The sequence below is a fragment of the Cryptomeria japonica genome, chromosome 7 (genome assembly GCF_030272615.1).
Source record: "Cryptomeria japonica chromosome 7, Sugi_1.0, whole genome shotgun sequence".
Taxonomy (NCBI): domain Eukaryota; kingdom Viridiplantae; phylum Streptophyta; class Pinopsida; order Cupressales; family Cupressaceae; genus Cryptomeria; species Cryptomeria japonica.
The window spans coordinates 442,937,913-443,226,270 of record NC_081411.1 but is presented as its reverse complement, the minus strand read 5'-3'; the positions used below and the strand labels follow the sequence as shown (position 1 = coordinate 443,226,270).

Here is a 288,358-nt window from a genome sequence, read left to right as displayed (position 1 = left end):
AGCAAAATATGTGGCTGCATCTATGAACTATACATAGGCTATTTGGATAAGACATGTTTTGGAAGGTTTTAAGTAGAATATGACTGAATCGGTGATTATTTATTGTGACAACACTAGTGCTATAAATATTTCTAAAAATTTGGTGATACATGCAAGGACTAAACATATTGAGTTGAAATATCACTTTTTGAGGGAGAGAGTACAAGAGAAGCAAGTGAGAATGGAACATGTGTCTAGCAAACAATAGTTAGCAGATATATTCACTAAACCTTTGCCTAAGGCAGCCTTTGAATATCTCAAAGGTAAATTAGGGGTTAGGCCCCTACACAATATCAACTAAGATGTGGGTGATGCATCAATCTAGTAGACTTATTGAATATTTTTCACTATGGATTGATGAGATGTGGGCTACTCCTCAGGGGGAGTAGCTAAGATGAGGTTAGCAGAGATGATGAAGAAATAAGCAATAACAACGATGATATTATAAGATGCATTTTCACCTTTGGCATTTCTATCAAAGGGGGAGAATTAATATGACTGGGAGCAGACATGGGAGAAGTAATATAACTGGCATAAGATCATACAAAGGAGGAGAAGAGAAAGTGAAGCATGATGAGTTTCATGATGATTCTTTTAGTGTTGTCATCAATGCCAAAGGGGAGAATGTTGGCATGATTGGCATAACTGATGATGATGTTGACATATCGGTATAAGGACTGTTGGTGATGATATAATTGATATGATAAGGAGAATGATGGCATGGTGATGTATGACCAATATAGATTGAGATATTGGTTGGTGACCTGATGATCAGTTATTTGTGTTGTCATTGATGACAACTATGCAAAGTGTTTATTCTTTATTACTTTGTCATCCAGGTTTATTGGTGTAACCTAACTGGTAATGGATTAAGTTGGTGAGATGAACTATTCAGCTAACATAAAACCTGGCAAATAGGAGTTTAACCGGTAAACATGAAACAATGTTATACTTAAGCAATTGGTTCTAAAGATTTATGAGGAATTAGGTGTTGTGGTTTGAAACATGTGTTTATATCATTGTAATGAGTCTATGACCAGAACCACATCAAGTTTTGATAACCGGAAGTCATGTTTGTGATTTACTGTTGTATTTTCAGTAGGGTTTTAGGACCGGTAACAATATCTCTTAATCGGTGATGCTTTATGGTTTGGCGGTGAATTTCATTATGTTCATAACTTGATGGTGACGTGTCACAACCTGTGTGAGAAATTAAAATACTATTTTGGCACGATTAAGGATGAAATTTCTTGGGAAACAACTAAGAGCATAGAAGAATGTTTTAAGGGTTTGACTACTTATCAAATCGATGTGCAGTGTCGTGTTATGATTATTCAACGGTGGAAATTGTCTTGATATTTGTTGTAATAATCTGTATGATGATTTATAATGATCTATGATGATCTATAATGTAAATTCATTTGAATCTTGATGTATCTAGGGTTTTATAACTGGCAAAGATGTAAAGTGTATTTAGGTCAGTTTTGATGAAGTTTATTGGGTCAGTAATCTAAGAAAAGAGTGTGTGGCCAAACCAGAGGTGTGTGTCTGCAAGAGTGAAGCAGATTGGAGTTGAAGTGGATTTGAACAAGCAAGTAGGAAGTGTTATTTCTAGATTGTTCATCTGTCATTCCCTAACAGTTACAGTGGGTTCAAAATCCCTTAACCGGGTAGGTCCTAACAGGCCTTGTTCATGTAAATCCCTTAACCGGGTAGCTCAACAACTTGAGTTTAAATCCTCCTGTGAGGTTTCTTATAACTAGGCAAAGCTCCTAACAGAGCTCATATTGTAAATCCCTTGACTGGGTGACTCCTAACAAGGTCTGCTCCTAACTAGGCATCATTGTAATCTCCTAACCGGGTTAGGCTCCTAACAGGGTGCATTCCAAAAGAGTGCATTATCTTGTGGGTACCAATTCCCACCGTGGTTTTTTCCATTTGGGTTTCGACGTGAAAATCATAGTGTTCATATGGTGATTGATTTGTGTTTGTGTTAAGTTGATATCCTTCTATTGCATGCATGATATTGAACACTTAAACGAGCAGTTTGGTGAATCTAATTAGTAGATTGATTTTAGTGGCTACCGATACTGGTTATGATCTCTTTTGGTGAAGTATTGATCAGTTTGGTTTAAGAATTCAGTTTTTTGTTAATACTAATTAATCCCCCCCCTCTCAGTATTAACCGAATCCTCTAAATAACAAATTGTAGCCTAGTTCTCAGCCCGGCGGTTATCAACTGTCGCAAATACATGGGATTTCCTTGCATCACCTACTGTGGGTTCAGAAATAGTTGGCCTCTGAACTGACATCTATGTGGATCTCTAAGGGAAATGAGCTTCAAAGTGGCCCTACTATCCATAAGTGAAGCAACTCCCTCTACCAAATCCCTGAGCAGCTGGAGGTGGATTGGACTACTAAACGCTACCTCTACTAGACTGCTACTGAGAACTCTGAGTTGGCTGATAAGGATGAGACCACCTATCTCTTTGTCAACCACAATCTCTATCCTATTGTGATATAGCACCACAAACAAAGTTTTGATTCTGAGGATTCTTCTTCTGATATCGGTGACTACCTCTGAAAGAAGAAGGATAACTCCTAGCATGACCTAAAAAATATGACCGATCACCTCTCACAACTGATCCTATAATTGGAGAACTAACAGTCCGCACACCTGGCGCACCACCCAAAGTTAAAGTTAGGTCCTCCTCAACCAACCGTGCCTTCTCGACAACTACCTCCATAGTCTTATGCTTGACAAGTCAAACCCCTCCACTGATGCGGTCATTAAGACCTCTAACAAAATATTGAATTGACATGGGTTCATCGTCTGTTATACCAGCATACTTCTTAAGTTTAAAGAACTTGCGCTCATATTGGTCAACTATCATGTTTTGATACCTCAAATCATGAAAATCATTTGCCTTTCTCTACCTCCAATGTTCTGACAAGAATCAGGAATGAAATTGCTCAAGAAACAACTCCCAAGAAATCATCACAATGCGCAAATGCAACTTTTGCTCCTTCATATGCCACCATGTAGATACAAAGTCACGAAGATGCATGATCCTACATCTAGCCTTGGTATTTCTGCTATACTAATTAATAACACGACCCCTGCCCATATCTAGAAGCCAAGTATCTGGCTCCATGCCACTGCTAGAACCATCAAAAATAGGGGGACGATATCTCAAAAGATCTCTCATATGACAAGCTGCCACTACATCTTGATCCACAACAAAATCAACTCTCCTACAAGACGAATATGATTTCTCTCTCTCCCGCCAACCAGAATGGCGATACTCCTCCTATTGATTCTCCTCCCATCCCAGTCCTAAGAGACCGAGAAGATCTTGAAGTACATTTTCTAATGATAGAATTGCATCACCATCCTGTTGTTCCTTTTGTTGATCCTCATGGCATGACTCTTCAAAAACCTCAAGACAAGGATTGCATTGAGTACCCATATGACCACCATGACCACGACCTCTACCTCTAGCAAGAATCTTGTCTAACCAAGATGCAAAGAAACTATAAGCTAAAATCTAGGGCAACAAAAGAAAGAAAATAACAAGCAGGGATAAATCGCTAAGCTACCCCATGCTAAGTGCTAACACGCACAATGGGCTCATATGAAACTAGAATGCCCAGTATATGAACATGGGCTCTGATACCAAATATAATGCTTGCCAAAATACCCTAGAGAAAATAACTAAACTAACTAACAAATAGAGATTTTTTTTGAAACATCTACAAATGCAAAATAAATAACTATCATTAATTAAGATCATAGATTAACATCTACATGAATTATTAAGACATCATGAATATAACCATAACCATAACCATAACAACATATTATGAGAGTGAAAATAAAAACATAGAAACTATCTCTTATTGCATACATTCATCTATCCATTCATTCATTTGTTCCCTAAGGTACTTCAATGTCACTACTTAACAACTCTAACTCATGAACACATCTCCATCTAAATGTCATATACACATAATAAAATCATTTCCTAGTCATTTTCTTTCTTATTAACCATGAGAATTGCTAACATCATATGCATATTCTAACATGTTCCATTATCCTTTAAGTTTATTTAAGCACCAAATCAAATGTTCCTAATTCCCTTATATTTATTTATCCATCTATCACAACATAAATCTAAATAACCATTCTCTACAATAGAGCTAGATCATTCCTTAAGAATCACTTTACATCTCATCAAGATTCTACTCACATACATATTCAAGAATCATAATAGTAAATACTAATTTCCTCCTCAAATGGGATTTCATATAACGGGACTAGTTACATGAACTCATATATTACAAGGATACATATAAACTAATTATTCATCTTCTAATCCAATATAGAATCCAAATCTCTATCTCCTACACATCAAATAAATATTACAATATATTCCCATGCAATTATTACAACATCTTACATCTTGGAAAACCATAATCTCATCTACTACATCATGTCCTAATGCATAATCATAATACAAGGCATAATAGTACATAATCTCTTTTACATTTGCAAGGTCATCATGATACAATATACTATCTTAATACATATAAGTGAGCTCCACAACTATCCACATAATGAAGAATCATAGAATGCATGTCCACACACGCTAGCATCCAAAGAAGAACATCCCAATTGAAGAAGGAATCAAACCACCCGACCATGTGGAACCAAATAGGATCCACCCCCCGTGCTAGGAGATGACATGGGGTTCCAACTCACACTCAAGACCTAGGTTGACACCTAACAACCAAGGGACTCAATATGACACCCATAAAGATAACAACCATAACCAATGAATCAAATCACAATGCTAATCATAAATCAATAAACTCCCAAAGGTGTAACAACAACCAAAGCATAAGGATCATGGGCACATGTAGGAAAAGAGTGTCATCACATGCTATCCTCAAAATAAAATGGGTCAAGCCACACCCTGATAAACATGTGGAACCATCTCCACCTTGGAGCCAAATAAGGGAGATCAGTTTACCGCTCCGATGGTCTTTCCAAACTCATCCCAAGTCAACACTCAAGGACTATGAGGTGGGGCACCAAAATCCAATTTTACTATCTTGATTAAGTGAATTCATAATTATCCAAACGCACTAATCAATTATTAAGGTCATCACTTGCAATTACAAAGGAAAACTCTTCATGTGGTTCCTTGGTTGGCCTAGACCCTAGCGTTCTATTGCTTATGACCCCAATACACACATGCAAGAGCCCACTCCCCCTAACCATGGACCAAGGCCTTAGGGTAAAGCATAATCCACAATGAAATCACAACAACATCATGAAGGCTCAATAAGAAATGAAACAAATACCACAACAATACTGATACAAAATTGAAGCACAATTGAACCATTAAGCCAACATATAAGCAAAATCCTTCACCAAACAAAGCATGACGATAAACAAGAGTAAGGTATACATTTCTCTTAATCAAACATAACCAAATGCATCCTCAATAGTGAGGCACAGTCCTATCACTGGAGTTCACATAAATCATCCCTCAACAAGGCATTTTCCCTCTTGCTGGATCTAATCAAACACATATGCACAATCCTCTATGGTAAGGCATAAACCATCTTACCAGAGCTCAAATCCAAATTAAATGATCAAGATAACATCACAATTAATCTCTAAGAACATCAAATTAATCACCAAAGGCCTTTGGTACTTGCCCCAAATTTGGAAAAGTAACCTCATTGGACCAAACTGAGAAAACTGACAAAACCAGGAAGTTTCATGCATCCAAAACCTAGATTAGCACATCTAAGGACCATATTAGTGTATAAGATCTGTCTTATAGCAACCATGACATATCTTTTAGCACATATGAGGCAAAGAGATAAAATGCAAGAAAACAAAAGTTTTAGGTGACGAAAATGCTGATTTTTGTACATGGGCTCACAAAATGGATAAATGAAGCTCTCAAAAGGTGCGGCAAGACAAAACAAAGCCTTAAAAATATAAAATTGGATTCACAAAGTCACATAAATTAATTTAAACATTAAATCCCTGCACCTCCTTCAAACAAGCTTACATGGAACTTGCCTAGATTACAAAGGACTTCACCCAAGGATACAATGGGGTAAAGGGAAGACTCTTACATGATAATTAAAGGAAACAAGACTCTATAAGACCAACAAGAAGAAAAGACATCAATAACATCAAGCACAACAAGACAATCACTTGCAATCACAACATACACAGTCACATTCCTTCATCCCATAGGAAAATATGTATGAATAGAACCATGGAATTTCTTCCCCAATCAATATATAATATCTTAATATCAAATAAAAATCCCATTAACCCCAAAGACAATCTTTGAGAAGACACAAAGAAGACAAATTATTTTCTGAAAATCAAAATGAAAGAAGTTAAGATCCTCCAACATGGATCTAGAAGTGATGGTAATGTCAATTGAAGAAGAGAAATCAATCCAATCCAACCCCGACAATCCAATTCCAAGCTCAAACAATCCAAAATCCAAAATCTTCAAGCAACATTCATAGAGATGCCAACCCCGACAACACAAAACCAAAACCAATAAATAGAAAAATTAAACCAAAACTATAGAAATACACTAACTAATCAAAATATTCCAATAAACCATATAATATACCTACCATGCATAAATTCGAGGTAAGTATTATTTAATAATATTATTTACTTACCCCCACAAAATCAACCAATCAAATAAAAGGGTAGGTAAGCTATATAATATATCCGATTATCTAAGTAATAACAAGATAATAACATAATAAACATATAGTAACAAGAGGAATCATAAATAAACAAATTAAATAAATAAAATCCAACACAAATAAAATCCAATTAAATATAAAATCAACCAACATAAGAAAACATTAATAAACAATAAAAAATTAATAATAGCCAATAAATCAATAAATTAAATAAATCAAACTCAATAAACATTAATCAAGCCAATACAAATAAATATTAAATAATCATCCAAATAATAATCAAATAACAAAACTATCAAATAAATCAACTATAGTACTAATACTATATTAATCAAATATTAACTAAATATTAATCACATACTCACAACACCTCAATCATCCTAACATAGGGTCGAACATCTACACAAGACCCTAACCACCAACTTGCGCCACGACACAAACTGACAAGGTAGACAACTTAAGCCTAAAGTATGAAGAGGGTAACACATGCCATCTCCAACAACTTGCCATTGGGATAAATACACGCTTAGACCTATGAGACTAGGTGGAGTCGATGTCTAGTACCTGCAATCCCACATCCATGATTAAACACAATACAACATATATACAACACATATACATCCTAAATGATCAGGCATGTGATAGAGAATTGCAATGCCATATCGTTCTCACAATGAGTGGTATGTCATCGTCCCTATCATGAAGACACTAGAAGACAATCACAATCATCGTAGCATCAACTCGGTCATCATAATCATAGAGTAGGGTTAGCATAATCATACTATCATCAAAATGTCGTAAGCAAAATGATCCATCATCAATATAGTCTAAAGTCTATCAATCGTCCACATACATCATCAAATAGCATATGTCCATATAAAGTATCTAGCATCATCAATATCATCTGAGATAGAAATAGAGTCATAAACATGAATCAAAACACCACACAAGAGTCCATATATATATCTATCGATGCACAAATCAAAATGCATGTCTAAGAGGGACACTACATATCAGATAATGGGGGTGAATATTATAATCATGCATTTGAAATATTTTGTGCAAAATATGGTATTAAGATGCAAATAGTTGTTCCTTATAACCCTCCATAGAATAGGGTCACTAAAAGAATGAATAGCACTAGAACTCTTTTATAAATGGCACGTTGAATGTTGCATTCCAAAAGTTTGCATAATAAATTTTGGAGTTTGGTTGTTTCTTGTGTTGCACATATTGTGAATAGAATCTTAACCAAATCCCTCAAAAATATCACTCCTGAAGAAGCTTGGAGTGGAAGGAAACCTCACAATGGATATTTGAATGTATTGTGGGCACACATTCCTGATGAAAAGAGGCAAAATTTAGAACCAAAGAGTCACAAGTGTGTTTTTATGGGTTGTAGTGAAGAATCAAAGACTTACAAGTTATATGATTTGACAACGAAAAAAATCTTTCTTAGTAGAGACGTGAATTTTGATGAACATTTGCAACTTTCAACCACTTCTTCTACGACAACAAACATTCCCCATATCAATAAAGATGAAGTGTGCACTAATGAAACAACTAATACTTGTGATCAACCTTTTTTTGTAGATAGTGATTATGATGAAGATGACATTTCAGCTAGGCAAAAGACAAGGAGTGTTGAAGAAATCTACAGTCAAGGCCTTAAGAACCAAGGAATGAATGGTAGTACTCTCATGGCCAAAGTATTACAAGTACATGACCCAATATCATATGAGGAAGCTAGAGGGAAGAAAGAATAGAAGCAAGCTATGAAAGGAATATGATGCATTTCTAAAGAACAACACTTAAGTACTCATGCCACGTCCAAATGGTAAGAATGTTATTGGTTGCAAATGAGTTTATAAAACAAAATTTAAATTAGATGGTGCTATTGAAAATTTCAAAGCTATATTGGTTGCTAAAAGGTTTAATCAAAAAGAGGGTGTTGATTATGAAGAAACCTTTGCTCATGTTGTTAAATTAAACATAGTTAGAACTATGAATTCTTTGGTTGTAAGTCTTGGGTGGAATATTCATCAAATGGATGTTAAAAATACTCTTAAATGGATGTTTATATGAAGAAATATATATGGATAAAACACAATGTTTTGTAGATCACAAAAATCCTAATCATGTTTATAGATTAAAGAAGTCACTTTATGGTCTAAAACAGGCACCATGAGCATGTAATGAGAAGATTGACTTTCTACTTCATGGGTTTAAAAAGTGTAAATCTGATCCAAATATTTATGTGAAGAAAGTACAAGAGACTCTTGTTGTTGTGGTTTATGTAGATAATTTATTTATTGCCTTGCTAAATATTGGGTTAGTCAATGATTTAAAATCTAATCTTAAGAAGGCATTTCATATGAGTGATTTGGGAGAACTCAATTATTTTCTTGGACTACAAGTTTGCAAAATCAATGGTGGATTATTCATCTCACAATCAAAGTATGCTTTCAATATTTTAGAAAAATTTAACATGCTTGAATGCAAGCCAATTGCTACTCCCTTTCAATTAGGAGTCAAGCTTAATAAAGAATGTACTTCTAAAAGTGTAGATACCACTTTATATAGACAACTTGTTGGTAGCTTTCTTTATTTGACTCGTTCTAGACTAGATATTTGTTTTGTTGTCAATCTAGTATCAAGATTTATGCAGGCAACTAAAGAAAGTCATTGGTTGGCTGCTAAGAGGATTTGAGATACATTCATAGAACACTACACTTTGGGATCCACTATGGTTCTAAGTCTTCAATTTCTTTGGTTGGATAGACAGATTCTAATTGGGGAGGTGATATAGATGATAGAAAATCTACAGGTGGTCATTTTTTTTAGCTTGGCTCAGATCCAATTACATGGAGCAGAAAAAAACAAACAACTCTATTACATCATTATCTTCATGTGAAGTAGAATATAGAGAAACCAAAGAAACAGAAAACAAAGTAGTTTGGATTTACAATATTTTATTCGAGCTTGGCTTTCCCCAAAGTCCAGCTACTACTTTGTATTGTGACAATCAAAGCACCATCCAAGTTGCCAAAAATCCAGTTTTTCATGCAAAAGAAAAGTATATTGAGCTTTTGAGATTAGTCCAAACAACTACTATCAATCTACAATTTTGTGCAGGTGAAGAACAAACAACTGATATATTTACCAAGAGTATGAATGAGGCCAATTTTTTAAAATTAAGAGGAATGCTTGGTATGGTAGAGGTAAACATTAAGGGGGTATAGTGTTATAATGTTCCCCTCTTATTTTTATCTCTTTTGTATCTTCTTTGTAATATTCTAGCCAATCTTAAGGGGGGATGTTAAGGTATAAGATTGTCTAGAACTTTCTAGAGAGAGAATTTTCTAGAAACAAGAAATAGCTAGAAGTTATCCATGAAAATGAACTTTCTGGTTTTAGAATTCTCTAGAATTCTAGAAGCTTCCAAGCTCAACTAAAAATGAAGTTGTGCAATGCAATGTAATACACAATGTATTGTGGTTGTATGTTGTTGGATTGAATAAATAAAAGCTAGATTGTTATATTTCAATCATTTTTCTCTAACTAGTGCCCTGCATTGCCTTGGTCACTACTGTTATTTAAATTTATAGCTATATTTTGGATCGATTTTTACAAATATGTCCTATTAACAACTGGATTAAAATTGCTTCAATGATTTCTCTATTTTCCTATTTGAGAGAGCAATCCATTTGTGGTAATTTTCCTAACATTGTGTTTGATTGGAAATAAGTCTTAGGTCTACGGTTTGTGTTTATTAACTATATGAATTTCATTTGAAATAAATTTTGCGCATTTATACATTTCAAGATTTGCTCTCCCTAAATAAATTAGATCTCTCAATGTTCAATGGAAAAAAAATGGTTTTAACATGCTATGTAACTGATAAGCTATTAAATATGTAAAAGCTTCAACTAACGAGGAATATATCTAAAGATAATGGCAAAGCCTTTACTCAAACACCTTTGTTCTCCATAAGTGGCTTAAAAAGGGTGAAATAAAAATTCACTGGAGAGTAATTATTTATGATAGAAGAACGTGGGCTTGAGAAATAAGAGGGAAGATATGTATGATCTTTATTGGGTTGTTTAAACCACATGAATAAGATTTTTTTTATTAAGTGTAAAAGCATTTCAAAGTTATTTTAACATTCTTGCATGTATCCTAGTCTCTCTCCAGTGTGCATTGTCTTTCTTGTTGCTTTCTATGTTATCATGTATGCTATTTATTCTTGCAAAAGTTAAAATAAACTTGAGCATGATGATTTTTATAAATGGAGGAAGAAGAAGATCATATAATTTAGCTTGGCTTCATCAACATCATGCTAATTCTGAGGAAATAATCGATGAGTACATATAACAATTTTGAAATGCTAATGATATCTTCAAAAAACCAGGTCACTCATGAAGAAGAAAGGTAATTCCAGCCTTTCAATATAGATTGTTACTGCCAAAAAAAATATTTATTTTAATTTTTTTAAAACACTGATTGAATTCTAATTTATTAGGAAGGAAAAGCATTTAATAGTGAGGTAAAATTTATTGACACTCTCCTAAATTTGTTTTACAATAGAAAACACAGCCAAAGAATTAAATTTCATGCCAGATTAAATTCTATTGTCTTTCAATTTAATTTACCGAAAGATAAAAAAATATTTTCAAGTTGAATGTGTAACCTTGGTACTTTGTTAGATTTGAATAAAAAAATATTGATGGATGAATTTAATAGGTAAAATTAAGATAAATAATTAATTTTGCATTGCATAACTTTTTTTTCTTTCACCAATGTATACTAGTTAGGTAATAATTCATTTTTTTTAAAATGGACAAATTATAGTAACTTATTAATTTTGAAACATCCTAAAAAGAAAGAAATATTTAATTCATCTTTCAATGTATAATTTATCTGTAATGTTTATGCTTATGATTAAATCCTCTTATTTCTTTATTTCTATTATTTTAGTTCTGAGATCAATTTGGCTCTCATACCTAATGTAGTTAACTTTTCACCTAGAGTAAATAATTTAAAAGTAAGGTGATTAATTTTTTATTTATTATAAAGTCTTTATGCATTATTTAAGGTAGTTTCAAAAGTAATTATTAATATAATGATGAATGAATTACTCTCAAATTTATATTAAATAAACATACAAAACATAGGAATATAACATCTATAAAACAAATATATCAACAAATGAACTTAATAAATATTAATGTATAACAATAATTAAATATTAAAAGATTGATAATAATAATATGCAACAATGAAACATTTAGGGCAACGAATACAAATATAATTGATTAATACATATCTGTAAATTACGAAGACACTTCTTTCTAGCATGCATGCAAGATTAGTTACAAGCCTAGGGTTGAGAGGCAAGGATGCACTCCAAGAGGACATGGTTCCTATACAAAACCTTACATGTCTTCACGAAATGAAATAAACATAGCCCTAGCCAAGACACTCTCGGGTGTACATTGTACCCCGAGTTGGACATATACTATATGCCCCTTTTCTGATTCCCATTGCCCAACCACAAACCTTAACTATCCCCTCTTTTGTGTTCCTTTCAATTATTCCTTCTCTTGTATTATGTAATGCCCCGCCAGGAAACCCCGAAGGGATTAGCCAAAACACAAGAATAGAGAGCAATAATTTTTTTTTTTAAAAGTTACACCACATTAAGATACAACAAGATATCAAAGATTCAGATTACATAGCGGAAGACATCAATTAACACCTAAAGAGTTTCCCAACGAGATTACTTAAATTTCACAATTCACTTAACTCACACAATTAATCCGATAAGCGGATTATCTTAATAACGAGATAATTCTTAATCAGGATAATTTCTTTCAGAAGATGGAAATATAAAACACAAGCAAAGATTCATCCATTAAGATCTATTCATAATCTTCATTCAAACTTTTCATTTAAAATTACAAGCCATACATCTAATATTCTAACACACTAGAATTTCATCATATACATATGAGATCTTTTCAAGCATACTTAATTTCCTATTCCAAATTATTGCATTTAAAAGACGATTGCATACATGCATCTACGATAAATCTCATCTAAACCACTTAAGCATTCGATCAATATGGCATTCAAGAAAGGACTGAATGGAAGCATTTAAAGTTAATTCCATTTATCCACTTAACCATTCTAACATAAGCTAATCATACATGATAAAGCTGAATAAGGGAAACATAAGAGAATACATCACATAACACCATAATGATCTCGGAGTTCACCCCTAAAGGGCTACATCCCTGGGTCTGCTCAACTGTAAGACCCCTCTGATAAATAATAAAATTAAGAGTACAAGAGGTTACACCATTACAAACCGGCCATCAAGGCAGAATATAAACAATATACAAGCGACCACATCGGTCAATAAAATACATAAATGATCCCTGAAAAGAACAGGATCCAGCTGAACATAATCAAAGCTAATACAAAGGTCCAGGAGAGCATCCACAAAACTGAGCCATCACCACCCAAGGTCTAACATGAAACCGATACTCACAAGGGCAGAGACAAAAGGATGACCCACAAAGGTACTCCTAACAGGACAAAACGACAACACATTAGCGGACGTAGGGACAAGTGTCATCACACAACCTGGTATGGTTACCATGGCAAGTCTTCATAGGTCCCGGCCCCATACACTGAGTTACCCTGGCAACCTAATCTGAGCTTTCGGCCCATCCAAGCCTCATGTGGACCCACACATCCTCTCGTGAAGACAAGGATGGTGGTTTGCCATTTCAGGCCTTCTCACAGCATGTCGAATCTATGATAGCACTCGTCCCATGTGTGAGGCACAATTATCTTACTTGGAGATTACATTCTAATCTACTGTTAGGTTATCACTTATTAGACTCACTTTCGACGGGTTACCTAGCAGCCACTTTGGGCACGGCCCCCAATCGAAAGCCACTTTCCCATACGACACTAGACTAAACTCAGACGAACTCAAAAAAACAAGGAATGCACATGGTCAGACGAACGGAGTTCAATAAAGAGGGAACAACCAACTGGTCAAACACGACTCATCATTCGACACCTACACAAAGGATATGACCAATTACGATACAACCACAAAACAAAAGTCAACTCGGGACCAAGGACTGATACAGGTACCCCAAATCATTCCATATGACAGGGACCTATCAAACAAAGCACTCTTGCCATTCCATAATTAAAGGCGAATACAGAAATTAAACTCGCAAAGGCAATAATCAGAAAGGACAATATTTTCTCAGATTGATTTAAGCATAATCGTTGATCCAATTCTCTGATTGATCTAAGTTTTCAAAAAGCATTGACCGGAAATCACCGTTACCAGGTGAGTACAAAACCACAATTTACAATAGTACCATAGACTATTTCTCAAACCAAGGGAAAAATATAAATTAACCATTCATTTTACTAAATGAGAATATCAGTAACTAAACAATTTCCCAAATGATACTAAATTAAGTTCCCAAAAGCACATCGTTTAAATTCAAATATCCAACGATAAAATATCTCACTTACTTCTCGATTACTCGAATGATATGTTCTAGAATAATATTTAACATCATCAATTAGTAATTATATCCTATTTCAACAATTTCTCAATAACATAATATTCTATTTTATTTTTAAACAATACTACCTCAATTAGCCAAATGCTCTAATCAGCTAGAAGGTAAGGTATAAATTCATTAATCCAAGATTAGTCCAAAATATGACCAATCATTATTCGATGACGAAATTAACAATTTTAGAACTTAATTGGAAAAAGTGCATAAGTCATAAAATGAAATTGAATAATAATTAACCTATAAACTCCATTATAAAATTAATTAATATCAAATTATCACTAATCATGATTATGCCACCTTAATCACAATTAAAATCTGATTACAACTTAACATTAAAATATCTTAACATTAAAATAACATTAAAATATTATATGCATTTTTTTTTTTTGAATAAAAAAAAAGAATACATTAAAAAAAAAACATTTTTATAAACTAATTTAAAAAAAGCATTTAAAAAGGGGCGAAGGCGGGGCCCACCTCCCAACTCGGGGGTTGGGCGCCCAAAGCCCTAGCCACAGTGACTCCCGCGCGGGCGGCGCCACTGTGGTGCCCGCAGGTCCCGCGGCGCCTTGCGGCCACCGCGGCCCCTGCGGCTACCGTAGTGTGTCCGCAGCCACAGCGAGTGGGGAAGGAGTGGGGAACGGCGTCGCAAGCGGGGAAAGATGCGGGGGACGAGCGGGGGAGGGGAGGAGGAGGCGGGTGGAGCTCCGCTCCCCGCCCTCCAACCCCAAACCCCGAGTTTTTTTTTTTAACAGACCTCCCATTTTTTTTAATAAATTTCCATAGTTCGAAAATTAATAAAAACGCCACACCAAAATGAATATAAATTTCGATTAATATAATTTTGGTTTAAAATAACTATGATTTGGTATGACATTTCTTGATGGCATTCATCCTTCCCAAACACAAAGGGGTTTCAAACACAAATGGGTTTCAACATCCAAAATAGATTGAAGAACAGCAACTCCCCAAATTTAGTTTTCATTTAAACCCTATTTTTTTTTTAAACTTCAACCAGATTTTCATAAACACCAAAACGATCTTCTTTATGCAAGGAACCAAGAAATAACCAGAGGCCTACCTGATTTAGCAATCCTGGCAAGATCAGAGGAGAGCCCAAACCTGCAAGCTCCAAGCAAAATCCTTCCAAAATCCCCCAATTTCCTCCAAAAACATTCTCCGACCAAAAACTTTCCAAACATGTCCATCCCCAAAAATTTTCTCAAAATTTAGGTTATAATGGAGAGTTGACCAAAAATTCCATTTTTGGAATTAAATTTTTTATTTAAAATTAATTCTTAAAAATAATTCTTTTTTTTCTAACTATATCAACAATTAAATTGCTTTCCAATTAAAAATTGATTTTTCTCATGTAATTCAATTTACCCTTTCAAATTTAAAAATCCAACAGAATACAATTAAATCTATTGCACTTAAATACAAAACTTTCTTTTCAACAGCATATCCAAAATGCATTTAATATTTAAATTAACTATTTAACTGAACTTGCTCCCAATTTAAAACGAGCAATCCAAAATCAACGATAATCGCATAATGAAATCCCGGTTAATCTAGTCCATTAATCTCTAATGCACAAATACATATTTAATCAAAATAATTACTAAGGATTAATTAATCAATTTAACCATGCACACCAAGCACGCAAACCGAGAAGGTCAACCAAACAGACGACTCGCAAACCCAAACAAAAAGGGAATACCGACAACGACTGACGATGCTCACTTGAGCACGACTAAGGTCAACTAGGGTCCTACGACCACCTAATCCAACTCTAAGGGTTAAAGAGGTACACTCAAACCTACAAATCCAGGTGAAGACGAACCTCGCACTCATGCGGCGTTGTACCTGAAATCTTTTGCAACCAAGAGTCATACATGCATACATATATAAAATTTAATGAAAGCGTTAGCCCGATATTAATACCACGAAATAGGTACACTAACAACTTGCATACAACTAGTGTGAAAACCACATCAACAGCTATGCGTTAAATCAAACTTCTGACTATAAAATTAAATTACGATAACTAACCAAGATTAAACTGACATTAGAAATTGATTAGGGCAGGGGTACTACATATTATTCTTCGTATACCTCTCCTTCATTCTATATTAATTCATCAGTTTTAATAATACCCCTAATGTGATTACAAAATTCACACCCTTTCATTAGTATAATAATATTTCCTAATTAGATTTATTTATATATTCTTTTATTATAAATTATTTTCACGATAAAAAGTCCCATAACACATACCTTGCATTTTTAATTCTAATTTTGATTACCTTTGATTTGTTTGTACTACATATAACTAAATTTATATATTAATGTTGATATAAGAAAAAAAAATTACTCGTTCATGGGTTTCCCAGGGTTAATCCTTTGAATGTTCATTTGGATGGGGAAACAGTGAAATGGTCAAAACCAGAGAAGGGGTGGGTGAAAATAAATTTTGATGGGATGTCAAAAGGTAATCTAGGGATTTCAGGCATGAGATGTGTGGCTTGTGATGATGAAGGAAATATCCTCTTTACATGTGCAAGAAGGCTACGAGATGGAACTAATAATGAGGCAGAGGCTTAGGTGGCTTTACTAGTAGCTGAACTGGCAATAGATATGAAGGTGACAAAGGTACACCTAGAGGGTGACTCCCAAATTGTAATCCAGGTCTTGATCAAAGGCAATACACCGTGTTGGAAATTAAATAAATATGTACACAATATAAGTGAAAAGTTGAAATCTTTCCAAAATTATTGCATCTCGCATGTGAAAAGAGGAGGAAATGTCATTGTGAATGGGTTGTCGAACAAAGCGTGTGAGCTTGCACTAGGGGAAGTGAGGTGGCGTGATTGCAAAAAAGAAATAGTGAGATGGAGTTAAGGCTATTTGCCAAGTTGGTACGTCAAAATTCAAATTTCATGTCAGACAATCGGCTTTTCTTCTGAGTAAGGTCGAGTTAATGAGTATTTATTGTGGAATTCTTTTTGAAATGGCGGCGATGGTGGAGTGTTTTGTATTGAATAATAATTTAGGAATTCTCGCGCATTTAATGAGAAGAGTCGATAAGTTGGTGAAGATAGTTTTTGACAAATTACATCGGATTTCTCTACAATTCTTCAGTGACTACTAAAATGGAAGCCAATTTCACTCCGCAGTCTTCCAAGCTAATGCTAGCCTTTCGAGGTCCCGTCCCCCTGAAGAATCTTGAGAAGATGTTTCTGGCAAAAGATCCATTATTTCTGAAGGCAATTCAACTAGTTTTGGGCAAAGAGGTTGCGGTTATCGGTCATCGATACAGATGTAGAGAAAATATTTACTCTCTTATCGTGGCATGGGGACTAGATCTGGGTTACACCTATGAGGATGTGAGAAAATTTTTGAAGAAAATTATTCCAAAAGAGTACTTGTTAAATCTAGAGTCCTTGCTGGAACGGGTTGTATCGGGGTGGGGTTTCAATCTTGTTGAAGGCATCCCAGAGGAGAATGGGGATTTGAGGACGAGGCACTCATGAATTCAATTCCTTCACCATCATGAGGAAGCCCAAGTCCGCTTTATAGAAGATGTGAAGCAAGGATGGGAAGGGTTGACTTTTTTTGTCCATATTATGGATATTGAAGAAGTAATTTGGTAGGAGGGTTGGGAGGTGAGATTGGCAGAGGAGATGAGATACAGGAGGCCAATTACACAAAAATTATCAGCGGAATTGGCAAAACAGGGTGTAGTGGGTGGTGCGGCGGGTGGGAGCGGTGGTGAGACATAAAGACCAGTTTCGCGAGGGCTAGTGGTCGAAGATGCAGAAGGAAGAACTGGAGATTCACACGCCTTTGCGGGAAGATGAAGATTTCACTGAATTAGGGTACCTCTGGGCATATTTTTTTGATTAGATATTTCCTTTTTAGTTGATAAACTTAAAAAATTTATTTTCTATTAAATGATAAACTCTTCGGCCAACTTTTGGCATGATGTATTTTGAATTGTTGTTTCAGATGATGTGGGGGTGGGATAGGGTCTGAGCAGTAAACATTTTGGAAAACCATGGTTTTAGACAATAGGATGGATGGTGGTTGGGGTTGGTTTGGGGGAGTGGTTTTCTTTTTTGGAAGTTTGATTAAAATGTACTTTTTAGTTTAAATAAATAAAATATAACTATTACCAATAAAAAAATATATATAAGAACAAAATTTATTTATATTATAGAAAAATATAAATTTTAAAGAAGATAGAGGGAGTGTAGACACAAATTTCAAGAAACTATAAAATATAGAATGATTAAGTCCCAAGTATGTTCTTTTAATATATGGGGATTGATATAGAAAATAGGTTGGAATGAAGATGGATCAGTGTATTCTCTTAAAAATTCTTAGGTGTGCCTATAATTTTAAAGAACAATAATATGATATTAATATATTGATATCAATAACCTTGGGCAATGAAGCTACTAATATTCCATGTGCATGATCATGGAGAATAGTAGGAGGAGATGTTAGGAATAGGTGTTGTATGTAATGCCCCATCAAGGAACACCTAAGAATATGAGCTAAACAATCATAACAATACATGGAATAATTTGTTTTTGAAACATAAATTTAACATATGCAACACAATGAATAATAATAGCCCAAACCTCAAACTTACGACAACTTGTTAACATGTGACAATGCACTAGCAGAAGACTTAAACCATAAAAAAAGGTCAACAAGGAGATTCAACACATACAAGACCCTCCATTAAGTTACAAGAGACAATTTGGCAAACTAAGCCATCGCCTAAGCCCTAGGTGTCATAGATGGCCTCCGATGAGCACCAAATCACAAATCAATGCTATCGACACCAAAAAAATTACTCTAACCAAACTTATGTCACCTCAAATTTTCCCTAGACACACTAAGCACCGACAAGAATATTTAGTGGGGTTAAACTGACCCCCCAAGACCCCGAAAACCCTATCGAACAACTTGATTGGATAGGAGTGCCCACAAGGGACTAGGGCATCATGTTTGGACACTTTCTGGTAGAAGAACACTAACACAATGTACTATTATCCTTTTGGTGCAAATTAGTCCAAAATCTATGCATTAGTTCACATTTTTCTCTGTTGTTCTATGGTTATCAGTTTTGTACGTTGTAGTCTTTTGGATGTGCTACTGTCCAAGGAATTGAGGGAACCCATTATACAACATAATTTTTATGAGTCCATGCACATGTTGGTGTGGTCTAAATACCCTAAATTCACCCAAGGAACATGAAAATACCATAAAGATTTGTAGACCTAGTAGACAAACTAGTCTCCCAAACACTAGGCACCTAGGACACACATAAGGAGAGGGTGGATAGGATTATAATCACCTCCAAAACACCCTAAAATATTTCCTTAATCCTACAAACATCATGTAAAAACAAATTAAACCACTAGTACACTTTTCAACACCTTACAAGATGCTTCCAGGGCACCCTAAATGATCTCAGATTGACTCTAATCCACTCAAATACTTACAAGACTACTTGAAAACATTGATAGGGTTAAACAAAACCCTCCAAGACACAAAAAGGCTCTACCAATTTCATTTTAAGAACCACTTGAAGTGTTCCTATACACTTAATCGAGATACAAATTAAGCATTAAGGAAGGAAGCATATCCAATTGCATTTAATAGCAATACTAGTATATGTAAAATAATCTAATCCATTTCCAATATCATATGTTTACATCCATCTCCATAAGGAGTGTTAAATTATACAATCAAATCAATATACAATTCCTTGAATCAATATACATATGTTACATTGCTTGAGTTGAGAGCATGAAAGCATAAGTAAGAGATAGAGTGATAGAATGTCTTTGTTATCAATCCTTGAATCCATGTTCACTAGTCCCCAATGGTGGTTTGCAACACCACGTGACCATGTGGAACCCTTAGTTGTACCCCACTATGCTCATGAAGATATTTACATATCACAAACACTCACACAAGAATACACATAGGGATAGGTAGGCTTACACACACCATAATAGTGTATACACAACATACAATAGCATAATACAAAATCAATAATGAAGAGAGTACAATTTCCATTTATCTAATTTGGGAGTCTACTCATGTCTATGATAGGTGTTAGATTCTAGAGCTATGAGTATAGAGAGTTTCATCATCGACATGAGTGGGCATGCCTCTTTAGACAAGTCTTAGTGCTCCATGTGTGAGAATGACTTCCCAAGATATCCTTCACCTTATACTATCACTCAAGGCATGTTTGGGGCACCAATTATCTTATTAATATTTTACCCAAAATTTTATTAACACTTGATTATGAGACTCCTCAAATCATGATTGCAAGTGTACCACTTACAAGCTAGTTGTCAAAATTATCCAAGATCAAGATAGTAATGAATAGCACAAGAGACACAAAAAATTGATAAGAACAAACTGCATTCTCATCAAGATGCAAAATACCATCAACTAGATCATCAAAATTACATACAATAAAGATGAGCCTGCTTATAAAGGCAAGGCAATATGGATATATGAGCACACAATCATGACATGTGGCTCAATGAGAAACAAGGGCAGGTAGGAGAAATAATAAAATATTCCACAAGAGATGGATCACCCACCAAAGGTGGAATGTAACAAGAAGATAAAACCACAAAAGGTGGAATTTCTCCTACAAGCAACTTCCCTAAGTGTCTCATATGCAAACTACTAGACATAATTTACACCAACACCCCCCTTAAGTGCAACTTAGGGGAATGTAGACTCAAGCTAACAATGCAAGATGGGTCTCAACTACTAGGCCATTTTAGGTAACCATCAACAAATGCAATGCAATCTCTCACAAATGGAGAAAGAGAGAAAAACCCAATGGGACCCCCCCCCCCCCCCCCCCCAAAAAAAAAAAAAAAAGAAAAAGATGAAAGCTTACAATTCTCTTAAAGATGAACAAGAAGAAGAAAACCTCATGTGAGAAAAAATCCCCCCCATAAGAGAGAAGAAGAGAGACCATGAAGCCCCCTCAATGTAGAATCTCCTACAAAGATGGTCCAATGATGTTGACCAATGTTAATTCCCATTAGGAAGAAAATAGAGCCAATGTTGCACCAAAAATTTTAAAGTGTGACAAAATTAGGTACTATGTGTGTGAAAAAGTGGTATGTAGCTGCAAGCACAACACTTCAATTAAGTCATTATATGCATGGTTAGTAATCAATAATCAATAAGTAATAAACCATAACAAAGTGACTAATTGCCTTCTAAAAGATGCGAGTATAAGATTGCTCTAAGATTGTTATAAGCAATACCAGTGACTAGACTACACCAAGATGAAGGATTTAATCTATATGATACTAACTATATGGATGCAAGATGGATGAATAATTCAAGCAAATAATCAATTCAAGCAATAATGGATTCAAGCAATAATGGATGCAAATAATCTAAAAAAGCACAATAATCTTCAATGACTCCAGAGCGAAATTAGCGTGATAATAATCTCCAAGCGTGTTCTGAAAAATCTTTGGGGTAAATTGAAATGAGAGCTGAAGACTAAATTTATAGAGAATTACCAAGAGAAAAGCTCAATTAAGGATTAATTGAAAATAATTGAGAAATTAGGTTTAGTTAACCTTGAGATAGATTCCAATTATAGTTTAATTGAAATGCATTCAAATTAGAAGTCCAAGTTGCATTGGAAATAATAATAAATTAATTCGATGCATTTGTGATAAAAATAGATAATTATTTTATTTATTCAAGAAAAGAGTCTTTTCAATGCAAATGAACTTCTTTTTCTGAAAAGCTTTGAGTTCCAATTTTAGAGAATAATTCAATAATTCAATTTAATTGCTTTTCTGATTTCAAGTTTTAAATTTAGAAAAAGAAATAATATCTCAAGTTTGATTTCTCTCTCAATTCAATTCTTTTATTTTAATTTCAATTCAACTCTTGTTTTGTAATTAATTCTTCTTTTGTAATAAATTAATTCCTTTTGCATGATTAAATGACAATTTTATTAATTAATTAAATATGCAAGGATATTTAATAAATTAAAATGGGATAATTGATCAAAATGCTATTCTTGGAAATGATTCAATTAATTAAATGAATATTTAATTAATATTGAGTAATTGATTTTCCATGTGATATTTGATGATTAAAGAATTAATAATGTGCTCAAGATTGATTTAATTGCCTTTGGTTAGGACCTTGGTGATGTTGTCGAGATTAGGGGCCCACGGTTAAGATGACCATTTTTAGGGTATTACATTTGCCCCTCTTTGAATTAATGTGTGAGCAATGTGTTGGTTCAAAGAATGTGTGATGTCTAGAAGATGCCAGTTCTGAACTTGAATAATCACGAACTAGATGAAGAGCAAGGTGTTTAGCTTGATTCGAAGCGACAAAGCTGAATGAAGTCTGATTAAAGCAATACCATTCTTGAACTTGATTGAACGGAGGAATGATAGAAACAAAATATACCGAACTTGAACTTGATTGATCAAGAAGCAGATCTTACTGACCTAGAAATTGATTGAACTTAGATGCAGTGAGTGATGATAAAAATTGGTCTTGAACTTGATTGATCAAGATACGATGAAGATAAACTATCCAGCTTGATCAAGAAATGAATATTGAACACCTGCTTAGATTGAGTGTGATCAAAGATACTCTTTAAACTTTTGATTGAGTTTAAACGAATAATCAACTTGATTTGAAGTGATGACATTGATTAATGGTAAGAGATTGATTCAGATGAAAGACAAATATCAGCTTGATTTGAAGCGATGAAACTGATATGCCCCTAGCGATTGATTCGATTCAGATAATCGAGAGATCTCAACTTGATGTGAAGCGATGAAGCTGAGATTCCCTTAGCAATGAGAATTGATTATCTTTAGTTAAAAAAGATTTTTCTCAACTTTTGATGAAGATTTGAAAAAAAATGTTCTCAACATTGAAGATGTGAGGTCATAAGGTCGTGAGTATTCCCCCTCGAGAACGAAATCAGAAAAAAAATAGCGAGGGTACATGATCATAGGCAATTTTGTGGCAAAAATAAGTTATTTGAGCGCAAATTGATCCTAAGGAATTTTTTTTTTAAAATTCGGCATTGATTGATGAGTTAAGCGCAAAGTTGATCGTGAAGTTGATGTGTAGAATTGAAATTGATATTCAGCGTTGAAATTGAGCACAATTTGAAGAAAGAATGAGCATTTGATGAAAAGAGCGCTAAGTGGTCCAAATTGTGAAATTGACTAGCAAAATGATCTCAAATTTTGATTTCAATCCCGAAAATGGAATCAGAGCAGTCAAATTAGCTAAGGGTACAATTTTCATGTCCATCGGAGCAATTTGAAAAATTAGGTTTTTGGCTATATATGGGACAAAAGTGTCATTTTCAAATCATTTTAACCCTTAGACTTGATATATATATATATATATATATATATATATATATATATATATATATATATATATACGAGATCCAATTTGACTTTATTGTACTTGTGTTGATTCATTTATGAGATGTCTTTTATATGCTTTATTCTATATGTATGCATTTATTTTCAGTATGAATATATGTAATGCAAATGATTATGGATGTCTATTTTTGTTTCTTTTCATATGCAAATAGATGAATGAGCAATGAGTATTATGAGTAATGCAATGTTTTCATTTTTCTATGCAATAAGATAACTGCAGATGAGTAAATAATGAAATGTATGAAGCTATATTAAATGTTATGTATGCAACTAACATCTCAAAACACAAGTACTTGATCGAAGAAATGATGATAAATAGACCACTTAGCGTAAGAAATGATGATGCTTTCAACTCTCATTCAGAAGATAAAGAGATTATTATCATACTGAAATCACTCTAAATTCACAAAAATGTAGAATGATATGCAAAATGCATCCTAAACCTAGTCACTGGATTTAAAATACTTAAGATTCATCACTGAGCATAACGAACACAATAGGCAGGTTAGAGTTCCTTTCTTTTTCAATGTGCAATATTAATTATCTTGTCCGCAATGACCCTTTTTTCGTTCATATCCTTGGATAGATTTCGCAGGGACCCAAATTGCATCATAAAGAAATTCCCTCAAAATAGACAAAGAAATGATATAGACCTCCCTGTAGCATACAAATAAGCGGAGTCAAGGTATGTGAGGCGATTTCACCTTGTTGTGAAGGCTCTTATCACAGACACCCAGCTAATTTATATGTTTCCAGATCATTGGGATCATTCTTACAAGCAAAAAACAAAGAAAATATTATGCCCCCAATCCTTGCTACTCTTAGTCACAATAGACTTCCTCGAGTTACTCAGAGGGACAATAATCAAAAACCAATATAAAAGACAACACACAAATAAAATTTTCATTCATAGCTCAAACTGTTTAGTGATTGTTTTCCATTATGTTGTTTTGCTTGTTTACTCAGTGATAAAAAAACTCTTTGGTAGTTAGGAGACAGGTGATTGACTTGGAGTGGACGACCAGGTTTCACTGATAGAAAGATGACCTGGTTGACACTGCTTAGGATATGTAATGTGCTTTGTCAATTAACCTAAGACTAGGACATTGATCAGTTTCAAGTCATGAGGGTTCCAACGAACCAGGATGTCATGAAAGAGACTGAAAAATATGTACAAGTGAAAGCAAAGATGCATGAAAGCGGGAAATGCCAACATTGTGTTGATAGATGGAGCACTTGAGTACAAGAGGTGCCTGTTTGCTAGGTTTTCACCTACTTGGCAGAGATTCAATTTTATTTTTTTTACCAAGGTGCCTGTTTACCAGGTTTTCACCAGAGCATTTTCTTTCTTTTTATTTATTTATTTTTCTTTTGATGATTTTTCTTATTTTTTTTGTATTTTATGATTTTTCTGATTTTTTTAATTTTTTCAGGACTTTTTCCAACTGTACAAGTTGGTGGCACAGAGAATGCTAAGCGAAGAATTTCTTCAAGTGGATGGTGTTAATTGGTTCATGAAGTTGTTCTCCTTTTGACTTTGAGAGTTGATAGGCACCAGAGCCAAATATTGTAGTAACAATGTAGGGACCCAGCCAGTTGGGTTCAAACTTCCCTTTATTGTCGCAAAACTGTTGATTTTTTGGATTTTCTCTCAGAACTAGGTCACCAACTTGAAATTCTCTTTGTCTAACTTTCTTGTTATTTCCTCTGGACATTCTCTTCTAATATACTCTAAGATGATCAACACCACTTGTCGATGCTCATCCAACAATTCGAGTTCTTGCAATCTAGATATTCTATGATCTTCATCAGTAACAAGACCTTGCAAAGAAACTCTTAGAGATGGTATTTCTACTTCAATAGGTAGTACTGCTTCAGACCCATACACCAAAGAGAAAGGTGTAGACCTAGTAGGTGTTCTGATACTTGTTTTGTAAGCCCATAGTGCAGGATTGAGCTGCAGATGCCAATCCTTCCTGGATTTGTTCACTGTTCTATGCAAGATATTCAGTAGGTTTTTGTTAGACGCCTCAGCTTGTCCATTACCTTGAGGGTAATATACCGATGACCAGTGTTGCTTTATTTTGAATTTCTCACAAAGCTCATCCAGATCTTTATTCTTAAATTGCCCTCCATTATCAGTCATGATGGATGAAGGTATCCCATACCAGCAGATGATATAGTTCAGGATGAACAGGGCGACTTGTTTACCAGTTTCTTTAATGAGCGAAACTGCTTCTACCCACTTGGTGAAATACTCAGTGGTAGTTATGATGAATTTATGTCCGTTGGATGAAGCAAGATATATCTGACTGATGAGATCAAAGGCCCATTGCTGAAAAGGCTAGTGTGTTATAAATGGTATGAGGTCCCTTGTTGGGGCATGTATGAGATTTCCATGAAGTTGACATTTCTCACAAGTCTTAGCAAATTGGATGGCATCTTTTTCCATGTCTGGCCAGTAGTAGTAAGCCCTTAGTAGTTTCCAAGCTAAAGTAAGGCCATTCGAATGAGATCCACAAATACTTTCATGGACTTCTGATAATGCACATTTAGATTCTTCAGTTTCTAGACATCTAAGCAATGTACCATCCAAACCTCATCTAAATAAATCATTACCTATGATAACATACCATGAAGTGTTTTGAGTTAGGTTTCTTTTCTCATTTTGGGTAATATTTCTAGGGATAATTTGGTCGCATAGATAGGAATAGATGTGGCTATATCGAGATGAGTCATGTCCAATAATAGAACAGACTATTTGGGTCTCAAGAGAATCATAAGCGGGGTAATATAACTCTTCCACCAAGAAATCAAAGCGAAAATTGGACTCTTGTAACTTAGGTATAGATTCCAAGGTAGCCATAGCATCTGATGCTCTATTTACGGACGTAGGAATCTATTGGAATGATACAAAAGCAAATACTTCTTAAGAGCATCAACCATCCTCTTGTAAGGCATCAGTTTCTCATCTCAAGTCTAATATGTATCCTTGATTTGATTAACCACCAGCTGAGAATCTCCATAGATATACAATTCTTCAACCTTCCATTCAATAGCTAGTTTTATCCCATTCACCAAAGCTTCATATTCTGCAATGTTGTTTGTGCAAGGGAATAGAATCTTATAAGACTTTGGGATTGAATACTTCGAAGGAGTAATGAATAATATGCCAGCACCTGAACCATTTTGAGTAAAGGACCCATCAAAGAACATTTTCCAAGGTTGTTGAGTAAGGTGCATTATTGATTCATCTGGAAACTCTATGTGTAGTGGTTGAGTGTCCTCAAGCAGAGCTTCAGCAAGTTGATCAGCAATTACCTGTCCTTTTATGGCTTTGCGTTCCATATATTCAATGTCAAACTCTGTAAGGATCATGACCCATTTTGCTAATCTTCCTGTAAGTGTTGCCTTATTGAGAAGATACTTGAGTGGATCAATTTTGGCTACTAGCTTGACTGAATGTGCTAACATGTAGTGTCTTAGTTTTTGTGATGCAAAGACTAACACCAAGCATACTTTTTCTATTATAGTGTAGTTCATTTCATAAGACACCAATGTCCTACTGATGTAATAAATAGCTCGTTCCTTTTTATTGTCATCCTGTTGCGTGAGAAGTGCCCCCAGTGATGAATTAGTTGCTAATATATATAAGATTAGTGGTTTACCCTAAATCGGTGGCATCAATATCAGTGGATTTGACAGGTACTCTTTTATCTGTTGAAGATCTTGTTTGCACTGCTGATCCCAGTTGTATATTACTCCTTTTCTCAATACCTTTGTGAAAGGTTGAGCTTTGTTTGCTATCTGAGAAATGAATCATCTGATGGATTGGAGACGTCCCTGTAGACTTCTCATTTGACTGATGTTCCTCGAAGGTGGCATTTCCATTATAGCTTGGACCTTCTCAGGATCAACCTCGATTCCCTTCTTTGAAATGATAGCCAAGTAGTTTACCAGATGTCACTCCGAATGCACACTTCTTTGGATTTAACCAAAGTTTGAACTTTTCCATTATGTCGAGTATAGGACCTAACTCTTGAATATGCGTTGAACTTTTCATAGTCTTCACTAAGGTTTCATCAACATAATCTTCCATATTCTTATGCATCATGTCATGAAAAATAGTTGTAACTACTCTTTGATAGGTTTCTCCTACATTCTTTAGCCCAAATGGCATGATGTTCCAGCAAAAGGTTCCCCATGCATAGGTGAAAGCTATCTTTTCTTGATCTCCAGGAGCTATTTTGATTTGATTATATCCGGAGAATCCGTCCATTAGTGAGTACATTTCATACCCAACAGTCATGTCGACTATCATATCAATGTTTGGCAATGGAAAGTTGTCCTTCGGACAAGCTTTGTTAAGATCTCTGAAGCCCATGCAAACTCTGATAGATTTATCTGCCTTCGATACAGGTACTATGTTTGAAATCCATTCGGCATAATCTATAGCTCTAATGAATCCAGCTTTGAGCAGTTTTTCTAGTTCAACCTTGACTAATAGTGCTACATGCGGGTGCATCTTACGGAGTTTTTGCTTAACTAGTTTTACTCCTGGTGTAATTGAAAGATGGTGCATAATGAGATCAAGATCCAAGCCTGGCATATCAGAGCACATCCATGCAAAGTTTATTTTCTTTTCTAAGAATAGCTGAGTGAACTCCTTCAATTCTTCTGCTGATAGTGATTGAGCTACATGAATGATGTGTGGTGTCTCTTGACTCCCAATGTTCACTGGCTGAGTTGGCTCGATCAATATGGAGGACCTTTCCTGGAAATGACTTGGCAGTATATGAAGTCTCTCACCTTTAGGCGCCTCAGAGAGGTTTTCACCTTTAGGTACATCCTTTATTTTCTTTTTTTTAGATTCTGACACTGCCACAATGTGGTTTTTGCCATCAGATCTTTTATTTTTATTTTTCTTGTTTTTGCGACTAAGATACTTGATATCCGCTTCAATCATGTTTTCACTATGTTCACTGGTTGAAGAGTCTATAGGTTCGACTGCATTGAGATAATAGGCTAATGTACAGTCATTGGCAAAAGTAGGTATATTCATGGGCTGGTTTTGTAAAGTACAGTCAATCAATTTGGGGTGTACTAAGGATAAATCTTGGATAGGTTCAAGAGCATTCACGGTATTGTTATCACAACGACGGATTGAAAAGTCGAGTTCCAGAAGAATACCTTGCGTAAGTGTCTCGAGACCAGGAAGAGTCAGATCATGATTATTAAAGTTCACGTTAATATTTAGTTGATCTAATCTGATAGACATACTTGTAACGTCATTCACTACGCCAAACTGGATGTCATATCGTGGTTTAATAGTGATAAGATCAATAGACATATTTTCATTGTTTGTATCAGCTGATTCAGAATTTGAGGCTGAGTAGATATTGTCTTGAATAGGATTGTCATCAGAGTCATCAGGTGAAGTTTCTGAGTCTTCTTCAAGTGATTTAATAAGTGTATGTATGGTATCAACACCAACATCTTTAATACTGCAAGTTCCTTCATATTGTGGTTCATTTGTCACTTGTATCTGACACACCTATTGACATGATCTTGATGTTTCTGTGATTTGTTGTCATCTACTCCATTCAGCTTCTTCTAGACTGATAACTGGTTCTTGTTCTGTAGCTTCCAACTCTTCTTGTGTAGTGCTATACCTGATTTGTTCTGTTTTAGAATAAGGGTACATAGATGAGAAGCTTTATGGTATTCTTCCTTCTTTCAGTCCTTGTTCATAATCTAAACCATGGGCCCCTAATCTCGACAAATCACCAAGGTCCTAACCAAAGGCAATTAAATCAACCTTGAGTGCATTATTAATTCTTTAATCATCAAATATCACATGGCAAATCAATTACTCAATATTAATTAAATATTCATTTAATTAATTGAATCATTTCCAAGAATATCATTTTGATCAATTATCCCATTTTAATTTATTAAATATCCTTGCATATTTAATTAATTAACAAACTTGTCATTTAATCATGCAAAAGGAATTAATTTATTACAAAAGAGGAATTAATTACAAAACAAGAGTTGAATTGAAATTAAAATAAAAGAATTGAATTGAGAAAGAAATCAAACTTGAGATATTATTTCTTTTTCTAAATTTAGAACTTGAAATCAGAAAAGCAATTAAATTGAATTATTGAATTATTCTCTAAAATTGGAACTCAAAGCTTTTCTATAGCTACAAGCACAACACTTCAATTAAGTCATTATATGCAAGGTTAGTAATCAATAATCAATAAGTAATAAACCATAACAAAGCGACTAATTTCCTTCTAAAAGATGCAAGTATAAGATTGCTCTCAGATTGTTATAAGCAATACCAGTGACTAGACTACACCAAGACAAAGGATTTAATCTATATGATATTAACTATATGGATGCAAGATGGATGAATAATTCAAGCAATAATGGATTCAAGCAATAATGGATGCAAATAATCTAAAAAAGCACAATAATCTTCAATGACTCCAAGATGAAATTAGTGTGATAATAATTTCCAAGCGTGTTCTCAAAAATCTCTGAGGTAAATTGAAATGAGAGCTGATGACTGAATTTATAGAGAATTACCAAGAGAAAATCTCAATTTAGGATTAATTGAAAATAATTGAGAAATCAAGTTTAGTTAACCTTGAGATAGATTCCAATTATAGTTTAATTGAAATGCATTCAAATTAGAAGTCCAAGTTACATTGGAAATAATAATAAATTAATTCCATGCATTTGTGATAAAAATAGATAATTATTTTATTTATTCAAGAAAAGAGTCTTTTCAATGCAACTGAACTTCTTTTTCTGAAAAGCTTTGAGTTCCAATTTTAGAGAATAATTCAATAATTCAATTTAATTGCTTTTCTGATTTCAAGTTCTAAATTTAGAAAAAGAAATAATATCTCAAGTTTGATTTCTCTCTCAATTCAATTCTTTTATTTTAATTTCAATTCAACTCTTGTTTTGTAATTAATTCCTCTTTTGTAATAAATTAATTCCTTTTGCATGATTAAATGATAATTTTATTAATTAATTAAATATGCAAGGATATTTAATAAATTAAAATGGATAATTGATCAAAATGTTATTCTTGGAAATGATTCAATTAATTAAATGAATATTTAATTAATATTGAGTAATTGATTTTCCATGTGATATTTGATGATTAAAGAATTAATAATGTGCTCAAGATTGATTTGATTGCCTTTGGTTAGGACCTTGGTGATGTTGTTAAGATTAGGGGCCCATGGTTTAGATGACCATTTTTAGGGTATTACAGGTACCACTGTCAATGAAGACTGACTAATGAATCACTCACTACAACAAAATGAAGATCAGGCATGGAGACACCTACTTGAGCATCAACTAGATGCTCATCACTAGAAGATTGGTATAATCTATGTCTCACTGGAGCCATGCACAAACTGGTACAATCTAAGTCTCAACTAGAGCCATGCACCAAGTCTCACAAGATATTTCCCAATCTATGGAGTACAAGAGGATTACATCAACTATGTCATCAATGACAAAGTACAAAGAGGTGTGGCACTTTATATTAGTGTGTTAAATCATAGCTCATGCAAGAGAATACAACATGGTGATGCAAATCTAGAAACATGAAGATGATGCCATAAAAAAGATGCCCTATAGAAGACTGCAGATGAAGATGCCTCTTATTGGGATGTTGCCAAGACAAATGTAGGAGTAAACTAACCCCCCCTTTGGTTGTCAATTAGAAGTGCTGCAAGACAGGTATGATAGGTGGACAAGAAAAAAATTGTTCTCAATTTGCTTATTTATGAAAAAAATTGTTTTTAAAAAGTTAAAAGTTAAAAAAAACATTTAATAAAAAGCCCATAAATTTTTTTATTAAAACTAATAAAGAATTTTTATTTTTTTTGAATTTTTTGGAAAAAAAACTCCATGATAAAGAAGAAAAAAAATACACAATCATTTATTTTTTAGAATTTAGAATTAAAAAACTTTATTAATAAACTAATAAAGAATTTTTATTTTTTTTGTTAATTATTAAAAATCTTATTAAAAAAACTATTTTAATAAAATTTATTGAAACCATTTTTAAAAAAATTAATTCTAAAAACTTTCTTAAAAAATTATTACCCCTGTGGGGGGGTCGCAAAGCCACCTGCGGGGCCATAGGCATACCTGTACTTTGTGGGGCCACAAGTGTACCAGTGACACTGCTAAGGCCTACGCACCAAAAAATAATTGCTTTTCATTTTTTTCAAAAAAAAAAATTAAAAAGAAAATTCACACCTAGGCCCTTGAATTTAAAATTTTCTTTTTAATTTTTTTGAAAAATTATAAAAAACATAAAATATTTATTTTTTAAATCACATGTACCTGCAAGTTCGTACGACAATCAGGGAGGGTAATTTTTTTCAACTCAGGGTGACAGAGGCCTATTTGGATGAATGGACAAGCGGTCTTGGATTTTTTAGGCATTCTGAACACAATGGTGATGTCGAATTTGACCGAAAGTGCTCCAAAATTGTAGATCGCTCCTAGGACAAGTCACCACCCTCCACCTTCAAACAACTCTAGATTTGGCCTCTGGTATCGAATTTGGACAAAACAAAAGGTGATTTTGACTTTCTCGAACCTCCTCAATCTAAAAATGACCTCAAATTTGACCCAGCAAGCTCCAATAATAACCTACAATAAAAAGCTCCAAAATGCAAAGCCTCAAATTTCTCTCAATTGGCAAACCAATGGAACTCTAATGGCTGATACCATGTAAGAATTTGTCAAAATTAACCAAGATCAAGAGCTCAATGAATATCACAACAAGAGAGATATAATATTTATAAGAACAAATTGTATTCTCATCAAGATGCAAAATACCATCAACTGGATAATCAAAATTACATACAATGAAGATGAGCCTGCTTATAAAGGCGAGACAATATGGATATGTGAGAACACAATCATGAAATGTGGATCAATGAGAAACAAGGGTAGGTAGGATAAATAATAAAATATTTCACAAGACGTGGATCACCCACCGAAGGTGGAATGTAACAACAAGATAAGACCGCAAAAGGTGGAATTTCTCCTATAAGAAACTTCCCTATGTGCACAATTCCCTAAGTGTCTCATATGCAAACTACTATGAAATGCATTACCTTAAGTCATCTTAAGCAAAGTGTAATTATGAGACATAATTTACACCAACAGGAGTCATTCCCTAGACCCACTTTAGTCCCTAATCCTAGGCTCATCCCATTCTCAACGAACATGGTATCAAAATGGATCACATTGCAATATTACAAAATGCCACTATTCTCATATATGCACATTTTCCCAATTGGCCACAACCATATGCAAACAAATCCAAATAAATTCTGCAATAAAAACCTCATACATGCTATTCATTATCCCCTAAGATAATATCAACTTAAAACCATCAAATTCCTATTTTTCATCATATCACAAAATTTCCAAAAACTAGGTATAGACCAAAAACACCATGAATGAATATTCAAGAACACCCAAAAATAAAAATGCAACAATAAAAATTCCAAATATTACCTTTTGGAACTCAACAACACAATTCAATCATCAATTTCTCATTTAGGTCATTCAATTGAAATTTGTACAACATAACATTTCTTGGGGCATGGTTTTCAAAATTTGTTGAAATCTAAAGTTTAAATTCATAAAATGGTTTGTTTTGAACTAAGAAAATGATTAAAATAAATAGACAAATCAATTGTATTTATTCAGAAATAATAAGAATGAATATCCAACAAGAAATCAAACTCTTACCTCAAAATTGCCTCAAATCTTAAAAGTCATTTCATTTTGCACACACAAAAAGAGAGGATGAATCCTTTGTGCGACAAATAAAATGCCCCAAGACAATTCCAATGAGCTTCTAGCCACAAAAAACTTCCCTCTAAATTTATGTCAATGATCAAATCAAAATTCGAATGTAGTAGGGTTTTGGAGAAGAAAATGCAAAATAAAACAAGTGTTGAAAAAGGCTCTATTTTTTAATTATAAAACCCACTTACTATTGAGTTTTTTGTTAAATAGAATAAAATAATAATTATTTAAATCATATTTCAAATCTCCCAAATGAAACCATTAATCAAAACACTTTGAATTTATATGAGACATTTATAAATGCTAAATATTAAATTGCCATTAAATTAACCTTAAAACTCGTTTTCATATTAAAATTTGGCAATAAGTTCCAATTAATCAAATATGCACAAGAAATATTTATAGGTCAATCACAAGGGGTTGATAGTATATTTTGGACATTACCACTATGATAGCTAGGGTGTAAACTCAAAAAATCAAATAAATCATCCTTAATGAGGTAGGGTGTAAACTCAAAAAATCAAATAAATCATCCTCAATGAGGTACGATGGATAAGGCTAGGTGGCATAATGGCCAATGTGTTATCTCCTATTAACCACCATTAGGGAAGGTATTCTCAAACCTATGGAGCTAGGTGGAGTCAATACCCAGTACTTGCATCACTCAAAAAACATCACTAGTACCTGTGCATATATATCATAGCTGAAGTGCATATAAATATTACCCTATTGGGGTCAACATCATAAACATGGTCAATACATCATAATATAATCATCTTATCATAAGCATCATAAATCACTAGATATAATATGTATAAACCACAACAATGATAAGCATGTAATCTCCACACAATCAAAATGATATAAATATTTCAAGGATGGACCACATTGATGCCAATACAAAAGAATGATCATACACAATCCAATCATAACATATATAGTCAACAAAGGGGTGAAAAATAAAGATAAAAAAATTCAAATGCAAGAGGCATTACATTATACACCTTGCATGACATCAATATTATTTTAATCATGTAAAGTAAATACTTGCTTATGGCACATGTTAGATGATGTGTTTAGCCACATTAAATACTTATTCAGGTTCACTTCAAAGTTGTATGTAACATTTAATTACATATTTTATGTGTGGGTTGCACATGGGAAAAGTATTTAATATTTGGGAAACTTAGTACTAAAAAGTAAATGTGGGGTCAATGATTTTGTGAACTCGTGGAATTGAGTCACATGGTTTTACCTTGCCACTTGCTTTTATTTGTGTGAAATTGATTCTGTAAAAGAATTAACATGTTTAGTGGTTGAGGTTGGTTGTGTTGGCAGAAGACACTATTATGGTGATGTTCCTGTGAAGATTGGTGATGTTAGATGTGTGGAGATTACTTAGGGGTTGTCATTGATGGCAACTCAGCCTAGTAATCCTATTTGGTATATGGAGATTGGGATTACTGGAAGTCTTAAGTAAGTTTGGTTACTCATGCAGCATAAGTCTAGTCAGTGGAACACATGGTATATGCAGTACCCTTGCCCTAATCAGATTTTAAAAACCGGTTTGACCTTGGTTGATTTACCATGTTGTAATGTTATAGTCAGATATTATGATTATTGTGCATACCTGTAAATGTGGTTTTCGCATCGATTCTTATGTAAGTTTGTTTGTTCTTTTGATTTATGTTATTAATCTTGGGCTAACACTTTCATTAAATACATATGTATGCATGTGTGGTTCATGATTGTAGGAGATTGCAGGTACAGTACCACATAGGTACGAGGTTCATCTCCACCTGGATTCGTAGGTTTGGGTGTACCTCATCGGTCCTAAGGAATTGGATTAGGTAGTCATTGATAGTTCTAATACTTAATATAAGTACAGATCCAATAGCCAACAAGATGAGAGGGGGGGGTGAATCATACAAACTTAATCATCCATAAAAACATCAGAATCAACCTCAGTAACATATATATCAGTCATATATCCAAAACTGTCAAACATGCAAACTCAAAAGCATATGAACAATATAAACCTCATAACACCAGATTTAACGTGGAAACTCAAATAGGGAAAAACCACTGTGGGATTTTGGACCCACTAAGAAATATACTCTTCTAGAGTATGCTCGGTTAAAAGCAAATCATGTTAAAGATTACAAACACATTGCTAGATGTGACCCGGTTAAGGGATTTCCTTCAGATCTATTAGGATCTTCACTTTGTTAGAAGTGACCTTGTCAAAGGATTTCAAACACTCAATCAGAATGTCACCTTCCTAGAGGATTTACATATAAGACTGTTAAGTCCACTCGATTAAGAGATTTTCTATCACTTTCACAAAATAATAGTAATAAAAATCTATCTGCAACTTCACATCTAAAATGCTAAAGAAGATTCCTATTTGTTCAATACAATTTAGACATAGAACTAATCTTGTCTATCTGCTGGGCTTCTATACTATGTTATTCTAACAGGTCTTCAAGCTTATGTGCTCGGTAATCACTATGTAGCATCCTTGTAATCACTATGTAGCATCCTTGTGCATGCACTTGCCCGCATACATTGTTTATCAACAGTTTCCTATTTATAAACAATTAGGTAACCGCTTAATCTCCTTGATCACATTTCCCATGATCAATCATAGCCATTAGATCTTCAATCTTGTCCAGGTTCAATGCATCTTTCAATCTGAAAATGTTTTACCCACTTGCATAATAGTCTTGGAACTTATGCCAGGGTATTGCGGTTCAATTTGAGCTGTAGATCTTCATGCCGACTTTCCATTGCCTTAGATTCGTTAACAAACTTCTTCACGGCTTACCAATCATTGACCCGCTCCAGCTCATCAGCTTCTTTCATTAAATACTACATGTAGACATTTAATGCTTTCTGTTATAGCTTGGTTACAACTTGGTAACAACTCGGTGAATACTAAACTTCACTCGGTAGACATTCCGTCTTCATTAACCGATAGCGATAACCTTAGGGTTTACCGACTGGGTTCTTTGTTTGATAACATAGTATAGTATTAACCTTTACATTTTACAACATATGTATGATGTTAAAACAATCTAAAACATCACAATCTCATCATTGTCTGACTCGGTAGTAGTTGCCCATTGAATACCTTATTCATCCTATTCTTTCCTGTGTCTTTCACCGACTTCTTCATATCATACTTCTCAAGATATGGCAACATCATACTGAATTAGAAAATCAATTTCTTGACATCAATGACAAAATAATAATATCAAGATAGTAAAACATCTTTAATCAGTTATGTCCATGATCATCAACAACCTTCTCAATATCCTTAAGAAATGTCAACAATCTTTCATTGTCTGTTATTATGCAATATTGCCAACAATCTCCCCCTTTGGCATTGATGGCAAAACCAATTGATTTGACTTTAATAGATTCGGATTGTTGTGATTCTGAAATGCTGAAATGCTCTCCCCCATACATTAGACTTCTCCTGTTTTCTCAGTCTTCTTTCCAATCTATAGTCTGCTCAGTTTTCTCTTAGTCTTCTCCTGATAGGTCTTCTCCCCTATATTGGTCTTCTCCCCCTTCATAGGTATTCTCCCCCTTCATAGGTATTCTCCCCCTTTGAAAACAATGCCAAAAAGAAAAGAACTAAAACATAATTGTTTCTATAAGAAGTTATTTCCTCCTGTTGTGTATCAACTGAGTCTCGGTCAAAGCATTTGTCTTCAATTCCTGTTCCCTGTAATATTCTCTGTAGTAATTTTAGTATTAATTCTAGTACACTTTTATAAAACATTCTAAAGTGTATAACTCAGCATCAACTCCCAAAAGATATTCAATAGAGTCATCGGATTGATGCTTTCACCGAACTCGGTTAGTGAGTAGAAGATAGGGGTAGGACCCCTAACTTGCTTCTGAGATATTCAAAAGTGTCCTATGGTAGTGGCTTGGTGAAGATATCTGGTATTTGCTCCTTTGTGCTAACATATTCCAATACCACTTTCTTCTCTTGAGCTTCTTCTCTAAGATAATGATATTTGATAGATATGTGCTTTGTCTTAGAGTGCATAACAGGATTTTTTGAAATATTAATGGCATTGGTATTGTCACAGAATATAGTTACTGGCTCGGTAACTTTCTCATTTATATCTTCCAATAGTTGTTTGATCCATGCAATGTTGGTACAATTCAATGTTGCAGCAACGTATTCAGCTTCTGTTGTTGACTATGAAACACATCCTTGTTTCTTGCTAAGCCAACTCACTAGCCTTTCTCCTAAAAAGAAAGCTCCACCACTTGTTCTTTTTCTGTCATTAATGTTGCCTACCCAATCAGCATCAGTATAAACTTGTAAATCAAAATCATTTCCTTTCTAATATACTAAGCTATAATCCTCTATGCCTTTCAAGTATCTAAAAATTCTTTTGATTGTTGTCATGTGTGTTTCCTTAGGATCTGCAGAGAATCTTGCAACTATACCTACTACATGTGCTATGTCTGGTCTGCTGTGAACAACATATTGTAGTTTTCCAATCATGGATCGGTAGAGTGTCTCATCAATAGATGTAGATTCATCATTCTTTGATAATTTACAGTTGGTAGTCATAGGAGTACTTACTAGTTTTGAATCATCCATTCCAAATTTCTTCAAGATTTCCTTTATGTACTTGGATTGAGTAATGAAAATCTCATTTTTCATTTGCAGTATTTGTAGACCTATAAAATACTTTATCTCACCGATTAATGACATCTCAAATTCTTTGCTCATTTCATTTCCAAAGTTCTTGCATAAAGAGTCATTTCCACAAAATATAATATCACCAACAAATATGGCTGAGATCAGTATCCCATTTTCATCATTCTTCATGTACATGTTGTTGTTCTCATTTGTCCTTATAAAACCAATCTTAATCAAATAAGAGTGAAATCTTTCATACCATGCTCTTGGTGCTTGTTTCAAACCATATAAAGCTTTGTTCAACTTACATACCTGATCTTTATTATTGTCTTCAACAAATCCTTCAGGTTGTTCAATGAAAACTTCTTCTTCTAATATTCCATTCAGAAATACAGATTTGACATCCATTTGATATAACTTGAAGTTCTTGAAAGCAGCATAGGCCAATAATGTTCTTACTCCTTCAAGCCTACAAATCCTTCAGGTTGTTCAATGAAAACTTATTCTTCTAATATTCCATTTAGAAATACAGATTTGACATCCATTTGATATATCTTGAAGTTCTTAAAAGCAACATAGGCCAACAATGTTCTTACTCCTTCAAGCCTAGCAACAGGTGCAAAAGTTTCACCATAATCAATTCCTTCTTCTTGTGCATAACCTTTGCAAACTAATCTTGCTTTGTTTCGAATGACCTCCCCTTTTTCATTTAGCTTGTTTCTGAAAATCCACTTTGTACCGATTACATTTTTGTCCTTTGGTCTTGGGATTAGTGTCCATGTGTCATTCTTCTTTATTTGATCAATCTCTTCTGTCATAGCATTTACCCAATCTTCACTGTTAAATGCCTCTTTTACTATTCTTGGTTCAAATTCAGATATCGAACATGTGTTTTGTCTCAGTTTGTTCCTTGTCATCACTGGATCATCCTTATCTCCTATAATCTGACTTGGTGCATGATGTCTTCTGACATACTTGGCTAATACAGGCTTGGTAGGCTCTATATGATCTTCTTCATTACTCGGTAACTGGATATTTTCTTCATTTTCTTTAACAGTTTTCTTAGTAGGACTTCTCGGTTGCACATAGACAAATTCATCATAGTCTTCTGGTTCTTTGGAATTTCCTTCATCATTTATTTTTGCAAATTCATCAATTTTCACATTTGCACTTTCTACTATTTTGTTAGATGATTTGATTAGACATTTAAATGCTTTGCTTCTAGAAGTGTAGCCTAGAAACATTCCTTCTTCACTTTTCTGATCAAACTTGCCATTTCTATCATCTTTATGAACATAGCATTTACTTCCAAAGATTTTGAAGTAACTAACATTAGGTTTCTTATCATACTAGATCTCATATGGTGTCTTCAAAGTACCTTTCTTCAATTGAACTCAGTTCAAGGTGTAAACAATTGTGGTTATTGCTTCTCTCCAAAATGTTTGTGGCACCTTCTTCTCAATCATCAGTGTTCTAGCACAATCCACAATAGATTTGTTTCTTCTTTCAGCTATTCCATTTTCCTGTGGAGTTCTTGGTGCAGAGACTTGTCTTTTAATACCATGATCATTGCAGAATAAGTTGAATTCATCAGATGTGAACTCTCCTCCTCTATCTGATCTAAGACATTTTAGTTGTCTTCCTGTTTCATTTTCAACTCTTGCCTTGTACCATTTAAGCATTTGAAAAGCTTCTGATTTTTCTTTTAAAAACATTACTGACATCATCCTTGAATAGTCATCCACAAATAATATGAAACATTTATCACCATAATAACTTTGAACTTTCATAGGACCACAAAGATCAGTGTGCACTAGACCTAAAATTCCCTTAGAAGTGTAAGACTTACTTGTAAAACTTGATCTTGTCATCTTACCCATCTGGCATCCTCGACACATAGCACTCTTAGGTTTTTCAAGACTCGGTAGACCTCTTACTCTATGCTTCTTACTTATCTTGATCAGGTTATCAAAATTTACATGACAAAACCTCTTATGCCATAGCCAGGTATCATCAATCTTTGCATGCAAACACTTATTTCGAGTTGATTCAAGGTGAAATGTATTACCTTTTGTTTGTGTCCCGGTAGCAGCTAACTTTCAATTCTTGTCATGAACTTTGACAATTCCTTTCTAAAATTCTATTTGGTAACCTGTGTTGTTTAGCTATGCTACACTCAACAAATTGCATTTCAAACCTTCAACCCAATAAACATCATTGCATCTTGCATTATCAAGAAGTGTTATAGATCCTTTACCTCTCACTGGACATGGTGCATCATTATCAAATCTAGCATAGCCTCCATCATAATCTTCTAACATAACAAACTTTTGTTTATCTCTTGTCATATGATGTGAGCATCCACTATCTATAATCCAAGAATCATTAGTGTTTATGTGAGATATTAGGGCTTTTTCTTCATACCTTTCTTCATCTGATCCATCCTTGATAGCCACATAAACAACTTCCTCTGTATCAGTCTCATCTGATTTATCATCGTTAGATTCTTCATCAGCTATTAAGCATGTCTTTCTATCTCTTCTTCTGAAGTCTCGGTGTCCTTTGTAATGGTTATCTTTCTATCTGTCATCTCGGTAATCTCTCTTTTCAGTAAAATCTTTGTCAGGATAGGTAGAAGCCATATGTCCAATCTTATCACAATTGAAACATTTCAAAGGTAGTTTTCCTTTATACTTACCTTTGCCTCTCGGTAACCTTTTGGCCAATAGTGCTTCAAACTCTTCTTGCTTTCTGATTTCTTCATACAGTTTGTGTACTTCCATGTTCTTCTGAAATCTTTCACTTGCTCCACTGTGATCTCTTCAGAGTACTTATACTTTCTTTCATTGTAATCATTAGATTCATCCAGATGAAAAGAACTAAATGCAGATTCAACTTTATTTACCGAAGATCCACTATTATCAAAATTACTTAACTCAAATGCATGTAGCTTACCAATAGTAGCATCCAAGGAAATTGGCATATTAGGTACAGACCTCAATTCATTGATTGCTGAAACTCGGATTGCATAAGCTGGTAGAAGGGTTCTTAACAACTTACTTGTTATATCCTTTTCTTCAATAGTTCCACCTGCTCCTTTGATTTGATTGACAATCTCCTTTAGTCTTGTACTGTACTGAGTTATGTTCTCACCTTCATTCATCCTCATAGATTCAATTTGTCCTCTTAAACTATCTACTTTTTCTCTTTGAACATGTTCATCTCCTCCATATATTGATATGAGCTTATCCCACATTGCCTTTGCATCATTGCAGCCTTCTAGATCATTAAACTCTGAATCGGTCAATGCAGATGTTATTTCAATCATTTCTTGAATATGTTCTTGCTTCACTTTTATCTCTTCCATAGTCAATGGATAGGTGCTCAGTGTGACAAAATCATTCTCCAGATAGTATACAACATATTCTCCAACTCCTGATAGATGTAGCTTCATCCTTTTCTGCCATGTAGAGAAACTTGACTTGTTCAGCTTCGGTGCATCCCTCTTATACATCTTTGGATCTTTAACTCAAGTGCCTTTAAAGTTTCCTTTCAGAGTCCAAAGCTCTGATACCAATTGATAGTTATGATACTTAATATAAGTACACATCCAATAGCCAACAAGATGAGAGGGGGGGGGGTGAATCATACAAACTTAATCATCCATAAAAATATCAGATTCAACCTCAGTAACATATATATCAGTCATATATCCAAAACTATCAAACATGCAAACTCAAAAGCATATGAACAATATAAACCTCATAACACTAGATTTAACATGGAAACCCAAATAGGGAAAAACCACTGTGGGATTTTGGACCCACTAAGAAATATACTCTTCTAGAGTATACTCGGTTAAAAGCAAATCCTGTTAAAGATTACAAACACATTGCTAGATGTGACCCGGTTAAGGGATTTCCCTCAGATTTGTTAGGATCTTCACTTTGTTAGAAGTGACCTTGTCAAAGGATTTCAAACACTCAATCAGAATGTCACCTTGCTAGAGGATTTACATATAAGACTGTTAAGTCCACTCGGTTAAGAGATTTTCTGTCACTTTCACAAAATAACAGTAATAAAAATCTATCTGCAACTTCACATCTAAAATGCTAAAGGAGATTCCTATTTGTTCAATACAATTTAGACATAGAACTAATCTTTTCTATCTACTGGGCTTCTATACTCTGTTATTCTAATAGGTCTTCAAGCTTCTATGCTCGGTAATCACTATGTAGCATCCTTGTGCATACACTTGCCCGCATACATTGTTTATCAACAGTTTCCTATTTATAAACAATTAGGTAACCGCTTAATCTCCTTGATCACATTTTCCATGATCAATCATAGCCATCAGATCTTCAATCTTGTCCAGGTTCAATGCATCTTTCGATTTGAAAATGTTTTACCCCGCCTTGGAACTTGCATAATAGTCTTGGAACTTGTGCCAGGGTATTGCGGTTCAATCTGAGCTATAGATCTTCATGCCGACTTTCCATTGCCTTAGATTCGTTAACAAACTTCTTCACAGCTTACCAATCATTGATCCACTCCATCTCATCAGCTTCTTTCATTAAATACCGCATGTAAACATTTAATGTTTTCTGTTATAGCTCGATTACAACTCGGTGAATACTAAACTTCACTCAGTAGACATTCCATCTTCATTAACCGATAGCAATAACCTTAGGGTTTACCGACTAGGTTCTTTGCTTGATAACATAGTATAGTATTAACCTTTACATTTTACAACATATGTATGATGTTAAAACAATCTAAAACATCATGATCTCATCATTGTCTGACTCGGTAGTAGTTGCCCATTGAATACCTTATTCATCCTATTCTTTCCTGTGTCTTTCACCGACTTCTTCATGTCATACTTCTCAAGATATGGCAACAACATACTAAATTAGAAAATCAATTTCTTGACATCAATGACAAAATAATAATATCAAGATAGTAAAACATCTTTAATCAGTTATGTCCATGATCATCAACAAAATTCTCAATATCCTTAAGAAATGCCAACAAACTTTCATTGTCTGTTATAATGCAATATTGCCAACAGTCGTAAGACCCTCATTTTACCCTAGTCGTGCTCAAGTGAGTGTCGTCAGTCGTCCATCAATTTCCCCTTTGGTTGGGTATGCAGGTCATGTATTTGTTTGGTTTTCTTGGGTTGCGTGTTTTGTGTGTGGTAAAATTGATTATTTAATCCCAAGTATTTAATTAGATTGAATGTGTTCTTTTACACATTAGTAAATTAAAGGACTAAATTAAATAGGACCCCTTTGTGTGATTAATCATTAATCAGATTGCTAAATTCATGTTTGTAGCAAGTTCGATTAAATGGTTATTTTTAAATGATGAATTAATTACGTTTATGCATTTTGAAAGGAAAGGTTAAATAGTATTGGAAAATTAATATTTACCCTCTTTGGCATTTTGAAATAGAAATGTTAGTTTTAATTAATTGAGAAAATCAATTTTAGAAGAAAAAGCAAGTTTTGCATCTTTATGTGTTTGAAAAATGATTTTTATTTTGGAGGAAATTATTTTAAATCCAAAAAAATGATTGTTGGTCACACAATTTCCTTTTTAACCTAGGTTTTGAAAATATTTCTGGAGATTTATTTTTGGGGCATTGGTGGGAGAAGGATTTTCTTGAGCTTGCAGGTTGGGCTCTTCATCAAATCATTCCCAGGATTGTTGAATAAGGTTGGATACTTGTTTATCTCTTTGGTTCTGTTTAATAGAGATTGTTTTGATTTTGAAGAAATCTGGTTGTGCATGTTGAAAATCTCAAATATTTTGTGGAATAAGGAAGAGTTGTAGTTAAATCTCAAATTCAAACCCTCCTTGCTTTCTTTCCCAACCTCCAAATCAAATTTTCGTTGCTCAAATTGATTTCAAAATCAAATATTGGGGTTGGTTGTTCATAATATAATTTTGTTAAAACTCCAAATGAATGTTTTTCAGATTCAAGTTTTAAATTGGGAAAATAGTATGTGTTTGGCAAATTAGTTGGATAAATGTATGTAAATTAATTCTATTTGCCCAAATATGGTATTTGGATGGAGAGATTTGCCCAATTTTATCTATTATGGGTCTGGTTATTCAAAAGAATTTATTATGTGAAAACCATGGTAATTCTGGAAATTTATTTCTTTGTTTTGGTCTCTGTCTGAGACTCTGCAAATTGGGGTTTTTCTCTTTTAAAGAAATTAATATATAAGATATATATATAAACTACCCCCCCCCCCCACGTGGCAGGGAAAACCCCACCACGTGGGATGGTAGCAGTGCTACCAAGGTAGCGACCTGCTACCATATGATAGCAACGTTGCCAAAGGTAGTGGTTGCTACCATTTGGTAGCAGCACTACCAATGGTAGCGTCTGCCGCCATGTAGTCCCTTGGGGAAAAGGGGGGGCCACGTGGGTCTACCCCATTTTATTTGCTATTTTGTTTTTTAAAACAAATATATATATATATATATATATATATATTTTAAATAAAGTTTTTAAATATTATTTAATTCAAAGTTTATTAAATAATATTTGGTTATTAGTTAATTATTAATTCATGTATATAGATAAATATATGTTAATTAATATTTAAGTTTGTTTTATTTATATGCAAGGAAATTTTATTTCATTGGAAAATGAATATCTATTTTAGTTTCCTTTTTAAATGTATATTTCCATTTTTGGAAAGTATATATATTTGCTTTGCGAAGATGAGAATAGTTCAGTTATTTCGAAAAAGGAATGGGAATGATATGTTATTTTGAAAAATAAATATCATATTTTAGTTGATTAATGAATATTTGTTTTATCTTTGTATGTTCTGCATATAATTATAATTATACTAATGTGATTTTGGTTTGGAAACTCATGAATAGTATTTAAATTATTTTATGATGCAAATGAATTATAGTGAGTTAGTAAACCATGAGCGACATGTACCTAGACAAGGTAGACAAATTGCAATCTACTTAGATCTATTAGAAAATTGAATCGATTGTAATGTTTAAACGACATGGAAAAATATTGTCATTTCCAATTTATGCCTATGCATGTTTAATTTTTTGTATTCACTTGTGATTAAGAAATGACAAGTCCTTGATTGTGATTGGTGGATATTGTCATATGTTTATTTTGGATACTGCTTATGTCCTTGATCTCAAGTTTTGGATGGTTTTTGTGTGATTGTTTTATCTGGTCACGTCCTTTATGCGAGCGTTGGGTGTTGTTATGTGTTTGACTATAGCTAGTCATGTCTCTAGTTAGAGAACCGTCAGTCAGTGCACCTCGTATGAAGACTTGTTTGGCCAAGTGGGTATTCCTACCGTAGTGAACTCTGTATGCTTGACCTTGTGTATACCTTTTAGGAGTTTGTTGATTATGGTCTAGTGTCATATGGGAGAGTGGCTTTCGAGTGGGGTTCGCGCCCAAAGTGGTTGCATGGTAACCCATCGAAAGTGTGTCTAAACAAGTGATAACTTAATAGTTTATTTGAGATTTTAATAGATAAAAATACTAAGTAAGATAAATGTGCATCACACATGGGATGAGTGCAAGTACAGGCTCAGAATGCAGTGAGAAGGCCTGAAATGGCAAACCAACAACCTTGTCTTCATGAAAGGATGTGTTGGGTCCACATGAGACTTGGATGGGCCGGAGGTTCGAGAAAGGTTGTCAGGGTAACCTAGTAGATGGGGCCAGAGCCTATGGAGGCCTGAGAGGGTAACCATACCAAGTTATGTGATGACACTTGTCCCTTATGTTCACTAGTGTACAGTTTGTGTTGTATTTTCTAGGAGCGTTGTTGTGGAGTCATATCTGGTTGTTTATGCCTTTAAGGGTACCTGTTATTCATGTTAGACCATGGGTTGCTTATGATGGGTTGTGAGGACTTAGTTTCGCAGGTGCTCTAGTTGTTCTTTTGAGATTGCTTCTTATCATGTTCAGATGGATCCTTTTCCTTTTTGGGGATCATTCATGTATCTATTGGACCGATGTGGTCGTATGTATTACTTGTTTATGTATGCCTAATTGGAAGGTTGTAATGGATGTGAACCTTATGTATTATTCACCCTATTATTTATTAGAGGGGTCTTGTAGTTGAGCAGACCCAGAGATGTAGCCCACTAGGGGTGAACTCCGATATCATTTTGGTGTTATGTGGTGTTTGTGTTCTTCTGTTTCCTCTTTATTTAGCATGTATGGATGACATTATGGTTAAAATGTATAATGTGGATTAGATGATGTAAATCTTAAATGCATGTATGTAGTTATCTTATTAAATGCAGTAATATGGATCATGAAGAATGTAGGTTGGTATAATGGAAAGTATTCATTAGTTTTTAACGCAATTAAAGTATGTAAGGAAATTAGATGCATGACATATATTTTATTGTAATATTGGACGAAATGTATGGTTAAATTCTAATGGATGAACTTATCATGTTATCTATATATTTTAACTTACCGAATGAATTTATCCTTGTTTAAAGTATTATCATGTCATTAAGTTAATAAACTTAATTGGGTTAATTAGTGTGAGCTGAGTTAAGTGTTGAATCAAGTAATCACATTGGGAAACTCTTTAGGTGTTATTTAAGTCCTCTATTGTGTAATCTGAACTTAATGTTAACTTAATGTATCTTTGATTTTGTTTTAAAAATAAATAAAAATAAAAATATTTTCACTCTCTGCTTGTGTTTTAGCTTTATCCCTTTGGGGTTTCCTGGCGGGGCATTATAGTATAGATTCTGTAAGTATTATTCATTTCCAGTGATGCAATTTTGGTTGCAGTGTTGGAATAGTTGATTGGATGTGTGACGCAACTTGTCAAACAATTCTAGCCTCTGGTGATGATTCTAGTGCAAGTTTCTTGGCTTGATATCTGGTAGTGAAGGAAGAATAGAGTTATCATTATGTTTGATGGTGTAGCATGTGGTCCATATTCCTTAAGGTTAGTGATCAACAAGAAAGGTTAAAATACTCTTCATTTCAAGCTCTACTAAACCTAGGGGGTTTTCCCTTTATAACACTTTATGATCTCCAACAAATTCTACCAATATTGAAATATAGTAGATTATTCTCAATGGAATTTAACCAAATAAAATGTTATCAACCTTAAACTAGCTCTATTCTTGGTTATTTAACATTTGGACTATAATTGAAAATAAATTTATATATTAAGCCTACTCCTACAATAGAAATTTAAAAAAGATTTTGAATAATGAGTTGTTTCTGAACTAGATTTGGAAGTATCATAGATCAATGCATGATCCTAGGGTGAGGATTCAAATCCAAGCTCATGAATGCAAACTCAAACAACAGATCACTTCAAATTAGTGAGCCTTTTAACATTAATGTCAGACATTAATGCAACCCCTCCTATTGTTGCATAGTCATTCTTCCAAATCCATGTCATACTTTCTAGTTCACTGTAACTTGCACATAGAACTTTAATTCCTTCCTTGAAGGAAACCCATACACAAAGTCACACAATTACAAGGAAATTGCAAATACAAATTAGAATACCCTTGATATTATAATTTGTATGAAATCAGAAAAACACCTAGAGACAACTTCTGCAACAATCTCCTTGATTGCTCATGAACTAATTGACACTACTGAGAAAATTTGTACATCCATTCACTATGAAAGCATCCAAACACCACACTAAACTAGACAATTTTCTATTTTACTTTCTCATAAATCAGAGATCTCGAACCCCTACAAATGAGAAGAAAAAAGAAAATATAGAAGGAGAGACATTTCCAGATTCAGCTTACTGATGACACTTGTCCCCTACTTATATGATTTTGGAGCCTTTATTTAATTTCCCTTTCATTTGTAACCAAAATATTTTCCTCTTTCCCTCTTAATATTCAATCTACATATTCGTTCTTTGATGTGCAACAACATATTTTGTCTTTTCTACAATTGCATTTTTCTCCCATGAAATATTCTTCACATAATAAAATATTTGTTGCACCAGTTTATTATGCTTGGCTTTGTATTCCTAGCATTTACTCAATAGAAAATCTATCTTACCCCTCCTTTATGCCTTGACCTCTTGTGAAAAATACTTTCACATGTGGAAATTTTTTTGTATGCTACATTTTTTCTTTACCTATAGCATAATATTTCTTTGTGAACATTTATTTTAGTTGCACACAAAATATTTGTCATTCCATTTCCCTTTATCTCTTATCTACATAAGATGGATTTCACTTGATATGAAAATATGACCAGTTGCACCATACTTTTATCCTTACAGGTAAAACAATTCATCTTGCTTTAGTAAAAGAAAGTTCACACTTGATATATTTCAATTTAACCCTTCTCAATGAAATATTTCACACATGAGGAATATTGGGTAGAACATACTTTGGCAAATAATTTTTCCCTTGCCTTAATAAAAAGCACCTTTCAATTGGTATTTACTTATTCATGAGACACTCACATTGGTGAAAATAAAAGATATTAACCCCATGGTATTTCATCTTTAACCGATCTTTTACCTTTCATTTACCTTTCACATGGTAAAGGCTAATTTATACCTCAACATTATATCTTTGAAATGAAAATAAATCACCACATTGACCCTTTGAAAACCATCTTCCAAGCGATCACTTTATTTCCCTTTGCTTAAATGGATGATGCAGGCAACTTTCATATTGCTCATAATATGAGCAATAACATTATGCCATATTAAAAATTTGACCTACATAGCCTACATTGCATTCAAAATTTGATCCTCACTCTTAACCACCTGCTTACAATATTGCTCAATATGATAGAAATTAAATACAAGCTAGGAATAATATTGTTGTTAACCTTTTCCAGATTTGACTCAACACAAGAGCTTGTTAAAATTTGGGATATTTCCTCACTTCATTTTTTCCTAGCGCTTAACAAGGATTTCAACAGTGAAACAAAATCCCCTTATCACTATACATGCTACTACAAATGCTTAGGTCAATTTAATTTTGACTTGCACAAAATAATAATAACATCTATATGGGTAGTGATAGATACATTTGTGGCTCCCTCCCTCCATTGATTCTTCATAACATTTGATCAAATTCTTTCACTTTCATAATTTAATCAAATAAAATCTCTAAATATATGTTTAGAACATTACCATGGACCAATGATATGCCACTTCTATCTAAACCATGTGCAAGTACCCACGTCTTATAATTCTTCCTTTGGCATATGTAACACAACCTTGGAAAGCATCAACAAAACCTCTATTTATGGTTTGAGAGAGGAAACTAACTATTTGTATATGAATTCATCAACAAATGTGCATAATTAACTATGGATTTAAAATGACATGCGCTACATCTTGAAGAATCTCATCGCATATATCACCACGTACTTTATATGATTTGTAGGCACCATGAAAACACATCCATGCAACCACCATAGGTTTAACTAGTTTTTTAGTAGACCTACGCACTGTTGTGTGCGAATCATACATTTTTATTGCTGCCAAAAAAAGGATCCTCCTATCCATGTGCAAAATCTTGGACCATTCAATATTCATATTCTTAATTGAATCTCACCACACCTTATCGTGCCCCATAATCCTCATTAAATCTAAGATAACTCTTTAATTCATTGTGCAACCAATGTCCTATGAATCCTTGTAGACTCAATTTCTCAGAAGCTTTGTGCCACAGAGAGTGCCTCCTTTGAGCTCAAACAAATTTTTCATCATCTTCCTAAAATTTCTCCCTTGGAGGCAATGAGGTTGTGGCATACAAACTTGACCTCCTTTTCCTACATTTTGGGTGTTCACAAACAAATAATTGTGCATATTTACAAGCTCTTCTTCTGTTTTAGGTTGCAAGGACATATGAGCCATTGTATGAGATCCATAAGTTAGAACACCCCAAAAATAAGGCTTTGTGCACGGGTATGAAGCATGCCCTATTGAATGACCAAACTCCAATAAAAGATACAAAAAAAGTGTTTTGATTCACTACCAAATGATGGATTTTTATGCCATCTCCCTACAATGCCTAATGTTTAGTTCCTCAACACAAACCCAAGATAAATTTATCACCAATTAATGTTAATCAATCCCTTAATGCTTGCAAAATGATTTATAGAAATATCAACAAAATGGCCTTACACAGATGTGAAAGAGCTTCTTATCATGAAGGAAAAACTTTAGCACCCAAGTTTACATTGCAAATGAAATCGATTCCAATGGGAAACATAGACTATGAACCCTAATCATATTGTCCCATGCCCCAAATTTAGGACACAACCTTTATCCCGCTATCCCACACTTGATTTTTATTTGCCCTAGATTTATCTACGGATATGCAGGGCCTCATAACCTTATAACTCTTTGAAAAATTTGGGAAAGATCTTTGATTTGATTGATTTGTTGATACCCCACACTTCCACATATGACTTTATTGTTTTCCTTTACAATAGGTGTGAATGTGCAAGGAAAGGAAAATAGAATCCCCACGTAGCTTCACATTTCCACACCATGCTTTTGAAAAATTTTCCTTCTTCCTGCGAGGTTGCGGGAGCTCAAAATTCTAATGAGTAATTTTTCATTTGAAAGTCATTTGTGGGCTCCACTGTTACCCTATGTCCCTTCAAATAATATGTGCAAAGTTATTAAAATCATTATCAATGATTTTATTTTTACGTTTGCACTTATATATTTAAATCATCTCTCCAAATGATTTAAATAAATATCATATTTTAATTATTGATACTATAAAAACAATTTGGAACCCATATGCCTTAGCTCACAAAACACCATGTGGTTAATTGTTTGAATAGTAAAATAATTAAAATTTTTAAACCAAAGCCACATAACCTTTGAATGTTATGATGCGTGCTAGGTTCCCTTATGGGCCTGACATAAAAAATAAATTGGTTCTGAACACCTGAACTCTGAAGTTGCTTTGAGACCAAATTTGCACATATTCTGGGACCCAAAAGATCGAGCAGTTTGTCATTTAATTTGATGTTTGACATTTCTGCCTAATGTTCAAAATAGCCCAGGTGGGCTCCAGAACTACCCTTGAAAACTAACCAAATAGTCTCTCTGAGTCCCAAAAATTGACATGCATCTTGAGTGTTATCATGAGAATTAGGCCACCAAGTGGATTTGCATGGCGATGTCCGCAATGAAAAATTTTAATGCTCAAAGTTGCTTACCTGAGCATTTTCTGAAAGTACACATGCAGAATCCTTCTAGAGCTTGCAAACTAGGTGCCTTGAAAAAATATCAAATGTTGCTTTCAAAGGCTGCCACTGAGTGGAATGGTTCATCAAGATACACTAAGCACATGTACCAAGAATTTTTTCATGAATCCATCAAATTTGCAAAAACTTCATGGTCAAAGTTGTCTTCTTTGAAACATTCTAGAAATGTTGATATCAGACCTTTGCAAAGTCAGTTTTCTTTTGGCCTTGAAAAAATATCAAACGAAGTGTTGGGATGTTGCAACCAAGTGAGAGAGCACATGACTATACAAAGAATAATGAGGACTAGTCCATTTGACATTCAAGTAATTTGGTCATGAAATATACATCAATACGTGAGGCTACTTTTACAAGTTTAACAATGTTTTGACAACAAATCTCAATAGCCTGCATTTGATTTTGACTTCGATAAAAAATCAAATGAAGTCTTGGGGCTCTAAAAACCGACACATGGGTACGTTAAGATGTAGACAATAACAAGAAATGATTGGTTTGATATGACAATCAACTATTAGAAAAATATCACTCTCTGAAAAATGACTACTCTAGCAGATTTAATAGTGTGCAAACAACAAACCTTCTCAGAACCCCCAAATGGGTACTTTGAAAACTCATCAAATCTAATTATAGGAAGCTACAAATGGACATGGGAAATATATAATAATAGTTAAACAAGATCCCAAATTGATTACTCATGATTAGCCAAGGGTGTGAAGTTATTCACCTTCAAAATAGACTACTTGGGAGAATTTTGCAAGGTTACTTCTGAATGTTGCAATCAATTTCCATCTCATGGACCCTTCAAAATTGCAAAATTTTGAAGATCCCAAAAGATAAAACAAGAGTACATTTATCAACAATAGTACATGTATTATATAACATAGATAAGACATACAGAACAATTGAGATACAAATAGAGGAATGCCACAATGGATTCAACCTCTTTATTACCTTGTACCAATGGAGTAACAAGGGTCATCCAAAGAGAGAAAAAAATAACACAAAAACATGTAAGTAGCACATCACTAGGGAAGAACATTATGAACAAGCAAGTACACAAAACATAATCCATGGCATGAATGAACCTAGTCAAGCAAATCATTTGCCTCCCAATCTTCCTTAACATCATCTAGGGATGATGGACAAGATGCAAGAGGAGCCACTTTGAGCTGAGTAGATGGAGCTACTGCAAGTTCCAAACAAGGACCATGCTCTAATGATGAATCACTTTGTTTGTTACTAGGAGCTAGGGTTAATGCTTTTGAAAACTGTGAAGATAACTCATGATTAATTTCAACAAGCTCATACATATCATCAGAATCATTATAATCAACATTGTTAGCATGAACAACATTTTCATCATCCTTATTATCATCTAAATTAATAAAAATAGGACCTTTAACATGAAAAGAATTTGAACCATCATTTTTCTTAAGCATTTTTAATTTAGGTGATTTGAGTTGAACTTCCTCCCTAGGGTTTGGCGAAGGCTGGACAAATGAGATTGTTATCTAAATTTTGAACTATTAAAATTTGATAGGCCTATGATTGGCCTTACACATCAAATGAAAGGAAGGTACAATTTTATTTTTCTTTATACTTCATCATTTATCAGATTTGAATATACAAATGAAGGATTTTTTTGTAATGTAATGTATTTCAATAATGTACATTTAAAAAACTGCTTATGAAAGAAGCTTTTTCATTTACATAAATGTGTAAGGACCCACACAAGCCGTGAGAATGACTAAGAATGTACAATAAGTAGAATGATAAGCATATGTATAAATAAAAGAGAGATAAAAGGGGATCCATCATTGCCTTTCAATGATGAACCGTTGATGTGATAAAGTTGCATCATTGTCTTCATGCTCCTAGTGACCCTAGAGTGCCTGCAAGAGGTGAAGGACAATTGTGTTAGAACTTGAAATATTAGTTTCTCTAATTAATATACTCATACACATGTATATCACACTATAGATGGAATGAATCGGAATAAAACAATAAGAGAATCAATGTTCAGAGTGTCAAATCATCAGAAGCTTCATGAGCTTCTTGTTTTTTTCTAACTTGTTTGTTCACTGTGTAGATATAAGACTGGTTTCCATCTCATAAGTATCAAGTATGTGGGTTAAAATGGGCTCCCACAAGGGTTGAGCTCAACATACTAGTCATCACTCATAGGGTGTCATTAATCAGCTACCAAACATGAAGCACAACTGTATCCATGGTCCCATATATTGGCATTCAATGATAGTTTAAACTACCATCCAATGTCAATACATACAACAATGAATAAAACTATGTTCCATGGTCAATAGGTGACTAAAGCCATCAGATGAGTAAAGGCAAGCATACAATGCCCTAAGAGACAAATCATAAAGGTACAGAATGAGAAGATTACATTAAATGCAGCCATAGGCACATCATAACAGTCATCATGAATTTCAAGACAATTTACAATCAATTCCATAAAAGACATTCATGAGTTAGTTCTTGTAGAAGCTCAATCAAGATAGGGATATCGGATCATAGCCTCAAGACCTCACTATAATGTAGTTATAAGGTCAAGAAGTATATGGTTTAGGTAGAAATAAAGAGAGAAAACAACAAGAGTAGTGTTTTAACAGAAACAGGAAATATGAGATCACCATGAAGCTATGAAAAGTCTAAGGGTTTATAGATACAGTCAATGGAAATGATATATCATCCACTATATATATCATGGTGATAGTATGAAATACCTCATTCTTCACTTTTCAAGTTAAAAGCACTCATTGAACAACTAGTATAAGTTGTTGGTAGGGACTCTATAGATCACAAAAAGTAAAGACAATCATATGCATTTAAGGGTACAGTTATCACAGAGCAACAATCAGAGACAACAAACATGACAATCAAGAAAGTTCCAGGTTTGGAGCAGCTTATTCATGACAGAAATGTACAAAGATATAAAGATAACAATGCAAAAAATCCAAGAGTCTTAAAAGAGAATTATATAGTGCATTCTTTGAAAAGAGATCCCAGTAATCACAACTAATGCACTGACAGCCATAGCAAGAACACAAAAGACAGTCAACCTAAGTTAAGAATGGCAGTGAATATACAAGCAAAAGAACAAAAACTTTACATGAGCAACCCCAATAAAATTGTAAAAATTGAAGTCACAGGTATGACAAATAGAAGAGTGACCTCACATAAGCATTTAAGAGAAGTGAAGACTAACGGATATGGTAGTCTCAAAATCACACAATAGGTATAACAGTCATTTTTTTCATCACAGACATAGCAAAAAGTGTACAATCTCAAGGACAGGTAACAATGCAGACCTACAATAAGTACAATCAACATAAACAAAGGAGGTGACATCTTTATTGTGTGACAACCACTAATCACAGAGATGCAGAGTATATGACAACTCAGCTACAAGTTCAAAGAGTTATTCCAATGATATGAAAAAATACAGTCACAAAGACTGTAAAACAGTGATAAAAGATGTAAAGAGAAATTTGATTGTGGTAGCTCTATATGGAAAATCCTTCAAACCCATAATAGTATCTAGGGCTTTTACAATTAGGACAGTCTTTTGACTGATTTAGAAATAGAGTCTCAAATGATATTATCACACCAAATAATAGTCACAGTTCCAAAAGACTATAGGTACAATCATTTGGGCATGAAGTACTCACAGTGGTAAAGTATAGTAGTCTTATCAATGTTATAAGCAATATAGCAGTTTATGGAAGAGAAGTCTTCAGTCCAAAAACAATGAATGATCAATGTAGCAGTCTCAAGATCATGGTAAGAAGATCATGCATGCCAACAACAGAGCAGTCACATGCCTAAGAAAAGACAAAGACAATGATGTGAACAAACCCCTTAGTCCGTTAGCAGTGAAAGCAAGAAGAGATAATCCGTGTCATGAATAATGCCACTATTTACACAAAGACTTAGGGAGAATCCCTTCAACAGTTACATTGATATCTCTCCAAAGTCAGCCACTACACTTTACTCTTAATATTCATAGCACAAAGATTTGCAATAGAGTGAAGATGATAGAGTTATCATTCAAGATTGAAAAGATTAATTCTAGAAGACTTTTTTGAAATACAACAAGCACACACAAATGAAAGAATTTAAAGACTTCATTGCAGCATCACCAAGAAAATAGAGGCCAAAAGGATAGCTATAGATAGAAAAGATAGAGACATTATATCATCTAAGGTGCAGTCACAGGTCTGAGACCACAATAATAGTAAGGTATGGTCACCTCTACACAGGGGCAGTGAGGTAACTGTAGTGTCACAAAATTGCGACCCTAGAAATTTACGACTGCATTAGGGTCCTCACGCATGCAAACTCGAACCCTCTAGCCTGATCAAAGACCGAAGAGTGCTCGGCTTGCGAAAACAGCTTCTTCCTTGGCCTCTTCATCACCCTGACTTCATTCTACCCTAGAGAAAGGGGTAGGACAGGGGTGTGGCATCACTGTCCCCCCTTGGACAGAGGCATGGCACCCTTGTCCTCCCAGGATAGGGGCATGGAGCCCCTGTCCCTGCCCTATTTTGGGGAAGGACCTTCCTCAAGCATACATTGTGGGTTGTGCAGTGAGCGAGAAAACTCTCCCGATGTCGACCCGTAACGAAATTCAAATCCTTCAAATATGTGTTTAAGGGACATTTTCTCTCTCATTTGCATAAGTTGGATAAGATTGGAGTATGTACAAGTGATCAAGCATTCAAGAGCATTCAAGCATTATTTTCCAGCATTAAGCATTCTCAAGTCTCCCTTCAAGGCTAGGTGTTGCATTCAATTCAAGGATTCAACCATTGAAGAGGAGATTGATTCCAACATTCAATTATACACAAGCACTTCTATCAACATTTCTACTACAACCTCCCTTGAGGTGATTTGCAATTCAGTCTTTCATTTACATCTACTTGCAAGTACTTTCTTTCATTACTTGGTTAATTCCAAAACTGGGGTTTGACCTAAAGGCAAACCCCCAATCCCAACCCATTTTCCTCTTTTTTGTATGTGTAGGTTGCAAGTGCACAGTTGTACTTTCGGATTCGAGCTCCATTTGCAAAGGCGGAAAAACCCTTTTTCGTTTCACGGATTTTTCAGAGGAACGTGTACATTCCCACCACGTTCTGGATAACTTTTCATCAAATTCACAGGTCAACTTCATCTCGACATTTTACTGCCAGATCTAGGTGCACAACTTCATCCCATATTCCGATCTCAAGTTATAATCAGTTCTTTGTCACTTTTTCACTACATAATTCAATCGAATTCCTTTCCAAATCAAACAAGGAAAAGGGGGATCATCCTAACATTCTCAATTTATTTAGAATTCAATCTACCATCTCTGTGTGGAGAGATTGAATCTAGTGAATTATCTCATCCCCTTCTTCCTAATGTAATGGTGAAAAGTGCTTGAAGGATAATCAATAGTGAAACTCTCATCTCTCTTTGAGGGAAAGGGTAGTTTTCCACTCATCATTTTCCCACCAATACATTTTGGTGAACTCGACATCTTGCATGTTTTTTGTAGACACCTAAAATTGTCATGTCTAATTAAATAAATATTTTATTTATTTAATTATTTTAGCCTAATTCTTCTATTAATTGAATAAATCTTTATTTATTTAATTAATTCATTTATCCTCTTCTAGCATTATTTCTCATTTAAATAAATCCATTTATTTATTTAAATTGTCATTTTCCTAAATTAAATAAATATCTTATTTATTTAATTGATCCCACTTCTTCTATTAATTAAATAAATCTTTATTTATTTAATTAATTTATTAACCTTTTCTACCCATGACACATGTCATTCATCTCTTAATTCATACACTACCTACCCTATCATTATTTTATTATTTCTTTTACCTACCCTTTAATCATAGCCGACCATTTATCTTTTACACCTCTCAATCTTATCCCTCTATTTCATATAGTGTCTTCTATATAAGGAGATGCTTCCTTCATTATCAACCCTAAGGAACTAACTGACTACTTGATTACTTGACTACGCTATGCTTTGCACTTTCATATGTGATCCTACTTGCAACCACACTTCCGTTCTTTGTTGAGCTCTTGTGCACACATAAAATCTGAGAGCAAATATATCAAGCAAGATCAATGGAGATAGGAAGAATGGAGATCAAAACCCTATTGGACATGTGATGGTATAATCTTTGTGATTTTATTTGATTTGCATTGTCTTAGGTAATCTTCATATGTTATGGTGGATCTTTGTTGTTGTTAGGCTAGGGTTTTGTGGTTGAATTCATTTAGTCTTTCATCATTGTTGTTATCCATTTTCACCATATACATTTTGGCACGCCCAGTGGGACCCTTGTCCCTTTTGCAGTTAACATCTTTTGTTGCAGATTTTGTTTTGAAGTTGCAGATCTGACATTTTCGACAACATTTTGATATTTTGCGTCTGCGCACTTTCGGATCGCGTTTTTGATTTTCTGCCGCATCTATGAAACTCGGAACCGCGTCTGCGTATTTGACAATATTTTTTTTTTTTGCAGATTTTGAGAAACGCGTTTGTGTTCCTTAGCCACGTCTGTGAAGTATTCAAACACGTCTGCATTTGGGAACCGCGTCTGTGTCAAGTTTAGGCGCGTCTGTGTGTTTTAGCAGTGTTTGTGTATGTGACAACTATGTTTGTGTTCGGTTGTTGTTTTTTTGGTTTCATTAATTCAATTTTTTGTCATTCGGATTTCAGATCTAGTTTATTTCGGGCTAACATTTTTAGATCTAGCTAACAAAAGTGGTATAGCTTGTCTTGGAAGCAAAATAATTTTGTTGAAGGCCCCTATTTCACAAAGTCTTTTGGATCTAAAATTTACCTAACTTGTGTGCTTGTAGGAAGGGGTGATTATTTCAAACAATCCAAACTACTAATAAATCTTTGTTGCAGGTCCTTGGCAAGGGTTTTTTTTTATCTTTTATTGTGTGCCTTGTTTTCATATATTAATAAACACTTCAATTGGTGCACTAAAATTGAACCATTGTCTTTTGTGTCTTGAGCAATAGGCTCTTTTTGTTTAATCTTTAGAGGGCCTGTCTCCCCGTGTGGTCATTAGGACTACTAGTGAGGAGAGAATGACACAAGTGGTAGCAAAAGAAAAGCCATCTTCTTCCAAACCACTATAAATAACTGTATTCATGGTGAAAACTACGGATAACGTGTGCTGATTAGTTCATACCAACAATATGTCTCCTCATAAACCCATTTGATCAAATTTATTTGATCATTTGTAGGGTGTAACCCCTATCTCCTGGGAGCCTTTTGTATTTACAGAGCTGAAAGTGTCACATGTATGGCCACACGAATGGATGCCCTTACTAGCACCTTTTTGTTTTAGAAGCCCAAATCCTTCTTGTTGTTGGGGCAAGAGGTCGGACCTCTGGTAGCGGCCCACACACATATGGTTCTTAGTAGAGATACAAAGTTCGCCATGAGGAGTTTTCATGGGGACTGATGTTTGGATGCCCTGAGAAGTGAGTTCCAAGGGTGGAGCTAGTGGGGTCAAGCATCTAAGTATCCACTCTTAATAACATAGCCTCGAGGGAAACTCCATGTGGGATCAACAACTATTGTCTTGGCCAACCATAAGAAGTGTGCTTGACTTATTTTGAACAATCAAACATTCAAGACCAAACATTAAAACATTGTGTCTTTTGTGTCTTCAAGTGTATGCAAAACAATTTTACATCAAACAACACACTTGTCTTTGAGTCATTTTGGAGTCTAAACACTTGCAAACATTCAGTCCTCATCAACACTGTGTCCTCTTGTCACAAAAAATAGTCAAACATTCAAATTTGGTCACAACAAAACAGCTTCACAGATTGGAAAAATTGCACAAAGTTTTCAGAAACACGTCTATGTCTAACAGACCTGCGTCTGTCATCTAAACGTGTCTGTGAAGGGCATAAATGCGCCTGTGTCTTTTGAGCAACTTTGCAGCATCTCAAAAATGCGTCTGTGTCTGACAAAGTCGCGTCTGTGTTATTTAAGCACGTCTGTGTATGACAGAATAGCATCTGTGTCATTGAAGCGCATCTGTGAAGTATACAGGCACATCTGTGTTCAGGATTGAAGACTTTCATAATTCAGCAAACAAGAACAGTCAATTTCAGACTTATTGAGCTTCCTAAGCTATCTCTAGGGTTTTCATCTAGCATTCAACCTGTCTTTGGGTCTCACAAAGTCCATCATTGCTTTACACCTTACATTACATTCATATTTATCTAAACTTGAGTCAAAAGGTCACTTGCTTATCCTCATCTTACTTTGTCAACATACTACATACAACAACACTTTGCTAAGTGGTCCCTCATCAAGGTCTATCACCTTTGGGTCTCATTTGGTCTTGCTTAGAGTCAAGGTCAACTTACCTCATCAAGAGAAACTATCATCTCTTTGGAAGCCACACCTACTCTACTACATACATACTTGGTCTTACACTTTGGACATTGCAAGTAAACCTCAGATTCATTTACATTCCATCCAACTCTTGGTCTTCCATACTCTTTCCATTTTCATCTAGTCTCAAACATCTTGGTCAATACCTAGTTCATGGTTGAAACCTGTTTCCAAAAATCTAGGAGAGAAGCTAAAGAGGCTCAAGAGTCCGCAAACATGAGTTCTTATGAGTATGACAATGATATCTTTTTCAATTCTGATCATACTACATTACCTGACATGGATGCCTATAGAAACATTCCAAATGTTGAGAACATGGACACTACAAACAACAATGATACACACAATGACAATATGGACAACTTCTCCGTACATTCAGCAAAAGTGGAAGACACCATTATGAATCCCCATTTCAATAGATTGGTTGAGGAAATAATGAGGAGAGATAGACAATACTTTCTATAAGTGATGGCACAAAGTGGAACCAAGATCCCTCATGATTTTGACATGTCTCAAATAATGGAAAATCGACCTTTGCAACAAACTCACTCCAACATGGATCAAAGAAGGCCTAATAGTTGAGGCAATAGAGGACCACATCTTGTGCCTGAATCACCTTTATCTTTGTTTCAAAAACCTGAGGTCCCATACACACATGGTCAAGCATATGATACTCACTTTCGTAGACCATTATGGAAGTCTTATGTAGAAAAATATGCTCAATCACATACCAATGCTAAGGATCAACCACCAAAGCAACTGGATATTCAAAGGCATGCTCAAAATTTGGACACAAGGAAACCCCGTGTCAAATTTGGGGGCAACACACTAGAATAAACTCATGACATTCCTATAGAGTATGGTATACATGGACAAAGAAGATATTCCATTCCTCATCACGACTCTATACCAAGTGGTCCATATACGCAACATCATTATAGACCTCCTCCATATGAACATGTGTATGATCAATACCATCCATTTATGCAACATTGTCCTCCTCCACACATTGGTTCAGGCATGGGGTATGGTTCAAGAAGTTGGTCTCCACCTAAGAACAATTTGGAACAACAAATCAAGGACTTACAAAAGAAAATGGAGGACATAAATACACCGAAGACAACTTACACAATGAGAGACATATGTCCCTATCCATTTGACAAAAGCATTCCAATGCCTCCATTTCCTACACACTTTGTGACACCTAAGTTTAATAAGTACAGAGGCAAAGGAGATCCTAAGGCACACATAAGATATTTTTTCACAGCTTGCATTGAGGTAGCAGTAGAAGAGACATATTTGATGAGATTATTCCCACAAAGCTTAGGTGATCAAGCTATGGAATGGTTCTCCCAACTTCCACCTGGAATTAAGTCATGGGGTGAGTTAGCTAAGGAATTTATCCAACATTTCTCATACAACATAGAGACAGACATATCAGTCACTACTTTGTGCAACACCAAGAAGAAGGATGGAGAGTCTTTTTCATCATTTTTACAAAGATGGAGGAATCTAGCCAGCAAATGCTCTTGTGAAATTCCACAAAAACAAATGGTAGAGATGTTCACCTAGAATGTTAACAAGGACATTGGTTATGACCTGAGAAAAGCTTGTTTGTCCACCTTCAAGGACATCATTGAAAAAGGCTTAGCAACAGAGAAGGTCCTAATTGAGAAAGGCATCATAAAAATATTCAAAGAAAACAAAGAGGACTATAAAGGAAAAGACAAGCCAAGATTTTGGAATAAAAACAAGAACACAGTCAATGATGGTGTTGTTGATGCCAATACAACATGACCCAGAATTGTTTTTTCTGGATCAAGCTCTACAAACAATCAAGTGAATACTCAAACAACTTCAAAGTCACGAAGGAAGTACACCCCATTGGGAGAACCACTCGAATCAGTTTTCAAAAAGCTAGTGGCAAACTAGATAATCACAATTCCAAATTTTCCTCCATATGAGCCAAAGGTCAAACCAAATTGGTGGAATGATGATGAATATTGTGAATTTCATTAGAGTAACGGTCATAAGACAAGAAATTGCCATCGACTAAAGAACATCATACAAGATCTTATTGATAGAGGTGACATTGAGATTAAAGGACACTCATCCAATCAAGAACATGAAATGTTTAAGGAACCATTCCCAAAACATGACAAGGGAAAAGCTATAGCCACAGATGACCAAACCAACTATATCAGAGCATCTTATAACTATGATTCAACTATCAATCACATCTCGATGGACAATTATGTCTCTACCATTATCATCAAGGACAAAACGCCTGATAATTCTACCCAAAGACCCAAAATTGTCCTAAAAGGCATTGGATCTTCTTCCGAACCTACCTCTGAATGTCATGTTACAACCCATCAAGTTAAATTCACTTTGCAAGGTGCTCTAGCTAAAAACACCGCTTCCTCAGCAACCAAAGCTCAGTATGACCTTGTAGAACAATTAGGGAAGACACCCACACTCATCTCCATCCTTGAGCTCTTATGCATATCCCCCACACATAAAGCCATTCTTGATAAAATCTTGAGAGACACTTCTGTCCCTACTGATCTGAACATGGACTAGTTTCAAGCCATGGTGGGATACCTTTCCATTCCACACTCACTTACATTCACAGAAGTTGGCGATGCCTCCGTAAGTCAACCACATAACGCACCTTTTCACATTGAAGCCTTCATACACAAACATCAAATAAAACGAGTCCTAATAGATGGAGGATCAGGTTTAAAAATTTGTACATTGAGCACTATTAAACAATTGGGATATTCTGATAAAGTTGTGAATTCTACAAACAAAATTAGCATCAAGGCATATGATGATGAAGAGAATTCATCCAAAGGCACAGTCACCTTACCTCTCAGAGTTGGGCCAGTTACAAAGGATGTGGTTTGTCAAGTCCTAGACCTAGATCTCACATACAATATATTACTAGGATGTCCTTGGATTCATGAAATGAGGGCAGTCCCATCTACATATCACCAATGCATCAAGTTTCCTCACAATGGAGTTGAAATAATAGTTAATGGAGATCCTAATCCATTCATATACTGCAATAACTTGAGACTGAAAACTAAAATGATCATCCCAAGTAATAGGGAAGTTGTTCCTTTTTCTACATACATTGATCCTGAGTCATTAAAACCTTCGACATCAAAACAAGGTGAGCTTAAAGGGAAATTCCAGGACAAGGGCATGGGTGAATACACTTTGAATCAAACCATGTACTTACAACAAGTCATGAGTTCACCAAAAGAATATGGAAGACCGCATCCTAATAAGCAGGTATCTATCATTATACTCAAATGGGACCCTACTACTTTTCAAAGATGGGGTGAACTGGAAGAGGAAGACTTATACAAAATGCTTTACAAAGACCTTGAAAATGATACACAAGATCACATCAGCATACCATGTGAGAAGTATGGCAAAGGGTTCAAGATTCTACAAAAATATGGGTATGATGGCAAAAGCCCTCTTGGCTTAAGAAAGGAAGGCATCATTGAACCTTTACAACCTGAATTGACATTCAAAAACGAACGCTCAAAGGGACTTGGTTTCATGACTTCCAAGGTCCACACTCAAAGGATAGAAGAAGCATTACAAATCAAAGCTGCCAAAATTCAATAAGAGAATCGCTATTCCGCAGACTCCAACGAATGGGAATGGGGTTCAGACAAATCCTCTAGTGACTACGAGCTCATTGAGACATTCAGAGAGCCAGATGAACCCACAGAAGAAGAGGAATTTTATGAAAAATTCAAAGTTGGTCAAGAAACAACCCCGGAGGATCCCATACAGTCCTTGCCTATAGGTCCTAGGTTGAAATCACATAGAATGAGAACACCTGTCTCAGAATGCACTACTAGTGATGATAATTTGGATTCATTCACGATCGATACTGATGAGGAGAGTGCCAACGATGACCTTGATAACTACCTCAACATACCTGAATATAACTGCATCTTCACTCTTAGCCCCGCTAACTTTGAAGACATCAAAAGCCTTCCCCTTATTCACCACCAACTTATTGACTGGGACCATGAAGGACCCTGCACAGTTTGACACATTCCAAAATGATGAAACTTTTATTGACTATCTTGGCATACGAGATGATCTTCCCCCTGGCGACCATAAAGCGGGATACACTATAGAACTCAATAGCGTGGCATATTTTGGTGAGGGTGTCGAGCCTTCTAGTCGCAAAAATATAAAAATAAAAACAAACCAAGGGTCTTATGGCGAAAACCACATTGTGGCATTGTTTGACACTAAAAAAGTAAAAAGAAAGGACGTATCTGAGGGCAAAAACCTCTCTGAGGCAGCCGAAGATGGAAGGCTCGACATTCTCCCAGCATCATATGAGGAAAAGTCATCCATGTTGGTATAGGAGATGATCAAAACAAACATTGGCACAGAAGAAGTTCCACACAACATATTCCTGCCTCAATCTTTGACAGAGTCAGAAAGGTCAAAATTCATAAGTTTCTTCACAGAACGACAAATCAACTTTGCATGGTCATATGCTGATATGCCTAGATTAGATCCAGATTTGGTAATGCATCATTTGACAGTTAAACCAGGGACAAAACCAATGAAACAGAAATTAAGGAAGATGCATCTACAAGTCGCATTATTAGTCAAAGCAGAGCTTGAGAAATTATTGGATGTTGGATTCATATGCCCAATTGATTATCCTGAATGGATCTCCAACTTAGTGTCTGTCAGTAAACCAGATCGTAGTATCAGAATATGTACAGATTTCAGAGACATCAACAAAGCTTGTCCTAAGGATGATTTTCCATTACCAAATATTGACTTGATTGTCGATCTCACAGCAGGTCATGCGATGTTATCTTTGATGGATGGATTCTCTGGTTACAATCAAATAAAAATTGTGTCTGAGGACTAGCACAAAACAAAATTTACTTGTCCTTGGGGAACTTTCTGTTGGAATGTCATGCCCTTTGGGCTAAAAACTGCAGGCGCTACATATCAAAGGGCCATGACTACTATCTTTCATGATCTCATGCACGTAACTATGGAAGATTATGTTGATGACCTCTTGGGTAAATCAATAGATAGAGATACACATTTGAACATACTTTCAGTCATCTTTGATCAGTTGGAAAAGTATAAAGTAAGATTAAACCCCAAGAAATGTGTTTTTGGAGTAACCTCCGGGAAGCTCTTAGGATTCATTGTATCAAAAAGAGGAATCGAAGCTGATCCAGCAAAAGTCGAGGCCATCCTAGAGATGCAACCACCAAGAAATATCAGTCAACTTCGATCTTTGTAAGGGAGACTCAGTCCATACGAAGATTCATAGCACAACTTGTAGATAAGTGTAATCCTTTTCAACACTTGCTACATAAAAACATCAAATTCAAATGGGATGATAATTGTCAACAGGCTTTCCAGATACTCAAAGATTATCTTCTGAATCCACCAGTTTTGATGCCACCAGTTCCAGATCAACCTCTATTACTATACATATCAGCTACTTCAACAACACTGGGGGCACTCTTAGCACAACAAGTTGCTGAGGGCAAAGAAAAGGCAGTATACTATATCAGTCGCACATTGGTGGGATATAAGGTAAACTACACGCAAATTGAGCGTGCATGTCTCGCTGTGGTCTTTGCTTTGCAAAAATTACAACATTACATGCTAACTCATAAGACTAAGTTGGTTGCAAGGATCGATCCATTGGAATACCTTCTCAATAAAGCAACACTTACTGGGCGACTAGCCAAATGGGTGATGCTCCTGAGTGAATTCGACATAGATTATGTGGACAGAAAAGCAATAAAAGGACAAGCTATCATAGATCAGTTAGCAGATGCTCCCATGTTAGATGATGTTCCTCTAATTTTAGAATTTTCAGATGAATCCATTTTAACAGTGTCACATGCAAAGCCTTGGCAACTATATTTTGATGGCTCATACACACAACATGGGGCAGGAGCTGGTATCCTCTTCATAACTCCTCAAGGGGATTCTATACCAAAATCATATCAATTGTCATTTCCCTGCACTAATAACATAGCGGAATATGAGGCATTAACAACTGGATTACAGATTGTAGTTCAGTGGAAGATCCAGGAACTTCATGTTTTTGGAGACTCTCAACTTGTAATTCGTCAGGCAACTAATGACTACCAAACAAAGGATGATAAATTAATGCCTTACAAAAGAATGGTGGATGACTTGAAACAACAATTCATGAAGATAGACTTTGAGAAGATACCAAGAGAGAAGAATAGAGCCATGGATGCCATGGCTACAATTGCTTCACTAATTGATCTACCACCGAATGAGACCTGCTATGAGTTCTTGGTGGATAACCTTTTGGTTCCCTCATATGAAATCACTCCTACTAAGATGATATGTGTTGTTGGTCCTAAGTCCCAGTTATACGGTTCCATTTTCGCATAGCTTCATGACAATACCCTACCACCTGATCTATCCAATAACCAACGTCGCACTTTCATTCACCAATCTTCTCGATATGTCATTTTAGCCGATATCCTATACCATCGAGGTCTAGATGGCACTCTTCTTAGATGTTTAGAAAGTGACGAAGCTCAGATTGCGTTACGTGAAGTACATGAAGGGATATGTGGTCCACATTCTAGTGGTCCTACCTTAGCCAAGAAACTCATCAAGACTGGATATTACTGGCCCAATATGGAAAAAGATTCATATCAGTTTGTCAAGAAATGTAAACAGTGTCAACTTCATGGAGACCTCATCCATGCGCCAGCGCAAGAACTTCAACCAATTGCGACTCCTTGGCCCTTTTGTCAATGGGGACTCGATCTCATAGGAAAGATTCACCCTCCATCTTCCAATGGTCATAAATTCATCATCACTGCCATAGAGTATTTCACAAAATGGATTGAAGTCATGCCTCTCACACAAGTCATTGGAAAACAAATTGCTACATTCATTCTCAACTATATCATTTGTTGATACGGTATTCCTATTTCCATCACCACTGATAACAGGCGTCCCTTCAAAAATCAGGATGTTTGTGAACTCTATGACCACTTCCATATTACCCATTGTTTCTCCACACCATATTACCCCCAAGGTAACGGTCAAGCTGGGGCATCTAATAAAACAATCCTTAAAATCTTGAAAAAGACAGTCGACGATGCTGGTCGTAATTGGCATATCCAACTTAATCCTGTGCTTTGGGCTTACTGCACAAGCGTCCGCACACCTACAGGAGCTACACCCTATTCACTTGTCTACGGCACTGAATCTATCTTGCCTATTGAGGTCGAGTTACCCTCTTTACAAGTCTCTTTGAAAAACATTATCAGTGATGAAGACTACAGGGTCTCTTGCTTACAAGAACTTGAACTATTGGATGAACGAAGACAAACTGCTTTTAATCATCTCAAGGCTTATCAACAATTAATGAGTCATAGTTACAATCATAAAGTGAAGTCTCTCACATTTGAGGTAGGTGACTTGGTTCTCAGAGAAAATCCTAAAAATCAACAAGACAGAGAGAAGAAGGGCAAATTTGAACCAAACTGGCTTGGTCCTTACATCATCACAGCAACATATGGATCTGGTGCATATCAACTCTCAACCACAGAGGGTGAATCCTTGGAGGATCCTATCAACAGCATGCACCTTCGCAGGTTTTACACATAGCTCTCTAGAGTATCCCAATTTAAAAAAAAAAAAAAAAATCAAATATATCAAAAATACAAAAAAAAATCATAAAACATAAAAACTCATAACTTGGTGAAAACCTGGCAAACAGGCGCCTTGTGACAAAAAAAAAAAAAGTAAAACAAAAAAAACATTTCGTCCAATGGTGAAAACCACTTCGGTGGCTCCCTGGGCAAGTACCATGGTGAAAACTGGGTCACCGGCGCCATGTGTAGAGATATTGCTCCTCCCTCCTTCAGGATTCCATTTCATCCTTCACTTTGCACACACTCACAACCTCTTCATTCATAATAAAATTACCCATTCCCATGATGGCTTGTTATTGATCTACCTAAGATTGGTTAGCCATTCATAATAAACCTCCCTTTTCACCCCTTTCCATCCATAATAAATCAGATCCTATTTGTGGCTAAGGCTAATCCTATGTCTAGGGATGGGTGTGGAACTGAGAGCATCACATGTTTCGAGGAGTATAGTTTCTTCAACTTTTCTTCAGTCTATATGCGCACAATCCACAATAAAGCAGCATTTGCATCGCCAATCTGCAATAAAGTTTCATCTTCTTCACAATAAAGTATTAGTTTCATGGATTTAGTCAGTTTTAGATGAGACACAATAGCAACAATGGGCTTCAACAAATCAAATCTTTCAACAGACTCAGACAACATTATGGTTCAGTGCTATCTATCCTTTTTGTGAAAATAAATATTGTGACCACAATCAAATAGACTTATACAAGTGACAAGAGACACTAAACTTGAGGACTACAGTGGATGTTGGTGTCAAGTCTTGGTTTTCTTTTGATTTTATCTTTTGGTGACATGTCTTTTAGCTTTTCCAGGATGTCTCTGACTAGAGATTTTATCTCCAGGATGTCTTTGACTAGAAAGGCAAGGATGGGGTATCGTCACCTATTTTTCTTTGCTATCTATGGATTGTCTTTTAGTAATGCTATGACTTTTCCAAGGATATGAGGACACTGTGAGTCTAGTATGAATTGGGGCATTCTTTGTTTGTGACTGTCTTATCTCCATGCAAATAGGTACAATGACTTTCTGGGTCGAACATATGCCTCGATTGTCATAACCTATTTTGCCCCCTCTATCTGGTGGTGGTGGAGGACCCATAACTTCACCACTGGATGCCTGTCTCCTCTGACTCCCTCTTGTGGTCGTCACTGTCTGTGATGGTCTACGGAAGCTCCTCGCCCGCTGCTCTGGTGGCACTACCCCGTAGTATAGGTCTCGCCAATAACCTATCTCCTCCCTTGCCCATGGAACATAGTCGTATCCAGCCCCTGTGTCCTCTGTCGTCTGTCTCCCAGCCCTCAGTGTTGTCTTAGCCTCAGTGTAGCGCTGGATGGCCTGATCACACTCCCGCCTTGTATCCCTCAGCTGCCTCCTGAGCCTAGCTGTCTCCCTCTCCAGGTCCTGGATCTCATCTGCCTGCCCTTGGAAGATCTCCCTCAGCTCAAACAGCTCATCCTCCTCCTCCTCGACCCCCTGTACCTCTGCTTGTGGCTCTGCATGTGGCTCCCCCTGTACTAGTACCTGTACCTCTACTTGTACCTGCCTTTGTCCTCGTCCCTACACCTGTCTAGGACCTTGTGCTGTTGGCACCTATAGTGGCAATCCACCGTGACCCCTCACCACCTGAGCCTGTCTCTCCTCTCCACCCTCTCTCCGTGGAGCCACTCTCCTCTCTCCAAATGCACCCCGCCTCCTCCATCGGCCTCTCCCCCCACCATCTCCATCATCATCCCCATCCCCACCACCATCTCCATCTATCAGCTCCCCTAGGTCTGTCAGTCGTGGAAAGGGATGCACAGCCCAATATGCAGTGTACTCTGCATCCATACCTGCATCCTCAATCTCCAACCACATATCCCATGGCATAGGCACCATCTCTACCAGCTGCATCACGGCTTGATCATATGACAACAGCGGCCCAAAGTGTGCCTGATCCCTGACTATCCGAGCATACATTCCGAAACCCCGTGGCATCCACTGAATCCTGCCAAACTGCCTACATACCCTGTCAACTAGCTGTCTCTCCAATACATAGGGCATCTGCCCAATCAAATATCTTTTATGGAAGGTATAAGGTAGATCCACTACGTCATCCTCCCACTACTCCCACTCACGATACTACCTCCATATCACAGTGTCGATCTCATCCAGAACTCGACGCCAATGCTCCAACCGGCCAATCCGTGGCTATGATGTAATCATATCATACAGATGAACAAAGCTGCATCCATGACCCCTACCCCTGAAATGTATCGGTTGAGTAACCGACAGATGCTCATATGTCCACACCTGTAGCAATGTAACTTCGCAGCCCAATCCTACGGATCCATGATAAACAAACCAATGCAGCTCATAGTGTAAGTGTGCCAACACGCACGGTCCCTAGACATATCTGGTATGCTATGTAACCAGTGTCTCCAAGGTGCTCCCCCAGCCCACAGCCAACCCTCGTGTCGCCCTGTCTAGACATAGGAACCCACTGATCACTCCTCCTAACACTGTTGGTAGTGCCAGTCCTATCGCTATCATGGTATCCCATGCCACGTGTCCATCCCTCATCTCCAGTCCCGGATCCTAGAATACTCATCTCAGGGCCTCCCTATCTCCATATCGATCATAGGGTATCAGCTCCCCATCAATTGGTATCCTCAGTATCCTATAAACATCCTCCAAGGTGACTGTCATCTCACCCATCGGCAAATGAAATGTACAAGTCTCAGAGTGCCATCTCTCAGCAAGTGTAGTCAGCAAACCCATGTTCATCCGAAACTCAGGCACATACAGAATGTATCGTAGACCCATAACCTCAATAGCAACCCGGTCCTTGAATTTCAGCTCTGGTCGTAATCTCTGTGTCGACGGGAATCTCTCTCACGACTCTAGCATAGGCAAATACTCCTACAGTCAAGCAAATCAATCATGTCAGTCAAAGTGACACTCACTGTTCATCACAAAGTGTTGCTTCTATCCTAGTGGTACTCCCTGTTCATCACAAAGTACTACGTGTTTTGCACTCCCTGTTCATCACAAAGTGCTGCTCATATTTGCACTCCCTGTTCATCACAAAGTGTTGCTCATTTTGACACTCACTGTTCATCACAAAGTGTTGCTCATATTGGTACTCACTGTTCATCACAAAGTGCTATGTCTTGGTACTCACTGTTCATCACAAATTGCCTTGATCTATCCTATCTTAGGGCCTCTGCTTGAGTGTGTCCTTTTGAGTAGTTTCCTAATTGACAATGTATGTTCTATCACAGAATTATCAATCCTAGCCCTATCTGCTATCCTAGTCTTCCCTAGAGGACCTGCTTGAGTGTATCCTCTCAGCAGCTTATCCAATCGACAGCGTATGTTCATCACAAAACTACCGATTTGACCTTGAAGACATAAATGCGCCTTCATGACATAAACGTGCTTAAAGACTGTACAAACATGCCTACTCTGCACAGACGCGCCTGAAATACATAAACGTGCCTCTGCTCTGCATAGATGTGCCCACATAGCATAAACGCGCCTGCACAATACAGACGCGCTCGCATCTGGCACAGGCGCTTTTCCTAGCATAGATGCGCCTGGTACCAACGCAGATGCGCCTAGCCAACCTAGACGCGCCTAGCACCAACGCAGACATGCCTACATGTTTTTGACATTTTTTGACATTATCCTAAAATGCATTTATTGCGCTACCTAAGATGCATTAATGACAACATTTATTGCAACAAAGTACAAGGAGGTTTTGTGGTACTCATCGGCTCTCCTACATCTGTTGGCCTCTGAATTCGGCGAATGCAATCGAATCTGTGCACCAATGCCATCGCTGCTGACTGTTGCTACTCTATTTTCTCTCTTCACTCCGATCTCTTGGATGTGTGGATGACAATGAGGATGTTTTCCCCTTGTGGTCTATTTTATAGACTGCCCTAGCCCTAGCCCTAGCCCTCGTTTCCCAAGTCAGTCTTCTTTATCCTGTGACTCTGTCACTCTATCCTATCCAATCAGTCCATTCTAGCCTTTCTTTCTTATCGAGAGATTGTCTGCAATCTTTCTAGACATTTTCATCCAATCTCTTGAGGGCGCATATCATTCCCATCTTGGGGCAACTTTGTATCAGTTCATATTATCTTCTTTGAAACAATGTGACAAGCTGCATTGTCTCAAAGAGGGGCAAAATATAGACACCTAAAATTGTCATGTCTAATTAAATAAATATTTTATTTATTTAATTATTTTAGCCTAATTCTTCTATTAATTGAATAAATCTTTATTTATTTAATTAATTCATTTATCCTCTTCTAGCCTTATTTCTCATTTAAATAAATACATTTATTTATTTAAATTGTCCTTTTCCTAAATTAAATACATATCTTATTTATTTAATTGATCCCACTTCTTCTATTAATTAAATAAATATTTATTTATTTAATTAATTCATTAACCTTTTCTACCCATGACACATGTCATTCATCTCTTAATTCATACACTACCTACCCTCTCATTATTTTATTATTTCTTTTACCTACCCTTTAATCATAGCCGACCATTTATCTTTTACACATCTCAATCTTATCCTTCTATTTCATATAGTGTCTTCTATATAAGGAGATGCTTCCTTCATTATCAACCCTAAGGAACTAACTGACTACTTGATTACTTGACTACACTACGCTTTGCACTTTCATATGTGATCCTACTTGCAACCACACTTCCGTTCTTTGTTGAGCTCTTGTGCACACATAAAATCTGAGAGCAAACATATCAAGCAAGATCAATGGAGATAGGAAGAATGGAGATCAAAACCCTATTGGACATGTGATGGTATAATCTTTGTGATTTCATTTGATTTGCATTGTCTTAGGTAATCTTCATATGCTATGGTGGATCTTTGTTGTTGTTAGGCTAGGGTTTTGTGGTTGAATTCATTTAGTCTTTCATCATTGTTGTTATCTATTTTCACCATATACAATTTCCTTTGAGCAACATTTCATATTTTTCATTTACAAGTTTCAAATTTCTACAAACTTAGTGGTTAAATCATTCAAAGCCCTAGTTTTTACAATTAAACTTGAACTTGTGATTTGTAAAAATTGCTTGTGGTTATCTTAGATCTGAAAATTGCTTTGTTTAAAAAATTCAATTTCTTCTTTATCTTGTTCAATTTGCAATTACAATTTACAAAATTAAGAGATTACTTGTTAAAACCCTAATTTTCAAAAATCATCTTGAACTTGTGCAAAAATTGGATTTCCATTTAATTTTCAGATTTCTGATTGTTCTCATATTTGCATTCAATCCTACAATTCAAATTTTCAATTTCCCCCCTTTTTTTTTAAATTCAAATTTTAAAATTATGTGGTTAGGTCATCAAACCCTAATTTTTAAATTTAATTGGATTTTGTGTGAATTTCAAATCAATTTCATCTACATTCAGAGTTTTAAACATTTTCCAAGGTGTCCCTATCCATTAGGTTTGACCCTTTTCAAAATAACAATTCAATTCTTCTTTTTCTTCAAAACCCTATTAGGGTCCTATTTTTCACATTTGTGCCTTCATTTCGCCCATCTAGAGATCGTAAAATTCGCCAATTTTTTGGGGTTAGCTTTAAAATCATCATAATATCCATCCCTGAAAATTTCAAAAAAAGTTGGTTGGACCATGTGCGTTCTGCGACGCTCCTCGGCTTTTTTCCGGAAATTTTGGGAGATTGTTATGACTGTATTTAATAGCCTAAATCTGGAAGATTGGCTTATTTTATTGATTTTTGAACCCTCCAAAATTGAAAATACCTTCAAAATTCAACATTTCAACTTTCAAGAAATTTTTTAAAATTAAGTGGTATTCCCTTGGCCCTAATTTTAAAATTCCAATTTCCTTTCCTTTTTGGAAATTGTCTCATCCTCTTCCCCTAATAGAGTTCAAATTGTGTAATCATTATTTTCTTGAATTTTGCATTACTCAATTTGTAAGCTTTGTTCTACAATTCAAAATTCAAATATTCCCTCTAGTGCATGAGTTTTACAACTATTAGTCCTACCTATCCTATCCCCGTTAGACAAAGCATTTGAATAAAGGCTTCCCAAGGTTTCATTACTGAGGAGATGGAGCCTAATTTGGCTGACTTCTTTAATGAGGATCATGCTAATTCTTCCCATCCTAATCATGTGCCTATTCACCCCATTGATGGATCCCATGATGAAGAAGAAGCTTTAACTAGGGTTTCTTTAGATCAACTTTCCACATTGGACAATCAATTTAATAGCTTTCAACAATGGATGTCCCAAGAATACCCTAATAGTGAATCTCTTCCATTAATTGAATGTCTTAAACATATGCTTCAAAGTGATAAGAATGGAATTGATATATTGTGGCATTGCACATATTGTTGATTCTAATTTCATGCCTACCAAGAGTTGTGTCGAAACCCTAGGTTACTCACAACCTTCAACACAAGTCAATTCTTATATTCCTTTGACTAATCCTATGACTATTATTCTTACTTTCACATCCAACATCATGGCTACTTCAACTCAAAATGTCATTCCTACAACCATAGGTCATGGGGGAAATCCCTCTTCTTCTCCTCCATTGATACCTATGTCTTCTACGAGTGTTCATATTAACCAATCAGTGTGACAAAAGGGGGTAATTCCTTCAACAACTTTATTCCAACTTTAAGTGTCCTTTTTCCTACTCAGTCATCACCAATGCCTACTTATCATAATGTCCAACCACCTTATTCTTAGTCAATTCTTTATTTCAATAACATCACACCACCTTCTCAATTACCTATGTCTAACATCAATTCTGTTGTCTTCAAAATCTGATCCACTTCAACATCCTTATAATAATATGATTTAACTCTGTGCAGAAGAGATATTAAAGGGAAGGAAACTCTTAGGACAACATATGACAAGGTTTGATTTAACCTTCTACACTTCGGACATACTCAGAGTCTAGGCAGGTATACCTTTGTGAACTAAATTCACACTTTCAAAAGATAAATCCACAGCAAACCAGTCCAGAAACCAGTGGATCTAATCACCTTGAAACTTACTGAAACAAAGGAATGAAAATTATACTCATATTCAGTATATTGACCTACAAAACATGTAATAGACAACCTCGATCTATACCAATGCCTTATCCAAGGTCACAGAGTCATCTAAATTCAAACAGTACTCCCCAAACAAAATATCTCTACACATCCCATTGGCTCAGCTTCTGTTGATCCCTATATATGCCTGACACGTATAAGAATTTATGCATACCAAATTAAACTATGCTCATCAAGATTCAAATATCTTACAAAGAATTTACTGGTAGAAGTGATCCCCGCATATTTAATTTCCCTCCTGAAGAGAAAAGCTAACAAACACATCTACTGAGAGTTGCCTTACAACCTCATTCAAACAAAATAACCCTAGATTATTTAGAATGAAACAATAAACAATTGCAAACACATTTGAAGATGACACAAAGTTTTTACTCAAAACCGATGGTCTGTATATTGATATTATCTTCAAGAAAGTATTACAAAAACTTTTGAATATTCTCCATTAAACTTAGAAAAGCTCAGATAAATTTCTACAACATTTTCTTACAATTCTTTGCGATCATCTTTCATACTAGTCCTGGTATCCATTTATAACAATATGGATGCACATAGCTTCGGACTTTCCTAGGAGAATTTGTTACAATTATTGCTTCTCAAGAAGAAGTTACAAGGATCTTTTACAAAAATGGTTACAAGTCTTTTTCAACCTCAGCAACTTCTTCTACTTGTTGTCCAGGTGCAACCTCTTCTAAGTTTTCAAGAGCACCCTCTAACTGCTCTATGTCCTGGATGGCATATTTTCTTGTCCACTCATTGTACACATCATCAGTTGGCCACGTGAAGTTAATCACTTTTGCCTTTGCCTTGGTTAACCTCTTCTAGGAATTTCTCATCTTGTTGACCTCTGAATTGAGAAAACCATAATGAGATTTGATTTTCTCTATCTCCTGAATTGTTACAACAAAAAAGGAAGCATCATCTAAGTCAACAATTCCTTTTATTCTAGCTGACAGTTTGGCCTCTAATTCCTTAAGCCACACTTGTTTGTCCTTCAGTTGATCTGGGCTGACAAAAACTCCTAGGAGCAATTCAAAAACCTAATCAGTATACTCCTTTTTGTATAAGTTGATTTTCTTATCAGCATTGTCTATCCCTTCTGCTAATTTGACTAGATCCTTTGTGGTGTCACAAGTGGATTTGATGATAGGATCAGCCCCTGCTTCATCATAAGATGCACAAATAAACTCCAAATCCTGCTCTCTAGGCCTCCACTTTTCAAAAATAGGCGTCAAAATGGCCATATCTCCATTAAGCTCATTCCACATATCCAAACTCTTGCTTATGTTGTTATATAACAGTGAGGCACTCATGGTATCTGCAAAACTTGAAATGGTAGTGTAGACACCCAAAATTGTCTAGTCTAATTAAATAAATATTTTATTTATTTAATTATCTAAGCTTAATTCTTCTATTAATTAAATAAATCTTTATTTATTTAATTAATTCATTTATCCTCTTCTAGACTTATTTCTCATTTAAATAAATACATTTATTTATTTAAATTATCCTTTTCCTAAATTAAATAAATATCTTATTTATTTAATTGATCTCACTCCTTCTATTAATTATATAAATCTTTATTTATTTAATTAATTTATTAACCTTTTCTACCCATGACACATGTCATTCATCTCTTAATTCATACAATACCTACCCCTTTCATTATTTTATTATTTCTTTTACCTACCCTCTAATCATAGCCGACCTCATTTTACACCTCTCAATCTTATCCCTCCATTTCATATAGTGTCTTCTATATAAGGAGATGCTTCCTTCATTATCAAACCCTAATCAATCATTCTAACGACTTGATCAATTGACTACTTGGCATATGCGATCCTACTTGCAACCACATTCCGTTCTTTGTTGAGCTCTTGTGCACATAAAACCTAAGAGCAAATATATCAAGCAAGATCAATGGAGATAAGAAGAATGGAGATCCAAACCCTATTGGACATGTGATGGTATAATCTTTGTGATTTCATTTGATTTGCATTGTCTTAGGTAATCTTCATATGTTATGGTGGATCTTTTTTGTTAGGCTAGGGTTTTGTGGTTGAATTCATTTAGCCTTTCAATATCATTATTATTGTTATCCATTTTCACCATATACATTTTGGCATGCCCGGTGGGACTCTTGTCCCTTTTGCATTTAACATCTTTGTTGCAGATTTTTTTGAAGTTGCGGATCTGACGTTTCCGACAGCATTTTGATATTATCGCGTCTGCGTACTTTCGGATCGTGTTTTTGATTTTTTGGCGCGTCTGCGACATCTGGAATCGCGTCTGTGTTATCGGCAATATTTTATTTTTGCAAATTCTGAAAATCGTGTTTGCGTTCCTCAGTCGCGTTTGCGGTGTTTTTAGCCACGTCTGTGTCCAGAAATCACGTCTACATTCTGGAGCCGTGTCTGTGTCTCACAGAACCACGTCTGTGTCACCAAGTCGCATCTGTGTCGAGGGTAATCGCATCTGTGTTCACCGATTTCAAATTTTGAGTTATTGATTTAGTTTTGGGTTTTTGGCATTTAGGGTTTCAGATCTGGTTTATTTTGAACTAACATTTTCAGATCTAGCTAATGAAATTGGTGCATCTTGTCTTGAAAGTAAAATCGTTTGGTTGAAGGCCCCTATTTTCACAAAGTCTTTTGGATTTAAAATTTACCTAACTTGTGTGCTTGCAGGAAGGGGTGATTATTTGAAACAATCCAAACGACTAATAAATCTTTGTTGCAGGTCCTTGGCAAGGGTTTTGATTTTATTATGTGCCTTGTTTTCATAGACTAGCAAACACTTCAATTGGTGCACTAAAATTGAATCATTGTCTTTTGTGTCTTGAGCAATAGGCTCTTTTTGTTTAATCTATAGAGGGTCTGTCTTCCCGTGTGGTCATTAGGACTACTAGTGAGAAGAGAACCACCCAAGTGGTAGCGAGGAAAACCCACCTCTTCCAAACCACTATAAATAACTGTATTCATGGTGAAAGCTATGGATAACGTGTGTTGATTAGTTCATACCGACACTATGTCTCCCCATAAACCCGTTTGATCAAATTTATTTGATCATTTGTGGGGCGTAACCCCTACCGGCTGGGAGCCTTTTGTATTTATAGAGCTGAAAGTGCCGCATGTATGGCCACATGAGCGGATGCCCTTACTAGCACCTTTTTGTTTTAGAAGCCCAAATCCTTCTAGTTGTTGAGGTAGTAGGTCAGATCTCTGGTAGCAGCCCACACACATACAGTTCTTAGTAGAGATACAAAGTTCACCACGGGGAGTTTTCATGGAGACTGATGCTTGGCTGACCCAAGAAGTGAGTATCGAGGGTGGAGCCAGTGAGGTCAAGCATCTAAGTATCCACTTTGAATAGCATAGCCTCGGGGGTAAAACCCCATGTGGGATCAACAACTATTGTCTTGGCTAGCCATAAGAATTGTGCTTGACTTATTTTAAACATTCAAAACATTCAAGACCAAACAGCAAAACATTGTGTCTTTTGTGTCTTCAAGTGTATGCAAAACATTTTTACATCAAACAACACACTTTTTATTGGAGTCATTTTGGAGTATAGACATTTGCAAACATTAAGTCCTCATCAACATTGTGTCCTCTTGTCACGAAAAACAATCAAATAGTCAGATTTGGTTACAACAAAACGACTTCACAGATTGGAAAAGATTGCACAAATTTTGCAGAAACGCGTCTGTGCCTGACATAATAGCGTTTGTGTTGTATAACCATGTCTATGAAGAGCAGAAATGCGTCTGTGTTTACATAATCAACATTACACTTTGCAAAAAATCTCAGAAGCGCGTTTGTGTTGAACAGAGCCACGTCTGTGTCAGGAAACCGCGTCTGTGAAGTATACAGGCACGTCTGTGTTCAGAATTGAAAAACTTTTACAGTCCAGCAAACAAACACAGTGAATTTCAGAATTCTTGAGCTTACTAGGTCATTTCTCTAGGGTTTCATTTAGCAGTCAACCTGTCCTTGGGTCTCACAAAGTCCATCATTGCTTCACATCTCACTTTACATTCATAATTGTTTAAACTTGAGTCAAAAGGTCACTTGCTTGTCCTCACTATACTTTGTCAACACACTACATACAACAACACTTTGCTAAGTAGTCCCTCATCAAGGTCTCTTACCTTTGGGTCTCATTTGGTCTTACTTAGAGTCAAGGTCAACTTACCTCATCAAGAGAAACTATCCTCTCTTTGGAAGTCACACCTACTCTACTACATACATACTTGGTCTTACACTTTGGACATTGCAAGTAAACCTCAGATTCATTTACATTCCATTCAACTCTTGGTCTTCCATACTTTTTCCATTTTCATCTAGTCTCACACATCTTGATCAATACCTAGTTCATGGTTGAAACCCGTCTTCAAAAATCTAAGAGAGAAACTAAAGAGGCTCAAGAGTCTGCAAACATGAGTGTTTATGAGTATGACAATGATGTCTTTTTCAATACTGATCATAACACATTACCTGACACGGATGCCTATAGAAACATTCCAAATGTTGAGAACATGGACACTACAAACAAAAATGATACACACAATGACAATATGGACAACTTTTCCGTACATTCAGTAGATGTGGAAGAATCCATTATGAATCCCCATTTCAATTGATTGGTTGAGGAAATAATGAGGAGGGATAGACAATACTTCTTACAAATGATGTCACAAAGTGGAGCCAAGATACCTCATGATTTTGACATGTCTCAAATAATGGAAAATCGGCCTTTGCAACAATTTCACTCCAACATGGATAACAGGAGGCCTAATAGTGGAGGCAATAGAGGACCACATATGGTACCTGAATCACCATCATCTTTGTTTCAAAAACTAGAGGTCCCACATACACATGGTCAAGCATATGATACTCACCTTCGTAGACCATTATGGAAGTCTTATGCAACGAAATATGCTCAATCACATACCCATGCTAAGGATCAACCACCAAAGCAATTGGATATTCAAAGGTATGCTCAAAATTTGGACACAAGGAAACCCCGTGTCAAATTTGGGGGCAACACATTAGAACATGACATGCCTGTAGAGTATGGTATACATGGACAAAATAGATATGGCATCCCTCAACATGAATCTATACCAAGTGGTCCATATACGTAGCATCACTATAGACCTCCTCCATATGAACATGTGTATGATCAATATCATCCATATATGCAACATGCTCCTCCTCCAATTGGTGCCTCAAGCATGGGGTATGGTCCAAGAAGTCGAACTCCACCTAAGAGCAATTTGGAGCAACAAATCAGGGACTTACAAAAGAAAATGGAGGACATAAATACACCGAAGCCAACATACACAATGAGAGACATATGTCCTTATCCATTTGACAAGAGCATTCCAATGCCTCCTTTTCCTACACACTTTGTGATGCCTAAATTTGATAAGTATAGAGGAAAAGGGGATCCTAAGGCACACAAAAGATAGTTTTTCACAGCTTGCATTGAGGTAGCAGCAGAAGAGACATATTTGATGAGATTATTCCCACAAAGCTTAGGTGATCAAGCTATGGAATGGTTCTCTCAAGTCCCACCTGGAATTAAGTCATGGGGTGACTTAGCAGAGGCATTTATTCAACATTTCTCCTACAACATAGAGACAGACATATCAGTCACTACTTTGTGCAACACCAAGCAAAAAGATGGAGAGTCTTTTTCATCATTTTTACAAAGATGGAGGAATCTAGCTAGCAGATGCTCTTGTGAAATTCCACAAAAACAAATGGTGGAGATGTTCACCCAGAATGTTAACAAAGACATTGGCTATGATCTAAGGAAAGCTTGTTTGTCCACCTTCAAGGACGTTATTGAAAAAGGCTTAGTGAAATAGAAAAGGTCCTAATTGAACAAGGAGTCATTAAGATATTCAAGGAAAACAAAGATGACTTTAAGGGAAAAGACAAGCCAAGATTTTGGAACAAAAACAAGAACACAGTCAATGATGGTGTTGTGGATGCCAACACAGTGCGACCCAAATTCATCTTTTCAGGATCAAGTTCTACAAACAATCAAGTGAATACTCAAACCACTTCCAGATCATGAAGGAAGTACACTCCATTGGGAGAACCACTTGAGTCAGTTTTCAAAAAGCTAGTGGCAAACAAGGTAATCACTATTCCATATTTTCCTCCATATGAACCAAAGGTTAAACCAAATTGGTGGAATGATGATGAGTATTGTGAATTTCATAAGAGCAAGGGTCATAAGATAGGAAATTGTCATTGACTGAAGAACATCATACAAGATCTCATTGATAGAGGTGACATTGAAATTGAGGGACACTCATCCAATCAAGAACATGATATGTTTAAGGAACCATTCCCAAAGCATGACAAGGGAAAAGCTAAAGCCACAGATGACCAAACCAACTATACCAGAGAATCTTATAACTATGATTCAACCATCAATCACATCTCGATGGACAATTATGTCTCTACCATTATCATCAAGGACAAAATGTCTGAGAATTCTACCCGGAGACCCAGGATTGTCCTAAAAGGTGTTGGATTTTCTTCCGAACCTACCTCTAAATGTAATGTCACAACCCGTCAAGGTAAATTCACTTTGCAAGGTGCTCCAGCCAAAAACACCGCTTCTTCATCAACTAAGCCTAAGTATGACCTTGTAGAACAGTTAGGGAAAACACCCGTTCTCATCTCCATCCTTGAGCTATTACGCATATCCCCCGCACATAAAGCTATTCTTGACAAAACCTTGAGAGACACTGTCATTCCTACTGATTTGAACGTGGACCAGTTTCAAGCCATGGTGGGATATCTTTCCATTCCACACTCCCTTACATTGAAAGAACCCGATGACGCCTCCGTAAGTCAGCCACATAATGCACCACTACACGTTGAAGCCTTCATACACAAACATCGAATAAAATGAGTCCTGATAGATGGAGGAGCTGGTCTAAACATTTGTACATTAAGCAAAATTAAACAATTGGGATATTCTGATAAAGCTGTGAATTCTACAAATCAAATCACCATCAAGGCATATGATGATGAAGAACATTCATCCAAGGGTACAGTCACCTTACCTCTCAGAGTTGGGCCAGTTACGAAGGATGTTGTTTGTCAAGTCCTGGATCTAGATCTCACTTATAATATATTACTAGGATGTCCTTGGATTCATGAAATGAGGGCAGTCCCATCTACATATCACCAATGCATTAAGTTTCCTCACAATGGAGTGGAGGTAACAGTTAACGATGATCCTAATCCGTTCATATACTGCAATAATCTTAGATCAAAAACTGAGACCATCATTCCCAGTAATCGTGAAGCTGTTCCTTCCTTGGCATACATTGATCCTGAGCCATTAAAACCTTCGACATCAAAACAAGGTGAGCTTAAAGGCAAGTTCCAGGACAAGGGCATGGGGGAATACACTTTAAATCAGACCATGTACTTACGACAAGTCATGAGTTCACCAAAAGAATACGAAAGACCACATCCTAACAAGCAAGTATCCATCATGGTACTCAAATGGGACTCGACTACCTTTCAAAGATGGGACGAACTGGAAGAGGAAGATTTATACAAAATGCTTTACAAAGACATTGAAGATGACACACAAGATCACATGAGTCTACCATGTGAGAAAGATGGCAAAGGCTTCAAGATTCTACAAAAATTTGGGTATGATGGAAAAAGCCCTCTTGGGTTACAAAAGGAAGGCATCATTGAACCTTTACAATGTGAATTGACATTTAAAAAGGAACTCTTGAAAGGACTTGGTTTCCTGACTTCCAAGGTCCACACTCAAAGGACAGAAGCCTTACAAATCAAAGCTGCCAAAATTCAACAAGAGGATTGCTATTCCACAGACTCCAACGAATGGGAATGGGGTTCAGATAAGTCTTCCAGTGACTACGAGCTCACCGAGACATTCAGAGAGCCAGATGAACCCATAGAAGAAGAGGAATTTTATAACAAGTTCAGAGTTGGTCAAGAAATAACCCATGAGGATTCCACACAGTCCTTGTCTCAAGGTTCTAGGCTGAAATCACATAGGATGAGAACACCTGTCCCAGAATGCGCTACTAGTGATGATAATTTGGATTCGTTTCCGATCAAGACTGATGAGGAGAGTACCATCGATGACCTTGATAATTACCTTGACATACCCGAATATAACTACATCTTCACTCTTAACCCCGCTAACTTTAAAGACATTGAAGGCCTTCCCCTTGTTCACCACCAACTCATTGACTAGGATCATGAAGGACCTGCACAGTTTGACACATTCCAAAATGATGAAGCTTTTATTGACTATCTTGGCATACGAGACGATCTCCCCCCTGGGGACCATAAAGTAGGATACACTATAGAACTCAATAGCATGGCATATTTTGGTGAGGGTGTCGGACCTTCCAGTCACCAAAATGTGAAAATAAGAACAAACTAAGGGTCTTATGGCGAAAACCACACTGTGGCGCTGTCTGACCCCAAAAAAGTAAAAAGAAAGGACGTATCTAAGGGCGAAAACCTCTCTGAGGCACCTGAAGATGGAAGGCTCGACATTCTCCCAGCATCATATAAGGAAAAGTCATCCATGTTGGTAGAGGAGATGATCAAAACAAAAATTGGCACAGAAGAAGTTCCACACAACATATTCTTGGCTCAATCTTTGACAGAGTCAGAAAGGTCAAAATTCATAAGTTTCTTCACAAAATGACAAATCAACTTTGCATGGTCATATGCTGATATGCCTAGATTGGATCTTGATTTGGTAATGCATCATTTGACAGTTAAACCAGGGCCAAAACCAATGAAACAGAAATTAAGGAAGATGCATCTACAAGTCACATTATTAGTCAAAGCAGAGCTTGAGAAATTATTGGATGTCGGATTCATACGCCCAATTGATTATCCCGAATGGATCTCCAACTTAGTGTCTGTCAGTAAACCAGGTCGTAGTATCAGAATATGTACAGATTTCAGAGACATCAACAAAGCTTGTCCTAAGGATGATTTTCCATTACCAAATATTGACTTGATTGTCGATCTCACAGTAGGTCATGCGATGTTATCTTTGATGGATGGATTCTCTAGTTACAATCAAATAAAAATTGTCTGAGGACTAGCACAAAACAACATTTACTTGTCCTTGGGGAACTTTCTGTTGGAATGTCATGCCCTTTGGGCTAAAAAATGCAGGCGCTACATATCAAAGGGCCATGACTACTATCTTTCATGATCTCATGCACGTAACTATGGAATATTATGTTGATGACCTCTTGGGTAAATCAATAGACAGAAATACACATTTGGACATACTTTCAGTCATCTTTGATCGGTTGGAAAAAAACAAAGTAAGATTAAACCCCAAGAAATGTGTCTTTGGAGTAACCTCCGGGAAGCTTCTAGGATTCATTGTATCCAAAAGGGGAATCAAAGCTGATCCAACAAAAGTCAAGGCCATCTTGGAGATGTAACCACCAAGAAATATCAATCAACTTCGATCCTTACAAGGAAGACTCTATTCCATACGAAGATTCATAGCACAACTTGCAGATAAGTGTAATCCTTTTCAGCACCTGCTACATAAAAACATCAAATTCAAATGGGATGATAACTGTCAACAGGCTTTCCAGACGCTCAAAGATTATCTTCTAAATCCGCTAGTTCTAATGCCACCAGTTCCAGATCAACCTCTGTTACTCTACATATCAGCTACTCCAATAGCACTGGGGGCACTCTTAGCACAACAAATTGCTGAGGGCAAGGAAAAAGCAGTATACTATATCAGTTGCACATTGGTAGGATATGAGCTAAATTACATACCAATTGAGCGTGCATGTCTCACCATGGTCTTCGCTTCGCAGAAATTACAACATTACATGCTCACTCATAAGACCAAGTTGGTTGCAAGGATAGACCCATTGAAATACCTTCTTAATAAAGCAACCCTTACTGGGCAACTAGCCAAATGGGTAATGATCCCGAGTGAATTCGACATCGAGTATGTGGACAGAAAAGCAATAAAAGGACAAGCCATCGTAGGTCAATTAGCAGACGCTTCCATGATTGATGATGTTCCTCTAAGTTCAGAATTTCCAGATGAATCTATTTTGACAATGTCACATGCAAAGCAATGGCAACTGTACTTCGACGGCTCATGCACACAGCTTGGGGCACGAGCTGGCATCCTCTTTATAACTCCTCAAGGGGATTCTATACCAAAATCATACCACTTATCATTTCCTTGCACTAACAATATAGCGGAATATGAGGCATTAACAATTGGATTACGGATCGCAGTTCAGTGGAAGATCCAGGAACTTCATGTTTTTGGGGACTCTCAACTTGTCATCCATCAAGTAACTGATGATTACCAAACAAAAGATGAAAAATTAATGCCTTACAAACAAATGGTGGATGACCTGAAACAACACTTCACAAAGATAGATTTTGAGCAGATACCAAGAGAACAGAATCGCACCGCAGATGCCATGGCTACAATTGCTTCACTGATTGATCTACCTCCAAATGAGACCCGCTATGAGTTCTTGGTGGATAACCTTTTGGTTCCTTCATATGAAATTATTCCTACTGAGAGGATATGTGTCATTGGTCCTGAGTCCCAATTATACGGTTCCATTTTAACATACCTTCGTGACAATACCCTACCTCCTGATCTATCAAATAACCAACGTCATACTTTCATTCGCCAATCCTCTCGATATGTCATTTTAGCTGATATCCTATACCGGCGAGGTCTAGATGGCACTCTTCTTCGATGTTTAGAAAGTGACGATGCTCAGATTGCATTACATGAAGTACATGAAGGGATATGTGGTCCACATGCTAGTGGTCCTACCTTGGCCAAGAAACTCATCAAGACTAGATATTATTGGCCCAATATGGAAAAAGACTCATATCAGTTTGTCAAGAAATGTAAGCAATGTCAAATTCACGGAGATCTCATACATGCACCAGCACAAGAACTTCAACCAATTGCATCTCCTTGGCCCTTTTGTCAGTGGGGACTCAATCTCATAGGCAAGATTCACCCTCCTTCTTCTAATGGTCATAAATTCATTATCACTGCCATAGAGTATTTCACAAAATGGATTGAAGCCGTGCCTCTCACACAAGTCACTGGAAAATAGATTGCTACATTCATCCTCAACTATATCATTTGTCGATACGGTATTCCTGTTTCCATTATCACTGATAACGGGCGTCCCTTCAAAAATCAGGATGTTCATGAACTCTGTGACCGCTTCCATATTTCCCATCGTTTCTCCACACCATATTACCCCCAAGGTAATGGTCAAGCTGAGGCGTCTAATAAAACAATCCTTAAAATCCTCAAAAAGATAGTCGACAATGCTGGCCGTAATTGGCATATCCAACTTAATCCTGCACTTTGGGCCTACCGTACAAGTGTCTTCACACCTACAGGAGCTGCACCCTATTCACTTGTCTACAGCACCGAAGCCATCTTTCCTATTGAGGTCGAGCTACCCTCTTTACAGGTCTCTTTGCAAAACATTATCAGTGATGAAGACTATAGGGTTTCTCGCTTACAAGAATTGGAACTACTGGATGAATGAAGACAAACTGCTTTTAATCATCTCAAGGCTTACCAACAACGAATGAGTCATAGCTACAACCACAAAGTCAAGCCTCACACATTTGAGGTAGGTGACTTGGTTCTCAAAGAAAACCCCAAACATCAGAAGGACAGAGAGAAGAAGGGCAAATTCGAACCAAATTGGCTTGGTCCTTACATCATTATAGCAACATATGGATCTGGGGCATATCAGCTCTCAACTACAGAAGGTGAACCTTTGGAGGATACTATCAATAGCATGCACCTTCACAGGTTCTACACATAGCTCTTTGGAATATCCTAATTCAAAAATACAAAAAAATTAAAAAATTAAAAAATACAAAAAAAAATCATAAAACAAAAAAAATCGTTACTTGGTGAAAACCTGGCGAACAGGCGCCTTGTGACACAAAAAACATTGAAAAATAAAAAAAAGTAAAGAGAAATAATTTCGTCCAATGGTGAAAACCACTTCGGTGGTGCCCTGGGCAAGTACCATGGTGAAAACTGGGTCACCAGCGCCATGCGTAGAGACATTTCTCCTCCCTCCTTCAGGATTCCATTTCATCCTTTCACTTTGCACACACTCACAACCTATTTGTTCATAATAAACTTACCCATTCCCATCATGGCTTGTTATTGATCTACCCAATATTGGCTAGCCATTCATAATAAACCTCCCTTTTCACCTCCCTTTCCATCCATAATAAATCAGCTCCTATCTGTGGCTAAGGCAAATCCTACGTTTAGTGATGGGTATGGAACTGAGAGCATCACATGTTTCGAGGAGTACAGTTCCTTCCAGCTTCCTTCAGTCTATCTGCGCACAATCCGCAATAAAGCAACATTAGCATCTCGGATCCACAATAAAGTTCCATCTTCTTCGCAATAAAGTATCAGTTTCATGGATTCAGTCAGTTTCAGATGAGACACAACAGCAACAATGGGCTTCAACAAATCAAATCTTTCAACAGACTCAAACAACATATGGTTCAGTGCTATCTATCCATTTTGTGAAAGTAAACATTGTGACCACAATCAAATAAGACTTATACAAGTGACAAGAGACACTAAACTTGAGGACTACAGTGGATGTTGGTGTCGAGTCTTGGTTTTCTTTTGATTTCATCTTTTTTTGGTGACATGTCTTTTAGCTTTTCCAGGATGTCTCTGACTAAAGATTTTATCTCCAGGATGTCTTTGACTAGAAAGGTGAGGATGGGGTATCATCACCTATTTGTATTTGCTGTCTGTGGATTGTCTCTTAGTAATGCTATGACTTGTCCAAGGATATGAGGACGCTGTGAGTCTAGTATGAACTGGGGCATTCCTTGTTTGTGACTGTCTTATCTCCATGCAAACGGGTACAATAACTTTCTGGGTCGAACATATGCCCCGATTGTCATAACTTACTTGCCATAATAAAGCTCAATGATGATAACGCACAAGAAGCTCTTTCACTTTCATATCTTCTGTCTTTCATCCCCCTTTCTTGATTGACTTCCATCATCCTTCTTGAGTCCACATAGCCTGCTATCACATGACTGAGTATAATGACACACCAAAAACATTTGCATCTCATGTAGTTTCACCTGCATTATCACATGTTAGCATTTCATACATACATATAGATATCACAATTGCATCACATCCTGCACACAACATATGTTAGCACATTTTATATTCTCATCATATAAATAATCATTTGCATTATCACATTCATCTGCATTACATACATTCACATTTACATATACATAACATATTAAAACATAAAAGAATAAAAAAAATAATACATTGCATTGCATCATGTACATATTTGCATCCATATCATAAAACATACATCATAAGAACGTCTCATCACATAGGTACACATGCATATAGCTGCCGCAAAGATGAATCATCTCATATATATATATAAAGTGTCATGATACAATGATGTCAAAAAATCATATGGCTACAATCACCCGAAGGTGTCTACATCATCATACAAAAAATGGTACAATACTGATACATAGGGAGCCCTCTATGGCTATGATGAACTCCCTCCCTCAGAGCCACCTGGCCTCGAAGGAATCTGAGCCCTTGAAGGACCCGCCTCAGGATCATCCCTCCTGTCCCCTCTATCTGGTGGTGGTGGAGGACCCATAACCCCACCACTAGATGCATGTCTCCTCCGGCTCCCTCCCGTAGCTGTCGTTGTCCACGATGGTCTATGGAAGCTCCTCGCCCGCTGATCAGCTGGCACTGCACCATAATAAAAATCTCGCCAGTAGGAAATCTCCTCCCCGGCCCACAGAACGTAGGCATATCTGGCCCCTGTGTCCTTTGCTTCCTGTCTCCTAGCCCTCAGTGCTGTCTCAGCCTCTATGTAGCACTAAATGGCCTGGTCTTGCTCTCGCTCAGTATCTCTAAGCTGCCTCCTGAGCCTATCCCTCTCCCTCTCTAGGTCCTGGATCTCATCTGCCTGTCCCTGGTAGATCTCCCTCAGCTCCGTCAGCTCATCCTCCTCTGCCTCAGCCCCCTGTGGCCCCCCCTGTATGGGTGCCTACCCCTGTGCCTGTGCCTGTACTGGTACATGTCCCTGTATCTGTCCCTGTACCTATCCCTATACCTGCACTTGTCTGGGACCCTGTGTTGCTGGCACCTATAGCGGCAATCCACCGCAACCCCTCACCACCCGAGCCTGCCTATCCTCTCCACCCTCCCTCCGCAGTGCAACCCTCCTCTCTCCAACTGCTCCCCTCCTCCTATGTCGGCCTCTGCCACCATCATCTCCATCATCATCCCCATCCCCACCACCATCTCTATCTAATAACTCTCCTGGATCCATCAGGCATGGGAATGGATGCTCAGCCCAGTATGTTGTGTACTCGGCATCCATGTCGGCATCCTCGATCTCCGGCCACATGTCCCAGGGTAGGGGCATCATCTCTACAAGCTGTGTAATAGCCTGATCATATGATAATAGGGGCCCAAACTGCGCTTGATCTCTGGCAGTCCATGCATTCATGCCTGAGCCCCATGGCATCCGTTGAATCCTGCCAAACTGCCTGCCCACCCTGTCCACCAGCTGCCTCTCCAGTACATAGGGCATCCACCTAATCAGGTACCTGCTCCGGAAGGTGTAGGGAAGCTCTACCGCATCATCCTCCTACTACTCACATCCTAGGTATGGCCTCCATATGACCACATCAATGTCATCAATCACTCACCGCTAATGCTCTAACCTGCCAATCCGTGGCTACGACGTGATCATGTCGTATAAGTGTACAAAACTACGCTTGTGACCTCTGCCTCTAAAATGTATCGGTCTCATCATTGGCAGATGCTCATAAGCCCACACCTGCAACAATGTCACCCCGCAGCCCAATCCCACTGATCCGTGGTATACAAACTGATGCAACTCATAGTAGAGGTGTGCCAGCACATACAGTCCCCAAGCTTATCTGGTGTGTTGTGTCACTAGTGTCTCCAGTGCACCTCCCCAGCCCACAGCCAACCCTCGTGTCACTCTATCAGGACACAAGAACCCACTGATCGCTCCTCCTATCACTGCTAGCAGCGCTAATCCTGTCGCTGTCATAGTGTCCCATACCACATGTCCAGCCCTCATCTCCAATCCTAGGTCCTGGAACACTCGTCTCAGGGCCTCCCTGTCTCCATCTCGATCGTAGGGAATCAACTCCCCATCGATCAGTATCCTCAAAATCCTATATACATCCTCGAGGGTGACTATCATCTCACCCATCGACAAATGAAATGTACATGTCTCGGAGTGCCATCTCTCCGCCAGTGCAATTAGCAATCCCATGTTCACCTGAAACTCAGGCATATACAGCACATGTCCCAATCCCATAGCCTCGATCGCAGCTCGCTCCTCGGCTGTCAACTCAGGTCACAATCTCTGAGTCGATGGGAATCTCTCCCGTGACTCCAACATAGGCAAATACTCCTACAATCAAGCAAATCAATCCTGTCAGTCATCGTGGCATTCAATGTTCATCACAAAATGCTACTTTTTATCTAAGTGCATCTGACTGTCTATCCTAGTGACACTCACTATTCATCACAAAGTGTTGCTATCTATCCTAGTGACACTCGTTGTTCATCACAAAGTGTTGCTATTTATCCTAGTAGTACTCCATGTTCATCACAAAGTACTACGTGTGTGGCACTCACTGTTCATCACAAAGTGCTACTCACATTTGCACTCACTGTTCATCACAAAGTGCTGCTCTTTTTAGTACTCCATGTTCATCACAAAGTACTATATCTTGGTACTCACTATTCATCACAAAGTGTCTTGATCTATCTTATCCTAGGGCCTCTGCTTGAGTGAATCCTCTTGAGTAGTTTCCTAATTGGCAACGTATGTTCTATCATAGAATTGTCAAATCCTAGCCCTATTTGTTATCCTAGTCTTCCCTAGAGGACCTGCTTGAGTGTATCCTCTCAACAGCTTATCCAATCGACAGCGTATGTTCATCACAGAACTACCGATTTGACCTAGAAGACACAAATTTATATTTTTTGGACACAAACGCGCTTTCTTGACATAAACACGCTTGAAGACTGCACAGACATGCCTAAAAAACATAGACGCGCCTGAAAAACACAGACGTGCCTATGCTCTGCATAGACACGCTTGGGCGACACAGACGTGCCTTCTCGGCATAGACGTGCGTACACATCACAGACGCGGTCGCATTCATCACAGATGTGTTTTCTGAAACAGACGCGCTTGGCACAAACACAGACACGTCTCTTGATCATAGACACACCTGGCACCAACGCAGATGCGCCTGGACATTTTTGGACATTTTTTGGACTGTATTCTAAGTGCATTTATTTCCCTATCTACCATGCATTAATGGCAACAATAAATGCATCAAAGTACGAGGAGGTTTGGTGGTACTTATCGGCTCTCCTACCTCTACTGGCCTCTGGGATTGACGAACATGGTCAAATCTGTGAACAAAGGCCATCGCTGCTGACTACTGCTGCTCTATTTTTGCTTTGCACTCTGCTCTCGTGGATGTGTAGATGACAATGAGGATGTATTTTCCCTCGTGGTCTATCTTATAGACTACCCCTAGCCCTCATTTCCCGAGTCAGTCTTCATTATCCCGTGACTTTCTCACTTAATCCGGTCAGTCCATTCTAGCCTTTCTTTCTTATCGAGAGATTGTCTGCAATCTTTTCAGACATTTTCATCCAATCTCTCAAGGGGGCATATCATTCCCATCTTGGGGCAACTCTGTATCAGTTCATCTTATCTTCTTTGAAACAACGTGACAAGCTGCATTGTCTCAAAGAGGGGCAAATTATAGACACCCAAAATTGTCCAGTCTAATTTATTTATTTAATTATCTAAGCTTAATTCTTCTATTAATTAAATAAATCTTTATTTATTTAATTAATTCATTTATCTTCTTCTAGCCTTATTTCTCATTTAAATAAATACATTTATTTATTTAAATTATCCTTTTTCCTAAATTAAATAAATATCTTATTTATTTAATTGATCTCACTCCTTCTATTAATTATATAAATCTTTATTTATTTAATTAATTCATTAACCTTTTCTACCCATGACACATGTCATTCATCTCTTAATTCATACACTACCTACCCCCTTCATTATTTTATTATTTCTTTTACCTACCCTCTAATCATAGCCGACCTCCTTTTACACCTCTCAATCTTATCCCTCCATTTCATATAGTGTCTTCTATATAAGGAGATGTTTCTTTCATTATCAAACCCTAATCAATCATTCTAACGACTTGATCAATTGACTACTTGGCATATGCGATCCTACTTGCAACCACATTTCGTTCTTTGTTGAGCTCTTGTGCACATAAAACCTGAGAGCAAATATATCAAGCAAGATCAATGGAGATAGGAAGAATGGAGATCCAAACCCTATTGGACATGTGATGGTATAATCTTTGTGATTTCATTTGATTTGCATTGTCTTAGGTAATCCTCATATGCTATGGTGGATCAATGTTGTTGTTAGGCTAGGGTTTTGTGGTTGAATTCATTTAGCCTTTCACTATTGTTATTATTGTTATCCATTTTCACCATATATAGGTAGCCCTTACTCTTTCCTCATACTTCTTTGCATACAAGGCCTGAGCCTGTTTTAAATTCTCTAATTCTTAAGGAGTAATCTCAACCATTTGGGAGCTAGAAGGTGCTGGAGATGGTGGGAACTCAATGATGGGGCTGGTAGGTGGAGGTCTTGCAGGAGAAGATGAGATCATTAGTGTTGAAGACTCACCTTGATGGTACTGTCCTATCAACTGGCTTTGCAGCTTAGCAATGATGCTATCTTTACCTCTTACCTCTTCCTTAGCACTGTTATAAGCCTTCAAAATTGCTTCCAACTTGACTTGGAGGTTTTCTTTTTCCTTAGCCTCCCTTTCTGTTACTGCAACACTAAATTTTGCACTCTCTAGCACAGTGCTAGAAGCTTCCACCACCCCTATGTTCTGCACTCTCTTCACTATCATTCCACCAAGGTAGCTTGACCTTGGGGTATCCTTACTTCTCTTATTCTCATCTCTCTTGAGAGATCACATGACAAGTGCAACATTATCTTTGCTAAAAGTGATTCCCTCCATGGGCTTGGTTTCTTTTCTCACTGCCTCCAGTACCAGGGCATCTGCTATGTCCCACTCAGGGAGAATAAGTACTCCAACTTGTGCCACCATATCTCTTCCTTTCTCAGGAGCGATGGTCTTAAACTCATCCATAATTTCTTACTTTATTTCCTCCTCCACCAGAGCAAGATCTTTGTGAGGTTGCTCACCCTTTTTCTTATCACATCTTGCATTGTATTTGTCAATATTTTGCTTCCATACAAATTGCATGAATGCTCCTAATGTAACAAAATTATAGTCAGCCCAGAAGTCATCACTGGCCCACTTGATCTCAAGATCCCACTCCTGGCCCTTGAATTCATTGGTAGTGATGTTCATCTCAGCAGCAAGGGGCTCTTCTAGCATTCCCTCTTCTACTTCATCATATGTGTAGGCTATTTCTCCTAGACTGCCTAACTGTATCAATTGTTCAGCTGCTGCCTTTTCATCTCCTATGTGAATAGGGGATTGGGATGGAGAGTATAAGGGTACATTACATTGTACTTCTTTTCCTAATCTTTGCATCTTTGGGCTCTCTTGGATGTCAATGACATCTTGTATCTTCCTCTTTCCTTTGCAGGAAGAGGGCTCTGCTGTTGTAGGCATCAACACACTATAACTAGACTTCTTGTCCAATGTATAGTCACTGAGAGGGATTTGTCTAGTGGAGATAGACCTACTTAGAACCATTCTTGCCTTTTCAGGGTTGCTTTTAATCACAGCCTCCCTTTCTTCTTTCAGAGTCTGCATTACATCCTCAAAGCAAACAATTAGGAACTTTATTTTCTCCTCAAAAGGGAAAAAGCTAGACAATAGGTCATAGCTGGCATCAAAATGATGTACAAAATCTAAGGACTTTTTATAGGCCACCCATTTTTCCTTCCTTATCTCTTGCTCATCTAGACCAAACTCATTTCTAATGAGGTCTTCAAGAAACTGAAATTGATGGGGTCTACCTCTGCACACTGATCTCTTTCTAAACATGCCATTGAAGAAATCTTCTGGATCAACACACCTGGATATTGCAGTTGACAAATGATAAGGTTTGAGAAAATCCTCAAAAACATTCCAACCTCTATTGGTTATTACAAATTGGTGGGCTATAGTGACCGTAGGGAAAATAGTCCCTTTACCCCTACCTATTAGCTCTACCTCTTGTACACTACCAATTTGTCTGAGGACTTCTGCAATTCCCACCTTTAGAGGGACCTGATACAGCAATAAGAATGGAGTGCCTTTGAAACCAAAAACTCTGAAAACTGTGGAGACAGGATATATGTAAATGTCACCCCAATTATGAACAATCTTTATACTTTCTGCAAATTCTTTTGGTCTAATAAATTCCAAAAGAACCTTGGGGATTCTTGGGTTTTCTGAATAGAGGAGAGTTCTGATCTTTGATGCAAAACATTTGTCAAATTTTAAGAAACTAGCATCATCTCTATCCCATGATAGCACTGTACTCCATAGTTACATCGACATCTTTTCTCCATCTTTCTCTTTTATGAGATCCATCCCACTAGCAAAATAGTCACCACCTTTGAATAGAAATAGATGCATGAGGAGTGAATACCATCCAAAAGGCCTCTCAACCTTCCCATTTTTTATTCCTATCAACCCTCCATGGATAGCATCAGTAATGAAAGAAGCATAATCAAATGTTACTGCAAGAGAAGGATTCAAAATCTGAGCAATCATTAGCATGTAATGATTGGGCATATTGGCCTCAACATCCTCTCCCAAAATCTGGCAAAGTGACCAATATACTCCCTTAGCCCTTAGGGTGAACAGATTCAATGAGAAGGGATCTTCAGTGTTAGGTCCTACAACTGTCAACCCACCTATCTTCACAAAAAGTTCCTTAAGAGGCCCATTTCTAAGGTGGTTCCTCTGTGCACTGTATACTTGAGCTAATGATTTGAAATTAATGGGTTTCAGAAAATTGGTAAACTCATTAAGCACAAAAGCACTTCTGAATTCCTCATTATTTATTTCAATGAGGGCTTTCCCATTTATGTCCCTAATGCTCCTTGTGACTGGATTATAATTATATGCAATCTGAGTCAGGAGATCCATATCCATGAATACTCCTGGAACTACCAATTTCCCAACATCTAACTCCCAGATGCTATTCTACGGGGCTAGAGAATTTCTCATTCTGAATCCAACTTTGAATAACCCGAACCTAGACAACCCAACCAATTACCCTTATCATATAACCCTTCTCCTATTTTCAAACGAGGAGCTCTTGGCACTAATTCTTTTACTTTTGATGCCTGATTAGTTGACACTGTTAACTATTCAAGAAAATCATCACAAATGGCCCTCTCTTGATAATTAAATTTCCCAGAAAATTCTCTCTTAGGTGCCATTTTAAGATATGCAAGCAATTAAAATACTACCCCCAACTGGTTTTGTGACAAATCAAGACCCTAATTAAAACACACTGCAAAGGAATTACCATACCAAAGTACAAGAAAACCTATTTTTAGCTTGAAGGAATCTGCTCTGCAACTGAATTGACTTGCTCTGTATTTGAAGAAAATAGCTCTGCAACCACTCTTCTACAACAATTCTTTTGAATGATACCTTCAGTCAATCGATAGGAGATCATATATGGTACCCAGGCTTCTTAACTGCAACATTGATACCGCATGCTTCGACCGTCCCTTCAGAATTGAATTCATTAGAGAATTTGAATTTTTCGCTCCAACGGGTCACAACATTCCTGCACATTCTTTCCTTTTGCTCTTTCGTTGTTTTGCAAAGCATAACCTTTGGGCAATTTCGTTAAATGAAATCAGGCCAACTGTCCGATCAAAAGAAACTTGATCGACCTTTACACTGACTTAACAGCTTTGCCTTCGCGCTAGGCCCCACCTCCTTTTCGCCATTTCGCGAAGCATATCCCTCATTACTTTTCCTTCACGAAGTTGCACCAGGCATTAGATGAAACTCTAGCTGCTCCGCATTTAACTCTTACCGAAACCCTCGACTTCTTCATTAACTTCACCTTTACCTTGACTGCTAGCGGTCTTTCGCTATTTCGTGAAGCTTAAACAACTTTCAACTTCGGGCCGCGAAACAACACGAAACGTTGGATCAAATCAGAGATGACCATCTTTTAAGGGAGACCTTTATGCTTTCTTTACTTACACCACTTTCTCATTGGTTACTGACTACCACGTGGCAGTCAACCATTAGCCTTGAAAAACTCTTCGAGTTTAGTTCAACGTTAGCCATGTGTCTTTCCCTTATAACCACTAGTTACACCTTGGCGGGCCCTCAACTTCTTCTGAAACCACATGTCAATTGACACATTACCATCTAGCATTACACTTGGACAAACCCTTTTTCCTTTCGCTACTTCATGAAGCATATCCTTCGGTTGGTTCGCAACCATGAAACAACGCGAGCCCTTAGATCAAAACGGAGTTGATTGTCTTTTAACCTCATGCTTTATCTGTCTTTGGGGCCGAAAAACCTTTTTGCCATTTTGTAGGGCATAAAACATGAGCACTTTACCTTTGCAAATTCACGTGGGTCGTTAGATTATTTTTGACTTGCTCGATGCTTAACAATCTTAACTGAATCCGGCAGACATGGGCCGTCTGACTCAACTTCATCCACCTAGCATCTAGTTACTTTTAAACTGACATGTCAACTTTTCATTTGCTGAGAGGAAACATTGGGTTCCACCTCATCCTTGCCACCTACATCTGCCAGGTCACTTCTTATCCCGTGGCATGACTCACCTCTAGGACCCACCTTTTAATCCTTAGAGCCGACTTGCTGACTACGTCAATCTTTTGCCATGTGCCATCATCTTACTTTCCCTCTCGACCAGATGGACCACCTGCTTGGAGTGCCATGTCATTTCGCTACTTTGCGAAAGCTAATTTTTGAGCATTTTCCTCCTGTGAAACTGCGCTGACCATCAGATCAAATGAAACCTGTGCATCTGTTATGCCTTTATAAAACTCCCTTTTCATAGACCGAAAAACGTTTTCGCTGTTTCACAGGGTGTAACCTTCAAGCATCTATCAACCACGAAACAGCGCGAACCGTCATATCAGATTAGACTTGATCACCTTTTATTCGTCTGAACGGTCTTCGCTGCAGGGTCCCACCAAACCTTTTCGCCATTTTGTGAAAGGTATTTTACTTGCAAGTTTCGGCTGTGAAATAACGCCAGCCGTTGGATCTTGAACGAGATGAAGTCATTTTAATCCGGACAAAATGCGCCATTTAGAATGCATTTCCCTTTCGCCATTTCACGAGTCTTAAACCATGTGCAACTTCGCCTAACAAAATAGCGAAAACCATAGATCGACTTGAAAAATGCGCACAACTTATGGGGCCCGACAACATTAGGAAGAAAAGACATAAGGCGTAAAATTTTATGAATAATTCAACAACCGCCTAGGCAAATGACAAGGGGGGACACCTCCTATGACCCCAAGACCCATTGCTTAAGTGGATAAAGTAATGAAGGAATAGAAACCAAAGGGTTTTTGATCAAACATTGATTGATTTAAAATTAAAACCCTAAACCCTTAAGACCTAACACAGAGCTTGAAACAGTTGATAGTGTGTCTAACTCAAGATTTCAAAAACTTAGCCAATTATGGGAAAAGAAAACCCATTTTTTAAACAGTGATAACAGCGGCTCTGACTGGGGATGGTTGATCGCAAGGTCAACACAAGAAAACTCAGAAACTTTGGAGAAAGAGACCAAAACACAGACCCAAACAAAACAACAGGAAGGAAAAAAATAATATACAAACAAAGGACCTACCGCGCATGGACATCAAGAGAAATAATGTTTTAGGAATTGTCCATGCACCGGAAATTCCTGTATTTCATTATTCATATTCTTCACAAAATATGAATCCTTACCATTTAATTCACATACCACAAATGGGCCAATCCATAATGATTCAAATTTTTTGTGTTTTCCCTTGTCCTATCCTTTTGCATTCCACTAAAGAACAATGTCATCAATTTGAAACTTCCTTAATGATGCCCTTTTATCAAAAAGGTATTTGGACTGCAATTGGATCTTCTGATTTCTTTTATGAGTTAAAGCTCTAAGCTCTTCCACCTCCACAATTTGGATCATTTTGTTTTCCATTGGTTCAGATAACTCCATGTCCTCATCTTGCAAGAACTTATAAACTAGAAGAAGATTATTTACTGGCAATCTGACTTGAGTACCATAAACTAGTTCAAAAGGTGACATTCCAATGGCCTTCTTGACTATTATTCTATCTGCCCACAAAGCTAACTTCAATTTTTGATCCCAAGATCTCTTATTTTACTCCAAGATTTTCTTGATGATGTTCAAAAGACTTTTATTACTGGATTCTGCTTGTCCATTCCCCTGAGGGCGATAGGGTGAAGAGTAAGACATAAGTATTCCATGACTGGTACAAAATCCTACAAACTCTTCCGACCTAAAACTCATGGCATTATCCATCACCAATTTAGCAGGTATTCCAAACTAGTTATTACATTATCCATCAGGAAATCAATGACAACTTTACTTGTAGCTCTTCTTGTAGGAATAGCTTCTATCCAATTGGTGAAATAGTCAGTGGCTACTATGATCCATCTGTGACCTCTTCCTGACCTCTCAACAATCTCTCCAATAAAATCAATGCCCCACTTGACAAAAGGGGCTTCCACAGTGACTGGATTTAGGGGTAAGGCTCCTTCATACTTCAGCTTGGATGAAAACTTCTGACATGGGTCACATTTTCGGACATATGCATGAGCACCTTTGAATAAGGTAGGCCAAAAGTATCCAGCCTGGATTATCTTACCAACAGTTGTCTTAGCAGAGTAATGACCCCCACATACTCCATCATGCATTTCAGTCAATACTCATTTAGCCTAGAATTCATCCAAACACATTAGCAATTCTCCATCTCTTTTTCTCCAGAATAGATCACCTTGAATGAGCACATATTTTTGGGACTTGAGTTTCAGAGTTCTTTTCTAATTATGTGTCATTTCTTTTGAGAATTTAGCATTTCTTAGGAATCGGACTATCTCTAAGTACCAAGGTTGCCTTTCAATGCTAATGACTGAAGTATCTCTGACTTCAACATTATGTATTTCAACATTCATAAGATTAGACTCAGTCATGAGCTTGGCCAAACCTAAACTTCTCACCAATTTGGTGATCTTTATCTCCAAGTCAAATTCTTGAATTCTATTAATCCATTTGCATCTTTTCCTTGTAACTTCAGACTGGGACAAAAAATCCTTAACTGCTACATGAGGGACATAGGCAATAATATTTGCATTTACCAGATATGGCCTAAAAGCCTTAACAACTTTAACTAAAGCATAAGCTTGTTTTTCCATGGTTTCATATTTTAATTCTGTTGCTTGCAAAGACTTGCTGTAGAAAGCTATGGGATGTTCATATCCCTCATTATCCTTTTGTAACAATATTGCAACCACTGTATGGTATGAAGCAAAAGAAAACAGAGAAAAGGGCTTACTATAATCAGGAGACTTTAACACTGGTGCTTCCTGAATGGCCTTCTTAATTTCAGCAAAAGCCTCTGAGGCCTCTTGATCCCAACAAAATTTGGTATCCTTCTTGAGCAGCTTGACAATGGGCTTCACTATCTCTGCAAAGTTTGCAATGAATCTCCTAACAAAATTCACTTTGCCTAAAAAGGATTGAATACCTTTTACATTCTTTGGTTCAGACACCTTGTTTATTGCTTCAATTCTTTCAGGGTCTATCCTTACCCCTTCCTTGGAAACAATGTGTCCCAATAGTTTTCCTTCAGTGACTCCAAAATGGCATTTCTTGGGATTTAGTGACACACCAAATTCCAAGGCTTTATTGAACACCTTTTCCAAATGTCCATAATGATCATCAGCCCTTTTGGAAAAATAGGTTAGATCATCTTGATAAACCACCATGATGATATTAATGAATACTTTGAAGGCTACATCCATGGTTCTTTGAAATGTAGCTCCAGCATTTTTCAATCCGAATGGCATTCTCACATAGACATATGTCGCCCATGGAGTAGTGAAAGAAGTTTTGAACTATTCAGATTCCTTCACTAACACTTGATTGTATCCTGAAAAACCATCCATCATGGATAAAAGATCACAACCTATTACTCTCTGCAGCATGGCTTCCATATTTGGGGAAGAGTAATTATCTTTCAAAGAAGCCACATTCAAATTTCTAAAATCTACACACAATCTAGTGTCCCCATTCTTCTTTCTTACTGGGACCAGATTGGAGACCCATGAAGAATGTCTTATAGGCTTGATAATCCCCCCTTCTCTTAATTTTGTCAACTCTTGCTACATCTTAGTTTCTAATAGGGGATTAATGGGTCTTTGTTTTTGTCTAAAAGGCTTAGCATCTAGAAGTAAAGGAACTTCATGCTTAAATAGATCTTGTCTATATGCCTTTAGGTCCTCATAAGACCAAGCAAAAACATGCTTATATTTCCTCGATAAATTAATAAGATTAGTCTTGACATGAGGGGGTAATTTCTTCCCAATGTATACTAACTTAGGGGATGATTCAGTCCCCAGATTTACCTCCTCTAGTTCTTCTAACTTGGTGGTAGACTGCTGATGTAAGTGACTGTCATTATAACTGAACATGCTTTCTAGCTCTACCAACCCTTTGGGAATTTCATTGGTTTCCAACTGGACCAAATCATTTCCAAACACTGTTTCCCTATTATCAACCACCTCTACCAGTGCATTGCAATCAATCTTATGTCCATCATAATCATCAACACATTGGATGAACCTAAGAATGTCTTCATCATCAGCAAAAACTTGCCAATTGTACACATTATCAGGGATGGTAGGCCTAGATTTTATCTCCACAGTGGAGATGCCGGTTAATGTTGCATCATCATTTTTCAAGGCAACATTAGCTAGGAAAACTGCCATAATATTCTTTGATCGCTCTATCCAATTAATAGAAAATGCACTAAAATGCTCAATAACATCCCAAACTGCATGTTTATATTTCTTTAATCTATCATTCTTGGATGCATATTTGGATCTTACCTCAAAGACAACCAATTTTGAATCCCCTAACACTGTCAATAGCTAGATTCCATGCTTTTTTGCAACCTCAAGCCCTAACAATAAAGCTTCATACTCTGCAGTATTATTTGTGCACTGGAAAGCCAACAAGAATGAATACTTAAAAGTTATACCTGATGGGGATACAAAAAGAACCCCTGCTCCAGATCCTTCTTTGGAGCAAGCTCCATCAAAATACATCTGCCATAAACCATATTGTTGTGCTTCTAATTCGACCACAATGGGGTCAGTATTCTTCAACTAGGGTAGAATTGGTTGAAGTCTAAAGTTATCAAGATCTATATCAATCATACAATTAAGCATATTAGGGTCTACATTTTCAATTACCCTAGGAGCACGTGGCTCTTTGTACAATTTGACCTGATTTCCATTGATTGGAATGCTGGCATAGGATAAATCTAGTTGAACATTTCCTCCTACTGCTGCTGCCCACTGCCTGGACAGTAACATACCATAATGGGGCTTGGTATCAGTAACAATAACATCCATTTTATAAGTTGCCTCAAGGAATGCTGCTATTTTTACTTCATCATCTCTCATTGTACCTATCACAAGCACTTCCCTATTATCCATAGCATAGCATTTTCCATACACAGTGGTTACTGACAGTCCTAATTCTTTCATAACACCATAGGGCATTACATTAGCAGCAGCTCCTGAATCTATCATGCAGTTTTTTATCAACCGGTTGTTTACTAACAAAGTGACATAGAAAGGATCTACCTGTGAAGGCTCTTGAGTGATAGTGGTTCCAACATAAACCTCCAGGGTTTGGAACTCTTGATCCTTTCCATATTTAGCTGAATTGGTGGGTAGGATTGTGTCACTGTTAGGTATACTAGAAAATAAAGACAAAGTTGCATCCCTATGTTCTTTGATTTTTAGTAATTCTACTAATGGGACAATGACCTTCATTTGTGTAAGAGCTTGAGCCATGTCAAATGTAGAACTATTACTTATTTTAGTATTAGCTCTAACTCTTTCTATCTTGAGCTGACTTGCCTTTTTTACTGTAGCAACTCCTTGTATATCACTAGTATCTGCACTCTTGGGTACATCTTTGACCTGTTCCTTCTTTTCTTGACCAATCTTAGGGAAAGTAGCAACACCACTTGCTGCCCCCTTTTGAGTGACCTCTTTTATGAACATGGAACCAGGTTCACCCTGATCGGTGTCTTTCTTGGTGCTTCTCAAGTTACAGTTGTGTTTTGCTTTGGCAATGGCAACTTTAGTGAGACTTTTAACTTCTTCCTCACTGGGCCTTCTAAGATGAACTTCTTCATCCTCAATTGTTACCACATTCAATGTAGGATGTCAATCCAAGGTTAGTTGTCCTTGAACAAACCTTTCATTATCTAGCACATCACTATATTCACTTTGTATAGACTCCTCATCACTTTCTATAATGGTTTCAAACATATTGATGTCAGGCTCAGCTTCTTGTCTCATGGATTCTTCAAGGGCTTGAGCTACTGCACATTGATGAGGAGAATGTGGTCCATCACAAGCAATACACCAGGGAGTATTTTCTATATTATGGACAGTTTTCCCTTTCAAAGAGTCTGGAGTTTCCTGATTCTGAGCAATTTTGGGCTTCTCATTTTTGGGTTTGCCATCTTTCCAATTGGTATTATATGGCATGTCATGCAATCTAGGGGGCCTATCCTACCAGTTATAATGAGGTTTATCATTTTTGTTTACCTTGGCAATCAGATCCTTCATAGCAATGACCAACTTCTCAATCTTGTCTTCCTCCTTAGCTACTTTTCTAGGTTGTTGTTTTGTTTCTTGCCATAATCTACCATCTGTCCTTCTTCCTAACTTCCTAGATGCTTTTCTATTACTTTCTACATTAATGGCAATTCTAAAAGCATCTCTCAAGTTATGTGGATTTTTATCCCTCAAGATATAAGCCATCTTTGAGTCAAATGCATTGTAATAGGTATTTAGACACATGTTATCATCTAACCTCATCACCTAATACAATCTATGCATAGCCTTTTGGAATCTAGCATTGAAGTCGGTGACCATTTTATTATCAAACTTTCTGATGTTATTGAATTCATTGAGCATGAAGCTCACATTAGTCTTATCACCATACTACTCTTGAAAACAATTCTTAAAATCCTCCCATGACCCTATGCTATTAACTGGAAGACCTCTATACCAATCTCTTGCATCATCAACCAGGGACTGGACAAACAGTTTCATGATGACATCTTCATCCACTATCTCATAATCATTTATTAGGTCCCCAAAATATTTTAGATGTTCCTCAGCACTAATTGCATTGTTTCCAGCAACTTTATGGAGTCTGTCTCTTAACTCAGTAGGAACATGGTTGGGGTATCCTAGGATCCCATCAAAGAACAATTGTCTATATTGTTCTAAATTGATTGGTCTTCTTTGAAAAGGGGTAATAGCATTATTGTTTCCCATAGTCATTCTAACTTTTGGAATTGGAGACTGAGATATTTGGGTGTACTAACTATTCACAGGGATTTGACTCACTGATGTTATATTAGCAGGCACCATAGGTTGAATTTTAACTGGGGGAATGGAAATTTGCTGAGGATCAAGCTTACTAAGGTCTTCTGATGGAAACATGATCGGGGGAGCTTTTAGATAACTAATTTTTCTTTTCAATTCCTGGTTTGCTGCTTCCAATTCAGCTTTCTCTAGTTCCATTTGGAGATCCTCCTTTTCTTTCCTCATTCTTTCCATTTCTCTCTCATGTGCTGACAACCTATGAGAAATCTCATCTGCATTTTTAGATTCAATTCCATCATCCACCCATTTCTATTTTCCTTTATCCACATTAGTCCTAGGAAGCTGAGAATCACTAAGTACTTCCATGTTTGGTTGGACTACCAACCTATATGCTTTCTTGGCTTTGGGGATTAGAATTTCTCTGATCACAGGGCCTTCCTCATTACTCTGATCCTTTTCTTTGGCCAGTACTTCTAGATCAGCTATTTGTCTAAGAAGCCTATCTCTCTCCATTAATTTAGCCTTGACTTCTTTCTCCTTATTAGCTTCCTTTTGGGCTCTTAAGGAGATTAGATGGTGAACTCTCCTATTCAAATCTTCAATCTCTTGGGACACTTTATCTTCATCAGGGAAATTTTCCTCAGAATCTGATACATTGACTTGATCTATGTCAATCAAACTAATGTTTCCATCTATTTTTCTAGGTACAAAGTGTCTAATTGTGTTTGAACTGGTCCTATCTTTTGCAGAGACACTAACATGGGATAAATCTTGATTTAAAACATGTGCATTATCAATATTTCCAAGCAATCCAGAGTGGAAACCTAATATATCTTGTTCAGAATCTCTAGAAGAAGAATTAGATTTTGCCTAAACAAGGCAATTAGGCATCTTACCAGTATTATTATTCTTTTGTATCAACAAGCATTTGATGGCTCGTCTAAGACTGATCTCTTTTGACCTCTTCGTGACTGCTCTGGCAAACCCTCTTGCAAAGTTTCATGAGGATGCTTCTTCATGAATGATCTGGTGTTTTTTCCTCCTTGCATTACGCTTGTTCTTCTTTTAAAATGATTTGTACTTCACAAGGAATGGTTCCAAGATAATAGAGTTGCCACCCACAAGAATATGGGAATTATGAAAACAAGCTTAGAATGAAGGATTGCAATTCCACAACACAATGATTTTCTTTATAAATTTAAGCACAAAATCTACTTCTGGATTCTTAATGTGACTTATCCCATCCGGGTCACCACAATATGAATTAAATCTTTCTTAACTAGAAACTTTTAACAATCCATTTACTCCCCAGCAGAGTCACCACTTTTGTTGTCTTCAAAATCTGATTCACTTCAACATCCCTGTAATAATATGATTAACTCTATGCAGAAGAGATATTAAAGGGAAGGAAACTCTTAGGACAACATATGACAAGGTTTGATTTAACCTTCTACACTTCGGACCTACTCAGAGTCCAGGTGGGTATACCTTTGTGAACTAAATTCACACTTTCAAAAGATAAATCCACAGCAAACCAGTCCAGAATCCAGTGGATCTAATCACCTTGAAACTTACTGAAACAAAGGAATGAAAATCATACTCATATTCAGTATTTTGACCTACAAAACATGTAATAGACAACCTCTATCTATACTAGTGCCTTATCCAAGGTCACAGAGTCATCTAAATTCAAACAATACTCCCCAAACAAAATATCTCTACACATCCCATTGGCTCGGCTTCTGTTGATCCCTATATATGCTTGACACATATAAGAATTTATGCATACCAAATTAAACTATGCTCATCAAGATTCAAATATCTTACAAAGAATTTACTAGTAGAAGTGATCCCCACATATTTATTTTCCCTCCAGAAGAGAAAAGCTAACAAACACATCTACTGAGAGTTGCCTTACAACCTCATTCAAACAAAATAACACTGGATTATTTAGAATGAAATAGTAAACAATTGCAAACACATTTGAAGATGACACAAAGTTTTTACTCAAAACTGATGGTCTGTATATTGATATTATCTTCAAGAAAGTATTACAAAAACATTCGAATATTCTCCATTAAACTTAGAAAAGCTCGGATAAATTTCTACAGCGTTTTCTTACAATTATTTGCGATCATCTTTCATACTAGTCCTGGTATCCATTTATAACAATATGGATGCACATAGCTTCGAACTTTCCTAGGAGAATTTGTTACAATTATTGCTTCTCAAGAAGAAGTTACAAGGATCTTTTACAAAAATGGTTACAAGTCTTTTTCAACCTTAGCGGCTTCTTCTACTTGTTGTCCGGGTGCAACCTCTTCTAACTTTTCAGGAGCGCCCTCTAACTGCTCTACATCCTGGATGGTATATTTTCTTGTCCACTCATTGTACACATCATTAGTTGGCCATGCGAAGTTAATCACTTTTTCCTTTGCCTTGGTTAACCTCTTCTAGGAATTTCTCATCTTGTTGACCTCTGAATTGAGAAAACCATAATGAGATTTGATTTTCTCTATCTCCTGAATTGTTACAACAAAAAAGGAAGCATCATCTAAGTCAACAATTCCTTTTATTCTAGCTGATAGTTTGGCCTCTAATTCCTTAAGCCACACTTGTTTGTCCTTCAGTTGATCTGGGCTGACAAAAACTCCTGAGAGCAATTCAAAAACCTGATCAGTATAGTCCTTTTTGTATAATTTGATTTTCTTGTCAGCATTGTCTATCCCTTCTACTAATTTGACTAGATCCTTTGTGGTGTCACAAGTGGATTTGATGATAGAATCAGCACCTGCTTCATCATAAGATGCATAAATAAGCTCCAAATCCTACTCTCTAGGCCTCCACTTGTCAAAAATAGGCATCAAAATGGCCTTATCTCCATTAAGCTAATTCCACATATCCAAAATCTTGCTTATGTTGATATATAAAAGTGAGGCACTCATGGTATCTGAAAAACTTGAAATGGGAGCCCTTACTCTTTCCTCATACTTCTTTGCATACAAGGCCTGAGCTTGTTTTAAATTCTCTAATTCTTGAGGAGTAATCTCAACCATTTGGGAGCTAGAAGGTGCTGGAGATGGTGGGAACTCAATGATGGGGCTGGTAGGTGGAGGTCTTGCAGGAGAAGAGGAGATCATCAGTGTTGAAGACTCACCTTGATGGTACTATCCTGTCAACTGGCTTTGCAGCTTAGCAATGATGCTATCTTTACCTCTTACCTCTTCCTTGGCACTGTTATAAGCCTTCAAAATTGTTTCCAACTTAACTTGGAGGTCTGCTTTTTCCTTAGCCTCCCTTTCTGCTACTGCAACACTAAATTTTGCAGTCTCTAGCACAGTGCTACCAGCTTCCACCACCCCTATGTTCTGCACTCTCTTCACTATCATTCCACCAAGGTAGCTTGACCCTGGGGTGTCCTTACTTCTCTTATTCTCATCTCTCTTGAGAGACCACATGACAAGTGCAACATTATCTTTGCTAAAAGTGATTCCCTCCATGGGCTTGGTTTCTTTTCTCACTGCCTCCAGTACCAGGGCATCTGCTATGTCCCACTCAAGGAGAATAAGTACTCCAACTTGTGCCACCATATCTCTTCCTTTCTCAGGAGTGATGGTCTTAAACTCATCCATCATTTCTTGCTTTATTTCCTCCTCCACCAGAGCAAAATCTTTGTGAGGCTGCTCACCCTTTCTCTTATCACATCTTGCATTGTATTTGTCAATATTTTGCTTCCATACAAATTGCATGAATGCTCCTGATGTAACAAAATTATTGTCAGCCAAGAAGTCATCACTGGCCCGCTTGATCTCAGGATCCCACACCTGGCCCTTGAATTCATTGGTAGTGATGTTCATCTCAGTAGCAAGGGGCTCTTCTGGCATTCCCTCTTCTACTTCATCATATGTGTAGGCTATTTCTCCTAGAATGCCTAACTGTATCAATTGTTCAGCTGTTGCTTGTTCATCTCCTATGTGAATAGGGGAGTGGGATGGAGAGTATAAGGGTGCATCAGATTGTACTTCTTTTCCTATTCTCTACTTCTTTGGGCTCTCTTAGATGCCAATGACATCTTGTATCTTCCTCTTTCCTTTGGAGGTAGAGGGCTCCCCTGTTGTAGGCATCAACACACTATAACTAGACTTCTTGTGCAATGTATAGTCACCGAGAGGGGTTGCTCTAGTGGAGTCAGACCTACTTAGAACCATTCTTGCCTTTTCAAGGTTGCTTTTAATCGTAGCCTCCCTTTTTTCTTTCAGAGTCTGCATTACATCCTCAAAGCAAACAATTAGGAACTTTATTTTCTCCTCAAAAGGGAAAAAGCTAGACAATGGGTCATAGCTGGCATCAAACTGATTTACAAAATCTAAGGCCTTTTTATAGGCCACCCATTTTTCCTTCATCGGCTCCTGCTCGTCGAGATCAAACTCATTTCTAATGAGGTCTTCAGGAAACTGAAATTGATGGGGTCTACCTCTGCACACTGATCTCTTTCTAAACATGCCATTGAAGAAATCATCTGGATCGGCACACCTGGATATTGCAGTTGACAAATGATAAGGTTTGAGAAAATCCTCAAAACAATTCCAACCTCCATTGGTTATTACAAATTGGTGGGCTATAGTGACCGTAGGGAAAATAGTCCCTTTACCCCTACCTATTAGCTCTACCTCTTGTACACTACCAATTTGTCTGAGGACTTCTGCAATTCCCACCTTTAGAGGGACCTGATACAGCAATAAGAATGGAGTGCCTTTGAAACCAAAAACTCTGAAAACTGTGGAGACAGGATATATGTAAATGTCACCCCAATTATGAACAATCTTTATACTTTCTGCAAATTCTTTTGGTCTAATAAATTCCAAAAGAACCTTGGGGATTCTTGGGTTTTCTGAATAGAGGAGAGTTCTGATCTTTGATGCAAAACATTTGTCAAATTTTAAGAAACTAGCATCATCTCTATCCCATGATAGCACTGTACTCCATAGTTACATCGACATCTTTTCTCCATCTTTCTCTTTTACGAGATCCATCCCACTAGCAAAATAGTCACCACCTTTGAATAGAAATAGATGCATGAGGAGTGAATACCATCCAAAAGGCCTCTCAACCTTCCCATTTTTTATTCCTATCAACCCTCCATGGATAGCATCAGTAATGAAAGAAGCATAATCAAATGTTACTGCAAGAGAAGGATTCAAAATCTGAGCAATCATTAGCATGTAATGATTGCGCATATTTGCCTCAGCATCCTCTCCCAAAATCTAGCAAAGTGACCAATATACTCCCTCAGCCCTTAGGGTGAACAGATTCAATGAGAAGGGCTCTTCAGTGTTAGGTCCTACAACTGTCAACCCACCTAACTTCACAAAAAGTTCCTTAAGAGGCCCATTTCTAAGGTGGTTCCTCTGTGCACTGTATACTTGAGCTAATGATTTGAAATTAATGGGTTTCAGAAAATTGGTAAACTCATTAAGCCCAAAAGCACTTCTGAATTCCTCATTATTGATTTCAATGAGGGCTTTCCCATTTATGTCCCTAATGCTCCTTGTGACTGGATCATAATTATGTGCAATCCGAGTTAGGAGATCCATATCCATGAATACTCAAGGAACTACCAATTTCCCAACATCTAACTCCTAGATGCTATTCTACGGGGCTGGAGAATTTCTCATTCTGAATCCAACTTTGAATAACCCCAACCTAGACAACCCAACTTGTGGATCTCTCAACCAATTACCCTTATCATATAACCCTTCTCCTATTTTCAAACGAGTAGCTCTTGGCACTAATTCTTTTACTTTTGATGCCTGATTAGTTGACAATGTTAACTGTTCAAGAAAATCATCACAAATGGCCCTCTCTTGATAATTAAATTTCCCAGAAAATTCTCTCTTAGGTGCCATTTTAAGATATGCAAGCAATTAAAATACTACCCCCAACTGGTTTTGTGACAAATCAAGACCCTAATTAAAACACACTGCAAAGGAATTACCACACCAAAGTACATGAAAACCTGTTTTTAGCTCGAAGGAATCTGCTTTGCAACTGAATTGACTTGCTCTGTATTTGAAGAAAATAGCTCTGCAACCGCTCTTCTGCAACAATTCTTTGGAATGATACTTTCACTCAATCGATAGGAGATCATATATGGTACCCAGGCTTCTTAACTGCGACATTGATACCGCATGCTTCAACCATCCCTTCAGAATTGAATTCATTAGAGAATTCGAATTTTTTGCTCCAACGGGTCACAACATTCCTGCACATTCTTTCCTTTTGCTCTTTCGCTGTTTTGCAAAGAATAACCTTCAGGAAATTTCATTAAATGAAATCACGCCAACCGTCCGATCAAAAGAAACTTGATCGACCTTTTCACTGACTTAACAGCTTTGCCTTTGCATCGGGCCCCACCTCCTTTTCACCATTTCGCGAAGCTGCGCTAGGTGTTAGATGAAACTCTAACTGCTCGGTGTTTAACTCTTACCAAAACCCTCGACTTCTTCATTAACCGGGCCTTTACCTTGACTGCTAGCGGTCTTTCGCTATTTCGTGAAGCTTAAACAACTTTCAACTTCGGGCCACGAAACAACGTGAAGCGTTGGATCAAATCAGAGATGACCATCCTTTAAGGGAGACCTTTATGCTTGCTTTACTTACACCACTTTCTCATTGGTTACTGACTACCACGTGGTAGTCAACCATTATCCTTGAAAAACTCTTCGAGTTTAGTTCAACGTCAGCCATGTGTCTTTCCCTTATAACCGCCGGTTACACCTTGGTGGGCCCTCAACTTCTTCTGAAACCACATGTCAATTGACACATCACCATCTAGCATTACACCTGGATGAACCCTTTTTCCTTTCGGTACTTCGCGAAGCATATCCTTCAGTTGGTTCGCAACCGCAAAACAACGCAAGCCCTTAGATCAAAACGGAGTTGATCATCTTTTAACCTCATGCTTTATTTGTCTTCGGAGCCGAAAAACCTTTTCGCCATTTCGTAGGGCATAAAACATGAGCACTTTACCTTTGCGAATTCATGCGGGCCGTTAGATTATTTTTGACTTGCTCGATGCTTAACAATCTTAACTGAATCCGGCAGACATGGGCCGTCTGACTCAACTTCATCCACCTAGCATCTAGTTACTTTTAAACTGACATGTCAACTTTTCATTTGCTGAGAGGAAACACTGGGTTCCACCTCATCCTTGCCACCTACATCTACCAGGTCACTTCTTATCCCGCGGCATGACTCACCTCTAGGACCCACCTTTTAATCCTTAGAGCCGACTTGCTGACTACATCGATCTTCTGCCACATGCCATCATCTTACTTGCCCTCTCAACCAGCTGGACTGCCTGCTTGGAGTGCCATGTCATTTTGCTACTTCGCGAAAGCTAACTGTCGAGCATTTTCCTCCTGCAAAACTGTGCTGACCGTAAGATCAAATGAAACCTGCACATCTATTATGCCTTTATAAAACTCCCTTTTCGTAGACCCAAAAACCTTTTCGCTATTTCGTAGGGTGTAACCTTCGAGCATCTATCAGCCACGAAACAACGCGAACTGTCCGATCAAATTAGACTTGATCACCTTTTAATCATCTAAACGGTCTTCACTGTAGGGTCCCACCTAACATTTTTGCCATTTCGTGAAAGGTATTTTACTTGCAAGTTTCAGCTGCGAAATAACGCTAGCCATTGGATCTTGAACGAGATGCAGTCATTTTAATCTAGACAAAATGCGCCATTTAGAACGCATTTCCCTTTTGCCATTTCGCGAGTCTTAAACCACGCATAACTTTGCCTAACGAAATAGCGAAAACCATAGATCCACCTGAAAAATGTGCACAACTTACGGGGCCTGACAACATTAGGAAGAAAAGACAAAGGTGTAAAATTTTATGATTAATTCAACAACCGCCTAGGCAAATGACAAGGGGGGACACCTCCTACAACCCCAAGACCCATTACTTAAGTTGATAAAGTAACAAAGGAATAGAAACCAAAGGTTTTTTAATCAAACATTGAACGATTTAAAATTAAAACCCTAAACCCTTAAGACCTAACACAGAGATTGAAACAGTTGATAGTGTGTCTAACTCAAGATTTCAAAAAGTTAGCCAATTTTGGGAAAAGAAAACCCATTTTTTAAACAGTGATAACAAATTCTTCTACTGAGATGACAATTAACAATCTTGCTCAAACCGTATCTTCCTTACAACAACAAATTGCTTCCATGAGTCAATCCAAGTTTAGTGTGCCTACCTTTGATGTTGTGAACCCACTTTCTCTTGATATTGTTAAATTCCTGCCACCTAAACATGTGGAGATCCATCAATTGGAACTCTATAATGGAAAAGGTGATCCTCTTATGCATGTCAAAACATTCCAAACCTTGTGTACTGATTTTGTTTATGATCAACGATTGCTTGCAAAATCGTTTACAAGAACACTAAGAGATAAGGCCTTACAATGGTATTGCTCTCTGCCTTCTTATTCTATCACTTCCTTTCAACAATTGGCAAATGCTTTCATCCAACAATTTCAAAACAACATCCTAAAATCACTTTGACTGATTTAATGCATTGTAAACAAGGTGTTAAAGAAAAAGTGATTGATTTCATTGGTAGATATAAGCATTTGTGTGCTCAAATTTATTTTCATGTGCCTAATAATGATATTCAAAGAATTTTCATTTCTAATTTGCAAAAATATATCAGGGAAAAACTTCTTTTGTCTGAGTTTACTTCCTTTCCATAGTTATGCACAACACTCCATAATTATGAACTGGTTGTGAGTCAAATGGAGCAATCCACTCCTATGGCTCCGAGTGATAAGGGGGAGAGTGTTCAACAACCATTTAAAAACTTCAAACCAACAGAAAGCTTCAAGTTCAATGATCCAATCAACAACAACCATTTGAATGCTACAATAGGTGTGCCTTCTATTTCTAAAATTTTCCAAAGAGAAAGACAGTTTACTCCTTTGAATGAATCTTTGCATAGTATTATGTCTCAAATGTTGCATACAAATGTTATCAAACTTCCTCCTATAAAACAAATTGATCCTTCCAAACTTGCATCTCCTTATTTTGATAACAATTCCTTTTGCCAATTTCATCGTCAACCTGGTCATGATACTGAAAAATGTTTTGCATTGAAAAATAAGGTTCAAGACTTGATTGATAATAATACTATATATGTGGTAGGTGTGAATGATAAAGGGAATAAATTAGTAGCTCCTCATAGTCAAAATCTTAATATTTTCACTGATCCCTTGCCATCTCATACCTCTAACGTTATTGAGATTGTGTCTAATTCTCTGTCTTCTGAAGAATTCACCTCTATGGCTACAAAATTGGTTAATATGGTAGAGACACATGATTTTCCTAAGGATCCTTGTATTACATTTGACCCTAGTGAGACCGTTAGTGCACCTGATGGCCCTTTATACGTAGTGGTGAAGGTTAAGGATATCCCTTTCCATGGTGCCCTGATTGATCCCTCTTGCATGGTTAATATCATAACTGAAGAGTATCTTTTTACTTTACGATTGCATAAACCAATATATGACGCTTCTAATGTGGTTGTGAAGTTATTTTATGGCTTCTCTTGTCCTACCATTGTCTCTATCACCCTTCCTATTGAAGTCCATACTAAATCCATGGATGTTGACTTTGTTATCATACCTTCTTTTGAGAAATTCTGTGTGAAGTTGGGCTATCCTTGGCTATCTTCCATGAAGGCTATTGCTTCTCCAATCCACAAGTGTCTGAATTTTCCTCACAATGGATAAATCATAACCGTGAACCATAGCTTATTTCATCCATCCGAAAGAAGCCCCAGTGTTCCTATTGATCTCTTTTGGCCTCAACAATTTCAATCTCTTCCATCAAGGAGCGATACTATTTTTCAATCTTATCAAAAATGGAAGAATGATATGATCTTATCCTTAAGTCAACCTAGATCTCTAGCACTTGACATTCATATTATTCTTCAAGATGAGGTTTTCTTCCCCTCTTGGATAGAGCTAATCTCCCTCCTAAGGAAAATTGTCTACCTACTCCTATGGATGTGACTTTACCTTCTCTTAAGGAGAACAACAATATTCCTCCTAAGGTTAGACCTATACCTCCTCCTCATGATGGACTTGGTCTCCTTCCTACACCTAATATTCCTCCTTTCTATGGAGAAGTTCCACCTCATTCCTCTTAGTGAGAGAAGAGACTTGCTTCTCCTATTGTTTAACCAAAAAGACCTCAACCTAAACCTTCCACTATCAAGGAGAGAGACATTCATACTTTTTCAAGTGTTCCTCCTCCATCCCAGCCTTCGACTAAGACTCGATAGAATCATTGACAACTCCTAATGCTTTTGATAGTGAATATGAGTATGTTGATGTGGACAAACATTTACTAGATGATTTTTCACAAACCCTAATCCTAGCTCCTATAATCAAACAAAGTGACTTACAACATGAGCATAGTCCTTGTTTGGATCTTGTGATAGCTCCATCTGTTGTGCTCGATGTCGCTCCTCTGGTGTGTTTCTCACCTTACCAAAATAGTGATCAACAAGATCAAGAGGTAGATGTTGTGCTAGATTAGTGATAGTAGCACTGTAGATCTTCTCTCTCTCTCCTTTCTTTCTCTTTTGTGACCATTCTTCTATGTGTATCCCCATTTTTCTATTGTTCCCTTAATGTCTACTCAGGGATGATGCAAAGCATTGAGATCTTTTCTTGGTCTCTTTCATGTTAACTCAAAAGACATCCTCTCTTCCCTTTCTTCCAAGGTAGTGTCCTTCATTGGGGAATGAAGATTATTGTATGCATATACATACATGATATACATGAGTTATCATACAAAATACTAACCTTGAGGAAAGCGACACTTCCTCGTATTTTGTGTTCATTATCCTTGGGTTTATACCTCGATTGGGGGCTGAATCCTTGTGATAATGTGCTCCTTTTCTTTTCTCTCTTGGGTGTATCCTACCTTAAAGCAATCGCTCCCGATAAAGAACGTGCGATCGCTTTAACGTGGGGGCATACACTCCACTCATACTTTCTTTTTGTGATACTTAGAATTACTTAGTGAACTTTGTTTTTCTTTGTAATCTTTGGTATCCTTTCTTTCATGACTCATAGTGAAGGGAACTTTGCTACTTGCAGTCATGGTTCTCCCCTTCTTGATCTTCCCTTTTACTTTTTCAATCTAAGTCATAAGATCCTAAATCCATTGGAGGCTTGGTGCATCTTGCCTCCTTGACGTGGTAAAAGTCTTTCAATCTTGTTTCCTTGTACTTTACTGACAGTATTGGCGTACACTTATACTCCTGCTAAAGTGGGGGCTAAATGTAGTGTCATAAAATTGTGACCCTAGCAATTTATGACTGCATTAGGGTCCTCATGCATGTGAACTCGAATCCTCTAGCCTGATCGGAGACCAGAGAGTGCTCGGCTTGCAAAAACAACTTCTTCCTTGGCCTCTGCATCACCCCGACCACATTCTTCCCATGAAAAAGGGGTAGGACAAGGGCATAGTGCAACTTTCCCCTCTTGGACAAGGGCATGGTGCCCTTGTCCTCCTAGGATAGGGACATGGCACCCCTGTCCCTACCCTATTTTGGGGAAGGACCTTCCTAGAGCATGCATTGTGGGGTGTGCATTGAGCGGGAAAACTCTCGCGATGTCGGCCCGTGACAAAATTCAAATCCTTCAAACATGTATTTAAAGGGGGCATTCACTCTCTCATTTGCATAAGTTGGATAAGGTTGGAGTATGTACAAGCGATCAAGCATTCAAGAGCCTTCAAGCATTCTTTTCCAACATTGAGCATTCTCAAGTGTCCCTTCAAGGCTAGGTGCTGCATTCAAGTCAAGGATTCAACCATTGAAGAGAAGATTGATTCCAACACTCAATTCTACACAAGCACTGTAGTGTCCACCCTTCACTTGACATGTTTTGACTAGGTTGACTTTTAATTCATGCATGATAGGAATTATTGGGCATAGACTATTTCAGATGATTTATATGATGTTGATACTATCATTATTGATCACGTGATTTATTAGACAATATATATACTTATTATGTGATTGATTATTGAAAGATTATATTGATCATGTGATTCGATGAGCATAAGTGTTGATGAATTTTACATGCCTTAATATAATAATGAACTATACTAATCATGCACTTATGATGTTTCTATGTACTGACCATATTTAATGATTATCTATGATGAGTTGATCGTATGTTGTGTTTGATTGTTGTCTGACTATCTTTGGGATAGAGACAATGCCACATCACTCATTGCAAGCGGGATGTGTCGTTGTGACTCTCTAACCCTTGTCTATTATAATATATATATGCATATGTCGTATCGTTGCTTTGTGGATGCAGGATTTGCAGGTACCAGACATCGGCTCCACCTGGCTCCACAAGTCTGAGCGTGTCTTTAAATCCCAATGGTATGTGGTTCAGAGTTGGCACAATTTCCCCTCACATACTCTAGGTCTAAGTTGTTCACTGTGAGTCATCAGTGTCTTGGCGCAAGTCGTCATGATAGTTAGTAAGCTGGGTTTCTTCTGTGTTGTGAGTATGTTAGTATTGGTTGACTATTCCTTTTATGTTGAGATTGACTATTTGATTATTGATGTCAGATTAAATAATTAATGATGTTTATTTTAATTATTTTGATTAATAGCGATTTGATTATTCGGTTATCTAATGTTTAATTTAATTTATTGGATTCTTGCCTTTTTGGTTATTTGATTATTTGATATTTAAATGTTTATTTATTTTAATGATGATTTAATATTTATTTAATTTTTATTGTTTAGCTTATGATGTGTTTTATATTTATTTGTAATTTGACCTTTATTGGTATTTATTTATTTATTTAATCGCCTATGGTTTAATATTTATTTGGCTTTTAATGTTTATCTGGTTCATTAATTCATTTATGAGCCTTTGGTTTATTTAATTTAATTTCCCCATTTAATTTATTTAATTGTGGCTCATGTTTTATTTATTAGTTTGACTTTTATATTAAGTGGGTTGTATAAATAATAAAATGATAAAACATTCCCACCAAATTGTAAAAAAACATGATTTATATTTACCTTACCTACCCTCTTCTCTTATTGGTTGAATTTAAAAACGGAGGTAAAATTATATTATATGGTGGGGTTGGTAAAATATATTATAGATTGGAATATTTTGATTGGCTGAGATTGAGGCTAGGGTTTTTGGTTAATGTTTGTCTTTTTATTTTCTTTTTTGTGAATTTTTCGAGGGTTGATTCTTCTTGGAAAATTTTCTCCAACAAGTTTTCTTCTTGGTTTTGGTTTTCTTCTCTCTTGGATTTTGGCTAGAGCTGGGATTTGATTTGGTTTGGCTTGTGGGATCTCTTCTTCAGCTTCTTCCATAACACGGGTTGCAGGTTGAAGATGTATTCTACTTTTTTATATTTTATTTTACAGTTTTTCTGTATGCTCCGTGTCTATAGATTGAATGTGTGAGCTTGGGGAAATGAATCTAAAATTTGTATATTCAGGAAGGAAATATATGAAGGCATAAATTTGTTGTAAGGTTTTATTCTATAGCTTGTGGGAAATATTTGTATTTTTGGGTTTGTCTTTCTGAGTCTGTGTCATGCATGGAGTTTTGATTTAATATTGGCCTTCAAGTGTGTATTATTTATTTAATGTTGAAGTGAATTTTATTTATTGGGTAATATTATTTTACCCATTAAGTAATTTAAAAGGGGGTAATTTGTATTCTTTTATTTAAAAGTTATTTTCACCCCAAGTCAATGGTTTAATTTATTTTACCTACCCTTGGAATTGATTGGCTGGAAGTTTATGGTAGGTAGAAAATATATTTTATTTTCTTGAACTTTGGGAAGGTAGGTATGGAATATAATATTTTTGAAATATTTTGATTGGAGCATGGTTTTTCTTGGTTTTGTTTTTTTTTTTTTTTTTTTTTGATAAATAGGCCTTCCTTTGCTAGTTGCTTGATTTTGTGGTACTTTCCGGATTAATTCTTGTACCAGAGGCATTGTTGAGGGTGTTGATGATTTATAGTTTTTATATCTGATTTTATTTGATGTATTTTGTTGGTTTCAAGCATATTTACCTTCCTATGTTATTGGGGAAAGAATTGTGCTTTCATCCACATTGATGTGCTATGGTTGGTGAGTTGGAAGTGTTGTTGTTTTGGGGAAGCAAGTGAGTTGGCCTTGCTATGATTTTAATTTCATTAATGAGAGAAAATTTAATGGCTTGATATGCCTTTGTTGATTGCTATCCAAGAGGCTCATTTTGTTATATTGATGTTGTTGTATCCTTGCATATGTTGTGAGAGTATGTGTGGAAGTTATTGGCTGCATTGACTATTATTTTAATATATTTATGTTGGTAAAGCCTCTTGTGATGTGTTGTTGGGTCATGTTAGGAGGAGTGGGCTTCCTTGTGATGACCGGGGTCATGAGAGATAGATTGGCATGAGGTTCCTTGTAAGGATGCATGAAGTCTAGACCACCAGGGAACATTGGAGTTTTCCATGATTTGTAAGCAAGTGATAACATTGATAATAAATTAATTGGGATGGGAAAATTATAACTCACTTAAACAAAATAATGAATAGTTTTGAGCCTCATGACTTATGTCCTAGGGAGGATGTTTTAGGATAGGCATGAGAAGGCCGTGAAGACGGTAAACTAATCTCCCTTGGGCTCTCATAGGTTGAGATGGCTCCACATGTCCATCAGGCTAGTGCCTTGTGTTATTATGTTATGAGGATGGCATGTGATGACGCTCCACTCCTAAATGTGTTCCCCCTTTATGATTTATGATTATGCTTATTGGATGCATTTATGTCCTGATGAGTTTTACGCCTCTGGGAGTTTATTCTTGTGGCTCTGTGTGAGTTCTTGCTTGAGAGTTCTTGTTGGTTAGTCTCTTTGGTTTTGAGTGTCAGCCTAGATGTAGAGTGTGTGTTGGGACCTTGTGTCATCTCCTAGCATGGGGGGTGGTTCCTTTGGCTCCACATGGTCAGGTGGTTGGTGCTTTTAAACCATTGGGATGTTCCTGTCTTTGGATTCTTCTTGCGTGGATGAGGATGCTTCTTCAGATTATTCATGGATAATAATTGTAGAAAGAATGTAAATGATGATGTGATTTATGTAATGAAATTCTTATGTAACGGTTGTAAAAGAAGCCATGCTTATGAGAAATTATTATGTAGTTCTAGTTATAGTAATAGCTTTTGGTTATGGTATGTGATTATAATGATGAACCTTGAGTTGTATTGTAACATATTTATATTAAATGAAATGGATGCATGAGATGTGGATAAGTATTGTTGTTTAAAATGAAATGATGTATTTTGTATTCTTGATGAGCCATGTTAAAAGTAAATCGGGTAAATATTATGATAATGGTATTAGATTTGAAATGATGTCTTTAACTAATGATTTAAGTAGAAGAAATGTTATGTCTTGATAGGATGTGTGAGTTTGACTAATGTTGGAAGACGTCTTAGGACATGTTTATGAGTTGTGATTAAATAATTTGAAATTATAGTATCATACTTCGTAGACAGTGACCTAATGATTGAATGGGGTGTGATTGAAGGTTCCTTATGAAATATTGTATGGATCTTCTTAGTGAATGAATTGCTAATATTATTAATGGAAATTTCTAGTAAGTGTATGGGTAGATGGTAAAATGAATGCTTGTCTTTTAGAAAAGAATTATAATGTATCATGTGTTATGGTTTAAGGTTATATCTCCATTTGGTGGATGCTATTAGTGGTTATGGAATTAGGATATTGTATCTTAGTTTGTGTTGAGATGAATTTGTGTAGTTACATGATTTGTAATAAGATGATTGTTGGTTAATTGATATAGTGTAAGAGATTTTATGAGTATTAAACGAGCTATTGGTTAAATGTTTAAGGAGACTTTGTGAGTATTGCATTATGTGCTTTTAGAATCATGATGAAGTAATAAGTATGCTAGGAGCATAGAATTATAAATGACTATGTAGAAGTTAATTGTAAATGGAAATCATGTTAATGCAATGTAAGGGATTACTCTTGGTATGTGTATGGCAATGTTCATAGTAAAAGGTTGGTTAATGGTAATAGGAACATTTGGACTTGATGTATAAAATGAATCTAAGTGAAAAAAGAAATAGTGGTGCATTGAAAGATAGAATCTCATATTAAATGAAAGATTAAGAAGGTTGCATATCATCAGTGTTAGGTATTTCTATGTTGGACCTATGTGTGTATAATGATTAAGATTATGAGGTATTGAACTGGAAGAAAGTAAATGCTTATTTCTTATGTAGGTAGATTAAGTAATGTTGTTGAGATACCCTAGGGAGGCAGTAGTAATGATTTATTGCATTCCGCTTGCGTAATTATTTGAATAGCTTGAGTGAATTATTCTATGTTCATAACACTTAATTGTTGTTGTGTGCTCAGTGCATTTCTTAAGTGATTTTATGTGTTGTATTGTTTTAAAAAAAAAATTAAATTAGCATGTTTTTTAGCTTTATTTCTCTGGGGTATTTTGGCGGGCATTACATTTGGTATCAGAGCCCAAGTTGCAACACTGGGATCTCTGGTTAAGGATATTTCTATTAGTCTTGTGAATGTGCCTTGATGTTCATTGAATTAAGTTACTCTTTGAGATTTGTGTTAGAAGAAGTGTTATTGTAATTTTTGGAATCTTAGATATCTATGCCTTGTGTTTCTCTCTAATTCATTTTAGGAATCATAACTTTAAGTAAAGTGTGTATTTATTCCATATGTATGTCTCTAGAATAAGAGAAGTGTCTATATGTTCTTGCTCTGTAAATTTCTAGTGCTTACTTGAATTATTAGGGTTGCTTTCCTTATACATGATTAATTATGTTGCAGAATGAGAAAAGAATGTGCGTATCCTCTTAACTAATGCGATGATCATAAAAGTAGTCTATTATGTTGATCTTCCTATGAATAGAAGGATGAAGTTTTTGTATTATACATTTAGGAATAATTTAGTATAGATAATGATGTGAAAATCGAAGGAATTGTATGTGGTGCTTAATAGAAGTAGTTGGAATGCCTTTTTCCTTATTTAATCTCTTATGTGAAATGTAAGGAGGTTAGTTGGTAATGTAATGATTTCCCCAAAGAACTATTGGTTGTTTTGGTATATGTGTGATTTTGTATGTAATAAAAGATTGTTTGAGGAAATCATAGCTATCAAAGGATTTGGGATTGCTAGTTGCACGTGTATTGGTAGGATATTTTAAGGAATTTTAGATTGCATATCTTTAAAAGTGGTAGCTGCATTTGGCATGACTAGGAAATTCAAACTGAGTTTACATAAATTTGTGTGTACTGATTTGTGTGGCAGTATCCCTTCCTTCCTCTTCTCTCTTTAGGGTAAAGGATTCAAATACTTGGGGGTTATTGATATTAAGTAGAAGGATTGGATAATGATTTATGAATATGACTCATAAACATTAAAGGGAAGATTAGATGAAGTTAATTTGCATTGGAGACTGAAATTTAGGTATTGCATTCATGATTCTTATTCTTTAAAGGAAGAATTGATTAAATAGAATATCCCATCATTTAATTAGGAAATGTATCGTGAAACTAAAAGGAGAGAAATATGTGTATTGAAGCAAGGATTTGTGCATTGCATATGTAGAAATCGAAATGATATCATTGTGTCTTTATTTGGTTTGGCAAGATAAAAGTTTTAGCTTTGTGTAGGAATTGTGTGGCATTGAATAAATATTTCTCTTAACTAGATGGATAAATTAAGAAAGGTTACTATATCATTGCCTTATTTGAATTTTAAGAAGTGCTTCCTTAGAGAATTCTAATGAGATAAAATAATAATTAGTTATATGAAATTGTGTTGGGATTCTAAATGCCAATTTTTCTTGAAATGTTGAAAATACATAGTCTATGAATGATAGTAATCAAGTAATAATAGGAAGTGATTTTAAATAGAATGATGTGTGTGTTCTTGTAATTTAAGTGGTATTAGATAAAAAGAAAACTAAGTTCTGGAAGTGGGATTGAGATATTCTTAACTTAGATAACCAGAAGTATGTCAGAAGATTATTATTGGTAAGAGTAGAAATTGATATTAAACTTTGGATTTTGTAATGAGACCTATTTTGCTTGTTTAAATATATGATTGAATAAATTTATTAAAGACCTTATGAAGGAATTTCTAATCTTCTATAGGTTATTAGTTGTGCATTAATGGCAATAATGCGTGTTGCAGTTTACTATCAAGTGAGTAATTGAATCTCTAACCTTTGTTTCTGTTATAACTTGGTGAGTATAATATTGGTAGAGATAAGATATCTTGATCATTAGTCATGGTATGATTATATTCCTTGTGCATGTGTGAGTGTGTAGTTTCTTTATCTCTTCCTACCTATGTCAACTTTCATAAAGGATAGTTGCCTATATTTTTGAAAATTTTAAAAATAATGAAAGTAATACGGACATATGGATAAAATAGAAGTCTTAAATATGGTGTGCACTCTCTAACACATTCAAGGCATTTCACCCTTGGATGTTGTGTAGCGATTACTCCCTTTAGTGTGACTAATGTTGGTCACCTCATGATGTGAGTTGGATGAATCATTTATTTTGCCTTGAGTTAATTTATGATTTATGTGATGTGTCATTAGGATTAATGTGTATTTTTTAGATTTCTTTACTTTTGGATGACCACTGATTTCTTCTTTCTTTTATTTTTCCCTTGTGGTGGCACTTGTCACTTAAATTTCTTGATTGATTTTGCCGGTAACTTTTCTTCTCTTTTAATTTAATGAATTGATTTGAGGATATTTCCTTTGACCTCCTCTTTTGTTGTCTATGGTGGTCATTTTAAGTGTCGATGTATTGTGGGCCCAAATCTTGAGCCAGTGTTGTCTCTATCATGTTCATTTTGGACCGTTGATAGTGTGTGTGAGGGAGGACATCATGGAAAAGTGCACTAGACTAAGAAAACAATTAGATAATGTTGTTATTAGCTGAGTAAATGAAGTGTTAATAAGATGAATTTTATTGGTAAGTTTCTAAAAGTTTATAGTAGATAGAAGTGCCTTGGAATTGTGAAGTTGATATTTATGGAATAGTTAAATAAAAAGCAGTTGTTGATGTCTTGCCTTCAAAATATTTGTGTACACATAATGGATTAAGAATTCCCTTTGAATGATTTGATTGGATAAGTATTGGAGCTAATGTTTGTATAAAGTATAGCGCAAAGTAAGCATGGTGGAAATTAGGATATTTGAATACCATGAAATTTGTTGTTTAAAATAAATAGGTTATATATGCTTGATTATCATGTGATGTCTAGAACATATTTAACTTGAGGAAGCTTATTTTTGGGAAATTTTCCCTCATTTAGGCTTATGACATGATTTGTTCAATAATATAATAAGTACATATGTGTAAGATATTGTATAAATGTATCTCTCTCTCTCTCTATTTGCATGCAACTAGATGTTGAAGGAGGGTTACTATGAATATTGATGTGAAATATAGTGATTTCTTCTTATTAATGCTTAACTCAGTGACTAAAGTTACAATTTTGTATTTGCAAGCATGGTTAAAATGAAGTTCCCTTGTAAATATTTTAACAATTTAGTGTACATATCATAATTAATAGCAGTTAGTGCTTCATTTACCTCTTGTGTAACAAGTTTATTTTGAATAATTGGAGCATAAGGAGGAAATTTAGTTGTCATTATCTTTCTTGGAGTTAGAAAATATTATAATATGTTTGTGTTAAAAGAAATTTTTTCATTTATGTGTGCTAGTTGTCACCCTAAATCTTATGACTTCCAGGAGTAAGTCAACTCTAAGGAGGGGAGGATGTAGTGTCCACCTTTGACTTGACTTGTTTTGACTAGGTTGACTTTTAATTCATGCATGATAGGAATTATTGGGCATAGACTATTTCAGATGATTTATATGATGTTGATACTATCATTATTAATCACGTGATTTATTAGACAATATATATACTTATTATGTGATTGATTATCAAAAGATTAAATTGATCATGTGATTCGATGAGCATAAGTGTTGATGAATTTTACATGCCTTAATATAATCATGAACTATACTAATCATGCACTTATGATGTTTTTATGTACTGACCATATTTAATGATTATCTATGATGAGTTGATCGTATGTTGTGTTTGATTGTTGTCTGACTATCTTTGGGATAGAGACAATGCCACATCACTCATTGCGAGCGGGATGTGTCGTTACGACTCTCTAACCCTTGTCTGTTATAATATATATATGCATATGTCGTATCGTTGCTTTCTGGATGCAGGATTTGCAGGTACCAGACATCGACTCCACCTGGCTCCACAGGTCTGAGCTTGTCTTTCAATCCCAATGGTATGTGGTTCAGAGTTAGCACAATTTCCTCTCACATACTCTAGGTCTAAGTTGTTCACTGTGAGTCGTCAGTGTCTTGGCGCAAGTCGTCATGATAGTTAGTAAGTTGGGTTTCTTCTGTGTTGTGAGTATGTTAGTATTAGCTGACTATTCCTTTTATGTTGAGATTGACTATTTGATTATTGATGTCAGATTAAATAATTAATGATGTTTATTTTAATTATTTTGATTAATAGCGATTTGATTATTTGGTTATCTAATGTTTAATTTAATTTATTGGATTCTTGCCTTTTTGGTTATTTGATTATTTGATATTTAAATGTTTATTTATTTTAATGATGATTTAATATTTATTTAATTTTTATTGTTTAGCTTATGATGTGTTTTATATTTATTTGTAATTTGACCTTTATTGGTATTTATTTATTTATTTAATTGCCTATGGTTTAATATTTATTTGGCTTTTAATGTTTATCTGGTTCATTAATTCATTTATGAGCCTTTGGTTTATTTAATTTAATTTCCCCATTTAATTTATTTAATTGTGGCTCATGTTTTATTTATTAGTTTGACTTTTATATTAAGTGGGTTGTATAAATAATAAAATGATAAAACATTCCCACCAAATTGTAAAAAAACATGATTTATATTTACCTTACCTACCCTCTTCTCTTATTGGTTGAATTTAAAAACGGAGGTAAAACTATATTATATGGTGGGGTTGGTAAAATATATTATAGATTGGAATATTTTGATTGGCTGAGATTGAGGCTAGGGTTTTTGGTTAATGTTTGTCTTTTTATTTTCTTTTTTGTGAATTTTTCGGGGGTTGATTCTTCTTGGAAAATTTTCTCCAACAAGTTTTCTTCTTGGTTTTGGTTTTCTTCTCTCTTGGATTTTGGCTAGAGCTGGGATTTGATTTGGTTTGGCTTGTGGGATCTCTTCTTCAACTTCTTCCATAACACGGGTTGCAGGTTGAAGATGTATTCTACTTTTTTATATTTTATTTTACAGTTTTTCTGTATGCTCCGTGTCTATAGATTGAATGTGTGAGCTTGGGGAAATGAATCTAAAATTTGTATAGTGAGGAAGGAAATATATGAAGGCATAAATTTGTTGTAAGGTTTTAGTCTATAGCTTGTGGGAAATATTTGTATTTTTGGGTTTGTCTTTCTGAGTCTGTGTCATGCATAGAGTTTTGATTTAATATTGGCCTTCAAGTGTGTATTATTTATTTAATGTTGAAGTGAATTTTATTTATTGGGTAATATTATTTTACCCATTAAGTAATTTAAAAGGGGGTAATTTGTATTCTTTTATTTAAAAGTTATTTTCACCCCAGGTCAATGGTTTAATTTATTTTACCTACCCTTGGAATTGATTGGCTGGAAGTTTATGGTAGGTAGAAAATATATTTTATTTTCTTGAACTTTGGGAAGGTAGGTATGGAATATAATATTTTTGAAATATTTTGATTGGAGCATGGTTTTGCTAGGTTTTTTTTTTTTTTTTTTTTTTTTTTGATAAATAGACCTTCCTTTGCTAGTTGCTTGATTTTGTGGTACTTTCCAGATTAATTCTTGTACCAGAGGCATTGTTGAGGGTGTTGATGATTTATAGTTTTTATATCTGATTTTATTTGATGTATTTTGTTGGTTTCAAGCATATTTACCTTCCTATGTTATTGGGGAAAGAATTGTGCTTTCATCCACATTGATGTGCTATGGTTGGTGAGTTGGAAGTGTTGTTGTTTTGGGGCAGCAAGTGAGTTGGCCTTGTTGTGGTTTTACTTTCATTAATGAGAGAAAATTTAATGGCTTGATATGCCTTTTAAGATTGCTATCCAAGAGGCTCATTTTGTTATATTGATGTTGTTGTAGCCTTGCATATGTTGTGAGAGTATGTGTGGAAGTTATTGGCTACATTGAGTATTATTTTAATGTATTTATGTTGGTAGAGCCTCTTGTGATGTGTTGTTGGGCCATGTTAGGAGGAGTGGGCTTTCTTGTGATGACCGGGGTCATGAGAGATAGACTGGCATGAGGTTCCTTGTAAGGATGCATGAAGTCTAGACCACCAGGGCACATTGGAGTTTTCCATGATTTGTAAGCAAGCAATAACATTGATAATAAATTAATTGGGATGGGAAAATTATAATTCACTTAAACAAGATAATGAATAGTTTTGAGCCTCATGACTTGTGTCCTAGGGAGGATGTTTTAGGATAAGCATGAGAAGGCCATGAAGACAGTAAGCTAATCTCCATTGGTCTCTCATAGGTTGAGATGGCTCCAGATGTCCATCAAGCTAGTGCCTTGTGTTATTATGTTATGAGGATGACATGTGATGACACTCCACTCCTACATGTGTTCCCCCTTTATGATTTATGATTATGCTTATTGGATGCATTTATGTCCTGATGAGTTTTACGCCTCTGGGAGTTTATTCTTGTGGCTCTGTGTGAGTTCTTGCTTAAGAGTCCTTGTTGGCTAGTCTCTTTGGATTTGAGTGTCAGCCTAGATTTAGAGTGTGTGTTGGGACCTTGTGTCATCTCCTAGCACGGGGGGTGGTTCCTTTGGTTCCACATGGTCGGGTGGTTGGTGCTTTTAAACCATTGGGATGTTCCTTTCTTTGGATTCTTCTTGTGTGGATGAGGATGCTTCTTTAGATTATTCATGGATAATAATTGTAGAAAGAATGTAAATGATGATGTGAATTATGTAATGAAATTCTTATGTAACGGTTGTAAAAGAAGCCATGCTTATGAGAAATGATTATGTTGTTCTAGTTATACTAATAGCTTTTGGTTATGGTATCTGATTATAATGATGAACCTTGAGTTCTATTGTAACATATTTATATTAAATGAAATGGATGCATGAGATGTGGATAAGTATTGTTGTTTAAAACGAAATGATGTATTTTGTATTCTTGATGAGCCATGTTAAAAGTAAATCGGGTAAATATTATGATAATAGTATTAGATTTGAAATGATGTCTTTAACTAATGATTTAAGTAGAAGAAATGTTATGTCTTGATAGGATGTGTGAGTTTGAGTAATGTTGGAAGATGTCTTAGGACATGTTTATGAGTTGTGATTAAATAATTTGAAATTATAGTATCATATTTCGTAGACAATGACCTAATGATTGAATGGGGTGTGATTGAAGGTTCCTTATGAAATATTGTATGGATCTTCTTAGTGAATGAATTGCTAATATTATTAATGGAAATTACTAGTAAGTGTATGGGTAGATGGTAAAATGAATGCTTGTCTTTTAGAAAAGAATTATACTGTATCATGTGTTATGGTTTAAGGTTATATCTCCATTTGGTGGATGTTATTAGTGGTTATCGAACTAGGATATTGTATCTTAGTTTGTGTTGAGATGAATTTGTGTAGTTACCTGATTTGTAATAAGATGATTGTTGGTTATTTGATATAGTGTAAGAGATTTTATGAGTATTAAATGAGCTACGGGTTAAATGTTTAAGGAGACTTTGTGAGTATTGCATTATGTGCTTTTAGAATCATGATGAAGTAATAAGTATGTTAGGAGCATAGAATTATAAATGACTATGTAGAAGTTAATTGTAAATGTAAATCATGTAAATGCAATATAAGGGATTACTGTTGGTATGTGTATGGCAATGTTCATAGTAAAAGGTTGGTTAATGGTAATAGGAACATTTGGACTTGGTGTATAAAATGAATCTAAGTGAAAAAGGAAATAGTGGTGCATTGAAAGATAGAATCTCATATTAAATGAAAGATTAAGAAGGTTGCATATCATGAGTGTTAGGTATTTCAATGTTGCACCTATGTGTGTATAATGATTAAGATTATGAGGTATTGAACTGGAAGAAAGCAAATGTTTATTTCTTATGTAGGTAGATTAAGTAATGTTGTTGAGATACCCTAGGGAGGTAGTAGTAATGATTTATTGCATTCCGCTTGCGTAATTGTTTGAATAGCTTGAGTGAATTATTCTATGTTCATAACACTTAATTGTTGTTGTGTGCTCACTACATTTCTTAAGTGATTTTATGTGTTGTATTGTTTAAAAAAAAAAATTAAATTAGCATGTTTTTTAGCTATATTTCTCTGGGGTATTTTGGCGGGCATTAGAAGCACTTCTATCAACATTTCGACTACAACCTCCCTTGAGGTGATTTACAATTCAATCTTTCATTTACATCTACTTGCAAGTACTTTCTTTCATTACTTGGTTAATTCCAAATATGGGGTTTGACCTAAAGGCAAACCCCCAATCCCAACCCATTTTCTTCTCATTTTTGTGTATAGGTTGCAGGTGCGCAGCTGGACTTTCAGATCTGGGTTCCATTTGCAGAGGCAGAAAAATACTTTTTGTTTTGTGGATTTTTTGGAGGACTGTGTACATTCCCGCCATGGTCCAGACAACTTCGTGTCAACATTTTATTTCCAGATCCAAGTGCACAGCTTCATCCCATATTCCGATCTCAAGTTATAATCATTTATTTGTGACGTTTGCACTACATAACTCAATCAAATTCCTTTCCAAATCAAACAAGGAAAAGGGGGATCATGCTAACATTCTTAATTCATTTAGAATTCAATCTACCATCTTTGTGTGGAGATATTGAATCTAGTGAATTATATCATCCCCTTCTTCCTAATGTAATGGTGAAAAGTGCTTGAAGGATAATCAATAGTGAAACTCTCATCTCCTTTTCAGGGAAGGGGTAGTTTTCCTCTTGATCTATCACTCATCATTTTCCCACCATTACAGTAACAAACCAATAATTAAGCCCTATGGCATTCAATATATAACATCCTCAGTAAATGGGCACAAAAGTCAATAAAGGAAAAGCAATTGGTCACCAAGGGCACAAATAGCAGCATCCCCATTCATAATGACATTAATAAAAAGATAAATAATCAATAAAGTATGGGGCTAGCCTTCAAAGCTCTTTGAGTAGTCACATGCATCAAGTATAGACTTCAAATAAATATAGTCACAAGTCCCTTATGACAGTGACAAATTTGCAGTTATTGAGATATAGTAAGAATAGACATGATAATGAAAAAAGAATAATATGAGTATATTACAGACCTGCAAATGAGAATACAATTATGAATAGCTACAACACATAGAACCTTAAGGGTTTTATAGCAAAACACTCAATGCAAAAGAGGTTTGTAATATTGAGAATTGTGAGACATGGACTAGCTCTAATACCATGTGAGACGTGGACCAACTCTAATACCATGTGAGATTTTGCCAAGATCAAGAGGCAATGGAAAGCACAAATAAGAGAGAACAAAATAGATGATAGAAATAAACTGTATTCTATCAAGATGAAAAATATGATCAACTGGATCATTAAGCATTTGTTACATACAATGAATATGAGCCTGCTTATATAGGCAAGGCTATATGGATATGTGAGCACACAAACATGACATGTGGCTCAATAAGAAACAAGGGTAGGTAGGAGAAACAATATAATATTCCACATGAGGTGGATCACCCACTGAATGTGAAGTGTAACAACAAGATCAACACCATAAAAGGCAGAAATTCTCCTACACACACTATCCCAATGTGGCACAAACACCCAAGTGTCTCATACCCAAACTACTATGAAATGCATGTACCTAAGTAAACTTAAGTAAAGTGTAATAATATCCATGATGAATAATTATTTACACCAACATCCCCCCTTAAGTGCAACTGAGCAATGCAAGATGGGTCCCGGCTACTAGGCCATGTTAGGTACCCATGTACAAATGCAAATGCATGAAAATCAATGCAATGAAATCTCTCACAAAGTGGGGAAAGAGAGAAAAACCCAATGGGAAAAAACCCTCCCCCAAAAGAGAGATGATGAAAGCACACAATGCTCTCAATGATGAATGAGAAGAACAAACTATGTCCCCCCCATAAGAGAGAAGAAGAGACCATGAAGCCCCCCCCCTCAATGTTGAATCTCCTGCAAAGATGGTCCAATGATGATGACCAAAATACCTTCCCATAAGGAAGAAAGAGAGCCAATGTTGCACCAATAATGTCAAAGTGTGACAAAACCCGGTACCAAGTTGATGACGATGAATCACTCGCTGCAACAAAAAGAAGATCAGGCATAAAAAAAGTTTTTTTTTTTTTTATTTATTAAAAAAAAATTATTTTAAAAAAAAATAGAAAAAAGTTATATATTTTTTTTTTATTTATTAAAAAAAATTTTAAAAATCAAAAAAACAAAATTATTATCCCCCCCCACACGGGGAGGGGCCTGCAGGGTACTGCGGGACCACCGCAGGTACACTGCGGGGCCGCAGTGCTTGCGGTCACCCGCAATGACTATGGGGCCGTAGGTACACTATGGTTACCCGCAGTGACTGCGAGGCCACAGGTACTGCGGGCCACAGGCTGCGTCACCCGTAGTACTGCGGTGACCCCAAAAAAATTCGCCCTTTTTTTTGAAAAAAATCGAAAAACAAAAAATGCGCCCCCCCTTCACAAATTTAATAAAATTTAATTTTTTTGATTTTTTGATTTTTTGAAATTAATTAAAAAATGGAAAAAATAAAAAAAATATTTTTAGACCTGTACTTGCAAGTCTGTACGACGGGTTAGGAGGGGAGATTTTTTCAACTCGGGGTAATGGAGGTCGATTTCGACAAATTGACAGTCGATCTTGGGGTTTTTGGGCCTTCTGAGCACAATGGCGATGACGTATTTGACCAAAAATGCTCCAAAATTGCATATCACTGCCGGGACAAGTCACCACCCTCCACCTTCAAATGACTCTAGATTTGGCCTCGAATGTCGGATTTGGACGAAATAAAAAGCGATTCTTACTTTCTCAAACCTCCTCAATCCAATGGTGACCTCAAATCTGACCCAACAAGCTCCAATAATAACCTACAATAGAAAGCTCCAAAATGCAAACCCCGAAATTCTCTCAATTGGCAAACCAATGGCACTCTAATGGCTTCGATACCATGTGAGACATGGACCAGCTCTAATACCATGTGAGACATGGACCAGCTCTAATACCATGTGATATTTTGCCAAGATCAAGAGGCAATGGAAAGCACAAATAAGAGAGAACAAAATAAATGATAGAAATAAACTGTATTCTATCAAGATGAAAAATATGATCAACTGGATCATTAAGCATTCGTTACATACAATGAATATGAGCCTACTTATATAGGCAAGGCTATATGGATATGTGAGCACACAAACATGACATGTGGCTCAATAAGAAACAAGGGTAGGTAGGAAATAGGTGTGGGTAGGTAGGAGAAACAATATAATATTCCACATGAGGTGGATCACCCACTAAATGTGGAGTGTAACAACAAGATCAACACCATAAAAGGTGGAAATTCTCCTACACACACTATCCCAATGTGGCACAAACACCCAAGTGTCTCATACCCAAACTACTATTAAATGCATGTACCTAAGTAAACTTAAGTAAAGTGTAATAATATCCATGATGAATAATTATTTACACCAACAAGAATGAACAAGGAGCTAAAAAAGAACATTCAATAACAGTAAGAGAAACATTACAAGGTATTCAACAGTATATTCATGCAAAAAACAATGATGCTTCAGGAAAGAATTGGTAGATCAAATCCCTCATTAAGAGTTGTGCAAATATCCATAAGTAAATAATGAGAGTAAAATTCCTCAAACAAACATGTACAAAACCCTAGTGAGAAGATATTAAGTTATTAAAGCCATGACTTTCATACTGTGTATGTATTTAGGGTTTTGTCAAAAAACCCTAAATATATACAAAAAAATGAAAGATGACATTCATCACAAAATAAGATTATGTTCATATTCATACTGTGAAAAGCATCAAGCAGAGGATTAAGCATGCATATTTTATAGATAAAACCATAAAGGCGTGCTTTCAAGAAAAGGGTTTCCATTTTTTTGAAAGATAACTGAGAGAGGAGGAAAATAATCACTTACCATGCTCAGTGCATGCGGATAAACCTTTTTTATAAGTTCTACTTCACTCCAAACCCTTTAAAACACCAGTTGCAGTCCCACTTCAAGCCCTTGTTCAAGCAAATGTGTGCATGATGGCCAGAGAAGGGTAGTTTTCTCCAAAGAATATGCAAATGAAATGTTTTTAGGTTTTTTTTAAGCCTTTTTACCATACATGCCCTAATCTCTTTTGACATTTTATGGGCTTATTTTAATTTAAAAAGTTGTTTTTAATTATAAAGTGGTCAAGTTTTTTTAAACTCCCACTAGGACTAAAAGTCCTAATTGTCATGCTAGTCGAGGGGGCTCTAAACCCATTTTTATTAAGTGCAAAAAGCTCCAATATTTTTTATTATTATATTTTATTATTAATAATGGTATAAAAAAGTAATGAAAATAAATAAAAAAATTATTAATTATTTTATTTTTATAAATATAAGTAAAAGTAAAAAGGCATTATAAAGGTTATTTTAATCTTTATTTAAAACACTTCTATTCATTTAAATAAAATAATTAATTAAATAAGTGCACTTAAGAGTTTTTCTATTCTATGCATGAAAGCATAATCAAAGAAATGTAAAATAAATATTAAAGTGATGTTCTTATAAATTGCTTTTAATATTTATTACATATGCATAATAAAGGATGAAGTCATGCAGATATATTAAATATTAAAAGTGAGAGTCATGTGGACTATACTTTTATATTATTCTAAATTCCCTTTATTACACAAATCATGCATAGGACAAAAGATCAGTTTAGCAGCAGTTTAGAGGTGGTTTGAGGCAGTTATCAACAGATTGAGGCTATTTTGAGAGTCTTTTTGGTTTGCATATGGACTTGAGGGCTTTTTGGCAGTATTATTGCATCTTTTCATGCAGTTTTGGATCCTTTTTTGGATATTTTTTTATTGTGCTCGGATTTCAGACTTGAGTTCATCTTTTTGGGAGTGCAGTTCAATATTTTAGGGTTTGCATGCCTTGTTTTTGTATATAGAGGAAAGCTTGTTATCTTTTTCCTCGGTTCTTGCCTTTGTTTTTCTCTTGCCTTAAGAGAAGTTCAGAGATTTGTAGCTCAGACATTGATATATACATATTTGCAACATTTTTTCAGTTCTATTTTTAGCAAGATTCCTTTTATTTGCAAAATTTCATAAGTTTACCTTGATAATTCTGTTTGTTCATGACAGATCTGATAGAAGAATTTTTGTGTTTCATTTGAAACCTTGAATCTTTTGTCTCCTTAGAATGCATGCATCATTGCTTTTTCAGAAGCACGGGTCTTAGTTTGTGCTGCATGTTTTGGTAAATTTGTGTTGAGAAATTAACTTTCCTTCCAAGTTTATTAAATACTTAACCTTTCAAAGAAATGCCCATGTGATAGGGAAGTTAATTATTTTGTGTACATAGAATTTCTGATAGATTTTTGTGAGTCATGACAGTTTTATCATCAAAATTTTGGTGCATCACCTCCTAGAATAGTTTCAGTTTCAAGCTTAATCCAACCACTATTTACTCTTTTCCTTACCCATCATTAGTTTTATGAGGTATTTCAAAGGGAGTCGGCCCATGACCCAGAGATTCATTTCTCTTTCTGAGTTTACCCACAAATCGAGTTTCGTTTCCATGTTGCACAGGATTGCATAAGCACTGGTACTGATTTGCTTTGCAGAATCGGGTGCATCCTCTGTGACAATAGAGACCAAGTCAAAATTTGGTGTCTTCGGGGAGGAAAGGGTAGCTCACGAACCTTAGCACGACATCTTCATTGGTGTTCTCTCACACAATGATTCCTTTATTTCTAGTTGAGGTTTGCAAAGGTTGAGGATCAATGGTCATAGGCTTATTTTATTCCCTTAAAGGGGAAGGAATGGACGAAACCCCAATAGGTTGAGAGATAGAAGATGCCAATAAATTTTCTTTGTAGGATGTAGGAGGTGGGGATAATACATATATAGGAGGAATATAAGGAGTAGGAAGAATACCAGGTCCATTATGAGGAGGAATAATATCCATGGGTGTAGGGTCTTAGGTTTATTCAAGGCCATGATCATCTCATGTTTCCATTTTTTACAAGATAAGAAAAGGATGTCATTTTAAGGCTTAAGAGGCTCAATTTGTTTAGGCCAAAAGTAATCAAAGAGTGAAATTTTAATGCTTAACAATGGGTTGGTAAAGGCTATGATTAATCATTTTTAATAATTTCATTATGAGGGAATTTTAAACATTTATGAATTGTAGAAAGGATATCTTTCATGGAAGAGAGCCAAGGATGTCCCAACTTCACACAAAATTCATATGATATAGGAATAATAGCAAAAGTGACATCTAAGCACTTAGTACCAACCTTAACATGATGGGTGATAGAACCAATAGTAGGGAAAGAGAAACCATCATACACCTTAACCATAACATCAGATTTATCATATGTTACTTGATGCAATTATTGATTATATAGATGTTCTTCAGTAATCACATTCACCATACACATTGGATATGAGCACCCCTCATAACAATTTGTCTTTGATCTTCACAGTGATATATAATGGGCCATCAGGTGCAACAATAGTCTCACTAAGATCAAAAGTAATGCATGTCTTTTCGAGGTGTAGATTTGTCAAAAAAGTTCACAATATTATTAAATTCTATGCCAAGGTCATTAGGAGAAAAAGCAAGAGACTTGGACTCAACAACATTAGTAGAACGAGAAGGCAATGGATTGATAAAGATTTGGAGGTTTCAATTAGGAGGAGCTATAGATTTATTCCCTTTGTCATTGATACCACTACAAATATAGTATTGTTATCAATGAAGTATTGGATCTTATTTCTCCATCGGGGACATTTCTCAATTTCATGGCTAGGTTGACAATGATATTGACAAAAAGCTTTAAGATCATGGTAAGTTGGTAATGGTTTAGAATTGTCAACTGGTTTGATGGGAGGAATTTGCAGCACATTAGCATTCATCACTCTCAACAATATGCTATACAAAGACTCGGAAAGAGGAGTTAATTCCTTTCTAAAGTATTTGGATAAATGGGCCACATCTGATGTCGTGGCTACTACCTGAGTGTTTATGTTGTCATTAATCTTGATGAAACTTTTTTGGTTTTGACTTCATAAATGATAGTTGAGTACTCTCAATCTTATCAACCAGAGCCATTGAAGAGGATGATTTAAATTGAACCACTTGAAGCTAATAATTATCAAGCACTACACACAATTGTGTAAAACAAGTAAACTTAGAAAATAGAAGCTTATCTCTAATATCTCCTTGTAAATTAGCAATAAAAATTCTTTGGATATCATGAACATGCATAGGATAAGCAATTTATAAATGAAAATGTTTATATCTACAAATAAAATCAGTCACTTTTCTTTAACTCCTTGCTTACAATGAATCAAATCAGTCAAAGTAATGTTAGGACCAATGTAACTTTAAAATTGTTGAATGAAAGCATTAGCCAATTATTGAAAATAAGTAATAGAATAAAGAGACAAAGAACAATACCATTGCAAGGCTTTATCACTAACGGTTCTAGTAAACAGTTTGGCCATGAGTCTTTGATCATGAGAAAAATCACTACACAAAGTTTTAAATTTCTTCACATGAGTCAAGGGGTCAACTTTTCCATTGTACAACTCCAATGAGGAACTTCCAAATACTTAGGGGGGACAGCACAGACAATGTCATCAGAATATGGGCTTATTACATTTGATGAGCTTATAAGGCACTGAGAGGGGGGGGGGGGGTGAATCAGTGCAAGTAAAAATAATACAAATTTGATTATCAATTTCACCAATTTAAAACTCAATAGGAATATAAGAAATAACGCCAAGTAAGCAATCACCACATAAATCATAAACCACATGACACAAGAGGCTATACGTGGAAAACCCAAATGGGAAAAACCACGGTGGGAGATGGTACCCACAAAGATCCACTATCTATAGTATAGAGATTTGACCAGTTAAGGTCTACAATACCCAGTTAGGGGCACATCCTATTAGAAGTGTCTAAGCCCAATTAAGAGCTATACAATGAAGCCTATGAGGACCATGTTGGCATTTGCATGAAGATTGAATTAATGAAATGTTATGTTGTCATTGATGTCAATTATAACTGATAATGATGTTGTTATAATGTTGTTTTTCTACTCGTAAGTGAACTTGTGAAGGAAATCGATGTTTCTAGAGAAGAAGTGAGATCAACCAGTAAACCCTACCTATTGATATGATAAACCCTAACCGATGGAGTTTGGTAAATCGGTTGTATTGGTTTTTTATCTAATGATGAGTGGTAATGATTATGACACATATGAATATTGTATGAGAAGAATTTCAAATGGTTTTTGGTGCATTGAGTTAACGATTTTTGTCTTGGGAATGAGCAAGTTTATTGCATGTAATGTAAACTGCGTGATGAGTTACAGAATTTGATGAAGCAGTGATCAAGGAGCAATCAAGGATATCTTGAATGATGTGTAGTGATTATTATATAATCCAACGGTCTTACTTGAACCAATTTGTTTGTAATCTCTATGAGATAATTAGGTTTGGGATGTGTTACCAACCTGATGCTTTGTTTATAAGGTCGATGAGTTGTTTTGTTGTAGAGTTGGCAATTTTTTATTGAGAGTAAGAGAGTGTGGTTGCCGAACCAGATGATGTATCTATAGTTTGTGTAAAGGCATATAAGAGCATGAAAAGGATTCAAACAAGCAAGTGTAGTGCTATTCAAACAGATCAGTAAACCCTTATTGTTTTCTAACAATTACAACAGTCAAATCCCCTAACTGGGTAAGCTCTAACAAGCTTAGTGTTATTCAAATCCTCTAACCAGGTGGTCCATTAGCTTGGATTTCAAATCTTGTACCAAGGTTACTCCTTACAGGTTATTACTTCTAATAGGGTATTACTTTTAATAGAGCATTATAGTCAATCCCTTAACCGAGTGGTCCCTAATAGGATTTGTTCTTAAAGGACTTTTTGTAAAGATTTAATAGGCTTGGCTCCTAACAGGGAAAACTTCAGAAGAGTTCAGAATACTTGTGGGTATTAATCCCCACCATGGTTTTTCCCATTTCGGTTTCCACATCAAAAATAATGTGTCAAGTGGTGAATGCTTTTGTGGTTATGTTTACTATGGTTGAATTGCTTAACTGCTAAATCCACTTTGATATGTTATGTTAACCAGCAGCAATCTGAAATGAGGTTTTCCTTATGTCAGTAAAGTATTTAGATGTTTGTGAGTTTCAATTTGTTTTACTATTAGTTTGTTATAATAGTAAACCGGTTTAACTTGTCAGTAATATTTCATTTGAAATTCAGTGTTTAAACTAGTCAGTTCTGAGTTTTCTTTGAGAGGTTGATTTTGAAATTGGTGAAAGTTTATATCAGTTTTTTTATCTACTGATTCACCCCCCCTTCTCGGTAGTTGACCAGATCCTTATTATTTCATCATACCATCATACCAGCCCTATTAGGAGCTACCCACATTACTGGGATTTGCAAACACAAGTTAATGTGTCACCTGGTTAGAGCATTTAATGATCAGACCTGTTAGGATCCAACTGCACCCTATTAGGAATGACCTTGTGAGAGGATTTTCTTGCTGCAACTATTAGGGAGACAAAAAGTACAAATGATCTCAGTATAACACCATCATTGTTTGATAAGATCCACTTCATAACATTACAACATCACATATACTTCATCTCAGAACTCCTCTAATCATCGCACTATCAAAAATACAAAATTCACTAATGATTTCTTACACATTCAAGCTCATACTCATATATGCCTTCATACCTCATCACACATTTTAAAAACATTATTAGGTCGGCTAGAACCTTGTAACAATTTCCTAGGTTAAATGTATCTATACAATCTTGCATTGCACACCTCAGTTATGTTGGCCACGGACATAACAAATCCAATTATGTGTCATTTTACCATTCTGAGTGATTTTCATCACTACTGGTTAAGTCTCGGTTAGAATACCTTCTCTGTCAATCAAATCTTGTTCACCTGATCAAATCACCACATGCATTCATGAACATAACTTCATCTACTAGTATTCATTGCTACTACAAAACCACATCATCTCATTCTTCATAAATTTCATGTACTGATTGTCGGAATATAATATTGTTTATCTTTTACCGTTTAAAGTCCTAATTATCGGTTATGATAAAACTGTCTCTGCTTACTAGTTAAGCCTTGTCGGTTGAACTATGAGACTCAGATGATTGTAGAAACATAGTTTCCATCAATGACAATATACAACATAGTTATCAAACAACAATCTAATCTCTTTACAAAATAGACATGTACCGGCTACATCAAGCAAACAAACAATTATCAGTTCAAACCAAATGACCAAATGCCAGCAATCTCCCCCTTTGGCACTGATGGCAACACTTAGGAAAAAAAAATTGTCAACTAAGTGTGCAAGACAAAAATTGGCTATATGATATGTAATCCCCCTTAGCAATTGCATGTTGTTACAAAAGTGAAATGTTGGTATTTTGATGATGTTGTGATTGTCATTGATGGACACACACTTGTTTTGTGATCACTTTCTTGATGTATGAGTTATGCTCAACCGGTATTTGTTCCAACCAGTATTATGTATTATAGTCTTTAGACTATCGGTGTTTTGCAGAAGATGTTTACCAGTCACAAACTAATTGAAGACCCAAAGCGGTATGAAGACCTCAAGTGGTTCGAGGATCTCAAGCAGTATGAAGGAACAAAGCAGTAGTTAACATTTTTCTAGTCTTCATTTTTGACAACCAGTAATCAGTAAATTGTATGAATTGGTATTACTCTGTGATGAGTTACCAACTGGTATTTCTGTGATGAGTTATCTTCCACCGACACTTTGGCGGTGATTTTGTGTCATGTTACCAAATGTGTCTAGATGCACTGAACCTAGGAAATTATAATATAATCCTATTGGACCGACATGAAATCTGACTCCTTTATAAGGACATCATGTCTAGGGTTTTAGATGATGAGGTTTTGTATGTGCGTTCATAGAAGAAAAGATTAGGTCTGTGTGAAGAGTAGGAGTGTGGAGATATTGAAGACTGAAGTAATGCTGAAATGCATTAACAATGAACTATCATGGATCTAACCAAGCATACTGTGCTAGTATCTAGATCACTCACTTGTTGATTACTCACATCTTCGACAAGTCTGAAACCCTTAACCGGGTAGGCCTAGCAAAGCCTTTGTAAATCCTCTAACAAGGTGGTTCACAACTGTGAATTTGAAATCCTCTCACAAGGTAGTCTTTAACAAGACTTATCTCCTAACAGAGATCTAGATTCCTAACAGGATCTATTCTGGTGAAGAACATTGTATGACCTTAACTAGTCTAACCTTAACCGGTCTGGTTTCTATTCTACAGATAGTTACTTGTGAGTTTCTGCTCACCGTGGTTTTTCTCATTTGGGTTTCCACGTCAAAACTTCTTGTGTTATGGTGATTGTGCTCTTGTGGGTGAATGCTTTGTTTGGTATTTGGTTTGCATGTATCTTAACCAGTTTATTTGTAAATCTGTCATACCGGTTATCTGCTAAACTATTTAAGTGTTTGAGTTTAGTTTTTTTTGGTATACTAATTCACCCCCCCCCCCACTCTTAGTATTCATCAATTGGTATCAAAGCAAACCTTTCTATAAGTCTAACCACTTGGAAGGAGATATGGAAGGAGATATGGGGGAATACATTGTGAGGGAACTTACTCATCGTCTCACTCGGACTGAGAAAGCCTATGATGAACTCAAAATCAAGTATAAAGCCTCTCTGGAAAAAAGAAGAGAGCATGTTGAGAAACTAATGGAGCTTACTGAAAATAGTTCTTCTAATGAAGCAGATGCTCTAGTTGAAGAAGTTGAAAAACTAAATGAATCCAATGCCAACTTGAGAAGGGAACTGGAAGGACTGACTATCAGAATGAGTCAAGAGCTTGAGAACTGAAGGAAAGCTGAAGATCTGGTAAAAGACAAAGATCATGAGATCTCCAAGCTGAAGCAAGAAATCAGTGCCCTTACCCCTCATCTCCAAGAGAGTAAAGTCAAAAAAGAAGAAATGCAAGGTGAACTAAACATAGCTATTTTTGAGAATGCAACCTTGAAGGAATCCAATGCTGCTATTTCCAAGGAACTCATTGAGTCAAAGGAAATACTTGACAAATTCAATCAGAGTACTGTTAAGCTAGAGCAAAAGCTTGAATCAGCAAAACCAGTAAAGAATACCACTGGACTTGGTTTTTCCGGTTATGAGGAAGGTGAGACCTCTAGAACAAAAGATGTAGCATCAAAGAAGCCACCAACATCAAAAGATAAAGGTAAGCAAAAGTTTAAACCTATTTGCTTTAATTGTCTCAAGGAAGGACATACTACTAATATGTGTAGAAATAAGGCCTACAATAATTTTCCTTATTTTCTAAACAATAATCCTAGATCCAATAGATTCAATGGAAAATGTTATGCATGCAACAAGTTTGGGCATAGAGCATTTGAATGCAGGTCTATTGTGCACAACACTGGGAGACACCCTCCAAGGACTCAAGGAGTTATGCCAGAACCCACTGTGAACCAAAATCCAAACCGATACAATGCCTATGACCATCAGTCAGGTGGTGGTAGCTATCAAGCGGCAACCGATTGGAGAGCAAGCTGTTTGATCTGTCATGGTAGCGGTCACACTGCTACAACATGCAGAAGGAAGAATGGTAGAATGAACAATGGACCATGAATAACACCTGGAATGATATGTTATCATTGCAACAAACTGAGACACCCTGCTAGAACCTATCAGATGATATACCAATCACTCCAGAAGGGAAGATTGATGTTGAAACCGTTCAAGCAGGAATGAATAAAACATGGAAAAAGAAACCTGAAGAAGTGTCCCAAGATGAACCAGTTTCTGCACCTAGTGTGGAAGTCTCTGAACTGGCAAATTGAGCTTCAGAAAAGCTTAGGGGGAACAAATCGGTGAAATGTTTTGAAGCCCTGGTTTATATCGGTATATGTTAACTGTCAATCAGCAGAAGATTTTGAAGTGGTAAAAGGCAAAATTAGGGTTTGTACCCTAGCGGTGGAGCATTTATTATCGTAGGTGAAGAATTTGTTTAAAAGGAATTTTTCAAAGTCATTTTCACTTATCAGTTTATGATCGAAGAGATTTTCAAGAGCAGAGCGATAAAAAGCAATTCAACTTGCGATTCAGAGAGAATTCAAATCTTGCAGAAGAATCCAGAGATATTTTCAATCTATCGGTGAAGAACACCAAGCATAAACTGAGCAGCCAAAGTGGTATGTCATGAGCTGCATTGGCAAACCCTAAATTTTGAATTTACGAAGGTATTTCTTGAAATTCTTGTTAATCATGGCTTCTGCATCACACTCCATCTCTACTGTACCTTTGGACTCAGCTGAATTTATTCAAAGGAAAATGAAATACAATGCCCTGTCCCAAATACTTGTCGGAGTCATTGTTGAAGAAGATATTTCAAGGTACATTCACTATAAATTGGAAGACCTAGGATCCCTAGTGATTCACTCCTAGCTAGGTATGTTCTGTGGGGATGACAAGAAAATCAAACTGGAATACAACATCCTAGAAAGGAAGAAACTGCATAATGCTGTCTATTTTCTTGAAGAGTTCATTGAAGAACACATCCGCATCATCCTAAGTAGAGTACATGGCAACAAAATGTATCTCGAGAGGATGCATGACATAACACTAGAAGCAATTCATGCAGTCACCGATTTCTGCAACATTGGTAAGGTGCCAGCCCTTAGGAAAGTCATCAAGACTGAAATGACTAAGCTCACCAGTTCTCTGAGCGACCAAAGGGGAATGACTGTCAATCCCATCAAGGATGACTTGGTTAAGTATGCTTGTATGGTGATCGGCTACAAAGTGTTTTATGCTAGCCTAATAAACTCTGTCCCTGCTGCTGCGGTGAATGTTGCATACAAAATGATCAAGGAAGATGCCTCATTTTATTTGTGTACCTGTTTGCAAAAACAACTTCTACTGAACCTAAAGTCCATGAAATAGGATAGTGCTCTGAGGTTCAGATTTGGAAAACTTTTGTTCGGCCTTTTTTTCTACTTCCAAGGCTATTTCCAAGGAGTTGGAGATATTCAATGGTCTGCTGACCAACTAGTCACTAAACAAATTAGGGAAAGTCTCCAAGTAGTGGGACCAGATATCCTAAAGTTTTGAATAAATGCTTTGATAAATTCAAGTGGAAGATGAGTCAGAGGATGAGGATATCTGGAGATATTGTTAAGAAATATGAAGAGGACATCTACTTTACCATAAAAGTAGATGAATGTATAATGGAAGCGGTAGAGCCCAGAAAGGAAAAAGTAGAACCTATGGGAAATGAGGTGATGTATGACATGTTGGATGGGTATGCCTCCACCCTAATTGCCTCACCTCTTGATGAAAATAAAAAGTGAACCGACACCTACTTGGAAAGGGTAACACCGGTTGAAGAACCTTAAGTGAAAAAGGGAAAGGCAGTGCCATCAATATCGGCACTGGTTACCTCAGCCAGCCCAAAAGTGACCAAGCAGTCACCTGCCAAGAAGAAACTGAAAGTTGCACCCGCTAAAGTATTTGAGAGGAAGCGGAAAACTAAAAACAACTCATCGGAGTCTGAGGATACTGAACCGGAAGTGCAACCAAAGAAAACCCGACAATCAAGCAAGAAGGCTAAGTCTACCGGTACTGCACCTGCATCATTAAGACCGGTAAATATACACATATCTTCTTATAAGCCTCTGACACATTGTCAAATAACTTTAAAGAATATTAAGAGCAAGGTGCTTGATGACTTGAAAGAGTATTTTGATTATTTTTCTGATAATGAGAAGGAAGAAGTAGAACAGGAAATGATAAAATATCTGTGTATGAATGATTGGTCACCATTTGAAATTAGATCGGTGACACCTGATTCTTTGTACAATTCTTTGGACAATAAATGGTGCATTGCCATCGAGAAAGAATAGGAAATAAGGGAGAAAGTATTTGCTCAGTACTTTCCTGAAGCCTCCAAATCTGAATTATTTGAGATTATGGACAAAAATAAAGGTCTCTTCTTCATGAGAAGAAGAAGACTCAGGCTACTAGAAGGCAGAACCTCTAAAGTGGAGAAGCACACTCATCTCCATGCCAAAGCTGATGTCTAGTTATATCAAGTGTTTGAGGCCAACAAGAAGGCCGAACAAGTACCAGACCAATTCTCAACCAAACCGGATGAGGTATTTAATGGTGAAGGAGAAATAGAACAGGTAGACACTATTGATGTTGATGCATTGGATGGTGAAGATGTCACTCTAGACACAGAGAAGGAAAAGGCTGATAAGGAAAATGCAGAAAAGGAAAAACTAGACAAAGAAAAGGCTGATAAGGAGAAAGTGGAGAAAGAGGTAGAGAAAAAGAAAGCGGAAGAGAAAAAGAAAGAGGAAGAGAAAAAGAGAGAGGAAGAGAAAAAGAAAGAGGAGAAGAAAAAGAAAGCGGAAGACAAGAGGAAACAAGAAGAGGAGAAGAGGAAAGAAGAGGAGAAGAGGAAAGAAGAGGAGAAGAGAAAAGAAGAGGAGAAGAAGAAAAAGGAGGAAGAAAAGAAGAAGCGGGAAGAAGATAAGAAGAAGGAAGAACTAAGGAAAGAAGAAGCAGAAAAGAAAAGAGCCACGGAGAAGGAGGAAACAAAGAAAGAAAAACAAGCGGAGACTCTAAAGCCAACCGGTGGTCAAGCCAAACTGGTTGACATCACCAGCCCTATCGACCTCCAATCTGCAGATGAATCAGAGTTGTTGCAAAGAATAAAGCTTGCACAAGAAAGATTGGAAATATTGAGGAGGAAAAAGGAACAAGATCTTATTCAAACTACGGTTGACACTCTCACCAGTTTGATTCCAAGTACTAACCTCCCCATTACCAATTCCTCTCTGGCCAAACTGAAACTTCTATGTACCATTGTAGAGGACCAGGTACAATGCCTGGAAGATGTTGTTGAAGCAAATGCCAAGAAGAAGCATGAAAAGGCATTAAACACTACCTTGGTCAAGAAACTGAATGAGCTCCGGTCTCAACTTTAGAAACAACAAAAGGATATCAGAGATGTTATGGATGAGGGCAAACTACTGATGAGAAAAATTAGCCAACCCCATCTATTTTGCGATGACGTGCTTGCCCAAAAAGAGAAACTCCAATCAGATCTGCAGACATACATAAGCAACTTCAAGACACCATATGATTCTTTCACTACATATGGGAAAATAGTTCACCGGTATCAGCTTCAGTTTGCCCGGATAGAGTTAGAAATCAGCAATCGGTCAAGAGATTTGCAAGAGCTTCAACTGGTCTTATTTCCCAGACTACAAATTCTTCAGAAGTGCTTTCTCAATCTGGAAGCCCTAACGGTAACTCAAGAGATGAGTACTATTAATGCCATGGAAGAATAGGTATCTTAGATGCAGACAAAAAGTAAGGTTGCTACCTCATTACTTGAGTCATGGTCATTAGACATGAAGACTTTTTTGCAAGATTTTAAATCAGTTTTTGACAAGTTTCATTCCCTATTGTCATAAACATTTACTCCATTTTTATGTTAATGAGAAACAGGGGTTATTTTGCAATACTTTTTCATTGTTGGCAAAGGGGGAGTAGTATTTAAAATTTTGGTGAATGTTTTGTATACTTTCATGTTATCACTTTAAGGGAGTAGTATACATTGTAATTTCTGCAAAAGGGATAGTGCATATGCTTAGGGGGAGTAATTTTGCATATGGCATATTTTTGTTGTAAAAACACTTAGATGTCAAAAATTTTCCTAAGTGTTGCCATCAATGCCAAAGGGGGAGATTATTGGCATTTTGATGATGTTGTGATTGTCATTGATGGACACACACTTGTTTTGTGATCACTTTCTTGATGTATTAGTTATGCTCAACCAGTATTTGTTCCAACCGGTATTATGTATTATAGTCTTTAGACTATTGGTGTTTTGCAGAAGATGTTTACCGGTCACAAACTGACTGAAGACCCAAAGCGGTATGAAGACCTCAAGTGGTTCGAGGATCTCAAGTGGTATGAAGGAACAAAGTGGTAGTTAACATTTTTCCAGTCTTCATTTTTGACAACCGGTAATCAGTAAATTGTATAAACCGGTATTACTCTGTGATGAGTTACCAACCGGTATTTCTGTGATGAGTTATCTTCCACCGACACTTTGGCGGTGATTTTGTGTCATGTTACCAAATGTGTCTAGATGCACTGAACCTAGAAACTTGTAATGTAATCCTATTGGACTGACATGAAATCTAACTCCTTTATAAAGACATCATGTCTAGGGTTTTAGATGATGAGGTTTTGTATGTGTGATCATAGAAGAAAAGATTAGGTCTGTGTGAAGAGTAGGAATGTGGAGATATTGAAGACTGAAGTAATGCTGAAATGCATTAACAATGAGCTATCATGGATCTAACCAAGCATACTATGCTAGTATCTAGATCACTCACTTGTTGATTACTCACATCTTCGACAAGTCTGAAACCCTTAATCAAGTAGGCCTAAAAAAGCCTTTGTAAATCCTCTAACAAGGTGGTTCATAACTGTGAATTTGAAATCCTCTCACAAGGTAGTCTTTAATAGGACGTATCTCCTAATAGAGATCTAGATTCCTAACAAGATCTGTTCTGGTGAAGAACATTGTATGACCTTAACCGGTCTGGTTTCTATTCTGCAGATAGTTACTTGTGAGTTTCTACTCACCATGGTTTTTCCCATTTGGGTTTCCACATCAAAACTTCTTGTTTTATGGTGATTGTGCTCTTGTGGGTGAATGCTTTGTTTTCTATTTGGTTTGCATTTATCTTAACCAGTTTATTTGTAAATCTATCATACCAGTTATCTGCTAAACTATTTAAGTGTTTGAGTTCAGTGTTTTTTGGTATACTAATTCACCCCCCCCCACCCTCTTAGTATTCATCATGAAAGAGACTCCTATTACCCCCCCTTTAAATTACATACAAAATTTTGACTAACTCTTTAAATTTTACTCCCCCTTTGACAACAATGCCAAATAAAGAAGTAAAAATACATGAAAGATATATACATTGTACATCAAAATTTATATCAGAGCATATATAGATATAAGAGTCATAAAGTCTTTTACAAAGCAATTTTAGAAAAAGCATCATTGAAATAAAACTTCAACTATTTTAGATCATTATCCCATGTCTCTAATAGTGTTTTGGTAATCTCAACATGTGTCTTTATCTGCCCTTCTAATTCATCCATTGCATCAACTTTACTCATCTCAGGTGTAGCCAAAATAGCCTCTGACTCCTTGTATGCTCTCTATAAAATTTCCACATTAGGAATCAATTGAGTCTGGAGCTCCTTCAATGATCTTACCCATTTGACCTTCTCATGTTCATACATCTCAAGTTTGTGGTGTAAGTCTACAACTGATCTACCAAAATGAATAGCTGAGTCATTCAGTGGTCTAAAAGTTTCACTCAAGATTTCAAGTTCTTTCTCAACATCTTCCCTTTTCTCCTTCAAGTTAGCACAAAACAGTAAAAATTTTGAAATAGTAGCCAAAATATTTCCTCTGGTTTCTAGTCCATCCTTGAACAAGTCTTTATTAACCGTGAGTGCTACCTTACCTTTATCTATCTCACACATCAGGTGTTCTATCCTTTTCTTCTTGTAGTCCTTTTCAACTGATATGTATGCTACATCTTCAAAAGTCTTGACTTTATCTCCGACATCGATAACCAACTATCCAAGTTTGTTAATGGGAGTAACAAAACTTTTAGTATTAGTTTTCGGTAGGAGACTAGAAAAAATATCAATTGTTGTCCTTATAGTTTCTGCCTCTCTCTATTGTTCCTTCATTCTCTTCTTTTGAGCTCTATATTTCATTATTGTTGCAATTTCCATCAATCGAGAAGAACTCAGATTGTCCATATCAATAGGTCCTTTAATAGTAATCGAGTTGTCATCATCATCATCATCATAATCAATTATTTTCTTCTCCTTTGTCTCCTTTTTCTCTACTTTTTCTTTCTTTGTTTTCTCCTTCTTAGTCTTATCTTCTTCTGTCTTCTCTTCCTTAGTGGTGTCCTTGAACGGTGGTGGTTGAGTTTCCACATTTTGTTCATTCACCGGTACTTCCTCATCAATCTTTTCCTTTTGATTGTCATCAACATTTATACTTACCGATGGGGTTTGAGTATCATTAGGTTGTGTGTTCACCGGTGGCTCATCAGAGATATTTTCTTCAGTTTTATTCTCCACTTGTTCCTCTTGTTGCTCATGTTGTTCAAACATTTAAACATCAACATCAAATACATATATATTACCAATAGTATTATCAACATTGTCTTCGGTGTTATCATCAGGAATGAATATCGATTCAATATCAATAAGATCATCATACATATACTTGATATCCAGTTCAAAATCTGTCATCTTAACACCTTTAGGAAATTCTTTTGACTTGAACTTTTCACAAGTACCTTCCTCAACTTGTTTTTCCTCTTCTTCATCCGGGATGAGACCTAAATCCTTCTTGATCAACATCTCAGTCTCCTTCTGGACTGATCCGGTCTCTCCTATTAACATTCTTGTTAATCTCTTTTTGGATCTGAATGATCCTTTTGCATTAACCCTTAACTGGTCAATTTCTTCTTCAGTTGCTTCCGGTTGTAGGTTCTTAAAGATATAATCAATGAATTCTTTGTCTTGGGTAATGGTAGCCTGCCACCTTGCATCAATAAGATTATACAAAATAATTTGGAATCTTCCCTTGTATCTCAATGAGGGCTCTAGTAAATTTATTCATACTGAAGATGACTGCATCTTCAATCTCCCTTTGTTGACTTCTAGATAGATGAATAAACAATGTGTTCAAACCTTTGTATATCCCATAATCCTTAATTATTTGAACCAACCTATTAAAAGAATTTTCTAATGTAAATGGTTTCTTAGGTGATTTTCCCGTACCGGTTGTCTTAGGTTTCTTAACACTTTCTCTAAGTTCTCTTTTATCCTCATCTGATTTAGTAGCCTCTTCATCATTTGTCAGTTTGTGGGCTTGTTGCTTCTTCCTCTTTTTGGTTTGAACTAGTGTAGCAGGGGGATCAACAATTTTCTGCTTTCTCTGAAACTGAATTTTAGATGGTTTACCTCTTTGAGATTCAGTCGGTTTCTCTATGATCTCTTCTTCCATCTTCTTTTGTACTGCTTTGGCTTTTGCAGCTCTAGTCTTACCGATAGGGGTACTAGTAGGGGTACCGGTAGGTACACTAGATGCTTCACCTTGCTCTATTGTGTGCTTTTCCCTAGCTGTTGCTATTTGTTGTTTTGTAAATCCTATCTACTTAGATAATGCTTCTACCTCCTTCCTTATCTTCTTAGGAATTATTGGTCTCTGCAACTCAGAGTGGACTTGTAGTGATTTTTCTTTGTATGTCCCAAATCTCTTTGTAGTGTTATCCATCGGTTGTTCTAATAGATGATCAACATAAGAAATGAGTAGATCCTTGTCTACCTCATATCCCATAGGTAATACCCATGTGGTTCTAGGGATAACCGCTTCCATCATATAAGTATTTGCATCCACCATGAAACAGATTGTCTTCTCATACCGGTTGACTACTTATGTCGGTATACGCTCTCTAGCATGCATTATCTTTTGAAACTCCTTGAATTAGCCCCATGAAATACTATCAATTGATGAACTTATCCTTCTGCATCTTAATTTTGCTCTTCGTTTGAAGTAGTGCAGGGGTACCTTCAATCCATTTAACATCTCAAGATCAATTGTCCAAATTTGAATCTCAACTTCTTGTCTTTCTTCATAGCTTCTAGATTCACCATCAATTGGCTTCTTAGTGCCTCATCCAAATCATAATCAACATTATCTTTTACCATCTGGTAGGTACTATGAATAGTTTCTGCCAGTATGCTATTCATTCTGCTTGAAGAGTAAATCCTATACCCGATCACCATAGAGGCATATTTCACAGTTGGATCATTGATGTTGTTTACTATCATGGCTCTACCATCCCATTTTGATCCTATCAACTTCTCCACATTATTCTTGGGTATTGATCTGAGTAGGGGTACTTCACCAGTTGAGAAAAATCTGGTTACTGCATGGATGACTTCCTTGGTTATTTTATGCGGTCGATCTAGCCACATAAATTGATCATGAATCCTACTCAAAACAAATCTAACTAACTCATTATCAAAATCATTAATGAAGTTGACTCCATGATGGAACCCTTTCTCGGCAACACTCTTAAATTGTTCCTTCAGTATGCCATTGTTATCACACAATGATTTATATTGATCATGAATAACTGATACACCCATGTCCTCTAGTTTGTAGTAATAAAATGATCTAACATCTTCGACATGCAAAACTCCATACGATACACTGGATAGGGCATCGACAGGGTCTGTTTCTTCTAATTTAAAAGGATGATGTTTAAACTCCGGTCATGGCCTCTCGGTCACATCAACAAGATGCAGAGTATCCATACTAAAATATGCAAAATATCAAAGAAAAGAGTAAGATTTACTGATAAATACCTTTCCTTCTTTTGAACTAGGGTTTTACACCGTCAAAACCACCAATACTCGATCACCTATTCACAATGCACTTATGATCACCTCAGATCTCTGCTAAACATGCTAAATGTTGCAATCACAAACTTTATCTACTCTGCTTGCTTGCCAAATGCCCTCAAGATCGCAATGTGATAAATGAAATAAAAAATGTTCTTTTTATTTGCTTTCTATCTACTGCATTAAATTCTTTAACCGACAAAACCCTAAAATGCCTTAAAACCCTCTTAAGCATATTACCGGTTGCAAAAATAAATGATATTTACCAGTTATGATTGAAAAAGACATAAACAGAAAAATGCATCAAAATATGCAGATTTAACTTATAGTACTTCATCTATGCATTCATCTCAATATTTGACAATATGTACACCCCAAGTTGTAGAAACAACTTAGTTTTTCGGTGATGGATTCTCCACATTGGGTGAAGAATTTGATTCCTCAGATGGTTTTCCATCACTCTTCTTCTTCCAAGTTCTATTCATCTCAGTTCTAGTTTCTTCAATATAAACTTTCTGCTTTCCTTTTCGATCTGCAGAATGATTCACCGGTTGGTTCTTTTGTGTTTTGCAAAACTTAGCAATGTGTCCCAAATTGTTACAATGATAACATGCCATTCCAGATGCTCTCCACGGTCCTTCATGGCCTCTACATGTCCTTCTTTTGCAGTTCATTGCTACATGTCCATAATTGTTGCACATTGAACAAATCACATTGATTCTTTTCTCTACCTCATAAGGACTAGACCGATTAACATAGGGTCTTTTCTAATTAGTGCTTCTCTGGTCATTGAAATTACTTCTCTAATCACCAACAGTTCTTGGATTCATATGAGGTGATGGATAATTAGCTCCATACCTACATTCAATAGATCTATGCCCACACATGTTGTATGTATAATAATAGCCTTCAAATTTTCTAGGCACATATCTAGTATTAGGTCTATAACTAGTATTAGCATCAGATTTGCTCCTACAAACATTAGCAATATGTCCTAGTTTATGACAATTAAAACAAACAGGTTTGTAAGCTTTCTTACCGATAGGTTTCTGAGCCTTAGGAGTTGTTTTACCTTCATGCATGTTGCTCTTGGTACCAGAAGGTTCTCCTTTCTCAAATGTATTGTATCCTAACCAAATGTATCACCTTTCATCCTTTGAGATTGGATTTGTTCATCCAGCATGGTATAACTCTTGTTGAATTTTGCAAGCTTCTCATTAGCTTCTGCAATCTCTTTATTAAGATCTTCATTCTGCTTCATAAGAGTCTCTCATAGAGACATTTCCATATCAAGATCTGCTTTGATTTCTTCTTTCTCTTCTTTCTCATCATGCCAGTGTGCATATAGAGTACCATTTTCCTAATTTATATTAAAGATCTCATTATCTTTCTCTTTGATCTTGTCTTCAGCTGCCCTCCTAGCTTCAAGTTTTTTACTCATCCGAATTGTAAGGGCTTCAAGCTCTCTCCTCAAGTTCATTTTATCACCATTTAGTTTCTCCACTTCCTCAACCAATGCATCTATATTTGATCCATCAGAAGAGTTTCTTTCATTTATCTCCAATAATTGTTCGGTCAATTCTTTCCTTTTAGCTAGTGATGTCTTATACTTGCCTCTTAGGGTTTCTAGATCTTCCTTGGTTTCTACAAATTCCCTAGCAATCTCTTGGTAACTCATTCCTTCCCCCATATTTTCCTTAGGAAAAGAGATCCCTTCCAAGTGATTAAGCCTTAAGTAAGTTTGGCTCTGATACCAATTGATGAACTTATAGGGCATAGAGAGGGGTGGGTGAATTAGTGCAAGTAACAACAATACAAATCTGATTATCAATTTCACCAATTTAAAACTCAATAGGCATATAAGAAATAACACCAAGTAAGCAATCACCACATAAATCATAAACCACATGACACAAGAGATTATATGTGGAAAACCCAAATGGGAAAAACCACGGTGGGAGATGGTACCCATAAAGATCCACTATCTGCAGTATAGAGATCTGACTGGTTAAGATCTACAACACCTGATTAGGGGCACACCCTGTTAGAAGTGTCTAAGCCTGGTTAAGAGATATACAATAAGTCCTGTGAGGACCAACCCTGTTAGGAGATACCCATATTACTGGGATTTGTAAACACAAGTTAATGTGTCACCTGGTTAGAGGATTTAATGATCGGACCTGTTAGGATTCAACTGCATCTTGTTAGGAGTGACCTTGTGAGAGGATTTTCTTGGTGCAATTGTTAGGGAGACAAGAAGTACAAATGATCTCAATTTAACACCATCAGTTTCTGATAAGATCCACTTTAGAACATTACAACATCACATATACTTCATCTCAGAACTCCTCTGACCATCGCACTATCAAAAATACAAAATTCGCTAATGATTTCTTACACATTCAAGCTCATACTCATATATGCCTTCATACCTCATCACACATTTTTAAAACATTATTAGGTCGGCTAGAACCTTGTAAAAATTCCCTAGGTTAAATGTATCTATACAATCTTGCATTGCACACCTTAGTTATGTTGGCCACTGACATAACAAATCCAATTATGTGTCATTTTACCATTCGGAGTGATTTTCATCACTACTGGTTAAGTCTCAGTCAAAATACCTTCTCTGTCAATCAAATATCGTTCACCTGATCGAACCACCACATGTGGTCATGAACATAACTTCATCTACCAGTATTCATTGCTACTACAAAACTGCATCATCTCATTCTTCATAAATTTCATGTACCGGTTGTCGGAATATAATATTGTCTGTCTTTTACTAGTTAAAGTCCTAATTATCAGTTCTGGTAAAACTGTCTCTGCTTACCGGTTAAGCCTTTCCGGTTGAACTGTGAGACTTAGATGACTATAGATACATAGTTTCCATCAATGACAACATACAACATATTCATAAAAAAACAATCTAATCTCTTTATAAAACAAACATGTACCGGTTGCATCAAGCAAACAAACAATTACCAGTTCAAATCAAATGATCAAATGCCAACAACATCAAATGTTGGAACATTCAACTTGGATTGAGTTATGGAATCCAATTGGTATTGTAAGGATGTAATAGTTTGTTCTAGGCTATTAATGGTTTCTTTGGTGGATGGATTGAAATTTGACATATTGGATTGTGATGGAGGAGTAACATCGTTATTAGTAGGTGGAGGTTGAGAATAAGGAGGGGGAACATTGTGGTATGTTGGTATGGGAGATGATTGTGACACAAATGGAAGACTCATAGAAGGAGGCATGTAAGAATATTGATTAATATTATTCCCTGTACAACACTAACATGCGTAGGATTAACATTTTGTGTGGAATTAGTCATGATAGAAGATGTAAATGTAGGCACACTAGGCAAGGATGTAGACCTAAGAATGGAATGGTAAAATTGGCTATTGGTTTGAGAGCAACCAAAGACTTTGGCATGATTTTTTATTGGCATAACATTAGTATAAACAATATGAGAAAGGCCACACAAATATTCCACACCTATATTATCATTTTGCACATGTTGTCCTCGATTTTAGCACGGCCAAAATTGTGAGGCAACCCTACGAAACTAGTCCGTTTCGTACCTTACAACCTCCGGGAGAGCTTGATCGACTCTGTTGGTTAGCTTGTTTAGATTTTCATTTTCATTTTTAGTGTTTTCTAAGTTTTTTCAAAAGTCTGCAGTTTTACCTGCAGGTCGGACTTTAAAGTCCAATGTGCACATGTTTGGTTTTTAGCCTGCAGATTGGACTTTAAAGTCCGATGTGCACATGTTTGGTTTTTAGCCTGCAGATCGAACTTTAAATTTTGACCTGCAAGTAGTCTTCCCCTGTAGTTCGGACTTTAAAGTCCGACCTGCAGGCTGTCTGGTTGAAAAAGTGCATGTCAGACTTTAAAGTCCGACTTGCAAGGGTTTTAGCCTGCATGTCGGACTTTAAAGTCCGACATGCACTGCATTTTTAGTAATTAATGCAACATTTATTGTTAATTAAGGGGTTTATTTAATTTATTTTGTGTTTCATTTCTTCATTATTGTTTATGTTTTTCTTTCTCCACACGTCCTCCTCCGTTTTCGCTTGCCACTTTGAAGATTTATTGCGTCTTCATCAGATTTTCTCTCATTGTGACGGATTAAGGTAGGGTTTTGTGTTTTCTTTTCGGGTTTTTTCTTCCTATTTGCGTTTTCCTTTTTTACCTTGTTTTTCATTTTGTTTTTGCTTGCTGATGTATCGAGAGGGTAACCTTTGCATATCAGACTTTAAGATTTCCCTCTCGATCTTTTCTTCCCCTTAGCCTGCATATCGGATTTTAAGATCCGATATGCAGGCTAATCATTTAAAGCCCCCTTCACATGTCAGACTTTAAAGTCTGATATACATGAGGCTAACCTTTGCATATCAGACTTTAAAGTCTGATAGGCAAAGAGGAGAAGATTTGATTAACATGTCGGGTTTCGAAACCCGACATGCCAATCAGTTGTTTTTACCCAAAATAGCACATTGGACTTTAAAGTCTGATGTGTTGGTTTTTTCAAAAAGTTTTACCCTTGCACATCAGAATTTAAAGTCCGATGTGCTAATGACCTTCCCTAGATTGCACATCAAACTTTAAATTTTGATGTGCGAATTTTATTCCCTGAAGTGCAGGTCGGACTTTTTTCCCCGACCTGCTGTTTTTGGTAGTTTTACTCTTAAGCTTGTTCTGAGTCCGATTTTTTGATCCGATTGAGAAAAATTGATTTGGATGATGATGATAACTATCAAAAGAGCTAATCCTTACTGTTGAATGTAGTCATCACAAATGTAAAAGCCCCCTCAAGATAAATATGAGCCTTCCATGAGTCAGTTGGAATCTTCTTCGGGTAAAACATCAACGAAAAAGATGAAGTACAAGTATGATAAGTACTTGAATATGTACCCTGAAAGTTTAGTGGAATCGAATATCAAGGAGATCAGAGATACTGAGATTGGACATGTCAGTATGCAGGAATTTATTGACCGAGTTGAGAAAGCTCTTGCTCGCTTAACCAATCTGATTAAATATGAGTTGTATAAATATGCATCTTTCCCAGTTGCAGCTCATGATCCAGAATTTGTACTTGCAGTAGCGGATCAATTTGATCCGAATACAAGATAGGTGAAGGACGTTGATCATAATGTTATCATGACTCTGGATAGTGTATTTTTCAATAGTGTCTTCAAAGGCTCTTCAGTTGAAGAGGTAGCTGACATTTCTCAAGAAAGTGCTCAAGAGTACTATGAGAAAAATGAGGCTAAATGCAAGAAAGTGGTCAATACTGTGTACCTCTCTGCTGCCAGACATTCCACTACCACATGATGGCCCAAGTTCTTCCACAATAGTGACTTCAATGAGGAATACAACAACATGGTCACCATGTTGTCGAGAGTGAAGGGGCTAAAATACTCTCATTACTTTCAAACCTGGATGTGTTACTACATGAACATAATCAGGAAAGGGGCTGCAAGAATTGATTGGGGTGAACAGATCAACGATGCGCTTTGTGCTCAATTGAAGGAGGTCAAAGTAACACTAAAATTTTACATGACCTCATACCTAGTTTATGCAGCTGCTTCTATGAGACAATATCCAGGTTTATCTACCAAGGGTGATAGGAGATTGGTGCCTGTCTGGGAGTATTATGATCAACTTACCATCAACAATCAAGGTAGCCACTTTAGAAGAGTTAATGATGCCTTCTTTGTTGTATGGAAGTGCATGTTTGATAAGAGCCTACAGAAGAAGAGATTATCAAAGGCTGCTTATAACAGGGTATCTCCCTTCAGATGTTTTTTCCTACAATTCCCAACATTCACTTACATCCAAATTGGATGTTTCTTTGGTGAGCCTTTTATTCTACCAAGGTTTCCTTCTAATAAGATCATTCTCATGGAGTTGTGTAGACAACTAATTTATGTGCATGAAAAGCAATCACAAGCACATAAGACTAGGTTGAAGTTCCTGGAATCAATCGGCAGGTACTCAGTCCTAACCAACCCTAAAGCCAAGAACATGGAGGAAGAAATACAATGGAATTCTATGAGAAGATTCAAGGCATGAAACAATTCTGACTTTCGTGGCATAAAGAACAAACTCAAGAGGAATTATACCCATGTCTACAGGTTTGAAGATGTATGGGTGGACTGTCAGAATGAGGAAGATATAAGAAGGATGGATTTTAGTCGACTTACCCTGGAACAGATTGAAAAATTGGATTTAGCAAAAATCCCAATGACCATGGAAGACACATATGACATAATAGACCCTATCTATTATGAGAAGAAGATTGTTGATTCTCCACTCCCTCCAATGCAATGGTCAAAGAAGGAAAGAAAATCCATCACTCAAAGGATTTCTCCCATCCTGGAAAACACCAATGCTTGGTTGATAAAGAAGAATCTTAGGATGAAACAGCTGCCTGCTAGTTCTGGGGATGACGATAATAGTGATGGCCCATTTGACAAGACGCTACAGATGAGACAAGAACAAAGAGCAGGGTAGATCCACAAGCACCATCCTCAGCTCCCGTAGTACAATATAAGGGGAAAGGGCCCAAAATTAAATTTACAATTAAAGGGTCCAAGAAGGGTGAGTCATCATCAGGAGTGCAAGGGATAGTCACAAATGAGCCAGAACAGTTGCCTACCATTGAAATTGAAAAAGAGAAGGTAACTAAAGAAGTTGAAATTCTTTATCAAGAGGAAGCATAGGTTGAAGAAATATCACATCCAGGTGAAGTTGATGCCCAGATCACTTCACATGTACCAACTCATTCTGAGGTGATCATCCACTCTATTGATTTTGACTTTGATCAGGAGGATGAGGATTTTCAAGATGGGGATCTAAGTATGGGTATGGAGCAGTCAAAGGCTGCTCAATAGTTTTTCACACTAACCAATTTCTCCAATTTGGATGATTTTCCTTCATCCACCATTGAATCTATGATGTTGGATTTTAATGAAGCCTTGGAAGGGGCATTTGAAGAACAATCTCTAGTGAACTTACCTGTTACTACAATCACAATAGAAATTCCACCATTGGTAAGTACTAAGGTTGCATCCATGGTGCCTTCAATTCTCCCATCTATGACTAAAGAGATGTTAGCAGCAGCAACTGTTGCAACATCGACAGGTGTCCCACAAGACACTTCAACATTGATGCCAATGACAACACTCATAATTGTTGCGAGCTCTAGTCAGCCTGCTCCTGAAATCATAACTAAAGATCAACAAGGAGCTACTACTCCATCATCCAATCTAGAATTACCACCTTGGATGGAAGTAGTGGCCCCTAAGAGGAAAAAATAGGTAATTTCTCTAGATGAGTTTGATTTTGAGCAGTTGGTTCCTCTGAAACCTAAGGTAACAAAGAAGCCAAAGATGGTATCTCAGGTGCTAGTACACTCAGCTTCTAAGAGCAAGTACGTTGAGGTCATGATGCCATCATCAGATAAAGATAAAGGTAAAATATGACTTGAGGATTACACCATGCAAACCATAGAGCTCGGGGTGGAAACACATGAGAGTGTTAAGTTGGATTCTCAAATAGCTTTCAACTCTTTGTTACAAAGATTTCATCAAGAGAGGGATGAGAAGAATGAATTGAAGCAGAAATGTGAATAATTGACCAATGTTCTTCTGAAGGTCACACAATCTTCTCAAGAAGTTGAGCCCATAGGATCCTCAATGGACATTGAAGCTCTAAAGAAAATTGAACAGGTAGGGGTCAAGGGCCGAGTGATGGATGAGGGCCGAGTGATGGATGAGTGCATTTCACGGCTAAGGTCGGAAGACTCTCATCTTCTAAGCTCAACAATTGGACTATTGGCAGATTTTGAAGTAATCCAAAGTCAAATGCAAAGACTCAAAACTTCATTATCACAAGAGATTGAGGAAGTTGAGAAAAGAACAACCCTTTGGAGCAAGATGGAGAACTTCACGATAGATGTCCTTGTTGAAAATAAAGTAATTCCTACAAGGGAAAAATATATCCAGATTTTGTCATTATTGTCTCATAAGCAAGAGAATAAGTTTAATGATTGTGGAGCTGGACTAAGAGAAGAAAGAAGGTGATGACGAGATTGATCTCATTTTTGCCAAAGTTGCCGATCTTCCTTGTTATATATATGATGGCAATAAGAATCTCATTGCTGGTGAAGCTATCACACAGGAATTCCTTTCTCTAATGGATCACTGCATGGGACAGGATTTCTCACTTGACACATTTGATAAGTTACTGGAGATTCAGGTCAGTTTTGAAGTCCTTGCATCCATGTTGAAGGATGTGAAAAAGAAACAGGTAAAGATTGAAGATGCGATTTCCTGTGTTCGTGTGATGACAAGTTCTACCCCAATGCCAGATGAAGGAGAGATGAAAGCCATCCTAAATAAGTTTGAAGAGTTCCATAAATCGAATGAGGAGGAGAAAGATCAATAAAGCATCCCTTTTTATGTTTTTCTTTTTATGCAGTTGCGTCATTAGATGTTGTTAGTTTTCTTACAGCTACACATTTTCCTTATGTTGTAGTTGTAGTAAAGTGGGACTGTGCAATTGAATTAGTCAACGGTGCCCACATTTTTCTCCTTTCTTTTCCTATTTAAGGAGGACCTCATTTGTAAATATTTATATTTTTCATGCTAAGAAAAACTCTGCAGAATTTTTACCTCAACTAAGACTTTGGGCTTTTGTTGTGAAAATTCTATCAAGCAGAAAAACAAAACAATTTTGTTTGATCTCAAACTTTGTGTTGTGTCAAGAAAATTGTTTATATGAGTTAATGTTCTTATGTTCATTACTTATATATGCTCTTTAATTCTTTGATATTGAACATATTGTTATGTGAGAAAGAGCTCCTGAATCGTGCAAGTAGACTGTGTGCTCCTAGCATATTTGGGAAATCTTCTGATAAATTAAGTAATTAGTGGTAGGCTTTGTATTGCTATAGTTACTTTTTGTTTAAATAATTAGGAATTCATACTTGAAGACTTTGAGCTGCGAGTTAAAATTCTAACTTTTTGTAATAATCAGTTTGAGTTAGTATTACATTCAAGAGAGACTTTGTGCTACTTGATTGTAAGTTTTAGCATAGGTTGTTAGATTCATTGTTCTTTTCTTTAAGTATCTAAAACGGTAGAGAAATTGTAACAAGGTAGAGGGAGAATACATAGACTCTGAAAAAAGAGAGTTATATGTCCAATACCAACCCACAGATTTTGATTTCTTATTAATTAGAGAAGAAATTTCAAAGGGAACCTCCCCTTGATGATAGGAGAGATTAATTTCTCAACATAGCTGTGTGTGAATTATATATTTTTCCATTGGTACGCTGGTGACAAAATATTCACCCAACAACACCATTCTTTTCAATCCTTCAAACATTGCCTCATTGTTTGGGTATTGTTGACCCATCTATTTTTCATATTCTAAAATTCATTATGAATCTTCTCCAATTGGTCAATAGTAACCCTAGTTAGTGATTCATCCACATCATAAGAAGTATGAGAAGAATGGGGATAAGTGATGTCATTTGTCAGTTTAGAGGAAGCACCAATAATCACATGGAATAAGTTATCCAACTGAGGCTCCATATCCTCAGTTTTTAAACCTTGGGAAGCTTTAAGTCTACAGATTCTTGTTGACGACTATTTTGACGCACTCACCAACATTCAGGTTGTCAATGTGAACACTCACCACCTCTCTTGAAAAGCAATAAGTTCTAGGGAATTGATCACTCCAAGGTCTCTATAGTCAGGTCTTGACGGTGATGGGTGACTCAATGGTTGATGCGGTTGTACCTGTTAAGGGGCCTGTTGGTTGAAACTAAATCCCAATAATTTTTAATAACTTAACTTCTTTTTTTGTATTTTATGATTTAAGATTCTTCTAGAAATAAATTGAAAAAGATAGGGAAACAAGCAAATAACAATGAAACCAATTCAATAACAACTTAATGAACTACTCCATTAGTACCCTGCAATCCAAAAATCATCAAATATTATCCAAATCAGCATTCAATAACGGACCTCCAATGAACATGCAAATTCATGAAACCTCACAAATTCATGGAAAGAATATCATTACAATATCATTCTATCACATTAATTACCATACACCACTTACGTGTGCAATATGATTCATAAGACAATAAATAGAAAATCAGAACAAGTTGTTGATTTCAAACAATAGACATTACTAGATTGCAAAGAATAAACTCATAGAACATATGCATAGATCAGGAAATCTATAAGTTGCTTCTTGTATTAATTTAAAAGAATGTGTCACACAAACTTCTCAAGTTCATAACAATCTACAAAAAATAATCTAAAATCTCTAAGTGGGCCTCAAATCATCAATTTGTGGGCCCTTACAAATGAATCAAAATCATCAATTTATAGAGTTTTCTGCCCTACTTTCTAGGAATTAAACCTAATTTAAACTAAGAACTAATAAGAAAGGAGTCACAATTGACTTGCAATTCTCTGCCTCTATAATCCAGCTAACTATTACAAAATGGAGACTGGGTGAGCACTACGAAGACCGTGTTGCATGAACCAGGCTTTCGTAGTCATGCAAAATTTTGCTCAAAACTAAAGTGTGAGTTGGAAGCGCAGTTGGAGTCCCAGTGGGGTGGTCATGAAAAAACTCCTTTTAAAAGTCATGCTATCATTAGCAACTACATGTTTATCTTTACTTCTTTTTATAGGTTTAATAATTGTTGATGATACATGCAATCACCTCGGCAGGAGGATCAACAACATGCTTGATTCTGAATTTATACTTTTTCAAAATTTCCTCCGCATTCTTTCTTTCACTTTCTAACTCCTCTATTGTCTCTATAGCCTGTTGACACTAGGGTTTTCAAATATGTATATATGTCCATTAATGCAACACTAAACTAAGCTAGAGCTGCAAAATGTTGTGCCTCATACGCATCCCACTAGTGGAGTACTTGGTCTTCCTCCATACTTTCAGCATTGGTTATTCCAAGCCCAAAAACTTCTAATAATTGTCCTACAAGTATCCAAGGGCTTGCCCATCTCTTACACAAGTATCCCAGGGCTTGCCCATATGTACGAGGAAACCCCAATGTGGGAAAAACCTTGGTGAGAATAGCTGCTGGAGATCTTCTGCTCCAATCTAGCCTCACAATGTAAAAGTTTTGATTACATTTTTTAGGGCACCAACCCAAGGAGCACCAACCCCTGATTTATGAGAACCAACTCAAAGGAGCACCAACCCCTACATTGTTTATAGGCTACAACCTAAAGGATCTACAATCCCTACACTAAGTATCAACTTATTGAAATTAATATAAAACTTAGTTATTTAAATGAGATCCCTATTACAAAAGAAGTTTTGCAACCTTACAAAAAAATTCTCTGTTGGTTTCAACTTTACCATTCTATGTTCTCTCCACCCACTCTACAACATTGCTTTGCTGATAACTTTACCAAGTCCCCTCTCACAATATCTTCACACTTCAACTCACACTTGATCACTCTATTTCAGGTACGGCTTCTGCTGGTTTCTCACCTTTGTGTTTAATGCTCACTCCACTAGTTTGTTCCTTACACTGATTTACCCTGCTTCTCTTTACTAGTCTAGTCTTCACTCATAAACACTTCAAGTGTTTATCTCTTCGGCTCTTTGACAAAAATTTCACACTTTCCTTCACTCTGTAGCAGCAGCAATCACAACCTCAAGTCATCATTTTTAAACTTGAGCTTTCTCGTCAAGAATCAATTCAAACTAGGGGTGGCTAGGGTTTCCTTCACCTGATCAAATCTACATCACATCTAATCCAATCTACTTTAGATGGATCACTTGCATTGGAGGAATGCATTTGTACACATTTTCCATTATCCAATGCATATTTTCTAAAGATAGCAATCCCAACCATGATTTTCGGCCTTGAAATTAGTCGACTCATTTATGACCTAGTTGTTTCCTTCTCGAGGTCTTCTTGCAGTATGATTTCTTTGCTTCGATCCAGACACCAACAACTCCCTAAAATTTCTCTGTCATTCTGTCTTCCTTGAGCTGCATAAATCTATTATCATCTTGTGATTTGTGGTTGTTTCATTAATGTCGACTATCTATTCCAACAACCATGTCGATGGAAACTTCATCGACCTCTGCATGCTTGCCACCTCAGCTCCACATGGCATCACATTGGCTATACACTCATCTCACTGACACAAGGTCGGTTTACACTTGAACATTTAACAAACTCATACTGGCACAAGACCTTACCGATGAGACCTTCTCCTTCTGCTAACCGGTAGTGCACACTACACCAGTAGCACATCTTCACCTCTAATGATTTGTGATCATTTTAACATTCTGCCTCTTCATCATACACAAGCAGCCAACTTCCAAACTAGTTTATACTCTACCAATTATCACTTAATATCCTAACACACACAAGCATCTCACCTTATACCGGTGAGGTTATCGATAGTCTCAACACCTTCTTGACTTCCACCATACCGATTGACGAGCCTTCATGATAACCTTCCTTATGTCGGTTCAATCTTCTTTATACCGGTTTGCCATACTTTTACCGGTAGCCTGCAATACCGGTTGACATCAATGACAACTCAATGCCAACACCATTAATGATTTGTAATACCTCATCTAAGGAAGGAAGCGAGTAATTATCCTTTTCTCATGCCTTTTTGAGGTTGCAAAAATCAACACAAAGCCAGATTTTTCCATTCTTTTTCCTTATTGGCACCAAGTTGGCAACCCAAGTGGAGTGACGTACCAGGAAAATAATCCTTCGCAGTGAGTAGCTTTTGAACTTCCTTGAAAATCAAGGGTTGTATCAATGAATTAATCAGTCGTTGCTTTTGTCTAAATGGTTTTATATTGGGTTTCAAAGGTATAACATGAGTGATGATTGATGTATCGAAAGTCTTCAGATCTTCGTATCCCCTTGCTATAACATCAATGTACTCTTTTAATATTTGCAAAATTTTCTCTCTTTCATTGGGAGTACAAATCTTCCCAATGTACACTATCTTCTCTTGACCCTCTGGACCAATATTATGTGGTTCATATTTCCTAGCATCTGAATCAATTGTCAATCTTTCCTTTATCCTGGGATCTAAATCAAAGAGTCTTTCAAGAGTGACCATACCTTTAGGAATAACGTTTGTAGGCAAATTTATGATTTCTTCATCACCCCCTTCATCAAGATCATATGATCTATCCTTCTCATCAATGATTTGTTCTTCAAAAGCCCCTGAATTAGCAAGAAAAGTTAGAATGTGTGAATCATCCTTGAAGACTTGAAAGTGTTTGATGTTATCGGGCACAGCAGGTGTGGAGACCAACTATATGGAAAATCTCTTCAAAGGAGATTGACTCACTAGTTCTAGTGTACTTGCTGCTATAGCCAATGCATCTAATATTTCATTTAATTTCCTAGGCACCAACTGGATATTGAAAGCATCAAAATCCTCAACCAACACTCATACTCTATTCCTATATGTTGCTAACCTTTTGTTGTGACATGCATATTAGCTTCTTACTTGCTTAACCACCAATTCAAAATCTCCTTGCGCTCTTCATCATTTGGCTCTCTTCTTATGAGTGAAGAGTAGTCCTCTAATTAGGGCCTCATACTCAGTCATATTATTAGTGCAAGGTAATTGGAGTCAATAGGAAGCTAGGAAGGTCATCCCTTTGGGACTTGTTAACTCAACTCCTGCTCCACTGCCTTGCTTGGATCTAGACCCATCAAACTTTAAAAACCATATTTCATCCTTCAATTTCTATACATTCTGCGTCTTAGGTTTGATGATCAATGGACGAAGATTGGTTTCCAAAAGTGGTTGTTGTTCAGAGAGTTCAAGGTCTTCTAACACCTGAGGTTGTTCATTTATAGGTTCCAAGAGTACTTTGAGGGTATTGGGAGTGGACTGCTCTACTTGAAGTTGTACTGGAGACTGAGTTTCTTCATCCTCCTACTTGGGTGGAATATCCTCATTCTCTTCTTTACCAATCTCAACCATGAAGATCTCCTTGTTACTTTGTTCTAGCTGGGAAGTTTCTATTACAACTTTCTCCCTTTGAAGAACTATCCTCTCATAATTTGGCGCCTGAATATCCCCAACCATAATATCACAATCAATATCTTCGCAAGGGATCAGACTCATCAATTTTGTAACTTTGTTCTGACACGGGATACAGAACATCTCCGAGTTCTCTTCATGATGTATTCGACACCATTTTGGGAGTAAAAAATCTTGTACTTTCATGGTACCCCCCCAATAAACAAATCCCTTGTTTTACTGTTGTAATGAAGTCCTTCACCCACCCTCTATGTTTGGTCATATCTTCTTGACGTAACTGGGGAATGGAAGGTACGGAGAAGGTAAGAATTTCATTTACCCTATAGACTCCGGGACTCACCTCAACATATGCCACTTCATTGGGAGCTCCATACTCTGTAACCAATTCTTCAATTTTGGTTCATTATCAATTTGGATCTGGTTGCTCACACCTTTCCATGGAAGCCATAAATATGTAAAACAGGTTGAGAATAAACCTCCCAAATTTTTTGACCAATCTCTACTGAGAAGCATCCTATATACCTCTATAATATCAACCACTTTAATGTTGATGTAACGGGATATGCAAGGATCAGCACCCAACTGGATATACACATATTTTAATTCTCCAATTACATTGACCTCAGTCTTGTCCAATTGTACCACCTTATTGTTTGCACGCACTGGGTTAAGACCAAGAATCTGACATATAGAATAAGGCATTACATTTTCAGAAGCACCTGAATCTATCAAACAGTTATGCATATTCTTTCCACATATCTTCAGACTAAGTAGAATTGGTGGGTTTTCGATGGCATTATTATTGATATTAGCATTGACTTCATTCAAATCAGCCATCTTAACCTAGTTACTCTGAGACTCCTGTAGTTCCAACTTCTTAAGGAGAGCCTTCTTTTGTTCAGGGCAATATCTCAGAACCTCCATTAGGGACATAGTGGTGGCAGTCCTCTCCATCTCCTTGGTAACATCAAAAGATCCTTTCAAAACATATTCTTGCCCTTGACTTTGTCTAGGACATGCTCCTTGAAAAGCTTGAGGAGGAGGAGGGTTTTTTATTGCATTCGCATCGGGAGGCACAAATCCATCCTTTGGGGGAGGTGGTTTTTTCAATGAAGCCTTACCTTGACTTCATAGGTTATAATTGTTTCTGGTCTGAAAGGCTTGGGCATCATAAACACACAGTTCACCTTCGGTTTCTGCTTGAAACTCTTTGCATAGGAAGGTATCAACCAACATTGTAGCATTAACTTTCTCAGGTTCCTCATTAGAGAAATCCTTTGGTTGAGAATCAGCTTGAGCAATCCTAATGATTTTTTTGAACTAGGCGCAATTGACCTCCAAATGCGATGTTGTATCATGCAACCTACACCAATTAGTCAGTAAATTCATTTCAGCAAGGTTAACACTTTGTGTATTATTTGGGTTGTCTCTTGCATCAGGATGATCATGGTTCACCCCACTGTTGTTTGGACCCGTGTTCCATTGCTTATTGTATGGATTGTTGTTATTATACCTTTGGTTTTGGTTTTGGTTTTGATTGTTATAATTTCATTGATTATTGTATGATTGGGGTTGATTGTACCCTCCTAGAGGATTCATCTTCAATTGACTCAAATCTAAAGTAACTTGTGAAATCATCTTCTTTAATGATTCTACTTCAGTGGATATATGTGATCCTTGACTCTCAGGCATCATAGTGGGGAGTTGGTTTGCTTCATGGGAATTACCAAATTGTTGATTTTCTCCTTGTCCTTGACCATCATATTGTGTTTGAGTAGGAGCAGTATTGGTATTAGTCTGCCAAGTTGAAGATTGAACAACAAACTATTGATTAGCCTGAGGCTGAGAGGAATAGATTGGTACCGAGTTCATTGTAGGGGCTCCTATAGGTAAAGGCAATGGTACCCTGGGGAGTTGGTTATAGTTCCCTTGATTCACTCCAAGGGGTAAGTTGTATCCAATTCCCCGTGGTGTTTGGTTCAAGTCTTGATTCATGTTGATTGCCAATGCATAGACCTTCACCAGGGTATTCCTTTACTCTTCGGGGACACTTTTTTTTATAAACATAGCGCTCCATGGGTCAATAGCTCTTAGATATGATTCAATTGCTACGTTGGTTGCTACCTGGTAAGGAGCCTATAACCTCTTATATGCCATTTGAAAGATGGAATTAAAAGTTATCAGAGGTTCATTTAGTGACTTCTTAAGAGAGGCAAATTGATGGTACAACGTTCTGGGATCAACATACACTCAGAATTGATCAATAAAACCTTTCTCAAAAACATCCCAGCCAGTGATGGAATTTTCTAGTAGAGTCAAATACCAATTATATTCATTCTCCCCAAGGGAATATTGGAAGAGCCTATATACCACATCTTGGTGTTCAATATTGTTACGAAAGAATGCATTTTTGAATGCTTCAATATGCTCATTAGCCGTCCTAGCCCCTAAATAGTAGAATTTACTGCAAAAATTTATCTAGGTTTCTAGGGAGGTCATGTATACCCCTGGTATTGTTCCTAATGGCATGTGGTCTTGGTTAAAGTAGGCCATTGTAGGTGGTGACGGTGGACATTGAGCAAAAAAACGTACAACGATGGGCTGAGGACTAGGAATCAGTTGATCTTCTACGTTGGGTATGGATGACTCCACTAGTGAGGATGTTGAAGGTTGTCCCTTAGCTTTATTTATTTTCTTCCTAGTCAAAGGTCCTAGCTCTACTAAGTCTGAAGGAGAAGAATTATTCCTAAGAACTCTATAAAACCTTTCCAAGGACAAAGATGATATACGATCCAACTTAATACCTCAATTTCTCAGTTGTGGAAGAGTAGGATTGCATGAATGGTAAAATTCTATCTCTATGAATACCATATCAAGGCATAGTGTGACCGTGGGATTGTCTGTTGAAGGGATTAGTATCTTGGCCCTCCTTCTAGCGCCAATTTTTGTTGACAATTGTTTTGACGCACTCGCCAACAGTCAGGTTGTCAATGTGAACACTCACCACCTCTCCTGAAAAGCAATAAGTTCTTGTGAACTGATCACTCCAAGGTATCTATAGTTGGGTCTCGATGGTGATTGGTATCTCAATGGTTGATGTGGTAGTATATGTTAAGGGGCCTGCTGGTTGAAACTAAATCCCAATAATTTTTAATAACTTAACTTCTTTTTTTGTATTGTATGATTTAAGATTATTCTAGAAATAAATTGCAAAAGATAGGGAAACAAGTAAATAACAATGAAACCAATTCAATAACAACTTAATGAACTGCTCAATTAGTACCTTGCAATCCAAAAATCATCAAATATTATCCAAATTAGCATTCAATAATTAACCTCCAATGAACATGCAAAGTCATGCAACCTCACAAATTCATGGAAAGAATATCACTACAATATCGTTCTATCGCATTAATTCTCATACACCACTTACATGTGCAATATGATTCATAAGGCAATAAATAGAAGATCGGAACAAGTTTTGATTTCAAACAATAGACATTACCAGACTGCAAAGAACAAACTCATAGAGCATATGCATAGATCAGGCAATCTATAAGATTCTTCTTGTATTAATTTCAAAGAATGTATCACAAAAACTTCTCATGTTCATAACAATCTGCAAAAATAATCTAAAATCTCTAAGTGTGCCTCAAATAATCAATTTGTGGACCCTTACAAATGAATCAAACTCGTCAATTTATAGAGTTTTCTGCCCTACTTTCTAGGAAATAAACCTAATATAAATTAAGAACTAAAAAGCAAGAAGTCACAATTGACTTGCAAGTCTCTACCTCTATACTCCAATTGACTATTATGAAATAGAGACTGGGTGAGCACTATGAAGACCATCCTACATGAGCCAGGCTTTCATATTCATGCAAAATTTTGCTCAAAACTAAAGTGTGATTTGGAAGCGCAGTTGGAGTCTCAGTGGGGTGGTCATGCAAAAACTCCTTTTAAAAGTCATGCTATCATTAGAAACTAGACGTTTATATTTACTTCTTTTTATAGGTTTTATAATTATTGATTATACATGCAATCACCTCGGTAGAAGGATCAACAACATGCCTGGTTATGAATTTATACTTTTTCAAAATTTCCTCTGCATTCTTTCTTTCACTTTCTAACTCCTCTATTGTCTCTATAGCCTATTGACACTAGGTTTTCAAATATGTATATATGTCCATTAATGCCACACTAAACTAAGCCAAAGCTGCCAAATGTTACACATCATACACATCCCACTGGCGGTGTACCTGGTCTTCCTCCATACTTCTAGCATTGGTTATTCCAAGCCCAAATACTCCTAATAATTGTCCTACAAAATTCTCTACTTTTTCACTACCCAAGGAGGGGAGACCAAATATCTGTTATATCCCCCACATACTGTTGAAGCATTTCTATCTTCAACTCCAAAATGTATGTGTAAGATTGCAAATTCTTACAGCTGTCTCCACCCAAGAGGTCCTCCCTTATTATCTCTTTTTGCCAAGACTCAAAACTTTATTCAAGACCCGAAATTTCTTGCCAAAATTGTTGAGCTTCGGCTCCCACTATTGAGAACAAGAAGCCAACAACCCACAAACTTGCATGGCCTTCCTATATTCCATCATGGTATTTTGCAAAAATAGTCTAATTTTAGAGGCACTTATTTGTGTCCATGACTTTGCAGTGGCAGCCACCCATCTTACTTCAACCAATGCTTTTATCTCTCCCTTTGGGAGTGACGAGGTTGAAGGTAAATTATCACTTATACAAGTATCCAAGGGCTTGCCCATCTCTACCAACAACTACTTTTATTGTTATAGCTATGCATTGACCTCTGAATGGGAGGTGTATTATTTTTACATTCGCCCCCTAACGACGCTAGTAGCCAATTCCAACATATCTAATTATCCCCATTTAGTCTTCTTACCCAGTTTCACCTATGATACTTGGTACTTCAGAGAGCTCTAACCTTCTTCTTGTGTAGGAACTACTATATCTGCAATCACCTCACTAGAACATGTTCTTGATAAATGATGTGCGGTCTTGGCCTTCTTTGTTTTCATTGGTTCTTCAGTGATTTCCTATTGTAATGTAACTTTTGGTAGCTCTACTTTCCTTTTCTTTTTCTCGAAGGTGAAGTCTAACCATTGCGACACATCCTTATCTTTTTCACCTTCGTGGGGTATGATGTTAGCAGTTACTATGTGCATGTCTGACTTTTATTCTACTTCATCATTCTCCTCTTCTTTTGTATGCTTAGGGTCTTGGGGTGAAGCAATTTGACGGGCCAGGCTAGCTTGGAGAGCAGTATCAACATTCGACTGTTATTTCTTATGTAACTCTCCTAACTTATCATTGATTTCCTCTTCAAACATCTTACCATCTTTATCAATTTCATTCATACCTTGCTTATCAGCTATTTCTTTCAGTAAATCTTCTTGGTCTTGAGGAGTTAAGACCAACCTTTCGTCCTGTGAATCTTCAGACTCATTTTGTTCCTTCTCTCCTCCAAGTGGCTATTGTTCCATAGGTTGCTCATCCTCTTGGTTGGAATCTAATTCGATGTTATGGGCACTTACTATTTCTGTGGTATGTCTTAACACCTATGTCATGGGAGGCATTGTTGTTGTATCAAAAATATTAGTTGGTGGTGGCATAGGGGAAGTAGCAGCTGAGGTCAAAATTGGAGCTTGTGATGTAGTGGTCGATGGAGGTTTAGTGGATGCACCTGTCATATCAGGAGGAGGAGGTTGTGTACTTTCATCTACTTTCCCTTGTTCATCTTCCTCATGAGTGCGCTCTCCTAGTGTTTGTCCAATTGTCATCCTCACATGATGTAGTGGCACGGCTCCTAGCCCTTCTCTTACTCTAAAATCTGCAACCTTTTTCAAAATTTCAAACCTCCTCATTTGTTCTTTGACTTTATTCAATAATTCCTTGGTACTCTCTTTGGGTTCGGCAGTTTCATCTGGGTCAGTTGATGTGTTCTTCTGAGAGCTAGACCTTGTCTTACGGGCATACTCCTTATAACCCCTTGACTGAGGAACACCTGAAGTCAATTCATTTTGCTTCCCTTTCGAAGCACTTGGCCTAACCCTAAAAAATGAGCCACTTCCTAGTTCTATTTATGACAATTTGAGTTACTTTGTCTATATCTATATCCTCCCGTGTAAACCACCTTATTGGAGAGAGAGGCTTCTTGTCAATTTCTTTCTCCTTATATGCAAAATCTAATAATTCAGCATCATCCCTTAGTTCTTTAGGGAGATTCGTCTCTATTTCAAAAATTCTTATTTGTGGTACTGACAGCCTATAATAATGCTTTTCTCTAACTTCAAAATTGTCTTGGAGGTTTGCCCAAAAATCCTTCAACTTGGACTTATGCCCCTCATATGCCTTTGGCATTATTTACTTTAGCTTTTCGTAGGGATCATAGTACTCCCTTGCATAATTAAATTCTTTAAGATTGAAATCTTGAAGTTCCTGCTCTGATGTCTTCACTACCTGAATCTTGGAACTAGAGAAGTAACCAATAGAGACTAAAAAATCTATACCCATCTTGTGTTTTGAAGACAAAAGTGATTGAAGGTCGAGCATCTGTCTGACATATTCTAATAATATAATATGATCATTGCAGTATCACGGCAACAACATAGGGTTCCCTGTGAATCCACTAACCCCGATATATGTAGAGTGTTGGTTCTGAATGAACCAACATGCCTATTCCCTGATGATTTCCATTGCTTATGGGCTTATCCTATAGCCTGTATCACCTGTGAGTTTGATGATGATGGGAAAAAGGAAGGCATCATTTATTCTTTTAAAATGTGTGTTTGTGTTGTTTAGAGGAAGTTGTAGGTAATACTCCCACACCTTCTTCTTCCCTTCCTCATCGCCTAGCTGGCCCTCTATTTGCAACCCTGGGAACTTGTCTGCTCAAGCAGCTACCTAGATAACATAGGAGGTAAAGAAGAATTTATTCATTTGATGCACCTCCTTCATCTTCTTATGTATGTTGTCAGAAAGAATTTGGGCCCAGTCAAAGTATTGTTTCCCTATTAGTATGGTTGTCATAAAATAGAACATCCAAGGGTGGAAGTACCGACAATCTAGCTTTCCATAAGCCTTTTTCAGCATGATGATTAAGTCTCATTGAGGCTCCTTGAAATCAGCCCTCAAAATTTTTGTGGCCTTTAGCCATGTCTTCCTCTCCTCTTCGAACCAATTCTCATTCATGTGCCTTTTGTTTGAAGCAATATTTTTGTTCCCTACTCTCACGGCTTCTTCCTCTGCAGTTAGGAGTATTTCATCCCTCACAAGGATGCCAAACACAAATCCTAGCATATCCACTGATAAATTAATCACAGTTCTACCTTGATCATCTGTGCACTTTCTGGTGTCTGCATTGTAGAATTATGCAACGGTCATAATGAATTCAAGGGCCTAGACCGATTGCGGGAAAATGGTTGGTTCCACCAGACCTAATCTCTTAATTCTCCTTAGCGGGGCCTCTAGCCTTAGTCTGTCCAATTGTGTTTTGATATCTTCCAACTTGATATGCCCCACCTTTGTATTTGTCACCCATTTTATTTGGTCCTCCAACTTTGAAACATAGACCTGCCCTTGATATTGATATTTCATGGTTACAAGAAGTTTGTCCAACTCCTCGCCTCTCTTGCTAGAGGTTGGGTCCATCTAAATGCTCCAATATGCAAGAAAGAACCATAAATCAATCCATTGCATGCTTAAAAATATCAATAACATCATCCACCTCAGGACTCTGGGGTTTCGGGTTGGATAACTTCCTTTTAAAACAATTGACTTCAGAATTTTAGGGATCCGAGGTTAGCATAGGCTTAAAAACTAAGTCCGGAACTCCGGGGTTCCTGGTGGATAATACAAATGGGGTCCGAAACTCTGGGGTTCCGGGTGGATAATACAAATGGGTTCTGAAACTCCTGGGTTCCGGGATGGACAGGAAAAGATGACTTTGGGACTTCGGGGTTCCAAAGTCCTGGGGTAGTTCAATTAAGTGCCAAAAAGATGTTTCAGAACTTCGGGGCTCTGGGGTTCCGAGGTTCTAGGTAATTCACTCATAGGTTTTTGAGATGATCTGGAACTCTGGGGTAAAAGCACAACCAAGCCTAGAACTCTGAGGGTCCGGGGTTCCGAGGTTTACAAGAACTACCAAGCCCGGAACTCTAGGGGTCTGGGGTTCCGAGGTTAGGAAAATCTAGGGCATGCGAAAAGAACAAGACACACAAAACAAGGAAAGTAAAAAGGAAAATCTAAGCTAAAAAACTAAAAGATCTAAACACAAAAACACAAGGAAGGAGAAAAATCTACCAACCCTGAGGGAGAAACACGCGAAAAACCTAGCAACACAAAGGCGCGAAGTCGGGAGGTCACAACTGGAAGGTTTGAAAAACTTGAGTGCACAAATGAACTTAGAAAAGTTAATTCCTCCTATTTATACCCCATGAAACTTCATCTATATGGTTGCTTTAAACAATACCTCAGGAGTCTAGGGTTCCGAACTTCCGAGGTGAAAGCTAAAACAAACAGACCTCGGGACTCCGGGGTTCCGAGGTGAAAAAAGAAAAACAAGCAAAAAACCTCGAGACTCCGAGGTTCCGGGACAACATAACTTCGAGACTCTAGGGTTCTGGGGTTCCGAAGTGACTAACAACAAAACATGAAGAACTCAAGATTTCGGGACTCCGGAGTCCTGAGGCTTCAATGGAAAAGAGAGACAAGGCACGACTTCGGGACTGCGGGATCCGGGGTTCTGATGTCATGACAAACATACCAAACAAAAAACCTACCTCAGAACTTCAGGATTTCGGGGTCAAAACATAACTAAAACAAATTCCTACTTCAGGACTCTGGGGTTTCAGAGTTCCAGGGTAAGAATTCAAAAACAAACAAAGGACTCCTCGAGACTTCGGGGTTCCGGGGTGTCCAAGAAGAAACTAAAAAAAAAAAAGCTACAGAAAGCAAAAAGAGGGACCCATATTTTCAAGACAAGGAAACTAGTGGGGTTAGGTATGCGGGGCATAACAGTTCTCATTGGAATATTGTATGTAAAGACTAAGAGTAACAAAACTCATGCACAAAGGAAGAAAAATTGGATGCAAAGATTAAAATTTATGATTAAACAATGCAATTATTTGTAAAAATAATTGATTTTAACCAATAAATTAAACAATGTGAATTATGATATTGAATATCAGATGCATCTAAATTTGAATATAATATGTCATAATAATTAAATCTAAAAAATAATGCAACCCAAGAGTCAATTTTAGAATATAAATTAGGGCTTTTATGTAATTCACCACTAAATTTATGTAATTCAACTGCAAATATGATTTATGAGTGCAAACATTAATGTTAAAGTGCATACAAACAATATATGAGACAATAAATTAGAAACTAGCATGAAAGAAGTCAAGCTCACCAAAATGTAATGGTGAGAAAATTAGGGCTTCACAACTTACGCTTTCTAAACTAATAAATGGCCTAACTTTCACATCTAAAACATTAAAAGGAGGATAAACACAATAGATCCAGCCTCAATTCTATTAGGAAGAGGTTTGAATGTTTATTCAAGCCTTATTCCCCTTTTGTTTGAGCTGGAAATGCAATTAAAATTTTAGAGTTGAATCTAGGGAAAGTATTTGAGAATTTGAAGTAAATTGATGAAAATAGAATGTTGCAAATGTCCAATAGAGCCATAGACGGGGATATGGGAAAAAGAAGATAATGAGAATCTATACCCAAAATTTTAGCTTGATTTTTTGGGACCAAGTAATAGATTCCCGAGTTGATTCCCTACACACATAAAGAGAGATTAAAGTGTTGTGTATAGGGGTTTTCCTTGGCTCAAACCCTAGTTTAAGAACTAACCTTGAAATTGAAGTAATAATTGAAATGGAAATTGTAGAAAGATGTTTTCCTTTGGAGGAAAAGGCTAGATTTGAAATGAAATGCTTGTAATTGAAATGTATACCTTGATGAAGCTTGTTTGGATCCTCATGCAAGGGTTTTAGGGTTTCATGTAGAATGTCTTCATAGAAGGTTGATCATGGATTCCATCATGAATGCTTGAACTTGACTTCTCTTCTTCTCCAAAGCTTGATGAATGTCTGATTGCTTGCTCACATTGCTAGAGTGTAATTAGGATCTCGATTTTGCTTAGGGAATTTCTTGTTAGGTTTCAAATGAGAGGGTAGACCTTCTTTTATATTTTACTACCTAAAAACAATTTGAATTTTTGGAGTAGGCCGACATGGAATCCAATTTACCACTCACTTGAGGTGACCATTGTGAGGACCAAATTTGGGTCCTGATTGAGAGGACCAAGGCACTGGGCATCGTGGTCCTAAGAATCAGGATTCAAACTCGGGGAGAAGGCAATGAAGGTGATAAAAATGCAAGTTTGGTAGGTGGTGCGAGTAGAATCAAAATAGTCATTGACCATCGAAAGATGAAGCACTAAGGTGAGGTCTAGGCGAGGACGAAATTTTATGCAGATACAATTTATGAAACTATAATATGGTTGTGATTTTATAGTCATATCATAAAGTCAAGTGGGTAATTAATTAACTTGACAACGTAGAAGGTTTATATTTAGAACTTTAGCTAGACAATGTGGATGTTGACTACTGAATGCTTAATGCAACTATTTGTATTTTTAAAGATTATTATAATTTTTATTAGAGTTATGTATTTTGGTGCTTTATATATGTGGTTGTGCATTATCAATGTTTGTTTCTAATCCTTGACAGCTAACTATAAGCAAAGGTGTCTAACACCTTATGGATAAAGGGTAGGTATTAACTTCCCCTAAAAAAGAGGTTTATGACTTTGCACGATCATTGGATTAATATTTGTTTTGGAATAGAGTTGTGATACCTATAAGATGTCTTAGACGAAATCAAGAATAGAATCATTGCAGCCATATTGAAGATGGATAATCGAGTTGGACTTGGTTCCATGTCATATTATTTTTTTTATCAAGGTTAATGATCTTTGTACGTCCTTATAGGAAAACAATTATTATTTGATCTATCTTCTTTGACTTATAAATGTAAGTAGGCTGTCAAGATTTTGAAATAATTTAAGAAACCAAATCAGATGCCCAATATTGTTGTTATAGTATGCCCTATATTGGTTATGTACCTTTTGTTACTTGTTATGTTGCATCCAATTCACCCAATCTACAAGGTTATATTGTTATGGTATTTGCACTACAGTGGCAATTCTATTCATTTTATTTCTATTATTGACAACTATTTAGGTGGCACCTTTTGGAAACATGGTATGCTCTTGACGATACCGCATCATGATTGCAACAAAAAATGTTTTTAATCTCATACATTTGTAAGGGTTGGAACTTGACACATTTTGGGGTACAAGCCTTAACTATGACAATCTCCCTCCCAAATGGCTTGAGGTAAAGATGATCAATAAGGAATACAAAGGAGGACTAAAGCTCACTCAAGAAGAGGGCACCCTATCAATATAACTCATTTGAACTATCCAATTCTCGAGAGGAAGCATCACATCAACTTGACAATCTTTAAATCCACTATTTGTAGTTTCATATTTGTGCTTCTATACATTTTCAAAGGATATGAAAGGAAATGGTTTACATCTTGAGGTTGCATAATTCTTTAACAGTCCATAGTCTTAGAAGTTCCTTATATATTAGGCTTATTCTCTATCATGCACCAATTGTACTTTTGTTTTGGGATATGTTGTTTATGTTGGATACATTCTCTTATATTTTAACTGTGCGAGCTCATGCCATTCAATTTTACATACAACTTTGTTTAGTTTGGGTTATTGGTTATTTCTTTTCATCAAATGGTCATGTTGATTCAAGGTTGGGGCATATACATCGTAGGGATTTTTGAACTTTTCCTACATTTTTATTTAGTTTCTCTTATTATCTCTTTTCTTTTCCTTAGTCAGCCATGTTGACTCAAGGTTATATCATAGGGATTATTCAATTTTACTTACACCTTAGTTTAGTAGTTTAGTTTTCACTATTATGTAGTTCTTTTTCTTATTCAGCCATGTTGATTCAGGGTTGAAATCATGGGGATTATTGTGAAGTAAATTTTGGTGGTTTATTTTCATCTTTTATGTGGGTAGAATTGTTGTTTTTGTTTTGAGGGAGAATATGTATGATCAAAAGACGTGCATTATAAATAGCTTGAAAGCACTAAGTGTTTCAAAACCAAAACTTTCATATTGTTCAAAATAGACCTTTTGATTAGAGCAACTAGGTCAAATATGTTCACACATTTAGAGGTGACCCTTTTCCTACCCTCTTTGAGTAGATGAGGGTTTTTCTGACTAGAGTCAATCAAGGGAGCATTATTCTTCAAAATGAAGTAGCAATTATCTGAAATTTATCTTGCTACCTTTAAATCTTTATCTATGAAAACCTCAAATTCTATAAAATAATAAAATTCTATCAAAGTGATTTATCTTTGTGGTCTTGTAGACTACTTCAGTCTCAAGGATTGGAATAAAACGATTTCAATTATCTAGTCTATCAAAACAAACCTGTACAGATAAAGAATTTTCTAACTGCATACAAAAAGCAACAGGAATGCCTAAGATTATTTTACAGTCCAATGCCTATTGACTTTTGAAACTTTGACAATATTGTTGTAAGTGTACCATCTTACTTAGATAACAACTCAATAGACCTAGGAATGCTAAACATTATTTTTTAATAGTTTGAAAAAACATTGTAACCAAGATAGGGGTCTCTAATAGAATGCAAGTAATGGAAGAAAACTATGAGTGATCCATAGTAAAAGACCCCAACCAAGCTATATAAATTTTCCTTAAGAAAAATTCAAAACAAAGATGAGATATCCTTCATCCACAATTGTAAGTTTATAAAGAGATAAGATATGTTTCATCCAAAATCGCAAGTTTATGTTGGATGAGGACATTGTATGTGGCTAGTAGTGTGTTATCCAAGTTGGAGTATTTAGTTGCACATGGACCAATGCTAAGATGGGCATAATTTTGTTTCAAACTTATTGATAAAGAAGTATCAAAAGAGATGCACTTAATATCCCTTTGCCATTTCATAAATTTCCCAAGGTGAAATTTTTAAAAAATTTAAAAGACTACTTTCTTAGAATGGCTCTTACAACTTATGAAATCTTCTACTTTAATCCAATTTTGTCAATTTTTCATTTTTTTTATTTTGTGAGTTTTACAAAATGAAAATTTTCATTTTGATGTTTTCTAGGGATTATAGAATTTCTTCATTGAAGCCAAATTTTTCTATTAAATAATATTTTATCCTCATTATAATGATGCATAGATGAATCCTACCAACAATCCATATGATTCCCTTATTCTTGCAAGAAATGAAACTCCTTCAAGAATCATTCTTATTGTAGCATTCAATCCATATAAGAACTAATGGACAATAAAGGCAAGAGTCGCTAAAAAAAGAGCTTCACTATTTTATCAAACTGTAGAATGCTAATTTATCATTCTATTCATTTTTTTTGTACATTACATTTTACATTTTCTTTCAAATACTTTGAATGGTATTCAACCAATTCACTTCAAACTCGTTACTAACAAACTCTTTATTATTATTTATGAATATTAAATATTTTCATAATTTGATCTCCTAACATATCTTTCTTATTAAACTATTTATAATATAAGTATGCTACCTAGTTTTTTTTTTTGTTTTACAGAGATTTAATATTGAGAACGAAATTGTTTGCCAAATAATAGAGAAACTATGAAGCGTGACAAAATATGCCAACTATTCGACAAAATGCTTCAGAATATGAAAGGTTGTGATTGGAGGACAAATCACAAGAGTTGTTTGACAAGATAAATGTTTGGGAAAATATCAAAAGAAGTCCCAAAGCGAATAGCATACAAGAGAATTTGCAATAATACAAAATTGACACCGTCAAACATAACGTCCAGGATCCTTAATGCCTACACAAAAAGAAAGAGTTGAAACCTTTGGCAACATCCACTTTAAATCAATCTGGAAACTAGCAAAAATTATGAAGTATTATTCAAACACCTTAAAGAAACTTGCAAAACAGTGAAACATGCAAAAAAATATATATATATATCAAAATACCTCGCACAAATGTCTTTTTTTGCATATAAACATGAGGTATTTGTCAAAGTGTTTTAATGGGTATTTATTAAAATTTATGGTTGGACATTCAAGGATTATTCTTCATCTGCTTCCATTTGAGTATTGCGAGATTTCTATTATTACTTAAACAACATAGTCGTTGATGAAAGGATTCAGAATTGTAAACTGCTCAGGCTAGGCGTGGGAATGAACAATTGAAATGTTTGACAAATAAAAGTTGGCTATAATATAAAGAATTGGTAATGAACATGCAACATAGGTATGAAGAACTTGCCAATTAACATGGTGTAAAAGCCCATGAACAATGTATATCCAAAAGGGAAAGAAATTGTCATATTTGAAACAAATAGGAAACTAATTTTATGAAAGCTTATATTTGAAGAAGTTATTTTGAATCAAAGCATATATTTAATGTGTTATTGGCACAAATTAATTTGATCATGTAATATATTTGTATAATATATATTCTTGGCAAACAAATTAGAAAGAGAAATAAATAGGTTTTGAAAATATTGTTTGACATATGTTTTTAAATTTCTCATTCATTAGAATATCACAAGCTTGTCATGTTTTTCTATTGCCATATCTCCTGCATCTTAAAAAATTATAAATGACAATAGTACAGAGATGAAATTAATATCATTTTGGTTTTCTTTGAAATTAATATCACTTTGATTTTTATTAGGATAAAACAGGTTTTGAAGGCGCCTCTAAACCCTTACAACTAAAGAGATGCCATCATAAAATAGACTAGACTACCTGGCAGCAAACCACGGGTTTTAGAAAGGACTTGAAACCTTCTGGACTTACAGGCATCCAAAGCCCAAGAACCAAAGATTGCACAAAGATTAAACACTAAATCCAAGCAGCCACCACCAACCAAATTCCAACCATAAATCAAGTGAGAGGCATTACAAAATAAGTTGGTCAATCAGAGGAGCAAAGTCAACAAACAAAAGTCCTCAAAAACAAAGAACAAGGGAATTTTCAGGCACCCTTTGCCAACAAGAAGAGTTTTCCTAAGCTCCCATAACCTGTAAGAGAATCTTCAGACTATAAAAAGCCCCAAAGTTGAACCTTGACCAAAAACAAACCCTGGCCAGACTGGGCCCTTGAAAACTAGTAGCATCCAGCCTAACCTTGAGAGAAGCAAGAAACATAGGGTTTTTCCAGGCTCCCTTAACCTTGAGAATGGGTTTTACAAGGATCCCATAACCAGAAACAATGGGTGAAACAGAACAGAGCAAAGCATAAAAAACCCTCCAAAATCTCCACCTCTATAGGAGATAAATGGAAGACACAAGATAAAAAACAAAACTCTGTTCCCATACAGCCAAGAAACAAGGTACTATCAGCTTTCCTGAGAAGCACTGAGAAAAACATACCCTTCACTCTCTCCACCTCAATAGAAGAAAAAGAAGAAAAAACCATTGAAAGGCCCATCTTAGTCCCCAGACAACCAAGAGACATCACACCATCTGCTCCCCGATAGCATTTCCCAACATCAACCGCAAAAAACATCTTAACCTCAATAGAAGATATGTCATTTACAGCACCATCCATTTTCACCTCTAAAGAAGATAGAGCCACCTATATAGGAAAAGCTAGAGCAAACCAAATATGCACAGGAGGGGGCCAAAAAATAAACGGGAAGCCAACCAATGGGCCAAAGAAGATAGGAACATACAAAACAGCCCACAAAGAAAGATCATTGAGCCACAATAGTGGGGTCAAACCATTCAACCATCCCTTCAAATAGAGTCGTTTGCAAGGAGGAGTGAAGATGAGCGTGATGCAAGAACAGAATGCATCCTCCTTGAACAAAACAAAAGAAGTGGAAACAAAACCAAGAATGCCAATCTCCCAAAAATCCCCCATGAGAGTGGCCTCCAAGATAAAAAAAAAAGAAAAAAAAAAGAGGGCACCACAAACTCAAAGAGCATTGCCAAACCCAACACAGCAAGGCACAACAACTCCAGCCAACCCAGTCACCACTTCAAAAATAAATAGGAACCCCACCAAGGGAAGGCCAAACGACAAAACCAAAGCCTCCATCTTCACAGAAAGAAGCAAACCCAGAAGCCACATAGAGCACCAAACCCTATCCAGAAGATAGGGTCCCAAAGAAGCAACCATGACCATGGGCCACAATCCATCTAAGGCACCAACACCTTCCACACCAAAGCCAAAGAAAGTAAGATAAACCCCACACACCTCCCAAACATATTTCTTGTGTCGAGAACGGGAGAGAAAGCACCCAGCATAGGCAGCAGGCCACCTAAGAAGCCCTGAACTTAACACTCCCTCGAGCCAAACACACCATACACATCACATGTTTCATCATCCTCATCTCCATCGTCTCCACCTCCTTCAACATCCCCTACATCTGTTGCTTTCGCCCTCACTCCTGCAGTCTCTCTTACCCAGCTCATTTCAAAACAAATTAATATCACTTTACTTATTTTGAAATTAAAATGAATTTGATACCGTGTCTTTATTTGTAATTGTAAGACTCATAAGAAAATATATTTGAAAGGACTTTTTTAAAGAAGATGTACAATTTGGGAGAAGAATTTGCTATTTTGTGAGAAAAATTATATGTTATTTTTATTGACCTACAATTTATATGGATCAACTGGGACTCAAATAAATTTATATGTTATTTTTGTTGAGCTATGGTTTATATGGAGCAAGTAGGACTTGAACCTAAGACCTTCCAATTGTAGTCAGAGTGCTCTACCAATTGAGCTACTAGTCCCTTTGTGGCCAATCCATCATCGAGGTGGGTGCAGCTTACTCCAACACCCCCCTTAATCCATGCCTCAAGTGTTTGGCCCTCCTAGCTTCGCTTTGATACCAGATGTTGAGCTATAGTTCATATGGACCAGTTATGACTCAAACCAAGGACCTTTCATCTATTATTGGAGTGCTCTACCAACTAAGCTACTAGCCCCATTGTAGCCAATCCATCATTGATCTGGATAATGACTTACTTCCAACTATTTTTTACAAGAATCAAATACAAAAGGAAATGGTGTTGTAATATGGTGAAAATTAAGGTTTCCACCACTAGATGTAGTAAAACCACTAATTTTACTTAGGGACCAATTACATTAGGGAAAGATAGGAATTTGATAGATCTAAACCTAATAGATCTAGATTTTGATCAGATTCCAAGGGTTTTAGGTGTGCATATTCTTTCCCTTGAGTTAATTTGATTTAAATTTGTTGAAGATTCTAAAATTAGGTTAAATGTGTGTAAATTGAAGCAATTATGCATAAACAGTGAGCTGCAGTCATCAAACGGAGCCACAAACCTGGATCTGAGCAATATGTGAGTGTTCGGATCTGTTCCCAGAAGGTTAACCTAAATTGTCAAGACAAAAATTTTGGTCGCTTTGGTCCTTCTAACTTTTCACCGTCCAAAAGGGAACCTATTCGTCTCTACGAATAATGTCGATCCTAAAAATTATAGCTATGTACCTGTTTCTTCATATCTAGTACAATTGTTGATGATGATGCTTTGCTTCTTTTAAATGTAATCACATATATTGTATGCAATGGCATGAACATGAAAAAACCCTAATCACGCACACATGCTTGCATATGAATAATGTAATTTTACTCCACAATAGTTGAATAAAGAATATGCAGCCTTGAAGATCTCTGAAAAATGATTGATGATGAATTCTTCATGGATGCAAAAATGCTTGAGGATGAATACTTAGAATGGATAGATTGGAGTCCTAGATTGAAATGAATTGATCAAACTTCTTTATATAGGGGTATCTAGGTCATTTATCGATTAGGCTGACCTCCAATGCTCATGTGGAGCCATGGAATTGAATTCCCACCAGAGAGATAGGACCCTTGCCCCATTTCAAAATTGGGCCCAACTAAAAGGGACCAAGGCGCTAGGCGCCCTAGTCCTTCTCGGAAAGGGACCAAAATTAAGCCCTAAGGAGAAGAACGCCCCTCTAGGAGATCCATAAATGGATGTACATCGCATCAAAACTGGAGATAAGGCATAAAATAGACCTCTATAGGAGATGAGGATAGGACATGATAAAGTAGGGGCATAAACATGAGGTGTAAATCGACCCGGTAATTTTACAACACTACATTTAGCCCCCACTTTAACGGGAGTATGAACCTATGCAAATACTCACGGTAAAGTAGATGAAAGAGATGAAAGAGATGAGCACTTCGGAGAACAATCACAAGGAGTATAAGACACCACTAATTCTGAGGAATCAAGCCCTCAATCTTAGGATCTTAACTCACTCAATTGTATGCAAGGGCACACAAAACAAGACAAAAAAAGATAAAAGACACACAACACAAAAGCTAAAATCCAAAACAAGACCTCAAATCAACTAGCCGAAGAGACCTCGATATCAAAATGTCTCAACCACTAATATCATTATTGAAAAATGTCATCTCAAGAACACAAGTGATCGCATAAAAGAGCAAGACCATGCATCATCCATGAACTACGAATAGAAAAGCTATGAGCTCATGACAAGAAAAGGTAAAAACATGGATAGACATTCTAGATGTTTTTTTCTAGTGATCCATGAGAAGAATGAGAGAGGACATGGATACACATTCTAGTTGTGTTTTTCTAGGTGATCCATGTTGGGGGGGAGAGTATGAATAGTCTAGTTGTGTTTTTCTAGTTCCACTCACCCTCATGCACATGTGCAAGTGATGTCAAGTTTCAGGTGTTAAGCATCCCATAAGATTTTGTTTTCCCTGGTTTCAAGCATGTAACAACCTGTGTAAGACATGTAATGAAAATGTGTGTTTGGAATCAAGAGCATCTCATATAAGAGTTTGTTTGCTCTAGTTTTGAGAATTTGTACCCTCGTGTAAGACAAATATATGCCTAGTTTCGAGGACATATCATGTAAGAGTTTGTTTTCTCTGGTTTCAAGAATTTGCACCACATCTAAGACATCTATAAATTTTGTGTTTATTTTTGGGCATGAAGCATCTCGTGTAAGAATTTGTTTTCTCTATTTTGAGAATGACCACCCCATTTAAGACATTGCAAAAATATAATACAATATAGTACAAAGAGGACGATATGTATGTGCACCCCTTAAGATGTCAACATATCCCTATGTGATACCTTAAGGAAATTAGAAACAAGGATACCCACCTTCAACACCAAGGATGTATCCTTTAGGCAACAATGCTCATAAATCCAAACTAAAGAGGCAATACTCTTACAAGCAAGGATAAGATAGTTGAAAAAGAGATATCATGCAACAATTGTAAAGAGGATCCTTGGAGGATAAGAGATCTTTGATCAAAAGACATCTACCTCCAAGAGGAGTTCTTGAACAAACATAGCATCTTCTACCAAAATAAGGGAAGGAGAACAAGAATGCATACCTTCCCACTATTGCTAGGTGAAAATGATTCTTGATGAAGGATGGCACACGTTTAACCCAATGCAAGGGGTAAGTTTATAATAGATATGCATTGCCAAGTGTAAATAGCTTGTAATAAAGGATATACACCTCTTGTATAAGAGAGAATCCTTTGAGAAAACAACTTCACACAAGGAATGAAATCAAATCATAAGAAAATACCACACAACAAATGAAAAGTGGATCCTTAAAAAGGATAAGAGAGATCAATGCCCCCCAAGTGTAGGGATGCTGAGAATAATTACATAACCTATAAGGAGAGATTAGACATAAGAAAATGTACAATGTACTCACATTAAGGAATATTCAATGCAAGAAAAAACATTAATATATGTAAAATGCAACTCTAAAGAAGAGGTAGTCTTCAAAGAAGGAAAGATAAAGATGAAGAATCACATACTCCCCTAGGGAGAGATTTATCATAAGAGACATACCATTCCATTAGAGAAAGGACATATAAACATTAAAAATGCAACCCCAAAAAGGAATAGTGGGACCTTGGATAGAGAGAAGGTGTAGTGCCTGTCCCTAAGCCATCCAACTCTTTTGAATAACAATATATCTCTCTAATATAACGTAGTCAACTTAATGATGATTTTGTTAGGACCCAGAGGCAACTGAGAGGGGGGGGTGAATCAATTGTCTAATAATTTCAACCCAAATATAAATTAATCAAACTTGATACTTAATACCAGTAAACCAAACTTAATGCCAGTAAACAGATTAACAATTAATAACAATACCAGTGAAACTTAATGCATGAAACAGAAAGAGAAACAACATCCACAACACATAACACAAAGATTTGTACGTGGAAACCCTGTAAGGGGAAAAACCATGGTGGGAAACCTTACCCACAATCATATGATACTACTACAGATAGTATGTGTATACAAATGGGGTCTACACATACAGAAAGGCCAACCGCCTACAGCTCACTGCTCAACCACAAGATGGGAGTCACACTGACTACAATTGGATGATTAAATCCAATGATAATGTACTACTCAAAGTAGCATCTCCAATGCTGGATTCAGTACCGGTTAAGCTCTGATTGTCTTCTTCAAACCTTCCTTGAACCTTCTCTATGGTCTACTCATATGATCTTCAATATTCACACATACCATGTTACAATACGATAACCATATACCTTCTACTTATTTTTCACTTCCTTCTAACATTATCTCACAAATGAGATCTTACATATATATCAAAACCTAAGACCAAATGTGTAGGTCGGCTCACTAAGAATATTACAATAAAATCAATTACAAGTAAGTCAAGATGCTATGCATCATGTCAGCTCAACAATAATACCAATTGATTAAACCATCTCCATAACATGTTGTGCTGATCTAGAATAAATAATGTGTGTCGGTCCATAACCTAGACCAATTTGTCGATAACAACAAATATGTCAACCCGATTAGACCAATAACCAAATCACCAAAACCAAGTGTCCAAACCAAGTCTTCGACATAACCAAGTGATCTCCAGACGATAACAAGTCATCCTTAGTGTTAGTGAACAATATAACCTGTCGGTGAACCAAATACCGGTGATTGTGCATAAGTCACTGAACTTGTCGGTGAACATAACCAAAGATCTCCAGAAGGATAAGTGTTGATAAGTGTTGACATAAATGACAAAACCAATGCAACATATCCATAATACCAACAGATTTGATAATATTTTATGATGTACTAACCCTAATTCATGATGTGAGATCTATTATGATATTGCTTAATTATTTGCGAGTGTCTTCTATTGTCTTTGTGATAGGAATGATGTCACATCACTCATTGCAAGAGGGATGTGCCATTGTGATTCTCTATCACTTGCTTGTATTATATATTATATATGTTGTATAGTGGCTTGTGGATGCAGGATTTGCAGGTACCAGACATCAAATCAACTTGGCTTCACAGATCTAAGCGTGTCTTATCCCAATGGCAAGTTGATCAGAGATGACATGAAAACCCATTCTGCACTCTAGGTTTAAGATTGTTGTCAGTATTTGTGTGAGTTGTTTAGTGTTGAGTGATCTCTTGAGTTTCCCTTGTTAGACACAATGTACCACTAAGAGGGGAGTGAATCAGTGGTTCTCAATCTTTTCCCTTTAACAAACTAGATGTGAATACTAGCTATGGGATCCAACACAATACAGACTTACCGATTAGTGGAGAGACCAACACAACTGCAAACACACATAGAGGGCATCACATAACACCAGTATGTACGAGGAAAACCCAAGATGGGAAAAACCTCAGTGAGCAATCTTGTTGGAGACTACTGCTCCAATCCAGCGTCACAATGAAAACTCAGTTACAGTGTTTAGGACTCCAACCCAAGGAGCTACAACCCCTTATTTAGGGCACCAATCCAAGGAGCACCAACCCCTAACTTGTTTATGGGCTACAACCCAAAGGAGCTACAACCCCTACACCAAGCTACAACTTAGTGTTCACAATGAAAACTTCAATTTTTCAAAAGTAGTTGTCTTGTTACAAGTGAATCTTGTAACCATTTCATTTACTTTACTATGTCGGTGAGATACCTTCTCTGCTACCCCGACTCACTCCTTTGTTGTTTGCATTTTCTTCTTTGCTTGTCGATAAATTCTACCAGTTCACCTCTCTTCTGTTCAGCTCTTACTGAATCTCCTCCTTATGGCTCTTCTCTTCACTGGTACTACACTTTGTCGGTTCTATGTCTGCCTACTCTGCAACTTCCTTCACCTCTGCTCTGCCGGTATGGACACTACCAGTTCTGCTCTTCTACTAGTTGGACACTTCAACCAGGTTCTCCCTCACTCTCACTCTCTTCTCAGATACTCATTGAGCACTTGGCTGATTTTCTCTCACATGCAAAAGTGATACACTTTGCGGCAGCAAACCATATTCTTCTATTCAACAGCAACATAACTATGTCTTTGTCCTGCATATTTATAGACTGGTTTTCCCGCCAAGAACCAATTCAAACTTTGAGCGGTTAGAGTTTCCTAACCTACTTTGAGGAAAATGAAATCCAATCAGATCTTGCCCGATCTGATCTCTCTAACAACCAATTATACACCTCTGCCATTATCATACCTTCTTGACCACGCCTTCTATCTTTGGCAATCTACTTTTTACCTTGTCAGTTGATCTCTTGGTCAAGCACCAAGATTAGTCTTGTTGTTTCCTTCAACTACCTTGATCATCTCAATCACTCTTAGCTATCTTTCAGTTGTCTCCAAACCTTGAGCCGCAAACCTCTGCAATAGTTCTACAACACATCCCGTGATTTGTACGATCTACCATTAATGTCGACCAACCCTGCAACTGCCTCATCGATGTTCATACCATCTATCATTGCATGCAAGTCCGCCACCTTGACTTCATGTGGCATCCATGTCGACCATCTTCCAGCTTAGATCTTCTTGTTGGTTCAGATAGGATCATTGAACAGACACTCTATCGATTCTTCTTTTTCTGCCAGTTTACTAACCCTGTCGGTATCTCACATTCTACTAGTTGACTCATGTCTGCACTTTGTTGAACTGTCAAAGGAACACCTAAAATGGGTCTTCAGACATGTCTATTCCAAGCATGCACATTCCCACAAAGTGGGAGGACATCTGCATCTGCACCTTTCTCATATTACTGGTGGACTTCCATACCAGTAAGCGCTCTTGATGACACTATGTCATCAAGCTTCACCAGACTCCATCTTCAGTCAGGCCACATTCCTCTGTTTGTATTTTCTCACCCTTGCCTTCTCCTTGATCAGCTCAGGCCATATCACAACCAGTTTATCAGAATGACAAACACGTCACACTCCATCTGTTCCGGCATCTCAACATGCCTTCTCAGTCAGCCCAGTGCATATCCTTGATTTCATGCACTTAATGCACACCTCTTCTTCCTTATCTCACAAAAATAAGATGCACACAATGCATGATAGGAGATAAGTTCCACTTACCGGTGGAGTGACACCTTGTCTTTTGCATCTTGCAGTGTACTTATGTGACTTCCCTGTTTGTGCAGCATATCTTCAAACAGGCACATGTGATCTGGTGTGGGCACATTCACTATCATTCATCTCTTCATATGGTGACTGCATTCTTCATCCAGTGGGATTCCTGTTGTTTTGTAGCCTCATAGCGTTCCAGTGTTGATGTGATTTAGGTAACATTCTGCCTCTTCATCACAAACAACAACTCTAGCACCTTTGCCCTCTAACTTATACACCGGTTATGAGCTTTGCAAGCTGAAAACAACTCACTTGGTTGAACTGACTTTCCCATGTCAACACATCTCCTACCAGTTGACATCCTTTCCTTACCAATGATACACTGTAACACAAGGTGATAACAAGGATAACTCAACCTATTCTCCTCCTTGACAGTGTTATACATCTCTTCTACGGGTAGTCATCCCAAATCAGTTGACATCAATGACAACACAATGCCAACAATCTCCCCCTTTGGAGTTGATGTCAACTCATGTAGTATCTGGCATACTACATAAGCTCTCTCCCCCTTTGTATGATCCAATGGATTCTTACTCATGTAGTATGCAGTATACTATGAAATCTTTCTCCCCCTTTGACAACAATGGCAAAGAGCATGGTCAGGGTATCATTCCTCCTTGTATTTGCCAGACACTGACAAGATTCTTTCTCCACCTTTGTCTTTACCAGATATCTCTCCTCCTTTGATACCAATTGTTACATTTTGTTACATTTTGTCAAGTCACAACACTTGAGATGGAGGACTCAACCATCAACTGACACCAATTGAGCATGCAAATTTTATATCATTTGTTAAACTACTAAATTTCAGAGGGATGTGCCAGTGAACACTACTCACTTACCAGTCAACCTGCATCACCTCCTTTTTTATCCCAAATTTCTTTAGGAATCAAATGTGATTGTACTACCAATACAACCAGCCAACTGACAAGTAGGAATCAAATGTGATTGTACTATGAAAACAACCAACCAAAGGACAGGTAGATACCCCTTAAAATGAAATTCTCCTGGGTATTCCTACTGTAACTTTCCATCATCTGCAGTTTTGGGCAGTCAGTGCACTTACTCTTCAAAGTTCAAGTAACCCAGCTTTGCATCATAGCCACTTGAACTCCCCCAGTGTCATACATCTTAGGTCCTCGACTCTGGTGAGGTCTAATACTGAGGCTCCAATTTTCTCCATACTGGTTGAGTTGTTCAACTATCATCATCTGATGATCTTTTAGTTCTATTATATCCACCACAGCCTATGACATGATCCTGTAGTATCTATGTCGGTAACATCCTGCTCATGTTGGTTTCCTGTGCCCATCCACTATCACTATCGGAGCACCTTCTCGTGACTCCTGACATTCTGTGTCACTTTGTATTTGATTCCAATTGTAATCTTGTCATACTTTGATATAGCAGTAGTGATCCAATCTTTCATACCGGCAACAACATGTTCTTCTATGCTGCGTTCATCATTGAGGGGGTGAATGATAAATTCGGTATATTACTCCCCCTAAGATCCTGCATCTCTTTTAGGCCTTAGGATATATCACCTGTGAAATGAGTGCACAGTGTCGGTCCATAATCTTCTTCCTCCAAACCTGCTTGGTTGCAAGTCTTTCCTTCTTCTTTAGATGGGTCCTTCCATTTCCTGATTCCCTGTCATAGCCAGAAGTAGTGCTATAGTAGCACACAACATCCATCCCAACTTCATGATTGGGTAATCTCTTAACATACCAGTTTGACCATCTTCTCCTGGTCATGTTGTTGTGTTTAGCAACCAGAACTGGTGGAACTCTTTCTCCTACAGGGAAAATTCTCCTTTATCTCCATGCAGGTCTCTCACTTCCATATGCCCTGAATTCACCTTTCTATAGAGCATAGTTATACCATACTCCATGTGACTGCAGGTTCCTCTTCCCACATTCAAACTCTTTATGGCCAAAACCATTGCAATTATGACAAACAATATTTGCATAGTTGGGAGAGAGGACATGCATGTATCTACTCCTCGATACATTTTTCTTATTTGCATGATGTCCATGAGATCCTAGATTATTCCTTCTAGATATCTTTCTACATTCCTCTACCCTATGGCCATAAGCATTACATGCAAGGCAATAACCAGTAAAGGATGGCATATGACTTACAAATTTATTTTGCCATGCATGAGGAGATCTTACCGGTTTAGCATCTCCATTTCTTCCTCTTTAAGAATGGATCCTTGGTTGTCCATTCTATGCAGCTCTTCCATCTGGCCTCTTCTTCTCCCACACATGCTTTTCCCTAGGGGTGGTAGCATTTCTTTTTCCTCTACCGGTAGGAGGCCTTCTTTTTTGCTTCCTCATTTTCTTGCTTCCGGTGAAGTTGTCTTCTCCCATCTTCCCTTTACCTTTGGGATTTGCATTGTTCCTTCTTCATGCAACACCGGTCTTCATTCTTGTCTACAAGTCTTCACAGATTGTTCTTAGGTCAACCTTCTTCCGAGGAACATTTCTGACTGTGAAGGTTTATCCCTTGTTTTCTCCATTTGAGGAGACAAATTGAATGTCGTTGTGAAATACATTCTTGTTGGTGGAGCATTCCTCGGCACCACTTCCTAATCCTTCAGTGTCCTTGGCATGCTTCTACTTCTTCAACATTTTGTCCAAGGCATCACTGCTGCCATCAAACCGGATTCTTACCTTGAGCTCGTCTTTACATTTCTCCAAGCAACTTCTGATATTCTTTATCTTTAATTTCTAGCCTGGATGCTAGATCTTCACATTGGCACGCTTTGGTGTTCTTTGCCTGAGACTTCAACTCCGAGACGCATTTCTCAGATTCCTCAAGACATTTTGTCAGTTGGTTCTGCTCTACTATAGCAGCATTCTTGAATAGCTTGTATTAATTTCTCAGATTTTCTCTTTCTCTTTCCTTAGAGTCCAAGATTGATTTCAAATCATCAGTCAATCTTTTTGTCTCTTCTAGTTCAGAGGTCAATAGGCCAACCTTTTGGTTTGATACTTCAAGACAGGTTCTCAACTAGCTGCAATCCTCATGAACTGATCTTTTGTAGATTTTAAAATCATTTCTAACATTTTGAAACTCTTCTAGAGCACTTATCATTTCACACTCAAGATCTACTTCTACATCTTTTTCTTCTTCTCCTTCACTATCAAATAGATCTTGATGGCTAGATCTATCTGTCTTGTCTCCTTCATCCTCATCACTACTGCAAAACACATCTTGTTGGTGGGATCTATTTTCTTTATCACTTTTAGATGTGTGCACCTCTTCTTTAGATGCTTGAGCCATGAGGAGGTGGATTCCTTCTTCATCAATGCAGCGACTTCTAATGTATCTTCCTTCATCATCTACACATGTATCTACTGCATTGTTCTTCTCACTTCCACACACCGATCCAATAGTGCAGGGTTCATTTCCATAGAGCTTCCTTAGTCTATTCCATAGACTCTTTGTTGATTTACACTTATCCACCTATGAGGAGACATCAATGGTGAGCCCACTGAAAATGGCCTGCATGGCTTCTTCACTGCACAAGAATCTTCTTTCTTCTTCAGATTCGGAGGGAGGACTGCCATTCCTAGGGAGACCATTGATAATCGACATCCATACATCAAACCCTAGAGAGGATAGGAGGACTTCCATTCTACAACTCCAAATAAACTAGTTTGAACCATCAAACACAGGAGCAGTGATTGACACTAAACAAACCATTGTATCCTTAAGCCAGAATCTACCCAAGTTGGAGAAAGTTTGTCTAGATGGGAACCTATGCTCTGATACCAATTATTAGACACAATGTACCACTAAGAGGGGGGTGAATCAGTGGTTCTCAATATTTTCCCTTTAACAACCTAGATGTGAATACCGGTTATGGGATCTAACACAATGCATACTTACCAGTTAGTGGAGAGACCAACACAAATGCAAACACATATAGAGGGTATCACATAACACCAGTATGTACGAGGAAAACCCAAGATGGGAAAAACCTCGATGAGAAATGTTGTTGGAGACTACTACTCCAATCCAGCCTCACAATGAAAACTCAGTTACAATGTTTAGGACTCCAACCCAAGGAGCTACAACCCCTGATTTAGGGCACCAACCCAAGGAGCATTAACCCCTAACTTGTTTATGGGCTACAACCCAAAGGAGCTACAACCCCTACACCAAGCTACAACTCAGTGTTCACAATGAAAACTTCAATTTTTCAAAAATAGTTGTCTTGTTACAAGTGAATCTTGTAACCATTTCATTTACTTTCCTCTGTCGGTGAGATACCTTCTTTGCTACACCAACTCACTCTTCTGTTACTCGCATGTGTTTCTTTGCTTGTCAGTAAATTCTACCAATTCACCTCTCTTATATTGTACTCTTACTGAATATCCTCCTTACTGCTCTACTCTTCACTAGTATTCCACTCTGTCGGTTCTATGTCTGCCTACTCTGCAGCTTCCTTCACCTCTGCTCTGCCGATATGGACACTACCGGTTCTTCTCTTCTACCGGTTGGACACTTAAACTAGGTTCTACCTCACTCTCACTCTCTTCTCAGATACTCATTGAGAAATTGGCTAATTTTCTCTCACATGCAGAAGTAATACACTTTGCGGTAGCACACCATATTCTTCTATTCAGCAACAACATAACTATGTCTTTGGCCTACATATTTTTAGACTGGTTTTCCCACCAAGAACCAATTCAAACTTTGAGCAGTTAGGGTTTCCTCACCTACTTCAAGGCAAACCAAATCCAATCAGATCTTGCCCGATCTAATCTCTCTAATAGCCAATTGTACACCTCGTCCATTATCATGCCTTCTTGACCACGCCTTCTATCTTTGGCAATCTGCTTTTTTACCTTATCGATTGATCTCTTGGTCAAGCACCAATATTGGTCTTGTTGTTTCCTTCAGCTGCCTCGATCATCTCAATCACTCTTATTTGTCTCTCAGTTGTCCTCCATACCTCAAGCCACAAACCTCTGCAACACATCCCGTGATTTGTAGGATCTACCATTAATGTCAACCAACCCTACAACTGCCTCATCGGTGTTCATACCATCTATCACTGCATGCAATTCTGCCACCTTGACTTCATGTGGCATCCATGTCGACCATCTGTCAGCTTGGATCTTCTTGTTTGTTCAGATAGGATCATTGAACAGACACTCTACCGGTTCCTCTTTTTCTATCGGTTTACTAACCCTGTCGGTATCTCACATTCTACTAGTAGACTCATGTTTGCACTTTGTTCAACTGTCGAAGGAACACCTAAAATGGGTCTTTAGACATGTCTATTCCAAGAATGCACATTCCCACAAAGTGGGATGACATCTTCATCTACACCTTGCTCATATTACCGATGGACTTCCATACCGATAAGCACTCTTGATGACACTATGTCATCAACCTTCACCAGACTCCATCTTCAGTCAGGCCACATTCCTCTATTTGCATCTACTCACCCTTGCCTTCTCCTTGATCAGCTCGGACCATATCACAATCGATTTGTTAGAATGACAAACACATCACACTCCATCTATTCTGGCATCTCAACATGCCTTCTCAGTCGATCTAGTGCATATCCTTGATTTCATGCACTTAATGCACACCTCTTCTTCCTTATCTCACAAAACTAAGATGCACACAATACATGATAGGAGATAAGTTCCACTTATTTGTGGAGTGACACATTGTCTTCCGCATCCTGCAGTGTAATTATGTGACTTCCCTGTTTGTGCAACATATCTTCAAACAGGCACATGTGATCCAATGTGGGCACATTCACTATCAGTCATCTCTTCATATGGTGACTGCATTCTTCATCCGGTGGGAGTCCTATTGTTCTGCAACCTCACAGCATTCTTGGTGTTGATGTGATTTAGGTAACATTTTGCCTCTTCATCACAAACAACTGCTCTAGCACCTTGTCCCTCCATCTTGTATACCGGTTATGAGCTTTGCAAGCTGACAACCACTCACTTGGTTGAACTAACTTTCCCATGTCAACACATCACTTACCAGTTGACATCCTTTCCTTACCAGTGATACACTGTAACACAATGTGATATCAAGGATAACTCAACTTGTGCTCCTCCTTGACAGTGTTATACATCTCTTCTATCGGTAGTCATCCCAAACCAGTTGACATCAATGACAACACAATGCCAAAAACCCTTTTCTTTTTATTACGGGAAAAGAAAGTTTTGAAGGGATCCTGAAACCCTTTACAAAAGTTCCTTAAAAGATAATAGCATTAAGCAACATGAAAAGACAAACTGCCAAAAAACCCTTTGTTATCTTGCATGGCGTACAGTGTTTATTGTTTGATTTAATTATTATTAATTAATTAATTGAGTTATATAGTTTAATAATGTTAGATTAAATTAATAGACATAGTTTATAATAAAATAAATATATATAGTTGGTAATAATAAGATAAATAATTAATTGAGAAAGAGTAATATTAGATAAATGATTTTATATCATGTTATTTAATTATTGATTTGGAATTAATATATTATCATTTAGTAAGAAAAGGCTTTATTATTAATTAAAATATTTAATTATATAAGTAGCCTTTGATTTATTATTGTGGTTTTAATTTATTATAGCCTTGGTTTATTTATTGGGAATTATATAAATTATGCTCATGAGTATCATTTGATTATTTATATTCTTGGGTTAATGGATTTAATATTTATTTTACCTATCCTATTTGGTAATTGGTTGAATTTATTGGGTAAGTAAATAATATATTATTTTATATTTCATGCCTCGGTGTTTGGAAAGGGTTGGTAAGAAATATATTTTAATTGTTTATTTTGATTGGCCGACATTTTTGTATCGTTTGGACTTTGATTTCCTATTTAATAAATCGCCTGTGCATTTTGTCGGGTTACCTTTTGGAATTTCTTCTACAAGTTTTTCTTGTTTTTGGTTGAGGATTTGGATTTTGGAGATTACTTGGCTTGCTTGGATTTTTTGGATTGTGCTTCATCGAATTCTAGCCATTACTTCTATTCTCTAGGTTGGAGGAAATCTCTTCCTTGTGAATTTTATTTTTTGAAAAGATTGTTTGTGCAGTGTTTTCCAAATAGATTGTTTTCAGGAGATTTGGGAAGTATTTATTTGCACAAGTTATATAGATTGATTTACAAATGTATTATATGGTTAGAATATAGTATTGCGGAAATTAATATTTCCAATGATATTATTGTCATGTATGGTTGGCTTTGCACTCTGTGATCTGGGTCTCCTTGGCTCCCTATGTGTTCTTTTTGTATGGGAATTGAGGATTTGGTGTTGTTATGAGTTTTCCTCATTGAGTTTTGGGAGGTCTGAGTCTTGTTTGGTTGACTGAGATTACTCATGTCGGGCATTGTCGGAAGTATTTCTCAAAAGCTTGATTATTTGTTTGTGTCTTGAATATTTATCTTTGATCTTTAAAACCATATTATTATGCTTAGTTTTTTAATTGTGTTCCTTGCCATATGGTTTTGGAAGCCTTATATTGATTTTATTATTTTGGGTTGTCGCTGTAAGTTTTATCTTTCCGTCTGCGAAGTAACACACCAAAATTATAACTACGCAACTTCCTGTTGCAAATGCACCAGGAGATCTTTTATATGCACGACTTCCTGTCGCAAATGCGCCAGGAGATGTTTCATATGCACGAATTCCTGTTGCAAATGCGCCAGTAGATATTTCATATGCGCTAATCTTGCCATTTTTTATTTATGGGTCTATTTTTCATGTTTTTAGAATTTCAGTTGGTTTTTCTGGTTTCCTCAGATCGTTATAATGTATGTCTAGAGGTTGTGTCTTGGTCTTGAGTGACTCTTGGATGTTTGGAGTAGTGTTTTGATGCATTATTTGATCATTTTTTGTGTTGCAAGATGAGTAAATTCCTTACTATGATTATGACTATGTGTTCTATGTTTTTGTGTGATCTATGTGGCCTATGAGGTATATGCTATTGGCTCATTGTGCTTTTATGATGTTCTATCTTGGTTAACCGAATTGTATTTTGTGAGCCTTCTTTCTTGATTGCTTATGTTGTTAAAGCCTAGGTGCATGATTAGGGGGAGTGGGCTTCCATGAGTTAGTGGAGGTCACAAGGAATAGACTGCTAGGATTCTTGAGTAATAGAGTTGGGGTCTAGACTGTTTGGATAGCTCATTGGAAGTTTTCCATTGTAATTGATAAGTGATAACATAATAATTAATATTAGGTGGGTTGGGTAGAGTAACTCATCTAAGAAAGATAATAATTGTGTTTTGTAATACCCATCTCATGGATAGGAGACCAGAGTAAGCTGGTAGATCTGGTAACCGGGTAAACTGTACTACCTTGATTTCCTCAAAGGTTGAGACAAATTAACATGTGTATCCTATGTGGTAGCATGTGATGACACTCTTTCCCTACATGTTGGTCCTAGTTTCTTATGTCTTGTTGTTGAGTCACCTCTGGAGGTTTTCTTGGTTGTTTGGTATGTTTTCCTTGGTCTGTGTTAGAGTTGTTTCCTCTTTGTTTGTTAGGTGTCAGCTTAGATCTAGAGTGTGTGTGGGATCTTGTGTCATCTCCTAGCACGGGGGGTGGTTCCTTTGGTTCCACATGGCCGGGTGGTTGGTGCCTTTCTTCCAATGGGATGTTTTTCTTGGATGCGTTGCATGGATGTGGATCTATTATCTCTTCAATGCGTGGATGGATATTCATAGCAAATTATTGTACATGATTCATTTGACATGTAGATGTAATTTTATTTGAAAACTATGCCCATTGTTGTAAAATACATTGTATTCATGTATCTAGTAGATGTTATTAGGGGAAACAATGATGTATCATGTGTATCTTGAGAATGATTAATAATGAGAATAATGAATATTGAATATATGGATTTGTACTTAGTGTTATTCTCGTGATGATGTAATTAGTTCATGTTGTTATGGTTTAATAATTTGTGGTAATTTGTATTGAAATGGTTATTTGATGTTAAAAGAAATGAATGATTGGGATTAGGAACGTTTTGTATTCATGTTTTAATATGAACCTAATAGGGTTCATTGGTAGTTGCATCATTGAAGATTGCATTTAGGATAGATAGATTAGAAATGATCTTGCATATGTGCATGGAAGGACTAGCTGATAATATAAGAAATGTGTATTGGATTAGTTGTAATTATGATGTTGTTGCTTATGATTAGTAGTATAAGTAATGATGTTGATTTACCCTAGGGAAGTTAGATGTTATTGATGTAGTTGTGTTTAATTCCACTTGCGTATCTTAATGGTGTTCATGTTCATATTGATTTAAGACTACTAATATAATGAATCTTATTGCATATGAGAAGTTATTGTATTGGATGCATGTATAGATGTTAAAAAAATAAAATTGTTATCTCTATTTTGCATGATAGTTAGAGTATTTCTCTAGGGGATTTTGGTGGACATTACAAAAGGAATAGGATAGAGACAAGAATGAATAAGGTTGCCACCTCAATATGTTTGTAATTGAAAACGCATCACCTCTTATGACAAGGAGCCCCAAATGAAGTTAACTACTACTGTCATAGGGTGAGGAGCAACCTAGAAGGTGAATGGAGTGCTAAGGCACTACGTCTTCACCAAGGAAGAGTGCAAGTTCAGTTGTAAGAGCTATGCGAGCTCTATCATATTGGTCTTGAACAAATGTATTAAATGCTTTACATTTTCCAAGAGTGAAAATAAATATGATGAAAAAGATAATGTGCATCACCTTCCTTATGCTTATAATTATGATTAATTTTAATGAAAGGAAAAATAATATTCTTATCATACTTCAATCTCCACAAGATTCTAGTAGCTAATTTTTATTGGTCATCAATAGGAGTATGTCTTGTCTCTTGTGATTTAGGACAAGGGTTGGTAGAAGAAGATGGATTTTCATCTATGATTTTAATAGTTCCATTATCAACTAGTTCTTGCATAAAAATATTAAAATTCAAACAATCATTAGCATAATGGTCATGAGTTTGACGATATGAACAAAAAGGAGTATTTGATGAAGAAGCACCCTTAGATGGATCATAGGTTCTATGTCTTGCAAGATAATCCTTAAATTTTTGAATTCTAAGGAGATCATACATAGGTAAATAATGATAATTTCCTAGTCCTTCAGTAGTAATTTGTGTAGGAGAGTTTATAGAGACTCTAATTCATTATTCAAATTTTCCAAGTCCTTGTCCTATAAAACCTTGTTTGGATATTATATTACAGCCATTCTTATAAGTGATTTTTAATTGAGAAGAAGGAGGAACATTATAATGAATCTCTTTAAAATTTGCAGTGTAAGTGTATCTAGAAAGAATAAAGGAAAAAGTAGATGAAGAAAAAATATATTGTGTAGAGAGATTCTCCTTTCTATCATCATGCATATTCTATTTGGTAGGTTGGGAATTGGGAAGGAATATCCTTATCATCTTGGCCTTAGCTTTACTTAAAGTTATGTGGGGAGACAGATCATGAATGAAATGCATAAAATCATCTTCTCTACAAAGCTTTTGATGATTAAGATAGGCTCTAGGAGAATAAGAGGGATATAGAGAGATTCAAATACCAATATTTTCTTTCCCCCCTTGCACTTGAGTATGTATATGAGAAGAAGATAGTGCCATGTTTCTCTTCAATGCTTTCTCTCCATTAGAGAGATCATTGATAAGAATATTATCTCTTCCTTCATTCACATTAGATATCCTAGGAGAGGTACAATTATTAGGTTTTTCATTAGCATTTCTAGAATTAGGATCTACAAAAGATTTTATGTGATCTACATATGTAATCTGAGTATATCTAAATATATCTTCATTAAAAGACAATTATCCATTGCCCAATATGGAAGCAATGCTACAAAGGTTTACAGGGTGTGAGCTTTTATCTATGATGGATGCTTTTTTTGGGTTACAACCAAGTAATGGTTAAAGAATCAGAACAATACAAAACATCATTCACTACACCTTGGGGAACCTATGTTTATATAAGAATGCCTTTTGGTTTAAAAAATGCAGGAGCAACATTTCAAAGAGTCATGGATGTCACATTTTCTGACATTATAAATGTGTTCTTAGTGGTATATCAGGATGACTTAACAACTTATTCCAAGAAGGAAAGTGATCACTGTGGTCATCTTGAAAAAAATTTTGACAGAGCTATTGAATATGGGATATCTTTAAACCCAAAAAAGTTTGCTTTTGGGATAACTGAAGGTTAGTTTTTGGGTCACATCATTTCAAAAGATGGTGTGAGAATTGACCCGAAGAGGGTAGTAGCAATTAACAAAGTCCCTCAGCCTAGAACAGTGAAAGGTATCCAATTTTTCTTTGGGCAGATTAATGTCGCTGACCTTTGCGACCAACGATGATTGTGGAGGTGAATATGCTTGCTAGGGATCGGGGTACATATACATGGATTGAGGAGCAGATGTGTTGGGAACAGCCTCTTCAGAGGCATGATTTGATAGCTCGAGAAAGACCAGCATGAGTGGTCGTGGCACAAGCTTTATGGCATTAATCACATTAATTTCTACTTGGAATGGTATTTCAAACGCTTGCGGGAGGGTATTGTCACCTAGAGATTGAATCATTACTCATATGTCAGAGTTGAAGGCTTTCGAATAAAAGATGAATGCCATATCTACGAGAGGGCGGGCGGACAATGGTATTCTTTGCCAGGTCCTCTGGAATCTTAAGTTGAATTTCGTCACTGCTTCCCGAGGGGCCCTCTTTATCGTAATCAATTGGTGCATCAAAAATTATCTGTCGGCCTTGTCGGAGAATCTCTAAAAGAAGCAGTCGCCCAGCTGATCCCAATCCGCTATAGTATTTGGACCCATGGATCTATACCAATGTAGAGCTCTTCCTTTAAAAGATGCCACAAGCAATCTCAAGGCTACATTTTGCTCAGTTATACCATGGACAATGCAAACATTGGCTATATCTTGTAGATGTTCCCCGAGGGTCATGTGACATTCTCCAATAAATTTAGGGATGACCTTTAGCGCGGCAGAGGAGATCGGTCCCCATACTACAGGTGGAGTGGGGGGGATGTGAGGGCTTTTGTTATTCCATGTTACAAAATTTCTAGGAGGAACCTATGCCATTGTCGTAAGGGCGACTGCAGGGAAGATAGGTAAGCTCTGGGAAGAAGAGGCCGCAGTCGAATGAATGCTTACCAAGGGTGGAAGGAGTAAATTGGGATTCAGTGTTGTTTGACTCCTGGTAACAGGCCTATGACTCATAAACTAGCTTAGGGTTATTCAAAATTATGGTCCCACCAAGCGAGCCAGAAAAAGAACTGTTGACTCTAAATTTTACCTTAAATGTGAACAACCTTATGGGAAATTCATTGATGAGGGACCTATTGCACAAAACTCACTGAATGACATCCAGGTTTAAGAAGTTAGCTCTTCATTATGATTGAGGGAAAAGGGAAAGAGGAAGCTTAAAGAAAAATGATCTAAACTACTTAGGCGATGCGCTAGAACATTTTGGAAAAGCATTAACAACATATAAAACCTAGGAACATCCGATTTTAAAGCCCATTCAACAATCTATATACCCAGACATAACCATAATCAAGATACAACCAAAATTCATTTTAACATAAAGCAACACACACCATGCATCCACCAGATAACAAATGCAAAAACATAGTTTAATCGACAGAGTATTAGGCATATATTTCTGAAGTTATGTCAAAATTACAAGAATGCACAAAAAAACTATCAAAGCATACTAAAAACAGTCATCATAGAGGCCATAGGCACAATTTGATTATCCTTTCTTTAGAAATACAATAATAGCTAAAAGGCTTAATTCCTATATAGAATACTTGACTCTAACTTTTGATAAAAGTTCTAAACCCCTAAAACAAGGAAAACATTGGCATAAATAGAGCCCTCAACTCAGCTAACAGCTCACGTCATCAACAACCTTCCAGCAACTGCTTCTAGCTAGAAAACCTATCATGGCACCCTGTGAGATCATACCCAGCAAAACCACCCCCAAAATTGTTACTTTCACCATATCATGGCGGTCTCCATACCTGATCAAAAAGAAAACCTTGATGTGAATCGCATCCTGACTCACGAACCACCACAGTAGACACGCGACAGCTCTAAGGACGTATGAAAAAAAGTGCGGAAGCACCAAGTGTCTTTATCCACGCACGAGGAATGGTGGGACCAAGAGGAATACCATGTCATACAAACCCAAGCCACTTAGCAACTCTACATTCCCCCAAACCTCAAATGGAAAAAGTGAGCCATCAGAAATAGCATCGAGATGACACCTGGCTTGCGCGATGAATGGGGAGCACAGTTGGAAAATAAAAAAGAACGGGCACCACCCGATCAAAAATTTCACCTACGGACTACTCTGAAATAATGTTAACAGAGAGCAAAGAGATCATGCTGATACGAGCATGTTGATTACTAAAATTTGACTAAGTCTGAAATTTATATGAATACTCAAAAAACTAGAATCTGCATTATTACTCCAAACATTATATACATAAAATATAACTTAAAGTATAAGTCACATTTCTATTTGTAAATGTTATATTTTATGTATATATTCCAAGAGAGAGAACACTTTATGCTTTAATCAAAGATTAAAAATTGCTATTAAATTACATTTAGCGTGCATCAAATAAGGCGCACGCCAAATGGATTTTTGAAATTTTTTCATTTGGCGCGCGCCAAATGTACTGCTGAGGAAAACATCAAGCCAAAGGCTTCGATTGCCTTGGGCATCCAACCCAAAGGTTTGGATTTTCCTTGGGCATCCAACCCAAAGGCTTGGATGCCCTTCTTAGGCTTGAGATGTGTTTTCTAGCAAATATTGAAAATTTTCTTACTTTTTTGTTCGTGCTCTCCATCAGGTTTGCACGTGTCTCAATGCAATAAAAAAAACACCATACAATCGTCAAGCTATCGAACCATATAGTTCTTTTCAAATTTTGATAATGTTAAGGTCTTCATCTATAATTGCTTTTGTTAGTATGTCTGTTTTTTGTCAAAAACCAACATGTCGTATTTCGGCCATAGATTTTTACTCGTTTATCAAATTTTGAAAAAAAATTACTTTTTTAGAAACTAGACTCCATTCTACACAATTTTTTTAAAAAAAAAATTTTTATTAGTTTTCACAAATTTTTAGGGGGAGCACACTCAAATTTATGCTTTTCAAGATGTGTCCACTTTGAAAATTAGTAAAAAAATCATTTATTCATTAAAAAATTAGTCAAAACATCTGGCATAAACTATATGGTGTTAGCTAATTTCTCACCTGAGCTATTTTAAAAATTCCAAACAAATGTTGACATTTTAGGGAGAGCACACCAGGTGGTATGTTATTTTTTTTTTAAAAAACAACACCACTTTGTGTGCTCCCCCTTTTTGAAACCCTTAATCTCCACCGTTTTCAGAAGAAGAAAAAAAATGGTAGTTTAGAAAGTAGACTCGGAGAACTACAACTCTTGTTCTTACTACATCCTCATATTTTGAGTGTAACTATCTTCATTTTCTTGTCGAAATTCAGACTTTGCTGATTTTAGAAAAAAAAGTGGCATCTTAAGACCCCTTTTTGGTCCCCCATCTTTGTGCACTTACCCCATGGAAGAATGGTAAACCTAAATATATTTGATAGCAATTGCATTTTGCATACAAGGATATTACAAAAAGGAAGATTCAAAATAGAAGCTAATTTAGATTACTATCAAAGACCAAAATAACATTTGTAATAGATGCACCATAGCTATAACAAAAATCATGTTTGACATAAATTAAATGTATTGTTTTTAGAGCATTGTTGTAGTGAAGAAGTTTGGACTTGGAAAATTAAAGTGGAAGAATCGTAAACCTATTTATATTTGATAGCAATTGCATTTTTCATACAAGAAAATTTTAAAAAGGAGGATTCAAAATAGAAGTTAATTTAGATTACTATCTAAGACCAATATAAAATTGGTAATATAATAAATTTGATGATGTATACATTAAATATAAAGTTATTAAAATAAATATACTTGGTTTCCTTTGTAGCTAGCACTTTTTAATTATCAAGATTCCTCGAAGGCCAAGATGAATCATAGGATAGTAGAAAATAAATTAATACATATTAAAAATCGACATGAATAAATTTTAAATTTGAAAATTAGACATATTGAAGAACAAACATCAATTACAATTATGGAAGTTACACCATGAAAGAAAACTTTTGGTTTTGCACATTGTTTAAAAAAGTGGAATAGTTATACATCTTATGTGATATTAAACATTCATATACTTGAATACATCATCACATTTACTATTAAAAACAAGTAATGTAAAGGGTCTATTGCATTGATCAATCATGAAGAAATCAAATCAACTAAATTAGACATATCCAATGAGTTAATTTGAAATGTTTGAAAACCTAGTTAACAAGATATATATTGGAGAAATTTAATGAAATAAACTTGGAACTTAGCTATTGAATCTAATAAAGCTCTGCTTTTAGCTGAATAGTCATTTTTTTCTATTTTGATGATAATGCACTTAATCCTTTGTTCATCATTATACGTCTCTTTTTTCACTTGAATTTTAAATATGTATTTGTTGAAAAGGACCTTTTGTATAATTTCTCCAAACTTGACATCATCTAGTTCTTCATGCTTCAAATTGTGTAATTCCTTTGATGTAATACCCATAATTTATTCTGCTACTTCTTCAAAAGTTGTAACCCAAAAGAAACCAGTATGGTCTTGCACTTTGCATTGAAGCATATATCTATAATCATATTCACGAATATTCTTATCGCAACTTCCACAATACCAATTACCATTTCCATTATTGTTGACCTTCTTTTTGCATATCCTACTTCCAATCTTCAAGGGGAAAGTTGTGTAACAAAAAATATCCACCTTTATGAAAGATAAGGTAGCTTTTATTATTCTTCAATAAGGTTTATCAAATTTACCCCGATCATCATCCTTAATTTCTAGAATACTTTTTACCATTATAGCTTGCATTGAAGATGAGGTTTCCTTTGTAATAGAATGAGAATTGAGATTATTTCCTTTTGTATCAAACCAAGATCTCAATTGCTTTGACTCTAGAAGATTTGGATTTATAAGTAGTTGGGTTGTGGTAATTGTTCCTAAATATTTTCCTCCAAAATCACTAATCTGTGTAGCCTTTATAGTGAGAATGGGGAAAGTTCCCGAATTGCACATTTCTTGGAGTTGTTGGCCTTCCTTATTCAGAAACCACCCCACATTGTTAACTCCACCATACAATCTGACATGTCTTTCAAATGAATAGTTCTTTTCTCAATTTGGGTGGCATTCTTTCTAAATATTATGCTTACTGGATTAGTTGATAAAACACACCAATGATATCAACCATAGAATTGCTTTTCATGTTCTCAAGTTCACTTGTTGGTGTAAAATAGAACTGTTGTTTGGGTATTAAGCTATCATCCTCCAAACACAACTCAACTATTGAATTACTTTTTAGCAAAATTTTCCAGTCATTCTTTAAATAGTTGAAATTCTTTTGTGCAAGTTTGAGTGCCCCTTTCAAAATGATAAACACTCTCCCAATTTTTATGTGATCATAAAATTGTTCTGCAACAACATTAAAACTTGTTACTCTTATTTCACCACCATCAAAATTTATCAAGTCAAAACTGGAAACTTTTCTATTTCCTTTGGTGTTGTTAAAATGGTGAAGTGGACCCTTTGTAGTGACTCTCGCCTTTATTGTCCATCTGTTTTGGTACGGATTCAATGTTGCAATAGGAATTATTCTTGTAGGTGTGTCCTTTCATGCAACAATTGGGTGATCATATGGATTGTTTGGAGGATTCATTGCCCGATTCATCATAAAGAGGACAAAATATTATTGAAAAGAAAAAATTATCTTCTTAAAGAAATTCTATAATCCCTATAAAACATGCAATCAATAGAGTCGACTTGAATATTGCGCAAAATTTTAAATTAAGACGTGAGTGCAAAAATCAAATTATGCAAAGTAGAGTCTAATAAGCTAAGTATAAATTATGGAGGTTTGAGGAGACTATTAGAAAAATCCACGAGTACCTTATGTTGAAGTGGACCCTTTGTAGTGACTCTCACCTTTATTGTACAACCCTTAATGGTCATGAAATAAAAAACATCTGAATATATTACATTGTGAAAGTCCTAATTTCTTGAAAATGAAAAGGTGTTTGGAATGGCCTGTCCCACACTGGCCCATTACTTTTTCTTTCTTGGAATTAGCTATAAATCAAAAGAACACTAACTCTATATTAAAAAATAAGAGAAATACATATATGAGATTATATAAAACTGTGTAAACTCAAAAGTATAAGACACTAGAATTTTGAGAAAACATACAAATTTAATAAGATTTATAAGTAAATAAATGTATTCATCAACATATATATCTATCTATACAATTATTCCATCCATTGAGTTGGATTTAAAATGAGATTTTCAAATTTGAAATGAAATATATATTTTTCATAATTAAAGTGAGTAATCAACAAGCATATAAGACACTGGAATTTTGAGATAACATACATATTTAATAAGATATATACCTAATCTATATTCACATATATTCATACATTTCTATATATGTGCATATGGATAGAACAATATAAATATCAAGACAAGACACATAATATTGATTTTTAATTTGAGTAAAGAAAGTTGCAAGGAATCAATGATAGATCCACCTACTATAACCCAAGAACTTTAAATCCAATAAGGTCCTCTTAATCTCACTTGTCACTATTCACTACACCCTATAGAACCTCTACTTCACCTTCCTTCTTTCTTTTGTGGTCTTTCTGACTCCTTTATCGTTACCAAAAAAATCGCTATTAGTGAGTGATGTTGCTATGTAGAATTGCCTGTATATGAAAAGTTGTCTCTCAAAAGAAGTTTATTTCTATTTTATAGAGTATCTGCTACTGTGTTTGCCCATTTTACAGCTATGTTTGGCTCCATATAAACTACAATATTTTCCTTTAGCTACTACTAACTCTAGTTTCCTCTACTACAATCTTGTCCTTTAACTATTGCATTCTCAATACTTGTCAAATGCGTTGAAAGAAAACTCCATTTTCCTCTTTATGCATTGACATGTATTTAATAATAAAGTTTAATAGTTCTAACAAGATAATTTCATTGTCTTATTAAAATCATTTTTGACTTTATAGCCATCAACATGTATTTAGCTTTTCTTTGAAAACTTTGACTTCTTAAAAAAAATGAGTTTAAAAAACCTTTAAAGTTTACTTTTAAAATGCATGCTCAATACTGTCAAATGCGTTAAAGAAAACTCAAATTTCCTCTTTATGCATTGACATGTATTTAATAATAAATTTTAATATTTTTAACAAGATAATTGCATTGTCTTATTAAAATCACTTTTGACTTTATAGTCATCAACATGCATTTAGCTTTTCTTTAAAAACTTTGACTTCTTTTTAAAAAAATGAGCTTAAAAAAACTTTAAAAGTTTACTTTTAAAATTAAATTCTTTTTCCTTTGGAAAACAAAATTGCATTTTTAAATTATAAAATTTAATTTGTAAGTTTTTAAATAAATATTCTATTTAAAAATTATTATAATTTTTTTTTTCAATTATTATTTTTAGTTTTATATTATATTTTGATTGGTACTTTTTTTTTAATATCCCTCAGAGATTCCAGAATCTCAGCTAGACATTGTAAAAAGGTTATGCTCTATTCAATTTCATTTCACTAGCCTTGCAACATTTTTGGTTCCAAGGTTTGCACAACCAGATATTTCCTCACTTGCCCACCTTGGCCCTTTGACATGTAGTAATTATGTGGCAGAGGAACCAACAAATTACCATCTACATTGTCCAAGGTGGCATCCATTTCCCCCAGGAAGGTGTGTTTGAAGAGCATTTGGTAGATCTTCTTGGGTCTGGCCTTCAACACCCCCATATATAGAAACATTGAGAGGAATATTGTCATGATGTCAATATTTACTTTGCGCTAATGATAGGCCTAGAGGAATTTTAACCCTAGCACTACCCTAACTACAAGATGAACCAGTGGGTGTCCCATGGATAAAATGGTCGCCAACCTCTTGTCTAAAACATCACCAATAAACAACATTTTCCTCTTACTCGATTCGAGTAGAAGTGGTGTGCCCTTCTCTAACTCAATTTTCTGCTCAAAGTGGCAATTCCAAATGAGTCATGTATCACCGCCCAAGGCTTTATCTACTTGCCTGCCTTCTAGCATCATCATGATTACTAGGCATGGTTAATTAATAATGTACTGGTTGGTCACCATCATGCCAATCTCATATGATGGCATTGATTGTGATCTATCCTTTCACACACCTCTATTAATGACCCGTTAATAGTTTTTTCTAGACCATCACCTAGTCGAAACATGGTATCTCACACCTAGGTTGTCTCATCATTCTCTATTCTTTCTCCCCTTTTTCAGGTGACATGTATCCTTATACTTTCAATCTCATTTGTAAACCCTCCTTATGCCTTATTTTGATGGATTTTTCCATTCAAACATTCACTTGGTGACATTTGTTCATTCGTCATCCCTCGTCCACCCTCATGGTATGTCATGCCCAAAAATCTATCACTCTCTTGCATGATTATGCTCCGTGAGAAGTGTGGTGTCATATCTTGAGTGATTCATGACTATGAGGCATGTTCGATAATTATTATTATACCTTAGTCCTGGGTGAAATTTCCTTCTCCCTCATCTACTACTAATTTGGCAAGTTTGTCTGCCACGTAATTATCCTCTCTATAAACATGCAATATTCTCACCTCTTTGATGGTTGATATTGCTTCCTTGATTGGTCTTAACCAATGAGAAAGTTTCCAATTAGGTGTATAGTTTTGTCTAATGGCATTAATAGTAATCAATGACTCCCCTTCCAAATAAATCTACCTTTCTTTCATATCCCTCCCCATCTACAACCTGCTCAATGCCACTTTGAATTCTGCAATATTATTGGTTGTCTTTCTAATATATTCTAATTTTTCTGCTAGAATTTTACCACATTGGTCTTGAGCCACACATCCAATTCCACCCGGCCCTAGATTTCCTTTAGAAGCTCCATCAAAGTTGATTTTTATCCATCCACTCTCTAGGACAATCCACTAAACTCCCTCTCTGGGATTGGTAGGAAGATTATCATTTTGAGCCCCATTAATAAGGGGAGCATATAGTATAGTTATTAATAGATTAATATTGATTAATTATTCATTTGAAAGTAATATTTTATTAAATTATATTGCTAAGTTGTAGGTTTTATTACATTCAATTTCTTGCATGTATATCTATCTTGTAAATATAGCTTCAATATCTCATCCATTCATCAATGCAATATAGTTCTTATATATTTTTTAATTGTTTTGAATAATAAATCTTGTTATTTGTTTATATTTATGAATGCTAATTTTTAAAATTTGATATCTGTCGATGTCCTCTACATGAATGTTATATTTATCTATACAATTATTCGATCCATTGAGTTGGAATTAAAATGAGATTTTCATATTTGAAATTAAATGTATATTTTTCATAATAAAAGTGAGTGATCAGCAAGCATAAGACACTGGAATTTTGAGATAACATACATATTTAATAAGATATATACCTAATCTATATTCACATATATTCATACATTTCTATATATGTGCATATATATTACATAAAAGAAGAAAAAGAAAGCATTATGGATAGAACAATATAAATATCAAGACAACAGACATAATAATGATTTGAATAAAGAAAGTTGCAAGGAATCAGGGATAGATCCACCTACTATAACCCAAGAACTTCAAATCTGATAAGGTCCTTTGAATCTCACTTGTCACTATTCACTGCACCCTTCAAAACCTCTACTTCACCTTCCTTCTTTCTTCTGTGGTCTTTTTGACTCCTTTATCACTGCTAAAAAATAGCTATTTGTGAGTGATGTTGCTATGTAGAATTGGCTGTATATGAAAAGTTGTCTCTCAAAAGACGTTTATTTCCATTTTATAGAGTATCTTCTACTATTTTTGCCCGTTTCTACAGCTATGTTTGGCTCCATAAAAACTACAATCTTTTCCTTTAACTACTACTAACTCTAGTTTCCTCTACTACAATCTGTTCCTTTAACTACTGCATGCTCAATAATGTCAAATGCGTTGAAAGAAAACTCTAGTTTCCTCTTTATGCATTGAAATGTATTTAATAATAAAGTTTAATTATTTTAACAAGAAAATTTATAACATCGGCCTACAAATATCCCGCCTTGAGCTCTACAACTCTCTCGCCTTCTTACCATTTGAATATGTTCCCCTTTCTACAACTATGTTTGGCTCCATAAAAACTACAATCTTTTCCTTTAACTACTACTAACTCTAGTTTCCTCTACTACAATCTGTTCCTTTAACTACTGCATGTTCAATAATGTTAAATGCGTTGAAAGAAAACTCTAGTTTCCTCTTTATGCATTGAAATGTATTTAATAATAAAGTTTAATTATTTTAACAAGAAAATTTATAACATCGGCCTACAAATATCCCGCCTTGAGCTCTGCAACTCTCTCACCTTCTTACTATTTGAATATGTTCCCCTTGAATGACCGCCCCCTCTAGGGAGGTCCCTCCCTCCCTGCAACCGGACCCCATACCCAACACCACAATCGGTTCACATGTTATTGTTCCTACTGCAGGGACCCCACATTTTGTGGGTCATATAGAAGAAAATTCCAAGTTTGACACTCCTTCCGCCACGCCAGTTCTGACTGACTCTGGCCTGGGTGTTGAAGGGAAGAATATACCACATCCTGGACCGGAAACTTGTATCAAACAAGGGAATGTGGAGAATGGGAAGAAGGATCCCAAGTCTAGCTTGAAGAATGCCCTCCTTGGGTCCACTAATTCGACCTTAGAAGCGGCTTTGGCCAAATTTACCCAAACGGAGGAAGGAACAAAGATCAAGCTCCCGAACAATCTCATGGACAAAATTGTCTCTTCCCTTCACCTGGCGATTGTTGGTCATTTCTTCTCCTTTCGACCATCTATCAACATGATCAGGCAATGGGTGAAATCTCGATGGAAGCTCAAAGGTAGTTTTGACATCTCTGTAATGCGTGGGGGACTTTTCCTGTTTAAGTTCAATGTTGAGGAAGACCTGATCTATGTCCTATCGGGTTCTTGGGCTTATGGCAAGCATTTTCTAACTCTAGCTAAATGGAAGCCTGGCTTTGACCCCTCAGCTGAACTCAACCGCATGGCCCCTATTTGGGTTAGACTTCCTGGCCTTCTGCTAGAGTTCTAGGATGAACAAATCTTCCGTTGGATAGGGAACTCGTTCGGAAGCTATGTTGCAGCAGACTCGGTCACTCTCAATAAATCCAAGTTGGTTTATGCTCGCTTTTGTGTCAATGTTATGATTAATAAGGCTCTCCCAAACTTTGTTTCCCTAAAATTGAAGTGGGGAAAATGGTCCCAGGCTATTGTGTATGAAAATGCTACCCTCTTTTGCCAGAAGTGTAATAAACAAGGCCATACCTACACTAAGTGTAAGGCCCCAGTGTCTGCCTAACCCAAGCTCAAAGAAAAGGATATCTAGGCTGAACCCATCAACCCATGTGCTCCCTCATCATCTCCTCCCCGGGAGCTGACCAATGTGAATGAAATCCCTGAGGACTACCCCCACATGGACAGGATCCTTGAAATCTTAAAATCCCCGGTGGATCCTGATAAGATTGTTAATCCAGCTATTCCCTTGGAAGATGGTTAAATCCCACCGGTGATGAATCTCAACCTTTCCCCAAAACCCCAACCACCCCCTGGTTTTCCTTCGGAGAGCATCCCCCTCATGCCCTTTGCTACTCCTACCCCCCCATCCCATCAAGCTTCCACTTTGGTTGAAACTATGTCTCCTATTGCTGAGGTTAAGCTGCTAATCACAACCCCCTCTTTCTCCCCTGGTATGGTGGAAAGACCTGCTCTAATAGGAAACTCCCTAAGAATGCCCCCTCCTTTGAAGCTTTCACCTCCAGGATCTCCTCAGATGGATAATGAAGAATGGATAACCTAGAAGAAGAAACCCAAGGCCAAGAAAGCAGATGTGGGAGGTACTGAAAATAAAGTTGGTAGACCCTTGGAAAGGGTTCTGAGACATAAAGTTATGGCTAGGGACATTGCAAGGGGCAGGCAGCTGACCCTTGATGGAATCAACAAAAATAAGAAATGAAGTTCCTCTCCTGGTACATAAGGAGTTTGAACAGCCCCCATAAGCAATTTGCTATAAAACAATTCATCTTGGAAATGAAAATTGATATTTTCCTTCTTTAGGAAGTCAAAATGTCCTACCAAACCTTTGCTACAATTATTGGTAAACTCTGGCCGGGGGCGGCTTTTCTGTATGTTGATGCTTTGGGGGCGTCTGGGGGTATTGCCACCCTCTAGGACCCCGTTAATATTAAAGGCAAGTTTTTTGCTAGCTCCCAGAACTTCTTAGCGGTTACTTTCCAACAAGGTGAGCATTGTTGGCAGATGTTCAACATATATGCCTCCAACTCCAAGGTGGGAAGACAACTAGTGTATGAGGAAATTTTTGATCTCATCTTGGCTAACTAGAAGGCCCAGTACATGTTGGCGGGAGATTTTAATTCTCCCCTCTACCCCTCTGAGAAGTGTGGAGGTCTTGCCGATTTTACTGATAGTATGGGAGATCTTGCCAGCTTCATCAATGTCTCTAGCCTTATGGATTTTGACCTCCAGGGCGCTCCCTTCACATGGTCGAACAATAGGAAAGGTAAACACCTAATTCAAGTTAGACTGGATAGATACCTGGTCTCCACCAACTGCATTAGCCATAAGTCCTTCCTGAAAATGCTCCCAAGGACTACTTCTGATCATAACCCCCTTCTTTTCCATTGGAAGGATAGACCCTACCAGGGTCCCCCCCCCCCTTTTCACTATGAGATTATGTGGGCCTCTCACCCAGATTTCAGAGACCTGGTTAGGAATTGGTGGGCTACCTTGGTTCAAGGGATGGCTATGTTCAGAATCATGGAGAAGCTAAAACTCATTAACAGGGAAGTCAAAGGCTGGAATAAGACTACCTTTGGTGATATCTTCAAAAAAAGAAGGCTCTGGGCTCCAAACTGGAACAACTTTAGAGTATTATGGCTACTGGTAACCCCCCTGACCCTATTTTGATGGATGAAGAGGAGTGTTGCAAGAGTTGGAAGGATATCCTCTCTAAGGAGGAAGTTTACTGGAACCAAAGATCCATAATTCAGTGGCTGAAGGAAGGGGATAGAAATTCGGCCTTCTTCCATAGATCAGCCTACATTCACAGGAGAAGTAACTACATCAAAAGTCTCAAGGATGAATCCAACCAAGAGATCACTGGTGACTCCTTAATGGGATAGAGTGCCACTGACTTTTTCATAAGGTTATACACGGAGTCTGGAAGGAATGTTGTTTCTCTTCAAGATAGCCTTTTGAGCAAGCTTCCGACTGTCATTGAGGAGGATGATAAATGTTAGCTAATTGCCCCTATCTCCGCGGAAGAAGTCTGTTTGGTTGTCTTTGTGATGGGTGCTTATAAGAACCCGGGCCCAGATGGTTTCCCCTCGACATTCTTTCAGGATTACTAGGACATCGTTAATTATGATGTTACCAAAGTTGTGAAGGATTTCTTCAAGACAGGGAAATTATTGAAAAAAATCAATAACACTTACATTGTTCTTGTCCCTAAGACTGCAAACCCCAATTGCAATACCATATACAAGATAATCTCCAAGGTCCTTGTGAATAGAATTAAACCCCTCCTGGTGAAATTTATCAGCCCGTCCCAGAAAGGTTTTGTCCCAGGTCACCAAATTTTGGATGATGCCATTGCCACTCATGAAATAATTCACTCCATGGATAGGAGCAGGATACCAAGTATGGCTTTCAAACTGGATATCTCAAAAGCGTATGATAAATTTAACTGGTGTTTTCTTCTCAAAACTCTCCTAAAGAAGTTGATTTTAGGGATTAGCTGGGGGTTCCATATCTTCTTCCAGCACTCAACATCAGTAGGGGGTCTCAGGAGCTGTCTGTAAGCAGATTTGACCGAGAAGGTTCCCGATTGGGTCTCTTTCCAAATGAAACTATCTTCATGAGGGGCCAGAGGGATTCTAGTTTCCAGCATAATGTTCTGAAGGTCCTGAGCTATGGGTACCCCAATGGAGACCACATTTCTGGAGGGTGTTAATCCACAGAAGTTCAGTAAAGGGGCAGAGGACAAACAAGTGGTCAATAGTTTCCTCGTCAATTTTACATAGGCTGCATCTGTTGGGGAGATGGAAACACCTATTTTTCAGGTTGTCCAAGGTAAGTGTTTTACCATGCATTAGGGACCACCAGAACAAGTTGATTTTAGGGATTAGCTAGGGGTTCCATATCTTCTTCTAGCACTCAACATCAGCAGGGGGTCTCAGGAGCTGTCTGTAAGCAGATTTGACCAAGAAGGTGCCTGATTGGGTCTCTTTCCAAATGAAACCGTCTTCATGAGGGGCCAGAGGGATTCTAGTTTCAAGCATAATGTTCTGAAGGTCTTGAGCTATGGGTACTAGGTTAGGCCTGTTGCTGAAGGTCCTGAGCTATGGGTACATGATGAGGGGGTGATGGGAGGGGGGATTCCGTCTGGAAACAAACTACTTAATGTCATTCTGGAAGACCCAATGGAAACCACATTTCTAGAGGGTGTTAATCCACAGATGTTCAGCAAAGGGGCAGAGGACAAACAAGTGGTCAATAGTTTCCTTGTCAACTTTACATAGGCTGCATCTGTTGGGGAGATGGAAACCCCTCTTTTTTAGGTTGTCCAAGGTATGGGTTTTACCATGCATTAGGGACCACCAGAAGAAGTTGATTTTAGGGATTAGTTGGGGGTTCCATATCTTCTTCCAACACTCAACATCAGCAGGAGGTCTCAAGAGTTGTCTGTAAGCAGATTTGACCAAGAAGGTGCCTGATTGGGTCTCTTTCCAAATGAAACTATCTTCATGAGGGGCCAGAGGGATTCTAGTTTCCAACATAATGTTCTGAAGGTCTTGAGCTATGGGTACCAGGTTAGGCCTATTACTGAAGGTCCTGAGCTATGGGTAGCAGGACATAGGTTTTTTCCCTCTCCAAGATCACCTTGGTGGTTACCAGTAGCAAACTGGGGTCCCTCCAACATCGTAAGCCCTTCTGCAGCCTTCCCACCACCACCATGGAGTCGGTAGCCTCATTCCCTTCTCTAAAGACATGTCAGATGGTGAAGCCATCCAAATTGGCCAGGAGGATCCTGACATCCCTCAAAATGGACTCCACTCTCCAACTAGCTGTAGATCTCCCTTTCACCATTTCTACAATAATCTTTGAGTCTCCTTCAATTTCCAATTGTTTAATTCCTATGGAATTGGCAAATTTTAGACCCCATAGGAGGGCCATTCCCTTCGATTGAGTGACAATATTGTTCTTTAGATTGCCTACGTAGGATGCCACAGTGTTCCCCAAGTGGTCACGGATGATTCCACCCCCCGCTTGGCAGGCATTTTGGGCGGAACCATCAAAGTTCAGTTTATACTAGTGTAATTTTGGGGTTGACCATTTGGTCAATCTCCTTTTGTTTTTGGCACTGTTGTTGAAGATTTCAAACTCTGGGGGGAGCTTCCAACTTTCATCAATTCTTTTTTCTATCCAATTAGGAGGATTAGGGGGGGGGGGGGGGGGGTTCCACTTTGTCACCGCTATGTTTTCTGAGATCATCTTAAAGCAAATGTGAGAGACACTATCAGGAGGGGTTTCGGTATCTCTGAAGATTCTATTGTTTCTCTCTCTCCATAAAGCCCAGCAAATGTGTGGCGGTATTTGTCTCCATAATTGGATGATGAGGGGGTGATGGGAGGGGAGATTCCATCCAAAAACAAACTGCTTCATGTCATCCTGGAAGACCCAATGGAGACCATATTTCTAGAGGGTGTTAATCCACAAATGTTGAGCAAAGGGAAGAGGACAAACAGGTGGTCAATAGTTTCCTCGTCAGCTTTACATAGGCTGCATCTATTGGGGAGATGGAAACCCCTCTTTTTCAGGTTGTCCAAGGTAAGGGTTTTACCATGCATTAGGGACCACCAGAAGAAGTTGATTTTAGGTATTAGCTAGGGGTTCCATATCTTCTTCCAACACTCAACACCAGCAGGGGGTCTCAGGTGTTGTCTGTAAGAAGATTTGACCGAGAAGGTGCCCGATTGGGTCTCTTTCCAAATGAAACTGTCTTCATGAGGGACCAGAGGGATTCTAGTTTCCAGCATAATGTTCTGAAGGTATTGAGCTATGGGTCAGCCCCCTTGTTTTTTGGCTGCTTCTAATATCAAAAACAAGAAAATTTCATTGTCTTGTTAAAATCATTTTTGAATTTATAGCCATCAACATGCATTTAGCTTTTCTTTGAAAACTTTGACTTCTTTAAAAATAAATGAGTTCAAAAAAACTTTAAAAGATTGCTTTTAAAATTAAATGTTTTTTCATGCTCAATACGGTCAAATGCATTGAAAGAAAACTTCAGTTTCCTCTTTATGCATTGCCATGTATTTAATAATAAATTTAAATAGTTTTAACAAGATAATTTCATTGTCTTATTAAAATCATTTTTAACTTTATAGCCATCAACATGCATTTAGTTTTTCTTTGAAAACTTTGACTTCTTTAAAAAGAAAACGAGTTTAAAAAAACTTTAAAAGTTTACTTTTAAAATTAAATGTTTTCCTTTGGAAAAGAAAATTGCATTTTTAAATTATAAAATTTAATTTATAAGTTCTTAAATAAATATTAAATTTAAAAATTATTATAAGTTTGTTTTTTATCAGTAATGGGCACTTTTTTAAGGTGTCAAAACACTATTGTTGTATTACATGGGTCACCATTTTTTTTTCAATTATTATTTTTAATTTTATATTATATTTTGATTAGTAAATTTTTTTAATATGATAATATTGTAAAATCATTTTTAAAGCAAAAATTGAATTTAAATAAAATAACTTAAATAATATAGACTATGTTTTGTTTTTTAAAATTGACTTTGCATTCTATTTAAAAATTATTATAAGTTTTTTTTTCAATTATTATTACAAGTTTACTTTTAAAATGCATGTTCATCAAATGCGTTGAAATAAAACTCAATTTTCTTATGCATTGACACGTATTTAATAAACAGAATCTGGCTCTGGGAGCTAAATTGGTCTGGAAGTTGTATGAGAAACCTGATTCTTTTTGGGCACAAATAATGTTTGCAAAATACTTGAATAATGGACCTAGGGAGTATGTCTTTCAGATATCTAATCTACCTTTAGGTTCGGCTATGTGGAATTTTTTAGAGTAATTGGGTCTTTACTTGATTAATTAAACATTATTTGTTTAATTCTTTAAGTTTCCAATTATCTTTTTACACTTAAGCTAACATTAGGTGCATATAATTAATTATTTTAATTAATTATTATGTGCAAGCCTAGGGTTTTCCCTTTTTAGGGTTTCTTGACCTATTGGAGGTTACTTTTTCTTTTCATTGTATTATCTTTTTCACAATACATTTTTGGTGAATTGGAGCTCTCATTTTTGGAGAATATTTTTCTTGTGTTTTGTTTGTTCTTCAGATTTTGCTTCATTGCTTCTCCTTGTAACAGGTTATTCGGCTTGCAAAGATCTTCAGGCTACTATGGGGTTGTATTTCTCAACTCCTATATGGTATCAGAGCTCAAATCTGCAGCTACCTGTTCCTGTTTTTTGAGAATTTTGCATTTGAAGCAGATCTGGGGTTTCAGGCATTTTTTGTGTGCTTAGGGTTAAGGTTTTTTTGTCTTGTTCTTTCCACATCCCTAAAGAACAGATTGAGTAGTCTTGAATTTGTTCAAAAAATCCTCAATAGTGGGAAAGGAATCAGGTAACAAAGAAGTCAACTCTGCCTCAATCTGTAATGCCCGAATCTCATTGACCCTCCCGAAGAGAGAATCAAACTTCAACCACATATCCCGAGGAGTAAGCAACTCATCAAGGTGAAATAGAAGACTGTCGGAGACATGCAAAGCAATCAAACCCATGGCCTCATCCAGCTTGTTCCGGTACATAAGAACCTCATAAGGACGTTGTAGGTCTGGCTGAACCTCATCCAAAGTAGCCCACAACCCTCGTGACCTTAGAAGCCTTGTGATGCGGGGCTTCCAGGTGTGATAGTTGTGTGAAGTCAACAACTCAACTGAAGGATCTACCATGAGAACAAAGAAAAAACTCTGCACCTGCACCTGGTTGTTGCTCTATTCATATTTGTGATCTTTTTTCTCAGAATTTTCACCAGGTACATGAGATATCAATTTGAAGTTTTTTTGCTTATGCACTACTTCCTTCTCATTACTATGTACTAGGGTTTGGGTTTCTCCATTGTGGGGGGGTGTTTTTTTCCTCGCTTTCTATCATTTATATCAGAAATCAAGAACACCTAAACTCTCAAAACAAACAAAACCTTCTACATCTTCTGTCTATTCTGAAAGATCACATAATAAAAACAACCAACAAGCAGGTGCAGGTGCAGAGTTTTTTCTTTGTTCTCATGGAAGATCCTTCAGTTGAGTTGTTGACCTCAAACAACTATCACACCTGGAAGCCCTGCATCATGAGGCTTCTCAGGTCATGAGGGTTGTGGGCTACTTTGGATGAGGTTCAGCTAGACCTACAGCGTCCTTATGAGGTTCTTATGTACCAGAACAAGCTAGATGAGGCCATGGGTTTGATCGCTTTGCATGTCTCCGACAGTCTTTTGTTTCACCTTGATGAGTTGCTTACTCCTCGGGATATGTGGTTGAAGTTTGATTCTCTCTTCGAGAGGGTCAATGAGATTCGGGCATTATAGATTGAGGCAGAGTTGACTTCTTTGTTACCTGATTCCTTTCCCACTATTGAGGATTTTTTGAACAAATTCAAGACTACTCGATCTGTTCTTCAGGGATGTGGAAAGAACAAGACTGATACAGAGTGCATTCATTTGATTCTTTCAAAGCTTCAGGGTCCCTTTCAGTTTTTTGCCTCTGCTTTCTACTCCACCATGGATGGCTTGGGTACTAATTTCACCATGCCTAGCTTTGATGTCTTTTGTGAGCGCTTGTCTCGTGAGCAGTCTCATCTTTCTCAGCTGGATACGCTCTCTGGCTCCAAGAACAAAGCATTGGTTGCTCAGTCCTCTAAGGAGAAGGAGAAACAGAAGCAGAAACCGAAGCCAAAAAAGCCTTCTGCAGGTAGTGAGAATTCCTCCAAGCCTGCTCCTAAGTCTGATTCAAAACCAGTTCCTCCCAAACAAGGGAAATCTTCACAGTCTGGTGAGTCTTCCTCCAAGACTAAGAAGAAATCATCAGACACTTGTAGTTTTTGTGGAAAGGACGAACATCCAGTTTCCAGGTGTTGGAAACGATTAGAGGCTTTAGAGGAAGCCATGCAGCAGCATCACATTTCCTCACCTCAGGCGGCTTCTCCTTCCACAGGGAAAGGTCATGCTCTCACTACTAGAGCTTTGACCTCTGGGTCCACATGGATTCTAGATTCTGGTGCTTCTCACCATATGAGACACACTTAGTAGTTGGTTACTTCTCTTGCCTCTGGTGGTATTTCACAGATTGCAGTGGGTGACTCAGTTCAGCTTTCCATCTTGGGTTCAAGTTTTGTCTCTTTGGATGGGGGTACTCTACAAGATGTTCTGGTTGTCCCTGACATCTCAATGAACCTCCTGTCCATTTATCAGATTTTCCACTCTGGCTCTAGTAAGATAGTTGATTTCTCACCACATGATGTGGTTATTCAGGATCTCCATGACCCTGATTTGGTTGTGGCTTCTGGTAGTGTGGATTCTGCATCTCGTCTCTATAGATTTGAAAAATTTGAGCCATCTTCGGGTACAGGTTCATCTCTCATAGCACATGCAGATTCAGTGAGTAAGCTATGGCATGAGCGATTGGGCCATGTCAATTACAGATATCTTCAGCAGATGAGTACACAGGCACTTGTTCTTGGGCTCCCACAGATTTCTTGCACTGATGGTGTTTGTCATGGTTGTGTTCTTGGCAAGCATCACAGAGATCCCTTTCCGAAGGGGAGAGCCTCTCGTGCTTTGGCACCCTTGGAGTTGATTCACAGTGACCTCATGTCATTTCCCACTCCTTTTTCAGGGGCCAAGTATGTACTCACGTTTATTGATGACTTCTCCAAACACACATGGGTGTACTTTCTTAAGTACAAGTTTGATGTCTTTGATTCATTTTGATTCTTCAAGACATATGTCGAGAAGCAGTCTGGTTGTTCTATTCGACGGATACGTACAGATAATGGGGGGGAGTATGTGAATCAGGCTTTCGGAGATTTTTGCACTAAGCATGGTTTGCAGCATCAGTTTACTGTTCCCTACACCCCTCAGCAGAATGGTGTCGCTGAATGCAAGAACAGAACTTTACGGGAGATGGCGAATTGTATGATTCAGTCCAGGTCCATGGATTCATTTTTTTGGGCCGAGGCAATCAATTGTGCCAACTATATTCAGAATTGGATGCCTCACAAGGCTATTCGACATATGACTCCTGAGGAGGCTTGGTCTCATGACAAGCTTGATGTTTCCTTTTTTTGAGTATTTGGCAGTGAGGCATGGGCCTTTATTCCTGATGCTCAGAGGAAAGCCATGGAGCGGAAGAGTCGACCACTCCTTTTTGTTGGCTACTATGAGAATTTTATTTGCAAATGTTGGAATGTTATCTTGCCACATCTTTCTTGGATTGTTCATGATGGGAAAAAGGTTAGATTTTGGGATGAAATGTGGAATGGTCATACTCCCTTACAAAATATAAGGGATTGGTCCCCTTTGATATCTATCCTTTCTTCCCTTTGGGGGGTATTTGTGGCAGACTACTTTGAGGTAATTCATAATGGTGATCTGAAATTGGCAAAATGGAAGTCCATTGAATTCTTGGATGTTGAGAATGATCTCAAGCTGTCTTTTGCAAAGGTTTTGGAAGAAAGAATGATTATCCTATCTGACTCTGAAGATGAACTTGTATGGACTAGGAACATCTCAGGCAAATATGCAGTTAAGGATGGATATAACTTTCTTGTGTCGGCCAACAACTCTTCCTCTTGGCCACATAAGCTTTTTTGGCATTCAGCCTATCTTCTGAAAGCTAGTGCTTTCGCCTGGTTAGCAGTCCAGGATAGGGTACTTACAGGCATGCGCTTGGATAGACTCGGTATCACTAATGTTTTTCCTTGTGTGTTATGCAAAAAAAACTTGGAAACCTCCTCTCATCTCTTCCTTCACTGTGATTTTGCATTTCAATGCTGGCAGTGGCTTTTTGACAAATTGAACCTATCTTTTGTAATAGGGAAAGATCTTATTTCACACTTCAGAGCCTGGCCTCTTCTGTTTGTTTCATCCTTCTATGCTTGTCTTTGGATTGCTTCCCCTTCCATATTAATATGGAACATTTGGCGAGAAAGGAATAATAGGACATTTAAAAAGAATAGCTCTTCTCTTGAGGAGGTTTTACTGAAAATTGAATCCTCTATTTCAGAAGTTGTCTTGTCTTATATTTTTAAGAACCTCGAAAATCTCTCTTCTTTTTCGCACTGGGATAGTAGGGTGACTAGGGTCTAGAAGCTATTATCTATCTTGCCTTCTCATGGTTCTATTTTGAGAAACAGTAATGCTTTAACCAAAAGACATTTAGCTATTTGGAAGCCCCCTCCTAATACGCATTTTAAATTAAATTTTGACGGTGCTTCTCGTGGAAATCCTGGTTTGGCAGGGGTAGGTATGGTGATTTTTTATCATCATGCAAATATTGTCCAGGCTAGATGTCATGTTGTTGGGTATAAGTCCAATAATTTCATAGAATTTAAGGCCCTGTCACTGGGCTTGGACATGGCTATATCCTTGGGCATCAAGGATCTTGTAATTGAAGGGGATTCAATGGTAACCATCCAATGTGTTATGAAGAAGAAATCTAATTGTTGGAAATTACAATATGTTCTAGAGTTAATTTTACAACAGTTGGCTTTCTTTGATTCCTTCTTGATCACCCATTGCTTCAGAGAAATTAATATAATAGCGGATTTTTTGGCAAAATTAGCCATTGACACTAATGCAAACTTGCGGGATATAAGTATGGATGAGTTCCCACCTTCCCTTCTGAAACATTTGCATTAAATCTTCTCAGTTTTTCTTAAATATGTTCTCATAAAAAGTCTTTTAGCGTCTTTATGCCTTAAGAAGGTAGCATGTTTGGGGTTTATGCGCAGGTGGTAAGCATGCTTAGTAGGAAATTCCTAGTTGGCTATTGAGTATGCTTATGATCTGTCATAAGCAGCAAGGGTGGTACCTGTTATGTTATTAAGGTGGCGCCCTGTCAGCAGATTGGTTTCGAGGGTGATTATGATTTGGTATTTTTGATCTGCTTTGTCCTCGCACATGTGTTTTAAAGGCTTTACTGTTTTATGATGTACAAAGGGAATGTGTTTTGGTTGCAATCATTCACAATTTTTTATAAAGCCATTATGATAAGGAGTGTGTAGCTTGTTATGTGGCACCGGTTGGGATATGAAGTACTGGTTTCAGCCATCACCCTTGTGCGAAGTCCATTATTTATGGTTTATCTTGTATGAGCTTTAATCTTGCTTCAATTGGCTTTACTTATAATCATGAAGTACCATGATTATCTCAATTCATATTTTTGGTGGCGACTAGTCTTTAAAAGCCAATTTTGTTCTCAATACAACAGTAAATACTTGGATTATTCTTGTTCGAGCTCTGTTTCATATGTCAAGTGCTTTTTCTCTTTCAAGATATAGGGTCATTGTCAAATGCCCAATTGAGAGGGAAAATGAGGCTCCCAGTAATAATTCTGAAATGCTTGAGGAAGTGTTCTGTTTGCTTACTCCTCAGGTGGATTTTGAGGTTTGCGGGTTGCTGGGATCTCTCTGGTTGCAGTTTGGTATTTCCTTTTCTGGCTCTGAGATTTTGTCTCGATTTCTTACGGTTTTCTATGACATTTTTCTTGATAAGGATTTACTCCATCTCTTGGTTCATACGTTTATCTCTCCCTCGATTTGTTCCTGGGAGCTTGTTAGTTCTGCATTGGATAATTATCATTTTGAGCTAGGCTCTTTTTATTACGGGGGTTTTCTTCCTCGCTCTGATCTGCTGGATAATGGGAATTGTGGAGTTTTATTGTTCGAGTTGAGAAAGGGGTTTTTATGTGATAGATTGGGGGACACCTTGCATGCTTTTGAATCCTTGCTAGAATCGATTCCCTCACAGTTTGTGGATAAAACCTTAGTGGTGCTTATGGGTTTACATTCTCTGCTCCCTTTTGGTTTTTTGGCCTTAGCTCCTCCACGGTTAGAATCTCCCTTATAGATCATTCCTCCTTTGATCATGGATAGAGAGCCCCCTATTGAGAGCTCAAGTTCTTGGTTTCAGAACTAACTATGTGTGTAGATATGTTGATGTATTTTTGATGCAGGGTTCTGATCGATTGATATATCTTTATGGCAAGCTTGGAAAGCCTTGTGGCTGGGTACCTCCTCTATAGATTACTCCTCATAATTTTTTGGGTCATATGGATAATGATATGTATATCTTCGAGAAGCCATGTAATGGGAGGGTGATCAATATCAAATATGTAATTGGGTTTATGGGGTTTTTTGGATAATGATATGTATATCTTTGAAAGCTATGTAATGGGAGGGTGATCAAAATCAAATATGTAATTGGGTATATGGAGTTTTAAATTTACTTTTTTTGGGCCACAACTGGAGGTTTTCTTGCAAGTTCTTTCTAGCCGGTATGCCCTTTGAACCCGTTTGTATTTTCAAAATTCAAAATTAATAAAATATAAGTTTAGTGGCTTGCCCACTTTTATCAAAAAAAAAAAAAAAAAATTTAATTTATAAGTTTTTAAATAAACATTTTATTTAAAAATGATTATAATTTTTTTTCAATTATTATTTTTAATTTTATATTATATTTTGATTAGTAACTTTTTTTAATATGATAATATTGTAAAATCAATTTTAAAGCAATATTTGAATTTAAATAAAATAATTTAAATGTTATAGATTATACTTTTTTTTAAATTTACTTTGCATTTAAAAATTATAAAAATTAAATTTCTAAGTTTTTAAATAAATATTCTATTTTAAAATTATTATAAGTTTTTTTTCAATTATTATTTTTAATTTTATAAAATATTTTGATTAGTAATTTTTTGAAAATACAATATTTTCCTTTAAGTACTACTGCAAACTCTAATTTCCTCTACAACAATCTTTTCCTTTAACTATTGCATACTCAATACTTTCATATACGTTGAAAGAAAACTCCAGTTTTCCCTTTATGCATTCACATGTATTTAATAATAATGTTTTGGTTCCATATTATACAATTGGCCAATATTCATATGTCTAGCTTTCTTTAGCGAGCTAATAATAGCTTTAACATGATAATTATTATAAGTTTTTTTTTTTAATTACTATTTTTAATTTTATATTATATTTTGGTTAGTAATTTTTGTTTAATATGATAATATTGTAAAACCAGTTTTAAAGAAAAAATTGAATTTAATAATAAAGATTGGGGATTCATTTGATATATTTTTGTTGTCTCATTTGGTGCTCGAGGATGGGTTGTTTGTCATAAAAATTTGTGTTTTACTTTCACCTAAGGTCTCTCCTCTGAAGTTTTGTAACATTCGGTCTCCCTTTGGTATTTGGCGTCAAAATCTTGTCAGAGATTCTGGGGATTTTGGTTGATCTTCGGTGACTATGGATTCTCCTTTGTTTTTTCACATGAAATCCATTAAATTTGGTTCAGGAGTCATTGAATCCTCTTTTGATGGGAATGCAAAAATGTTCGTTTGGAATAGAGATCATTTAGGTGTTTCTGCTGCTAATCTGGTTTTTGCTCCTTCCCCTTTGAAGAAAAATTTCATACCTAGGGTTTCAGCAGAGGTACCTCGCTGCTCTATTCCTTCCCTGAAGATTGGCTTGGATAATGTCTCTTCTTTGAATAATTCTAATGGTATATTAAACACGGGAATGTCTTCTTTGCATCCTGCTGATTTGGGAAATGAATTAGGAGCCGAGACACAAATTCCTGGTTTGGTTTTGAAAAATTATGAGCATCCTATGGATGTTGATATTGTTCCAGATGAGAATCCTATTGCCCAGGTGCAAGATATTGTTAATAATAATAATGTTACTCTTAATTCTGCTTTAGCTAATAAAGTAATTTCTTTGATTTCGGTCAATTTAGGCAGCCTGGAGAATGATTTGGTTGCTTTTCCCACAAACAATTCTTTTTATTTACTCAATTCAGATAAGGCTTTGGTGGCATCAGTTCTTGGGCCATCTTCGGCTCCCATTGTTTCAAATAGAGAGAAGGTTGGGGTGTCGTCGGTTCTTCAAGTAGGTTCCATTGAAGCTAGGGCACCCGTGGATACTCCTTTGGGTATTAATGGGTTTCCTTTGGTTCAAACCCCTCTTTCCCCTACCTCACCTTTGTCAACTCCAGGAAAAAGAGGCTGGAAGCCTAAACATGTTAAGACTAAATTAGAAATTGATGCAGGCATTCAATCAACTCTTCTTTCCTCTTTGGAGTCTTCCAGAAAGAAAAGATCAAAAAAACCCTTTGGTCCGCCGGTCACAAGAGCTTTGGCTTCTAAGCAAAGTCTTCATAAGACTTTTTTGGTAGATAAGGTTTCTCTGGTTTCTTTGGTTGTTTCGAGGGGAGCTGATGCTTCCCCTCAGGGCCAATGAGGATTATATCTTGGAATGTTAGGGGCTCAAATGCCCCTAACAAACGACGCTTGATTAAGTCACAATTGGACTTAATGAAGTGTGATGTGGTGATGGTACAAGAAACTAAGTTAAATTTATCATCTGCTGATAGGTTATTCTCTTCTTGGAAAATGTGGAATTTTTGTGCATCTCCCTCTTCAGGTGCTTCAGGTGGTCTTGCGGTCCTTTGGAAAGATACTTGTGTGGATTTCTCATTAATTGCTCCCTCATCCAACTGGATGCTTGGTCTGGTTAAGAGTAGGATATCAAATTTAAAATTCTAGATTTTTAATGTTTATGGACCGATTGGGGTTTTAGAAAAAATAAACCTTTGGGAATTTTTGGTTTCCCTTGTTGCCCCTCTGCGAAATGTTTTTTTTATTTTTGGGGGGGACTTTAATGCAATTGCCAGCTTAGATGAGAAGGATGGGGGAATAATCCCTAATAAACATTTTATGTCAGATTTTTGTCACTTTATTCATTCTTTGAATTTGGTTGATTGTAAACCTCTTAATGGGCCATTTCCATGGACCAACATGCGGAGAGACTTTTGTCAAATCTCTGAAAGGTTGGATCATTTTTTGGTTTCTGAAAATTGGTTCAATTTGGGCTAGGAATTTGTTTTCTCAGTTCTCCCCTTCACTGGTTCTAATCATTTCCCTATTCTGTTTACTATTTTTGAGGATAGGGCACCTAGGAAGTTACCTTTTAAGTTTGAACCAATGTGGCTTCGGGATCGATCTTTCTTACCTTCATTAAAGCAATGGTGGCTGTCTGCCCCATTTTTTCCTGGGTCTTGGATGTTTTAGATTGTTAAGAAACTGGGCTTTTTAAAGCATAAGATTAGGGATTGGAATGTGACACACTTTAAGAATATTTTTGGAGAAAATGTCAGGATTCAAGAAGAAATTGAGCAGCTTAATAAGAGCATTATTGCTTTAGGTATGTCCTCTCTTTTGTATGATAGGCTAAAGTTTTTGAATCTTCAATTGAGTGAGACCCTGGCTTGGGAAGATTCTTATTGGAGGCAGAAGTCTAGGGACCTTTGGCTCTCTGAAGGGGATAGAAATACTAAGTTCTTCCATTCTTCTTCTAATCTTAAGAGGCTTCGCAATCAAATTTTTTGTATTATTGATTCTAATGGTAACAGTCTGGTTGATGAGGATGATATTGCTTCTGAAGCCGTTAGGTTCTTTAAATCACTTCTTACAGCTGAACCGGTTGTTGTAGATAATGATTTAGTGAATTCGATCCCCCCATTAGTGTCTCAAGAAGATAATAAGATGCTTATGGCTCCCTTTTCATTGGCTGAGCTAAAAGAGATAGTCTTTTCGATGCATCCGGAAAAGGCCTTAGGCCCGGATGGTTTTACGGCTCTATTTTTTCAGAAGTATTGGGACTTTATAGGAAATGATGTGTTGTTAGCCTTTGAGGAGTCCAGAAGAAATAGGTCGATATTGAGAGAGCTTAATACTACTCTTATTGCTATAATTCTGAAAGTGGACAATCTTATCTCTTTTTCTGATTTTCGTCCGATTGCCTTATGTACTACTTTATATAAAAAATTTCATAAGGCAATTTCGATTAGGCTTTCTAGGCTCCTTCCTTAGATAGTTTCTTTGGAACAGGGTGGATTTGTGCCTGGTCGGGAGACATCTGAAGGTGCGATTGTTGCTCGTGAAATTCTGCACTCCATATCACAACAAAAGGTTCCAGCCATGATTCTTAAACTAGACATGCTTAAGGCTTATGATCGTGTTAATTGGCAGTCCCTTGTGGCTATTTTGTATCATTTGGGGTTTTCACGTTGTTGGGTCAAATGGGTGTTTTCATGCATATCTTTTGTTTGCTTCTCAGTTTTGATTAATGGTTCCCCTTCGAGGTTTTTTGCTTTCTCCTGAGGACTTAGGCAAGGGGATCCCTTGTCCCCTTTTTTGTTTATTCTTTTGGTGGAAGTATTAAGTAGGGCCATCTCTAATGCTACGACATTTGGTTTATGGTCAGGTGTTAGAGTTGATGGCCTTCTTTCTCCATAATCCCATTGTTTGTTTGTTGATGACACGCTACTATTTGGGGCTGCTTCTTTTAGGAAAGCTAGAGTTATAAAGAAAATTATCTCTGACTATGCTGCTTTTTCAGGACAAAAGGTTAATAATCAGAAGTCCAAAGTCTTCTTTGTTAATGTCTCCCCTCTAGTTAGGGATAGACTTGTCCGCTTTTGGAGTTTCCAAGTAGGGACTTTTTCGTGCATGTATTTGGGCATTTCTTTCTTTCTGGGCTCTGAAAAGACCTCCTTTTGGGATAAAGTTGTTCATTCGATAACTTCCAGAATTTCCTCCTGGAACCATAAGTGGCTTACAATGGCTAGTAAGATCCTTTTAATCAAATCAGTTTTGAATGCCATCCCTACATATTTGAAGTCTATTTTGCAGGCTCCCTCTCAAGTTATTAAGGACATGAAGGTTTCCCTTAGATCCTTCCTTTGGAATGATAACTTGGGAGGTAGAAAGAAGATCCCTCTTCTTGCTTGGGACAATATTTGTAGTCCCAAAGAGCTGGGGGTGCGGGTATTCATGATTTAGCTGTTCAGAATAAGGCTTTGGGGGTGAAATTGGTGTGGAAGTTATATGCAGACCCTCTTAGCAAATGGGCTTCCATCATGCTTGCTAAGTATTTGAGGGGAGCTTCCAAAGAAAGGATTTTTACTGCTACATCTCTTACAAAGGGCTCTGCATTTTGGAACTTTTTGGTATCTTGTAGGAGGGTTATTTTACCATATTTATCTTGGGTTGTCCATAATGGGAAGAAGGCCTAGTTTTGGGATGAAGTCTAGAATGGGCATCCTGCTCTTTTAGCTATTCGAGACTAGTCCCCTTTGCCCGGTATGTTATCGGATCTTTGGGGGCCTTTTGTTGCAGATTATTTTGACATTGTTTCCACAGGTCCATGTTTAGTGGCTAAATGGAAGAATATTCCTCCCTTGCCTATTGATAATGATCTTAGACTTGCTTTTGTGGAAGAACTTCACAAAAGACCTCTTATTTTTCACAATAAGGAGGACTCCTTGGTTTGGATTAAGAATGTTTTAGGTGCATATTCAGTAAAAGATGGTTATAATCCTGTGGTTCAGATTTCTTCATCCTCTTACTGGCCTACTAAGTTATTTTGGCATCCGGCTTGTCTTCCTAAGGTAGGGTCTTTTGCTTGGTTGGCAGTCTAGGATAAAGTCCTCACTGGGATGCGATTGGACAGGCTTGGGATTACAATAGTATTTCCTTATGTTTTTTGTGGTTATTGTATGGAATCCATGGACCATCTTTTCCTGCTCTATCCATTTGCTTCTGAGTGTTGGTATTGGTTGTTTGGCATGCTTGGTTGGTCTTCTGCTCTTTGTCCTAATCTATTTTCGCAATTTATGGCTTGGCCCTTGTTGTTCTCCTCTTCATTTTATTCATCTCTTTGGGTTGTGGCCCCATCACTGGTTATATGGAATCTCTGGCTTGAAAGGAATTCTAGGATTTTCAAACATAAATCTGCCACCCTGACTGATGTGATTGGTAAAATCCAAACCTCCATTTGTGAGGTGGTTCTTTCTTTCATCAATAAAAAATTAGATCACCTCAGGTCTTTTTCTCATTGGGACAATTGGGTCACTTGGAAATGGTCTTCGCTTCATTTGATGCCTTCCCATGGGGCTATATCAGCTAGACTATCTTCTCTTGTTAAACGTAAGATGGCTAAATGGAGCCCTCCCCCCTTCCCTTCATTCAAACTATAGTTTGATGGGGCTTCTAAGGGAATCCGGGAAGGTCTGGTATTGGAGCAGTTATTTTTTATCATTCTTGTAAGATCATCAAAGCCATGGGAAAACACATTGGTCAGGGTACTAATAATGTGGCTAAGTTTTAGGCTTTATCCTTTGGGCTTAATCTCTCTATTTCATTGAATATTAAAGATATTGTTATTGAAGGAGACTCAATGGTGGTTTTTTAGGTGGTTGTTGCCAAAAAATGTCTCTCTTGGCATTTGCAGTATTTTTTAGAACACATTCTTGTGCAATTAAAGTGCTTTTCCACTTTCTCTATCTCTCATTGTTTCAAGGAGATCAATGTCATTGCGGATTTCTTGGCGAATAAGGCTATTGCTGAGGGTGTTGATTTCCTAGAGGTTTCTCCTTTGGACATTCCAGTTTCTTGCATGAAGCTTCTTTCTTAGCAAGACCTCTTTTCATAAACGTCCTCCATTTTCTATGCTTGATGCGGTTTTCTTTCATAAGTGTCTGCATTGAAGGTGTTGTTCTTCGGGACAATATCTTTGTTGTTGATATTTCCTGTTAGAATTTCCAGATGGAGTAGGGAGATTGTTGTGGCTTCTCGTACCAGGTTGACATCCTCTTTATGGTATTGTCTTCTCCTGTCTCCTTGCTTTGTGTGGTTTTTACTTCCCTATATAGCTATAGGGGGGATTTTGTCCTACCTTATGGCAACATCTTTGTTGTAGCTATATCTGGCAGTGTCTCCTCACTAAGTATGGAGGATGGAGGGGCAACTTTTGATTGGTTGGTATTTTTGGTTTTGGAGGGGCCTTTGTTTTGCTATCTGTCTGGTTGCGTGCTTGTTCATTGGATATTTCCTTGTCGGTGGGCATATCGGTTTCCTTTTTTATGGCATTCAGATTTTGTTTCGGGTACTGATTGGTATCGGCTTTCAACTCTACTCATTACATGTTAATCATTGTCTATTCGGAAAGGGTATGTTAATTATATATGTTTGATCCTCTGCATTTTTTAGCAATCATTTTACTTTGTGATCAGAAGTTGGTGCCTTTCTCGAGGGGCTTCGTATCATGATGAAATGAGTTGGTCCTTTCTTTGATTCATCTAGCATCGTGGTTGATCTTATATTTTGGGAGTTGCAATTTAATGATTGGGGATGTTGTGAGGCATGAGTTTATTTCATCATCTGTTGAGCAGCTTCTTGCTCGCTGCTTTTTCTTATGATGGAAGGTTAATCATGATTTGGTTGTCTCGTTCTCTATTATATTCTTAGTGGCGTGCAAATATGGCATCCATTCCGTCTTTGCATTTATTCTTACTAACACAAAATGCTCTATTTTTTATGGAGAGTTTTTGTCAAAATCAGTGGTTGGTGGCTTTTTCTGAGGAATTGGAAAGAGCAGCTAACATGGTGTTGCAGATGGTTTCTTATTCTGTTGTTATTTCTTTGGCTTTTGCTTTGGATTATTCTATGGATCAGTCTCATCCTGCTTCCTAAGGGTTTTCATCATCCTTCTCTACTTTTTATCTGGATTGGCATATGTTTGCTCACCATATTTGTGATGGCAGGATCACTTATTCTTGGTTCTCTTCTAGCTTTGATTTTTGTTCTCTTCAGAGCCTTGGACTCGTGTGGTGTGTAGACAGGTTGGTTTTGGGGTGATGGCACTAGTTATGGTTGGACATCATTGGCTCCATTTTGAGATGTTCTCTTCTAGACTGGTTTTCACAGCTTCCTCTATATCTAATGCGGTTGGCTATGTATCTGGGGGGTTTATTTGGGATACCTATGGGCTTTTGTATTGGGTAGATAGGTTTATGTTCTCTTGAGCAATACTGAAGGGTTTTCTTACTGGTTCTTTCCCTTCAGTGCTCTTTGAACCAGACACCTATAAAAAACTAAAGATTTAATATAATTTTAGTGGTTCCATCCACTTTTATCAAATATATATATATATATATATATATATATATATATATATATATATATATATATATATATATATATATATATATATATATATATATATATATATATATATATATATATATATATATATATATATATATATATATATATATATATATAATGCTTTTTTTAAAACATTCTTTGCATTTTAAAATTATAGAATCTAGTTTATAGATTTTTAAATAAATATTCCATTTAAAAATTATTGTAAGTTTTTTTTCAATTATCGAGCTAATAATAGTTTTAACAAAATAATTATTATAAGTTTTGTTTTCAATTATTATTTTTAATTTTATATTATATTTTGGTTAGTAAATATTTTTGAATATGATAATATTGTTAAATCAATTTTAAAGCAAAATTTGGATTTAAATAAAATAATTTAAATAATATAGATTATGCTCTCTTTTTTTTAATTTCTTTGCATTTTAAAATTATAAAATCTAATTTTAAATTTTTTAAATAAATATTTCATTTAAAAATTATTATAAGTTTTTTTCAATTATTTTTTAAAATTTTCTATTATACTTTGATTAATATATTGTAAAACCGATTTTAAATCAAAATATGATTTAAATAAAATAATTTAAATAATATAGATAATGTTTTTTTTTTAATTGACAAATTGGTTGATAGCCAAATGCACGTCAACTTAAATGACTTTCGTTTTTATTGATGGAGAATCTTACATCTATCTGAATATAATATGCCTCTGAGTAAACAATGTCAAAGACATGGTATTATAATGATTTTGACAATGTCGGAATTACTTAATTTATTCCTACTTTATTGGTCTTATTGTTACCCACACCTTGTGCATTATTGTCCATATATTGTTGTGTTCTATGTTAAACTATTTTTCTCTTAGGTGGTCATTTCATTGAAGATGTCATACAAACATTACCTATCAATATGTTGGTTATAGATCATAATGAACTATTCTTACGAAATAAATAACTAGAAATATTTTGGAGGATAATGTCATGACCGAAGACTTCTATGATTTCTTGAACTAGAGTGTGAACAAGTTTATATGTTTGAAATTTTGATATGTGTAATAGTTATTAAAACAAACATATAAGTGTAGTAGTGTGAAAAAGTTTATATGTTTGAAATTTTGATCAATGGAATATTAAAACAAACATATAAATGTAATAGTGTGAAAAAAGTGTATATATTTGAAATTTTGCTATATAATTTGTTTGAACTAAAGAGTGAAAAAAATTATATGTTTGAAATTTTGATATATGTGACAGTTATTAAAACAAACATACAAATTCATAACAAGTGTCGATATGCCACCACCATAGCTATGAATTTATGTGAAATTACTAGACAATGCATTCTCATATTGTTTACATAAATGTTATTATTGTTTTTAATGTCTTAGTCATCAATCTTTGTGTATTCAATATTTTTATTCTATGCAATACATTGATATCATATAAAAGTGGACCAAGATGATAAGCAATGATTAAACACTCAAAGAAATTCAATAAAATGGTGATGTAATCAATAATGTGTAGTATACAAAATAGACATGATTCATTTTTAATTTATGAAAGAAAAAAAAATTAAGTACCTTACTCTATAATGTATCATTAAAAATTAAATTGTTATTGAAACTATTCATGATTTAAAGAATTATAAACTTATCCAAATTTCAATTACTAATATTTATTGTGAAACTATTAGATATATTTAAAAATAAAAATACTTTTAAATTTATATTAATAAAATATAAAAAACTAAAATTATTATATTTAAAAAATTTCATATATTATAACAACAGTTAAATATCATCAAACCATTCAGAATCAAATTTCTCATAGTTTGTTAGTGAAGTTGAAAGATTCTTAATGAGCCCACCAAGAATCAAGTCTTGCTGAGTTAGGGATGAGGTAGGGATCATGTCATGTGTGTGTGAAAAAGTGAAATAAGTCTGATAGCTGCAAGACACAACACTTCAATAAGTCATTACATGTATGGTTAGACAGATATAATCATGAATATGAAACCATTACAAATCGACTAATTGCCTTCTAAAAGATGCGAGTATAAGATTGCTCTCAGATTTTATAAGCAATACTAGTGACTAGACTACACCAAGACGAAGGATTTAATCTATATGAGAATGAGATTAAGCTAAATGGATGCGAGATGGATGAAAGATTCAAGCAATGACGAATTCAAGCAATAATGGATTCAACCAATAATGGATTCAAGCAATCATGAATAAACTAAATATAGAAAAAGAAATTAAACTAAGATGCAATAATCTCAAAAAGCAAGCACAATATATTCAATGACTCCAGAGCGAAAAGTGTGTAATAACAAATATCCAGGGTGTTTTAAATGAGAGCTGAAGGTTGAATTTATAGAGAATTACAAGAGAGATAAAAAAAAAAGCACAGTTTAGGATTAATTGAAATAATTGAGAAATCAAATTCAGTTAACCTTAAGATAGATTCCAATTATAGTTTAACTAAAACGCATTCAGAAAAGAAGTTTGAGTTGCATTAGAAATAAGATTTAATTAATTCCATGCATTTGTGATAAAAATAGGCAATTCTTTGTCCAAGGGGTTGAGCTTAATTGGTTAAAACATTGGGTTCTCACTGTGGAGACCCAAGTTCAATTCCCGATAAGGACATCTAAAATGAATTCTAAGCTGTGACTCTTGGCCTTCCATAAAAATGGGGAAGGTCTAGGGTCAATCTAATCAAAACATAATAATAATAATAATTCAAAATACTGCGGCTTCGGCCTATTACCTACCAAAAAAAATAAAAAATAGGCAATTCTTTGATTTATTCAAGAAAAGAGTCTTTTCAATGCAACTGAACTTCTTTTTCTCAAAAGCTTTGAGTTCCAATTTTAGAGAATGATTAAATTCCTTTAAATTGCTTTTCTGATTTCAAGTTAATCTCAATTTAGAAGAAGAAATAATATCTCAAGTTTGATTTCTCTCAACTCAATTCTTTTATTTTATTTTCAATTTAACTCTTGCTTTGTGATTAATTCCTCTTTTGTAATAAATTAATTCCTTTTTTTTTATGATTAATAGCAAATTTATTAATTAATTAAATATGCTAGGATATTTAATAAATTAAATAGGATAATTGATCAAAATGATATTCTTGGAATGATTTAATTAATTAAATAAATATTTAATTAATATTGAGTTATTGATTTGCCATGTAATATTTGATGATCTCAAAGTTGATTTAATTGCCTTTGGTTAGGACCTTGGTGATGTTGTCGAGATTAGGGGCCCATGGTTTAGATGATTATTTTTAGGGTATTACATTTACCCCTTTGAATTAATGTGCGAGCAACGCGTTGGTTAAAAGAATAGTTGATGTCTAGGAGATACCAGATCTGAACTTGATTGATCACGAACCAGATGAAGAGAAATGTGTTTAGCTTGATTTGAAGCGATGAAGTTGAACAAAGTTGATTAAAGCGATACCGATCCCGAACTTGATTGAACTAGGAATGATAGAGAGCAAAGATACCGAACTTGAACTTGATTGATCAAGAAGCGGATCTTACTGATCTAGAACTTGATTGATCTAGACATAGTGAGTGAAGATAAAATTGATCTTGAACTTGATGAATCAAGACACAATGAGCAAAGATAAACTGTCCAGCTTGATTTGATGCGATGAAACTGAACACCTGCTTAGATTGAGTGTGTGATCAAAGATACTCTTTAAACCCTTGATTGAGTTTAAACGAATAATTAGCTTGATGAAAAGTGATGAAACTGATTAACATTAAGAGACAGATTCAGATGAAGATGAATATCATCTTGATTTGAAGCGATGAAACTGATATGCCCCTAGCGATTGATTCAATTCAGATGATTGAGAGATCTCAACTTGATATGAAGCGATGAAGCTGAGATTCCCCTTAGCAATAAGAATTTGTTTATTTTTCTTTAGTTGAAAAGATTTTTGCTTGACTTTTGATGAAGATTTGAAAATTTTCTCGACTTTGAATATATGAGGTCATGAGGTCATCAGTATGCCCCCTCGGGAGCGAAATCAAAAGATAGAGAGGGTACATGATTATAGGCAATTGCTTAGAGATGATATTAATTTGAGAATGAATGATTCAGAGGAATATTTGAAAATTTGGCTTGATGATCAATTGAGCGCAAAGTTGATTTGTAGAATAAATTGAGATTCGGCATTGATTCATGAGAAATTGAGCGCAAAGTTGATTTGTAGAATAAATTGAGATTCAGCATTGATTCATGAGAAATTGAGCACAAATTGAAGAAAGATTGAGCTTTTGATGAAGAGTGCTAAGCAGTCCAAATTTTGGAAATTGACTAGAAAAATAATCTCGGATTTCAATTTTGATCTCAAAAATGGAATCAGGATGGAAAAATTAGCTAAGGATACAATTTTCATGTCCATCAGAGCAAATTGAAAAATTAGGGTTTTGGCTATATAGTGGGTAAAAGTGTCATTTTCAATTCATTTTAACCCTCCAAGTTTGAAAAATCAAAAAGCCTTATGTGAAGAAAAATGGTGGTTCCCACACAAGTGCATCGATTCAAGCTCTAGAGATGACATAATCGACCTCAGAACTATGAGCCAGGGGTAAGTGATCGATCTTAAGCCTGTTATTCATTTTAATTTTGAATTTTTTTGTTGAAATTTACAATTTTTTGGCATGTTGAAGTCAGGCTTTCTTGTTTTGTCGTGCGAGACAGGATCTTGTCTCGTACGACAAACTGATTAAGTTTGTTTTATCATTTAAGGTCATTAGTTTTGTCATCCTGAATACACCCTTTTGTCGTATGAATACCTTCAAAAGAGCCCATTTTGTCGTTCTAGGGATAGTCTTGTGTCGTATCAGACTATTTTGTCGTACACAGCCTATTCTTGACTCATACGAGTTTCTGTCTCTATAATGTTTTGTCGTTTGAAAAATAACAAGTCTTTTTAAAGGTGCGAACTTGAAATTTTGGTTTTGCAATTGATGTAGTTGGATTTGCATGATGTTTTGCTTCTCTTATAGGCTAATTTGAAATGTTTCCTGATGCATCGTTGTTTGATTTTTGCAGGTTTGATTGCCTCATGTGTTATTCAGATGTGTATATCCACCGATTATGACATTAGTTTGTCAGTTATCTGATGTTGACCGGGCTCATATAGATTTGTGCAGATTGACTCATCTTCTCGAGTCACCTAATATCTGTGTGAATCATGGTATGCTCACTGCGTTAGTTGAGATGTTTCATTCAGAGCATAACATGTTTCATTTACCAGTTGGGGAGATGACGATCACTCTCGAGGACGTATACAAGATTCTCTGTATCCCTTTTACTGGGGGTAAGGTAGATTATGATGCAGTGCAGCGTCCTGGGCTACTAGCTGTGAAACAGGTATTTCACGATGCAGACATTTTGACTCATTCTATCAGTTGGGACGTGATGATGACCAGGTACAATGAGACCTTTCCACTGGCTTGCGTCTTGGCAAGTTTCATCGGCTGCTTTCTTATGCCAGATAGGGGACAACAGGGGTTTTTATGTGGATGGGGCAGCATGTTGGAGAGACTTGTGGAGAACCCCTAGAGGTTAGGATGGGGTTCTTGTATATTGGCACATATGTATCGCGAGATGCATGAGATTGTCTATAGGGAGGGGAAGAGTATGGCTGCATGAGTTTTGATTCTACAGATATGGACTTGGGAGCATCTCCCAGTATGCCGACCGATCATGGATGATGCTAGGGATCCATAGCAGCCTATTATTTACCGTTATTCTGGATATATTATGCAGCCCCATCTGGGAAAGACCGATTATTGGAGACGGTAGCTGGACGACTTGATAGTCATGATATGGAGACCGTATAGGGGTATGGAGCCTTAGGATGATTGGAGAGTTGTTCGTAGAGACCTCTTCATGACACAGCCTCTCATAGGCAGATCACAAACAGTGGTCGAGTGGTTTGTTGTTACTCGAGTGATGAGGCAGTATGGTAGACCTCAAGGGATCTCACAGGAGTTTACTGCATACGTGCGTTATGCAGATGAGGAGAGGCAGGGATGGGGACCTAGGTTATCATACGCCCTGGTAATGCAAGAGATGATTGGGTTACAGGAGCTGAGATGGGATTACCTGGATGATATTGCAGATGCGGGGGTATTGCCCCAATACAGGGATTGGTTTCAGTGGCACCCTTTCCCGATATTTATTGATCCAGCAGAGCAGGCACCTCGTATAGAGGAGGTTGAGGATGATGCCCCTGTGCAGGCACAGGGATAGGGACCAAGAGTCGAGGCTCCGAGGTAGACAAGTGGCGATCCTGGTGCTAGCAGCAGCAGGGTACCAGCTGGTGGTAGGTAGCAGCAGAGAGGAGAGGGTGGATCCCTAAGGACTGTTGGGGTGAGACTTAGCGGAGTGAGGGTGTCAGAGGGTGGTGGAGAGGAAGAGAGAGTAGCTCTGAGATAGGTCAAACAAAGGAGAGAGGAGCAGGGGGAGCCAGAGGTGGAGATGGAGATGGTGATGGAGGCGGAGATGGAGGCGGAGAGCCTGCAAGGGATCAAAGGATTGACACAGCGCGGTCGATGAGAGCATGCCTAGCGGGTTTACAGTGATAGCTAACAGTGGCACAGACTCAGCTGGTAGAGCAAGACGGACATCTAGTAGAGCTTAGAGAAGAGAGAGATCATCAATTAGCTGAGCTCATAGTAGAGCGTGATTGTTAGCTAGTGGAGCTCAGAGCAGAGCACGATTGTCAGGTCACAAAGATGAGGGCAGAGTGAGACGCTTTGCAGTAGGAGGTTCTTCATCAGACGAGTCGGGTAGCCTATTATGTTGCAGCTTACAATGTAGTAGTTCCAGTAGCGCAGCAGGTTGTACCGTATTCGCAATATATGGATCGATCGGAGGGAGCTTGGGCACCTAGGCAGGATCCGGGTCAGCGGGCTCCACTTCCTCCACCACTTGGCGATGAGGGAGAGGTAGAGAGCTAGATCTTTTTGTGTAGCACTTAGATGTTTTTGTAGACACACCTATTTTTTGTAGCCCTTATGATTCTTGCTCCGATGGGAGTTTGTATATGTCAGTTGACATTATTTTGTACCCTAAGACTTGATCATTATATATATACGAGATCGTGATTTGACTTCATTGTACTTGTGTCGATCGATTCATGAGATGTCTTTCTATATGATTTATTCTATATATATGCATATTTTTTCAGAATGGATGTAATGCAAATGAATATGGATGTTTGTTTTTGTTTCTTTTCATATGCAAATAAAATGAATGAAAATGAGTACCTAGTAATGCAAAAAAAAAAGTTATGTTTCTATGCAATAAGATGAATGTAAATGAGTGATAATGAAATGTCTGAATCTATATAAAATGCTTATGTATACATCTAACATTTCAATACACAAGTACTAGATTGGAGAAATGATGAAATAGAGACCACTTAGCTAAGAAATGATGAAACTTCAAACTCTCATTCAAAAGATAAAGAGATCATTATCATACCGAAATCACTTTAAATTCACAAAATATAGAATGAAATGCAAAATGAGATGCAAAATGAAATGCAACCTAAACCTAGTCACTCGATTTAAAATGCTTAAGCTCATCGCTGAGCATTAACAAACATAACAGGTAGATGAGAGTTCCTTTCTTTTCATGTGCAATATTAATTATCTTGTCCGCAATGACCCTTTTTCGTTCATATCCTTGGACAGATTTTGCAGGGACCCAGATTGCATGATAAAGAAATTCCCTCAAAATAGACAAAGAAATGATGTGAACCTCCCTATAGCATACAAATAAGCGGAGTCGAGGTATGTGTGGCGATTTCACCTTGATGTGAAGGCTCTTATCACAGACACCCAGTTGATTAGATGTTTCCAGATCATCAGAATCATTCCTACAAGTAGAAAACAAAGAAAATATTATGCCCCCAATCCTTGCTCCTCTTAGTCAAGATAGACTTCCTCGAGTTACTTAGAGGGATAATAATAGAAAACCAATATAAAAGACAACACACAAAGAAAATTTTCATTCATAGCTCAAACTGTTTAGTGATTGTTTTCAGTAACATTGTTTGCTTGTGTACTCAGTGATAAAACTCTTCAGTAGTCAGGAGACAGGTGACTGGCTCGGAGTGGATGACCAGGTTTCACTGACGTAAAGTTGACTTGGTTGATACTGCTTAGGACATGTAATGTGCTCTGTTGATTAACCTAAGACTAGGACATTAATCAGTTTCAAGCCATGAGGGTTCAAAAAGAACCAGGATGTCACAAAAGTGACTGAAATATATGTACAAGCGAAAGCAATTATGCATGAAAGCGGGAAATGCCAACGTTGCGTTGATAGATGGAGCACTTGAGTACAAGAGGCACCTATTTGTCAGGTTTTCACCTGCTTGCCAGAGATTCTTTTTTTTTTTTACCAAGGTGCCTGTTTACCAAGTTTTCACTAGGGCATTTTCTCTCTTTTTCCTTTTTTTTTTTTTTTTTTCAGGACTTTTTTATAATTTTTAGATTTTGTTAGGACATTTTTCAGTTCTACAGGTTGTTGGAGCAAAGAATGCTAAGTGAAGAATTTATTCAAATGGATGGTGTTAATCGGTTCACAAAGTTGTTCTCCTTCCAATGTTGAGAGTTGATAGGCGTTAGAGGCAAAGACTGCAGTAATGATGTAGGGACCCAACTAGTTGGGTTCAAACTTCCCTTTGTTGTCTCGAAACTATTGATTTTTAGGATTTTCTCTCAAAACTAGGTCACCAACCTATAATTCTCGTTGTTGAACCTTCTTGTTATATCCTCTAGACATTCTCTTTTGATACACTCTTAGATGATCAAACACCACTTGTCGATGTTCATCCAACAATTTGAGCTCTTGCAATCTAATTATTTTGTAGTCTTCATCAGTAACAAGACCTTGTGAAGAAATTATTAGAGATGGTATTTCCACTTCAATAGGTAATACTGCTTTGGACCCATACACCAAAGAAAAAGGTGTAGCCCCAATAGGTGTTCTAATACTTGTTCTGTAAGCCCATAATGCAGGATTGAGCTGCAAATGCCAATCCCTCCTAGATTTGTTCATCATTCTATGTAAGATAGTCAACAGGGTTTTGTTAGATGCCTCAACTTGTCCATTACCTTGAGGGTAATATATGGATGACCAGTGTTGTTTAATTTTGAATTTCTCACAGAGCTCATCTAGATCTTTATTCTTGAATTGTCCTCCATTGTCAGTCATGATGGATGAAGGTATCCCATACCTATAGATGATATGGTTTAGGATAAATAGAGCTACTTGTTTACCAGTCATTTTAATGAGCAGAACCGCTTCTACCCACTTAGTGAAGTATTCAGTGGCAGTTATGATAAACTTGTGTCTGTTGGATGATGCAGGATATATCTGACCAATGAGATCAAAGGCCCATTGCTGAAAAGGCCAATGTGTAATGAAGGGTATGAGATCCCTTGCCGGAGCATGTTTGAGATTTCCATGTAGCTGACACTTCTCACAAGTTTTAGAAAACTTTATAGCGTCCTTCTCCATGTCTGGCTAGTAGTAGCCAGCCCTTAGTAGTTTCTGAGCTAAAGTAAGACCATTCGAATAAGATCCACAAATACCTTCATGGACTTCTGATAATGCATGTTTAGACTCTTCAGCTTCTAGACACCTAAGCGATGTACCGTCCAAACCTTGCCTAAACAAATCATTAGCAATGATGACGTATTGTGAAGCATTTCGGGTTAGGTTCCTTTTCTCATTAAGGGTAAGATTTTCTGGGATAATTTGGTCACGTAGATAAGAGTAAATAAGGATGTAGCAGGATGAGTCATGTCCAATAATAGAATAGACTATTTGGGACTCAGGAGAATCATAGGCTGGACAATGTAACTCTTCCACCAGGAATTCAAAGCAAAAATTAGACTCTTGTAACTCTGGTATGGATGCCAAGGTAGCCATAGCATCTGCTGCTCTGTTTGCTGATCTGGGAATTTGTTGGAATGATACAAAAGTAAAATATTGCAGTAACGATGTAGGGACCCAGCCAGTTGGGTTCAAACTTCCCTTTGTTGTCTCAAAACTGATGATTTTTTAGGATTTTCTCTCAGAACTAGGTCACCAACCTGTAATTCTCATTGTCGAACCTTCTTGTTATATCCTCTGGACATTCTCTTTTGATACACTCTTAGATGATCAAATGCCACTTGCCGACATTCATCCAGCAATTCAAGCTCTTGCAATCTAGCTATTTTGTAGTCTTCATCAGTAACAAGACCTTGCAAAGAAATTCTTAGAGATGGTATTTCCACTTCAATAAATAATACTACTTCAGACCCATACAACAAAGAAAAAGGTGTAGCCCCAGTAGGTGTTCTAATACTTGTTCTGTAAGCCCATAATGCAGGATTGAGCTGCAGATGCCAATCCCTCCCAGATTTGTTCATCATTTTGCATAAGATAGTCAAGAGGGTTTTGTTAGATGCCTCAGCTTGTCCATTACCTTGAGGGTAATATACGGATGACCAGCGTTGTTTAATTTTGAATTTCTCACAGAGCTCATCTAGATCTTTATTCTTTAATTGTCCTCCATTATCAGTCACGATGGATGAAGGTATCCCATACCTGCAGATGATATGGTTTAGGATAAACAGAGCTACTTGTTTACCGGTCGTTTTAATGAGCGGAACCGCTTCTGCCCACTTAGTGAAGTACTCAATGGCAGTTATGATAAACTTGTGTCTGTTGGATGATGCAGGATATATCTGACCAATGAGATCAAAGGCCCATTGCTGAAAAGGCCAATGTGTAATGAAGGGTATGAGATCCCTTGCTGGAGCATGTATGAGATTTCCATGTAGTTGATACTTCTCACAAGTTTTAGAAAAGTTTATAGCATCCTTCTCCATGTCTGGCCACTAGTAGCAAACCCTTAGTAGTTTCCAAGCTAAAGTAAGACCATTCGAATGAGATCCATAAATACCTTCATGAACTTCTGATAATGCACGTTTAGACTCTTCAGTTTCTAGACACCTAAGCAATGTATCGTCCAAACCTCGCCTAAACAAATTGTTAGCAATGATGACGTACCGTGAAGCATTTCAGGTTAGGTTCCTTTTCTCATTACGGGTAATATTTTCTAGGATAATTTGGTCATGCAGATAAGAGTAAATAAGGTTGTAGCGGGATGAGCCATGTCCAATAATAGAATACACTATTTGGGACTCAGGAGAATCATAGGCCGAGTAATGCAACTCTTCCACTAGGAATTCAAAGCAAAAATTAGACTCTTGTAACTATGGTATGGATGCCAAGGTGACCATAGCATCTACTGCTCTGTTTGCTGATCTGGGAATTTGTTGGAATTATACAAAAGTAAAATACTTCTTGAGATCATCAACCATTCTCTTATATGATGACATCATTTTCTCATCTCGAGTCTGATATGTATCATTTATTTGATTGATGATTAGCTGAGAATCTCCATAGATGTGTAATTCCACAACCTTCCATTCGATAGCTAGCTTGATCTTGTTTACCAGAGCTTCATACTCTGCAATGTTGTTTGTACAAGGGAAAAGAATCTTATAAGCCTTCAGGATTGAATATTTCTAAGGAGTAATAAATAGTATTCCAGCACCGAAACCATTTTGAGTGAAAGATCCATCAAAGAACATCTTCCAAGAATGTTGAGTAATGTGCATTATTGATTTATTTAGGAAACTCTATATGCAGCGGTTGAGTGTCTTCAAGTGGAGCCTCAGCAAGTTGATCTGCAATCACCTGTCCTTTGATAGCTTTGTGTTCCACATATTTGATATCAAACTCTATAAGAACCATGACCCATTCAGCCAATCTTCCGGTGAGTGTTTCTTTGTTGAGAAGATACTTGAGCAGATCAATCTTAGCTACTAGCTTGATGGAATGTGCCAACATATAATGTCTCAATTTTTGTGATGCAGACTAATGCCAAGCATGCTTTTTCTATTATAGTGTATTTCATTTCATAAGACACCAATATTTTGCTAATGTACTATATAGCTCTCTCTTTTTTATTTTCATCTTGTTGTGCTAGAAGTGCCCCCAATGATGAATCAGTAGTCGATATGTATAAGATCAATGGTTTACCCTAAGTTGGTGGCATCAATATTGGTGGATTGGACAGGTACTCTTTGATCTGCTGAAGGTGTTGTTCATATTCTCGATCCCAGTTATATATTACTCATTTCCTCAATACTTTCATGAAAGGTTGAGCTTTGTCTGCCAGCTGAGAAATAAAACGTCTGATTGATTGGAAACGTCCCTGTAAACTTCTCATTTGACTGATGTTCTTCGGAGGCAGAATTTTCTTTATAGCTTGGACCTTCTCAGGATCAACCTCAATTCCCTTCTTTGAAATGATGTAGCCAAGTAGTTTACCAGATGTCACTCCAAATGCACACTTTTTTGGATTTAGCCGGAGTTTGAATTTTTCCATTCTATCTAGTATAGGGCCTAGCTCTTGAATATGTGTGGATCTCTTCATAGTCTTCACTAAAGTGTCGTCAACATAATCTTCCATATTCTTATGCATCATCTCATGAAAGATAGTAGTTACTGCTCTTTGATAAGTTGCTCCTGCGTTCTTTAGCCCAAATGGCATGACATTCTAGCAAAAGGTTCCCCATGCACAGGTGAAAGTTGTCTTTTCTTGATCCCCAAGAGAGCTATTTTGATCTGATTATAGCTAGAGAATCCATCCATTAGTGAGTACATCTCATACCTAGTAGTCATCTCGACTATCATATCAATGTTTGGAAATGGAAAGTCATCCTTCGAACAAGCTTTGTTGAGATCTCTGAAGTTTGTGCAAACCCTAATAGATTTTTCTACTTTTGACACAGGTACTATGTTTAAAATCCATTCTGCATAGTCTATAGCTCTAATAAATCTAGCTTTTGGCAGTTTTTCTAGCTCAGCCTTGACTAGCAGTGCCACGTGAGGGTGCATCTTACGGATTTTTTTCTTAACTAGTTTAACTCCTGGTGTGATAGAAAGATGATGTGTGATAAGATCAGGATCCAGGTCTGGCATATCAAAGTATGTCCATGCAAAATTGATCTTCTTTTCTGAAAAGAGATTAGTGAAATCTTTCAATTCTTCTGCTGATAGTGATTGAGCTACATGAATGATGTGTGGTGTCTCTTGACTCCCAATATTCACTGGCTGAGTTGGCTCGATAAATATAGAAGACCTCTCCTGGAAATGACTTGGCAGTATATCAAGTACCTCACCTTCAGGCGCCTCATAGAGGTTTTCACCCTTAGGTACGTCCTTTATTTTCTCTTTTTTAGATTCTGACACCGCCACAATGTGGTTTTCGCCATCAGATCTTTTTTTTTTTTTTTTTTCTGATTTTTGCGACTAAGATACTTGATATCTGTTTCAGTCATGTTTTCACTTCGTTCGCTGGTGGAAGAGTACATGGGTTCAATTGCGTTTAGGTAATAGGCTAGTGTATAGTCATTGGCAAAAGTAGGTACATTCATGGGTTGGTCTTGTAGACTGCAGTCAATTAATTTAGGATGTACCAAGGATAGAGTGTGGATAGGTTTGAGGGAGTTCACGGTATTGTCATCACAACTGCAAATCAAAAAGTCAATTTCTAGAAGACTACCTTGCGTAAATGTCTCGAGACCACGAAGAGTCAGAACATGATTATTAAAGTGCATGTTAATATTTAGTTGACCTAATCCAATAGACCTACTTGTAGCATCGTTCTCTACGCCAGACTGGACTTCATATCGTGGTTCGACGGTAACAAGATCAGTAGACAGATTCTCATCATACACATCAAAGGATTCAGAGTTTGATGTTGAGTAGATATTGTCATAAATAGGACCATTGTTAGAGTTATCAGAGTCATCAGATGAAGTTTTTTAGTCTTCTTCAAGTGGTTGAGTGAATGTATGTATGGTATCAACACCTACATCTGTAATGCTACAAGTTCCTTCAAGATTTGGCTCATTTATCGTTTGTATCTGACACACCTATTGACATGATCTTGATGGTTCTGTGACTCCATGTCATCTACTCCATTTAGCTTCCTCTAGACTAATGACGGATTCTACTTCTGTAGCTTCCAATTCTTTTTGTGTAGTCCCATACCTGATTTGTTTTGTCTTTTTAGAGGAGTATATAATAGATGAAAACTTTTCTGATATTCTTCCTTCTTTCAGCCCTTGTTCATAGTCTTGTTGTCTTTTTAGTCTGATTTCTTGTATCTCCTTTTCTATCTTTAAGTGCATCAGCTCTTGAATATCATCTGTGATATCACTAGACTCTTCTAGAGTTTTTATGCTGGATGAATCTAAGAGGTGGTCTAGACCCCATTCATACTCGTTTGAGTCAGTTTCTAAATCATCTACTTGCTTCCTACTAGTGTATGTGACTGGAACTTTCAGTGGTGCAAACAATTCTCTTATTCTTTTTACTCTGTCTCTCACATCTTCTGGAACTTCAACTCCTTGTAGTGTTGTAGCTGATACCATTGGAACTTGAGTACTGACTATATCTTCTCTCTTGATTGGTAGTTCCTCTTTCTCTTTTCCACACTCTGCCTGATTTTGTTGAGCGTTGACTTCCTGTGTTGTTGAAGACGATGTCCTTTTCTTCCACTTAGACTTAGAAGTATGTTTTTGGTCTGATGTCTTTTTTGGATTGTACCCAGTCCAGCCTTATCATTTGTAGATTTTATTTGCAATTGAATTGGTTCAGTAATACCCTCTTGATGTTTTCCCAGGGGACCAGTGCCTGAATACCCCATGCGTTGGATCATTTTGTAGTCAGGCCCATATTGGGTTGGGGATATCTCACAATGTCGTACTTCCCTGTTTTGACTATCTTCCTTGAAAAGCCACTTAAGAACAACATCCTCTTCTATTTCATATGCCAAGGAAGTAGAAGATTGTACAAAAAGACCATCATATATGATATTCAGAGTTAAAGTATGTGTTCTCATAGCCTCTGATGGTTTGCCCAACTATTTCGGTGATGGAGGAAGAGAGACTAATGAAAGTACTAGTTCTATCTTGTAGCCATCCATGCCGGTATTTGTAATCTTCAATTTCTTTTCTAAGTCTTTCATCAAAGCTTCTAGAATTTCATTTGTAGAGGCTGCCCTATTATGAGGCACAAAGGTATCAGCACCTTTCTTCAATGCATTACAGGGGAGATTTGTATCAGCAGGGATACTGACTTCAACTCCGTTATAAGGAAATTTCAAGCATTGATGGTATATAGATGGAAATGCCTTCATTTCATGAATCCACGACCTACCCAGTAAGATATTGTATGACAAAGGAAGATCAAGTACCTAGAAAATGAAATCTCTTTCTACAAGTACCATCCTAAATGGTAATGATACCATACCTTTAGAGGTCCTTTCTTCTTCATCATAGACTTTAATTGTTATTTTCTTGGCCGGATCAATGACATTTTCAGAAAATCCTAGTTGTGTAAGCAGACTGTAAGTACAGATATTCAAACCCACGCCTCCATCTATTAAAACACGTTTAACTCTGTATTTATGGATCATGGCTTCAATATGCAATGGTTGGTTATGTGGATGACTCAGTGAGTTGCCATCTTCTTCAAAGAAGGTCAAATAGTGAGGTGAAGTTAGATGACCCACCATAGACTGAAACTGATCAATATCTAAATCTTTTGAAACATTAATGGTGAGCAATGTTTTGTCCAGGATCTCTTTGTGAGCAGAAGAGATTTTAAGCAATTCAAAGATTGAGATTTGAGCATTTGTCCTCTTCAGTTGGTCAACAATGCTATATCTAGAGGATGATAATGAAGTTAGCTGTTTAAATTTATTAAATGTTGATTCTTTTTGTTTGTTCGACGAGGTTGGTAGGTTTGATGGTGTTTGAGCCGAAGTTGAAGAACTAGCTCCTTCAAGAGTTACTTTCTTTTGAGAATGGGTCATAGCATTTGCATGTCGTGATTCATGTTGTTTGTCTTTGATTATAATCACATTGCAATATTCTGGTTGGGAGGACTCAATCATGTTAATGGCGTTGCCATTGCTAGTATAAGCATAATTTACTTTGGCACCTCCTTTTGACTTTGAGGAATCACCTTGTTCCTAAATAGGTAAGGGGTCCTTAAAAGCTTTATGATCAACATTTGTTGGGTGATTCTCGACAACAATTTTACCAACATCTATGAGATCTTGAATCTCATGCTTGATCTTCATGTAGTTGTTTGTGTTATGACCTTTGTTCCGATGGTAATCACAGTATTCATTTTCTCTCCACCATTTTGGTTTGACTTCCGGATCATATGGCCTAGAATTATCTGGTAACATTATCAGGTTGTTTTCCAATAGAGTTTTGAAAGCGGATTCGTATGATTCTTCCAGAGGAGTGAATTTGCGTCTAGGTTTTGAAAGCCAAGGTTTCTCTTTGAACCACTCTTTTACTTTCTTCGGAGGATTTTCTGCTATGGTTTCAGCTGCTTTGAGTGCTTGCGTGCCACTAGCCAAGTTGAATATCGTGGGCTTTGAGTTGGTTTTAACTGTGTCTACTACTCTATCATTAACAACGTTCTTGTTGTTGTCTTTGCCATACATCCGGCACTTGTTCTTCTCTTTAGAGCTAGATCCTAGTTGTGTTTCTTTTCAAGGTGAGATATCTCCTTTCTTTATAAGCACATCTTCCATTTGGATAGAATTATCTACCATTTTGTTAAATGATGGGTGCACTTGCATTTGGATACTATATTTCAATTCAGGGATCAAATTGTTGACGAATATATCCATTTTTTCAGAATCTGGGATAGGTCGTGAATACCTAGAGAACATCTTTCTCCAACGTTGGAGGAAAGTGAGAAAAGGCTCCCCTGTTTTATGTTTGGTATTGCAAAGTTCTATCATAGTAACAGGATGTCGAATGTTATAGGAGTATTGTTGTAAAAACAGTTGGATTAGTTCTTCAAAAAAAATTATTCCCTTAGGTAGACTTGAGAACCATTCCATAGCTTGTCCTCCCAAACTCCTCAGAAAAAGGTGCATGAGATACGTTTGGTCGTGCATGAACTCCATACATAAAGCACAAAATTATCTGATATGGTCCTGGGGATCTGAATTACCATTATATTTGTCAAATTTGGGGATCTCAACTTGTGAAGGAAATGGAGGCATGTATAAGTTTTTGTCAAACAGAAATGGGCATATTGTCTCCAAAGACTATTGTTTTGGGGACTTATCCTTGTTTTTCAGTTTTGTGACCTCGGTCTGCAAGGCTTGTAATTGTCTGTGTACCATTATTATAGGTGATTCTTCCTTTTTAGTCATGAGAGTCTGAACGTCATATCCAGTAGGAAGTTTGGTGCCTTATTTTGCTAGCTTTAGAAAATAGTCTTCTTTTTCTCTAGCCATGATAACCTTCACCATTTTTCGGAAGTCTTTATCCTTTTGACATCTATGAATATCTTTTTTTGGTGGTTCAAAGGCTTCAGATTCACTTGATGAGGAATCATTGTCGATATCATGAATACTGAGGTTGTCTTCATCATTTTGTTCTGTTCTAGGTATAGTAGGAGATAAAGGTTCATCATAAACTGGTATCCCTGATGATGACGGTTTATTAGTCAGAGGATCCTCTTCGTAAAATGGATTATCTTTATATGAAAAGGGTTGTCCTTTTCCTTTGGCATCTTTCTTACAAGAACTCCTGGTTTGAATAGGCATTTTTATTGATTGGTGTGACCTAAAGTTTTTTGTGATGCAGAAGTCAAGATCAAATTCAGAGCTAGTTGTTCGTTTAACATATTGTTTGAGAGAAGCAAATAAGATTTAGTCTGGTTTCAGGAAAGATCTATCATGTATAAGATCTTTATTTAAGTTGATTCGAGAGAAGTGACTAAGACTCAGTCTGGTTTCAGGAATGATCTATCATGTATAAGACGTTATCTAAGTGACTTAAGTTTGATAAGTAGTTGATTGAACTAGTTGAAAGATGATCGACGAATCGTGCAACACAAATGGTAGAGGTACATTGTTTTGATCCATTTATGCTTGAGATGATGATAACTAGTTTAATACTCATTGTAGACTGTTTTAGGCAAGTTTGATTGTTCCAGACTGACAAAAATCAGAGATACATACGACAGGTTTTGCAGGACCAGACGACAGTATGCTAGCTTCACGATAATGACAATAGTGTTTCGTACGAGTTGCTGCCTAGTATCGTACAACATATGGGTATGTCTGGAACGACAAACTATTCAGTACAAAATTTTATCATATGACACAGGATGCAAGGTAAAACGACAATTCTCAGAACCAGATGATAGACAATCAGAGATCGTACGACATAGGATGAAGGATCAAATGACAAACTGTTAGGACTGATGGAATACCGTACGACACAAAATATGAACTAGGATGATAAATAAGAAAACTCGTATGACTGTTTTCTGGACAGAGGCAAAATTCTGGGTTTTCAATGACTCAGTATGACCAGATTTGAGATGGACTGAGTTTTTTATCGTTGACAGATGATGAGCAGTTTAGGGGTGGACTGAGTTTTTGACAGCTAAGGTATACTATTTTGTGACACGGACAAAGTTTTGACTAGGATAGACTAGTTTTGGACAAAGTTTCGACTAGGATAGACTAGTTTTGACACGGACAAAGTTTCGACTAGGATAGACTATTTTTTGACAGAGTTTCGACTAGGATAAACTAGTTTTGATACGGACAAAGTTTCTACTAGGATAGACTAGTTTTGACATGGACAGAGTTTTTGATCACTGAGTTGTTTCTTGTTTTCTCCAGTTTTGGTATTCCAGTTTTAGTTTTTGAGGGATGAAAACACAGAAAACATGGAATATGAAAAATAACTCCAATCATAGCATGCAAACCCTACGGAATTTGGTGAGAGAAGAAAACCTTTGCTTGTAGACTCAAGTACACACCCAATAGCTAATCAGAATACTGTCATTGAGTCTCACGCAATGGATTCTCAACGTCATATTAGCCGACTCCAAATGCTAATGGGGGCATGAAATGACAAGTATCTTGGGAGAGTTACTATCTCTCTTGTACAAAGATTATCCCCCCTTTCGGAGGTGAACCAGGTAGCTTCTAATTTTAATTGGAACTAGTAAGGGATCCGTTCGGCGCATCAAGGTATAAACTCAATTAAGAGGTCTCCCAGCCTTGAAAACCAAGGCTTAATATACCCGAGGGTACAGAGGAGAGCTATTCCTGAGCATTGTCGTTGACTTGATTTTCATCAAATCATGTTTGTTTTATAGTGGGTTGGAGTACTTGGCATTTAGTCATTCCCACTTGGGTCGTTCCCCTCTCATCGGCCGTAATGGCTATAGAGTTATTAGCTCCTCAGGAGGGCAGGCCTGCTAAAGATATACAAATCTCACTTAAAGAAAATGCCTCAAGGGTCTGGATTTCTGATTGTCTATAAAGACAAGAGCATACTCTCCTACCTCTCAGAATTTTCTTAAAACATGAAATACAGATTTGTTCTTTAACCAGATAGCAAGTTAGGTGCCTAAAAAAAATGAATATAATGAATACACAATGTTTCCTGGAATCTCCTCAGGCAACCTGCAAAGACAATGAATCAGTACTGATTAGGCTGTGAAAATTCTTCAGATAAATAGATAACCAGCTAGGGTCAACGTCAGTGTAATCAAAATTGAACAGAAAACCTAAAGAATGAAACTTGCTTTTTAACCAAACAAATACAGAATCGTACGACAATTCTCACCGACTCGTACGATAATTCTCACCGACTCGTACAATAATTCATACAGGATCGTACGATAATTGCAGTTTGTCATCCGACACTGTGGGAAATGTCGTACGATAATACACAGAAACTATATGGAAAAAATCCAAAAAGTCAAAAATCTGAAAAAATAAAATAAAAATAAATAGTTAGTCTTGGAGGCCGAAAAAAAAGTAGTCTCGAGCCCCCCACGGTGGAAGACAGAAATGTGTGTGTGAAAAAGTGAAATAAGTCTGATAGCTGCAAGACACAACACTTCGATTAAGTCATTACATGTATGGTTAGACAGATATAAGTATGAATATGAAAACCATTACAAATCGACTAATTGCCTTCTAAAAGATGCGAGTATAAGATTGCTCTCAGATTTTATAAGCAATACCAATGACTAGACTACACCAAGACGAAGGATTTAATCTATATGAGAATGAGATTAAGCTAAATGGATGCAAGATGGATGAAAGATTCAAGCAATAACGAATTCAAGCAATAATGGATTCAAGCAATCATGAATAAATTAAATATAGAAAAAGAAATTAAACTAAGATGCAATAATCTCAAAAAGAAAGCACAATATATTCAATGACTCCAGAGCGAAAAGTGTGTAATAGCAAATCTACAGGGTGTTTTGAATGAGAGTTGAAGGCTGGATTTATAGAGAATTACAAGAGAGATCAAGAAAAAGCATAGTTTAGGATTAATTGAAATAATTGAGAAATCATATTCAGTTAACCTTAAGATAGATTCCAATTATAGTTTAATTGAAATCTATTCATAAAAGAAGTTTGAGTTGCATTAGAAATAAGATTTAATTAATTTCATGCATTTGTGATAAAAATAGGTAATTCTTTGATTTATTCAAGAAAAGAGTCTTTTCAATGCAACTGAACTTCTTTTTCTCAAAAGCTTTGAGTTCCAATTTTAGAGAATGATTAAATACCTTTTAATTGCTTTTCTGATTTCAAGTTAATCTCAATTTAGAAGAAGAAATAATATCTCAAGTTTGATTTCTCTCAACTCAATTCTTTTATTTTATTTTCAATTTAACTCTTGCTTTGTGATTAATTCCTCTTTTGTAATAAATTAATTCTTTTTTTTAATGATTAATGGCAAATTTATTAATTAATTAAATATGCTAGGATATTTAATAAATTAAATAGGATAATTGATCAAAATGATATTCTTGGATTGATTTAATTAATTAAATAAATATTTAATTAATATTGAGTTATTGATTTGCCATGTAATATTTGATGATTAAAGAATTAATAATGTGCTCAAAGTTGATTTAATTACCTTTGGTTAGGACCTTGGTGATGTTGTCGAGATTAAGAGCCCATGGTTTAGATTACCATTTTTAGGGTATTACATACCCCACCAAATTTGACGAATGGATGCCCTGAAAGATGGCAAAATGGATACCCACCAATCCTTTAACTCTTAACAAAAAAAAAAAATCAACTTTAATAATATATTCTTCTCAATATTTAAAAAACTATAAATATATATATAATCTCTCACAGACTCTCTCTATATATATATAAAGAAACGAGACTACAAATACCTATATATTGATGATTACTAGATTGCTAATCCATTGCTTTCATTGTCACAAGAACGACTGCTCACTAAACGACTCACCAAAAGTTAATTAGAATGGAGTACAGCAAGCTGATGTTACATCATAGATTTCAATGAGTACGTTTTTACTTGCGTATTTTACCGACGAACAATTCAGCACTTTAGAATTGTTCGTAGAACAGACAAAAGTCGTCAAGACTAATTTCTACTTTTCCTTCTTTGTATTGGCGAGAAGTTCATGGGAAATTGCCTTGAACGCGTATTTTGATTTAGGATATTCAAGAGGCCATTGTAGTATTCAGCTGGAGGGTCAGAGCTAACTGTTGTATAGGAGTCGAGTTCCCATCTGCACCATTTAAGGAATTAAGTATGTCTCAGTAATTCTTCTTTCAGACCTGTTTTTGGTGTTCTGTTTTCAGTGTAGATGGCTTGTGGCTTTGTTTTGATAATGGATGGTTGTTGGAATTTGAGGCCAGTTGGGCTTTTTCAGGGGAGTTGGGTATTAAGGTGAATTTGGTCATTTTCGAATTGCAATTGATAAGTCTACTGGTTTTGGCAGGATATGAAACTTTGAACTTTGGGTTTCTTCTATACGAGGTTATCCTGGAGCTGTGCTTAGATATTGTTTAATGGGTTTGTCCGCTCTATCATTTAAGAGAATTTCATTAACCCGTAATCTCCTTGGTAGTCTCAAACAGGCTGAAATCTGAGAATTGGAGGACAGTTTGCACAGCCTTTGTTTTTTTGAAGCAATTTTTCACATCTGCAATTAGAGTTCCTCTAGTGGAGGGAAGCTGAATAGGGCAGAGGAGAGGAGCTTCTTATATAAGTAGAGTTTATTTATAACTAGAATGAAGGAGCCCTTGGTCACATTGATGTTAATTGTGTGGATGCTTATATATGAGATTAAGCCTGCACGATTCGATTTCTTATTTCCTTCTATATCGGACCAATCATGCACCTCCACCAAGGTAAACAATCTATTGTTCTTTCCGACAAAAGTTTTTAACTTCTGAAATTTTCTGGGTGTTACAATGAATGTAATTACAGATTGATGTTTTCTAGATTTGTATCAGTAATTTTTTTTAACCTTTTCATGTAATGTCTTTGCCAGTCTGCTAGTTTTTAAATTTTTGGTGTAATTTCACTGATTTTGATCCCCTGCGCTTAGTAATCTGCTCCCTTTTTTTCTTGGCAAATGTCTAGCCCATTCTCACAGTACGTTCTCATTTTTTATTTTTTCAATACCTGCATGATAGGGATAAAGACCTGCAACATTAGATATAAGACTGATGTCAAATTCTTCAGGCAAGCTTATCAAATAGGCATTCTCATTAAAAAATTTGAGCATCCCACAAAGGTCAATTTTCTTTGGCTTGAATTTATTGTAGGTGCCTTGAGGAAATCTTTCCTTATGCAAGTAAACCATGACTCGTTCACCCACTTGATATGGTTTTTCTCTACAATGCAAATCGGCATTTATTTTATACTGCTCATTGGTTATTTGCAGCTTTTACCTAACTTGTTGTAGCACATCCTGCATATGACTTGCAGTGTCCATGGTATCTTGGCTAATCCATCATCCCTCAAGAAGATCAATCAGATCCTGATCAACTACTCCCTTAGGATTGTTTCCTAAAACAATTTGGAACGGGGACTTGCCAGTTGACCTATTGACTCAAGAATTGAAAGCAAACTCAACCTATGCGAAAACCAAATCCCACTGCCTTGAGTTCTCACCAACTAGGCTTTGAAGCAAACTGCCCAAACTTCTGTTTGCCACATCTGTTTTCCCATCCTTTGAGGCTGGAAGGTTGAACTATACTACAGTTTATTGGCAAGTCTCTCCACATAGTCGTCCAAAGTGACTAGGAAACCTTGTATCACAGTCACTTGCGATAGACTTTGGCAGTCCATGTAAGTGCACAATCTCTTTAATAAAGAAATCAGCCATCTGACTCACATTAGTAGTCTTCTTACATAGAATGAAGCGCATTATTTTAAGAGAATTGGTCCACAATATCAAAAATAGAATCATTACCTCTTTGAGTATGAGGCAATCCCAAGATAAAATTCATGGAAATGTCAATCCATGGTCCTTCAGGTAATGGTAAACATTTATATAAACCAGCATTCTGCTGTCCACCTTCAGAAACATGGAAAACTCTACATGTTGAAACAAAATTATTTATATTTTTAATTGAGGCCAGAAAAACTTGTCACTTGCCAAGCTATAAGTTTTGCTCCTACCAAAGTGATCCCCCAAGCCACTTGAATGCGCTTCCCTAATTAGTTATTCCCTTGTTGACCTTGTGGGAATACAACGTTGGAGCTTCTCAAACTAAAATTCATCAGCTACTAAGTATTTATCATAAACTCTTTGCATACAACCACAGGATTGTTTAGACTTTAGAGTATCAATATTTTTGCTGAAACAGGGATGAACTACATTTCATCCTTCGTCTCTTCAAACCCGACAATCTTGTTGTTCATAGAGAGAAGTGCGTTTGAATGTCTCTTGCAAGACAACCCAAAATGGAAGAGCACATATGGTAGAATTGTTCTTCAAATTATAGTGGGAAGCTCCTTAACATCTCACTATAAAGCTATGAACAAATGTGTAATTATGCACACTATACAAGTTTATCATGGGGGTTTTGCATGGATATAAATTATTGACTATGTTTTTGCCTGGGATGTATGCATCGGATTGTCAATAGTCAAACCCTATAGCAATATTTGTAGTTCTTAAGGAGGATAAAGAGTAAAGTAAAACAATAAACTCAACAGAGTACTAGCTAAAGCCAAGACCAGTATTCAGTTGCAAGAAGATTTGAAAGGAAAATAGATGATGCTTACACTGGATAACATTAACAGGGGATGGCTAAACAAACTGGCCATCAAACAAATTGGCCATCACATGATTTCTTTAAGCAAACAAATAAATTACATTCAAAGTGATGATTTAGAAAGACTGATCTTGCCAATACAAAGCTTTGATTAAATGCAACCTCCTTTCAGTTACTTGATGAAATTACAAACGTGCAAATACTAAATAACATGATAACTTCAGTTGGACATCAATTTATGTAGTGTAAGCTTCACATAAACTAATCTTCACAAATTATGTTGTCAAAGCACTTGTTTATAAGCTCACAAGGGTAGCTTTTAAGGATTTAAGGATTTAAAAATAGTAATAAAATATCCCAAAAACTTTATGCATTAAAGCTATTCTACCCTTATCTACAAAAATATTGAAAATAAATATTTGTCAAAGCAATATAATCCTAAACAATTAATAAAATAAAAGGCCTAATAATAGGCTCTTTTCCATCATCAATAAATAACCACTACTAATGATAGTTGCTCAATTTGGTTGTTGCTGAAAAATAAAAAATTGACACGAGTGATCTTTCAAAAATCTTAAACTATTTTTCAACTTGAAACTGTTGAAATTTTTGGAACCTCTGAAACATGGCGAACCTTCTAGGCCTCTAGACAACTGTTGAAACTCTATGATCATGAAACTGATGAGCACCTTATCAATACCAACTTGATGACCTGAAATTGGAACCTTGGCCATGATGAAATTATTGCTACCTCATCATGTTGATATGTCAGTCTTTCCGATTTTAGAAACTTCAATCTCAAAACACTTAAACCTATTCGAGGATCATGGTGAAGCCCTAGATTTGATGGTTATGTCAATCTCCTGCATTTGAAACCTTATTTCAGCAATAATTAAAGTATTTCTTCCATTACGTAACTTGAGGTCTAAAAGACAACCTCCTCTTCACTATTCCAATGCTTTGTTACGCAGAATTTTGATCAATCCAACCTATTTGGAAAAAGGAACAACCACTGAATAGTCTCCAAAAGTACCACTAATCTTAGAAAACCTTGAATGCTGCTCTATGAAAATATTTCACTAAAAAATTAAAAATCACCACCGAACTTGCAAAAAGAAGAGAACTCCACTTTGTTTTTGCTATGGCCAGCAGAGGTAAATTACTTTTAAGTCTGAATAAAGAGCAACCTTCATTCAGGTGCTGAGATTTCTGTGTTTTCCTGCCTTGAATGACTTTTTTGTCATTCTTTACCTTTTTTCTTCTTTCTTCTTGCAATCACAACCTAGGCAGGATTCACTTAAGTGCTGGCCAATTACTGATTGACTAAATGTGAATTAAGGCTTGCTGCACCAAGCCAAAAGTACACAAATGTCATAATTTGAAGTCTCTTCAAGTTGGACATCTTTTCCTGCCGGTTATGCCACTCATAAAATGTACTTGGAGGAAATAAGTGTGACAAAGTCCTTAAAATGTGCTAATGTTAGTTTGAAACCTTCTTTACCCTTGGGCAGGGTTTCATAATCTAATTGTCACATTATAGACCTTAGGTGACCTCTAGAGTGCATTGCCATACCTAAATAGTGCCAACCTTTATAATTTAACCACTTTCTCCCTTGGTACATTTCCATAATACTGCTTCCAAACTTTTGGTGTGGTTTTCACTTGGCGCTACCTCTTAAATTGTGCACCATAACTTAGATCATTTCCTTCTGCCAGTTTGAGCACACTTCACTAAGTCAATATGACACTTTGATGATATATAGTGGAATTTTGCCCTGGGACTTCTATTACAAAATAACGCTGACATTTACTTAGTTTACAAATGTTTTTTATATGGCATGGATCACTAAAGACTTAACCACATTTGTTGATTGCCAAGCGGAAGATAGAGGTTGTTTTTCCAACACAAAATAGTGGTTGGATTTATGATTATTACTTTTTTTCACTTAGGTGTGTTTTCCTTAGTTCCCTGCAACACTTTGGTGTGATTTTACTATGCACTACCACCTGATTATGTGCTTGATTATTTTGAAAATCTAAACACTTTTCTCTTGGGCAGAGATTCATCAACACTTCGCCACATTTCCTTTATGTATAGGTGAAATTTTGAGGTGGCTTTGCCACTTGAGAAAACTGTGCAAAGATGACATAATCTTTCTTTTTCCCTATTCAACCAAGATGCAAATCTCCTCATCACTTGCCAGGATTTAAAGCTCAATGATTCATATTATCACCTCAAGCATATCCATATGGAATAGTGAAACCTTGAAAATTCTGCAAATATCGTTAGTTTGATTTTCGAAAATCTTAATAAATGACCTTGCAAACTGACTAAAGAAAGGTTAGAAATTGAATGAATTGACACGATTTTGAGGATCATCTTGACAAAAAGGGCATGAAAATCAAGTTTCATAGGGGTGCCAACAAAAAGTAGGTGTCATCTCCTACTTGAAGCATCTGCGACAACATTAGTTTTTCCACTCATGCTACACCACAAATTTATAACTTTTTAGAAAGGAGACCCCTATGGCATGCTTATGGGATAACTTAGCTTGAGAATTAATGTATTTTAGTTTTTGATTGTCTATCAACAAAATGAATTCCCTATGCAATAGGTAGTTTTTCCATTGTTTCAATGTCTGGACGATAGTATACAATTCTTTATCATAAGTGTCATACTTTTTCTTGGTGTTTTTTAGCTTTTCACTAAAACAAGCAACTAACTTGCCTTCTTGATTCAAGATGCCACCAATCGACAGTGCTGAAGCATCACACTCAATGGTAAAGACATTCTCAAGATTTGGTAAGGTAAGTGTTGGAGTTTCCATCACATTCCTTCTAAGTTGTTCAAAACTTCTCTTACCTGCTTGAGTCCAAGAAATGGATGTCATTCCCCTGCCAAATCACTACCAATCGCAGCATATACTAGTGATTTAGAATAAGAAGAATTAAATTAAAATTAAAAGTTATCAAAGGGCAGCAGTTGAATAAGAAAGATTGACTCCTTCAAAGGGAAGTAGTTGTATGTGAAAGGTTGTGACTCCCTCAATGATAAGATATAAAGGGAGATCATCTCATTGTGGAGAGGACATCAAGGTATTGGAAGAAAATGTCATGTAACTTGCAAGTTAACATTACAGCCAAAGAAGACACAAACCCTCCAAGGGAAAGTTAAGAGATTTAAGGATGAAAACCCTTAAATTTTCATATCAAGTTTAAGACGAAAACCCATAAGTTGACTAGAACTTAAGAGTTAAACATTTAATGAAAAATAGATGCAAATTGAAGAAGAAACATAGCAAAAATTCAAGATAAGATTATTTTTCAAAATTATCTGAATATTTATATTAAAATAAACATTCATGATTTTGATTTAAATTATATTTATAAATATAAATGCAATTATCATTCTAGAATTTGAAATATTGTTGTAAGGCAAAAACAAGCAATGTTCTAGAAAGGGACATTACAAATGGTATTAGATCTGCAATCCTGCCAGCCTGCGAGGTAAAGCTAAAATTATAGATGCATTCTAGTCAAAGAGAATTAAAGGTCGACAAAGGGAAGAAGATATGGACCTTATTCAAGAGTTATTGTACAAACTTGAGGACCCCAAAATTATTGATGAGTACAAAAGGTTGCCAAAAGATTTCAAAGCTAGTGTTCCCCTTATGTACTTGGAGGCACTCGGGAACCATTATCCCAACAAAGAGATCTATTTGAATACTTAAGAAAAATGGCCACGGAGATCAAGGAGCAAGATCCAAGAAAATCATTAATTACAGTAGAAGTTAGAATCAGAATCACCAGAAGTTGCTAAAACCAAAGACGGAGAAGAACCAATATTGTGTGTCGAATATGTGTCAATAAATGCAAATGATGTCCAAGAAACATCTGTCCATTTTTCAGGTATGGAAGTAATTGATCCATGTAAAAATGATTTGCAAGGTATGGAAATGATTGGACCACATGATGATGATGTGCAAGGTATTAGTTATGCTGTTGTGAGGAATTATTTGTCTAATGTTGACCCCCATGAGGAGGAATTGCAAGTTTATCAAGAAAACTCCAGCATGATACGTACCAACTACATGGAAGTTGACCAATGGCCATTTGAACTCCCTTATTCCAAGACCGATGAGCTTGTTGATAGGTTAGATTGCAGTCATGAGAATGAGACTTGGTTTACCTCTTGGAGAGACCAACGTGGACATTGAAGAACAATGGACACATTCACTGTGTTTTCATCCCATAACATTTGAAGTTAAAATGGGGAGCTTGATTATGATTGAGGTGAAAGATACAACCTGCAGTGAAGGACACCTAGATCCCTTTACTCAAATGCAATATCGGCTTTGCACAAAGGAGTGGGATATTGGTATTCACAACACTCCCATTATTCATCATGACGGAAGATGCAACATTTTGCTATCATTTTAGATGTCAACAACAACAATCAAGAGTTTGTATTCACTTTCGAGGATCTTTGATAAAAATGAATTGAGAAAATGCAATAGAGGGGCTAAGAAATTAAAAGCAAAGATGGTTGAGAATCATAGAATATGGAATTCTAACAGGGTGAATTTAGAAGAAAAAATTGCAGAACTAGAAACTAAGTTTAATGAAACAAGAGCATTGAGCCAGGGACTCATAGTTTTATGCACAAAGCTAAGACAAGAAAAAAATAATTTGGAAAACACATTGAAAGAGTGTAATGATATAAATAAGGAATTACAAGAGAAAATGATTGAAAATGGTCTTTTGTCCAATGTTTGTAAGGTGGAGTTGGAAGGAAGAATCGTAGAGCTGCAAGATGTCTTTTTGTTTCTTCTCTCTGAGGATGAGAGAAAACTTGTCTTAAATTACAAACCTTGCCAGTTACCAACTCTATTTTGTTGTTTATAGTTACTGGGAAATACCAGTACACAAGCCCAAAGAATGCTAGGCAATAAATTGTCCTTGCACTTTAGATGATAGTATCAACCTTATGATATTAAAGCACTATATTGGCAATCTGGCAAGCACATTAACAACTCTTCAGAGACATCATTGTAGTACAGAGTTGGACATAACTAAGACAATGAGAGAAACGTCACTTGGTGTAGAATTTCCAATTCCTAACTATATCATAGTGTCACAGAAGAAGCTAATTATATCACAAGGAGGACCTAGGGATTACAAATCTCCAAAGTTTATTTGTGATCCTAGTATTGGCAAAAATGATTCAATTGGACAGACTAAAATCGACATTGCTTGAGAACAAGCAATCTTGGGAAGGGCGGACTGTCATGTCCTCTCCTAAACATTTCCATTAATATTATGCCATCTATTCCCTTGCAAGTAGTAAATTGAATATATTATTATATTAAAGAGGCAATAGTAGCTCAGATATTTTTATATTTAAAAATCAAGGATGGAAGCTAGATCATGGTATTTATTCCCAGCCCAGCGACTTGTTTAAAAACAAAACAAAAACAGACTAAGTTATAATTAACAACGGGTAGCAATGAAAAGTCATGACTATCGGAGGGAAGAAGGTATTTAAAGAAGACTAAGCAAGGCAGAAGGACATCATTAGGAAGGTTATTATATATTTATTTATTACTTCTTTGTTCTGTGAGGAATATAAACCATTACACTTACAGTCTGAGGATAAAAACTCCTTAATTTCTATTGCCGAGTTAGGGACAAAAACCTCTGATTGAGGCAGATCGGAAATCACTTTCAGAGTAGGCATACAAGAGGAAATCATCACAGTTTGAAGAAGATAGAATAGCAGAATAAAAGATAAGTGCTATACTTTTCAAGAGATAAATTATTAGTTTTCAAGCCAAATTATATTACCAAAATTATGATTTCTAAATAAATTAATATTTATTATTTATATTGCAATTACTATTGTGAGTTAGGATTATCATATTAAAAGAAAATAGGAAATTTTCTAGAACAGGACATTACAAATGAAGTTGGCGGAACTTTCCAAGAACGTTGGAATGGGCTGAAAAAGGAGCATTATAATTTCAAGAATGAAATGACATGCCGCTTTATGGTGGGGCAACTTGCAGCAAACTCGGAGGAGAGAAGGCAAAAAAAAGGGAATTTGGCCTAAGATGTTATAACATACTAGAGTAAGGTTTCTGAGCTCAGACAAGAAGTAAATTGAAATTTCAAATGCATGTTAATGTCAACCATCCATTTAACACACACACTGTTACTATTTTTCTTTTCAGCGGTATAATTGAGGTGGGCCTACAATAGCATTTTTCTATTGTTTATCATTAAAAATGAGTCCTATAGTATTGGTAAATGTGGGACTAACTCTTCCAGAAATATAGGACTGAATTGTGACATCCACTCTCAAAGAAGTTGTATATTTTTGTTAAGAAGCAGTTCAGCTGTTAAAGATCCTGAAATTCTACAGAACATAATCTACACTTGTTTATAGAATAGGTTCAAGAGCTAGAGAGATCATTTGAAATGGAAGGAAAATGATGATCGTGACCTGAGAAGGGTAAACTTCTTTTGTCAAGAATGAAATCAAACTGGTTGAAATTCCCAGTGCTTGTTAATGTCTATCATCCTTAAAGTTATCACTGTTATCTATTTCCTTTTGAGCCCTATAATTGAGGGTTGCCTAGAGAAAAGAAGTCCTGTACTATTTTTAGCATATGTAACTACTAACTCTTCCAGGAAGCCAGAACTGAATTTTAACATCCACTGACAATGAAGTTGAATGTTTTTGCTAAGAAGCAGTTCAGCTAGCAAAGATTCCAAAAACCTGGAGAACTTAACCCAGATTTGTTTACAGACTGGATTCAAGAGTTAGAGAGGTATTTCAAAATGGGGGGAAATTGGCGAAGATGAGATGAGAAAGGTGAATTTGTTGTCTCAAGAATGAAATCACATGCTGTTTTATGATGGGATATGTTGCGACTGTTTATGAGACTAGGCCAGTAAAAATTAGACTTTGGCTTAAGATGTTAAACATATGAGAGCAAGATTTCTAAGCTCAGACAACAGGTAAATGGCAATTTCCAATGCTCTCCATCCAAAATCACACTCACTAATATATTTTTCTTTTCAGCAGTATAATTGAGGGGTTCCTGCAATACCGCTGCTCTTATTTTTATAAATCAAGATGGTGCAAGAAAGGGATGGTTGCACTTCAAATAGAGGAAGAGAAAGTTCCTCCAGACCTACAAGGAGGGTGGAGCCAGGGGAATGCCAGGGTGTGAAGCCCAATTTCTAAGGTTGAGGAGACTTAAAAGTAGAAAAAATAGTGCAAATTGTGAGAGTATTGAGAGAAAACATATTAAGAAGATTGGAAGTCTGAGAGGCCATATTGCAACATGAAGATTCTGAAGATGAGCCTGAAGTACAGGAAGGGTGCCTAATCTTACAACTGAGTAATTCATAAATAAATAGCACTGTTATTTCTTTTTTTAATATAAAATGATTTTCTGTACTATTTTTCAAGAACATAACTAACAATTGGCAGATATAAATTTAAAGTATGAAATCCACTCCCAAAGAAAATTACTACTTTGTTAAGAAGCAGATGATGTGTGAAAGATCCCTAATTTTTTTCTATTTGCCCCTGCCAGATGTTTTTAATCTCCTGCATCATGGCACCTGTTTAACAATCTGATAATAACTCACAAAAGGGTTTACTCATTTTCACAAGGATAGTGAAACTCAGGAATATTTACCCACTCAGGAAGAATATTGCGACTACGGTTAATAGGATTGCATAGTTGTATTATCTTATTTATGTTTTCATGGCCCTGTAAGTTATCTTAACTCTGAAATTTTTTAAATAATATTTCACTGCTGCTGCACAACAAAATCTTAAAAATCTGCGATCATATAACTTTCGTCTTTAATTGTTTTATGTCGTCTCACTGTGTTCGATGATATTTGAATCCATATCTAGTAAATCAATTTATTGACTTTCTATTGTTTGGACCTTTCTAAATAATGGTTTGGCATACATACTAGTTGTTTCTTGCAGGTCATCACTGGTCCTATATTTATTGATAACATACTTATACTATTGTATTGTCTCTGATTGCAAATAGGACATGACTTTTTACCAAGTTAACAAAGGTCTTCTTGCAGGGTATGGACATGAAGCAGTGGTATGCCTTCTTATTTTATCATCACACGCACAAGGGGCATTTAATCTATAATGTACTTTCAATCCTTTGGAAAGGTATTCTGTTGGAAGGGTGCATAGGAAGCAGACAGTTTTCCTTGTTGATTTTGGCATTGCTATCCACGTATGATGGATTAATAATCTCAATAAGATTACTCTGGGGACTTTTGGCTGGATCAGAAATATGTTTCTCCCTATGTCATGCTGGCATATCTGGGTTACTTTTTGCCTTGAGCTTTCCTCTGAACGCCAACTCAGAAATCTGTAGATCAATTATTCCTGCTTCTTTCCAAAACCTTAAGACAGTAACTCTTTCGGTAATCTATGCACTGGAAATTGCTGTTCTACATTCCTTATGTCCAGGGTTCCCATTTTATGGTCCTATTTGTGGTACCCTAGCAGGAGTTCTGTATTCTCATAAACCTCAGATATACAGCAATTGGAATTCATTGTTTTTAATCAGAAGGTGGCTATGTTCCACCCCAAAAATCAGTGGGACCATTGATTCACAACAGCTTCCTGGAACTGTACAAATGGTTTGGAGGTGTTCTGCTTGCACATATGACAATTCAGTTACGTCTAACCCAAACGTGTGTTCTATTTGTGAGAACCCTAGGTTTGAGACAAAAGCAAAAGGATCACCTGACTTGCAAGTGAATCCAGACAAGGTAGGTTTGGTCTGGAACTGCCCAACATGTACATATGAAAATGGTGTATTCTTCCTTGATTGTGAGATGTGTGAAAGACCTCGTCCTGTTTTATATCAACAAAAAATTGAATCATCCTGATTCATCCAATTGTTTTCCTTATTCGTTCCAATCCCTGGGAAACAAATCCTCTACACCTCTAAATATACCACCATGTACATGAAATTAAGTTTAAGAATGAGCATACAACATGACTTTTTAAAATGGATTTTGTTGACTGCCAAGTACATCCTGAAGTCAATTTTGAGAAAGAATGAATATGTAGAATTTATTTATTATTATAATTTGTCTCTCTCTCTTCTGTTGCCCAAGCCAAGCTCGAACCCCTACTGCAGCAACAATTAGAAAATCTTGCCAGAGCTGATTTTCAGAAATGGAATCAAACAGTGTACAATTACCCTGCAAACAATTAGAGTTTCAGTAACAATGTTATAGTCTTCGTACCCAAATTTCATTAGGCTAATGGGAAAATTGGATGCCACATTAGAAGTAGAGTCGCAGGGAACAACACAGACATGTATGCAGCAGTTGAGAATATTTTGGTTAGAACTACATACTCTACAACATAAAAATAATGTAGATGTTAGGTAAATTATGTGGAGAAAATTTAGGTTAGAATCATGAAATGAATAAAATAACTATAAGAATTAAATCCTACTTTTTAAAGGAAAACAAAGATTGTAAAGGTTTTGTACAAGTTAAATGTTAACACCTTAACAATTGAATCTAACATTGTATATGTTTAAAAGAAAATTAAAGGTTTTATAGGTTTCATACAAACTGAATGTTAACAACTTAAAATTGGATTTCTAATAAAAAAAAATAAAACTAAAATTTCAAAATTGTTATCAGGATCTATACTAATCCAAGACATACAGTCTTGAGCAATTAGATAATAACACAGTGGAATGGATATGGTTTTTTTGCACCTCTAGTAGTTAATTGGCTATTCAAAATTGTCTTTTAATTAAAGATGGCGTCTTCAATGCATAATAAGTTTCAGTTTCAAATGTTGAAGTGTACATGTCTTAAATTCAAACATGACATAAGGATATTGAACAGCAAAATTAGCCAACCAGCATGACTATAACTAAATTCAAAGCATGATTTCTATGTGTTTATTTATATTTCTAAATATAAAGTACATCAATGATAATTGGAACAATCAATCAAAAGATCATTTGTACAATATTAAGCTTGGTGTTTAAATCTACAAAATGCAATTCATGACTGACCAAGCAAAATGTATGATAATAAAGTAATCCGTAGTGTCCTCAAGGATTTATCATTCCTACTAGGATAGGTGAAAAGAACTAGGTAACAACCAATATGCATCTCAGAATTGTTTTTTAGGTGTCACTGAATTTGACATGTAATCATAAATAGAAGATTAGATTTCAAGAATAATATGATACATAAAAAATGACACAAAAACCATCATTCAAAGAATTATGTAGATCTAATGGATATATAAAATGCCTACTAAGTCTTTTCAAATCTACTCATTTTTTTCCTTTTTACCCATTGCTTTGCGATGAATATCAATAAAAGTATTGATCGGTTTATTGGATCAAGACTAATGGGGCCTAAACCTAACTTTTGTCTTGATAGTGTGATACTCTAACCAATTGAACTACAATTTCACTGGGTACAATGAATAAGAAACAATCATACCATGACGTCCTTGGTATCATTGTCATATCAAATTAAGTCAAATCAAATGAATATAAAATGATTTATTCTCTATGTTGAAATCAATCTCATAATGATTGATTAAACTTCTCTAACAACCACTTATGACATGAATGCCCTTAAACATTGGGAATGGATACAATGTATACAAAACATATGGTTTGTGATAAAACCTTACAAAAAGTGAATTGCTTGCTCAATTTTTTTGGAGTTAACTAGACATCAGTTCTAAGGTCATTTGTCCAAGTTTCATACTAAGTGATCAATTGAAAGACCAAAAACTAGGTTCAATGGCACCTAAACATGGCTAGGGCACGCACACTAAAATTAGTGTAGAAATGTAAGGTGAAAATTGTAAAACAAGCAAATTTTGACCTTATATTTTGCCCCCTTCTTTAGTGGGTCGATGAAACTAAGTGAAGAAGTGTATACTAAAATATAGTAAAGTATATTTTATAAATAATTAAAAATATATAAAGGATATAGTAAAAAAGATATAAGAGCTTTTCACTTTATCTTCTATTTATTTTCATTTTGTTTCATGCCAATGCTCCAATCTTGTAATGAACCCAAGCAAATGGAAAAGTGGTTACTATATGATAAGGAAGATAAAGTAAAAGAGATAGAAATGATAATGTTGAAATAAAAGTTGCAAAAAACTCTAACCAATCAATGTAACTATTGTCACAACACATGATAGAGAGAAATAGAAAAATCCATGAAGGATAACATAAATAGAAGTAGGATTCATTAATGTCTTGCCTCATACTTAGGAATTTTTGAATTGTTGTTCTTATTAGTTTGTTCATATCGAATGTCATGACAAATTCACCAATGTGTTGCCAAAAAGAATGTATCGAAGCCTCGAAAAGGTGATAGCACTAATCCAAAATAATCCCTTCAAGAGTTTTTGGAAAGATTCTAGTGACAACTCTATCCCAAGGGAAGAATTCCCTTACTGGTGTCCTGTATACTTTAATGTGTGAATTTAGGTCTCCATTCCCTTTGAATTTTGGTAGATCCAAGAGGGGACATGGTTATAAGATCTTGCAAATGTTGAAACCAAAGGGTTCTTTTAAGTATTATAGATAAGTCCCCAAGAAGGCATTTTGTGAGGTGTCACTCTTGTGAACATGAACCCCATGGGATGGACTTGTGATCTAGATGTTGATATTTATGTTTGCATTTTGGATGTGTACACGCACCAACATGGGATATATTGTAGATGTGGGACAAAACATGTAAAATAACCTTTCATAGTTTAGAAGTCAATTCTTTGTAAGACAATCAATTGTTCTTTATAAAATATGTGAGAAGAAAGTGGAAAATATCAAAAGATAAAAACTAAACTAAAGTGATGTGCCAAATAATAAAGTTCTTAATTAATATTGAAAGTTTGCACATGACTTCATAATTGTTCAAAATAAGAACTATTTACTTTATGACATAGACTTGTAAGTATGTACATGGTTATCAATTAGTAGACAAATGATTGAATCTTCAACGAATGAATCAAGGATACTAATAGGATGAAGAATTGGGAAAAAGATCATAATATGGTAACAAAATGAACACAAAAAGATAATGATTTTATTTCATATATGTCCATAGAATGATTTACATGAAAGGCTAGAAGCACGATCATATATAATGATCACACTTCCATTATATATTTCCAGTATTGCCTTAATGTTGAGTTTTATAGTGGCACTTCTAGTACAAAATTCCCCTCTTTTCCTTTCATATTCAAAGCATCACTCTATTCATGCATGATAAGAAATAGAAAACAATCACTAATCACTCTTGAATTGGAGTTGCATGTATTGGTTTTACTCTAATGAATCTGAACTCATAGAATTTACTCCCAAAAGTGTTGAAAAATCATCAACATGTTCATATTTTAGGAGGATAACCTTTTTGAATTGAAATTGAAAAGATCAAATGGCTACAAACTTTAGAAATTGCTACTCCAAAGATGTCCAAGTATGTTGTACCTCAAAGAAATTTTAGCTAATGATGCAACATGAAGAACTATCAGATCTATCAAGTTTCTTGATGAGTGCATTATTGCCAGGTGGCTTTGGGAAGCATGATCATTTATCTCCATAGTGAAAGAAATAAATGTTAGAGTTTCAACTATAGCTTGGGGCTCATTAGGGTGTGGAGTGTTGTGGGTGAAATAGAACATCCACATAACCTGTTTGAGCGCTCTTCCACTATTTTGAAGACCTATGCAATTACGTCATATTTGCAAGTAAGATTTAGATGGAACAACAACAAGATATAATCTTATCTTGTGGTATTTTAAAAAATTGAATGGGATTCTAATATAAATGGAACAATGATACAAAATGTTCAAACTAGCAATATTTATATGTTGCATGCACCCTCGATATGTGTGTGTGTGCCTGTGTTTGTGTGTATGTGTGTGATTCCTTTATTTTGGCTTCCATTTAGTCGATTTAGAAGGGAGTGAACCATGTTTAAGAGCCTAGTACATCCTAAACAATAGTGTAATGCCCAAAACCTTCCAAACTGGCAATCTTAAAACATTGCATGATGGTGTCACATTGCATTTGTGACGTCAACCATCTTCTATATTTGAGCTTTGGATCCACCATTGATGCCAATTCATATTGCTCCAACCTATGGTGAAACGATGTAAAATTTTAGATAAAAAACATTTAAATGTTGTGTGAAGTTTCCATATGGATCCTTTGTACATTAGATCATGTGAGGCAAGACCCACTATCAGATAAGCTAAGAAATTTACCTGATAATGCAACAAATTAGTCTTTCCAATCTAATGTCTAAAATATTGTGTCAACCATTGGTTTAATCAAAGAATCAATAATTAATTACAAAATTGGATTTCCTTATTGGGAATTTTGAAAGATACTCATCTCTAGAGGATCTAAATCAAAACTAGAACCTCTAAAACAAATATTATGTTAAGAGGAAATGTAGAATCTCGACCTAAATACATTGAACGAAAGTAGACCTCTACACTAAGTTGAGCTTGAAAGTGAATGTTAGCTTGGTATCTAGTTATAAATCAATTGTCATACATTTATTACTTGAGGGCATAGTGGTACCATGCAAATTTACCTTGTGGGAACCCTACTAGGTTGTATGTTACATAAACTTGTTGGAGAGGTGCAAAAGCTATTGCAAGTTTGAGCAAAATAAGTTGTTGGTATGATGTCATTGATGTCAACATGCTTTGGTTGTCATTAGTGATTGGTTGGTATAGTTGATGTTGAGATTTCCTATGTGGTTGTGTTGAGAGATTTGCTCCGCATTTCTTCTCTACTATACATCTATTCATGCGGTTACGATATGTTGTTTGGTAGCATTTAGAGATGTTAGATTCAAGATTTGGTGTTCTGGATTGCAGTGCAATGGAATTTGTGTTCACCAGTGTTTGACAGTGTTTTCATGTGAAATGCATGCTTCACATTTCTCCGCTTTATGGTTTTTGGTGTTGTGGTTTTGGAGATAAGTTGGTAATGTCCTTAGCTTCATTCTATTCAATTGGCATGATTTTTGGGGCTTTGAGGGCATAGTTTAAAATTTTGATGGTGTTTACTTCAAGTTTGGCCAACCTCGAGTGTTTACACTTCACCTTGTTGCTTTGATGATTATGGATTGATTTGTAACATGTATGATGTTTGTTTTGGTCTCGGTTAAGATGTGTTGTGGTCCACTTTACATTCTTTTCCACTACCAGAATGTTTAGTGCCAACCTAATTTGAATTGTGTTCGGTTAAGATGCTTAGCCGACCTTGGGAGATTTTGCATATGTAAGGATGATATAAATAAAGGATAATTTGTTGAGGAAAAAAAGGTAAAAGAAAGTGTGAGTCGTGGCATATGTATATCAGTGTTTGTGATGGTGTGTGAAAGAGGATCTATCTCCCTGATTATTTGAGCTGGCGATCAATATTGTTTGAGTTGGTAAAAAGTGTTGAGCAGTGTGGAGTTTCATGTGTTAGCTACCGGAAGCAGTGAGCCGAAGGTATCTATAGATTATACAGTTGTAGAGGTGTATCAATGGCGGATTTTTTCTCTTTTATTCTTCTTCATCTGGGCAGTGAGCCCTGTGGCAGTGAACCTTTCTTTCTTTCGATCAATGAGCCTTTCTTTGTAAAAACCACCTGTATATGGTGAAAATGGATAACAATAATAATGATATTGAAAGGCTAAAAGAATTCAACCACAAAACCCTAGCCTAACAACAACAAAGATCCACCATAACATATGAAGATTACCTAAGACAATGCAAATCAAATGAAATCACAAAGATTATACCATCACATGTCCAATAGGGTTTGGATCTCCATTCTTCCTATCTCCATTTATCTTGCTTGATATATTTGCTCTCAGATTTTATGTGCACAAGAGCTCAACAAAGAATGGAATGTGGTTGCAAGTAGGATCGCCTATGTTCAAAAGCGTAGTGTAGTCAAGTAGTCAACAGGGGGTTTGATAATGAAGGAAGCATCTCCTTATATAGAAGACACTATATGAAATGGAGAGATAATATTGAGAGGTGTAAAAGGAGGTCGGCTATGATTAGAGGGTAGGTAAAAGAAATAATAAAATAATGAAAGGGTATGTAGTGTATGAATTAAGAGATGAATGACATGTGTCATAGGTAGAAAAGGTTAATGAATTAATTAAATAAATAAAGATTTATTTAATTAATAGAGGAAGTGGGATCAATTAAATAAATAGGATATTTATTTAATTTAGGAAAAGGATAATTTAAATAAATAAATGTATTTATTTAAATGAGAAATAAGGCTAGAAGAGGATAAATGAATTAATTAAATAAATAAAGATTTATTTAATTAATAGAAGAATTAAGCTTAGATAATTAAATAAATAAAATATTTATTTAATTAGACTGGACAATTTTGGGTGTCTACATTTTGCCCCTCTTTGAGACAATGCGGCTTGTCGCGTTGTTTCAAAGAAGATAAGATGAACTGATACAGAGTTGCCCCAAGATGGGAATGATATGCCCCCTTGAGAGATTGGATGAAAATGTGTGAAAAGACCACAGAATATCTCTCGATAAGAAAGACGGGATAGAATGGACTGATCGGATAAAGTGACAGAGTCACGGGATAATGAAGACTGACTCGGGAAACGAGGGCTAGGGCAATCTATAAAATAGACCACGAGGGAAATACATCCTCATTGTCATCTACACCTCCAAGAGATTAGAGTGCAGAGAGAGAAAAGAGCAGCAGCAGTCAGCAGCAATGGCTTTGGTTCACAGATTCGATCGCGTTCGCCGATTCCAGAGGCCAGCAGAGGCAGGAGAGCCAGTAAGTACCACAAAACCTCCTTGTACTTTGATGCATTTATTCTTGTCATTAATGCATTCTAGGTAATGTAATAAATGCGCATTTATGTCAGGAAAGCGCGTTTGTGTCCAAAAATGTGAATTTGTGTCTTCTAGGTCAAATCGGTAGTTCTGTGATGAACATACGCTGTCGATTGGATAAGCTACTGAGAGGATACACTCAAACAGGTCCTCTAGGGAAGACTAGGATAGCAGATAGGGCTAGGTTTGATAATTCTGTGATAGAACATACATTGTCAATTAGGAAACTACTCAAGAGGATTCACTCAAGCAGAGGCCCTAAGATAGGATAGATCAAGGCACTTTGTGATGAACAGTGAGTACCAAGATATAGTACTTTGTGATGAACAGGGAGTACTAAAATATGAGTAGCACTTTGTGATGAATAGTGAGTGCAAATGTGAGCAGCACTTTGTGATGAATAGGGAGTGTCAAACACATAGTACTTTGTGATGAACAAGGAGTACCACTAGGATAGAAGCAACACTTTGTGATGAACAGTGAGTGTCACTAGGACTGAGATGATTGATTTGTGTGACTGCAGGAGTATTTGCATATGCTGGAGTCATGGGAGAGATTCCCATCGACTCAGAGGTTGCGACCTGAGTTGACAGCCGAGGACCAAGCTGTGATTGAGGCTATGGGATTGAGACATATTCTGTATGTGCCTGAGTTTCGGGCGAACATGGGATTGCTGACTACACTGGCGGAGAGGTGGCACTCCGAGACTTGCACTTTTCATTTGCCGATGGGGGAGATGACAGTCACCCTGGAGGATGTATACAGGATTCTGCGGATACCGATCGATGGGGAGTTGATTCCGTATGATCGAGACGGAGATAGGGATGCCCTTAGACGAGTGTTCTAGGATCCGAGGCTGGAGATGAGGGCAGGACATGTGGCTTGGGACACCATGACATGGATAGGGTTAGCACTACCAACAGTGTTGGCAGGAGTTATCAGTGGGCTCCTCTGTATCAATTTTGTACCATTTTGTATGATGATGTAGACACCTGCGGGTGATTGTAGCCATATGATTTTGACATCATTGTATCATGACACTTTATATATATATATATATATATATATGAGATGATTCATCTTTGCGGCAGCTATATGCATGTGTACCTATGTGATGAGATGTTCTTATGTGATGCTTATGATATGGATGCAAATATGTATATGATGCAATGCAATATATATATTTTTTTTTTGTTCTTTTATGTTTTATATGTGTATGCATGATGCAAATGTGAATGTATGTAATGCAGATGAATATGATAATGCAAATGTAAATTGTGCTAACAGGTGTTGTGTGCAGGATGTGATGCAGTTGTGATATCTATATGTATGTATGAAATGCTTATATGTGGTAATGCAGGTGCAACTACATGAAATGCAAATGTTTTTGGTGTGTCATTATACTCAGTCATGTGATAGCAAGCTACGCGGACTCGAGAAGGACGATGGAAGTCAATCAAGAAAGGGGGATGGAAGACAGAAGATATGAAAGTGAAAGAGCTTCTTGTGCGTTATCATCATTGAGCTTTATTATGGCAAGTAGGTTATGACAATCGAGGCATATGTTTGACCCAGAAAGTCATTGTACCTATTTGCATGGAGATAAGACAGTCACAAACAAAGAATGCCCCAGTTCATACTAGACTCATAGTGTCCTCATATCCTTGGACAAGTCATAGCATTACTAAGAGACAATCCACAGACAGCAAATACAAATAGGTGACGATACCCCATCCTCGCCTTTCTAGTCAAAGACATCCTAGAGATAGAATCTCTAGTCAGCGACATCCTGAAAAAGCTAAAAGACATGTCACCAAAAGATAAAATCAAAAGAAAACCAAGACTCGACACCAACATCCACTGTAGTCCTCAAGTTTAGTGTCTCTTGTCACTTGTATAAGTCTTATTTGATTGTGGTCACAATGTTTACTTTCACAAAAAGGATAGATAGCACTGAACCATATGTTGTCTAAGTCTGTTGAAAGATTTGATTTTGTTGAAGCCCATTGTTGCTGCTGTCTCATCTGAAACTGACTGAATCCATGAAACTGATACTTTATTGCAGAGAAGATGAAACTTTATTGTGGATCTGTGATGCAAATGTTGCTTTATTGTGGATTGTGCGCAGATAGACTGAAGGAAGCTGGAAGAAACTGTACTCCTCGAAACATGTGATGTTCTCAATTCCACACCCATCACTAGATGTAGGATTTGCCTTAGCCACATATAGGAGCTGATTTATAATGGATGGAAAGGAGTGAAAAGTGAGGTTTATTATGAATGGCGAACCAATCTTGGGTAGATCAATAACAAGCCATGATGGGAATGTGTAAGTTTATTATGGATGAATTGGTCGTGAGTGTGTGCAAAGTGAAAGGATGAAAGTGAATCCTGAAGGAGGGAGGAGCAATGTCTCTACGCATGGCGTTGGTGACCCAGTTTTCACCATGATACTTGCCCAAGGCACCACCAAAGTGGTTTTCACCGTTGGACGAAATGTTTTTCTTTACTTTTTTTTTTTTTTTCAATGTTTTTTTTTTTGTTTTGTGTCACAAGGCACCTGTTTGTCAGGTTTTCACCAAGTAACGATTTTTTTATGTTTTATGATTTTTTTGTATTTTTGAATTGGGATACTCTGAAGAGCTATGTGTAGAACCTGCGAAGGTGCATGTTGTTGATAGGATCCTCTAAAGGTTCACCCTCTGTGGTTGAGAGTTGATATGCACCAAATCCATATGCTGTTGTAATGATGTAGGGACCAAGCCAGTTTGGTTCGAACTTTCCCTTCTTCTCTCTGTCTTGTTGATTTTTTGAATTTTCTCTAAGAACTAAGTCCCCTACCTCAAATGTCCGAGGCTTGACTTTGTGATTGTAGCTACATTGTTCCTTGACTGAATGATGTGTAGCTCGAGTGATTATCTTCCTTGATAAAGGAATTGAGATAGAATTACTAGTGTGTGGACTACACAAGCCCGTATGCGTGTCACCTAAAGAAGTTTGGGCATCCCTGATAACAAAGTCCTTTGAGGAAGCTCCATTAAAGGTCCATGATGTATCGCTAGAAGGGAATGGATGTGCGGAACATGTGGATGAGTAATGAAGGCTTGTGATTGCGAAAAGAAGTGAGAGTAGGATAGCATAATAGAGACTTAGGATCAACAAGTATGTTTTTTGACTTGAAATTTTAGAACTTTTGTGCCCAGTTATTGTGATATTAGGGGAGATCAACTCTTGTTCTTTCTCATTCATAGGATTTTTATCCTTGACTTTGATTTTTGTGGAGTCCAATAGCTTTTGATTTTGATTTGGACTAAAGGACTTTTCTTTATTATTGACTTTTAGATTTTTCTTTTCAAATCTTGATTTTTGATCCCCAATGAGTAAGGGATTTTGTAATTCTTGTTGACCCAAGTTTGGAAGTGGAGTGGAAATGGAATGAGTGGATGAAATGGTAAGGCTATGTGAGTTCTCAAGAGGGTTGGCGATATGCTCAATAGATTCTTTGTTGGAACCACTCTTAGGACTATTGATATCAAGAGTTGCTTGCACCACTGGAGGAGATTTGCATTCAGACTCAGTAGCCACAACACTAGGTGGTTCACACCCAATTTCTTGTAAATTGTTTATAGATTGTTCTTGTCGACTGAATGTCTTAGGAGATAGTGGGAGTTGATCAACATGAAAGATATACTCACCACATCCCATGTCTTTAATCTTGAATTTTTCTTTGAGCTCTATTTGTTTTGATGTAGAAGCTTTTAAGGAATCTGGATCCACATATGTTGATGAAGGAATAGCCTCTTGATTGGCTGGAATTGTTATTTCTGATCTATGTCATAGATTGTTGCAATATATGAATGGTTTTGGGTCAACATTGATGGTCACTTCAACTCCATTGTGTGGAAACTTGATACATCGATGATATGTAGAAGGGATTGTGCTCATCTCATGAATCCATGGATGTCCTAAGAGTATGTTGTATGTGAGATCTATATCTAGGACTTGACAAACCACATCCTTTGTAACTAGCCCAACTCTAAGAGGTAAGGTGACTGTACCTTTGGATGAACGCTCTTCATCATCATATGCTTTGATGGTAATTTTGTTTGCAACATTCACAACTTTGTCTGAATATCCCAATTGTTTAATAGTGCTCAATGTACAAATGTTTAGACCTGCTCCTCCATCTATCAAGACTCGTTTGATTCTATGTTTGTGTATGAAGGCTTCAATGTGTAAAGGTGCATTATGTGGCTGACTTATGGAGGCATCATCAACTTCTGTGAATGTAAGGGAGTGTGGAACAGAAAGGTATCCCACCATGGCTTGAAACTGGTCCACGTTCAGATCAGTAGGAATGGCAGTTTCTCTACAGATTTTGTCAAGAATGGATTTATGTGCGGGGGATATGCGTACGAGCTCAAGAATGGATATGAGCGCGGGTATCTTCCCTAATTGTTCTACAAGGTCATACTCAGGTTTGGTTGATGAGGAAGCGGTGTTCTTGGCTGGAGCACCTTGCAAAGTGATTTTACCTCGATGGGTTGTAACATGACATTCAGAGGTAGGTTCGGAAGAAGATCCAATGCCTTTTAAGACAATCTTGGGTCTCTAGGTAGAATTCTTAGGGCTTTTGTCCTTGATGATAATGGTAGAGACATAATTGTCCATCGAGATGTGATTGATAGTTGAATCATAGTTATAAGATGCTCTGGTATAGTTGGTTTGGTCATCTGTGACTTTAGCTTTTCCTTTGTCATGTTTTGGGAATGGTTCCTTAAACATCTCATCTTCTTGATTGGATGAGTGCCCTTCAATCTCAATGTCACCCCTATCAATGAGATCTTGTATGATGTTCTTCAGTCGATGGCAATTTCCTGTCTTATGACCCTTGCTCTTATGAAATTCACAATATTCATCATCATTCCACCAATTTGGTTTAACCTTTGGTTCATATGGAGGAAAATCTGGAATAGTGATTACCTTGTTTGCCACTAGCTTTTTGAAAACTGACTCAAGTGGTTCTCCCAATGGAGTGTACTTCCTTCATGATTTAGAAGTTGTTTGAGTATTCACTTGATTTGATCCGGAAAAAATGAAATTGGGTCGCACTGTATTGGCATCAACAACACCATCATTGACTATGTTCTTGTTTTTATTCCAAAATCTTGGCTTTTCTTTTCCTTTAAAGTCATCTTTGTTTTCCTTGAATATCTTAATGACTCCTTGTTCAATTAGGACCTTCTCTGTTGCTAAGCCTTTTTCAATGACGTCCTTGAAGGTGGACAAACAAGCTTTCCTTAAGTCATAACCAATCTCTTTGTTAACATTTTGGGTGAACATTTCTACCATTTGTTTTTGTGGAATTTCACAAGAGCATCTGCTGGCTAGATTCCTCCATCTTTGTAAAAATGATGCAAAAGACTCTCCCTATTTTTGCTTGGTGTTGCACAAAGTAGTGATTGATATGTCTGTCTCTATATTGTAGGAGAAATTTTGAATAAAGGCCTCTACTAAGTCACCCCATGACTTAATTCCAGGTGGAAGTTGGGAGAACCATTCCATAGCTTGATTGCCTAGGCTCTGTGGGAACAATCTCATCAAATATGTCTCGTTTGCTGCTATCTCAATGCAAGCTATGAAAAGCTGCCTTATGTGTGCCTTAGGATCCCCTTTTCCTCTATACTTATCAAACTTAGGCGTCACAAAGTGTGTAGGAAAAGGAGGCATTGGAATGCTCTTGTCAAATGGATAAGGACATATGTTTCTCATTGTGTATGTTGGCTTCGGTGTATTTATGTCCTCCATTTTCTTTTGTAAGTCCCTGATTTGTTGCTCCAAATTGTTCTTAGTTGGAGATCGACTTCTTGGACCATACCCTATGCTTGAGGCACCAATTGGAGGAGGAGCATGTTGCATATATGGATGATATTGATCATACACATGTTCATATGGAGGAGGTCTGTAATGATGCTGCGTATATGGACCACTTGGTATAGATTCATGTTGAGGAACGAAATATCTGCTTTGTCCATGTATACCATACTCTACAGGCATGTCATGTTCTAATGTGTTGCCCCCAAATTTGACACGGGGTTTCCTTGTGTCCAAATTTTGAGCATGCCTTTGAATATCCAATTGCTTTGGTGGTTAATCCTTAGCATGGGTATGTGATTAAGCATATCTTTCTGCATAAGACTTCCATAATGGTCTGCGAATGTGAGTATCATATGTTTGACCATGTGTGTATGGGACCTCTGGTTTTTGAAACAAAGATGATGGTGATTCAAGCACAAGATGTGGTCTTCTATTGCCTCCACTATTAGGCCTCCTTTGATCCATGTTGGAGTGAGGTTGTTGCAAAGGTCGATTTTCCATTATTTGAGACATGTCAAAATCATGAGGTATCTTGGCTCTACATTGTGCCATCATTTGTAAGAAGTATTGTCTATCCCTCCTCATTATTTCCTCAACCAATCGATTGAAACAGGGATCCATAATGGATTCTTCCACATCTGCTGAATGTACTGAAAAGTTGTCCATATCATCATTGTGTGTATCATTGTTATTTGTAGTGTCCATGTTCTCAACATTTGGAATGTTTCTATAGGCATCCATGTCAGGTAATGTAGTATGATCAGAATTGAAAAAGATATCATTGTCATACTCATAAGAACTCATGTTTGCGGACTCTTGAGCCTTTTTAGTTTCTCTCCTAGATTTTTGAAGACGGGTTTCAACCATGAACTAGGTATTGACCCAGATGTGTGAGACTAGATGAAAATGGAAAAGAGTATGGAAGACCAAGAGTTGGATGGAATGTAAATGAATTTGAGGTGTACTTGCAATATCCAAAGTGTAAGACCAAGTATGTATGTAGTAGAGTAGGTGTGACTTCCAAAGAGAGGATAGTTTCTCTTGATGAGGTAAGTTGACCTTGACTCTAAGTAAGACCAAATGAGACCCAAAGATGATGGACCTTGATGAGGGACCACTTAGCAAAATGTTGTTGTATGTAGTGTGTTGACAAAGTATGATGAGGACAAGCAAGTGACCTTTTGACTCAAGTTTAGACAAATGTGAATGTAATGTAAGGTGTAAAGCAATCATGGACTGTGTGAGACCCAAAGACAGGTTGAATGCTAGATGAAAACCTGGAGAAATAACCTAGGAAGCTCAAGAATTCCGAAACTGATTGCTCTTGTTTGCTGGACTGTAAAATTTTTCCAATTTGTGAAGTTGTTGGTTGTGACCAAATCTGAATGTTTGACTGTTTTTCGTGACAAGAGGACACAATGTTGATGAGGACTCAATGTTTGCAAGTGTTTAGACTCAAAATGACTCCAAGAAAAGTGTGTTGTTTGATGTAAAAATGTTTTGCATACACTTGAAAACACAAAAGACACAATGTTTTGTTGTTTGGTCTTGAATGTTTTGAATGTTTAAAATAAGTCAAGCACAATTCTTATCACTGGCCAAGACAATAGTTGTTGATCCCACATGAGGTTTTACCCCCGAGGCTACGCTATTCAGAGCGGATACTTAGATGCTTGACCTCACTGGCTCCACCCTCGACACTCACTTCTTGGGTCAGCCAAGCATCAGTCCCCACGAAAACTCCCCGTGGTGAACTTTGTATCTCTACTAAGAACCGTATGTGTGTGGACCACTACCAGAGGTCCGACCTCCTGCCCCAACAACTAGAAGGATTTTGGCTTCTGAAACAAAAAGGTGCTAGTAAGGGCATCCGCTCGTGTGGCCATACATGCGGCACTTTCAGCTCTGTAAATATAGAAGGCTCCCAGTCGGTAGGGGTTACGCCCTACAACTGATCAAATAAATTTGATCAAACGGGTTTATGGGGAGACATAGTGTCAGTATGAACTAATCAACACACGTTATCCATAGTTTTCACCATGAATACAGTTGTTTATAGTGGTTCGGAAGAGGTGGGTTTTCCTTGCTACCACTTGGGTCGTTCTCTTCTCACTAGTAGTCCTAATGACCACACGGGAAGACAGGCCCTCTAAAGATTAAACAAAAAGAGCCTATTGCCCAAGACACAAAGGACACTGGTTCAATTTTAGTGCACCAATTGAAGTGTTTGCTAATCTATGAAAACAAGGCACACAATAAAAATCCAAAAACCCTTGCCAAGGACTTGCAACAAAGATTTATTAGTAGTTTGGATTGTTTGAAATAATCACCCCTTCCTGCAAGCACACAAGTTAGGTAAATTTTAGATTCAAAAGACTTTGTGAAATAGGGGCCTTCAACAATGCATTTTGTTGACCACTTCAAAGATCTGATTCATTATTAAAAAAATACCACCTGTAAAATTTTAAGAGATTTCCAGAAATGTAAGAAAATCCAAAAAATTTGCTAATTTGCTCCGAAAATTAATTTTTTATGAAAAATCATAAAAAATTCATATAAAATGCAAAATAGAACTAAAAAATCTGAAATTTTTACTGGAGATTCCTGATGGTCTTCCAAACCTGTATAAAAAATTTCTGCAACAAATCCAAGCAGTTTATGAAATATGAGTAAAATAATGCAAAACCCTAATTTTCAAAGATCCAATTTTTGAGGAATGATTTTGCATCAAATTTAAAATAAAAAATAACAGATCCTATGTATAATTTTTATATATTTCCAAAAACGTAAGAAAATCCAAAAAATTCGCTAATTTTCTCTCAAAATTAATTTTTTATGAAAAATCATAAAAACTTCATATAAATTTAACAAGTAATCGAAAAAATCTGAAATTTTTACTGAATTCTTTTGATACTTTTCTTGACTTGCACAAAAAATTTGATACCAAAATTCGAAGCCATTTGTGAGATATGATCAAAATAAGAAAAAACCCTAATTTTTAAAGATCCAATTTTTAGGGAAATATTTTGCATCAAAATTAAAATCACAAAAAACATATCTTGTGTATAATTCTGATTGATTTCCAAAAATGTAAGAAAATCTGAAAAATTCTCTCATTTGCTCTCAAAATTAATTTTTTATGAAAAATCATAAAAACTTCATAGAAAATGAAAATGTGCTCCAAAAATTCTGAATTTTGGATTGAGAGCTCCTGATACTTTCTTCAACCTACAAAACAAATTTGGTGCAAAATTTCCAAGCTGTTTGTGAGATATGATCAAATCTCTCCAAGATCTTGATTTTGTGTCCAAAACCCTAGATGCACAAGGTTATTCTCCAAATTGTTTTACAAAACAACAATATAGGGTTAGAAAAATCTGAAAAAAAACATAGATCTAACAAAAATACATGTCCCACGGGGCATGCCAAAATGTATATGGTGAAAATGGATAACAATAATAACGATATTGAAAGGCTAAATGAATTCAACCACAAAACCCTAGCCTAACAACAACAAAGATCCACCATAACATATGAAGATTACCTAAGACAATGCAAATCAAATGAAATCACAAAGATTATACCATCACATGTCCAATAGGGTTTGGATCTCCATTCTTCCTATCTCCATTGATCTTGCTTGATATATTTGCTCTCAGATTTTATGTGCACAAGAGCTCAACAAAGAACGGAATGTGGTTGCAAGTAGGATCACCTATGTTCAAAAGCATAGTATAGTCAAGTAGTCAACAGGGGGTTTGATAATGAAGGAAGCATCTCCTTATATAGAAGACACTATATGAAATGGAGGGATAAGATTGAGAGGTGTAAAAGGAGGTCGGCTATGATTAGAGGGTAGGTAAAAGAAATAATAAAATAATGAAAGGGTAGGTAGTGTATGAATTAAGAGATGAATGACATGTGTCATAGGTAGAAAAGGTTAATGAATTAATTAAATAAATAAAGATTTATTTAATTAATAGAGGAAGTGGGATCAATTAAATAAATAAGATATTTATTTAATTTAGGAAAAGGATAATTTAAATAAATAAATGTATTTATTTAAATGAGAAATAAGGTTAGAAGAGGATAAATGAATTAATTAAATAAATAAAGATTTATTTAATTAATAGAAGAATTAAGCTTAGATAATTAAACTGGACAATTTTGGGTGTCTACACTACCTTAACTAGTGTCACCCTAACAGGTGTTCATATATTGAGAATAATTTATTCATGGTTTTTACCTTAATACGGTTTTCCATGTCAAATTTGGTGGTTCATTGTGTATGATGTGTTCTATTTTTTATGTACTTTCATGCTCATATCTTTTTGTTGATTAAGTGATAAAGTTATATTACTATGGATCTGATTTAAGGAAAAGATTTTGTAGTTGTGTGGACAATTGATTCACCTCCCCCCGCCCCACCCAGTTGTATTGTACATAAGAACATTCAACAATTGGTTTCAAAGCTTTGATTCCTTGGAGAAGAGCTTAACCGCTTGAGGAGATCTTGATGGTGCACAAATTGACAGTCCCTATGTTCAATGGATCCGATTATGCTTTCTAGAAAGTGAAGATGCAAGGTTACCTGATTTCTCTTGATTACGAAGTTTGGAAGTCTATTACATAAAATTACATCAAACCGGCAATTGGGTTGAACACTCCAGATGAGATCAAGGAATTTAAAGATAATGAAAAGGCAAGGTTTGCTATTTTTAGTGCTCTTTCTAAGACCGAATTAACAAAAGTTGTATCTTTGAAATTTTATCATAATGTTTGGAATAAATTGTATAATACTTATGAAGGAGATCAGTCAAAGAAGCTAAGTTGTATAATGCTAAGACTAAGTATGAATTCTTGTGGATGGAAGAAGAAGATAATATAACTAGCTAACTGTAGAAGATAGATGGTGTTGTAAATGAGATCGGAGGTCTTCGTGATAACTTGCCAAAAGATGAAGTTGTGTAAAAGGTACTTAGAGCTCTTAGTAAACCCTATAGCTCTAAGGTTTCAACAATAGAAGAATCACATAATCAAAATAATTATACTATAGAATATCTATAAGGCTCATTACTTGATTTTTAGATTGGAGAATTTTGTACTACCAATGCAAGAACATAAATTGCATTTAAGGCTACTAAATTAGCAAAAGATGAGGAATCTGATGAATAAAACTTTGATGAGATTGACACGAACTTTGTGAGAAGAATAAAGAAAAGAACCAGAAAGTACAAAGGTAAGTTGCCCTTTAAAGTTTTTAGCTATGGAAAGATAGGTCAAATGTATACTTCTAGATGTCCTAACGAAATTGCAAATCAAAAGAATAAGGAAAGAAAAAGAAAGTTCAATAGGAAGGCTTATTATGTTAAAGAAGATGCTAGTATTTCTAAAGATGAATCTGATTAAGAAGAAGACAGTGAATGTTTTGTTCTTGGCGGTAAAGGAAGAATCTTGTTCTGCTAACCTTGGCAAAATTGTGAAGGAAAAGTCTCTGGAAGATGCTATTAAAATTGAAGGTACTATTGTATTTGTTTTTCATGCTAGAAGAGATAAAGATGAATGGATTATTGATAGTGGATGTTCAAATCATATGACTGATGACAAGAGTAAGTTTATAGAGCTTGAAAAATATGATGGAGGTGTTGTTAGATTTGGAGATGATCAGACCGCTAGGATAGTTGGAATTGGTTCTATCAGTTTTGATGGAAAACATAATACTAACAATTTTTTCTTTGTAAGGGCTTAAATCATAACCTTTTGAGTGTTGATCAAATGTGTGGAAACAAATATAATCTTATTTTTTCAAAATGATGGGTGTGAGATCAAAAAAAGGTTTGGAACTGCCTCTTGATGTTCATTTGATTCCACTATTCTGGCTCCTCCCACTCTCATGGATTCAACTCATGTCGCCTCTGACTTGCAGCCCTGCTCTACACCTACTGGTTCTACTCCCGATGCCTCTCCTCTACAGCATCTTGTTATTGTTTTGCAGCAACCCCCTGCTTCTCTATTGCAGCCAACTGTTGTCCTACAGTAGCACTCGATTGACTCTACTAATGGTTTTCAAGCAGGATCCTTACCGCTTGATCATCCTCTTGATGGTCCCAATGATAGTATTGCCTAGACTGTAGTTTGTCACAAGCGGAAGAGGAAGTCCTCCCCTCCCCCCCAAATCCCTCCTTGTCAAGGTTTGGGTGTTCATTCCCCCCCTTGAGTTGGGGTTGGGTTGTTGAAAGTTAGGTAGGTTTTTTCTTTGGGGCTTGCTCCCATTTGTTGTTGTTTCTTACTACTTGCGAGCTTTTTTTTATATAGTCTCTGACTATGTTAAAGGGTTGGTGCCCTGGTCAACGCTTCTTTTTAATCAAAAATAGGAAAGAGGATAGATGAAAATGTTTATCATTTGAGGACAGCTAGTGGATATTGCCAGATGACGTAGATTAATGAGAATTGGTTGTGGCACCAAATGATGTGTCACATTAATTTTGATAATTTGGTGACGATTAGTTCAATCAAGTTGTAAGAGATTTGCCAAAGATTACAAAGCCTACTAATGCTATCTGTGTGTGTGAAAAGTGGACCAAGAATCTATATCTGCAAGACAACACTTCAATCAAGTCATTACATGCATGGTTAGACAGATGTAAATATGAATATGAAAACCATAGCAAATCGACCCATTGCCTTCTAAAAGATGTGAGTATAAGATTGCTCTCAGATTATCAGCAATACCAGTGACTAGGCAACATCAAGACGAAGGATTTAATCTATATGAGCATGATGAATGCTAGATGTATGCAATATTAATCTAACAATATTTTTGCAATATTAAACTAAATGATTTAATCAATATGAAACAATTAATATGCAATATCTCAATGAAATCCTAGAGCAAAAACAGTCTAATAACAATATCTTCTCCAGCCTTTCTTTGAATGAGAGATGAGCCTAAATTTATAGAAAATTCAGAAAGAAACCAACGGCTAAGATCAACTGATGATGAGCGGTCAAGATTTTCCAAGAGGAAGCACAATCCAGGTGAATTGATGTGATTGGATGCTTTTCTCAGTTTTAAAGGAAATTGAACTAAAATTAAGATTAAAATCGGGAAAAAACTGATTTATTCTCTATTTCATTCAATTTTAATATTTAATTGTTTTAATTGTTTTCTTTGAGATTATCTATCAATTTTTAATTTGTTTTTTCAAGATTATCTCCAATTGGTTTCTTTTCTCAAATTTTAATTTTTTTTTGTCAGTTAATTCCTTTTTTGATTTATTTCCATTTTTGAAGATTTGTGCTCATAATTGATTTATTTAATTGAATTAATTCCTCTTTTTTGATTTGTTTCCTTTTTTGAAGATTTATGGCAATTTGATTTATTTAATTAAATATGCTAGGATATTTAATTAAAATAAATAAGATAATTGTTTAAAGTGATTTACATGGAATGATTTAATTAATTAAATAAATATTTAATTAATCTTGGGTGATTGATTTTGCCATGTGACATTTGATGATTAAAGAATTAATTGTGTGCTCAAGATTGATTTAATTGTCTTTGGTTAGGACCTTGGTGATGTTGTCGAGATTAGGGGCTCATGGTTTAGATGACCATTTTTAGGGTATTACATTTGCCCCTCTTTGAATTAATGTGCGAGCAGCGCGTTGGTTCAAAGAAAATTTGATGTCTAGGAGATGCCAGTTCTGAACTTGATTGATCACGAACTAGATGAAAGCAAGGTGTTTAGCTTGATTCGAAGTGATGAAGCTGAATGAAGTCTGATTAAAGCGATACCGTTCCTGAACTTGATTGAACTAGGAACGATAGAAAACAAAAGATACGGAACTTGAACTTGATTGATCAAGAAGCGGATCTTACTGATCTAGAACTTGATTGAACTTAGATACAGTGAGTGATGATAAAAATTGATCTTGAACTTGATTGATCAAGATACGATGAGTAAAGATAAATTGTCCAGCTTGATCCAAAGCAACGAATACTGAACACCTGCTTAGATTGAGTGTGATCAAAGAAACTCTTTAAACCCTTGATTGAGTTTAAACGAATAATCAGCTTGATGAAAAGTGATGAAACTGATTAATGTTAAGAGATTAATTCAGATAAAAGACAAATATCAGCTTGATATGAAGCGATGAAACTGATATGCCCCTAGAGATTGATTCGATTCAGATGATTGAGAAATCTCAACTTGATATAAAGCGATGAAGTTGAGATGCCCCTAGCGATGAGGTCTTATTTGATTGATTTTCTTTAGTTTAAAAAGATGTTTTGCTCGACTTTCTACGAAGATTTGAAAATTTTCTCAACATTGAAGAATGTGAGGTCATAAGGTTACGAGTATGCCCCCTCAAGAGTGAAATCAAAAGATAGTGAGGGTACATTATGATAGGCAAGCTTGAGCGATGATAATGATTTTGAGCACAAATGGATTCAGAGGATTTTTTGAAAATTTAGCAAGAAATTGAGCGCAAAGTTGATTTGTAGAAATTAAATTGAGATTCAGCGTTGATTAACGAGAAATTGAGCGCAATTAGAAGAGAGAATGAGCTTTTGATGAAAAGTGCTAAGTGGTCCAAATTTTCTGAAATTTCGATGAGAGAGTTGACATCAGATTTCGATTTCGATCCCGAAAATGGACTCAAGACAACCGATTTACAAGCTCTTGATTTGATTTCATCGTACTTGTGTTGATTGATTATGAGATGTTCTATATGCTTTATTCTATATGTATGCATATATTTTCAGTATAGATGAATGAATACAAATGGAATATCGATGTCTATTTTTGTTTCTTTTCATATGCAAATAAATGAATGTGAATGAGTAATGAGTAAAGCAAATGTTTATTTTTCTATGCAATAAGATGAATGCAAATAAGTAAATAATGAAATGTATGAATCTATATAAGATGCTTATGTTTGTAGCTAACATCTCAAAACACAAGTACTCGATCGGAGAAATGATGAAAAGAGACCACTTAGCTAAGAAATGATGAAGCTTCTAGCTCTCATTCAAAAAATAAAGAGATCATTGTTACCATACCGAAATCACTCTAAATTCACAAAATGCAGGATGAAATGCAAAATGATATGCAAAATGCAACCTAAACCTAGTCACTGGATTTTGAAAAGCTTAATTTTCATCATTGAGCATTTTACAATTATAGCAGGTAGAGTAGAGTTCTTTTATTTTCATGTGCAATATTAATGATCTTGTCCGCAATGACCTTTTTTCGTTCATATCCTTGGATAGATTTCGCAAGGACTCGGATTGCATGATAAAGAAATTTCCTCAAAATGAACAAAGAAATGATATGGACCTCCCTATAGCATTCAAATAAGCGGAGTCGAGGTATGTGAGGCGATTCCACCTTGATGTGAAGGCTCTTATCACAGACACCCACCTAATTTAGATATTTCCAGATCATTGGGATCATTCCTACAAGCAGAAAACAAGAAAATATTATGCCCCCAATCCTTGCTCCTCTTAGTCACAATAGACTTCCTCGAGTTACTCAGAGGGATAATAATCGAAAACCAATATAAAAGACAACACACAAAGAAAATTTTCATGCATATCTCAAACAACTTAGTGATTGTTTTCCGTTATGTTGTTTTGCTTGTTAACTCAGTGATAAAACTCTTCAGTAGTCAGGAGACAGGTAACTGACTCGGAGTGGACGATCAGGTTTCACTGACGTAAGGTTGACTTGGTTGATACTTCTTAGGACATGTAATGTGTTCTTGTCGATTACCTAAGACTAGGACAATGATCGGTTTCAAGCCATGAGGGTTCCAGCGAACTAGGATGTCACAAAAGTGACTAAAATATGTACAAGCGAAAGAAAAGATGCGTGAAAGTGGGAATGCCAACGTTGCATTGATAGATGGAGCGCTTGAGTACAAGAGGCGCCTGTTTACCAGGTTTTCACCTACTTGGCAGAAATTCATATATTTTTTCTTTTTACCAAGGTGTCTGTTTACCAGGTTTTCACCAGGGCATTTTCTCTCTTTTTTCCTTTTTTTTTTTTCTTCTGTTTTTCTTTTTTTCTTTGAAGGACTTTTTCTGATTTTTATGATTTCTTCAGGACTTTTTCTGATTTTTAGGATTTTTTCAGGACTTTTTCGGATTTTTAGGATTTTTTCAGAACTTTTTCTGATTTTTAGGATTTCTTCAGGATATTTTATGATTTTTCAATGTTTGCCCCTAGTGTATAGCAAGGCAAAAGGGGTTTTGAGTACATGAATGGATAAGTGAATGATGGCGGATGCTTTCAAGGACTATCTCACAACGTTAATCCAAGCATAGGGACCTGATATAGCAATGTAAACCAAGGATTTTAACAATGTAAAGCGAGGATTTTGGCGATGCAAAGCAAGAATATAGCACAGCGAAGCAAGGATATAGCATAATGAAGCCATATGGTCCACAGATGTGGCCATGTCAAGAGGTTTGTGGAAAACATGTTTTTGCATTTTATCCATAGTGTTGATCAAGATCAAGGGATAGGGGACAAATAGGATAATCAAGCTCAAAGGTGGTAATGAAGGATGTAAGTGAGCAATGGAGAGGAGCTAATGGGTCTAGATCAAGTGTAATAGATAGGACACATGAAGCCTGCAAAGATCCTTAATCTTGTCAAGATCAAAGGTGGAAAAGGGATATGAATGTAGATAGAGCGAATGAGGGATAATGGAGGATGGAGGATAATGGAGAAAGAAGGATAATAGATGGATGGAACTTGGATGGAACTTGCCCCCAGTGTAAAGTGCAAAAGGATAATGGATTACGCATGGCGCCTGTTTACCAAGTTTTCATCATGGTACTTGCCCAAGGCGCCACAAGAAGTGGTTTTCACACAAGGACAAATCTATTTCTCTTTACTTCTTCTTTTTTTTTCACTTTTTTTCATCATTTTTTTTTTCTTTTTGAAAGATATTGGAGGCATGACAAGGGATGGAAGAAGGACCCCAGTGTCTCTCTTCTTTGGATGGTACCCTTAGAATATGAGTTTCAATAGACCATGGCTATGAAGGTATGCTCAAAGATGTTGGCAGGATAATGAAATGAAACTAGGGAAAAGATTTATGCAAAGGATTGGATAAGAGGGATGGAAGGGTGAAAAAGAGGTGTTGGATAATGGATGGGATGTTGGAAGAATTGTGTATGGATAGATGGAAATGCTAGAAAGATCAACATTGGCACACATCTTGAGGGATGGTGGACATATGGAGGAGAAGTGAATTTCATATTTTGAGATTTGGATGGAGGAAAGGTTACAGATTTTGGGGCATAAGAACCCAAAATGGATGAAGGAGGTGATGGAGGAATAGACTCGGAAAGTTTGGATGGAGGAACAACAATTTTGGATGCCAATTTTGATTTTTCTTTAGACTATTGTGCTTCAAGCAGCCACTTAGGGATCCACATGGTTTTTGATTTTTCATGTTTTTGTAGTTCCTTAGAGCGCATTTCTTGTACAAGTGCCTTAGGAACCCATATAACTTTTGAATTTTCTTCTTTCTTTGTGGGCTTTTGTGGCATTTTGTATCTTTCTTTTTCTTTTTGGATCATTATTTTCTTTGTTTTGACATGTCGATTAGATGGGACATGTTGATCCTTGAATACATGTGGATTGCTTGATTTATGACTTTTATGCTTGGCATCCAAATTGCTTGGAGGGAGATGCGTGGATAGATAGGAATGATATGGAGGTCTTTTAGATGGATGGAAGGTACTCAAAGACGTGTGCCTTTGTTGATCCCACATAAGGGATGGAGGGATATAGGGACCTAGAATGGATGGAAGAGATGATGGGGAAGGCATGTATTTGGATTTAACTGGAGAAA

The 288,358-nt window shown here is 36.4% G+C and overlaps 1 protein-coding gene across 2 annotated transcripts; it reads left to right on the top strand.

Annotated features, from left to right (window-relative positions):
• The first annotated feature begins 251,849 nt into the window (after positions 1–251,849).
• On the top strand, positions 251,850–263,724 carry LOC131030429 (rhomboid-like protein 14, mitochondrial). 2 transcript variants are annotated; one of them, XM_057961267.2, is made up of 3 exons: positions 251,850–252,176; positions 252,369–252,780; positions 262,777–263,724. In XM_057961267.2, exons 2-3 carry the CDS (start codon positions 252,661–252,663, stop codon positions 263,599–263,601), a joined length of 945 nt encoding a protein of 314 aa, XP_057817250.1. In that variant the 5' UTR covers positions 251,850–252,176; positions 252,369–252,660; the 3' UTR covers positions 263,602–263,724. The 2 variants fall into 2 exon arrangements, with proteins under 2 accessions (XP_057817250.1, XP_057817249.1); XM_057961266.2 differs by having other exon boundaries at positions 251,850–252,780.
• The last annotated feature ends 24,634 nt before the right edge of the window (positions 263,725–288,358 follow it).

What these genes read in the sequence shown, in the direction of transcription:
- LOC131030429 (XM_057961267.2), top strand. Translation starts at nt 252,661, where the DNA reads ATGAAGGAGCCCTTGGTCACATTGATGTTAATTGTGTGGATGCTTATA. An exon ending in AATCATGCACCTCCACCAAG is followed by an intron (nt 252,781 to 262,776) that starts GTAAACAATCTA and finishes GTCTTCTTGCAG; the next exon opens with GGTATGGACATGAAGCAGTG.